At 37.8% G+C, this 259648-nt stretch overlaps 5 protein-coding genes across 8 annotated transcripts; 2 read left to right on the top strand and 3 right to left on the bottom strand.

The window, feature by feature from the left end:
• Positions 1–16372: 16372 nt before the first annotated feature.
• On the bottom strand, positions 16373–45596 carry rybpb (RING1 and YY1 binding protein b). The gene is made up of 5 exons (XM_084129459.1): positions 45407–45596; positions 43482–43607; positions 24395–24667; positions 24216–24311; positions 16373–19577 (listed from the first exon to the last, which is right to left on the bottom strand). The coding sequence occupies exons 1-5, from the start codon at positions 45430–45432 to the stop codon at positions 19328–19330; spliced, it is 771 nt and encodes a 256-aa protein (XP_083985585.1). The 5' UTR covers positions 45433–45596; the 3' UTR covers positions 16373–19327.
• A 20603-nt stretch (positions 45597–66199) lies between these two features.
• On the bottom strand, positions 66200–102832 carry shq1 (SHQ1, H/ACA ribonucleoprotein assembly factor). 3 transcript variants are annotated; one of them, XM_084129455.1, is made up of 14 exons: positions 102703–102832; positions 102139–102212; positions 101964–102044; positions 101402–101563; positions 100981–101045; positions 96998–97120; positions 96722–96891; positions 96481–96593; positions 96196–96296; positions 92000–92157; positions 90367–90420; positions 83450–83573; positions 78989–79109; positions 66200–67091 (listed from the first exon to the last, which is right to left on the bottom strand). In XM_084129455.1, the coding sequence occupies exons 4-14, from the start codon at positions 101542–101544 to the stop codon at positions 66473–66475; spliced, it is 1791 nt and encodes a 596-aa protein (XP_083985581.1). In that variant the 5' UTR covers positions 101545–101563; positions 101964–102044; positions 102139–102212; positions 102703–102832; the 3' UTR covers positions 66200–66472. The 3 variants fall into 3 exon arrangements, with proteins under 3 accessions (XP_083985581.1, XP_083985583.1, XP_083985582.1); XM_084129457.1 differs by lacking the exon at positions 101964–102044; XM_084129456.1 differs by lacking the exons at positions 101964–102044; positions 102139–102212 and having other exon boundaries at positions 102703–102823.
• Positions 102833–103964: 1132 nt separating this feature from the next.
• On the top strand, positions 103965–119891 carry gxylt2 (glucoside xylosyltransferase 2). The gene is made up of 7 exons (XM_084127982.1): positions 103965–104388; positions 111044–111239; positions 114336–114467; positions 114560–114811; positions 115665–115788; positions 116987–117159; positions 118112–119891. Exons 1-7 carry the CDS (start codon positions 104120–104122, stop codon positions 118292–118294), a joined length of 1329 nt encoding a protein of 442 aa, XP_083984108.1. The 5' UTR covers positions 103965–104119; the 3' UTR covers positions 118295–119891.
• Positions 119892–120510: 619 nt separating this feature from the next.
• ppp4r2b (protein phosphatase 4, regulatory subunit 2b) lies at positions 120511–128747 on the top strand. Its single transcript, XM_084127851.1, has 9 exons — positions 120511–120647; positions 121668–121749; positions 122329–122499; positions 122785–122878; positions 124240–124277; positions 124391–124465; positions 124545–124685; positions 126660–126976; positions 127058–128747. The coding sequence occupies exons 1-9, from the start codon at positions 120527–120529 to the stop codon at positions 127384–127386; spliced, it is 1368 nt and encodes a 455-aa protein (XP_083983977.1). The 5' UTR covers positions 120511–120526; the 3' UTR covers positions 127387–128747.
• Positions 128748–145235: 16488 nt separating this feature from the next.
• On the bottom strand, positions 145236–233239 carry pdzrn3b (PDZ domain containing RING finger 3b). Of its 2 annotated transcripts, XM_084128541.1 has the most exons (10): positions 232383–233239; positions 228869–228955; positions 226926–227033; positions 151659–151912; positions 150740–150827; positions 149165–149263; positions 148971–149033; positions 148786–148887; positions 148582–148698; positions 145236–147565 (listed from the first exon to the last, which is right to left on the bottom strand). In XM_084128541.1, the coding sequence occupies exons 1-10, from the start codon at positions 233094–233096 to the stop codon at positions 146030–146032; spliced, it is 3168 nt and encodes a 1055-aa protein (XP_083984667.1). In that variant the 5' UTR covers positions 233097–233239; the 3' UTR covers positions 145236–146029. The 2 variants fall into 2 exon arrangements, with proteins under 2 accessions (XP_083984667.1, XP_083984668.1); XM_084128542.1 differs by lacking the exons at positions 226926–227033; positions 228869–228955; positions 232383–233239 and adding an exon at positions 165021–165358.
• Between the last annotated feature and the right edge of the window lie 26409 nt (positions 233240–259648).

The following is a 259648-nucleotide window of genomic DNA, read 5'->3' as shown; positions in this document are numbered from 1 at the left end:
CTGAAGTATCACCAGTCAATGTAACACTAATTGACTTTCAAAGTCCAGTAAAGGCATTTTTGACAATTGAAAATTCAGGGTTTTTTTCATCCTCCATTAAAGTGGGCATGAAATGGAAGCTGCAATAGTGTTATCTTCCGAGAACTGTCCTCTGTCCGAGTGAAACAGCTTCTCAGAAAAAAAAAGTAGGCTTGGTCTTGGTTTTGTCCATCGGGAATTGTTGTGGTTTGCTATTGCTGTGATTAGTCACAGGTTGCCCTCACGCCAATAAACAGGTAATCAGAGAATAGAAGAGATGTCATTCCATGCAAGAGGGAGGGGAAGCTATTTTGATTAAAGATTATGATGGCACATGAATTTTAAAAAATAATAATGTGCATGGATAAATCATTTATAATAAAAAAACTGCAATATTTCACGTTGACGTTACGAAAAATCACACGGAAGAGTGCTGTTGTACAGAATTGTACGACTGTGATCAGCGACTGTGTAAACCTGTAAATGAAAATATGGGCTTTCTCTGACATCAAATGCAATTACACTGTTGCAGAAAGCTAATATTCATATGCAATCCTTTTTCAACCATCTGGTTGTTATGGTAGTGAACCTTTTACTCTGTAGACTTACTGTACTACTACAGAAGGCAAGCCAGCTGGCAGGCTGGCATGACACATAACACATTGAAGGTACTGGTATTTTTGACAGCCATCTTCCAAGCCAACAGTTCCTGCAAATCCTCATGCAAAGTATTCAGGGGCCCTGCAGACCTCAACAGAGCTCAAAACGACCGTATCATTCCAAACTGACCCTGTAAAGGCCCCTCTCAGCTTAGAGAGCCTTAGCGCTGTAGCTCGAAATGAGCAGATATCAATTCAGAGCATAACAAGAACAACGAGAGGGAGAAATTGAGAGAAAGAAATACATGCAAATTCTAATTGCAAATTCTATGAGATCTGCATGCTGGTTATTTGTGTTTTTATAATCTGACAGACAATTATTCTCTATGGTAATCAATAGGGAGTCAGGTACAGGACACATTTACCCGTCATCTTCAAATAAGTGTTTACTTTGCTATTTGAAGAGGATAAAAGTGGGTTCTAAACTATAAACAGTGACTCTCCAACCAGTGAGAGGGGAAAAAAGCACCAAACATAAAGCTGTGATATAAAAGATATGTGACTCAGAGCCGAAATACAAAAGTAGTGCTATAACTCTTCACCAATATTGTAAGCATAAATGTCTCCTAAAGCTTCCCTCCCTTGGACAGCAGATGATTGGTATGCCTGTGAAATCCTAAAGGCTCCCAAGAGAGGTGGCGCCTGGAGATGATAAGATCCATTCCCATCAAAGGTCAGAGCTGGGCAAAATCACATCACATTGCATTATCATATTCCTGATAGCTTGCAGAGAGTCTCGGTCAGGGAAAAGTTAAGACTGTATTATCAAAGAAAATAGATACAAATTATGGAAGAGAAAGAAGAAACAGTTGAAGGCGTTAGATTAAACTGGGAAGGGTCATAGCACTTGCATATTGTTGTCCTATTGTTAGTTTAACTGCTTCTATCGTTCTCATTTGTAAATCGCTTTGGATAAGCGTCTGCTAAATAAATAAATGTAAACGTAAACGTAAATGTTCACAGCCGAAATTCAGATATGGTAACGGCCATTACGTTTCCGATACCCGCTATAAGAGGTAGACCAATCACAACAGACTGGGCTATTTGACCAATCAGAGCAGAGTAGGCTCTCAGAAAGGAGAAGTTTAGAGAGACCAAATCCTTTATCGAACAGTTTCAGACAGTGTGAGAAAAGAGGTGATGCTGCAATGTATATTACAGTATGAGAGTGTTTTTTGACCTGTAAACCTATTGTTAGCATAATAATGGCATTTTAAACGTTCTCAAGTTTGATTATACCTCTCTAGGTGGGCCCTACCATGAAAACGTTTGTGACCTTAACCTATTGTGCCAGTCAGACACATCATTTCCTGGTATTTTAAAACTTTTAAACTTAGCAATTATACAAATCATTACGAAGTAGCTGATTGTGTTCTGTGGTGCTGCATGTAAAGTCTGTGAAAACCTGTATTATGAAGCAGCTTTTCTTATCTTCTTCTTCATCTTATAACAAGGCTTAAAAAAGATAACATCTTCATGGCTTGTTTGAAATGTTTGAAGATGACAGAATAAGTCCTCAATGCCCAGGCCACCCTCATAGGAGCCGACCGCTGCACAAACAACCCCCATCTCATGAGGAAGAAGTGAATGAGTTTATGTTGCCTTGCCTCGTCCTTTCCATCTCTTTGCCTCCACCTCCTTTCCTAACTCATGGGACCTTCTTGGCTGAGGTTCGGAGAAGTTTAGTTTGGAAATGACTCATATGGAAACTTATATAGTGTAGGCAGCCAGGCTGCTCTGCCTGTTCCTATGGCCTGTGATGTAGTGTGAATAATGGTCGATTACTGCCCGTACAGTCCTGATTCAGCCATTGCACTGCTTTCTCCGACAGAGAGCAATGTTAATGATGCAGAGAAAGACCACATGAATAAGGAGGAATAAAAAGGTTTCTGGCTCATTCTTAGGAAATGGTGTGCCTCTGACACAAATAGCTATTTTTTTCTTGTAAAATTAACAAGAAAAAAAAGCTTACTCAGAACTTAGTGGCATGATTTGATCTTTTAAATAATTTAAATGTGTAATGCAAAAATTATTTTATTATTGCAATACATACATAAAATAATACATGCTATTCTTGCATTTAAATAATTTAAAACCAATAAAATAATTTAAAGACATTTTGTAAGTAATACAAATTAGTAAAATGGGGTTCACCAGTAGTACACCATACTAATACTGTGTTTGACCCCCTTTCGCCTTCAGAACTGCCTTAATTCTACGTGGCATTGATTCAACAAGGTGCTGAAAGCATTCTTTAGAAATGTTGGCCCATATTGATAGGATAGCATCTTGCAGTTGATGGAGATTTGTGGGATGCACATCCAGGGCACGAAGCTCCCGTTCCACCACATCCCAAAGATGCTCTATTGGGTTGAGATCTGGTGACTGTGGGGCAGTGCCAGCCCAAGTCTTTTGGGGGCCCTAAGCAGAATTTGATTTGGGGGCCCCCTCCCACCATGCGGAGTCACCTGTTTGACGATTATTGACACAAATGTCACAATATAATGTTACATTATAATTAATACAATGAGGTTATGTATTAATACAAAATAAATACTTAATAAAAAATAGATAGGCCTACTTAAATAAAAAGTTTGAACTTTTTACTCTTTTACTTTTACTCTTTGAAACTTCTGAAACACAAAACACATTAAATAAATTATTTGCAAAATATCCTCCAACGTTTTGCAACACTTTGCAGTTTGAATGATGTCTTGTATGAACATGACGGAGTTTGTTTTTATGTTTCCACTGTTCAATCGCGCCCGCGCCTTACACACACACACACACACATACAACATATTCCAGCATTGTAATCTTGACATCGCAGCCTGTTCATTATAGCCGTAACAAAATAGTCAACCTAACATATAAAAATTACGCTGCTCTGTTTAAATAATCAGTAATATGATTTGTACCATTCAGCGTAAGCACCGCTCCACTGCAATGTTTCCAAGCACTTTTTTGCGTGTGTGAAGAGGATGATTTTTTTTCGGCGATATTGGAACACGAGTGAAGTACAAAGGCTATATTAAAGAATAGTTTACCATCCAAATACATCGCGAATGTTGAAACATTTTGATTCTAATGAGAGAGGTACATGAGCCCAACGCCGCTTACTTTCACTTTCGCTTTAAAAGTTTTGGCTTGTTTATAGTTATTTTTTTAATTCTTGTTCTGTTCTGAATATTATTAAATTTAAAGGATAAATCATTGATTTAAATGTCAATCATCAATCACTGATCAAATCAAATTTTTGTGACATGGCTTAACATTACCGTGACTTTGCGCACAAATTGTCTATGCACGCGAGGTTATGCGCATGACACAAACACTGGCAGACACAGCAGCAGTTGTAGGCAGGTATATTGATCATGAAATCAGAATTTTCTTGTCTTGAATTAGTCATTAATTCATTCATGTCACTTGTTTAAGTTAATTAATATGTAAATATGTATGTATCTGATGTATCTGATGTATGTATCTGATGTATCTGAGTGAAAAAAAAAAAAAAAACCTCGATTGGGCAGCGGCTTAGTTCGCTTATGCCTCGGGCCGGCTCTGCTGTGGGGGCCATTTTAGTACAGTGAACTCATTGTCATGTTCAAGAAACCAATTTGAAATGATTCGAGCTTTGTGACATGGTGCATTATCCTGCTGGATGTAGCCATCAGAGGATGGGTACATGGTGGTCATAAAGGGATGGACATGGTCAGAAACAATGCTCAGGTAGGCCGTGGCATTTAAACGATGCCCAATTGGCACTAAGGGGCCTAAAGTGTGCCAAGAAAACATCCCCCACACCATTACACCACCACCACCAGCCTGCACAGTTGTAACAAGGCATGATGGATCCATGTTCTCATTCTGTTTACGCCAAATTCTGACTCTACCATCTGAATGTCTCAACAGAAATCGAGACTCATCAGACCAGGCAACATTTTTCCAGTCTTCAACTGTCCAATTTTGGTGAGCTCGTGCAAATTGTAGCTTTTTCCTATTTGTAGTGGAGATGAGTGGTACCCGGTGTGGTCTTCTGCTGTTGTAGCCCATCCCCCTCAAGGTTGTGCGTGTTGTGGCTTCACAAATGCTTTGCTGCATACCTCGGTTGTAACGAGTGGTTATTTCAGTCAAAGTTGCTCTTCTATCAGCTTGAATCAGTCGGCCCATTCTCCTCTGACCTCTAGTATCAACAAGGCATTTTCGCCCACAGGACTGCCGCATACTGGATGTTTTTCCCTTTTCACACCATTCTTTGTAAACCCTAGAAATGGTTGTGCGTGAAAATCACAGTAACTGAGCAGATTGTGAAATACTCAGACCGGCCCGTCTGGCACCAACAACCATGCCACGCTCAAAATTGCTTAAATCACCTTTCTTTCCCATTCTGACATTCAGTTTGGAGTTCAGGAGATTGTCTTGACCAGGACCACACCCCTAAATGCATTGAAGCAACTGCCATGTGATTGGTTGATTAGATAATTGCATTAATCAGAAATTGAACAGGTGTTCCTAATAATCCTTTAGGTGAGTGTATACATATAATTATTTTTTTTAATATTTTTTTTTCAAGAATTCCTGAAATTTTCATAAACAAATCACACCATTTCCTGGAAATTGAATGTATAATTGTGGGATTATGTAGAATAAAAAAAAAAAGAAAATAAATGAAGCATTACACATTGATTATATTGATGTTTGATGCACATCTATCAAGTTTTTTCAACATTATAAAAACATAGTTACAGTAACAACTATGGAAACTGCATAAGTACCCCCAGGGCATAATTCAAATGACAATTATACTGACATGAAATGCATATGTAAAATTTACTAATTTGGCTACATCCAGCAATAAATCGCATTATCCGTTGAATTCATATTTGTACATTTAGTGAAAAGAGAAACTATAATATATGTGGTATGTGAGTGTTTGTTTGCTTTGGACTTACTCTTACTGCCCAGCCGTGACATTAGAGCCAGGCGGTTAAAATCTAAGTTATTATAGCGCTCCGCTCAGATAAATGGAGGTTGCATCTGGTGCAATTTATTCTTATTAATTATTTAGCGGCCAGGGCCTCACATTATGCAGTTCAGATACTTAATAGGAGCAGATCACCGAGTGGGTCAGGAATGATTACACATTGCACTGGCTGGAAACGTGAAAGCATTTGCTGTGAGTGGTAATTACTTTGAAATGATAAAGCGTTTGCATTAAAAGTGATAAAGAGAGGGCTCCAATGCAAAGTCGCTCATTGCAAAATTAAGAGAATTAGCAACAATTTCGCCTGCCAGTCATGCAAGGGGTTCACATTACTGAGGTTAAATCAGACCATTATACACTATGAACACATTCATACGCTAATTGACCATAGTGGATGTTTCTGGGGTTGTTTTAGGACTTTTTTTTATTTTAGTTTCTTTGATTTCTCTCATTAATCTTTCAAATTATGCATAGTCTACACTGGCAATTTAGGAAGAGTTTGGAATATTAATATAGTGGAGTAATAAAATAAACCAAGGTAAAAACACATATGAACACAATCTCAAAATCTTAATTTACATGTCTTGTGACAGGCAGGAATTCTTTAATGTGCACAGACGTAGATGATGTAGAAAATGTCAGACGAAATGCTTTAAAAATAGCTATTCGGTTTCCAAGCCTCCAGAGGTTCTTGTCTAGAGTTGAGATAGGGAGGCAGAACGTCTTCTTTTGAAGCAAACACAAAGGCGAGCACACAGGAGCTGTAGCAAAGTGAGACAAATGAAGATATGACCAGCAGTCGAGTTATTACTCAAGACTGGGAGATATGTCCATCTCACACAACACAAAGGCACCCGGATAATCAATTATTAATAATGGGGTTTTAGTTCAGTATTCATGCTGGTTCTTCAACAACTGCTAACTATGTACTTTAATTCATGCTATGTTTCCTCTTTCTGTGCGATAATTCCCTTGTTTGTCACTATCTTGTTTAAACATAATGACTTTGGACATGCAAATTTTGTCTGTCTCCACGGGCCTTTTGTCACTCACACTCATTCTCTAGTCATCATTTTCCGTCACAGCTCATTGAAGCACCCAATTAGAAACAAAGATTGAGCTTTGTTCAATGGAGAACAAACTTGACTGCTCAGCGTGATAACAGTGGCTCAGATTATCTAAGTGCACTGTTTTAACTTCACTACATTGCTTGTAAAGTAAATATGTCTTAGGGGAAGAGTATTTGTTGTTTAATTCAGTGTTGTTGGTTATGTCCTGGTATGATCTGCTGCTGCGTCTAGTGAGTGAGCTATAGTGAGCTAAACAGCAAGAAATGATGTTTAGTGCTCTGGGTTCGGGCCAAATTCAACTCTGAGCCCTCTACTTGACAGCACGCCAAATATGCACATTTTATACTATATCTGAATATACGTAAGTGTGATTCATGTATCCAAGACAGCATTTTTGAGCATCATATGCATGTTCAAACCTAGTGAGCTGCTAATCTAGACAGCATTTTTGGATATTATAGGATTGATCAAAACTAGTCAAAATCCTTTTGTAGACTAAATACCTAGCATTTTTGAACACCAGACACATTTGAACCTAATCAAGACCTAGATCCCTTTCTAGACTGGGCATCATAGTCACCAAAAGAACTGTTGGTATCATAGACACATTCAGCCTAGTGAATTCTAGTGAGATGCCTATATATGAAGAGAACACTGAAACCTAGTTAATACTCGTGAGTCACCTATCCACACTGCATTTTTGGGCATTATAAGCATGTTCAAACCAGTCAAAACCAAAGACCTAGATGGCATTTTGGGGCAGCATAGGAATGAAAACCTATTTGAAACCAAGTGACATAGACAGCATTTTCGGCTATTATAGGCATGATCAAAACTAGTGAAAATCTAGTGGGCTACCTACTCAGACACATCTGAAGCTAATCAAGACCTAGTCAGATACATAAAACTTTAGCCTGTTTCAGTATGTAGGTTCCAGATTAAAAGGGTTTTTTTAGGCGTAAGGGTAGGTTTTGAGTGTGTTTCGGGTGTAAGGGTAGGTTTTAGGTGGGTTTCAGTTCCAGATTAAAAGTGTTTTTTTTTAGGCGTAAGGGTAGGTTTTGAGTGTGTTTTGGGTGTAAGGGTAGGTTTTAGGTGGGTTTCAGTTCCAGATTAAAAGTGTTTTTTTTTAGGCGTAAGGGTAGGTTTTGAGTGTGTTTTGGGTGTAAGGGTAGGTTTTAGGTGGGTTTCAGTTCCAGATTAAAAGTGTTTTTTTTAGGCGTAAGGGTAGGTTTTGAGTGTGTTTTGGGTGTAAGGGTAGGTTTTAGGTGGGTTTCAGTTCCAGATTAAAAGTGTTTTTTTTAGGCGTAAGGGTAGGTTTTGAGTGTGTTTCGGGTGTAAGGGTAGGTTTTAGGTGGGTTTCAGTTCCAGATTAAAAGTGTTTTTTTTTAGGCGTAAGGGTAGGTTTTGAGTGTGTTTCAGGTGTAAGGGTAGGTTTTAGGTGGGTTTCAGTTCCAGATTAAAAGTGGTTTTTTTAGGCGTAAGGGTAGGTTTTGAGTGTGTTTTGGGTGTAAGGGTAGGTTTTAGGTGGGTTTCAGTTCCAGATTAAAAGTGTTTTTTTAGGCGTAAGGGTAGGTTTTGAGTGTGTTTCGGGTGTAAGGGTAGGTTTTAGGTGGGTTTCAGTTCCAGATTAAAAGTGTTTTTTTTAGGCGTAAGGGTAGGTTTTGAGTGTGTTTTGGGTGTAAGGGTAGGTTTTAGGTGGGTTTCAGTTCCAGATTAAAAGTGTTTTTTTTAGGCGTAAGGGTAGGTTTTGAGTGTGTTTCGGGTGTAAGGGTAGGTTTTAGGTGGGTTTCAGTTCCAGATTAAAAGTGGTTTTTTTTAGGCGTAAGGGTAGGTTTTGAGTGTGTTTTGGGTGTAAGGGTAGGTTTTAGGTGGGTTTCAGTTCCAGATTAAAAGTGTTTTTTTTTAGGCGTAAGGGTAGGTTTTGAGTGTGTTTCAGGTGTAAGGGTAGGTTTTAGGTGGGTTTCAGTTCCAGATTAAAAGTGTTTTTTTTAGGCGTAAGGGTAGGTTTTGAGTGTGTTTCGGGTGTAAGGGTAGGTTTTAGGTGGGTTTCAGTTCCAGATTAAAAGTGGTTTTTTTTAGGCGTAAGGGTAGGTTTTGAGTGTGTTTTGGGTGTAAGGGTAGGTTTTAGGTGGGTTTCAGTTCCAGATTAAAAGTGTTTTTTTTTAGGCGTAAGGGTAGGTTTTGAGTGTGTTTCGGGTGTAAGGGTAGGTTTTAGGTGGGTTTCAGTTCCAGATTAAAAGTGGTTTTTTTTAGGCGTAAGGGTAGGTTTTGAGTGTGTTTTGGGTGTAAGGGTAGGTTTTAGGTGGGTTTCAGTTCCAGATTAAAAGTGTTTTTTTAGGCGTAAGGGTAGGTTTTGAGTGTGTTTCGGGTGTAAGGGTAGGTTTTAGGTGGGTTTCAGTTCCAGATTAAAAGTGTTTTTTTTAGGCGTAAGGGTAGGTTTTGAGTGTGTTTTGGGTGTAAGGGTAGGTTTTAGGTGGGTTTCAGTTCCAGATTAAAAGTGGGTTTTTTTTAGGCGTAAGGGTAGGTTTTGAGTGTGTTTCGGGTGTAAGGGTAGGTTTTAGGTGGGTTTCAGTTCCAGATTAAAAGTGGGTTTTTTTAGGCGTAAGGGTAGGTTTTGAGTGTGTTTCGGGTGTAAGGGTAGGTTTTAGGTGGGTTTCAGTTCCAGATTAAAAGGGTTTTTTTAGGCGTAAGGGTAGGTTTTGAGTGTGTTTCGGGTGTAAGGGTAGGTTTTAGGTGGGTTTCAGTTCCAGATTAAAAGTGTTTTTTTTAGGCGTAAGGGTAGGTTTTGAGTGTGTTTCGGGTGTAAGGGTAGGTTTTAGGTGGGTTTCAGTTCCAGATTAAAAGTGGGTTTTTTTAGGCGTAAGGGTAGGTTTTGAGTGTGTTTCAGGTGTAAGGGTAGGTTTTAGGTGGGTTTCAGTTCCAGATTAAAAGTGGTTTTTTTAGGCGTAAGGGTAGGTTTTGAGTGTGTTTTGGGTGTAAGGGTAGGTTTTAGGTGGGTTTCAGTTCCAGATTAAAAGTGTTTTTTTAGGCGTAAGGGTAGGTTTTGAGTGTGTTTCGGGTGTAAGGGTAGGTTTTAGGTGGGTTTCAGTTCCAGATTAAAAGTGTTTTTTTTAGGCGTAAGGGTAGGTTTTGAGTGTGTTTTGGGTGTAAGGGTAGGTTTTAGGTGGGTTTCAGTTCCAGATTAAAAGTGTTTTTTTTAGGCGTAAGGGTAGGTTTTGAGTGTGTTTTGGGTGTAAGGGTAGGTTTTAGGTGGGTTTCAGTTCCAGATTAAAAGTGTTTTTTTAGGCGTAAGGGTAGGTTTTGAGTGTGTTTCGGGTGTAAGGGTAGGTTTTAGGTGGGTTTCAGTTCCAGATTAAAAGTGTTTTTTTTAGGCGTAAGGGTAGGTTTTGAGTGTGTTTCGGGTGTAAGGGTAGGTTTTAGGTGGGTTTCAGTTCCAGATTAAAAGTGTTTTTTTTTAGGCGTAAGGGTAGGTTTTGAGTGTGTTTCAGGTGTAAGGGTAGGTTTTAGGTGGGTTTCAGTTCCAGATTAAAAGTGGTTTTTTTTAGGCGTAAGGGTAGGTTTTGAGTGTGTTTTGGGTGTAAGGGTAGGTTTTAGGTGGGTTTCAGTTCCAGATTAAAAGTGTTTTTTTTTAGGCGTAAGGGTAGGTTTTGAGTGTGTTTCAGGTGTAAGGGTAGGTTTTAGGTGGGTTTCAGTTCCAGATTAAAAGTGTTTTTTTTTAGGCGTAAGGGTAGGTTTTGAGTGTGTTTTGGGTGTAAGGGTAGGTTTTAGGTGGGTTTCAGTTCCAGATTAAAAGTGTTTTTTTTTAGGCGTAAGGGTAGGTTTTGAGTGTGTTTTGGGTGTAAGGGTAGGTTTTAGGTGGGTTTCAGTTCCAGATTAAAAGTGTTTTTTTTTAGGCGTAAGGGTAGGTTTTGAGTGTGTTTCAGGTGTAAGGGTAGGTTTTAGGTGGGTTTCAGTTCCAGATTAAAAGTGTTTTTTTTAGGCGTAAGGGTAGGTTTTGAGTGTGTTTTGGGTGTAAGGGTAGGTTTTAGGTGGGTTTCAGTTCCAGATTAAAAGTGTTTTTTTAGGCGTAAGGGTAGGTTTTGAGGGTGTTTCGGGTGTAAGGGTAGGTTTTAGGTGGGTTTCAGTTCCAGATTAAAAGTGTTTTTTTTAGGCGTAAGGGTAGGTTTTGAGTGTGTTTTGGGTGTAAGGGTAGGTTTTAGGTGGGTTTCAGTTCCAGATTAAAAGTGGGTTTTTTTTAGGCGTAAGGGTAGGTTTTGAGTGTGTTTCGGGTGTAAGGGTAGGTTTTAGGTGGGTTTCAGTTCCAGATTAAAAGTGGGTTTTTTTAGGCGTAAGGGTAGGTTTTGAGTGTGTTTCGGGTGTAAGGGTAGGTTTTAGGTGGGTTTCAGTTCCAGATTAAAAGTGGTTTTTTTTAGGTGTAAGGGTAGGTTTTGAGTGTGTTTCGGGTGTAAGGGTAGGTTTTAGGTGGGTTTCAGTTCCAGATTAAAAGTGTTTTTTTTTTAGGCGTAAGGGTAGGTTTTGAGTGTGTTTTGGGTGTAAGGGTAGGTTTTAGGTGGGTTTCAGTTCCAGATTAAAAGTGTTTTTTTTTAGGCGTAAGGGTAGGTTTTGAGTGTGTTTCGGGTGTAAGGGTAGGTTTTAGGTGGGTTTCAGTTCCAGATTAAAAGTGTTTTTTTTTAGGCGTAAGGGTAGGTTTTAGGTGGGTTTCAGTATGTAGGTTCCAAATTAAAAGGGTTTTTCTAGGCGTAAGGGTAGGGTTTGGATGGGGGTTTCAGTGCGGTCTGTCATAAAAAGAGAAATATAAGAAGTAAATGAAAAAGAATTAGGTATGAGTGTTAAGTCTTCTCGATGCTTCTTCCTATTTCAAGCGTGGAAGGAACCGTGATTTTTTCCCCCCAAACTTCAGCAGAAAACCCTCCCTGCAGCAAACTTCATTGGTTAAGGTTACAGTGACAGGTAGGTTTAGGGATCAGTGTTTGGTGTAGGCAATCATTCAGTACTGTGATTGACATGATCAAATCTTAAAAATCGGCTGCAGGGCGAACATCAGCGTGGCTTCTGACGTCACACTTGGATGTGGGCCGGGTTGGATGTCCACTGCAGGCTGCGGAGAGACACTTCTCACTGCATGTGGCACTTCATTCACTTCATTTTTTGCATGTATAAATGGCAAAAAAGTTATTAGCACATTTTAAATTGTTTTGATTTATATAAGTGTCTTAGAGTGTCTTAGCTTTAAAGTGAAATAATATCAATAATAATAATTTAAAAAAATATATATATATTATTTCTCCTCATTATAATTGGTCCCCCCTGAACGTGCGAGCATAAATCTGGCCCTGGTAGACCAAGACAGTATTTTCGGGCAGCATATAGGTATGAAAACATATGTTTACGCCTACCTAGACAGCATTTTTGGCTATTATAGGCACAATCAAAACTCATTTTTGACTACCAAACTTATACAGCATTTTTGGGGCATCAACAACAACACATTCAAACCTAGTCAAAACCTGTAGACAGTCCTATCTAGACAGCATTTTGGGCATTATATACACATTCAAATAGAGAATCACCTACCTAGACAGCATTTTTGGGAATAAAAGGCATGTTAAAACCTAGTCAAATCCTAAAGAGACTCCTCTCTAGCATTTTTGGCATCATACACATTCAAACCTATAGTCAATAGTGAGTCACGAACCTTTTTGGGCATCATAGGCATGTACAAACTAGTCAAAACCCGGTAATCAATTTCAAACCTAGTCAAAATTCAGTTTCAAAATGAATATAATACCCATGCATACTGTAAATATCTGTGTCAGATTGATAACAAACTTAAAGGGAAGTTAGAAGGATGGGGGATGGATAGGAAAAGAGACTCAAAGCTTCTCATAGACAAAAACAGATCACCACAACTGTCTAAATCTCTACTGCTTCACTATTCTTTTAAATCTTCGAAAACACTATTGTCTTACATTCATCAAACCATGTAAGTCACCCCGGAGTGAACAAAGAGAGGCTCAAATTCTAAGCAGGCAAGAATTCCTTCCCGCAAAATGGAGATCAATGCTATATTGACTCACGCTCATCAGAGTAAATTATTTTTCTTATTGATTCTGCTGGAAGACTGACATGTGGAGAGGAGTAACGCTGTTTTATGGTAAGATCTGTAAGTGCACTTCTGTGGATGTAAACAATCGAGTATGCATGGTCATAGGTTACCTATCCAAACACATATCACAAATATCACGGGTTATAGAAGCACATGAATCACGACAGCATGCATCTACTTTGTGTGGTGATTTTGGAATAGGAGTCAATTAGTGTAATCTAATCAATTTGAGATGCATGAATGTGTACAGTCTATATTGGGTTGTGTGATGAAGTCTTATTTTTTTTGGTCTGAAGTTTTGAGGTGACAATATCAAAATTATGATAAAATGTTTTTTAGATCTTTAGGATCTATTGCTTTTTTCCCCACTCATTTCACAAAAAGTAAAGTCAAATTGCACGCATACAACTCACAAACAGAATATTAAATATACCATCGATTCCACCATAGTTCTTTTAAACACCAAAATTATACAAAAAAAAAAAAGTATACATAATTTGTTTTGCTAAATAAAACTATTTAAATCAGTGTAAAGCAACAGAAAGTATTTTCTTTTATACACTAAGTGTAAAATTGTTAGATACCTTTTATACAGTGGAAACAGTGCTATTTGCACCTCAGTGTATTGTAGTATATTATATTGTAAAACAGTATGCTGTTTCATTCACACATGCAAAAAGACTCTTTCTAATAACCTTTTACCCATATACAGGTAAAATAAATAAATAAATGAATAAACACCTATTTATTGTGCTATTAAGCATTTTTCTCCCATTTCTCTCCAACGAGTCTCTGTTAAACACATACTCTACCTTTTGGAAAGTGGGCCTTTATATTTCCTTCATATAAAAAGCTCTTCCCTTATCTGCAGATGTTCTCCCTTTCCCAGACATATGGAAATCTTCACCCTGTGGTCTGGAGGGAGGGAATGCTACGGAAGAGACCCATCTGGAGTGGGAACAAGGTGGGTAATGGAAGAGATGAGGCCCCCCTCTCTGCCAGGTTCTCTGGAGAACCCTTGGGCTTGTCTGGAAACGCATCAGTCGGTCATACACAGCGGGCCGATCCAAAGCCTGTCACCGGATAGCCCAGGGAGAGGAGTTAAAACTACAATTGGTTCTGCCGTTTAATGATAGAAGCAACAGGCCACTGGAGACCCGGCGAGTGACAGGCTTAGTGAATGCAGCTGAAGGATTATGGCAGATTTTTGGGTGATGATGGAGACAAGTGGTTTTGAGGCTGTGAATAATCACACGAAGCCAAACTTGACCACTTTGACATGCTTATTCAGTCTGATTATCGTACGTGAAGTGCAAAGAGCTGCATTAAAACCTTTTCACGTGTCAGGGCTTCAACACAAGTCTAATGCGCCATTTTGACCTTCATAATAAAAGCGCTGCAAATAGCATTACATAAGACGATTTTATGAGGTTACTAGGTCAAAAGAAAGTGGTTTAACAAGTTAAACAGTGTCAACAAACAAACAAACAAACAAGGTAACGTAGATTAGCATACTTATCTGTCCCGCGTAATTGGAGTGCTCTGCACTGGATCAAAGCCTTTGGCTGCAATGGCTGGATGATGATGAAAAGAGGGTTACCAAACTGCTTTTACTTTTAACAGTTTTTTTTTGCATGTATAAATGGCAAAAAAGTTATTAGCACTATTTTGTAACTTTCTCATACTCAAGAACACAAGACGTACCTCCGTCAGAGCGTTGCAGCCTGGAGTGACGCGCGGTGATGCGCTGCTAAGATGGCGACGGCCGGCTCCGCCCACTTTAGGCCTCAAAAACGCTCTTCAGAAACCAACGTACTTTGATGTCATGAACCGATCAGTCTGTGTAGCGTTAACGCGTAACCATTAATGGTCGTTATAACGTAGTTCAAACGACTTTTATAATAAAGTGATATCTGATTTGATTTGTAACCAGTCACTAAAGCGATTACCCATAAAACGTGCTTTGAACCAATCAGATTGCTTGGGTCCGAACCTGGGACTCATCACTGCGGTGGGACTCAACACTTCACCACACCAGGGCTGCGTTCCAATCCAAAATGGTCATGCCCTTCACTCGCTAACTTCCCTCCGTCTCGTTCACTCGGATGTACGTCATTGCTTACTTTGCATGAGTGCCCACTACTGGCGGAACCTTTGCAATAGGCTGAATTGGCACATGCTAAGCCCTTGATCACTTAGAATCCACTATGGGGTTGATTTATTATTTATTTTTTTCCCTTTTTTTTTGACTAATGAAGTCTCTTGGAAAGGTAGTTTTGCAGTGTTTCGTCAGCAGAACAATAAAAAACACATTAAATAACAGTTCAACCCACTGAGGAGAATAATCTATCCCTCACAGCCTCACTTTCATTCCCGTTAATCATCAAAGATGGCGCTGCTGTGAATAAGGTCAATAGCCGCTATAGCCATAGGAGAATCTCTTAAGTGACAATAATAAAACAGTTTCTTTCTGAAATTTTACTTTTTGTAATGTGTCATACAAATTAAAACTGAAGTATGTAACTTATTCGGTGTTAAAATACTTTCTCCTGTCCCCAATTTATAACTATTAAGTAAGCCATTCATAGGTTCATTTTCTCAAAACCCTTTATGGCATTATGGAAATTAGCTTTTAGCATCTCTAGCCCAATGGTGCGGACCAATTCTGAAATGAAATCAAACTAAAATATTAGATATAAAACCTAAACTTTAAACACTTAAAAGAAAATGAGAAAAGTTTAAGCTGAGGTTCTAAAATTCCTAAAATAAATAAAAAATAAATAACAATACTAACAAATTATAAGCAATCAATGGCCTACAGGGGGCGTATTCAGAAAGCTTTATTTTTGCAGTCCCTTTTCAGTGGCACTAGTGGCACAGAAATGACACACTTCAGCTTCAATGTGACTGACACATGCCTCTCTTCCCAGACATAAAAATGCATCATGCAAATTGGCTGGTAATCATTGGCTGTTTCACAAGTCGCCAGCGAACAGCTGGTCTGTTGCGAGTCATTTAGCTAGAGGAATAGAAAAGGAGCTGAATTTCTCAGTAGGGCTGAAGCACTTGGTCTGCTCTGGTCAAGTGTCAGTGCTTTGAGAGCTCTACTCTGACATCTCCATCCCAGATGAGACAGCTCCCAGCATGCCTCAGGGTACCAGGACTCACTATCAGAGCTGCACACATCACTCAATGTGCTGAAGAGAAAGCTTTTATTCTGCATACCAAATTATTTGCATCAAAAGCTATTAAAGGTTATCGGGCAAAACAGTAGTATCGAAGCTCTGCAGTATTTGGACACTTCAGCTGCTTTAAACGTCATTGCATTAGATAAAATATGAAACCAAATGACATTTATTTTAAAGAAATATAACAGGAAGATATGATACATTAAATTGATATTTCCTGGTCTAAAACAACCTTGAGATCAGTTGGACAAGTGTCTAATTGCATTTTGGGGTCACTGTATTTAAGAGTTATTTTAGCTTTGGGTGTGTTGAAGGACAATTGTATGAAAAAGACCAAAAACATCATGTTAGATAAATTGAACATTTTATTTGTGGAAAAAACACAAGCAAAATGCATCAATAGACATTTCTACTGGAAGCATGGGAAATGATAAAGAAGCCTCTAAAAGCAAAGTCGTGCACATGCCAGAAGTCTGTCGAATGTTAGCATTGTATCAGCTATAGACAAGGAGCAGTGATCAATAAAAAAAATGAAGAGAAAGGGCAGTAAAATGTACATTTACAATTAAAATAATGAGCTCAATACAAAATTTACAAATAACAGCAATTAGCAAGAACAAAACCAACAAAACCAAAAAAAAGATTTTTACTAACAAAATGAAAAATTATTATGCAAAAGAAAACGAAAAAGCATTTTTTTTTTTTTTTTTTTTTTTTTTAACAAGATATTGACAAAATTAAAGGAGCCAGGTCTATACAGGTACACTGAAATTTCACAAGGTTAACGCAATAGCATATGTAGACAAGCATTCTATATTTGGGTTTCTGACAAAAAAAAAAAAAAAAACTAAAAAAAAAAAAATGTAACCATCTTTACACAGTAAATTAAGGTTACTGGTCGTACACAAGAACAGAACTGCTTGCGCGTAAAAAAAAAAAAGTTTAGCTCCATTGCTATTCATAGCCTATTATGTTGGCTTTTGCACCATTCTGAGTTATACATAAGCAATTTAAATTCAGCAATTGTTTTTTCTCATCAAATTTGAATAAATTAAGATACAATTCATTGTTGTTCTTTTTTCCTTTACAATTTTACAAAATTCACGTTTCTGACACCGGATAAGGCAAGTGAAAAAATGGCTATCTTCATACATTTTTACGAAATGTTCTTTTAAGCTATACATTGCAAATTTAATAACTTTGCAGGGGTTAAAATGTAGTAAAATCTCAACAATCTGAACAATGCAGAATAATTAAAACCCCAGTGATTTGTGATGTCAAACATCTCCCATTCTGGTTATTACTTTGCATACTTTGAGTAAAAGAAAAGATTTTACGAATAGTGTCCATCTTGAATTGCACTGATCTAAATGGGTAACAAAACAAAATCAATATCAATACAACTGAAATGCTTTGTATTCAACAATCAATACCGGTTTGGTTGGTTAACATCACAAATACAGAAGACACACGTTTACCCTCTCAAAACAACCAGTAAAGCATGAAGGTTGTTAACAGAAGCAGTTTCCCATTCAAAGCATCAAAGTGTCCATTTATCTCTTCATTTCAAAACATACAAAAGTTTAAAAGAACAATTCAAGAAGGGAAAACAGCTTGATGGGAATTCACTGTAATAATTCTATGCCACAGCAGAATTAACACGCAGTACAATGACAGAAGTCAGTGTTGTCTTTACAGATTTGACTTGAATGTCTATGAATTTACAAGTATACAAATATTCTGCATATATCAAGAGGACAAGAATTACACATTTTAAATGGATTATATTAGACTTTATTAAAATGTTATATATCACACATATGGTAATTACATTTTGAATTATTCATTTGCCTAGCATGTCATCAATATCAAATTCCTTTGGTCCGTCAATAAATAAAACTCATATCATATACACATACTTTGTACAAGTTTAATACAGTTCAAAGGGACGATTTGCTGACTTTTAGATTTGTGGGAAACGCCAGCTAGACAGCTTGAGTATTTCGAGTCAATGGGGATCGGTAATGATGAGTGAAATCATGCTGGTGTCAATTTTTCATGACACCCAAGTAAACAATTTTTTAAAAATGTTGGTACTGAATGCTTGTGAGAGTTCCCATGCATTCAATGACAGTTTGAAGCTCATGTTCAGCATGTCTCTGAATTCTGGCGGTGGGACTGTTTTATTAAATACAGCACTGCTCTCCATGTACGTTTCTGAAAATAATGGGGAGAAGTGTCACACGTTTGCCTTCAGAATATAGCCCTGACATTAAAATTTTGAATCAAAAAGAACTAGAAATCGCAAAATAAGTTCTTCAACGTTAAAAGCCTACGGACCTTTGAGACGTCAAACCCTTTTAGTGTTTTTACAATACATCATATGTAGACCATGAAGGACATCAAAAGCGGTTTCAAATACATTTGCAAAACCAGACGTTAAGCCAAGTGAGCATTAAGAAAGCTCAGTTCCGAATGTTCAAATCCAAAGCTGACATCATGCTCGCAATGTCTCCTTGAATCCCAGCTGTCTTCTCCATACCAAAGCGGATGCAAAACACCATCCGTTTAGTTCATTGACGAAACCAGATCTAGGGACCCCCAGTGCACAAATGTTCAGACCAGTCTCGCAAAATGGAAAAAACTAAAATCCCAAAACAAAGCAACAGAAGAATGCAGCCTGACACCAGGACACAAGCACTTCCATTGTTTTCAAGAGTAGAGGGATCTGTTTCTATGGTGTGAACGTCAGTCTGAGGACTGAAACCATTTCACAGTGTATCTAGCACCATCGCGGGAAGTTTCTCAGGAATCTCCGGCAAGATTGTTTCAACACTAAAGGGGAGCCGTCGGCTTGAGCTACTTTAGCTGTGTGAAACTGAAGAAAAAACTAATCTCTTAAAGTAGAAAGATGCAACATAATAAATAAGAGCAATAAAGGTCCAGAATAGTTCAAATGTCGGTGGTTATTGTGCACAGTGGACATTTACATATATCATTTTTTTAACAAAACAAAAAAAAGTTGATTCAGCTGCACATCCATGTACAAATATAAAACAATACATACAAGAGTGGGATGTCTCCAGAAAGGGAAAGGAGGTACAGGTCGTCCAACGACCCAATACCATGGTCCAGTTTGCACCATTCACACAAATGTATGTGTACGTATATGAGTGTGTGTGGGTAAGAGGACCATAAATCCCCCTTTCAGTGATGGAAATGAACACGAGTTGGCTCAGGGCAAGGTGAGGGGAAAATGGAGGCAAAGTACATCCCTGCGGTCTCGACAGCGTCCGTGGCGCTCAGAATGACTCATCGTGCCCGACCGAGAGGTCTCCCTTTGGGGTCGAAGCACGGGATGAGCCCTTGTCCATGCTCTCGGAGCCGGAGCTCTGGTGCTGCTGTTCAGAGCCGGCGCTGGAGGTGACTGTGGAGGACGAGGTGGAGGAGGTGCGGGTCTTCTCCTTAAAGTCTGTTATGATCACTGTGACGTTCCCCACAGTGATGGCCAGCTGCTGGGCTGTGCTCCTGTCTATGTTCTTCAGCTTGGGCCTGCGATGTGGAGAGAGAGAGAGAGAAATATTTAGGGGGGTAGTGCGCCAAAGAACGCACTTTTGGAAAGTAAAGATAGTGAAGTAACATGCACCTGTATAGTCATGGCTTACATTTTTAAAATGAAGATAAAATCATGTTTTAATGTTTGCCTTTACAATTTACAAAACCAAGGTAACTTTATTAAAGTAGGTAATGCAGGCGAATTATTTTTTTATATATATTTATAGACTTTAAATGTTATGTTGGCTATACAATACCATTCAAAAGTATTATTTTTTGTAGAGAAATTACTTTTCTTCAGCAAGGATGCAATAAATTGATCATAAGTGACTTTCTATTATTCAAAAAAGCCTGAAAAATATTCATGGATCATGGTTACCACAAAAAAATTAAGCAGCACAACTGTTTACATAGATAAACATAAGAAATGCTTCTTGAACAAGAAGTCATCATGAAGTAATGGCTGCTGAAAATTCAGCTTTGCAATTACAGGAATAAATAACATTTTAAACTAAAGTAAAATAAAACACATTTTAAAAAGTAAAAATATTTCAAAATATTACAGTTTCTACTGTATTTTGATCAAATAAATGCAGCATTGGTACGCATAAGAGATGTTTTGAATGGAAAAGTGTACATTTTAAAACAAATTATTTTTTAATTAAAATTATATTTTAAATAAATTAAATTATTACATATATATATTATTATTATTATTATAAAATATATTATATTAAATATAAATTAAATCAGTGAAGAAAATGGTGAGAGAAAAAAAAAAAAGTACAGATTAGGGCAGTCACTTTACGTTCGAAAATCGATTGCACAATCGATCGGACCAACCAACACAAGTTTCGAAAACAAAAATAGGGAATCGATTTTAACGGCCTTCTCGGAGCGCGTCCAGCTCGCCGCGATACACTCGCAGCGAACGCGCGTCACACAGCAACTGCAGGCTCTGACAAACACACACAATTCTGCCGGTATTCAGACAGTCTCATGCATAGGCCCTACATACAGATTCGGGCTACGGTCTACAATTGCCTACGTAGGCGAAATTTGTTTGACATTTCTAATCGTAAACACAGCCATGTTGAAGCCTGCTGTAATGTTTTTCATTGATGTTATGGCAGTCCGCTCTGCTTATTGTTTTTCGAGAATGTTGCACTCCTGTTTGTCATTGTGCACGAAACTTCACGCCAATAAATCATCAGAACTATTGCTGACTTGTGCGCGTCTCAAGCGCCCTCTTCACGTTCGTCCTAATGCCTTTTAGTTGTCCGTGGATTTGCCTATATTTGCCATTTAAAATGGAAACGTCTTTAGACATGGAAAATCGGTTTTACAATCGATTCAATGAACACTTATATGTCAAAAATCGAACAGGATTTTTTCACATAAGTGACAGCCCTAGTACAGATTCCCTCTGGGCCCAGCCATAACAAACAATGAGTATTCTATGGTAAGAAAGGGGAGCAAGTCCTGCTTTTCACCTTTCGCAGTATTTGCATGATTTTTAATTAAATGCAGAAAAGGATGGTTGTTTCATGCAAACCACGTCAAAGGGTCAAACACTTGTCCACAGTAAAAACAGTCCACCCACACAGCTTTTAATGCAAAAGACAGAAGTAACTAACATGTTACTCTCTCACTAGCGCTAACATTTAGAAGTAAAAATCCCTAAACACTGCTTGGAATGCAGAAAGTAAAGGTCAAACATTTCCTAAACATTTGTTTGATCAATCAAAAAGCAGCAAAGTAGACAAATATGAACAGAGATCAGCAAGATTAACAATGAACAGCAGACATTTCAAAAGTTAAATCACCAAAACTGTCATTTACACAAAAACCAAACACAAAATCTTTCAAAAAAAATGGAGACATATTTCCAGGGTTGTGTGCACAGCAAAAGCACAAAGCTAAATCTCATTGATTGGCATTAGCCTCAGTTGTTAGTATGCCTCCAAGACAATGTGACACAATGAGCTCTGCTGGCAGAAGCAGACAGAAACAGAATGGTGGGACGGCAGCCAACAGGGCGTGTGTGGGAGTAAAACTGTGCTGCTCATTTGAGATCAGCCCACGACTCGCTCATTCAGAGAGAAAGGGACTGAGACAGAGAGAGAGAGAGAGAGAGAGAGAGAGAGAGAGAGAGAGAGAGAGAGAGAGAGAGAGAGAGAGAGAGAGAGACAGAGAGAGAGAGAGAGAGAGAGAGCGAGCGAGAGAGAGCATTTGTGAATCAGGGCATTTTCTACAGTGATTTTCATCACTGCTGACTGCCAGCTTTGTTCACTGTTAGAGTGACTTGCAACACATTCTCAAGTCAGATCAGTTTTTATTATTACATTACCATTATTTGGGCTTTTAAACAGCAGCATTAAGCATGTTTATGAAATTGTATGGCAGTGTCTAGTGCTAATAGAAGTGTCTTCACCTTTCCAGACTATGTGAGCATTGCTGAGGGGCAGGGTACAGGCACTTGTACAAGCACCTGATTTGGTGCTTAATTTTTTTTATTTGGACCGGCAATATTTTTTTCTCCAGGATTCTTTGATGAATAGAGTTATAAAGAACAGCATTTATTTGAAATTTTACTTTCAAAATAGCTGTAAAAAAAAAAAAGGCCAAATTCTGTCAGTAACATAACGTTTTCCATTATAACGGTAATGTGCTATAGAAAACAATGCATTCTGGGAAATATTCTTCACGGTAAGCAACTGCTGTTAATTTACAGCTCATTTTCAACATTAATCTACTGTATTTATGTATTACGGCTTTGTACTGTAGTGCCCAATGCATTGTGGGCTTGTGCATTTTTGAAGTATTAGCATAATGGCGCTGAACGGGTGTTTCACAGGAGTTTGAGTACGAGCAAGTCCTCCTTATCTGTGATCGCGGTGAAAACTAAAAGCGGAAAGGAGAGGGTACCGTATTTTCCGGACTATAAGTCGCACTTTTTTTCATAGTTTGGCTGGCCCTGCGACTTATATTCAGGTGCGACTTATATATCAAAATTAATTCAGACTGAGATGAACCAAGATAAAACATTACCGTCTACAGCCGCGAGAGGGCGCTCTAGTTGGCGGAGTTATTCAGAAGCGACACCATATGAAGAAAATTTAATGGATTCAGTGATGTGGAATGAGATCGCGGGAGCTTGTTGAACTTGTTTACTGGTAACTTGCTTGTTGGACTCCCTGGCTTATGTTAATTTAGCCTATTCAGCCTCCCAGGTATATGTTCTTTATGCTATTGTGTAGCTGAATAACTGTTAATGTGTTGCGTTAACACACCGGACACCTACTCAGCCTGTTGTTCTGTGTGCTACTGTGTAGTTAAATAACTTGCCTTTCCAGATTAAATGTATGTTCTTGGTCTTGGATTTTGTGAAATAAATTTCTAAATAAATGCGACTTATACTCCAGTGCGACTTATATATGTTTTTTTCCTCTTCATGACGCATTTTTTGACTGATGCGACTTATACTCCGGAGCGACTTATAGTCCGGAAAATACGGTACTTTGAAACGGACTGCAGCGAGGAGCACGTTCTTTTAAAACTGGACCGGTGACTATGGTGAGCAGCAAAACCTTAAACTGAAAAAACTGCATCCTTTTAAAACTGGAGGTGGTGGAGTGTTTTCTCTCACATCCAAATCATTCGAAAGGTGACTGATGAGCTGGAACTGAACAAGCCAGAATAACGTTCGAGTGTGCGTACAAGTGAGCGATTATAAACGCATTAAATAGAGAGGGTAAAATCCTGTCGATTTACTGCAATACATCATTTATTCCCAAATATCAGTGTTTATTAAGGCTTTCAGACTGTGTATTTCTTGATGGCACTCAGCCTGGTGGTTTTTTTCATCTAGTGCTCGTTGGCGGGATAATTTTTTTTTAAATAACCGGTCAAATTTGGTCAAACTTTTAAAACCGAATTTAATTTAACTGTATAAGCTATACAAAAGAGTATGAATTTGTTTTCTTTTCTGCACTTTTTCTTACAAATGTTCACATTGCTTTTACTATATTTTTGTCCATTTTGAGTGTTCTTGCTTATAAATAAATGTTCACCTTTTTATTAGCCTATTACTGTAGTAATTACCTGTGTGATTTTAATTTCCAACCTATTCTGAGGTTCCCTTTTGACCTAGAGCTGTTGCCAAAATGATGCAATTTGGGTTGTTTTTACCTCACCATGTTTTCGGAAAAACGCTCGCTCTCCACCATTATGAATGCACTTTTTACATTTTACTTTGTTCTGCTCGCTCCGCGCCCGTTGACACATGCGGCCGTGCACATTTTGGTTTCGCTTTCAAATTAGTGCCAATTTGGGGGCGGATTGCTTGAATGGTGAGTTCATTAGCCTATTACTCTTAATATTGCCTATTGCTCTGCTCCGCTCCATTATGAATGCCTGTGCGGATGCGCGCATTTTACTTTCGCCTTTAAATTAGCGATTTAAAAGCCCCCGCCGGTGATACCGGGATTACCGGTGTTGTCACACATCGATTAACCAGTGGGAAAATATCCTCACCGTCACATCCCTAGTAGGCAGACAGACTGACTGACTGATGATCCTGTCACTGCTTCAAAAAAAAAAAAAAGAATACATACAAAAATAAAGGTTAGATACCTGGAGATGTGAGAGTTCTTAGTTTTCGTTGTGGATTTGCCGGACTGAATGCTGTTTCGCTCACTGGGTGGGCTTTGATGGCTGTCTGACTTGGGTCTGTAAAGAGAAAGACTTTTGATTACAAATGCCATAAAGCATAAATCAGACGTTTCTCAAATTCTTATTGGGGATTAACGGACTTGTTCTTTTTGCTGTTGGGTTTCTTGGTGATGGCTGGGGTAATTTCTTTCTCCCGGTCCTTCTTCTCTTTGTCAGGTTGATCCTTCTCGCATTTGTCCTTGTCCGTGTCCGTGCGTTCAATCTCGGGTGGATTTCTGTCGGGACGCTCCCCCTCGCCCCGATCTTTCTCAGGCCTCTCTGGCTTTTCCTTCTTCTCTTTCTTTGGGGGAGGAGGGGTGGCATACTGCTGGGCCACCTGCTGTGCCACCAGCTGGGAGTTTATCCGGGGTTTCCTGTGGAGCCAAACAGAGTTGATAGTATCAGAGTGACACAAACCAATAGAGTAAACTCTTCACTCATCTGGTGAGCCTAGGTTATCGACAAGTACAAGTTCAATATCTAAAGTCTGAAGTAATATAATGTCCTTTTCAAATGAATGTTCTTGGTTCAACACAAGCTCAAACATCTCTGCATTTGATTACCACAGAAAATGACCTTGTCTTGTCCCTCAGGTTTAGGGGGAAAAACCCATTGCATTTACTGAGATACACTTACAACAGAAATTTGAGGTGAAATGCACTCAACCAGGATATAGGTTAAAATGATGATCATTCAATGATCCATTCATAAACAAATGCCTCATTCTTAAATGAATCAGTCGTTTGAGCAAATTGTTTGAATGAATGATTCATTGACTCGCTCATTAAGACGGTCGCCTTCTGCCACCTACTGGCGGTTTAGTGTTTAGTCTTTCCAAAATTTCTTATTTGTATATTCAAAAATATTTAAAACAAATCTCATAACATTATTTAATGCAGTTGTAATTTTTCAGTGTAAATTATTTAATTGATCAGCCCTACCTTGGGTAACAGGCCTATAGTGTCTTATTATTCTAATAAAATGTATTGATCAAATTTAGAAATTTGAAATGAAAGATGAAGCATACATTTAATAAGATTAGGGAGGGAAATGCCCTTTAAAGGTGCAGATATGAGAATATGCAGATTTAAATATATAAGATGATTGAACACTGATGAGAATATTGCTTCAAAATAAATTATATTTACAAGACTTCTTTTACTCTGACAAGTAAATGACAAATTGACACATGAAAAGACTTAATGTCGAGCCCTGTGTATATATGTATGTGTGTGTGTGTGTGTGTGTATAAAAAAAACCAAATTATTTTTAATAATTATTTAATTGTTATGTATATAATATGAAAGAGTTGAAATATTGCATATAACTATAAATAAGTTATTTATAAGTTCTAAGTTTAGTTTTATTTATATTTATTAAAAAGGCTCTTTGGAGCAAACGTACATCATGTTAATAACATTTGACCAGAAATTCATTGTACAGCAATGAACAGCATCAAAAAGTCTCCTTTCCATCGCATGTCTGCATGTAATCCACAAAGTCAGCGGTTACACAAAACCATTTTAAAGCACAGATTCTATGGATTGTGATGAATACCATACCTAGCCAGGTAATGCCCCCTTCAGGCATTTCAGTGACTAAAACCCTTTCACTGGTCCCCGAATGTGATGACAGCCCATCGCCAGCTGTGTGGGTCTGCTGAATGTGTAATCTCATTACTCTACTCCTTTAATAAATGACTGTGAGGATCATAGGGTGGGACATTTGCAGCATGTCATTGTCATAGGGACTAATCAGATTAGCTAGAAGGTTTGGCCCCATTTGTCACAAACCGGATAGAAAGCGGTCTGGTTGTTCTCTGAAACAAACAAGCTCCATCAAAACGTGGGGTATACATATAAAAAGTAGCACAGAGAGGGAAAAGATTATTAAAGAATGATGGTCAAAAACATTATTAATATTACTCACAAAAGCAGAATATCTGGGCGCTCCAAAAAAACACTATCATAAGAGTGCCATAAAAATAGTCCATACGACTTGATCTCAAGTCTTGTCTCAAGGCAAAAACATACAATAGCTTTGTCTGAGGAATAGACCCAAACATGAGGTAGGCTATTTAGTGAAATCAGATATTTGTATAATTTCTTACTCTCAGATTTCCGTTATGCGCTTGAAACTTGAAACACAAGAACTTAATTTATAAATATTGCAAGCCTGAAACTGCAAAATAGTCATGTATATTCATTCACATTATTCTGTTCTCATGTGCATCATGAATATACCAGGTTTAAGTTACCAGGTAAGAAGTGATTTATAAAACTGAGACTATGAATTTCTTTATTAAAGAATAGTATCTATGTGGGTGAGGAAACCTTTTTGCTTCTGTGCGCACACACATTCTGTAACGATGGAAAGCTGGAGGCTCTCTCTCCTCGGCGCGGTGTTGAGTTAATTAAAAGCCGAGGGGCTGTGTCTGAGATCTGAGGCAGAGCGCCAAGCAGCCCGAGCCGACTCACGTTCCTCAAGCATAATGGCCAACATCTGGCAGCAGCTGGGGGTAACAGAGGATTTCAACTGATCATGGGGCTGAAGCTGAAGCCCAGAAGTGTTTTTTTGCTTTGTCTAAACATTTAGACTCAGGAGTCCTCTTCACCTCAACATTTCAGATCAGTCGCAGTTGGGAATGTTTAGCTGTTTAGATGGCGGTTAGATTCTTAAAACTCATGAATGAAAGATTAAGGCCAGACTCAATATACTCACGTAAATGCACATACATGAAGGCTTAGCCAATGTATTGTACTGTCCCGCTTAACGTGTTCTCACGGAAGGTAACCACAGAAAATAAACCTAAGAATACATTTGGAATGTAAAAACGAGACTGAATCATCGTGTTCACATATTTGTGTAGAGGACATTTATGACTGCAAGAAAGCATGCATAATAACAACTCATCCACACATTGCACAGACTGGCTGTGACTGTTAAGCTGCACAACATTTGTCGCAAAAGGTTATCACTAGAATCATGTCATGTTGTGCCTGGTTAGGAATGTAAGAGGCCACAGAATAATAAACGAGGCAGAATGCAACTGAAGTACTGATAGAAGCAGCTAGAGTGATCCCAAGACCTAATGGTCCTGTTGATGCCCTTCAACTCAAACCAATATATAACCCCAGATAAAACTAACAGCTGTCTACTGGTGGTTTAAAGAAAACATGTGGCCCTTAGATAGCGATGGTTCTTTCACACCCTATGACTGATGTGATACAGACACCTTTTTCACAGAGACCAGCCAATGTGAAGCCAATCAATCCCTCATAATGGGGAATCATGTTCAAGAGGCCAGCACAACTCCAATCAATACAACCTCTGCAAGGAATCTAGATGAGCTTTAGGGCCCGCCGGCAAATGATACAGAAGAGCATCTTTTAGAGCATGTGGGAATAGTATGCATCAGGTCTGTGCTGGTCAAGGGAAGGAAAAAGAGAGATCAGGAACTAACACACTGCAAAATAACTAAGGAAAAGCAAACAATTGTAAAAGTTTTTTTTTTACATTTATGCTATAAAGGCAACATATCCATTCCTAAGTATGATTAACACTCTGTGTTATGATCTTACTATGATCCAATTTACTGTTACACCACATGCATTTTCTCTCAACTATTTACGTTCCAAAACTGACTGTATTTACCTGAACACTGGACAAGACAGACATTGAATAAATGGGACGGAACAGGAATGAATAAAATTACGCACAATACCTGTAACCACGCGCCGAAATTAAGACGTGCGACTGGTATCAGTGTATCGATACTGCCGAAAAGGAGTATTGGAATAATATAAAATTAAAAGATGCTTATTTTAAATGTATTGTGCAGCTTTTTAATGGGGCAACAAGATATGATAGATACGACAGAACAAAATAGGCTTTCAGTGCGCAAAACCATGATAATATGAATGAAACACTTCAAAACAAAGCGGCACATGGAGTCACAGTGCGCAGCGCAAGTGCACGCCACAAAGCGAAGAAATGTTGAGTGCACAAATCCTAGTATACATCTGTCCAACAGTTTATTGATCATTTGGTTATTCCTAATTTTAAATTCCAGTAATTGTGCATTTGATGCCAATTCATAGTCCTTGTGCTGTGTGTGCTGTGTATGCTCACGGTAGAGAGTCATTTAGAAACAGCAAACTCCAGCAAATTAAAGTCATTTATGCAAACCCATAGCCCCTTTTCTACAGATCAAGCATTATAACGTGAATATATCATATCGGAGAGAGTATTACTGTGCACCCTGTCGTAACCGGACGAGGTGAGCTGTTTGAATGCTGAACGGAGAACGATTGATGGCTGCAGAGAAGGGAAGACGAGTTTCTGTGAACTTTAATTTAATGATGTAAATATACTTCTGTCCCTCACATTAAGCTATGGAATGGCATCAGATGACTTCGAAAAGATTGCAGGAAAACTTAATTAGTGCGTGTCTATTTCTTTTGGTCCATGACTCCCCCTTATGCCGTAGGCCTATAAAGGAGCGCAATAATCGCGGTTGCCTGAAACACCGCGGTTAGATAAAATAATCGCGATCAGACGGTTATTTAATCATCACGAAAGGCGATGGCAGCAGCAGCAGCAGCTTTATCACTTGCCATGCTGATCAGCAACACACCAACACATGAGGAATTGTGATGTCCACAACAGATTAAGTTTTACATACTTAACAGTTGACTGGACAGCTACTCTGACGTGAAACCCATGCGGCACATATCCATTGACAGAAACATACATTTTTTTTCTTTCTTCACCAAACCATATTATACAACCCCAAATCAGAAAAAGTTGGGACACTGTACAAATTGTGAGTAAAAAAAGGAATGGAATAATTTACAAATCTCATAAACTTATATTTTATTCACAATAGAATATAGATAACATATCAAATGTTGAAAGTGAGACATTTTGAAATGTCATGCCAAATATTGGCTCATTTTGGATTTCGTGAGAGCTACACATTCCAAAAAAGTTGGGACAGGTAGCAATAAGAGGCCGGAAAAGTTAAATGTACATATAAGGAACAGCTGGAGGACCAATTTGCAACTTATTAGGTCAATTGGCAACATGATTGGGTATAAAAAGAGCCTCTCAGAGTGGCAGTGTCTCTCAGAAGTCAAGATGGACAGAGGATCACCAATTCCCCCAATGCTGCGGCGAAAAATAGTGGAGCAATATCAGAAAGGAGTTTCTCAGAGAAAAATTGCAAAGAGTTTGAAGTTATCATCATCTACAGTGCATAATATCATCCAAAGATTCAGAGAATCTGGAACAATCTCTGTGCGTAAGGGTCAAGGCCGGAAAACCATACTGGATGCCTGTGATCTTCGGGTCCTTAGACGGCACTGCATCACATACAGGAATGCTACTGTAATGAAATCACAACATGGGCTCAGGAATACTTCCAGAAAACATTGTCGGTGAACACAATCCACCGTGCCATTCGCCGTTGCCGGCTAAAACTCTATGGGTCAAAAAAGAAGCCATATCTAAACAGGATCCAGACGCGCAGGCATTTTCTCTGGGCCAAGGCTCATTTAAAATGGACTGTGGCAAAGTGGAAAACTGTTCTGTGGTCAGACGAATCAAAATTTGAAGTTCTTTTTGGAAAACTGGGACACCATGTCATCCGGACTAAAGAGGACAAGGACAACCCAAGTTGTCATCAGCGCTCAGTTCAGAAGCCTGCATCTCTGATGGTATGGGGTTGCATGAGTGCGTGTGGCATGGGCAGCTTACACATCTGGAAAGGCACCATCAATGCTGAAAGGTATATCCAAGTTCTCACTCCATATGCTCCCATCCAGACGTCGTCTCTTTCAGGGAAGACCTTGCATTTTCCAACATGACAATGCCAGACCATATACTGCATCAATTACAATATCATGGCTGTGTAGAAGAAGGATCCGGGTACTGAAATGGCCAGCCTGCAGTCCAGATCTTTCACCCATAGAAACATTTGGTGCATCATAAAGAGGAAGATGCAGCAAAGAAGACCTAAGACAGTTGAGCAACTATAAGCCTGTATTAGACAAGAATGGGACAACATTCCTATTCCTAAACTTGAACAACTTGTCTCCTCAGTCCCCAGACGTTTGCAGACTGTTATAAAAAGAAGAGGGGATACCACACAGTGGTAAACATGGCCTTGTCCCAACTTTTTTGAGATGTGTTGATGCCATGAAATTTAAAATCAACTTATTTTTCCCTTAAAATGATACATTTTCTCAGTTTAAACATTTGATATGTCATCTATGTTGTATTCTGAATAAAATATTGAAATTTGAAACTTCCACATCATTGCATTCTGTTTTTATTCACAATTTGTACAGTGTCCCAACTTTTTCTGATTTGGGGTTGTAGATGTATCTTCTGATTTGAGATTAACCGCTGTGTAAATGTGTGCCGAACGGTATGTTTTTTGTTTTGTTTTTACAGAGAACCATTACACCATAACATATAGGCTATATGCATCCAATCGTTCAGTCTATCCACTGTAGTACATTTAGCACTGGGTAATTTGCTCTAATCCAGACTGGGGTTTTGTCAAAAGTGCACGATCCTCCACTTAACAGGTACTTGGCTTAGTTTACCTCCTGAGGGGGATCCAGAAATCCCTTCCAACCTGAGGTCAGCCCGGGAGTCTAGCGGCAGACAGGCCTGTGATTGATTTGATTAACCTTCCCTTGGTGGATCTCCTGCCACGAGGGAAGATTTGTATCAGGGGCAGTTTAGAGAGACAGAAACAGGCTGAGTGTTTGAGTCATGAATCAGTGCCAGCTGTAACTCGGCCACGCAAGCTCACTGGCATGTCAGGACTGCTGTCAACACTCACTAAGCACGACAAAACCCACACAATGCATTATTTACTGATCAACACATGACCGCCTCATCACAACCTCACCCTGTTGACTGGGACTCGTGTATGAACACAGGTGGCACCTCTCCAATGGGAAGAGAGAAATGGCATACAGTTTGAGATGGACACTGACCAAACTCACATTAGCGAACAGATGTTGGCTGCCAAGTCAAGGGAAACTTGAATGGAGTTGGATGAGAGAGGTCATTGTGGTTGAGGGACTGTGTTTTGGAATTTCATACTACTCTTATGGATTAGTCAGGGCATATGTCACATTTAATTTCACTTGAATGAACACAACGCTGTGAGGGACAATTTACTGTTGTACACTTTGGTGTCCATCATTCGGCTGACATAACACCGATTACGTACGTCTTTTCAAAACATTTCCTGTTGACAAAAATCCAAATAAAATTAATATGTAAAGACAAACTACTGTATCTCTCTCCCTCAGAACCTTATTTTCATTTGCATTAAATTAAAAGTTGCCTACCTCTAACTAAGGTCCATTTCTGCTATATAGAGAATGTATACTGTGCATTGAGCATTTTCTTTATGCATGGAACATCTGGATGACTTACATTTGACAAAATCTGCAGTACACAATATAGCACACTGTATCCTAGGGCTGCATGATTAATCAAAATTAAACCGAAATTGCAACTTGGCTTAGTGCGATTATGAAATCGCAAAAGCTGCGATATTTTAAATTTTTAATTAAATAAATAGCACAGCGTGCTAGTGATTAGTAGTAAATGCTGCTCCATCTCTGAAACCACTGAGAGTTTGACTCGCTTACAATGTGCATTTGAAAAAGGAACACGTGTCAAACATCTTCCCAAACTTGCAATGCAAAGCGTTTATAAACCTGTCGTCCAACAAAAGACAACATTTAATAACATGTTTTTACTTCAAACTCACTTCATAACGTCAGTCGAGTGTTTGAAATAAGTTCCTTTTGTGAGTCGATGTGGCTTCTTATAGAAAAATGCAGACAATATATTTTATAGTATTCTATACAGTGAAAAAGGCTGTCAATTAGCATTGCGTTATAAATAGGCCTTTACTTTATTATTATGATGCAAATACCCAAGAAGGCTTGAATAACTCAAATACACCATATTGTTGCAGTAGTGCGATTAATGTCTTCATATTTAATCAGTCAGCGTTTCTATCTTCTTTTTATTCAGCTACAGCAATAGAATGATGCCTTTGTCCACATTAGGGATTTCCTTTAACGTCAAGTTACATAACTTCTGAGAGGCATATGTGGAGGGAACCCTTCAGCTTCCAGTATGAATGAAACAGACGTGATTAGCTCTCAGTAATGCTCACTCCATCCTATGTGTATAAAAGAAAATAGAAAAAGTAATATTTCTCTCTAAAGAAATTTATATGATAATCCATGTTTTTCTTTCCACAGTGGATACATAAGAGGCTCATATTTCATATTAAATACAGACTTTTAGTTTTTGCATACATACTGACAAAATTAAGAAACCATTTTTTTTAATAATATAATATTTTATAATAAATCCTTAGACCACTGTAGGCTGCCTGCATATTAACAAGTAACACTAAAGTTTTTCATACAATATTTTCAGTAAAATAAAAATATTACTATTTTATTACTATTATTATTATATTAAATACTCTTATTTATTTATTTTTATAATTATTAGGCATATTGATATACAAGCAGAAAATGTTGAGCCAAATTGTGCATTAAACCAAGTGAAAATGCATGGACCATTAAAAATCTCAAACAGTACACAACCTTCAAGATCCACCATTCTCATTGCAAAGAAGCCCAGTTGCAATCAAGCCCTTAAGCTAAGAAAATTATTTATATTTATTTATAACTAAGGTTTTTCAAAAGGTTTTCTTAGCCTAAATGGTCTTGTTGGACCTGGCTATTCCCCTTTCTCTGATGAATATTAAAACAACAAAACAAAATATACAAAAATAAAATAATTACTGAGATGTAATTATCATTATCAAACAGAGGTTCAGAGAAGGTCAGAGGTTTTGGAGAAACTGTACATTATTCTTAAGATTAAAATACCATTATCTGTTTATTAGGAGATCTCTCAGAGATTGGAGCAACACCTCACTATGTAAAATTAGTTTATACTGTTCTACTATACCAAGAATACTATTCTTCAACACCGGACAACTAAAAAAATTATTAAATATTAATCATTAGTTAAATCTATTATTAGAGCACATGGCAATCGAAAAAAATGGCCGCTGTAGCAAGAAAGAGCACAGAGTCAATTTGGAAGTGTGGTCAATTATGTATTTTTGGAGTAGAGGAGTAGAGTATTCTCCTTATGTCTGTGAAAACCCTATTTAGACATAAATTATTGTATATCATTGAATGTAATACAATAATACCACATTTTTTTCAAACTGAAGTAGATTATAAATATTTTTTAAAAGGCATTCAATTATTATTTTATTTTTTTAAATATACAACTGGTCATTTTGTGAACGTAGAACTGATGCGCTGTAATTAATGACACCACACATGGAGGCTCTTTAATTCCTAGAGAGGTTGGCATTTCGGTGAGGCTCCAGTCTAGGCTTCAGTTACACAAACGTTAGCGGTGCAGTAAATTACGGCTGCGTTAAATGAAACAGATTGCATGTAGAGGCAAGACAGAATGAGAGAACGCTCCAGTGAAGAGAGGCTACAAAAAGCGCTCAATTAACACAGCTCTCCAATTCAAGTGCAGCATAAGCAGGCAATCATGGTCATTGACTCTTGCATGCTATGGGGCCACAAAGTGCCCTGGAGAGAGGACAGTCAGGTCGATGGGATACATATCTGATACTTATGCATGGTATTGGACTACAAGGTGCTGTACCTTTATAGGCAGATTGCAATCTAAAAAGCAACCTGTTGTCATTTAAAGGATAAGGCTAGTTAAACTGAACCCAGACTCTCTACTGAGACTATGGATTTAATTAATCTCAGATGGAGGACTCTGAATGTAAAAAAAGAAAAAAAAGAAAAAGCAGTGCAAAAAAGACTTTCATATTTGTCCTAAAAATATGCTACACTTTTTAGACATTTCCTGACAGCATCTGTGAGATTCACCACTAGATTTAACATGGTTCGCCTCTTACATCACGCAAACGCGACAGTTATGTGCAGTGGCAGTTCGCGGAGTGCCTTGATCCTCTGGCGTAGCAGTATTAAGCGTTTGGCTGGTGGGGGATGATGAAGCTGCCATGTGTGCGCGTGTTGAACAAGCTCTGGGACCGGGCTCCCATAAGCCATTCTCCTGAGCGATTAGTGGCTTTGTGCCTGCTGTACAGAACGGAGATAGTGAAGAGAGCACCTAGAGAACAGGCCCTGGGTTCCCGTGCTGTAGCTCTCGACTGGGTGGAGGACATTAAACATTCATCTCCACCTTCTGGAGGGATTCTGCCCTCCTTCTTCCCCGAGGAAATTGCTCTCTGGGGAGAAGATCTCAGCTGTGGTGAAAAATCAAACTGCTCTCACAAGATGTGGATGTGAAATGCAATGTGAAAATGGGGCAGTTAGCGGATAACATAAAGTAAATAAATAAATAAAATAGAACACCAAATAGAAAAATGTTGATTGTCACATCAGGAGCTAAAACTAAATATTACATAATATTATAGGTTTAGTTTCTAATTTCATAAATTAACTAAATTTCTATGACTAAATGGCTAAAAATTACAAACATTATTAAAAGAGCAAATTATATAAAAATACAACAAAAAAAAAGAGAGACCATTGCAAGTAGTAACAGGGTTTTTTTCCTCACAACACAATTTGTTCTTGGAGTGGCATAACAAAAACATGACCTATATTTTGTATTTGGAAACCAGGCACAGACTCTGTGTGGGCCTGTCTAAAACTAGCAAAAAAGCAAACATGAACATATCTTTCTCTCTAAACATCTCTTTCTCTTTCTGATCCATCCAAGAGAAGCTTCCTGTGTTGTCTGACCTTTCACCAAAGGAAACCACACAATTAGCCTCATCACTCAGACTGCAAACCAGGTGTAGAGTTTGTGTGGAACTCACATAGGGATCCATCTATCAGCAGAGGCTTGTCATGTTTCTTTTCATATGATGACCTGAATGAGTGATACTACTTCTATCAGACTCACTCAACCTTGTGTCCTGCCGTTGCCTCTGACCTGTAATTACAGGTCACTTTTCAAATTAGTAAGAACGAGCTAAAGGCTGTGCAATATCCACCCTATTCAACAACAATTTACTGAATATTTATGTCTAGACTGGCCTGCTCTGCTAAACTAATAAGTAGAAATGCAACAAAGAAGCATTTTTTGTTAAGCGCTCAAATAGGAAACCATGTCTTGTTGCTGAACTGCTCCTTTGTGATTCACTTTTGCACTGAGAGAAGTTTCAGTACTGAGTAGTTACTCCCACACAACTAAAAAATCTGGAGACTGTGGGCCTACAAAGTAACACTAGTCACACTTTAAATCACTGCATTAAAATATAAAAGCAAGTGGCATTTAAAAGGTTTTTGAAGCTCAAGCAGAACATTTCATAAAGTATAAAATTATTAAAACAATAGAAGCAAGGTTCTTAAGACAAACTGTAGTTGGAGACAGATTGTCAAATTTGTTTAATTAATATATATATTTTTTAAATCAAGTTAAAGTAATTTTTAAAATGGCTCTAGCAGCATTTATTTTCAGATGTTGCTTGATTTTATATTTTGTATGTGACTTGTAAGAGTCTAAATACTTCTAGGGGCCATGTGAAAGTTTTCAAACAGACTGCTGTCGTCAAATAAAACCTTCACAGGAAGAGTTCACAGAAAAGATATTTCCCTCACCATCACTTTCATACATTATCTGCAAATCCATGCCCTTACTGCTCTAAAGAATTTAATGTCACAGAAAAACACATCAGCAAGCAATAAAGTAGGCTGACTAATCCTCTTAGCGCTAACATCTACATACAAGCAGAGCTGCAGATTGTAATAGCTTTATATTTCCTCCAGCAAAAACAGACACAAGCTCCAATCAAGACAAGCTGTCAGTCACTCTATCAGTCGGTCTGCCTTCCCATCTCAGGGCTCGCAAAATCGCCTGCCCGACGTCCCGGGGCTATTGTGTTTTTTAGTCGGGCTACCAAAATGCATAACCGACCTGCCCGACGGGCTATATGAAATAGTGTTCGCTTCAGTCTTGTTATAATCAGATTCAGCGCGTTCTTCATCTTCAATCCGCAGCGGTGCCGAGCAGAGCGCACGTCAGAAACAGAGGACAGGGTGTGTGTGTGTGTCTGTGTTCATCTGAGTCTCATTGGTCTGTGGTGCTCGTCAATGTCAGAAAATTTGAGATGACCAATCAAATCAAAGTAGGCGGGCTTTATGTTCACAAGAAGCTGCTGAGCGCGAATTTGAGCAGAGCGACTGACGCTTCAGTTTACGGTCAAGTGCGAGATAAGATGTAAGTAGCTAAACTAAACATTTCATATTTGACAGCTTTTTTAGGTCATAAATGTGAAACGAATGGCAGAAATAATCAGGCAAATGAATATACTTTTGTCGAATTTCGCCATTTTGAACTGAAAATAGGCCTATGTAATGTGACTAATAATTAGTTTACTGTCATTGTGAGGGGACATTAGCATTAACAAAGCCGTTTTCATCATAGGCACAAGATTAATAATGAATGTGTACATGTTGAGAATTAATATACAATTTGTAGCCTTCAGAAAATTAAAGTTCAGCTGTAGGAGGGGAAGAGACAGGGCAAGATGAGGAGACAGAGAAAAAGAAAGAGTGATAGATAAGAAGTGAGAGCAGGTATTGACAAATAATCTACTGCCTGCTGACATGGTTTTAAAGCTATTTCTTATCCTTTTTTGGCCTTCAAACGTCTTGAAATGTAGAAATAAAATCAGAGAAATAAAAAATTTGAACCCCCTAATAACCTTAAATGTAGGACCTCTTTGATTATAAAGCCCTGTCTACGGCCCTGTATTAGGAATAAGATCAATAATGAATGTTTGCATATTGTGAATGAATTTAATAAACTTAGTTAGGCTACCTAGCTTTCCTAGTAGCTTTCAGTAAATTAATGCATCTGAGAAAATGATTCATAAATCAACCTATCAGTTGACCCTTTGTTTACTTTCTTAACTGACAGACAGAAATGAAAAGCCTATATCAGTCAAAGCTCAGCTTTAGGAGGGGAAGAGACAGAGCAAGAGAAAAACAAAGAGAATAGGAGTGTGATGCTGATGAGGAGAGAAAAATAATCAGCTGCCCACTTACATGGTTTTAAAGCTATTGTTATCCAATTTTTTTTGGCCTTCAAAACCTCTTAAAATGCACATATGTAGATCAGAGAAATCAAAATTTTCTCGGGGGTGCCCCCGAACCCCCCTAACTAGCATATCTCACATTTGGGACCTCAGTGATGAAAAAACCCTGCCATCTGCATATTAATGAAACAAGTTAATAGTGAGTATTAGACCCTAAACTAAAGAGTTACTTATTTTTTATCATACCCTCATTGGGGGCTGAGCCACAGACATGACTGATTCATGTTCCATACTGGTCACACACATTTCAGTTCAGTTAGAACCAGATGCATATTTGTTGATATTTGTGTTTTGAAAAAGTTTTTGATTCATTGTTTTGACTCCTAACCAATATTCTACATTAAAAATTGTAGTCTTTTTATATGGGCTAGTAAAATTCATTTCGGGCTACCAAAATCTGAAGAGTGCCTGCCCGAAGGGCTACCAGCGATTTTGAAATTTTGCGAGCCCTGCATCTTCATCAGCGCTCTGCTCCGCAGACTGCAGAGAGGCACAACCGCTTCAGTTCCTACTCAGTTAGCTGATTAAGTGTGGTCACCGAACGTCACTGACTGTGTTACGTGAGATACGCGTGAGTCAGGCGAACGGCAGCCTCCTCTGCTCCACTGAGTGAATGACATGCGGAGGAGAGCGGGAGTTGAAGGAGGGTGAGCCCAGTGCTTCCCAGTGCTGGGTAATGATGTGCTCCATTCTGCCTTCCCTCTGAGAGCCTCTTGGCTGAGTGAGCACATCCCAACAGAGCCGTCCATCAAACTCAGCATGCAGTGGCCCACAACCCCCTCCTCACAGCGCACACACGTACAACACGCACACTCACTCTCTTGCATTCATTCACTCTCTCCATTCTTTTGGGGCCTTTTTTTCCCTCCTCCCTGGTGTCTTGTCATCTGTCTCCCTTCAGAATCACATGGGCAGCAATTTCTCTGTTGCTAAATCACTTTCAAGCCTATTTCAGCCCACCCAAACACACACACACACTTGGTTCAAACTCAATACTAAGCATCAACCAGTACCACCAGGGCAGAGAGGTCCAAAAGTCTGAGAATACTCTGAAAATCTGAGATTTATTTCAGATAAAAATAAAAATTTATTTCCTATTTAAACCTAAATAATCAGAAAGGTATAAGAGTTTGAGAAGTATAAAACATAATATTAGTTATAATATGTAAAACAAAAAAGAAAATTTATCATAAGGTTCTGTGCAAACTTGTTAAATGCTGCTGTAAAATAAGCAAGTAAAAGCAAATCGAATATTTCTAAACATTCATGTACATGCATTTTTTCACTTACACTATTATGCTGATAATATAAATTAATAAAAAAAATATATTAGAAACAAAACATTTCCAATAGTGGTCTCAGACGTTTGGACCCGGCTGTAGGCTAATACAATTTAAAGACAGCAAATGAGACGTTCGTAAAATTTACTTAACAATATTGTCGTTGGATTTACACAAGCAGAATATTATGCTGATAATATTAATAAAAACTTTAAGAAAATTAAAATTAGAAAAAAAGAAAAGAAAAAAAAATCATGCATTTAAAATAGAACCATTTTCTCTGTTGGTATCAGACTTTTGGACCCCACTGTGACAGCAAATAAGATGCAGTATTCATAAAAGTGAAAAAATAAGTATAATGTTTACAATAACATGTTCATTACCTGTTGGTAGATTCTGCCAATCCCAATGGCCACATATTGTTTGATGAATCAGTCTGACTAATATATTGGTCTATCACTACTTAACATCTATTTGACCTCTACAAGACACAAAGTCTCATGCATTCCGATCTCTCATTTTTGCTCTAGTGAAAAACGACTAGTGTGCTCTTTCGCTTAAATGTCTGCAATCTCAGAAGTTTTAAACCCTCAATTAACACACTGGAATAGATCAAAAGCTTATGCCTGTGGTTTAGAGCAGGTCTAAATGCTGATAACTGTGGATAAGCAAAAGTGTGTCTAAGTGTGTTTGTAGAGGCATGGGGGAATTTGACACCGTGTTAGCAGTCTGATTATGTAATTTCATTATCCTCAACAATCTGCACTCAAGCAATGGCGAAGCAAATTATTGGATAGTCAATCTCTGCTCCATCAATTACACACACAGAATCTCTGCCATCCTTGTTGATTTCACGAATCAATAGTGTCAAGACAATATTATGTTATTCCAAGCGGAACAATGCACTTAAAGACTCAATTTCTCATGGCATCACAAAGATTGTATGAAATTCTTGCACCGTGACATACTTAATATTCCATCAGCTTGCTCTGTGTGTCTACCTTTACATGACACACGAGAGACACTAGTCTGTGGAGTATGGGTGGGAATGTTGAAGACACCTCATCATTTGATTGAATTTTGATTCATCGACTCTCAAATCTTTTAAAGAGTTAAAGAGAACAGTTGCCAAATTCTATGGAAAGATTCTGTAAAAAAAAAAAAAACCTTGGTAAATTGTCTGCTCTGGTCAATCAATAGAAATACAATAAGAGGCGGCTCTGCAGTTTTTATTCAGTGTAAATGAAATAGCATATCGGAACAACCTTCAACTATGTCAATCAGTGTGTGTCTTGATTTCTGTGGATGTGCACAAGACTAATCAACTATTGAGTGTGTGTAAATACCTATACAGTGAGGAGTTAATAAATAGCCTACATGTTCCCTTTAAATGCATTTATGCTGCTGCAAATGCATTTAAAAAACTGTTTCTGCAAGGTTGCAGCAAACATCTATATCTGTAATGTTTTGTCCTGTGTATGCTTTATCAATAAACAGAATTTTTAATAACGTAAAAATCAAATGATTTTTTTGCGGCTTAGTCCAGAACCATAAAGGAACTGCAATGCATCTGTGAATCGATTTTCCCCACCTCTATCATTGAGTGGTGAAACATTTCTTGTGTCTTAAATGTTTGCTTTTATCAATACTGACATAGGAAGAAACAAAACTACTTGGACACTTGTTTAAAGGATGAAAAACTTTGTGAGCTTGAGGGGAAGTAAAAGTACACCCACATTGAAGATCAAGGTAACACAAAGGCCAAATGGCACTTCCCCCTGATCCGGCACATCAATCAACTTTAGAAAACCCTAATGGATTCTTCCCTCTAACCTGTGGGTGACTGATATGCATCTTGGAACATAGAAACCACGGAATATGATACTGAAACAAGGTGTCGCATTCTTCACTCCTGTTCTCAGGATTCCAATCTAATATTAAAACATGATGCTTTAAGGTCTGCAAGGAATGCGGTGTGAGGAAATTTATTTCGATGGGCTCAGAGGAAAGAAGATCGTTCTGAGGTTTTGCTTGAGGGTGGGTTTTTTTAGTTCAGATTAGTAAGAATGGAAGATTAAAGCCATCTTAAGGCAACTTGAATCCAAAAGTGCTACCTCACAAATAATATAGACCACATGTCTAGCATATCATGCAACAAGCCCACGGTGATTCAGGATAAATTTCTGCTGGGTTGACAGTAGCGTAACCCTAGATAACCTCTACTGCCATGGCAACACATAGCGAACGAGTTTATGAAGTGTGCAGCTGCTGTGTGGGGAAAAAAAACAATGAGAGACATGCCCTCCGGCAAAGATGTCATCCAAATCATACAATCCTGCAAGTTGCGGACACACGAGCATGAAAGCCATACATATAATTCATTCAACACTTCATTAGCACACTGTTGAGTGTCAAATTGCCCAGTCTATAAGTGAACATCCAAACCTTTATGAGGTCAGTTAGTGATTCAGTTGAGCGAAAGAAAATCTGTTATGCTTAATTTACATTTATCCCTAAAAGTTGCCTTTAATTATCATCCTAAAAGTCTACCGACACCATGCACACTCTCCTGCAGACAAGTTCGCGGCATGCTGCATGAAAGTAATCAATTTGCCTGAACATAATGTGCTCAGGAATCAGATAAAGACTTCGAAGTAACCATCCCGACACTTTAAACAGACTTTCTTTACATGACGTAAAAAAACAAAAAACACATGTATTGCTAATCTAAATACATCCTTGCACAGGGAGTTGCTGCATTCTTCTAACTCTAAAGACCAACAAAGATAAAATAATTGGTGAGTGGAATGCGTTATCACACCACAAAGACCCATTCACTGAGGGAAACAGAGATAAAAGGTGCTGAGATGGGAGCATAAACTGCTGCACCCTTGTCAGAGAGCGCATCGTTTCGCTGCGAGCACCCCCCGCTCACCACTGGAATACATCAAACGTGGACAAGATGGCTAATTAGTCCTCATTACAAAGGGAGCCAGGCTTCTTACATCAGCAAACAATCGCATCCATCAAAGCTTGACAGCGCAGATCAAACAGAGACAGAGCGGCTCTCATCATGCGATTTCTATTTAGCAGACTGATAGGAGCTGGGCTGCTGCCAGCGAGAGTGAGACGAGGGGTTTCCGACACGCATGGCATCATTTCCTGTCATTACTATGAACGTAACGCACCTGATTTCTGCAAACAGATCCATGAGCTAAGCTGGGTTTTCGAAGGGAATAAACTGACTAATCGTTATTGACAAATACGCCGCTTTGGAGTGTCTGATTTCTCCCGACACCTCTTCTTTCCCCCAAATGTCAGAAAAGCACTGGGTGTAAAAGAGCAGATGAAAAGATTAGAGCCCGGGGATTACTGCGTGCAGCCGCACATTACTCATAGCTGTAGACACCACATCAGTCAGCTGATGAGAAATGTTGGCGGGTTCACACATCATAACAAACACAGCGCAGGCCAGACAGACGTAAGACATACGTAACTGAGGATACACAGCTACGTTCGCTTACAGGAAAACAACCACGATGGCATTTCAGGCAAACCGAACACATTCATTTGTCGATTTAATCAGTGGTTCTCAATCCTGGTTCTGGAGTACCCCTTATTTAACACCTAAAATATGATCAGCGTACTAGCCTGAAATATTGTATGCAAAAAGCAGTACATCAAATATATTGCATGGTCAAATAAGAAAAATTAAACAGCAGGCAAATAATACATGGATACTGGAGCATGCAACCTGTAGTCACTTTGACATTCTACGAGGAGCTTAGAAGCCATTAGAATAGTTGATCCTCATGGTTCATTTTTTTAACAACACAGATAATTAGCAAAGGTTACATCCAGACAACTAAGGGTCACATAAAGAATGAGAACCACTGGAATAAATGACCTTTATAAATGGACAAGCACACCCAGACCTGTTAGTGACAGCTTCCAAATGAGCAGCATAGAAATTAGAGTAATGAAATCATTCAATTAGGCAAACCAGAAAAACAACATTAACGTCTGCTTCTTCGCCCTAAGCTTTATTTCAAGTGAGCATCATGTTAGTCTAATTCTTAAATCAAGGAGAATGTGTTGCACTTGCGGATGTGTCAAAACAAATGGCACATTCTGAAGAATTTCTGACACCTGATTGACCTTTAAACTGCTGCAACCGCTTTAGGAAACCCAATAAAATATGTTTCCTGTTCTTGATCTAAATGCCTCTAAAACAGTTTGACGGATTCTAAACACACCCAGACATTAAATGCCTTTGATTATCTAACCCAACAAATGCCAGCCATGGATTTAAATTGGAAATCTGACTCGAGCCAAACATGCAAACACTGCAGCACTGCAATAGCAGGTATGCATCTGCAAGCATGCATGACCATGGAGCTGCAGTGAAAGCATCTGCGCGAAAATCCAATGCAATAAATTGTGTTCAGGCTAATGCAGGACAAAGAAAGTTTGCTCATCACTGCAGTGACTGCACGGGCTGGCTGCCACACTCCATTCTAGTGCCAGTCGTCAGACTGAAGAAATTGCATTTAACTTGCATGAGAGGACTGGTGTTTCAATGAATCTTAAAGAGCAAATCAACAAGTAAAGCGTTTCAATCAGCTGCATTAGTGAGGATGAGATAAGGATTGCAATGCTGCAGAAGTCCAGTGTAAATGCCCATACCTGGTAGACGTGCCCTTCCGTACATCACAGATGCTGCATTTGAAGGCTTCGGCACTGTTTCTGAAAGTGCACACGCTACAGTCCCAAAATCCGTCGTCCGCTGTCGGTTTGGCTTGTCTTTTTGGCCTTAAATAACAAAAAAGAAGCCAAAATTATAAAGGTCAACCTTCACGTTTACCCCCCTAACTTACACTAGTGATGGGCGATACTGCAAATTTCGGTATCGATCCGATACCAATTAAATACAGGGCCAGTATCGCCGATATCGATACCGATACCAATACTTTTTTATTTTAAAAGCATGCACTTGAACTTGTATGCACTTTCCTGTGCTAGAGCCGTGTGTCATGATTTATGAGGTGAATGCATCATTAATATGCTAAATCTGAATACGTTTTCATAACTACTAGCCCTAAATATTTTGTGATTTGTGCTCTCAACTCGCCTGTAATTAGTCAGTGACTTTTACAAAACTACCCTAATTATAGTACTAGCCTACTGTTCAAAAGTTTGGGGTCTGTAAGATTTTTAATTATCTTCTGCATTTATTTGATCAAAAATAGCCTACAGTAAAAACTGTAATATTACAATTTAACATAGGCTATCTGTTTTCTATGCCATAGTAAACTGTAATTTATCCATGTGATCAAAGCTGAATTTTCTGCATCATTAATCCAGTCATGATGATATTTCATTTTAATATGCTGATTTGTTGCTCAGGAAACATTTCTTATTATTATCAATGTTGAAAACAGTTTCATAATTTTGTGGAAACCATGATACATTTATACAGAAATATTTGATGAACAAAGTTGAAAGAACAGCATTTATATGAAGTAGATTTTTTTTTAACAGTCTACCTTGACTGTCACTTTTGATCAAATTAATGCATCGATCCTTGTTGAATAAAAATATTAATTTCATTAAAAAAATCTTACTGACGTCAACATTTTGAACCGTTATGTACACTTTTGGTTTGTTTATTGCGAAATAACCCGATTGTTTCTCTGTCATCTAAGCAAGGCTTCGTTTCCCAAACGCACTGGGCCTGTGAGCTCAGCGAAGCACCAGCATCGAACGCTCTCTGTGATTGATTGGTTTCGTCTTGTATCCAGATGACTAGGAGAAAAAGTTCTATCCTACACATAGACAGTATATAAATTATCCTACACAATTATCCGCTAACATTCGATTATTTTCCCACTTAGAAGCTTATTTTATGCACTGAATTGCGTGCTAAATTAATAAAAAATTACTGGTAAAAAAACACACATTTGGATCGATATTTTTATGTGAGGATCGATCCTTTTCGATACCACGTCAGTATCGAAGTATCGATACTTAAGGATCGATCCGCCCATCACTAACTTACACCCCTACTTTTACTGTCTCGAATTCGTTTAACGTAACCGAAGTGGCACAGAAAAGTGACAGAAAATCCGACCCGTGACGCGCGAGGGCGGTTTATTAGAACCGGAAAATACTGGAAATACACGCTAACCAGCTAACTAGCCACGGTTATTCTCAACAGCTCCTAGTCACCGGGCTTAACACATATACTACACTCTATAGATTGGTTGTCGCTGGCACGACAGCTAACATTAGCCAGCGAGCTAAAGACATCGCGTCGGTGAACGGCGTGAAATTGAATGTCAAAAACGGTCCATTTAACGTTGAACTTCGACCAAAAACCCCGTCCGAAGAGGCCAGGCGTATCCCGTAGGAAGAAAATCTCTTTGTCTAAGAGGCAGTGAGAAGTGTTAAGAGTCCTATGTGAAAAAGAGAAAGCCGCCATAGCTGCGCTTGTTTCTGAGAGAAAGGAGAAACACTCCTCGAGAAAAGCATCCGAATGTCCACCGAGCGAAAAACAGCCGCGCGGTCACCAAAATCGCCTCGGAAACTACCGACTGTTGACGCTTTCTTACCTGGTCGGGCTCTTTTTGTCGCCCATGGTGGAAAAACAGACTCTCAAAAGACCGAAAAGGGTTCAGTAATTAACAATAATTGTGTGTGAAGGTCCGTGTGAGCGTGTGTGTGTGTACGGTGGATCCACACAGAGAGAAGCGCTTGCAGGCAGTCTCGCCTTCCCCCGACTGACTGACTGACTCTAGGCAGGGCGAAGAGACTGCGGACCCCGTGACTGCGCCGCCCAATCACCGCTGTCGTCGGTTTAAAAGTCTCGCCAGAAATAATCGGCACGGATAGAGTAATACTACTACACTCTCCGATTGCCAAACGTAATTAGACTGTGTGCCCGTCGAAGTGAGAGAAAGCAGCAGTAAGAGACCTACTCAATGACTTAATGACTCAACAGCAGCTATATATCAACAGCAGCACTGGGGAGTGTGCGTTGAGTTGGGGGGAGAAAAGTCAAGTTCAACTTGGGACACCTTGATGCTGAATAATACAGGAGTTTACTTTGTCTTGTGGTTGACCATTTCAAATCATATATAAAAGTAAGCCATGGAAATGCAAGGACTAAATGACCACATAGCCACAGTTTTAATTCTTCAGTGTGCAACAAGTTTACCATTGTAGCAGCTGATATATATATATTTTTACAGCTTATTACAATATTGTATATTTTTAAGTGTCTGATAACTGAAGAACCTGTTAATTATTTTATTTCTGCTTTTTGATCAAATATAAAAAGAATATTTCATGTATTATTATTACTTTAAGTTGTTTTTGATGTCACAAATATATATATTTTTATATTTAGCCTGTCTACTTGTTAAAGTCGTGATGTAACAGAAGTAACAACAAATATTGTAATCTGTAATTGTGCGTAGAGTGAAACAGATTAACCTAAACAAGTTGGACATGGAAATTGTTGGCATATGTCAAGGTGCGTTCACGCCATGTTGTAATTACAACATTCCAATTAGCAAAAAGCATTCACATCCTTGTAGAACTTGTAATTACAACTTGTACTCTGGAAATTTTCTGAGAGCTCCTACTTGTACCACCAGACCGCATCAGATTCATTTAGGCACTGATACTGTTGCCATGGAAAAGCATAATACCATGAAAAGTCTTCAGAAAAGTTTCACCAGAAGATCGAGTTATGTTTTGATTAGTAAAAAAAATAAATAAAATCTATTGATTTGAATTGGTTTACCAAATAGAGGATGAATTTTTATTTCATGCCGAAGTTAATCTTAAAATGCTGAACTTATAAACGAATGAACACATGAGATCCATGCCAAAATCAATGCCATTTTTTTGTCACTGACATCATCGTATTGATATTTTGTATGTCATGGCTATTTATCTGCTTTGACAAGCATGACCAGAATCTAATTGTGCCAAAATACATGCATGGCGGTCTTATGGAGGATACAAGAAGTTCTAAGTATAAACACAATTGACCTCGCCAGTTTCTCTTGGTGCGAAACACATACTGCCCAATCACCACACAGCCAAAGATCATGAAGGGGACACACACGTAATGAGCAACAGACGATGATATGAGGGTTTTTAGCGTTTTTCTTACGGACTTCATGATTTAAATTTCTCAAGTGTCCAGTCCTCATCTGCGGCTCCCATTTATTTTGGATTGCACAGTGAAAACAAACGCTCTAAGAGGCCCCTTATGGTAGACACAAGGGTCCCTGTGTGGGGGGATATGAAATGTGAATCATTAGCTGCTCTCTGGGGTTCCAGCCCCTTTGTGCCCCCTTTTCTCTCCATGTGCTGCTGGATTCTCTGTTGCAACTTCATGACAGACTCTTGCAAGTTTATACCGGCTGATGTTGATTGGAGGTTTGATCTGGAATTCTTTGCAGATGGTTCCTCACAAAATCCAGGACAGCTGAGAATACAAACGTTTAAGGTTCGGAAAAGCCAAGAGCTTCAAAGACCAATACAGTATAAGAAAATGATACTAGAATCACACAATTGTAAATATACTAAATACAACACAGATGCTGTCAAAGTGTTTTTAGACACATCAGACGAAACATGAAATATTACACAGTACTGATTACCTGAGCTTTCAAACCTCAAGTTCACACTCTGCTTCAAACACTGATTCATAACTGAATGCAGAGAACTTGTAGAAAAGTTGTAAGAACCTGTCAGATCCTTAATTTAGAGCTTGCCTGTGATGTCTTAAAATTAGAACAGTACATTTGGCTGTCACCTCTGTGGTACCAGATTGATGTCACAGATTTGTAGCTCACGAACGATGAGATGTGGGAGTAGGTGAATTAGAAAGATGACTCAGACGAATGCTGCGATCAGAACTGAGACTCTAGCGAACAGATGAAATAGACAGAAACCGAGAACATGGTTTCTTTCTGTTCTCAATGTGACTGGTCAACCTTTATTTGATGATGCATTTTAACAGCCCACAGTGTTTGGATCCATGGGTTTTAACAAAGAAAAAGTTTTTAAAAAGAAAGAAAAGAAATATAAAAAAGTTCAACTTTCTCTTATTTGGTTCACACAAATGGCTCAGGATGTTCATATTTTAGATAAGTATTTTAAAACGTAAAACATAATTAATATGGTATATATTTTTTATTGTTAATACTGTTAATGAGTATATTAAACTAAATATACCAAAGTATATTTGACTGTAGAACGAATCCCTTTTCTTTGCATGACACATTGACACTATAGTGAATGGCTCTTTCTGCATTATCCTGAATGTTGTATAAACATTTCACGTGTCACAGAACGGAAGAGAGGTTCTTGCATGTGCGAGTAAGCATCACATTCTTTTGATTTTCCAGGCAAAAGCATTCCGAATCCTTCACATAAAAAAAATGAGTCTACAGGCTTTCATTGACAACCTAGAAAGTCAGAGAAGACATCGTTTTTTAAGTTTCGTTACAAGCTGATCACACATTGGCAATAAAAATGTGATTAATACAGAACATGAAGTTACAATAGGAAAGTGCCCCGTTCTCAAAAACTGTGCCTGAAAATCTCAGGATTTGTAATAATTTCATTCTGTGTAGAATTTTCAAGAATATATGATTCTTTCAATTAAACTAATTGTGGATTTTCTCAGAAAATGCTAAAAGCATCTTAGAAAAAAACTACATAGTGAGCATGAAACAGGACTGAATCTCTATTAATTAGACTACATGAAGTACCAGAATGGCACTTAAAAAACCACTTTTATTTGACCTGCTTGCTTTAAGGATATTTCAATTCATTTAAAATGTTTGTTTTCAGAATAAATAAAATACATTATGAATCAGTTTAAATCAGATGGGGCCAATGCATTCTAAAAATAAAAGAGCATTATGTGCCTGGCTCAAGGACAAAATCAGGATGACCTCTAGATTTCTATCATTTTGTTTGTGTTTGGTTCATGCTCCCTGATTAGTTTCGAACCAGTAATTCGACAATTACCTCTGATGCACAACTCTGACCTTTGCTTCCATTTTCGTACCTGTCGCACTTCACACTCCACAGCATTTTTTTGTTTCTATTGGTTTAAGTTAAGGGGAAGTAATAAAGAAGCAAAGCGGAGCCTGTTCATTTCGTATATTGTATTTGAAGCCAGAAGAAAATCAGATGCATATCTGCAGCCCTGTGGATAGTGTTCTTGCTACTGGGAATGAGTTTATGCAATTTGTTCTACTTGACCTTTCACCTTACAGATAAAACACATCTGGCTGCCGCCCCTGAGGCTGCTTCTTGTTGGCTAAACTCATTGTGTGTTCATGTGCTTGTGTTGGACTTCAAAAAGGTTTTCACTGATCAGTAAACACAGTGTTTAGTGACACATTTGAGCTACTTACAACCCGCATTGTCTCTTGAGACAGATGTGGTTGACCATTTATGCATATCTGGCACTGACACTGGGAATTTTATGCACTTTTTTTCCCGAGCACAGACTGATTCAAAACAAAATTTGGCCTGAGCTTTTAGCTGGCACGCTACCAAATGAAGGGCTCCAATGACAGGCATATTTGAAATGCACATTCTTTTAGGATCCCACACTATCACCAATGATTTAGATCTGTAGCAAGAAATTAGAGAAGCAAAAGATCGCTATCCATCCATCCATCCAACTATGAATGTATAAAACATTTATGCACCTCTTGATGGAAATAACATTACAACATGTATTTGCATCAAGAGGTGCATACATTTTTGGTCAAGATCTTGTATTGTCAATGCAAGAGTCCAGCACTCTGTAAAGTCTTCTCCAGCACATCCCAAAGACTTTCTGAGGTCTGGACTCAGAGGTGCCAATTCATGTGTGAAAATGATTCTTCATGCTCCTCACAACCATTCATTCACAATTTGAGCCTGATATGGCCATGATGTGTCTTCCTACAAACGACACACTCCATCAGTTAGGGTTTGAAGAACTGTTGCCAAGCATATAACATGCTAGAAACACAATAATCACTGCAATCATTGATTCTTAAGCATTTGCCTATTTAAATCCAAACAGAGACTTTTTTTGACCGGGCAGTGTATAAACAGTATATATACACAAATGTTGTGTTTTCAGGATACTGAAAATGCCTTTGAGTATGAAATAACTTCTGCCGGTCAGATTCTCGGTAATGTCAACTCAAAGTTGGAGGCTTTTTTCTCATGTGTGTGTGCGTATGTGCTCTGGGAGAATGAGGGGGGAATGGAGGACATGATTTCCTTTTCCACACAAGGAATGTCTCCAAAAGAGTTCCTGTTTGGAAAGTGGTTCTCTCAAGCTGGTAGAAAGCCAAGAGCTGCTTATGCTCTGATGAGCCCATAGTGATAAGGAGAATCGCAGCCAAATCTTTGGGAAGGTAGATTATCCCACCAAATGCTGGCAAACGCTCAGAGCGTGAGTGTTTTATTTGTTAGAGAAAGAAAGAAAGAGGCAGACTGCTAAAGTCAGGTGAAGAGACTGAAAAAAAATGATGACAAAGAGAGCCAGACTGAACGTTAGGGGGGCGAAGCGGGAGAGAACGAGAGAGAGACTTCTTTAGTCTCACTCTACAGCATAGTGCTTTACTGAATCCAGGGCAAGCTTCACAAAAGGTTGCAGAACAAAGGCCTGCGAGCTAAGTGTGTGTGCAGGAGTGTATGCATGTGCGTGCAGGCAGCGTGGTGGGAAGGCTCAATCCCATGGTTTGTTAACTCAGAGGCACACTGCAACTTTAAACAAGAAAACGAGACGCTTTGCGTCAGCTGCCAGCTCTCCCGCTCTCACTTTCAGATGTCGTTTTCTCTTTGAAAAAGAGCTTGCTTATCTTTCAAATTGTCATTCTTCACAGATCCTAAAAGGTTTATCAAAACCAAAGTCACTTGAAAACAATCAAGCATGACAGACTAAGAATTGTGGCACATTGTGGATCAGAAAAAAACCTCAAATCAAGCTCTTTGAGCATAGGTCACCTTTAGATGAAGGAATGAGAGGTTTGAGACTTTGTAATACTTTCATGTGGTACTTCTGACAAGAGTGGTTTATCCAGAGGACGATAAATCACTCTATGTGGTCAAGGAGACCTTAGTCTTGCAAAGCTATACATTAAGCTGTCTTACTGACATTTAGGCCAACCACAGTTTATTTTACTTACCATTTAAGGGTGGGTACATTTGAAATCAACGATGCCACAATAATATAGTGCAATGCAAAGAATTTCAGTCCATATACAAGTAATACGTAGATTTTATTTCACATAAACTCAGAAAACAACACAGAATATAAAGTAATGTTTATGAATATGTAGTTGACCTCATACTAAAAAAGTGCCTAAAAACACTAAATACCTTTGATGACGTGAATCCTGCATTTTCAAGTTCCTAGCAGACTGATAAAAGACTGTGCTCCCAACTTTTGGAAGTTGTGTAAAACCAGTCAGATTGGAACAAAATTCAGAATTGGCTTCTTTTCGATTCATGATCCTTGAATTGATTCAGCCGCAAGCCACAGGATGTTGAAATGTAATTTGAATTGAAATGACAGGAAAAGGAATTTCCTAAATTGCAATTCAAAGGACTTTAACACACATAAATGCATTCTGAGAAAGTTTTTTTTTTTTTACCCTGACCCACAAAATATGATGAAATATAAGGTCATCCTTTAGATTAGCGTCCAATTCTCACTATTAACTAACTATTAACTATGATTTTAAACTCAATAAACTTATTAATAATTAGTAAGGAAGTTGTTAAGTTTAGGTATTGGGTATTAATGGATGTAGAATATAGTCATGCAGAATAAGGCATTAATATGTGCTTTATAAATACTAATAAACAGCCAATATCCTAATATGCATGCTAATAGGCAACTAGTTAATAGTAACAATTGGACCAAATATTGTTACCAAATACATATTCATTTATCCATATATGTATCTCCAACTCAACGTTCAAATAAGGCTTTAATGAGCCAACATTCAAAGTTTGCCATTGACAAACTTTGCTTTTCTAGTAAAAAAAAAAAGAGAGAATTATATGAATTTCTTTACATTTCAATTCATTTTAATTCTGCTTCCTCATATTGCTCAGTAAACGGACTGTATGTGATCCATGTGCTTGCCGTCTAAGGTTAAGGAGGCTTCAACTTGGTTAATGTTTAGACTGAATCAAGCGGTAGAATCTCACCAGGTAACAGTGGGCTCCAGTTCAATTTGACTGATTAGTGCATTGACGAACACAATGCAATCAACTGGCCAATCAATCCCGAGCACTTGATTCATTTAACAGAGTACCCTTAGAGGATTATTTTTCTATTTGTTCCCCTTTTCTTTCATTCTTTCTGGTGACTCAGCTGGTTGCGAAGCCAACCCTACAAATGCCAACCCTACGTCAACTGTGAAAAAATAACTGAGGCCAATGCTGAAGGTCTGGATATTTTTCCTATACATGCCTACCTGTTCTCTTCCCAGATGATGAAGTTATCAGTGAATATCCATCTGGCACTCGTTGGGGAGAGAAAAAAGATGCTTTACATGTTTATCACTTTCCACCACACGCTAAGCTCCATTATCATGTGTCTGCAACAGTTTGAGAGGGCAAGAAACCTTCACATTAGACTCATATTATTACATGTGATAAGTGTGAGACTCAGAATAGCAGAGGAGGGAGAGAGAGAGAGAGGAGTAGAGAGGTGTGGGTGGGAAAATGCATTAAAGCCAAAGACAGAGGCTGAGAGAGGCAGAAAATGGGGGACAATAGGTTAAGTGGGATTGGATAATGGAGAGTGTTTTATCAGAACATGAGGCGAGAGACAGAACCAGGAAAGATGGCAAGATGGCAAAAGGAACATATAGAGGATTTCCAATAAAATAAAAGCCAGATTAAAGAGACTTGAGCTGAAATGGTCTGGATTTAATGAACCTAATGAACTTAGACTAAAGTCGTGGGCGAGTACAAAAATATTTACACAGAAGATAAACTATATCTTTACTGTTCTCTGCAATTTATGATGAAATCATTGATTAAGTGTCAAGAATATCATGATGCAATCAAAGGAATCTTTCAAAGAAGGAAAAACTTGAAGTCATATCAAGAATCAAAATGTTCTGTCTTTTTGAGATTCAAGAGCTTGATGCACTATAAAAACATACTGCAACTTCCAGAACAAAAAAAAATCTTCCCCAATTTAAATAAGAGTTTTCTGAAACAGCTGAGGGCAATCGAAACACCAGAAGAGCAATATAAGAGTTATGCAACAATATATCAGTATTAGAGTATAATAATGAGGAAATTTTGTCAGATTTTGCAGCACCTGTTACTCTGTCCCATCCATCCTACCTGATCATTTCAGCCTGATCTTAACTATTTATGTAGCACATTTTCAGTGTGGATTGATCCTGTGATTGAGATACATGCTTTGCAAGGAAGTGGTTATGAGAGGACAGGGGAGTTAATAACATAAAAGAACAACAACAACAACAACAACAAAACTTTAACATCATAAGTGAACTCACCTCAGGGGGAACATATAATAAAAAAAGTATGATACAATACGTGATACGTTTTTTCTTTAATTGTCATAAAAAAAAGAAAGAACATCAACAACAACAACAACAATTGACTTAATATTCCTGGTCAAATAAACTTACAAATATATATATATACACAATGGTTGTGTATCTTGTATTTAATGGAACATTTTCCTTTAAGCCTTCATACTGTCCATTGGCAATGGCATAATAAAATAGTTTCTTGTGACAGGTGTTGACAATTCCCTGCACTTTGCTTACAACATATTTCACTGAAATAATGCAAAATACAGTTTTCAAGGTTAGTAAGAAATATTTAAGTCTGGTAAATTTTCTTAATTCAGTCTGCAGTGAAAAAAAAAATTGCGGACCCTGATCTCGAGCCCTTTGCATTATATTAATAGTTTCCAAATTTCCTGATGAATGATTAGCACTCTGACAAATGACTCTAATCTGGAGCCATCATGGTGTGGTCTTGCATGAACAAGCGCATAACATGAATTCCTTGCATAAACATACATCATGAGGTACATGCAAGGGTTATTCCCACTGAGAAAGGAAAGAGGTCAATTTGTCTATATAAATCGACAAAAAGAACCAGAGCTCAATTACACAGCCCAGAGCAGTACATGATTCCAGTGAAGGGTGGTATTATTTGTATTGCAAATTAGTGCAGTATTATCAGAGTACACATTTGCAAGTGACTATTTTGCCAAGCACTCACCCCTCAGGAGAGTTCATTTGGCTGTAATTGAAACAACACCTGCAGCTTTGAGTGAAATCATTAACAAAGGTCACATGTGTCTGCAGTAAGATTACCCCACACATGATGTTAGCATTGACTTGCTAATCCACCTGGCCAAGCTTCGCCGGGGGTTGGAGTTTGCCCTTTCCCGTCAATAAGGGGATTCTTGGCACAGCGTGTGTGCATGCTTCATGCATTAAACAGTTCTGCTCCGGGTCTGCTATTGGACTCTAGCTTTAAACCTGTTATAGCTGTTCAGCATTTCCATTAGGTGAGCGATTCGCTCACTCATGTTGCAATGGAATGCAACAGCTTGCTAGTGTGCAACAACATCGAGTTCTGGATTTACAGCCCATGTAGTCATTAGACTGCTGTTCGATTTATTGCATGATATTATGTAATGAGACAATTCAGATCCGATCAGAATGAATTAGAAATATAAAGTAAACAGCAAGGCAATGCAACAATTAGTAAACATGAGTGCTGTTGCAATGTAAGTAGTTAACTTAAAAATATTAACTACCAGTCAAAAGTTTGGAATAATTTGGAAAAAAATTATGTATTTGATATATTGTATTTTGAAGTCTCTTATGCTTCCCTCGGCTGCATTTATTTAATAAAAAATACAGTAAAAACAGTAACAATTACAATCAAAAATAACGGTTTTCTATTTTAAAATGTAATTTATTCCTGTGATGGCAAAGCTGAATTTTCAGCATCATTCCTCCAGCCTTCAGTACATGATCCACATTCTAATATGCTGATTTGGTGCTAAATTACTATCAGTTATTATCAGTGCTCAATTATTAATAATGGTTCTTAATATTGCAAAGTTTTTGTGCCTTAATTTTTTGTGGAAACTGTGCTACGTTTTTACGTTAAGTTCAACAGCATTAAAAATGTCTTTACTGTAACTTTTGATCAATTTAATGTATCCTTGCTAAATAAGTAAACATTTAAATAAAATAAATGTTTAAATTTAAATAAATCTTTTGAATGATAGTGTATGATGGTGTCCACAAAAATATTAATAATATGAATTGGAGCACCAAAATTAATTTGTAGGTGATTTTTTTTTTTGTACTATATATATTTGCTCCAATTCTGATGTGGGTGAACCGTGATTATACAGTTTTGAGGAAAACTGTTAAAATGACAGTGCCTGCAGCTTCCCCTGCTGGCTTTGAGATTGAGACGAAAGTGAGCGAGAGGGGCTTGTGTCGTGGCAGGCTCGCTGGAGCGAGTCACTTCAACTATAAAACATGCGCCCAGGGCAGGTCATGCGTTATGCATTGATCCATGTAACTGTGGCAGGAAAACACCACATGGCAATTCCCTGCTGCTGCCAAATCCGTTCTTTTTAGACTGGAAAAGTAGCCGGCCCAGCACGGTCCAACAGCGGTAAAACCAGGCTCTTTTACATTAAAATCCACATTCTTTGAAAAGGCAAAGAAAGTTGTTGACAAAATGCACATAATTCACATTTTTCAAATACTATGGGCCAGTTGCATAAACTTATCCACCATGTTTTCAGAGCTGTGAATCCACTTTGCATGCACTTCAAAAGGATGAGGAATATACAGTAAAATACAGTCAAATCGACACTGTTCGTATCACTGCGTATCGAGCACGGAGGAAGCCTTCAGAGCTGAAATTCGTATATGGTAACGGGAATTTTGTTTCCAACACGCACTGTAAGAAGTAGAACAATCACAACAGACTAGGCCATTGGACCAATCAGAGCAGAGTAGGCTAGCGGAAAGGAGGGGTTTAGAGAGACTGAATCTTCGATCAAACCGTTTTCAGACTCTTTGAGACTGTGCAATGTATATAGATTTAAAAATATTTTTTTTTTTTTATCTTCGATGCATGTAAACTTATTGTTATGGACCTCCAAAGCAAAATTAGGAACCATTGAAATAGCATAATAGGGGTTTAAGGATTCAAGGATTTAAAGGCTTGCTGCCATAGCTGAGGAAGAATCCATAGGATCAACGTCGTGTGGACCACAGTAAATTGTTGATCCAATACGATAGAATCCCAAAATGTGATTTCTCATATTTATAGGTGTATACTCGACTTTGCTGCGTTTCTTGCCCAGCCGGGGTGAGTGGAGGACGCCTTTGCATTTGCAGGATTCACAAAGCGCTTGTAAATCTCTCAGCGTTGCTAATGCCGTACAGATGTGCGGTGGGTGAGGTTTGTGCTGAAGCTCAGAACAAGTCCATGGCTGACCGCAGCAGATGAATCGCACATGGGTGGGCGGTTTATTGATCTGGTGTCAGAAGCAGATTAGACTATGTTAAGGTTACACACACTCATGGATGGGATAGATTAGTAAGAAATGGACACCCTTTCTCCTCAGCCGTAGGTCCTGTCAAGTCAGAATACAATAAAGCATAATGTTGCCATAAAACACTGTTTATATCAAGTTTCAAAGTCATATTGGAAAATCAAATAAATAATTTAAAAACACATTTTTAAATAAAATAAATTCAATTCAAATAAAATAAATGAATAATAAAAAAAACAACAACTTCATATTGTTCTCTTATCACAATTTCCTTATAACAAAAACAGTGCAGCATTATCTACCCAGTCTCGGAAATCATTTTAACCTCAGTGTTAAGTGATTCTACATTCTTCAGAAACCTTATCTAAGGAATGGGAGGGTGCAGCTAGTTTATTTTTACATTAATTTTACGTAACGTAGTTTCATTCCTCCTGTGCTGTCCTGAAGATAACAACCATTGAATAATGAACAAACATGGTTCCAGCCCTACATCCTTACCATAAAACCAGTCACATGGGTCAATTTTGAAATTGAGATGTATGCATCACATGAAAGCTGAATACATAAGCTTTCCATTGATGTATGGTTTGTTAGGATAGGACAATATTTGGCCGAGATACAACTATTTGAAAATCTGGGATCTGAGGATGCATAAAAATCTAAACATTGAGAAAATCACCTTTAAAGTTGTCCATTTATGTTCGCGATTGTGCTGCATCCACTCACAAAAATAAATGTTTTATATATTTACGGTAGGAAATTTACAAAATAGCTTCATGGTACATGATCTTTACTTAATATCCTAATGATTTTTGGCATAAAAGAAAAATCGATAATTTTGACCCATACAATGTATTGTTGGCTATTGCCACAAATATACCCGTGCGACTTGTGAATGGTTTTGTGGTCCAGGGTCACATACGAAGGTTACAGAAGGGTGAAGCAATCACTAAAGGTTCAAAAGTCAGCAATCACCTTGAGAGTGTAATGGACTCTGTAATAATCCATTCAGAGATTACATAAGAAGGACCAGTACAGCCAATAGCAACAAGTAAATTAGCATCTTATCTCACTTGACACACTTTCCAGGGTTTGACTTCTAAGTACTAAGTTACTCATTCCACAAGAATGTTACACAGCCAACATCTTTTACACCTCAAGAGCTGATGATCACGTAGTGTTGCTAGAGAGAGCCAAAATACACAAAGTAATTAATCAATAACATGAATTAAAATCCCATTCACACAGTTCATTTGCTGATAAGAGTTTTGATATAGACCATTCAAAGGTTTGGGATCAGAAATCTCTTTTTTGGTCACTAAAACAGCATTCATTTAATCAAAAATATTAATATTGTGAAATATTATTACAATTTAAAATAACTGGGTGCTATTTTAATATATTTTCAAATGTCATTTATTCCTGTGATGGCAAAGCTAAATTTTCAGCATCATTCCTCCAGTCTTCAGTGTCACATGATCACATTACATAACTATATTCATGTCTTTTTATAATTATTATTTAAAAATGTTCTGACTCCAAAGTTTTGAACAGTAGTGTACCTCAGCATTGAAGTCTGAGTCTGGGTCTTGGTTTCTCTTAAAGGGTTAGTTCACCCAAAAATGAAAATTCTGTCATTAATTGCTCACCCTGATGTCGTTCCAAACCCGTAAGACTTTCGTTCCTCTTCGGGACACAAATGAAGATCTTTTTAATGAAATCAGAGAGCTTTCTGTGCCTCCATCGGCAGGCTAAGTAGCTACCATTTTCAAGCCCCATAAAGGTAATAAAGACATCATTAAAGTAATAGGTTTTTTTGGTGAACTATCCCTTTAAGTGCACGGTGTCTTGAGTCAAACAACAGAATTCTGGTGGCACTGACAAGGAGAGAGTCCTTGACAATCCCAAGAATCCTTGGGAGAGAGAGGAAGGAGACGAGGAGGAGGGAGGGAGCAGACAGCAGCAGGGTGACACATTCTAATGATGAGACCTCCAGAAACAGCCCCTCACACATCGACCTCACTGTGTGTATGTGACAATGACAGAATATGTTTGCAACCTAGAAATTTACAATCTGTTTGTTAGCATGTTAGCTGCAGATGAAAGTGTGAAATGATTGATGGATTTGACTTTCAAAATGTAAATTGGACTGAACATGTGTCGTCTACATGCTTGCAGGGCACCGTGTACGTTCCAAAGAAGTCTTTATTATTACAACAAAATGATTTTTTTTTCTATTTTAATATATTTTAAAATGTAATTTATTCCTGTGATGGCAAAGCTGAATTTTCAGCATCATTACGCCAGTCTTCATGTCACATGATCCTTCAGAAATCATTCTAATATGCTGATTTGCTGCTCAAGAAACAACAAAACAAAGCTGTGCTGCTTAATATTTTTGAGAAAACTGTGATACACTTTTACAGCTTTCCTTCAAAAATAACAGTATTTATTTGAAGTAGAAATCTTTTGTAACATATGTCCTTTTGACACTTTTGATCAATTTAATGCATCCTTGCTGAATAAAAGTATTACATTTCTTAATAAAAAAAAAAAAAAAATACTGACCCCAAAGGATCTATGGGCAGATAAATGTATGGGTTTTTCAGATCTTTCGGTGTAATGGACAAAATAAGCTTGCACAGTTTACATATGATCGACCGGAAATGACTTAAAAACATACTGAGAGCATCAGCTTCATTTCTGCTCTGACAGACCATGACAAATGCTGAGTGTGTGTTAGAAATCAGGAATGGTGAGAAAAGATTGTGCTTGGTTCTTCATCTTCAAACTAAACTTGGGTCTTCAGCCAACAAAGTTTAAATCCCGTCCGGCTTGCGAGCTTCCCATAATGTTCAAGCATTAGTCTTTTGTTGTTGTTCGAATGCATTCGACCACATGAGCGTCTACACTATACAAAAGCAATCCGGTTGAATGTGTTTGACTACCTCTGAAAGTGGACAAGCTCAAAACGTTTTAGACCCCGTTTACATCTATATTTAGTGTCGTCCACTTGTGATCTGATCGACTAAAACGCATCTTAATACCAGGAGTAAACAGGACCTAAAACGCTATAGAGACTCACTAAGTTTTGTAACAATGCTTGCATGTTTTGTGTGTTGGCTGGTTCTCTCTATACGTATTACTACCATCATACGTGTGTGTGTGTGTGTGCAGTGAGCAGATGTAATGCACACCAGTCAGGCAGTGAGAGCTGTGCTGCAGGAGTCACAGAGGGCAGTCTAGGGGGTGACAAGCTAACACATTCAGCCATGCACATGTAAGGAGATCTGTCTCTCTACACCATACCCCTATGGGCACTATGTGTGTGTGCGTGTGGAGTGAGAGAAAAGACATGAAGCCAAGCATTTGACAGCCCCACAACCTTGCAAACTATGTACAGATAACAAGGCAGTGGATGGAGTGAGTGGACACCAGGCTCTATCAATGCAAAGCGCTATACAAGGTAATGGCAGGTTAGAAAATGAACGGCTGGTTTACAAACAAACAAAACATGGTGGAAAGATAGTCAAACAACAATCATTGAAAAGCTACAAGCTCAGAGAATGAAGTGTGAAGGCGGATGAGGTAGCCTCTAGCTGTTTTTTACAGTTTTGTTTAGGGCAAAAGGCAAGAGCAAGTGTTGCTTTAGCCTGTCTTTTTTTTTTTTTCTTAGCTGATAGGTTAGCGAGTCTCTCCGCAAGGCATTGTTAGTGCAAAACTCTGAAGTGGTCAGTCTGTAGTTCATGTGCACACACTTGCAGATCCCTTTAAACTATAGTGGTCAGTTTAACAAGTTAATTTAGTAGGATTAATCAAAAAAGCTATTTTTCTACCATCTCAAGGTATATATAACACATTTTAAATATGATTAATACTGTCAGTTTGAATCATTTTGATACACTGGGGTCAGTAAGTTTTTTGAAATAAATAAATTATTTTACTCAAGCAAGGATGCATTAAGCATTAAAGGAGACCAATTATTCCCGTTTTTCAAAATCTTGATTTTGTTTTTGGGGTCTACTGGAATAGGTTTTCATGCTTGAAATGTTCAAAAAACACCTTATTTTTAACGCTCTGTTTAGTTCCAGTCTCTGAAAAAGCCCCTCCTTCTGAAAAACACAATGTGATCTGATTGGTCGGCTGGACCAATGTGGTCAACAACTTTGTGCATGTTTCAGAAATGTCATGCTCTTTAACATAACCACGAGTTTCAACACACTACTAATGCAACAACATGGCATCGTCCCTATTTCTTTATTTTTTTTTAGCCGATCGGATCACAAGTAGATAAGACATACCTGTTTACACCAGGTGTTTTAATCCATCTCTTTTGTCCACTTTCAACCACTTCTGTCCTGATTTCTTTAAGAGGAGGTTCTATGGGTGGGTAAATGTATGGGTTTTTTCAGATCTTTCGATCTATTGACAAAAATAAGCTCACGCAATTTACATATGAACGTGTATGGAGATGACAAAAAAAAAAAAAAAAAAACATACGGAGAGTAGCAGCTTTCGTTTCTGCTCTGATATCTGCAAGACCACGCTGAACGCTGTGAGTGGGTGTTAGAAATCAGGAATGGTGAGAGAACATTGTGCTTTGTACGTTGTTCGTCTTCAAACCGAACTTGGGTCTCCAGCCAAACAAAGTTTAAATTCCGTCTGGCTAGCGCTTCCCGTAATGTTTTAGGTCAGTAGGAGGAGAGTAGGTGTCTTTTGTGGCTGTTCGAAAGCATTTGACCACATGAGCGTCTATATTACAAAAGTAATCCAGTTGAATGCATTTTCGACTACCTCTGGAAGTGGGCGAAAGTGGAAAATCTTCAAGTTTATACCTGTATTTAGCATCGTCAGCTTGTGATACGATCGACCAAAACGCATCTTAACACTGGGTGTAAACAGGGCCATAAACTAAAGACAAATGTAGTTAGGAAATAAACATATAGAAAACTAAATGAAAGAATGCACAACTGCACCATTGTTACCCTCAGCTTATGGAAAGAGAGAGGGAGGAATGAAGAGAAGCACTTTGACAGGTTGGCTTGCTGCCTCCGGCTTCCAATTCCCCCAGCCTCTTCAAGCAGAACTTCTCTCTTCCAACAGCAACTTGTGCTAAAAAATGTATCATCTCGGACTTTGGTTTCAAATGAAAAACAAATAAGGGACTGTTGTTTCTCAAAGCAACAGTTTTTCAAAGTCGAGATTTATGGTGTGGTTTAAAAAGCTCTGAGGTGAGAACTTACAGATTGAATTCTGAAAACTACACTTTGCTATGCTGACTTATGAAGTGTTTGCACAAACATGGCACCCTTGAAAAGTTGAATGAATCTAAGAAAGAAGCCTCTGGCACAAAAAGAAAAGCCATCTTCTTTATAGGCAGGACATACCTTCAATGGAGCAAACAAAAGTATATTCACATTACAGTCAAGCTACTTGAACTTGACACCTCGGCTAATTGTTACCGTAGCCTTGGGAGAAAAGTTATACGGCGCGAGATTCAGCACAGCGCAAAGTGCCTTTGCAATCTGAGAGCTAATGACAGGACAATGGCTTATAGACACTCACCCTCTCTCTCTCTCTAACATGCACTAGAGTACCAAACATCGACCTTGTTAGACAGGCAGGGGAAATAGTGTCCATAGGCTGATAGCAATTGCTGCTGCGAGCGAGGAGTGATTTAACACACACTCTCAGGGACGTACTACTTTAATTTCTCCGTTTAACAGGAGCGATTTAACAGATGCTGCTTATGCCAATTAGAGTGCATCCGGAAGCTCGGCATGTGGGAACTGTTGATGCAAGCACTCTCAGTGGGCCCTGTAGCTCTCTATAGCTCGGTTGCTTTATGCTTTTCGCTCTAGTTGTCATCGGGATGAGAGGAAAAAGCCTCCAAAACATGAGATATCACAAGGACTTTACTTGCAAGTCCAGACAAGAGGATTTGCTCTTCCTCTACTGAAGTAGTGAATGAAGGTTCATTACATCCCTAATATTGACAAATGAGGAGACAAAGATTAGACACACAATCCGAAAGGGACATATGGCACACAAGAAACCTTACTTGCACAGTCATTGGAGAAGCCAAGCCCCGGAGAGGAACGGATTCATTTCTCCTTTAGGGTTATTCATGTGCTCAAGTACCGGAATCGCACCACTTAAAAGGAAAAGAGATTGAGTTTTCTATTAGTATGGCACACTGGGGGATCCTGTGTGTGGGGTGAACACATTGTCCTTGTTCTGTCAGCAGTAAACGTATGCAGGTCAGGACAGTTTGAGGCAGTGTGTCACATAGATTTCACCAGCCTAACGTAATGACGTCTGACAGCAGAGGAAACGAATCTCACCTTCAATGGCGAAGTATGAAATATTTACAGTGATACGGTCTCCTATTCAAATATAATGTACAACTATGAGAAGGTCATTAGTAAGTTATATTCCCTCACAGCAGGGCTGAAAATGTATTTATTCACATACATTTCACAATTCTGGAGACGTATGATGTTGGGTTCAGTCAACGGGTCATCGCACTTATTGGAACATCGCACTAAAATACTCTTTCAGAGATTCTTGCATAACATTCAGTGGTGCCACAAAACTGCTACAGAATCTACAGAGTAAAACAGGTGGTGTGATCAGCGTAGTCAGATTCCCGAATTAATTACTTTCATGAACTGTTTCAGTTCAGTTGACCTCCCAAATGAGTGACTCACTTGATTTGGTTATTTTTGGTGAATCAAAAACATACAGCACGAGCAGTTCAGTCCGATTCCCAAACGGGTGACTCGTATGAGTTGGTTATTTTTAATGAACTAAGCACATAGAGTCATTGGTTCGTACCAAGATGCTCACGCTCTAAGTCGGTTCTTTTTAGTGAATGAAACATTGTTCATACCTTAATGACAATGATCAAAATCCAAAAAGACCCTAGTTGCATCCTGAGAAACAAAAATTTCATAAAGACTTATAGTTATCTTTCACACCAAGATTGACAACTATAATTATATTAGCATCCACACTAACTTGCTAAGTTGTAATAATCATTCTAATTTGAAGAGAATAGGGAAGTCCACAAAGTGTCGTCCTTAGGGCTTGAGGGGGCCGTGCTGAAAGTTCAGACTTTATGGAATCAGTTCAGAAAATGATAATGATCAAAACACATGATCAATTAAATCTTTAGAATTGGCTGCATGCAGGATGGGTTTGCACTTAACTGGCTAGGGAAAAGAAAATCACACCACTTTCATATTTAATCATTTTTGCTCTCACTAATTGATGTTACTAGTGTCAAAATGACAGCTTTAATGAGAAAGTGACAACTGGAAATATTAGTACCTTGTTCGTGCATTTACGAGCTGTTCAAATTTGATTTGAGCAGCAGAATACCAGAAAAACTAATTTGGTCACTCACTGTTATAAGCTTCCAACTGACAATACGTGCAAACAACAGTTAAAAGATGAGACATATCTGGACTTTAATGAGGCGCTCGCAGCAGAGTGTCAGATCTGCTCATAATTACTGCACAATGCAGAGAATGGAGGGAAAAAAAGCCTCTTGAAACACGACGGCATTCATCCAATTTTGTCAGCTGAATACATTTAAAAGACACAAATGTCCCCTTAGCTGCAGGTGAAACCTATTAAAAACTTGGCTGGAAAACGCTCAAGCTAGCATACGTTGTGAAGCACCAGCCTGGCTCCCAGGGGTGGGCATCATAATGGGAAATATAGGCACCTCTTTACCATGAAAAACGACGATTCAACAGAGTGTCACTTAATCAATGGTGGACCCCACAGGGGAGAGGCGGCTACAGCCTGTGGGCTCCCACAAGCTACTGAGCAATGAAGTGAGAATAAAAGATGGAGGCTGAAGGAGGAGGGTTTGATAGAGGTCGGACAAATGATTAGGCTCCCAAGGTGCTGCTGGAGAGCTCGGTCGGCCCCTCTCGGAGGGAGCTACTTTAACGACATCATCCATCCTCAACACAGTGCGACAGAAAAAGAGAGCAAAAAAAGGAGAATGGCGAAGAGACTGAGCGATGGTGAGACGGACAGAAATAAAGAGCTCTAGTTACAGACAGAGACAGCGTCTGTCTCCAAGGTATCAGACAGACTCAGTCAGAGAGTGAACAGGGTAGACAGCCAACAGGAACACACGGCCTAAAACAGCATTTCGTCCAAGCTGCTCCTCACTTTAACAGCTACCAAACTGTCAATGACAAAGTAAATGTGAAATGCCATTTGTAGCCTATTTTACTCCCATACTGAGACATATTTCTCAGCAGAATCTTGATAGAAGGGAAAAAATTTAGGGTGGGACTTGATTTTATCCATCAAATTATATCATGAAAAGTGAGTTACATAACAGAATGAAGCAAGAACCGAATGCGATCATGTGAATCTGCTTCCTTCCTGTTAAACAAATGGCCTCATAAGAGCAGAAAAAAAAGTGTCAAGAAGGTCAAGTTCAACTTTAAGAGCATCTTGACATATCCCAGTGTTAAATCTAGCATTATTTTCTGCTTGAAATTAACAACTGTATGGGTATGATTTTAGAAAGGCTCTTTACTTAATGGCTTTGCATGTTTAATCTGAACTTGTTACCTCGTTCAAAGCTGTTGCAACCCAATTTCACAGCAAAATGTAACTGATTCACAAGGTGGCGATTTCGTTTCAATTTGTAGTATTTTTAGAAAAAAGTTAAGCATTAAAGTCCACCCCTAAGCAAATAGTACGAAAACGTGCAAATAACATTGTATGAATTCATACGACTTAGCTACCAACGAACAAAAACGAGACACGAATTACCAAGAGATTGTGTAGGTTGTTGCTTGCTTTATTTTAAAGCTCTTTAGTAGATAAAACATCTGTTCAAGTGAGGTTGTGTTGCAGTCGGTTAAACTATCTGCTTTCTGAAATGACAGAGGCAGAATCTTACCACCTTATCTTCTCAATTTCCACTTGCACATTACACAATCCCCCATCTATCCGCCTGACAAGTGCTTCCCTGTTTATCTCGCCTCTCCCCGATTGATCTGTTTTCACCCGACTCCTCTATTCAGGACCGATCAATCAATTCAATCAACTGCACTCAAAACCAATGCAAGTGGAGCAGATCTGATCAAAATTGGATTTGTGTAACAGATAGAAAGAAATAACATTATACATTACAAAATAATCTTTAAGAACTTCACATAGCAATTGAAAAAACCTTTAGAAGCACAAAACAATAAATTAGCACGACAAAAAACAAAATGGCACCCAACAATACATGTCTTTAGTTGGATGGTAACAGAAACTTTTTCTCAAGAGAGGGCTGTAACTAAGATTTCCTGTCGACATACCACCACCCCCACTTTATGCTATCGTCAAACGACCACCACCTACTCCTTGACTTCCAAAGGAAATGTTAACGTGCAACATGCTAATCTCACATTCATCAGAAGGGAGAACTAACACGCGCTGGATGGCGCTTCACCGCAAACAGGATGCATGTAAATAACAGAAGCATCACAGACTGCAGAAACTCACTGCAAAAGATCAGTTTGTACAGACAAAAACCCTAAAAATCTCTCTGAAGTACCACAGGAATGCAGACGTTTGCCTTGAACGCGTATTTCTTTGAAGACGACCCTGTATATATGACTGTTTTTTTGAGTAAGCCTTTAAATAGTATGAATATGCTTAAGGTATCTTTAAATGCTTTTTATACATTTATACACACACAGATATACACACACTTGGCATAATGTAAAAAGCAGCATATACAATAAAATATAAGTAAAACTTTTTTATTGCTATATTTTGCAACAAACTAAACTCCATAAAACAAATTAAATGTGAGCAAAAAATTTACCCAGAATTACACAAATGTACAGTGGGTGGAAAAAAAAGTCTTATTTTCAAAAGCAGCGACACTGCCACAAATAAAACCATCATTTTTCCCAATATAAATCCATGAAAAAGCAGAAGCTCTTAAATAGACTTAAGGATACATCCGTTACTCTTAGTGTGAAGGAATCGTAAAATCCAAGCAATAATGTTTCCACTACGGTCCTTCTTTTACCACTGTAAGAGGAAGATCTCCATCATCGTCACTGTCCAATTCATCAGTGCTTATGATACGCAGTGGATTCCTCTGAAGGCACGGATCAAGTAGCTCTCTGCTGGTTGCTGCTTTCGTGGTGTCTCTTTCAATCTCAGCTGCACACCGATGGTAATAGTCTCCCTCTCGCTTTCGCTCTCTCTCTCCCTCGGTGTTACTGCCGCTAATAGAGCGTCTTCCCCGAGGCACATCCTCCTCAATCGTCAGCCCCTCCTCCAGCCTCTCTCCCAGCTCTTCAATCATCCGTCTGGACTCAACACGGAGGGGGGAAGCTTCAGTCGGGGCTTCTTCCTTCAGAACCTCACAGATGACCTGAGGTTCAAGAGGTCGGAATTCTGTTTGGTCATTTTCTGTCCTTTTTTCAGGTTGCGTTTCTTCAGGCTGCTCTTCTTCACTCTCTTCCTCAGAGTCACTGCCACTGCTGGAGTCCTCCTCTTCTTCTTCTTCCTCCTTCACCGCAAGTTCAGCAGCTAGTTCAAGTAACTCCAGCTCCAGTTCTAGATGGTTTTTCTGCAGTTTGGCATTCCGCAGGGGTTCGGCTAGTGCGAGCACATGCTTGGATCTGGTGAAGAAAAAAGAAACAATATTTAACGCTTTATTTTACAGTGTCTTTGTTATATGCGTTACATGTACAGTAGTTATACATATAATATATAGTAATAATCCTACATTCTGTATAATTATTACTTGCAACTAACCATAAACCAAACCCTATTCCTAACCCTACAGTAAGCACATGTAGTTAATTAACATTACTCAGTACTTAAATGTATAATTACACTGTAACAAAGACACCTTAAAATAAATTAAAAAATGTAGCTCAACAAAAGAAGATATATTTGTTACTGGACTTCTGCATCTAATAAGAGATTGTTATTCCACCAAGGAGCTCACGGTCAATTTATGACAAAATATATTGAAAGATGCATGTATACTCAAATCAAATGTACAATGATTATTTTTCCATGGACCACAAAATGAGATTAATTCATTATAAGAGTTTTTGCAAGAAGTCTCTTATTTTCACCAAGGCTGCATATTGTGAAATATTAATGCAATTTAGAATAATACAATTTAAAACTATTTTATAATATAATTTATTCCTGTGATAGCAAAGCTGAATTTTCAGCAGCAGTCATTTACATGCACACCAGTACACTGATAACTCAAATAAATCAGGAATAACCTGTTGTCCGTATTTACATGCAAACCAATAACCCGTCAACACAAGTAAACCACGCCTATAAGACTTTATTAATGAATCAGGTTATTTCCCGGTAGTGACGTCAAAGCATAATAATTTGCGTATATGACACAGAGTATTTATTTTATTATGTTGATTGTGATGTCAAATAAAGCATTAAAAACTGAAGAAGAGAACTGCAACATGTCAGCGGCACAATTACGGCTCATATATTATCCTCTCATGCAGTTACAGATACAGCATTTTGACTGTACCACCACTTCTGCTGCAAGAGATTAAGAAAAGAGTGTGATCAAGAAAGAGTGAGTTTGCAATCCATTTCCTCCTCCCTTACTGTAAAACACTCGCTCTGTCTGGATGCGTTTAAATCCCATTCCGGTCACATATCACGCATGCGCACTTCAATGAGCCGAAAGAAAGCAGGTTAATGCGTTTACATGCTGGACAAAAATCTTGCTGTGACGATCGGTTTATTCTTAAGCCATTTATGACCTTATTCCGATAAAGGAAAACGGGTTAATGCGTTTACATGATCATGTGCATTGTCGCCTTAAGCATAATCATGTTAAAAACATGATCCTTAATCCTTCAGAAATCATTCTAATTAAACGAGGATTTGGTGTTCAAGAAACATTTCTTATTATCAATCTTGAAAACAGTTGTGCTGCTTAATATTTTTGTGGAAACCATGATGCACTGTAACTTTTGACCCATTGAATGCATCTTTGCTAAAAAAGTAGGCTGTTAATTAAAACAAAATCGTATTGACCCCACACTTTTGAATGGTAGTGTAACCTTTGCATTCCATTAAAGAAAGAAAACCATACAGGTTTAAAATGACATGAAGGTGAGTAAATGATAACAGAATTTTCATTTTTTGCTGAACTAATCCTTAAATAATTATTTTACAGGCAACATATTTTTTGTGAACCACAAAATTGGGTTTGGCTGTTGAGCGAAATATGTCAGAGGATATTTTAGTATTCAGTTCACAATACAGATGTCTCCATGGCTACTGTAGGAAGAACTCTAGGACTTCAGCACATGCTTATCAGCTAGAGGAGAATTCATTTTAAAATAGACACTTCAAGCACGTTTTTATAATGACAAAGACTAACTAGACAAAACTAAGCATGCACGTACTTGCCCTGACAATTTAACAAGGGAAGTAGAGATAATCTGAAAATTAGGGAATACTCATGGCTCGTGAATTTTAATTAGATGATGCAACATTCAGCCAGTAGTCATTGCAGAATATATATATATATTTTATTTTTTTTAATTTATATATATTTTGTCATTTTGTGAATATGTAATGCATGCAATATTAAGTGTCTGGACACCAAAATAAATACATCAATCAGAGTTTCACTAATATTGCATTCCGCCACAAAGTTCCCCTGGGGAGAAGCAATATGCAAAGCAACCTGACAAAGCTTCCCTGAGAAGAAAAAAATATATATATTGCTACAATACACTCAATGCAAAGATCCCAGTACTACAAAGGGCCTTGAGGCATACATTATTCATGTAGCAAATGCGATCGGGTGCTGCCAAAACTCAAGTGGCTACCATTCAGACTTGCAAGCCGCTCAAATCCTTCATCACCATGGTGATTAGCGAGCGGACGGGGTGCTGGGGTTTGAGGTCGTGGTCATTCACAAAAAGGATAAAGCGTGCGAGTCTGAGCCGCCCTGTCTCTATTGACGTGGGTCGCTGAACTCTGTGCTTCAATTAACACACCGCTGAGAACCAAGATGCCTTGTTATCACCGCACAGGCCTAATGATGTCCCGGGCCGCCAGCGGACAGGGATTCCTAGCAGGAGAGCAGTGCTACAGTCTCAGGAGGATACTGTGTACACACAACGCTTTAGTCACAAGTATGCCTTCAGAAAGTGTTTATCTAAGATAAAGAGGCAGACTGTGATATGTCAAGGAGAAGTCATGGTTAGAAGGAGAGGCAAAACTGGTTTGACACTTTTCAGTGGCTTTACAAGGTGAATGACATGACATATACAAACAGGCCTTGTATGTGTTATAAACACTTTTTTGAGAAAACCCCAAATGAAATGTCCTTACAATCACATAGATATCACTGAAATGGATGTCTTTAGAAAAGTAAACAGAAAAATGTAAGTTCTGTGTACAGGGGAGCAGCCGGCACTTTTTTTTTTAAGGCAATCTGAATCTGAACAGAAACTGCTTGTGCATCAATTCAGTCAATGTTGTATCCTAGACCTACACTTCTGTTCAAACGTTTTTGGGCAGTAAGACTTAAAAAAAAAAATATATTAATAATTTTATTCAGCAAGGATGCATTAAACTGATAAAAAAAAGTGACAGTAAAGAATTTTATGTTACCAAAATGTCAATTTTTCAATAAATACTGTTCCCTATGTTCATCAAAGAATGTATAACAGTTTCCACAATATATATTAAGCAGCACAACTGTTTTTAACATGAGCAGCAAATCAGCATATTACAATGATTTCTGAAGGATCATGTGACACTGAAGACTGGAGCAATGATGCTGAAAATTCAGCTTTTCCATCACAGAAATAAATTACATTTTGAAATATATTTAAATAGATCTCATAGATTTCAAATAGATATATTTCAAAGCATTCTGCACACTCAGAAACAGCATGTTTTCCAACACCTTATGAAAAAAACGCAACTTGATCCTACAGAATTAGTCAATTACAGGCTGATCTCGAATCTGCCTTTTCTGTCAAAGATATTAGAAAAAGCAGTATCCTCACAACTGTGTTCCTTTCTTGAAAGAAATGATATCTGCGAGGATTTTCAGTCCGGATTTAGACCGCACCATAGTACCGAGACTGCTCTCGTTAGAGTCACAAATGATTTGCTCTTATCATCCGATCGTGGTTGTATCTCTCTATTGGTGTTACTTGATCTTAGTGCTGCTTTTGACACCATTGACCACAACATTATTTTAAATAGACTAGAAAACTATGTTGGCATTAGTGGAATTGCACTAGCATGGTTTAAATCATACTTATCTGACCGTTATCAGTTTGTAGCAGTAAATGAAGAGATGTCTTATCGATCACAAGTTCAGTATGGCGTACCACAAGGCTCAGTACTAGGACCGCTGCTGTTCACTCTGTACATGCTACCATTAGGAGATATCATTAGGAAGCATGGCATTAGTTTTCACTGTTATGCTGACGACACTCAGGTGTACATTTCTTCAAAACCTAACGAAACTTACCAATTCACAAAATTAACGGAATGCATAGCTGATATAAAAAATTGGATGACTAGTAATTTCCTACTTCTAAATTCTGAAAAAACAGAGATTCTAATTATTGGACAAAAAACTAGAATACTGTCTAACACTTGATGGCTGCTCTGTTAAGTCTTCGTCGTCGGTTAGGAACCTGGGTGTGATACCAATCTTTCATTTGAAAGTCACGTGTCTAGTATCTGTAAAACCGCATTTTTCCATCTTAAAAATATATCTAAATTACGCCATATGCTCTCATTGACAAATGCGGAACAATTAGTTCATGCGTTCATGACATCAAGGCTAGATTATTGTAATGCTCTACTGGGTGGTTGCCCTGCACGCTTAATAAACAAACTACAGCTGGTTCAAAACGCAGCAGCTCGAGTTCTTACCAGAACCAGGAATTATGACCATATTAGCCCAGTTCTGTCAACACTGCATTGGCTGCCTATTAAACATCGCATCAATTTAAAAATATTGCTGATTACTTACAAAGCACTAAATGGTTTAGCTCCGCAGTACTTGAGCGAGCTCTTAACGCATTATAGTCCTATAGTCTATTGCGATCTCAAAATTCCGGCCAGTTAATAATACCTAGAATATCAAAATCAACTGCTGGCGGTAGATCCTTTTCCTATTTAGCACCAAAACTTTGGAACAGTCTTCCTACCATTGTCCGGGAAGGAAAGTCCTGAAAGATCTGAAATCATCTGACCAGCTAAAAAAATTAATGAAAAAGGTTCCAGTGTCTGAAATCAATGTCATTATTTGTCCCTTGCTATTTATTTTCAGTAGCTTTTTTAATCTTTATGAGGGAATTTTTCCAAAACCATTTAACTGAAATTATTAGTAAACAAACAATTATGGCTGTTCATTATGTAAATCAACATCAAATATCTATAAATAATAGGCTAGCCCAAAACACAAATGCTCTGCTGGAATACATTTTAAATAATCCTCCAGTCACAGTTTGTAGTAAATGGGAGTGTTTTACCCATGTTCAGTGGTTTTCCCCCCAAAAAACCCCACTTCTTATTAACAACACCTGCTTCTGAGACCGTGAATACAGATATCTGCAGGTTCTGGTCACTAGTGGCTCATAACTACAATATTATTATATATTAGATAACCCTGGACAAAGAAAATTCTCTGAAAAGCACCAAGTGCTCTCAGACGGAAAAAGACAGTTCATAAAACTATTAAGCACTTCCTGGAGTAATGTGGTTGGTGGAAATCCTGTGGCAGTGGCGGCGGCGTTTCAAACATTTGCCATATTCGTTTTCTCCCTGTGGGAAGTCATTATTGAGTTAGGATTGTAGAGGCTCGCTTGTTTTTTTTTTTGTCTCTATCTCTCCCTCTCCTCCTTCACTTCTGCGGTGAGAGAATGCACGCTTGCGGTGGAAAACAAAGGCCCCTTTTGGGGCGAAGGATAATGTTGTACACAATTCAGTCATTACGATGACACTGTTGTGGTTCGCCTTAATTAACCGAGAAGGGGCGGCTTTCAAGGTTGGGAGAAGGGGGAAATAAAAACAAGCCTGCCGCAACAAAGACACACTAGAGGCAGCTTGAGAAAATAGTGGAGACCTTTATGTCTAGAGAGATGGGGTGAACCTGTGGTGAATTACTCGTCTACTTCAGACAAAGCTCTCAGGCTGCGTCTACATTAAGCTCTTAAGATATACAAATCAAGGACACAAGGACGAAATGTACCTCTGCCTTTTTAATGAGATTAGTCTTTTAAAGCATTTAAAGTGGCATAAGACCACATTCACAGATTATCACAGATTCATGAAGTCACTGAAACGAAGTAAATGATTCATTATAAGGCTTAACTGTGAGTTGAACACATTTCAGTCAAGTCCTTACCACATTTACGTTCATTCATTTGGAGGGTTCTTTTATTCAAAGTGACTACATGAATGGTCCATTCTAGGTATATATTTTGCAAATTGGTGGCATTGCTTCATTCAGCCTTTTGCATATTACATGAGAGGATTCTGGAGACTGGAAGCACCGTCACAGCTAAGACTGACATTACAAGCCGAAGTGTTCAAATGCCGCTAAACCACACACTGAGTGTGAATATGATCCACTTATCTGTTTGAGCTCTAAGACCGGGATCACTTTCCTCACACCAGCGGGACACTTCAATCCTCTCTCTCTCTCTATCTCTCTCTCTCTCTCCCCCACTCTCTGCATCTCAGAACCGCGCTCAAACAAGAACATGTTGATCACATATTATTGTAGCCCAGTTTGTGCTGAATACAGTGTCATGAGACTTTAGCCATTAATATGTTTATAAGCAACAGAAAAAAGCGCAAAAATTCTCAAAACACCCTCAGACCCCAGAGGGTTAATGTAGTTGGCTACTGTCACTAAAAACTCCATAAACTATTTTTTTCACAGTACACTCGCGCTTTCAATGCAGCCATTCACTGGATCACTTAAAGACAAGCCACAGGCACAGACTCTCCCGGTGCTCGCTATGACCCGCCTCTCCCGCTATTAATGCACTTACATGATGAGAATAAACCATCTAAAACGCTTTGAATAATCATACTACTAAAACTAAATGTGTTAAGGTGATTTAAATAATGTTTGTGCTTTCACTTTGATGAGTTCCGCTCCAGCGCGTCCGTGCTTCATTTGATCAATGCAATCAATCACAGTTCTAATCGTCTGAATGACTATTCCCAATCTTAAAAGTTAGTTCATCCCAAAATTTTAATTCTGTCTCCATTTACTCACTCTCATGTCGTTCTTGCATGCCACGCACACATTTGAACATCCGTGTTTACCCAAGTATTTGCGTTGTAAACCAGTTTATCATTACAAAGCCCTTGTGTCTCTTCAGATGATTTGGATATGGATTAGACTGCTCTACGGATTATTATGATGATGCCTTTATGACCTTTTTTGGATCTTTTGACATGAGGGTGAGTACATGAAGACAGAATTTACAATTTTGGTGAATTATACCTTATAAATACAGTAAGCCGAGTCTTGGATATCATATCATTTGCATCACCGATACATATCGTCGCATTTTTATATTGCGATATCTCGACATAATGTATTGTTACGCCCCTACTTGATTGTGATAATCAAACTATTAAAAGTTTTTGCAATTTGGTTGTCGAATACTTACACATGAAAATAATTTGTATCATTATTGGTTATAAAAAACAACATTTAAATCAGCCTTTACTTAGTAAACCCCTATTATTTAGACAAATTTAGTTACAGAATACATCAGTCATAAGTGACAAAGACACCTGCAGGTACTTCTATATAGTCCAGTCCAACACTATTAATTACTTTTTACAATCAAGATGCAGTCATTCCCCATTTTTTCCAAACACACCCAAGCTGATCAGTACGTTCATAAGTAAACCTCTCGAATCGGATGGAAAGCCAGTGAAATGTCAGAGAACAAAACCAAAAAGGTCACGATCAAACTCAAAGCCATCCAAACTCAAGTGACAGCAATCCTTAATAACCTAAACAGTGCTAACCAGCACACACACACCAAACCGAAATATTTTAAGCCTGATTTCCCTCAATGCTAGAGAGGGATTTCACAATTCACTTGGCTACTGATGCAAGAAGTGAAAACACAGTTTGTGACACTAACACTAACTGACAACAGTAATGTCCACTCTGGGGCAACTGACCACAAAGCTTTACGAAACCCCTGACCCATGTGGCCCCTGGAGACCTCTTTACCCTCAAGCAAGGGGCTCGAGTCCCTGGAGAAAAACAGTTGGCTGAGCGTCAATACTCTGACAATGTGTCGTTTCTCAATGTCAGAGAAAGCAACTTTCTCATCTTGTCAAAAGATAAACTCTTAAGCTCACCTTTAATAGGTTGCCATGGTTTCCGTTCGGAATCCGACTGACCCAATTAAGGAGTTTGAACACAAAGGGAAAATGAAAAGCAAGGCTCTGTCAGATAACAGCTCCATTGCACTTAGTGAAACACAGTAAGTTCCACCTTATCTTATCTGCTTTCTGAACTGGCCGAAGAGTCGACTCACTGGAATGATTCTGGATGCTGGATGGGGGGGGAAGAAAAGATAAGAAAATGCCAGTGGTCTCAGAGTATGGCATCAGCGGCACACATTGAAGCCACATTGAAATGTGCAGCAAAACCTCATCTGCACTGATTGTAATTGATTGCAGAGCTGCTGTAAGGTGACTTTTGAAACGGAGGACAACTGTATATATTGTATGGAAGTTTTGCAAGCTTAGCTAATGTCTGTAGGCAAAACATGAGTTTTCTTTTTGTACAAACGAGTTGTTTTGCAGCCTCTCTAGAGCACAGAGATCATTCCATGCATACATTCCAAGATATTTGCTAATGCAAAACTGCTTTTCTTTCTCTCCCCCGTGTCTATTGTTTTGAACACGTATGAACCTCAGAACACAAACAAAAGGAAACTATTTTAGTGGTCTTTAGTACTTTTCATTCCCAAACTTGCAATGTTCCCGTTTACCAACCAAGAGTGTGCTAGAAATTCCCCTATAAGTTAGTAAACAAATTCAAATGCTACAGTATACTAAAATAAATAAAAATGATTTTTCTAATTAATACCATCCAAATGGAACATATGCATCTATCATTTACTTATCCTCATCCAATTCCAATTCAATTTTTACAGTGGCCAAGGAATGTCAAACTCCAAAGAAAAACTCCATTCAACTTCCTATATTCCTTAGTCTTCTGAAACCTCTGAAAACTTTTATAGTGCATTTTCATTCTTTGTGAAGCTTGGCAGTCTGTAAAAAAACCCCAAAAAAAACAAAAAAAAAAACAAATGCAGGTTTGAAACACCTTGACGATGAGTAACTCATTAATGAATATTACTTTAATAAACAAGTTAGGACATATAGGTTCAGCTAAGGTAAAAAGTTGGGAACATCTGCAATAGCGGATGGATATGGGACAATTTGTCAGACACTATTCCAACCATACACAGAAGGACTGAGTGACAGTGGCGATTGTCAGGCATATTGCCATCAGAATGTCAAACAATGATTCATTGAGCCGTGTCAGTCAAAAAGGCAGAAAGAGGAGTGTCCAACTCAATCCACTTTGTTTCGTTGTTGATCGGAGGGCCAGTACAGAGATTTAAATCACACCTGAAGTCTTTAAGACGTCATAAATTTGAGCATGACATTCCGGCAGTCTGGAAGACTTCAAGAGTGAGAAAGCTGGTCAGATTGGAGAGAGACAATATAAATCATCCCTCAGGGGCAGCGTTTATTAATCCCAGCATTCATCACAAGCAGCTGATCGTGTCTGACTGCCGATACGAGATTTGAGGAGGAACTGCTGCCACAGATGAGACTGGATAACATCTATAATCCAGAGATCTCACAAAGGCTACATTCACACAGTCAGGGGCAAATTCACTAAACCACATTTCATGTCAAAAAACCTTTAGGAACAGGATGAAGAATTGCAATTCAAAATTGGATGCAAGTAGAATGAGGTAAAATAACATTTTAATAAACGTATATGCTTGTAATTTTTAACTAGAAAAGCCAAGTTTGGATGCTGTCTTGATGAGGACTCGTTTTGAAAAAGCTAAAAAAATCCTTAAAGTTTTACGGTTTGGTAGATAGAGCGATGAAAGATAAGACAGACAGACAGAACGATGGATGGATGGATTTCAATGTCAGAATTTTGATCAATCCATCCATTGTTCTTTCTGAATTTGAAAGCTATCCATCGATAGACAGACAAAAAGAAAGATAGATGAATGGATTTTAAATTAAGAAGTTCCACCCATTCACCGATCATTCTATCTATCTATCTATATGTATGGATGAATGGATGGATTTCAAATTCAGAATTTTCATTCATCCATCCATCATTCTTTTGTTTTCAAATTCAAAATTTTCCATCCATCCATCGTTCTTTCGTTCTATTTATCTGTAAGTCTGTGGATGGATGAATGAATGGATGGAAATTCTGAATTCTGAACAATTTTGCATTCTAAAACAAGACTGACAACTGCATTTTGCCACTGTGTGAACGTAGCCAAAGATAACTCGCTCAGATAACTAGACTGGGGCGTCCTTCTGGAAGGAGATTTTCTGTAAGAGAAAATTGTTTAAATAATCTGACAGAGGATATGTCAGATGTTGAAAACGCTGTCACAACAAACCTGCTATGATAACGGAGTTATCTACACAAACCAGAGCAGTGGGGATTTGATCAAATGCTCCAGCACTTAAAAGGAGGAGAAAGTCTCCTGCAGTCACTTCCCATGACAAGAGGGGTTTTGTCTCAACTCAAAGGAAAAGTTTACAGCACTGTTTCAAGACAAATAAAGATACTCTAAAAGGAAGCAAACTGGAAATCAATTTTCAGTGTGATGTTGAGAGATGTCAAACGCCTCAAGGCAAGTATGACTAAGACACATCAGCGGCACTAGAGTGCTGTCACAGATCCTGCAAGCTGCGCCTTTCAACAGCTCTCCGGTCTGTTTTTCCTCAGTTCTGTTCAATAAAGTACCAAAAGAGGGAGAGGAACAGAGAAACACAAGAACTCAATTGCAGGTCAATGATATTGATGCCTCAGATGATGCATTTAGTGATCGATGGAGAACCCTAAGGACACCTTTTTCCCTGCCTTTTAATATTTTATGTCCATTTTACTTTAAATATAAGAGGAAGGGAATAAAGACATGATAGTGCTTTGCCTTATTTGCCCTTTTGCTTTTTCTTCTCCGTAACTAAGAGGCCCAGCAAGAGTGACTGAATTTTCCAGCACATTGACAGTGGAACTGTTCAGTTCTCTATGGACCACGGACAAAGAGTCTCTGTACCCACCTCTGCTCTCTCCGTCTCTTTCCCTCATTTTCTCCCTTTGTCTCACTGAGAAAATAGGCACATTTAAACTCTGCCATTTTACACATCCATTATTAATTAGCTGTCAAGGACATTTTCTTGCCAGAAAATCTACACTTTGGCAAAACACAGGACTGAAAAATGTCTGCGTAATCCCCGCAGGACGTTTATCGCATCTGGGCACCGGGCCTACAATTTCAGAAGCACATTTTTCAACTGGACTCTTTATAGACAAGCGTACGACTTTAGCTGAACACCAGCCGGGAAGCAGAGTAGATCTCATTACTGAATTATGCTATAGTTCGCATTTTAAACATGGAAGTGATTAGAAAAAATGCAGAGCACAATCATGATTGCGATACCATTCATCATGAATCAAGTTCAAGCACTGTGGTTCTGTTTAACTAACTAAGACTGAACTAAAACAAAAAAAATATGAAATGGACCGTTTGGACTCTCATAATAAACTTCATAATTTGTGCCATATTATTGCTTGCTGGTTTTAGGCACTCTGTTTCACATTGTGCCTAAGAAGGTAAATCTCACCAAACCTGACAAAAACATTTATGGAGCTTCTCTCAACCCAAAAAAGAAACAAATAATAAATTATTTTGCCTAAAGAAAATATAGCCTATTTTAGCGACCATTTTGACATTTTCATGACAATTTCCACGCAAATTCTCATTACCGTAATGCAAAAAAATCTCATAGAATATAATACGAATTTTTAATTAAAAAAGTTATTTAAATATGTTACATACTAATTATATACAACATTTATAGTTTAATTTAAAAAAATTTCATGGTAGTAATAGTACTTTAATTGATGTGGTGAAAATGTGGTTAACCGTCATGGAAATGTCAAAATGCAGGAATCTCTCTTTATGCGAAACAATTTCTTATTTTCATCTTTTGATTTTGGTGTGAAATGTGACCTGGACTTGATATTGCGAGATTCTGAAAAACCTCTTACCCCTAGTAAAATCACTATAACGCTATCTCTTGTGACTCACTGCTTTAATGAACCTGCGGTTTAGCTCTCAGCAGGGATTCATCAACACGGCATGAATAGCAGATGGTCAGATTTTGGACCTAGTTCATTTCAGGTTGGCTGATTCAGGCTGGACTGGACCGAACATACTTGATCCTCTGGATCCAGATGCAATAGTCCGTGATGTAGAGGTCATTGAGGATATAGGCTGGATCGTTCTCCCGGAAGATCTTATGGATGGCTAGCAGACATTTCAGGATGCAGGCCTTCCCTGTGACAAAGAAAACATGCACTGAATCAGCCTAAACACAGAAGTATGCGTTTATTAGTGAGGTTTATGCTTAAACCAGCGGGGAAACAAAAACTTAACTGAATCTATGAAAATAGTTTGCCATTATTTTTTTTAATAGTAAATTCATCTTTATTTTAAGAATCCTTGGAATTCCTTCCTTTTTTGGAGATTTTTTTTAAGCAGTAAAGACAGTGGAGTTAGTGATTAACTGCAACTATTTTGGAGCAAAAAAGGGAAATCTGTGCTAAGCAGATGCTTTTTGAGATGATTGTATTTTCCGTCCTGGCAGATGCTTCCACAATACACAAAAAACACACCCACATACACACAAACACCTTAAGGGCACCATGCAGCAGCAATGATATTTGTTGTCATAACACCCGTCTCCCAAATAAGGTGCAAAAATATCCCCTCAGCGCAATGCAACGGGCTCAGTTGTGAAGCGAAAGCAGGACCCCGAGGATTCTCGAGCTGCCCACAGAATAGCCTGGCAGCCGGTGGAGACATTCCAGCCGCCTCAGAAAACAAACAGTGCACTCGCACCGAGGAAAGCCTTACACAAACATTTGGTTCCCATTTAAGCTGGAGCTCTTACCCAGAGCAGCCGCAGTGGCTTCCAGCTTCAGGACATGCGAGAAAAACTCCAGGAACTTGAACCGTACTCTGTCTTTCTCCATTCTTCCTCCCTCTCTCGCTTTCTCTGACTTTCATCCATCTATAATTGAAGGGTTTTCTACTTTTCTTCACTGCTCCCTGGGAGAGTGGAGGAAAAGAAAGCTTTTGGATTCTTCCGAAGACCAGCTGTGGGACTGTGCAGTGCAATGTGTGCTGGGTTTAGATTGCATGTTGAGCCAGTTAATCATGTGCTGCAATCAGGCGTCTCAGGGGAAGAAGTTGAGGAGAAGAGAAGAAAGAAGAGGAAGAGGAGGAATGGGGTGACAAGGTGAGATTTGGGCCCTGGAAGTTCAGATGGTAAAGGTCCACAATCTCGCAAAGCCTGCCCAAAAATATGCCTAGGTCATATTTCATCCAAAAATTCAAAAGAAAGTAAAAATAAATAAAAATTGCATTAAGAAAATAAAACCCATTATCAGTCTTTCACTAGCTACTATCTTGATTTGTGACATCAAATTCACTGGTAAAGCTTCTACTATAATATAATGATATATTTGTGATTTATATGTTACTTGCAAAACATGTGTCATCAGTATCGCTACTTTTAAGGGGAGAAAGATGTCTGTGCTTAATTGTCATGAGAATATTGTAAAATGCCTAACAAAATAAAAGGTCCATCAAACAGGCTTCATATTTTTCTTTGATTTTGGTGTGAAATATGACCTGGATATGTTGTTGACAAACTTGGTGAGATTCAGCGTTAAACCACCAATTTATTAATCATACAAAGGGTGACACTGACTGCTGTCTGTGTGGAAAAACCTCACACGAGTGAACAAAGGAGCAATACTCGTGAAACAGCTGCAAAAATCACATTAAAGAACATTGACATCAAATTATGCCGCATCAAATGGCCTACATCTATCATCGTGAATACGGCAATGTACTTTTTAAGATTGATCACGTTGGCTTAAAGATGACAATTCATGCCAAGGAAAACAATGAATCTCAATAAGCTACGACAGAACAAAACAAAAAAAACAAGCACTGATTGATGTAAAAGAGCTTTTTTACAAAATGCCATGAAAATGAACCTGCTTCCAAACCAAAAGATAAAACGATGTATACTACCATTTGAAAGTAAAATTGTTCAAAAGTTACAGTAAAGTCCTTTGTTACAAACTATTTCTATTTCAAATAAATACTGTTCTTTTGAAGTTTATCCTCAAAAAATGTAAAAAAATATATATCATTGTTTCCACAAACACGGTTTTCAACATTGATAATAAGAAATGTTTCTTGAGCAGCAAATCAGCATATTAGCATGTAATTCAGCTTTGCCATCACAAAAATAAATAACATTTTTAAATATATACAAATAGAAAACAATTAAACCTAGAATTAAGCCTAGTACATATAAAGGGTATTTAACATGGCGCTATGGAGGTAACAACAGTAGCACCTCACTGCAGTACATGAGATCCAGGGGGCGGAGTTGGATCCAGATCTAAGGGGTGGAGATTGGTAGGTTTAGGGGTGGGTTTAGGGATCAGGGGGTGGAGATGGGTAGGTTTAGGTATATGTAATGTTCGTGTTCTGCAGTGAGGAGGACCATCTCGGTAACAATGGCAAAAAGTTGGGAAACACTGTGCTAACTAATAAAGCTCATACCGGTGCAGAGCAAAACAAGTGGAAACTGAATCCAAGCTATGCAGTTAAATGAAATAAAGGCATGCACCTGAACGTTCAGATTATATATGAGTGTTTATATTTGCCCACAGTGCATCTTTTAGGCCGTTATCCATAGTCTCCCTCCTCAATCTCCTTGAGGGCCGCTGACTTTAGCAGGATCTCTTGGAGAACAACCAGACAAGCTGCCAGAGGGCTGTTCAAATATTTACTCCTGGATAGCATTTCCATCACGGCTTTCCTCGTGCAGGATCATTAATGGGTTTGTTTTCCTACTACCTACAACTGTTTGCTTTCACAGCTGGTTAAACGAAGTGCCTCAAATTAGAGTACACACACATCAGATACACACCTCCATTCATGTTCCGCCGACAAATTAATTACCCAGGACAGTCAAGGTGTCACAGGATAGCCTGCTTTCCGAGGGGAGTCACACCGCTGTTACCGTTCATTAAAGGGGAGCCTTATTGCTTGTGAGGCTTTGCTGGTTGTAAATCTGATTTGACTGGATCATCATTTTTTTATCTGGTCTTTAGAGTCAACCTGAAAGCTAAACCGATCCTACTTACTTTCTTAATACCCATCCCTGGTCTTAATGGGAAAGGTTCAGTTGTGTAACATACTCCATTTCACCAGAATTTTTTTTATGTGTTTTTCATCAAAATTATTTTTTGCCTACATCTAAAAAGACTTCCCAGTTGACGTCTCCAAGTGCCTTTCTTTTTCAACCACTTGTCATAAGTAGACAAATTTTTCAATGCAAACAATGTTTCTTTATGAAATCTTCCATGAGTACTTGTCATTCTCAGTCAGTGCAGAAAGCTGCCAGTACCTGACATGAACCTGAAATCAGTGAAGTGTGATTTTGCTTATCTAATCTTGTTTTGTTATGTAGTCTCTGCTCTGACTTAACTTCTCAAATCAACCAACCTTGCTAATCCCAAACCTTACAAGCCCTTTAATTGAAGTTATTTATGAGCGCTAAAATCAACATGTGTTGGATAATCTCACCACACACGCCCCAAAATGTGTTTACACAGCGCTTCTGTCTCTCCCACAGATGGCTTCTTTGATTTAAAGGTTGCTCCTCTCGCAGAGATATCAAAGGCAACAGTGTCTACTCGGCAGAATCGCTGATTTCTTCAGAAGTGAGGAGACAACCCTCTCGGATTCCCTCATTCTTAACCCCCCCTCCCACTTACGCTGACAGAACAGCAAGACTAAGCACACCAAGACATGAGCAATCTGTTGACTGACTTGTCATGGAAAATGTCTTTTACCAAAGCACCCTGCTGATCAGGGAGGGTTATTGAGCGTGGTGTTAAATTTGGTCCAGAGTGAGCAACACCGTCTGCTGTGGGTAAATTTAGGTTGCCTGTCAAGCTCTTGTTGTCATTAGTCTCTTAAAGTCAACATGAAATAGCATTCGCAACTCACACTTCTGTAGTGTGATGCATTTCTGAGATTTACTGAGAACAAAATATGTGGGATGGGACTCTTTTACAATAAAAAAAAAAAAAATCTAAACATTCTTATTTTAGACTTGTTTTGATTTTTTTTTGTATTAATAATATTTCATATTCTGAATGTTATAGGCATAAAAAATAATTATGTATTTGTTGTATTAAAAAAATATTAAATGACTGCACTATAGAAAAGTCATTAGAAAAGTAAAATGACCTATAACAGAGGACTAATACAGTATCAACTAGTTTTTTAGCTATTGGTTACTAAAATGTAAAGACTTCAAAGATCTGCAACAAAAAAAAAAGAATAATAATAATATTATTATTTTATATAAACCTGCCTTTTTGGCGATATGAAGTTGAAAGAGATGCGCTTGCTTTCATTGGCAGCAGGGATTCTTGTAATGAGGTGGAAGCACTGCAGGGTTTACAGGGTGAGGATCAGGTCATGTGTTTAGTCTTGACCCTCAACCCGATCCTTTGGTGGCATGGAAATGGCTAAGAGGTCTGTTTTTAACTGGGAAATAAAAAAAGAGGGACAGGACTCACCAGACTGAAAAATGCAAGCAACGTCTTTCACAACTCTTGTGATCAGGGAGAAATGCCGATAGAGCGGGTAGCACAAAGTCCTCCTGCCGAAAGACACCAGCACATCTTGTACCGAGTGATACGTCTGTAACACACACACACACACACACACACAAGCGTGGTCTGTAAATTGCTCCAGATCTGTCTAGGCATATTACATCAATCATTTCTTAACTCCACTGGTAATTACAGCAAATTGCTCTAATTATTCCCAACGACTTCTCGTTTTATTAGCAGGGTAAATAGTAGGTCAACTTTTAAACACCTTGGCAAGCGGCGTTCTTAATTGTAGACAGTGTTTAATCGCTTGCCTCAGAGTTCTCTGTAGTCTAAGCATCAACAGACAAGTGCTTTGGGGGGAAAAACATGTCTTTATTCTCTCGCTTTCTCTCTTTTCTCTTTGCGTTTTCCAGCCTCCCACTCTACCTCCCCTCCGCTATTCTCTCAGCAGCTTGTTAAGAATGCACCCGGAGCCATTCTAGCATGTCATCATAGCTCATGCACTCCCCCAGGCTATTAAACACTGGTGTAAATAAGCCTGCTGAGGAGGGGGGGGTGTCTCAAGGAGCACTGGCTTTACAGTGGTTAGGCAAAACACAGGGTGGAGAGGAAGAGAAATGAAGGAGATTGAGAGGGGGGAGACAATGATAGGGTGTTGAGAAACTACATTAGCATTTCCTGAAGGAAATACCAGTGCTTGCAAGATAGCTGAAGAATAGCACTGAAGTTTTAGGACGCTTCAGTTTCAGGCCATTGTTCTGTGTAAATGAAATGCCTCAGAGACAGTGCTTTGAGTTCTACTGGCTGTGCATAAGAATCGTCACATAATGCAACACTGTGTTTGTAGCAGTAGGTGGCTTTAAATGGTTTAATAGATGCATGAATGAAAAGACCAATCACAAGTTAGTATGCAAATAACTGCAAGACAATCATAATTTGTCATACAAATATTTGAATGATGTTCAGTCATCATTTACTCATCCCATTTCATACAAGAGAAACGAATGAATCATTCAGCATGGATGAAACAATTAACATAAATAAATAAATAAATAAATAAATAAATAAATAAATAAATAAATAAATAAATGCCAGCGTGCTAAAAAATTATTCATAAATATAATAACAATTTTTACAAATATTTATATATAAAAATTCAAGACACAGAATTGCCATCAAGTTTATTGCATTGACCAAAATGAAACTAGTGACAAGAACCAAAGAGCCAGATAAATCCAACTTGTCAACAAATAATTCAACCTGGTTTTGTGAACCAGATAAACCAATTCATTGAAAAGAAAAGTTTCAAAATTGGCTGCTTTTCATGAACTCTCAAGGAGAACTATGTCAAGAGTGTTCAGTGAATAACATGGACAGAATGGTCTGTTCCTAGCACAAAACTTTCATATGATTTCAAATGGCTTATATAGGTCATATAGACTACTTTGTGAAATAAAAATAAAAACACATAGCAAACATAAGGCTGAAATGATCTACAAATCAAAGTTTTAACAGAGTCTGTAGGCAGAATAAATTGCAGAAGTTTAACACGAGTGTTAATTTTGACAGCAAATTTTGATTTAGTTTAAATCATATTTTAGTCATCTGAATTGTTTTAGTTTTAGTCTAGTTTTGGTTGACTAAATATAAGATTTTAGTCAACTAAATCAACAGTCGATATAGTCGACTAAATTCGAATGGGTTTAGTTCAATTGTAATGCATCAACTAAGCTTTTCTCTAAAATTTCAAAACTCATTACATACTCCTGGAGAAAACATCTATTAACCTGTTAATATGAAAGATAGTAAGGTTTGAACATGCAATACAGACACAGATTTAACTGATCGGACACATATAACATGACTATCTTAAAATTAAATAAAATCACTTCTCATAAATAAACAAGAACATGGTATTTTTAATCAATGATATATGCATTCTTTACAACAACTTGCATACAACATTCTTCATTCTTTCAAGCAGACATATATATTTGTATAAATATAGATGAATCCTTATTAAAGTTATTCATTCAAGATGTTTTTTTTGGTTTTCTGATTAACATTAATGACGGACAGCAGCAGGTTTAGACTGCTGTCACTTTAAAGGGTTAGTTCACCCAAAAATGAAAATTCTGTCAGTAATTACTCACCCTCATGTTGTTTCAACCCCGTAAGACCTTCGTTCATCTTCGAACACAAATTAAGATATTTTTGATTAAATCTGAGAGCTGGATCACTCTCTCTGGGCCTCGAGTTTTTTCACGTAGTGTTTTAACGTGCAACACAGACGCGCTGCGCTAAAACACTACGTGAAAAAACTCGAGGCCCAGAGAGAAGGAAATGAATAGTGGAATAAAGTCGTTATTTTGGGGTTTTTTTGCGCACAAAAAGTATTCTCGTCGCTTTATAAACTTAAGATTGAGCCACTGTAGTCATTTGGACTATATTAACGATGTCTTTAATACATTTTCTGGGCCAGCAAGTTATAATGTCTTAGAAGCCTATGAAGGAGTGATCCAGCTCTCAGATTTAATAAAAAAATATCTTAATTTGTGTTCCGAAGATGAATGAAGGTCTTACGGGGTTGGAACAAAACATTTTCATTTTTGGGTGAACTAACCCGACTTAAGGCCGACTGCACGGATCCATAATCCGATTATGTCACTTAAGACATAACCAACTGCGTTCAAGTGAATACTCACAAAATTATGCCAAAATGTCAGTTTTGGCGTGCATTTGTCCGTTAAATTTTTATTATTTTACAAAATAGTTTTGGAGAAGGCTTTTTGACCAAGACATAAAGGTTGAAGGTCAAGATCATCCTCAAGAATATCTCAACATATGTCAATGTTAAAAAAAAAAAAATTAAATGACTGCACAACAGAAAAGTGGAAAGATGTGAAAGATAGCTCAGTTGAGTAGGCCACTACTCGTGCACTAACGTCTGTGAGTGCACCCAAAACCGCATTGCATTAAGCTCTTTTTCGTGTCGTCACGGTTTTTTCAGATTATTCCATATGTCTGCTCTTCTCTTCCCCACGTTTACATTTTTGAACGTTTTATGAGACATGCAGCAAGTGTATGCCAACTTAGGTCCCAGCGTGTGGATCAGCACGTTACAATTCAAATGTGTGCATCCACCACGTAGGGCATCAGTTCACAAATCGTCCCTCCCTAACATTTTAGTCTCGTTTTTATCCGTTGACGAAAATGTCAATAGTTTTTTATCAAAGTATTTGTCATTAAAAACTGGTTATTTAGTTATTGTCTCATTTTTCATCAGTGAAAATATTTCGTTGACGAAACGAAATTAACATTGTTTAATACTTCAGAGGTCAGAGGTTTGGGACAAAACCCTAACACGAATGTTTGAGGAAGATCAATATAGAGCTGCTTTGCAAGCACTAAAAAGGAAAGAGTGAAAGAGGAAATGAGGGGGCAGAGGGTTTGTGTTGTTTTGTGTGTGTGTGAGAGAGAGAGCAGGCAGTTGGAAGATGTCATTACCACCCTTCCATTATCAGTATTGCAGCGGAGTGCTGGCTCTCAGCGCTGAGCTGGGAGAGGTGTCGGGTTACTCGTCCTCATTGTCACACTCACTGTGGAAATGTGGGGGATTAGGGACTGCTGCCGCCCCAGGAGTCAGGATACGCGTACACACGCACACAAAGCTTAGAGCTCTGTTAACCATACGCAAGCAGTTTAAGGTTAAATGTGTCCCTCGCTTTGGTGTCCACTATGGCACAGGATGGATTATGCTGATGATGAAAATGTAAATGCCTGTCTGCTACATTTCACTATACACACGTTTATGCAAATCAGGGATAAGCAAGAATAATCGAGTACTCGGAGACACCAATGATCAATATTTATTTTTCAATTTCTGCAGTAACTAATAGCCCAGAATGCACATCAGATGTGTGAATTGGTTTTTTTGTTGCATTTCAAATTTAGACCAATTAATTGGTGCAGGAAACTTGGTGTGTTACATCTGGGTAGGACAAGTGTTAAGAACATGCTTTTAAAAATGGCTGAGCTTAGAGATGGACAGTGGTGTAATCTGCATGTATTTTAATATCAGCAGTGGTTCAGAGGATGACAAATGTCTAATGTAATGTAACCAGAATGCTGCATACCCTTATCTTAAGCTTCTGTTCAGGTAAAATTTGCGATGTTAAGCACAAGTAGCGTCATACAAAGTGTGCAGTACTGTCTAGAGCTGCATCCATGAACACTCCCTTTATCATCCCTCGTATAACAAACCAGTGTTGTTTTAGTATTATTTATTTACTATTATAGCATTTATGAATATTTAGGGCCCAAGCCCTGAAAGGGCGAAGGCCCTATTGTTTTCGTAAGGATTATTTATATATTTTTTCTTTATTATTATTTTTCTTCTGCCTTTTTGCCACTTTTGGGGCCCTTAACATACTCAGAAACTCTTGAAATTTTGCACACACGTCAGAACCTGCGGCCATCAGGGCCGGACTGAAGCTGGTACCCGGGCGTGGTAGGGGGGCTCGACAGCGCCCCCTGGAATAATATGAAACTCAGTACACATATAGATCTCATCGGGCCGAACAACTTTCGTGCTCTAAGTTTTACAAAAGCCGTTATTTTTACCCGATTTGCTTCAAACTTTATGTGTATAATGTAGACACACGGCAGATGTAGACCTGTGAAAGTATTATTGATATGTTGCCATGACTGTTGCCATGGCAACGCATCGAACTTTAATATTCTTTTTTGATGCTTTTGAGACTCTTAGCATGCTTGAAATTGGATGAAACTCGACAGACACATCACATTTATTAGCCAGTAGACGTGCAAAGTTTCAGAAACGGGCGTGGCAGGGGGGCTCAACAGCGCCCCCTTGAACGGGGTCTGAAAACTTGGTCCATAGATCAAACACGCTTGCATGAATTAATATGAAACTCGGTACACATATTGATCTCATTGGGCCGAACAACTTTCCTTCGTTCAAGTTTTACGCCAGCCCAACAGGAAGTCGGCTATTATGGGTTGTTTGGAAAACGCTTGCTGTGGAATTTGATGTCCTCCTCCTAGAGAATTCAGCCGATCCCCACCAAACTCGTTGTGCATGAAGTCAAGACATTGAGGATGCTAAATTGTGGATGGATTTTTGATATCTCGAACGGTTTGGCCATGGCGAGGAAACGAATTTATGGCGAGAAAAGAGAGACAGGAAGTTGTATAACTTCTGCATACATTAACTGATCTTGATGAAACTTCAGCAGTGTGTTTGTGGTAAGAGGCCGATCAGATGGATGTAACTATTGTGAGTCAAAGTTATAGCGCCACCAACTGGCAGCAGGAAGTGTGTCACTTTCAAAATGCTTTTGACAAAAGTGGGGGGGTTAGTTTTACCTACAGTTTAAAAAATCAATACGTATATTGGTCTCATCGAGCCGGACAACTTTCTAATTTACAGTCATTATCTCCGAGCAACAGGAAGTCAGATATTTTGGTTTGAATGTGGATTTCTTTGCAAAATCAGCCTATGAATTTTTACCCACTCCTCTTAAATGGTTTATTTTATTCACACTAAACTTTTTCAACACGATGAAAATACATTAAAGATGCTAAATTGTGAACGGATAATAAATATCTCAAACGGTTTTGCTATGGTGAGGGATTAAATAATGTCAAAAAAGGAAAAACTAAAAGCCTCATATCTTCTAAAAATGTAATTATATATCATTTATTTCTATATAAAATTATACAAATATCAGAACTAAACCCATTTTATTCTTTTTTTCAATTTAATAATTGTTTAAGTTTAAAAACAGCCAGAATGTTTTTTTAGTCCAAAAAATAAATAAATCATGTCATTCATAGTGCTATACTGCCCTCTTGTGTTCAAAATCAGGTAGGCCTATTGTATCTATATAAAAATATACTAGGTATGTGACAGTGAGAGTATTTTACCACCGGTTAATCAACGGGTTAATCAACGTTAATCAATGTTGTGGAATATTTTGAGTGTATCATAAAATCAGAATAAGGTAAGACAAGTAATATATATATATATATAAAATATATATATATATATATATATATATATATATATATAAATAAATATAGCTGCGAGCAGCGATGAAGGGCCAAAGCCGGCGGCACCGCCACCCCGGAGCCTTTAAGTAACTAAAGGCACTGGGGTTGCGGTGCCACCGGCTTGGGCCCGTAATCGCTGCTCGCAGCTATATTTTGAATTGGATTTCTCTCTTTTTTTAATTTTCAACTATTTTGTTATGTGCATCTGATTTTTTTAGTATTTGTTTTTTTCTGTTTAATCTTCAGTTTTAGTAATTTTAGTGCTTCAACTGATTTCCTCCTAATGTTGAGAATTTATTCCATTCCATCATGATGACGCTGTATAGTGAAAACTGTGAAGGGAATAGTGAAATGAAGGAACAAGTCAGCAGTATCTTCATGAATGTGTAAAAATCTGTTACTTATGTTCTCTCATACATCTTAAGTTCAGCATGACGGACATGAGCAGAGGCAAAATGTCCATGTTTTGTTTGACCTTTCTTTCCACACTGACAGCTACTCTCACTTGTAGTATGAGAAAGTTTCTTGGCATTGTGCTGATGCTTACAATATTACTATAGCAACTGAAGTAGATACATGGGATATTGACTACATTGTTTGAACAAACAGATCAGATTTAATCACTTGCAGAATGGCAGAGCAGACGTTGAGTCTTAAAGCTCAGCTTTGAACAAAGCCAGAGTCTCCACATATGTGAACCCTGTAAGTTAAAATCTTGTTAACGGTCACTCACGCATTCATTTGTTTGTTCATTCCTTCAAGGCCATGTCGTGTTTTGTTATGCTGCTAAATGTATGACATACCTCCAGCCAGCTGAGAGTACCGCTGAGCTTCCTGATGGTCCAGGCTGACTCTACCTGGAAATCACAACAGCATTGATCAATATTGCCATCAACGATCCTACACTTTATACAAAACTGAACTATACTGATGTCAGACACTGTACACGGCAGGCTATATAAAGCTGGTCAAATTGTTAGCATAAAGCTGCTGTCACACTAGACTTTAAGCATGCCAAAATTTCTAGAGACACTGCAACAGTTGCAACAGTGGCATCAACAGTAGTATGATGCCACGCTCTTTTAAAAAAATGCAATTCAGCATATAATAAATGAACAAATGTAAAATATGTAATGTACTCTACTTTATTGCAATGCTGCATTTCTGCAGATTTAAAGTTTGCATTCTTTTATTTCAGCTAAGAGGTCACTCAGATCATCTATTAGTCATGTCTTTATGTGATATGAAATTGTAGGGCAGAGTTCACCAAACTTGAACTTTGGAACACAGCAAAATTCACATCAGCTTATGTTTTCTTGTTTTCTGCATTCGCATTCCTATGAATGGAAGTCAATGGAAGGAAAAGTGCAGTGTGACCATCCCTTAACTATGACTAGCAATTAACCAATATTAAAGTTTAATATTACATAAATCGTGTTATTCAGTAAATGCTACAATATTGACCATTGCTCAAAATACACTGATGTCAGAAAATGATTCATTTAAATTGTAATAATATTTAACAGTATTGCTGATTTTACTGTATTTTTGGTAGCATTTTATTTTACAGTCCCGTTCCCCATGTACATACTATGTACATATTATAGCAATTGCAATAACTGGGTAATAACTATGTACTAACCCCTAAACCTAACCCATGTAGTTCCCTTATATTACCCAGTACTTTCTTAGATAAGTGCACGTACTGTGTAAAAAAAGTATTTTTGATGCTGTGAGCATAAAATACTTCTTACCAACCCCAAACACATGAACGGTAGAGTACACAAAATAGTATCAAACTTCAGACATTTATCGGTTATCAGCCATAAAATAAGTATAATTAGTGGCTTATTGATATCGGCCAGAATATTGATATGGCGCATCCCTATTTTGACACTTTCCATTAAGTCAACAGGGATGAAAGAACAAGAATTAAGGAAAAGAGGGGAAATGTTGACGGATTCAAACTCCCGTCACTCACATGAGCACCACGGCTCACTGAGCACAAGCGCTAACCACAAAGACACAGCTCCAATGCTAAATTTATCACTTTAGACAAGAGAATGTTTTAAGAAGGTTTGATATGTCCTCTAGCTATTATGATTGAATGGAAGCCCAGATTTCTACTGTACATTTAACATATAAAGCTTGGGAGTCAATCCAACAGACCTCTTCAAAAACCGAAGCCCATGCAACATTCTATTACTTCAGTTTCGGAAACTGTGTTTCAAAACATAACCACCAATTTGATATTTTTCATATTTATTTTTTACAATTACTACCATGTGCAGTGGCCTCCAAAGAGACTATCTGGAAAACATTACAGGAATGTATAAACTTCCTGGAGCTTTATTGCATGTGAAAATGCCAGGACCTGCACGCCAAACCCACTTACTAGCCGAGAGAGTCATCTGTGGCATTCAAGCGTGCACTTACATTGTGCTCTCCCTCTGTAGTGCGCACATCATAGACATACGCCAGAATGATGTCCACCAAACCCAGCCAGACGTGGAAGCGCGCTTTCTTATCCAGTAAGTATGAACGGTTTGTGAATTTCCTCATCTGCTCCTTTTCCTCTTCTGTGAAAGTTATTGCTGAAAGCAAAGAGAGAAAAAGAGAGACATTCAGTGTTGTTTATCAAGTTATCTCAGGGAAGTACAGTAAAAAAGTCAATCTCTGACAAATTCTCCCCGAAAAACAAGTTTAAACGCAGGGCTCCAGCAGTGAATGATGGATGCCTCTGCTCCGCGGAGAGCTTTAAGAAACAAAAGCATGTTCGCCGCAATTATTTTTAAATCAGAGTCGGAGATGAGGCTTTTGAAGCATAGTAAAGTTACCGCACGGGAAGAGCAAAGTTACACAGCTTGATTGATGCCCTAAACTGACTTGATACTGCACCAGGGAGGAAGGAGTCGAAGGCAGGGCAGCGGGAGAGAGAGAGAGAGCGAGAGAGAGAGCAAGTCAGCACTTTAGTAGCAGCTGAAAGTGATCCCTCTCCTTGGCTTCAGTGCTGCCCCTGATAGAGCCCCTCGTGTGCATGCTTGCATGTCCATATAGACACACACACTTTAAGCCAGAGTTGGCAGAAGTCAAGCTCTGGCTCTGTTGGGATCTGCTGGATTCCAGCGACATGACGACTGAACAGCTCCCCCATTTTCTCTCTCTCTGACTACCTGATTTACCCTCACACAGCTGCCTCCGCCTGGCAGAAAACACTGACTCTTGAGACCAAAACCAGGAGCTGAGGAGGAGGGAGTTCAGCTCCACCCTAGCTCTTGTCTTCGCCTTATATTAAACTGATTCTGTGCCCAACTACTCATTGACAGATTCAGGGTTTTTTCTTCTTTTTTTGTGTATAACATAACTCTTAGCACTTTATAAAATATGGTAAGACAATAATTTCAAAACCATTCCTTCTATGTAAAAATGTGTCAAAGAAACAGTTCACCCCCCCCCCACACAGCTTTTTTCTACACATTACAAGTGAAAGGTGACCAGAGGTTGCGAATATTAGTAATATTAGTGAATATTACTAGAAATAAAATTTTAATGGTAATATATTTTCAAATTTAATTCATTTCTGTGATGGCAAAGCTGAATTTTCGGCATCAAGTCATCAGTCACTTCAGAAAACATTGCAATAAGCTGAATGTTAGTGCACACAAAGTAAAAATCTTGCCTAATTTCATAGCTGGCATATTTCATCTGAGAACCAATTAGGTGTGCAGTTTCTTCACCACCACCTCCTCATTTTTCTACGACATTGAGTAAATTGCATTTCCGGCTGTATGCAAACAAAGTAGTTCTCACACTGTGAATGTTCCATATTTGAACATATGTAGTAATGAATATTGGCTTGTTCCTCACAAAGCAATTCAGAAGACTTGAACATATAGTATATAGGAAAATAACATGGTTTCTGGTCACCATCCACTTTAGTTTTATCAAAAGGAGCAACCTGGACATTCTCACTTTTTCTCAGTAACATAGAACATAAACATGCTTCTGTTTAAGAGCGAGTAAATAATGACAATTTTCTTTTTTGAGTGTACTTACACATTTCTAATGTACAAATATTGAACATGTCTTTGAGGCAATAACAGAATTCTTTATGGTTTATCCTTCAGTTAAATGGTAAAATCTGCAAAAACAACATCTGACACCACACAGGTGCCCAGATCACTGACACAAACAGCTATTGGAGTGAGATGGGGGAGCTGAATAATGAAGTGCATACATGCATACGCATACGGTGAGGCTGTTATCTCCATTGGGACCTAAAGTGTGAAGTTACCTGATACACATGGGAAAGCAAGTACACCACCACATGTATACACACACACATACACATACACACACACACAACATAAGGGGAGAAAGTAGACACAAGAAAAAAAAAAAAATCAGAACCAGAAATCTTGAATTAGAATCTCAGGCAGTTAACGAAACATTAAGCTTCTCACCATTAAGATAAAGAGGCAGAGAAAGAGTGAAGTCTATTACTATTCCATGACATTTGTGAACTGCATAGAATGTACATAGTCTGTCAAGAACATGTCTGAGTTTCTTTCTTCCAGCAACATATCATGTCCTGGGAGTAATTAAACATGACCAGAGGTCAGATTTGACATTTTCTTCCACAGTTTTGGAGGAACATTTTGGTGGGTAGATGGCAGAATTTTTAGATATAAAAGCAAATGATCCACAGAAGGTGCAATTTGATTGGACTGACCAAATTTAGCCATGTGACTGATCAAAGATACAGGGCACATTGAATAAGACGCTTGTGTATTGACTAATCATGGATCATGTGACTTAAGTGGTTACAGAAGGAGGAAAACTCTTCAGTCCACAAATTCTGGTAACCTGTGACGGCCAAATACAGGCTCTCAGACTGCTGTCGCTGCATGGTGTGATTTACTAAACTGTACATCGTGCGCCATTGAGTTGGTTAATGAATGTGCTTAGTCATGAAAGATATTACAGTTCAATACTACATACTCTGGATTATTTTTAAGCAAAATATAATTGATTCAGTTTGTTTGATTTTTGGGTGAAATATGACCCAGACATGTTCTTGACTGGTTGTGTGAGATTTAACCAATGTTAACCAAACTTAAACTTAAGCTCACCCAAATACCTAAAAAGCAAAAAGCCTAATTAACTTTAATGGCTTAATGAGCCACATCCAGTCAGGAAAAAACATAGAAAACAGTGAGGAGAAGATATTTTGGCAGCGATTGTCCCACTTCAGTCAAGATGTTCAGGACGGTCTGTCCAAGCAATTAGTACCAATTAATCTGCCCCATGCATCCAGCATACTGATGAGAACTGACGTATAGAAGCGTCCTAAGTAGCTAGGAAGTAACAATGTTACTTGATTGATTGACAGCAGAGACAGACAGCTTTGGAGAGCATATCTTGAAATATCTCCAACTCTCTATGTTTAATCCCTCCTCATCTGCTTCTTCTGTGATAGGACCAGCTGTATAACCCCCCCTCCCCCACACCACACCAACATATGCTTGCAGCTCAGAGTAATTTCCTCATTCTGTAAACTGGCACTAAGGAATTAGCACACTGCTCTAGTGATGAACGTGCTGGTGTGGGACATGTCCATGTCTGTGCCGCTTTATCACACACACGTCAATAATCCATGCAACTTCAAACGTGCCAGATTTTAGTGTTTGAAAAATTAAAACAGCTGTGCCAAAAAAGAAAAAGACAGACAGACAGACAAACAAACGATTTATAGACAGACAGGTAGAAAAGAAAGAAAGCAAGAAAGCAAGATAGATAGACAGATAGATAAACAGAATGACTAATAGAATGACAGAAAATACTGATAAATAGACAGAATAATAGAACAATAGATAGAACTAACGAATGAATGATAGATTGATGATAAGTAGATAGAAAGACAGATAGGTAGATAAGATGAAAAAGATGGAAAGAAAGGGATAGACAGACAGACAGATAGAACTATAGACAGATACAACCATAGACAGAACTATAGATAGATAGACAGATAGATAGACAGATAGATAGATAGATAGATAGATAGATAGATAGATAGATAGATAGATAGATAGATAGAAGGAAAGATGAAGAAAAAAAGAGAAAAAACAAATGGGAAAGAGAGCACATTTCTTTGTGGGCACACAAATGGGCTGAGAGGTAGTTTGTGCCTCGTTGACTAAACTAACTCAGTGACTCACACACAGCCTCATCAATATGACTCAGCAGTTATGAAACAACGACAAAAACACACATAAAGCCAGGGAGGGACACACTAATCACACAAAGAGTTAAAGAATGAGTGCTAAAACAACGCTCCAAATAGTTTGCAATCTCCTCCTATATGCAACGTGTGAACACGACGCTGTCACTAGTTGTCTCTTACGAAATGAACGATCAGTTTCCAGCAAAGGCGCGCCACCTGCTGGTAGAAACTAGAAACTGCAATTCTGGAAATATTCCAGTTTACATTCTAAACTTGGTGACCTCAACTTAACCCGACCCAATTCTCCATACTGAGAGACACACACAGGACAAAGCGGTAATTATGCACAGAATGTGTAAATACAGTTAGAGAGTATAACTTAGTAAATCTGAGGAGGTAAAGGTCTCACAGGTGTCAGAGTTTGCTGAAGAGTCGGGGCTCAGTTCTTTCCACCACGGTTTAAACTTCAGCAGGTTTCTGATCTCCTCCTCGTCATCATACAAATTTACCCTGCATCAATCAAACAGACCTGTCAATCAATCAAACTGACTCCCAAAACAAATTGGGTCAAGAAACAAAGTTCTGGATGAGTGGATGTTCTGTTGTGTGTGAGATGTTGAATGAAATGTTTTAAATATGTCATTGTACTATATTTAAGTTTTGACAACACAGGGACAGGGAATGGTGGACTTACATATAATGGTCAGCACAAAATATTGAAGTCTCTGCATCTAGTCGATTGCGTCTTCTGAGCTCAGGAGCGGTATTGTCGGGATCCTTCACGTCAATCACCTCATTCAGCTCCTCCTGATTGGCAAAACAACGGGTTGTCCACAAAAACTCTAAGTCATTTATTTTTCTTTTTTAATTTATATTTATCAAAAGATTAAAAAAAAAACTGTATCTACAGTACCATCAGGGACAAACGTTCTTACTTGCAGTCTAGTGAAGACTCCAGACCTGAGGTTTCCAAAGCCATACTTGTGGTATTCCTTCAGCGTCTCCGCTGAGGTTTCGGTGTAAATCTCCTGTTCTATCTGCCAATCAAACTCCTCCTCTTCATCTTCCTCCTCACATCCTCCACCACAGGCCTCTGAGAGAACACCTTCAGAGGGCATTCAGAGAATACAGAATGAGACGAATTTGAAATGAAAAGAAATGCCACAAGATGACAATCAGCTTTTCATACCCAAGTGAAAATGAAACCTCACCTGTGTCCTCCACCAGGGGTTTGGCTGATCTTGAGCCTTTAGGAGCCAGCAGACTGGTGAGCATCTCCAAACCCTCAAAGTGCTGTCCGGCCGTCTCTTTAGGGACATGCAGCGTGAAGAGACCTGATACATACAGTACACACATAATTAAAGTTGCTATGCAATTAAAAGTAGAGACAGATCCTTTTTTTCTGTATTGTGACCTGAATGGACGACCTGAATGTAAACATGCATTCAATTGTAAGAAAAGGGTTCAAGAGAAGTAAATTGGAGATGTCTGGTACATGTCACCATAGAGAAGTCTGTTGTTTCACTGGAACATAGAGAGATGATCTATATTTTAATTAAATATGATATTTTAATAAAAAAAAAAAAAATGAATCAAGTCCCCGGCCTACATTTTTTTCTTCTTCCTCAATAATTTGTTTCACTTGGATGCATGTCTCAATACAGAAGAGATGTGTCATTATTTCCGTTACATTTAACCTTTTAAAGCGACTGTTCACCCAAAAATGAATATTCAGTTCTTTCTTCTGTTGAACGCAAAATAAGATATTCTTTTTGTCCATACAATAATAGTCAAGGGGTCCAAAACAGTATTTTTCAAAATATAGTCTTTTGTGTTCTACAGAAGAAGTCTTGTGAACACACTCGCTGACTACCACTGGTGGATCAAACAGATAGTCCCGCCCCAAATATATGTCATTGGTTAACACTGTTGCCGTGTAGGGCTGGTCGGATTCTTAAACAAACAGAGCAAATGCTTTGAAAGCAGACACTTTTTTCTGGGAACACAACCTACATGTGGCTTCCTTATAGTTAGGGAAAAAAATATTTTACATTGAAAAAATACACACATCATCATTAAAATGATCATAATTGCCTTGATTGTAGTCCTTAAAAATTTGTAAATGATTTATAATTTCTAATGTAAACATAGAAAGCAATTAGTTGCTATATGATAGGAGACCATTAAATTATTCACTGGCTGTCGATCAAAGAGGACGCGCTGAAATGAGGCCAATGAGATGTCAAGCAGAAGATCCCGTGGCCATTAGGTATAATTAAAAGCGCTAATAGGCAGCTCATTAAAAGACATGTCGGGAATACGGCAGATCGGTCAGACACAATCACAGTGCTGCTTCTGCTGTTTCTTCCTGAACTAAAGATTGATAAGTACCACACGAGAGAGAGAGAGAGAGAGAGAGAGAGAGAGAGAGAGAGAGAGAGAGAGAGAGAGAGAGAGAGAGAGAGAGAGAGAGAGAGAGAGAGAGAGAGAGAGAGAGAGAGAGAGAGAGAGAGAGAGAGAGAGAGAGAGAGAGAGAGAGAGAGAGAGAGAGAGAGAGAGAGAGAGAGAGAGAGAGAGAGAGAGAGAGAGAGCAAGAGTATAATCAAAGTGAAGGTGTATCCCAACAAAGAAAGAGATCGTTATGATGCTGACAGCTCAACCGGCTGATTAAATGTGAAGAGTTTTGTGCTATAATGAAGTCTATCTTCAGAAAGAAAGACAACGAGAGAGAGAGAGAGAGAGAGAGAGAGAGAGAGAGAGAGAGAGAGAGAGAGAGAGAGAGAGAGAGAGAGAGAGAGAGAGAGAGAGAGAGAGAGATTAAGAAAATACAATGGAAGTCATTGGTGACCAAACAGTTTGGTTACCAACATTCTTCAAAATATCTTCTTTTGTGTTTTTACAGAATAAAGAGTGTCCAACAGGTTTGGAACAAACATGGGGGTGAGTAAATGGCAGAATTTTCATGTTCCATTTAATACTTTTTATTTTTATTATTTACTTTTACAAAAAGAGAGGACAGGAAATAATGAGAGGGACAACTCCAAACCCCTGTCTTCCACATGAGCACGATATCTGGATTATGTGCACTAATCACTATCCCTTCAGACTGGTTTTCCATCTTTGACTGTGTGTTTTCTTATGCAAACAGGAATTTGTGGAAATTGCAAAATTATAAGGGTAAAAAACGCAGAGGGATTATATTCCACACATTATGTGCCAAACGGTTACAATCTCAAAGTCTGTGTCTGACATCTTGCAATAAACAACATATAATTTTAGACCGTAATGGAACATTAACAATTAAAATGGTGTTATTTTAAAATGACAATAATTGCTTTGACTGTAGTCCTTACAGATTTGTGAATGATTTATAATTATCTGTTACTCTGTGTAAACACAGAAAGCAATTAGACGTTCTTTATGACAGACTACTGCAAAATTTTTCACTGGCTGTCGATCAAAGAAGACATGCTGAAACAAGGCCAATGAGACGTCAGGAACAGGATCCTGTGGCCATTACTTAGCAACTGGAAATCTTCATGCTATTTGAAGAGCAGGTAAACAGTTTGAAATGTTCTGAAAATTGTAAAATCAAAGGAGTGTATAAAAAAAATACTAACCTATCAATCAATTTCATGGGAAATGTAAGAAACAGAAAATTCTTGGCAGTCAAGTAACACTGTGATGCTGTAAATTCCTTAATATTTCATTTATTTGTATACAACAATATTTGTATACTGTATCCTGTATGTGTGATTTTTCCCGAGTTCAAACCCCACCCTGCAGAAGATTATAAAGATTATTGTTCCAAATAATTATGATGAATAGTGCTTTTGTCCCGTATGTAAATGTTTTGAAGAAAAAAATAATAGTTTGTGCTGCCGATGAACCCAGAGAAAACAGTTATCATGTATTAGTTGAAACAGCTTCACAAGCAGTGAACAATGACACTTCAATGACACAGTATTATTTGCGTGTTACAAATATTTGCATTATCAAAGTACTGGGAAGTTTATAATTCGGATAAAAACTCTGCTGTCTACGGAAGCACCTTTTGAAAGTAACTTGGCACTTCAAATAACGATTGTATCCATTACAGTTACGCCACCAGGTGGCGACCCTATTTTTTACAGTCTATGGTGGCGACAAGTGACTTAAAAATGTATTTGTCATTGAATTATTCATTGAAAAGATTTGTTCAAAAGCGCTGATTCATCCAGTAATGAAACAAGTGAAGTATTTGTGAGTCATTGAATCATTCATTCAAACAGTTTTTTTTAACGCAATTCATTCAGATTAATTAAACATTTTAAATAGACTGCAGCAATTAACATTTTGTCAGAACCTCTGGCAAATTTCATGTTATTTTGTTTAGTTGTCTGTTCAGAGTCATGGGAGAATCGTGATATCTGTTTTAAAAAAAAAGAAAAAGAAAAATTTGAAACGTGATTCTTAATTCATCCAGAATCGTGTAGAAAGGCCAGGACACATCAAGCCGGGCTGTTTTTGAGCATCGGTCAGCTTTATTTTTCCGGTGTGTTCTGCACCGTTGGCCCTAGCCGGACACTGTCTGGGTTTTTTGGGCCGATTCAGCATCTTGAATCGCCGTCGGTGAGAGAGAGAACTCTGATTGGCTCTTCAGCTTAGTGAACGAGTCATTGCGCGAGAATAAAAGCGAAAGTGATTAAAAGCGAGCAAAGATGTCAAGACGGTACAGACAGAAGGCTGTTATAATTTTACATTATCTTACCTGAGCATTCAAATGCATGAATATTTTCATAATAACATGAGCCAACTGGAATGAAGAAAGTGATTGATATTCAAAATGATAAGCAAGCGCTGCTGTTTGCGGTTTGTATATCTGCAGTCCTAGTTTTGGTTTCCCCTTTTGAATGACAAAAATGTACTATTGATACCTGGCTGCTGATATAGACAGAGATTCAGAACGCACATGATAGTTGACAGTCTCCTTTAGTCCTTTTGGTGTGTTCAAGTGCAACTTTTTGGCCGAAGTGTGCCGATAACACAGTCAGCTTTCGCCACCGCTAGTTCTTTGACATCGGCTTGGTGTGTCCCGAGCTGTGGGACCTCTCTCTAAAGGTGCTTCTGCTGAAGCTTGTGAGGTATTGACTGGCAAACAAAAGCAGCGCAGGTTTTCTGAGACAACAGAACGTGTCTAAAGAGTGATTGTTACCTTTATCGATATCGAATGAAGCTTTTTCCCGGCCATCTTCAACTATTCTCCCAGGCAGAGTCAACCTTCAGGGTAGATGATTACACAAGATTCATTAATAATAAAAAACAATTGTTATGTCCATAATAATATACACACATACGCATTTATCTTCAATACGCATTTGCCACCAAAAACCACATGCATATATGTTCCTGCTAATAATCAAACTTAAATGCAAGTGGCATCTACAAATTATTCCAGGCATGTTATCAGAACTTGCAATGGAATTTATTTTAGTGTGGATGAGGTGTCCAAATGCTTTTTTGGGTCTTTGTCTTTGTATTTGTAGGTAAAAAGCTTTGTAATTCATCTTATATTAAGTATTTTCCAGTGTTTTAACATAACAGAATATCAAACAAGGAGTTTGCAGATGAGTCACCTGAGAAAGTATGGCTTGGCATAAAACTTCAAATCTTCTCCCTGGATGTAGATGTCAAACTCAGATGTTCTGGTGTAGGGTACACGAATAATCACAGTAAGGAAATTGGCATCTTGGCTCAGTTCAAACGCCGGTGTTATCATGATTACACACAGCAATGGACTGCAGCAATGAGACAGAAAGATTTAGACAGATTAGAAAAATTATTATTCAGACATTTTAAAATAGTTGGCAGAGGGGGAAAACACTAAAGGAATGCTAATGAAATTGTATTATAATTTGAAACCAATCCTAATGGGATTAAACAAAATACTCTATCAATCAAAAATGTTCAGAATTTCGGTTTAGTTTCTGATTCAGCATTAAAAAGGTAATATAATATAATGCAACAATGTACAACACAATCCTATTAGAATTAAACAAGGATCATCTAAGAATAAAATAATATCCTACTTACAAAATCCCAGCAAAGTCTATTTTCTTATTCATATTTTAAGAGTACCATTTTATCCAGTAGAATATTATTCGATTTAACATTAAAATGTCCTACAAGATCATTTACCTTACAGTCCAATAATGTTGTTTTTTAGTCTGGTAATCGATAGTATCATGTCATCTTGGCAGTTGGCACAATTCCACTTAACTAATAAATCAGCAAAAAGTACAGTTAAAACGTAGGTTTACTTGGACTGTGTGTAAAACTCTAAAGGTTGCTTCTAAACAAGAGAATCAACTACCTGGCACTGTGATATGAACTAAAGATACTTCAGTCTCCTCAACTCCCTGAGTCTGTTTGACATGCAGTCAATATCTGAAGAAAGGAAAAAATAGGGCAGCTTACAACTCCACCTTGTGGCTATTTGATTTGAAATAAATGAGACATAAAACAGCACCTTTGCCAACTAGTACATTATAAACATTGGAAATGATTAGTTTATAATTAAACTTCATTCTATTTCAACACAACACGGTTATTCACCAGTTAAGACACAGTCTGATAATATTGAGGACTAAAATGAAAGAAAACATCGATAAATGTCATGCAAGTAACCAACGTCGTTAAACTGATTTGATGCACACCTTAGAAAACAAATCCAAAATAATAAATGAAATGATAACTAAAACCCACTGCAGCTGTCAAAAGTCTGCCTGTGTTGTTTGTGCCTGCAATGTTTATGCCATCATAAAGAAGCAGGCAGGACACGCTCCATGCACTTTTAGACTTTAACGTTCTCAAATTGTATAGTACGATATAAATAAGGAAATGGCAAATAATATAAACATGATATAACAAAACACACCTTCACGACTCGTCTGTGAACACTCATGCGATAAACAGCATTAGAAACACATGCAGCACATGGCCTGCTTCTGTACTTCCTGCTTTCTCCGTTGGCCATGTTTTACCGTAATTCCACATATAAGGAGGACTACTAACTCACTTTGACATTACACTCAATTTCTCATGGGAATACTACCTGCACAATATTGGTGCGTTCAAGTCCTCCTGGGAAGTTCGTACTTACGAGGTGAGAAGTCGTGTTTATGACGGCATGTGCGTTCAAGTCACTTTCGTCGGAGTAAGATGGCGCTGTAATTTTTCTTAATTAATTACACAAAAATAGAGCAAGTTTCTTAAACTCTAGTCCTAGAAAATAAAGAAATGTGCATCAGGTGTGCTTTGTTTTTTATGTTTTTAATTAATTTATGAAGCCACGTGCAAACTTTATCGTTACATATTACATTGCATAATAATGCCATCATATTCGGTGCAGGCAATGCGCTATTTGACATTGTGGTGGCGTATGTGCGCTCAACTCGTAAATACGATCTTAACGAGATGACTTGAACGCACCATATATTGATTTGAATTTCAAATCAAATATGTATTAATCAGATTGCAAAATTGGAACAATTTATTTCAACAGATTACTTTTATTTGAGAAACTGATCAAGTAGAAGTGTAAACCAGTTGCTATATCATCATACAATAATACAACAATGTAATTATAAAAATAACATTATTTTGTCAAAAACTGCATATAACAAATATATATATATATATATATAAATTATTATCAATAATAAAAGTGTTAATATCCTCCTGACAGCCAGACATGTGTATAAGATAAGATAAGATAAGATAAGATAAGATAAGATAAGATAATTGTGAATATGAACAAAATAGAAAAAAGTTGAATATCGTTTCATACAGTATGGATGCTAGTTTCTGCCACAGAATACATTTTTTTTTTAATGGTAATTGTGACCTTTTATCTCACAATTCTGACTTTTTGCGTGATATAAACTCGCATTTGCGAGAAAAAAAGTCAGAATTGCATGATATAAACTCGCAATTGCGTGTTATAAAGTCACAATTGCGAGATATAAACTCGCAATTGTGAGATAAAAAGTCGCAATATTATCTTTTCAAATGTTTTGTTCTGTGGCAGAAACAAGCTTCCATATTTTATCCTATTGCAGCAGCATTACCGTATTAAATTTACAACAAAAGTATTATAAGTGTTACGGTAAGGAGTGTAAGGTCCGCCTTCAGAGATTCATATACGTGTGTGATATCGGCGCTAAGCTGAGCAGCATCGTCTTCATCATCACAGTACAAATGAAGAAGTATGGCTGCACACTACAAATATGTCCCCATGTTTTAACCAGAGCCATGGTTGAGACATTTCCACGCGGACAGAGCACTTTTTCACCATGAGAATTCACGGCAAGATCGTGGCGATCGCGGTATGCTTTGGAGTTTTCCTACTTTTGTACTTTTTCGGGGGGAACGCTGCGGACGAGCCGCCGCTTAAAGAAGTTGCGAAAGAAAAACATTTTCCATTCTTAAATCATGTCGAGGATTTTGCACCGGCGAAAGAATCGAAACGAAAGCCAGAAGAGCCGCAAAAACCACCGAGGCTAATCCGCAAAGAGCCGAAGTTGAGCAGCAGAGGAGGAGGGAATGTCATCGCAAAGACTCGGTAGGAAATTCTTCAAGTGCAACATTATTTATGACCAACAACTAGTTTGATCCAAAAGAGAATGAATAAATATGTGTTTCAAGTTGTCAAGATGTTTTCAAGACGTTTTGAATAAAAATGTGATATAATATAATGTAATATATTATAATATAATGCATGTTTTTCCTTCTATTAAAGTTGATACATATACTTACTTTCAACTCCCTTTTCTGCAAACATGATCAGTGCATTAGTTTGATTCTCAAGAGCATTTATGACCTCAGTGTAATTTGCAGTCACTGCAAATCAATGCAAATGCATGTTTTAATAACAACAACCCATAAATCATTGGTCTTTTCCTGGATGTCAACACAGCAAATTCAACCAGACATTCTTGTCAAAAGCCTGCTGCTGTGATAATGGAGATTTTAGCAAGAATGTCTTGAGCTGATTGTGCAATCTTGTTTCTTAATGTAACAAAGAGGAAACCATGCATGACACTTTTTTTTTGCACTGTCCACATCCAGATTACCGTGCACTTATGTCTTAAATCTTACCAGATACCAGTGTGCATTGCACATGCTACAACGCCGAGTCTAAGAGCCCCCTGTGCGCACTACGATTATCTCAATTGTATTTTAATTATGACTTTATTAAAAAGGTCACCTTGAATGCAGTTGCCTCGTTCCCAAAGGGTCTCAACGAACGAAGGACAAAATCAATGATTGGTTGTACTGAGTGAGTGCACACAGTCCCATGTGACTAGAGGATGGAGTGGTTTATTCATCAAGATGATCCGTCCTTTCTGAGACATAATTAAAAGAAGCTGTCACATTTATCCTTTAGGTGAACTGAAGATTGGTTCATTTGTGTCAGTATTTTGATAGTGTGAAATCGATCATGTAAAGGTAGGCGAACTATTATGGATGCCTTTTTGATAGTGTGAAATCAATTCTGCAGTGAGGATGAGTTTAATATTCATTGCTTGTCTTCTTTCAGCAAGCATATGTTATCACCCCTCTGACAGCTTCACATAAACGCCACTAATTGCAGTTGTGAGATATCTCAACCCTTAGACCCTCGTGTTGGGTTTCCAGCAGTGAACCGTCTTCATGTCCACACCCCTGTGACTGCTCCTCTGCTGATAAACCCACAATGCAAAGGGCCAATGCAGAGCGGGGAAATTAGTAAAGCAGATTCACCGTACAAACGGGAGAGATGAGAGGGTGTGATTTGGAAAACGCTCTATGCGTTTAATTCCTGGCTCCCTATCCATCTCCCCAGAGGAGATCTCTCTCATCCCGTTTGACCTGTTGTTTTATTTAGAAGTGATTAACTCTTCCGCACGAGTATTTCCTTTTTTAAGCGCATCCTCCAGACGTGCTTCCTGCCTCGCTGTTGCAAAACAGACAAATGTGTCCCTGATGATACGTTTCATCACGTTCAGGGGGCCCGAAGGGTTTGTTTTGTCCTGAGGGCTCTAACAAAAACAAACCTTTTGATCCCAGACCTTTTTTTTCTGTTTTATTGTTGTATTATAAAAAGAATATATCACCAAAAAGTGAAAATTCCTTCATGTATTAAACCTCATGTCACACCAAACCTGTATTAAGATATTTTTAAGAATATAGTCTTGCAGGTATGACATTTTTGTTGGCCACAACCCGGAAATGAGTTAGCATAGTAGTAGCATTTAGTACTTTCAGTTCCCTCATCCTGAAGTCAATGGGTTTTGGTTAAATGCCTAAAATAAGGTCTGTGGTTAAACGAGCGCAAGATATTTTCATGCTTTATTCTACGACATTAAACGTCATCATGCCGAACAGGAAAAGCACTCGCTAGTCTACTTTCACAGCCAATGACGCTCTTGCAATCTAACTCAACCTTTTAGGGAAAAAAATGCTTTAAAATAAAGACTAAAAGAGCTGTCGTAAGCTTAATGGTGGTGACGTTGAAGTCATGTGACCGTGGTGTTGTTCGTTTATAGCCTACTTTAGCTTTTTACTTCCTGTATTTAGGCTTAAAAATTAATAAAATGTGTTAATTTGTGAAGATTATCATGATAAATAAAACATGGAAGAATCATAAACTGTTGTTGGATACAAAGCTCATTTTCTGCAATGATGCAAAAGCCAATGGAAAAATCCTATTGGGTTTTTGTCGAGGGAACCAGGGCGATGCCAACTTCCTTGTTGGCCTATGAAAATAATCAAAAAAAGTCATCACTGCAGCAGTCTTTTGTTGAACTGTTGAAGTTGAAACAACATCGGCTCCCAAAGAAAAGCATTTTTAAACATTGCTCTAAAGAACAAAGAAAGTCATGTAGGTTTGGAATGACAAGATGGTGAGTAAATAATGATGGAATTTTCATTTTTGGGTGAACTATAATTTTAGTATAATAATGAATTAAAATGACAATGAAGTAAACTTGCAGCAGTACACTCATGTTTCTTTCACACCCTTTCCCAAAAATAACCGGCATTACTGGAAAGCTGGGTGCTCATAACACCTTTCTCTGCCAGAATCACAAAACACCACTGTACCTGTTTTTGCCGCACCTAGGAATAAATGTCTACTAAATGTCAAACGAATAGCTCGCTCTGTCATCTGTAATGCAGGTATGACTAGAGGCAACTGCTGCATGGCAGCTACATTATATAAAGCCATAAACCCGTCATGGAGGAAGACTAAGAGCCCTCCATTTGTGTGTCTCTCTCTCTCTCTCTCTCTCTCTCTCTCTCTCTCTCTCTCTCTCTCTCTCTAGCCTCTTTTATCTCTCCATTGCCATTCGTGCCTCTCAATGAGTTGATTTCTCCTCTGCAGTCTTTATCTTCTAACCTGGAGCAATAACACTAACATTTCACTTCAAGTTTTAAAGTCAAGGTGCCACTGAAAACCTGGCTCTGCCAGGACAGGTATACAGACATTCTGAAGAGGGGGAAAAGTGCTAATAATTTGGTCGTATAGATTATGGAGTGCAGTGAATAGCTATAAGAAAAGCACTGGCTGAATTCCATACACGCAGCCATGAGGGCTTGGCTTAAATCAGACAGCGTATTTGTTCTGTAGATGTTTTTTTGGATCTCTCTTTGGTGTTTTTCATTGTTTTGTTCAAGATTAGACTGCAAGTTGCACAAATCACTAAAGCTTCCACAATCCAGTGTGAAGTGCAGCATAATTTCGATTTCCAAATCCTATTGGAAACAAAAATAAATAAATTTCAGAAAAAAGATACTATTACTGTTTATCTCATTAAAGGTACAGTATGTTTTTTCTCAAAGTCGTTGCTGAACGCTATTTGAATTGAAAGAAAACGAACACATCCCTCTCTTCATTGCTCCACCTCCAATCCTCCAATCCTAACCGCCCCTGCTCCGAATTGGTCTAGAACCCCGATCGCTGGCTTGCGAGGCGGGTGCACTAACAAGGACGCTAAACGGTAAACACCAAGTTCTCTAGCAGTCATCAGCCTGCACAACTCTCACTAGCTGGCCTCCGTTACACATGCAGTGCAAGAGTGGATGTCTATTTATCATAGCAGAAGCGCAACAAAATAATGCTTCATGAAAAATAAAGTGAAGGTGATGAACGAATGACAAGGGAGCACAAAAAATTAACATAAACAATTGCAAACAAGAGTTTGTTGTTAGTTGCCAACAGCACAGCAGCTCCAGACAAACAATGACACTCAAAACCAGTGTTACTCGCATATGGAGTCAAATCAAAGCAACCTCAGAGTTGGAAAGCTTTTCTAATATTAACGCGGCTCCTAAAGCTCTTTCCTGATCATATTCATATTCATATTACTCTTTTGTAATGTCTCTCAGCCATCTCTCTTTCTACAGTCTTTCTTCAAATCTCCCTCTTGCTCATTCTCTCTCCTCCTCCATCATACGCCCCCTAATGTTGATTGGCTACACGTTGTTTGTTGTGTTGGTCCGACCAACTTTCAAACAGCGTTTTTCAAATATCGCTTACCCTACCTTTAAGTCTATTCTGACAAATATCATTGTGGTGAATCATCGTCCTTAATCTATTCATGAACTAATAATATAATAATATCATATTGGCAAAACAGATGTGGCAAACACTACAGTGTGTATTTGTGTTGGCCTCTGAAGATGTTTTTACAGCATTGAGCAATGTAGCCAATCACTGTTGATTTCTTGAATACAATGGCCAATCAGAGGTGTTTTTAAGTTAGTCAGTATCCACTCACTGCTCAAAATGCTGGAGTCTTCTGGTGTACAATGGAGACATTTCTGTGTAAATCATTTCTAAAACCATTCTTGCATAAATTGTTGCACTAAATTGAATGCATGTTTAAATTAAATTTTAAGAATGATTCACACAAATAATCAATAATGATCTCATAGAAGCTAAAGTGAGAGATACACTTCATATTGTTTAAAAAGTTAGAGAGGAGACACAATAAAAGTCCACCCTATTTTATTTTCATTCATTTTTGGATCACTGCTAAGTTGATTTCATGTTGCAAGTTGGTTTCAAGTTGTCCACAATAAATTGTATCGCTCAAAGAGAAACATCAGTGTCAGCATTCACTTTAGCTCCATAAGGAGTGCAATATTTAATTCAGCCTTCACAGTCTAAATGTTTCCAGATGTTTCCACACAGACTGCAAGAATTTTTATAAGATCAGTCAGAGCATGTGAACATTTCATGTTGATTAAAAAAGGTACCGAAGTAAATGCCTTACTAGACAAAATCTTAGACAAATGATTGAAAAAATGAAAAGAATAAATTGTTTGATATCATTCAATCAGACCATTGGTGCAATTCCTGTTGCCTAATTTGCAGTGGTGTAAACAAGGGAAGCTTTTTCCACAGGAAACCGTTGCCTTCAAAGCAGATTCTACAGTCTTTTATGATAACAGTCTACAATCTATAATAGGCAGAAAAATCGGAAAATTAACTTTCAGGTGTGAAAATATCCATGCTTCCCTGTTGTCAAACCCTGAGGTGTTCCATGTTTTTCCTTTTATTTCACATCATATCAAGGTCTGCGGTTCAGTTGAAAAGAGAGCAAGAGTGTTTTGCACGTCCTTGGCTTAATGGAAGCTCTTTGATGTCTGTCTGAAAGGCTGCGTGCTTTTCTTGCGGTATGAATTTGTTTCCTCCTCCAAAGCCTTGGATAAATGGAGGACTTTTTTTCCCAGAGGTCACCTCTTGGGTAGAGCTTAGAGGGTTAGAGAGCTTACTTCCCTGGAGTGATGGAGACTCAACATGAATCACAAAAGCAAACACCACACCAATAACAATTTTGTTAGAGTCTCAAGACAAGGAAATGTGTATTCAAGTGAAACACCGTGTGGCCGGGTCACTTAAGTCATGACGAGCAAGAGTGCTACTCATATTCATGTTTAATGTCTCCTATTGTCTTTCAAAGTAGGGCTGGGCGATATGGCAAAAAATATGCTTCCATATAGATCAATATTGATTTTTATCCAACCTTGGTTGGAGCAGACCAAGACATATTTTGCAGACTGTCTGGGCCGGTTCACACAGAACACGTTTTTGCATTCCACTGCGGTAATTTTCCATTGTTTTTCAATGTAAAATTGTGTTCATCTTCTGTGTTCATCTCTTTTGCATCGTCTCATGCATGACATGGCATTCTAAAAACGTGGCGCTTAAAGGTACACTATGTAACTTTTAGCACTCTAGCGGTTAAAAAAAACTGCATGCATTTTTGTGGAGGAACATTGTTTTGGTTGTGCTTTGGCCCTGCGTGACTGCGAATGAGTATGGTTAACCTACTGCTCATAAAACATTCACTGTTTACCACTGTACTACCAGGTTTAAAATATATAACCAGTTTGGATGGAAGAGATCTCAAGCTGACTAGCTGAAGACGGTACTGTAGCTATACCCATTAACCATAATGAAATGACCCTTCAAAATAGATAATGCTTCTGATAGAGAGCTACATATGGCAGTTTTTTGTTCAATAAAATACCTTACTGACCTGTTGAGTAATAATAACAACGCCATTTCTGCATTGTTTTTACAACATTTCAAATCCCTCAGTTCTTGCCATCTCCAAAAAGCCAAGCCAATGTTGATCCTCGTTTTATTACGAGCTCTGTCGCGTTCTCTTTTTGCCAGCAGACTCTCCACTGTTCAGCGTTTCTTATAAAATGGGTGATTCCCCGGAGGTTCGACATTTAGCTGCTCCATGTCAACCTTCCTCACTCGTTGTGACCACTAACCTATGCCACTCCCACACCATACACACATCAAAATCGCCACTTTTCTCTATTTACGGATTTGACAAGACACTCTCAGACGCGTGATGTATGTATGCAATTTCATGCGAAAACCATCCCGCTAGGTTTAAAATATAAACACATATAATAAGCTTACCATAGTGAATCCGACCTTCGTCTCGCATTTGCAAGCACAAAAACGCGTTCTTCTCATTCTTTTTTAAATACGCTTGCCCTTGTGTGCTCTGATCAAGTAGGTTGCAAATCTGACTCTGACTCAGAATTGTTTACCCATGAATCATTCCATGTGCCAGAGGAACCGTGTACAGATTGAGTATTTCACGACCATGTTGTCTCATGGTTTTACCCAGCTGATTTGTACCAGATGTTTTTTGTTGTTGATGTCACGGTTTGTATGGGTTTAAGCTTTATTTTTTCTTTACCTCTAGGCAGAAGAGTGAGGTGGGGCACCCTGTGTCAAAGGTCACACGAGCAGAGGATGTCATGCACCTGGCAGTGGTGGCTTGTGGGAACCGTCTAGATGAAACACTCAACATGGTGAAGTCAGCACTGCTCTTCAGCATAAAGAAGATCAAATTTCACATCTTTGCAGAGGAGGACCTGGCCGAACAATTTGAAAAAGGGGTGAGAGAGCGTGTCCCATGATTCTTTCATCTTTGCTGTGGCTATATTAGTTTTTTTTATTTGATTGTAAAGTCTAGCTGACTGGTGACCTAAAATATTTGGGGGGGTTTTCATCAGACATTTATTTTTAAGTGGTTTGAGTATCTTTACTTTTCTAAGGCATATCTTTATTCTCTGGAAAGCATTGCAATGGATAACTGACTTTCAGACAAAGTTTCATCCCCTAACTATGCAGCTCGAAAAAATCTGGCACACATTTTGGGACTATTGCTTCACTCTGATTCTTTTCCTTGCAACTTAAATCTCTAAATGTAATATGCCAACTCCAACATAACTTATAGGGCTGTGAATATTTGTTCTGGGAACAATTCAATTTGATTACTGTTGTTTTATATTAATTTTATGTTTGACCTTTTCAGTTTATTATTTAGGTACTATTCATAATTTTTGCAAACTCACTATAATTATTGCTTATATTAGGGGTACTGAACCTTTTGCAAACCTCCAATAACACACTCTCACTCATCTCATATTAATTATAATCATAATGATTGTCTTTTTACATCCTTAGTAAGGTATACAGTTTGTTCCCTAAGATTTCTCAGTGTATTTAAACCGACCTTTGACAGAACTGTGACTGTCAATTTGATTGTACTAGTGGCTTTGTGGTAACCCTCAGACAATGTCAGACTAACCCTGACAACCAACCAATCTGGTGAGGAGGGTAATGTGAGAAACCTCATGAATCTATCGATCCCTTTACCATGCTCTTAACACATTATTTGGTTTCTGGTAGAGTGGTCTTTCTCTACAATCCTAATCGTTTACAGTGTTTCTCACCACAGAGGGACTGTTATTGAAAATAGCACTACATTGTTTTCTACATTTAGACAGTTGATGCTTTTTGAGAGGTGCCCTCTGGCCTTGAGCTGATCTTGATCTATTCCTGCGCGTACTGCTGAAGATAAAGGATCTGAAGGCTTTGAAGAGAGAGAGAGAGAAAGAATGCAATGTCATGTTTGTTATTCAAAAGATTTCCTCTGTTTTTCTGCAGCCTTTTCAGCAGTAGTTATTTGGCTATCAGCAGGATATTATAAACCAGTGGTTCTTAACTGATTTGTTATGACTCAAAAATGGATTGAAGGCCTTTTCTGATGGGATCACGGGCGGCTGGAAAAAACGAAGCTAAATGAGAATAATAAAATCCAAGTAGATTTTTTGACATTTATAAGAAAAGAAAAAAATGGCTTTCATAACTTTTGTTGTTGACATGCATCTAAATAAATTGACACAGTCGAATTTACAATAAAATACTGTCAAGTTTAAGGTCCTTTTGGTGGTATTATGGCTAATAAGAAGTAAGGGATAATCCACGGTTTGCTGTGCATTAAATTATTTTAATGCATGATGTGGAGGCAAAAAAACACCCGAGTCCCGATGTGAAGCCTCTGTTGCCTTTGCGAAGTGCATTCAAATTGTTTAATGCACAGCTAGCCGTGGATTATCCTGCTTATACCGTCGTCATTTGCTGGCATTGACAAGTTAAAGCTATTATTAAGGTTTGCACTTTGACCGAAAGGGTAAACAAGGGTAATTTTTGTTAGTTACAGCTCGTTAGATCTATCATTCTGTCCGCTTTAAATCAGACACCAAGATAAAGAAGTGTGGTAAGACTATATTTATTTGAATGAATTAATTAATTATTATAGCATTTATTTGAATTAATTATTGATAGAGAGAGAGGGAGAGATGCGTATGGGAATTGTCTTCGTCTCTGCAGCCTGTCTAACAATGAAGCTGTGAGTTTAATTCCTTCAAAAACAGAGATGTAACCCTAACCTGACTCCGCCCTCCTACGTACTTCTGCTCAATTTTAATTTTCCTTCAGTACGTCGCCTGGGTTTGCCGTATATTCTTGGGTTTTCTCCGGCCAAATTTTTGGAGGTCCAATCAGCAAACAGAGGGAGTGTAAATATAATGTAGCCAATCAGTAGTGAAGCTATTTCATTAATAAAAGCCATGGGGCAGAGTTGATAAGTTTCTGTGCTTCCTGAATTTGTATGTGTGTGTGTGTGTGTGTGCAGCACTCTCTCCAATATAGGTGTGCAAGTGATGTGTGTGTATGCTTCAATGAAAGCAGCACATTAATTTAGAACGGTGAATGAACTGTTTTAATGCACACCTTCCAGCCAGTCAGAATCAAGTGTAATATAATATTTGTATACATTTTTTACCCAATGATTGTTCCATGTGTTAGAGTGGTAATGCATTTTGAAAATGATCAGTTTTTCTATTCTGAATAATTTTGCATATTGCTGGGCCTGTGCAGTTTATGGTGATAATAATAATAATACATATCTTTTTTGTTGGCATTGTAAAAATAAAATAAAAAATGAATAATTATTATCGGTTTTCACCTCCAAACTTGCATGAACCAAAGGGGTCAATTTTATTTTTTATCTCTAGACATAAATGCAAAAACTTGCAACAGCAACTACAAAAGTAGCTAATTTGTTACTCTTTGTGCAGAAAATAGTAAAAAAGCATTCAAACATAAAATGACATATAGGTTTGTGCCAAAGCTGATAGTGGGGAAATTGATCCTTAATATATTCAAGCCTGGTTTCACAGACAGGGCTTTAGACTAAACTAGGATTAGGCCTTAGTTCAATTAGGACATTTAAGTAGCTTTTATAAACGTGCCTTAGAAAAAAAAAACATTACTGGTGACGTGCATCTTGAGACAAAACAGTGGCACTGACATATTTTAAGATATGTCAGTGCAAGTTGCTTTCAGTTAAAACAGCTCAAACATGCATTTTAGTCTTGGCTTAAGCCTTGTCTGTGAAACGGGGGGTAAAACATGCCACGTCCTACTTAGTTAAAACAAGGTATACCACTATGGGTAGATCTCTTCAGGACTTCTAAATTACATTCTATTTATCACAATTCTTACAAAAGATACAAAATGTTGCTCTTTTGAAGGATTGATACAGGTTTCTTCACACACTTCTCTTCGCTGACACCTGTAAGGAATAGATGTGCAGTTTACTGACAGTCATGACATTGACTGATTCTTTCAATTTCTTCTCACAGTTCAGTGTGTGGCCTCAGACGGTGTCCTCCAGGTTTCACTACAGCATATATCCAATCACCTTCTCTGTGGGGAATGCAGATGAATGGAAGAAACTCTTCAAACCATGTGCTGCCCAGAGGCTGTTTCTTCCTGTAGGTCCCTGCTGCTTAAGTTTTTTTGTTCATTTGTTTGTGTTATCCATCTCACCACACTGACTGTAACCAAGTATTTCTTCTGATATCAGGTAATCCTAAAGGACGTGGACTCGCTGTTGTACGTGGACACAGATGTTCTGTTTCTCCGCCCTATGGATGACATCTGGAAGTTTCTGAAGGCTTTCAACAGCACTCAGCTAGCTGCCATGGCCCCAGAGCACGAGATCCCCAAGATCGGCTGGTACAGCCGCTTCGCGAGGCACCCCTTTTATGGAGTCACAGGGGTCAATTCAGGGGTCATGCTAATGAACCTCACACGGATTCGTAGCACTCTGTTTAGGGTAAGGAACAATACAATTGACTTGACTTGAATTTTGATGGTCAATTTGTAGCTCTATATTACTCTGTTCCATACCAGTCTTCATTTTATATTAGAGATTTTTTATTTTATTGACAGCAAAGGTGATCTTTAAAAGCACTAATAATTTCAAATGTAATCTTTGGCAAATCAATATCCACTTTTCATACTGTACATTGTAATGTGGTGCCTAAATTCTCTTCAAATTCAATTATAGCATTTAAAATGAATAGTTTTTAGTTGTTTATTTTGAATTTATTTCGACATAAAAACCTTAAATATCTTACATTTTTCAGTTATCTACTATAACTTGAAAATGATTGTCAGCTTATCGGTATCAGCCCAAATTTGTATATATGTGCATCTCTGTCAAATACATTCTGATTTATACACATATTACATAAAACATAAAATAATGAATGCAAATATTTTAGATTTCATAGAGTGCTAGGTTATTACTAGATATTGCCAGTGTTTTCCTTATATAGTTTATTCCTCTTGGTAGTGGGCTGAGGCTTTGGCGTTCACATATCTTCTGAGGTTTCTTTGCAGATTTAAACCCTTTTAACCTCAGGCTGTTTTTAGTAGGCAGTGATGGAAGTCTACTGATTGCCATCCGTTGAGAGAGAGAGAGTGGGTGACAGCAGTCTAGATTAGCATATTTCTGAAACCCAGCTAGAACTGTAATTTCCAACCCAAGCACATTTTCAAGGCTGTCTGGGAGGACAAAAAGAACATTTCTTCTTCTGAAAAAAATTTCCATATCAACAGCTGTCTGAAAAGTGGCTGCCAGACTCACTGTTGAGGAAAATAACCTGCCACTATTGATTTTACAGAACAGCATGATCGCCAGCGGTCTGTCGTGGGAAAATCTGCTACACCCTCTCTATCAGAAATACAAGAACCACATCACATGGGGAGACCAAGACCTCCTCAACATCATCTTCCACTACAATCCAGGTACAAAGATATGCTTGATTATGCTGAGTAAGATTAGACAACACAAGCAAAAAATTATTTCGTTTTTTTTGGACATGTACCATGGTGTTTTTAAAGTATCATTGAAGTATGTTGCAAATACAATGGTATATATCAAAATACCTTGTTTTTTGGACTTGCACTATATTAAAACCAGGTTTTTGGATATGTGCCATGTCAATACCATTGTATTCTTTGAAGCTCTTAAAATATTTAGATTTTTAGATTTATAGATAACTTGTTTTTGGTACTACACTAATTGTATGCTTCGAAGTCCCATTTATTAATTACATCTTTAAAGTACCTTGCATTATCTTATAAATGCCATGGTGCATGTCAAAATACTTTGGTTTTACCATGTTTTTAGACATGTAAGGTGATAATACTATTACATTTTTCAAAAGCTGGTACATACTATGGTAAATATCAAGATATCTCTGTATTACCATGTTTTTGAACATGTAATAATGGCGATAATAAGTATTATGATATTAGCATATCTGATACCATCACTGTACGTTACACTGGCACAGTAGAAAAAAGAAAGGGAACGTTTTTCGGTGCATCATTTAAACTCTTATATAAACCCGTCTACTTTCTTTATTTTTGTTGATTTGCACTCTTCATTGTTACAGCACTAATTTAATTGTGTTGTTTGCTGGAGGCTTAAATCCAAGTTGAAAAGCTGTTATTCTACTTGTGAAGCCTTGCAGGTTTTTAATCATGTACATGACAACTAAACTTTCCATCTCTGATTGTTGTTTCTTGTGCAGGGCTTGAAGCTACATCTTTCCATTTGTACTCTTCCCAGAAAAAAAAAAAAATATATATATATATATATATATATATATATTTATTTATTTATTTATTTATACAAACAAACAAACTCTCTTTTCTCGCCCTCCTGAATGTTGTCGCTTTATCTGGGCTTTATAGAGATAAGACCCTTTTGTGTAGATTAACACTTCTCTTGACTGGATCAGGTGTGATAGATACTGACAGGTGCAGTAATTAAAGTCTCTAAATTGGTGAGACATTTGGCAAGGGTAGTGCTTGTTTGACAACTGTAATGGTATAGGCCTAAAAAGACTAGCACAACTACAAATAGAAGACAAGTGCTGCGTAGCTATGCTATTTGCAGTTTGGATAAAACGTTGAATATTTTTCTTTGTGTCTACAGAGTGTCTGTACATATTTCCGTGCCAGTGGAACTACAGGCCAGATCACTGCATGTACGGAAGCAATTGCAAAGCTGGTGAAGAGGAGGGAGTGTCTATTCTTCATGGTAACCGTGGAGTGTACCATGACGACAAGCAGCCCGCATTTAGAGTGGTTTACGATGCCATACGCGAGGTGAGACATTTTCAGGAGACGTTTATATGATAGAAATAATAGAATGGCTGTCAGATTGATGACAATTATATTCAAAATTCAAAACATTCAAAAATGTTGACTCACTTAGATGTTTTTTAAAAGGAGCATCTTATGCTCATCCAGGCTGCATCAAAAATACAATAAAAAGCATATTATTGCAAAATATTCTTACAATAATAATAATAAAAAAACTGTTGTCTATTTTCATACATTCTTAAATGTAATTATTCATGTGATGGCAAAGCTGAATTTTCAGTAGCAATTACTCCAGTGATCCTTCAGAAATTATTCTAATATGCTGATTTGGTGCTCACAAAAAATGTCTTATTATCAATGTTGAAAACAGTTTAATATTTGCTGATTAATAACTGCTTAATATTTTATGGAAACAGTGAAAAACATTTTTAATCAGGATTCTTTGATGAATATTAAGTTCAAAAGAAAAGCATTTATTTTATATAGGAATCTATTGTAACATTATAAATGTCTTACCTGCCACTTAAAATAAAAAGTATAAATTTCTTAAATAAAAAAATCTTACTCTCTCTCTCTCTATATATATATATAGAGAGAGTGAGAGAGAGAGAGAGAATACAGATTATACACACCCGCATAAAAATGACAAAGATTAAGAAGTATAATCCATTTGTCTTTGCTTGCTTAGGCCAGTAATTCTTCAGTGCTAATAAAACAAATCGTGAGGGTGTTGAATCATATGAGAATAAATAGTGTTGCAATGTGCATTCAGAGTGCAGTTTACTTGAATCTCTCCTTGAAGTTTAATAGCAGGAAAGCGTCTCTCCACGAGGAAGCCTTTTGTATGGTTGAGTCACGTGAGCCCCTCTGCTGTTCAGAATTGGACTTTGTTCATTGTGCCTCCACAGTTATATCAAAGCAGTTCCTCAAACTTGTATTTTATCTTCTCTTTCAGTATCCCTTTGAGGAGAACATGTTCCAGTCTTTGTTTTATCCTCTTCAGACTAAGTTCCTAGACACCGTTAACACCCTTTGTGGAAGAATACCACAGGTGTTCCTCAAACAGATCGAGAAGACCATGAGGGTTGTTTATGAGAAAAAAGTAGTGCGCCATGTCCGACTGCCACATGAGAAATGAGCCTCAGCTGCATTTCAACATCATAAGGAAGAGTCTCTGCCTGCTTCTTGGATCAAAGTGTTTATGTTTTTGTTTTCATTGAAGACGAGCAATGCCAGAAGCAAGCTACATTTGGTCCATTAGGCCCAGTATGAGCTTCATGAGCCAGCGGAGTTGGAGATTTAAGCAGGAACGAGAAGCAGTTTTGGTCTGCTGGAGGGAGACAGAGATGTAACCAAATGCATTGAGTGCCTCCAATTGTGGGTTATCAACCATCTGATTGTTCCTGAGAGAATATGAGGGACTCGTTGGCAAAGCTGATTTCAGCAAATCCAAAAATATGGATTCAGAGCTGTTTATTTACAACTGTGTTGTACCATTTTTCAGCATCTAGTTTGTCATCATGTCTAGTATTACAAAATTGGAGCATTTGTGTCTAAGTACACTTTATCTGATTCTTGTACTTAAGTGGCTACACCAATTTGTTTGTGCATTCTGCTGTTTAATAGCATGAGATAACGCCTTGTTTTCAAGCCACAAAAATGAATGTAGCATGCAGAAACAACCAAAGAGAATTAGCCTGTCAGCCTTTAGAACTCAGCAAGATGTACATTCAGTTTAGGCACAGCCTTAATGGTGGATGTTCACACTGTTTACATTGAAGATGACTTGTTAGTGAGATTAGACAGGAGTCTGATGTGGTAATTTTATCGTATCACAAAGCCTTTTTTTGAGAATTCCAATCAAGTCAGGTGTCCTGTATTTTGATGTGACAGGCCTATTCTGATGGACATAATGAATTTGATGTTGAATATGTGGCAGAATGTCCTTTTAGGATAACCTGCTGCCCAAAAGGTCTAAGTGGTTAAATATATTTTTTAGCAATATTCTGTCTGGTCAATTACAGAGAACACATTTGGTTGTTTTATTCTGTGCTTTGTTATTAGGAACTTTTGCCATAGTGGGATTAAATTAAAGTGATCATTTCAAATAAAATACTGCCAATTAGAAAGGTTTGTACATCATGACAGTATAATATGAATAAAAACAACATTATAACAAAACCGTAAAACAATACACTGATGTACAGTTTGCAGTTAATTGCACTTTTTTAAACAAATACTGAGTTTGGAGAAAGTAATATGAAAGATAAGTTAAAAATGGCAACAAGGTTAGTTTAACAAAACAAACTCTTTGGACCCAGTATGATCAGTTTACCCATTTTTTAAAAATGTTACATTCTAAAATCATTTTAAGTTTGTGTAATCGCAGCCTTTTAATTTGTTTGTTGACTTTGTGTGAAAGTACAAACATAAAAGGGAAAGTGTGTTGTAAGTGTTTTGACGTTCATTTAGCACAATGTGCTTAATTATATGTGTGACCAGTTTCCAGCCTCCTGTCACTGGTCTGGGATCAGTGATGAGATTTATTTAACTGGAAACTCAAAAGACTACATCTCATGTTATCTCTGTGTCAAGAGATGCACCAGCGATGGTCAAGTTTGTATCAAGTGTGTTTTTCTGTCTTTCTGAATGTCTTCTATTATATGTATTATTGTCCTTTTATACGGAAGTGTGTATGTCAGAAATGTAATAAATAAATATGCATTTAATATTAATTTGGCTTTGTCTCACAATTCTTTTTGCATTATATTTATGTTATAAAAAACAAAAATTCAATTTTCAAAAACGAACTCACCACAAGGACATAGCAAAACAGCCAGGTAGTCGAAGTTTGCCATCATATCTCATTTTGAAAATTCAAACATTTTAATCTATTGGTCAGACAGTATATGTTTAGACAATTACTTTCATTAACATTTAAAAAAGATATAAACCATAAACATTGTCACTGTGTGATATTTTGGTGGGCTGGTGGTTACTATAGTAAAAAGTAAATTCAAATTCCAGAGCGAGAAAATACTTGAATACTTGTTTTTAAATAAATAGGGAGATGAGCGTTCAATTATAATTATAAAGAGGCTAATAATTCCAGTCAGACTGCACAAGACATTGAGACCCTTCTTTCAAAGCATTTATGGATATACACTTTGCTCGGAACGCACCTATTGTGCTTCAAAACTATGTCTACGTAGACAGCTCACTAAGTTTTTTTTTTTTTTTTTTTTTACACATCCACAAAAACACAAAAATTATGTTTAGGTAGGCAGCTGACTGGATTTTGAGGCGCAGACAGCTGGGACTGATCTCTATACCACACCGGCAGTGACGTCGCAGTCGCCGCCATATTGAAATGTTTCCCCTGTCCTCTTCTTCACTGAGCTCAACAGCAGCCATCAGCTCACGATTTTCAGTTGGAGACAGGGACAACAACACAGACATGGAGATAGACACTCTTTTGGAAGCTCTTAAAGGTACCCGATTGTGTGTGTTGAGGTGGTCTGCGCGAGTTTAGAGAGGAGTTGTATGTGCTTATGAGCTTGTAATGTGAGTTAGCCCATGTTAGCATGGCCTGTGGCTAAATGGCTTTTACTGTTTTTCGAGGTCTGTTGTGTGTTACGAGTAGATGAACAGGTTACATCCTCCTGCTTTATGACTTCTGTAATATTTGCCTAAAAATGACGGGATAGTTAAGTAATACGTTAATAAACAAGACTATTTTTTGATTGAGATAACTAGTTAACGTTAGTGGTTTGGCATGATATAGAGCTGATTCAAGTATATTACACATCGGTTTATCCAGGGTTAAACTCCAAACTAGTGAATAATTTAATAATAAAGCCTGATTATTTATTATTTTCCTTTTATAACGTGATTTTTGGGGCATTTATAATAACTAAAGTTAACAAATAGTTTTGGTGATTAAATGGAATAGGCTAAAGTTCAGATTTATTGTACCTGTATGTATTATCTCTTATATAAGTGTCAGGAAAAGGATTTCATATTTTCTCATATTTGTAATGAAAGTTCAGGGCTGGGCTGGTTATAGTTATTCTCTTGAATGGTGTCATAAAATATCACACTTGGAACTTAAAACTGAACTAAAGACTAGAAACCAGATGTTCATAATTTTAATAAAAGCATGCATGCTATTCCAAGACTATTTTAGTTATTTTCTGAGTGCTAAATAGTTAATAGTTGTTGAAAAGAAAATGCTGTCTAAATTTGAAACTTGTTGATGACCTAAAACTAGAAACTGGTGCATTGTAGTTAACTATTATATTGGATATATAGCTAATTAAAACATGCACTCTTTTTCATTAAAACAGATATAGGGTGAGAACTAGAATGGACCAGCCTAACTAGATTTAGAATTGAAGGTATTACTAGATTGTGCAGTTAAATGCACTCCAGAACTAAGATGATCAGATTGTATCCATTACAGATATTCACATGAAATCGACAATGCAATCTTATTATTGTGTTTTCTGTAGATTTTGACAAGAAGGTGAAGAAAGAAGCATCTCCGCCGTTGGACCAGTTTTTGTGCCATATTGCGAAGACCGGGGAAACCCTGTAAGTACCTCCAGATATCTGTGCGTGATCTAAGAGGGGCACAGAAACCCCAACTACCTTTGTGTGACCTCTGTTTTAGTGGTTTGTTTAAAATCATCACTGCTTTTCTGGGTAACCCCACAAAGTGGTTTAGTATAACACCACAGCACTCTTGGTTTTGTTCCAAAACACACTGAACCTTGTCCTTATCGACTAGATCTGCTTTAGACGACCTGCCCTCGTTTCATGAAGTAATTGTGAGTCAGATGCATATCGAGAGATCAAATGTATCTATGTCTCTGAAATATCTGCTTGGGATTGTTGCATTGAGTCCTGTGATGAAATATTTTATGCATAATGACTTCTGAACTGTGTGGCTTTTTTTCAAACTACATAGCTGTGCTAGTTTCATGTCTCTCTTATCAGCCTTGTATTGTCTCACATAATTATATCTCACATATTTAATATTTTCAAATATGAACATTTCATGCTCATTATTTTGGTTGCTGGCCGTATAATAGAGAATCGGATCTTGTGCCTTACAAATTATAGTTGTCTGTGTGACTGAGTTACTTATGCTCCATATTGTCACCTCTCCAGGGTGTCCTGGTCTCAGTTTAAAAGCTATTTCATATTCAAACTGGAGAAAGTAATGGAGGATTTCCAAGCGTCGGCCCCAGAGCAACGAGGGCTTGCCAACCCAAACGTGGAGTCAATTCCATTCGAAGAAATGAAGGAGAGAATTCTTAAGATTGTCGATGGATACAACGGGTTAGTAATACTTTTAATTAATTGTATTGTGTGGTGCTAATGCTATCACCATTTTACTTTTAGAAAGGCACTGGGGTTTGTCCTTGTAATAAGTGTAAGCTGTTTTGGATAAAGAGCAAGCCTGTCTCTTTACCCCAGAGCAAGTGTGCCATCTTCTGGCTGTTGAATATAACCAAGCCTACATCATTCCTTGTTATTTGTGTGTCAGGATAGAGTGGAGAACGTTTGTTATGGAGATTTCACCAGCTAATTCAAATATTATTCAAATATTTTTTCTCTATCCAGGATCCCATTTACTATCCAGCGCTTGTGCGAGCTGCTTACGGAACCTAAGAGGAACTACACAGGAACAGAGAAGTTTCTCAGGGGGGTAGAGAAGGTCAGTGCGTGATGCATTATTCATTTTAAGAACTAATAAGGCTAATACAAATGGTGCACTTGTTACAAAATACATTTGTCTTGTCAAGTCACCTTTATTTATATAGCGCTTTTTACAATAGAAATTGTTTCAAAGCAGCTTTACAGTGATAACAGGAAAATGATGCAACAAAGTTTGTTTCGGCTATACAGTAGATCTAGAAGAAAATAGCGTCGTAGTCCAGCTTAAGTAAGTTCAGTGATGGTTCATTTCTTGTTGTAAAAAAGTTATTAATTTAGTTAAAATATATAGCCGCTCTGGAGAAAACGGTGATGTCATCGTCCAGCTCAGTTCAGTTCTCATTTAATGGTGTCAATGCAGGCAGATCAATAATATTGTTGAATATTAAGTGTCCCCAACTAAGCAAGCCAAAGGTGACAGTGGCAAGGAACCAAAACTCAGGTGACAGAATGGAGGAAAAAAAAAACTTGACAGAAACCAGGCTCAGTCGGGGGGGGGCAGTTCTCCTCTGGCCAACGAACAAACAGTGTATGATTATGATTCAGGCAGCATTACAGGGCAGAAGTCAGGTTGGATCAGAACATTCAGAATATTTATCCAGTTCCATCTGGTAGAAGATCGGAGTCATCACGTGTTGTGGAGACGGGTTTGTTGAGGATCAGTGCCACTGGCTGTCGTGTCGATGAGGACTTCACAGGGGAGAGTCTAGTTGACACAATCTCTGCTGACACTTCAGGGATGCGTTGTGGTCGTGTCTAGGTGCAGGTCCACCATCTAATCTGGATACGGCCCAGATCCAGCTGACTACATCATGCGTTGTGGTTATGTCTAGGCGCAGGTCCACCATCTGATCTGGATACAGCCTGGATCCGGCTGACTTTGAGGCTTCTTCTTCACCATGCTCTTATAGGGGTGACAGTCCCCGTATGTTCCCAGTATGTTTTCTTTGTATTTGCATTTTTATTGTAGTTTTGCTACTTTCCATCTGAAGTCAGATGTGGGATATTATCACATGCTATCTCTGACTTCCATAAAGGTACTCTGTTGATTTCATGGCCGCTTGCATTTGGTTTGCAGGTGTGCGATTATCGATATAGAAATGTTTACATTGCTTTACATACTTGTCTCTTCAATGTTTGCTAAATAGGTTTTATTATAATGTGATGGAGGAACTTTGACACATTGATGTGTTTTATGTGCTTAAAAGTGATTTGATTATCATTAAAAGGTGCACATCTTAAAGAAATACAAGCAAGAAGTTTAATTTTTTATTTATTTTCACCCAAGTAGGTTGTAAATATAGAATTTATGTTGCTTATGTTATGTGATATTGATTTTATTTTTCTCTCTCTCTTTGTCAGAATGTGATGGTGGTCAGTTGCATTTATCCTACATCTGAGTAAGTAATTACTGTTCAATATTAAAATCATAAAGCTGCTACATCTTAATTTGATCACCTGGATTATCTTTAATTACTGTAGACAAATGAAGAACTATTTTTGACCTTTGTAGGAAAAATGGCTGCAGTGGTGTCAACAGAATGAATGGAGTCATGTTGCCAGGGAACACATCTGCTTTTACAGAGAGGTTAGGAAAATTAGCTTAGGACCAGTCATTTAAAAAAGAAAAGGAGCTTACGGCAACTTGATTTTCCTGTATATTACAGGAAAGTGAATGGTCCAGGAACACCCAGACCATTAAACCGACAGAAACACTCCATGGCCAGTTCGCTGGCCACAAACGGCCTTCCGGACAGTACAGAAAACAAAGAGACGAACTCACCACAAGGACATAGCAAAACAGCCAGGTAGTCGAAGTTTGCCATCATATCTCATCTTTCATGATTTTGGGTGTGTAAAATGCTGATGGTTAAAGGACAACTCCGGTGAAAAATGAACCTAGGGGTAGGGCTGTAGTCAAGACCACCTTTGTCGAGTCCAAGACAAGTCCAAGACCAGGACTAGTCGAGTCCAAGTCAAGACCGAGTCCAAAGAGGTTCGAGTCCGAGTCAAGACCGAGTCCAAAAAGGTTTGAGTCCGAGTCCAGGACAGGAAAAAAAAAGTCTGCTAAAAAATATAGGCTAGCCTATAGAAATTAAATCATGATGTAATGATGAAATAATGAATAATTTTAATTTTATTTAAAATAATTGACTAATTCAAAGAACAAAAAAAAAATAATAATTATATAGCCTAGGCCTAACACATTCGTTTCGACTGTCTGATCAGCCTTACATTCTGTTCCTGTCAATCATACACGCGATGTCAACCAATTAAACTGCATGAGGGAAGACCGAGACAACTCACAGACACACACACACACACACACACACACAAGAGATGCGGATAAACCGCGGATCGGGCGGATGACGTGACGAAAAATAATATTTTAATTAAATTCGGGCGAGTGGCGGCTGAAGCAATCAAATGAAAAAAGTTTGCCACTAAGCAAACCTGCAAGTTATGAGCTGGGTTATTTTGTTTCGATATTAGCTATATTTTAAAACAGCCAGTCATTGCGCCTACCACTCATGGAATAGGCAAAGAAAGAAAGGTAAGAAAAAAAGTCGGAAACCTTTGCCCATTAATTAGATGTGCAAGGCAAGCAGGCTAGTTTTCGGGGTGTTATGGACAATTAAAAATGTGAATATTCACGTTGCACTAGCGGTGGACTTTCAGCGAGTTTATTTAAACATTTATTTTTTAAAGAGCTGTTTGTGAGTGAAACGAGCCGGCTCACGAAAAATAACCGAAATACTTATTAGGTGGCCAGTGTTTCACTTTCCCTCCAATAATATATTGTTTTAATATCGCGGCGACATATGTGTGATTACTGGGAACATAATAAAGAAACCTGGACTCGGTCGAGACCAAAAGCCATATTTGGCAAGACCAGTGGCCGAGACCGAGACCATAGAAAAGCGGTCTCGAGTCCGGACTCGAGTCCAAGACCGGACTCGAGTACTACAGCCCTACCTAGGGGTAATTAACACATGGTTACCGAGTTGATCGTTCCCTGGGATGCGTTTTCATGAAAATTGGATGCAAAGAGTTTTATCTCTAAAAACAGATGATCTTATAACGCTAGTATATGGGGCACAGAGTAAGTAAAAGTAAATCGCTAGTTAATACCACTAACAAGGCTCAAAATAGCCTCACACTAACACGGTAGCATAATGAGGTTCCCTACATGCAAACCGAAGCATTGAGAACTTTGTAACTGTACAGACAGTTTAATAAGAAGATACTTTATAAAGACAGTACATTACGCGTTTACAGACAGGATCCATCTTGGAAAATAGTCTCGACTAATCGAGCCACGAACGCCGTGCTACGTTAGATTTCACAAACGTAATTCCTATCGACCAGCTCACTTGGCACGGCGTTCGTGGCTCGATTAGTGGCTCAATGCTTCGGTTTGCATGTAGGGACCCTCATTATGCTACCGTGTTAGTGTGAGGCTATTTTGAGCCTTGTTAGTGGTATTAACTAGCGATTTACTTTTACTTACTCTGTGCCCCATATACTAGCGTTATAAGATCATCTGTTTTTAAAGATAAAACTCTTTACATTCTATAATCATGAAAACGCATTCCAGGGAACAATCGACTCAGTAACCATGTGTTAATTACCCCTAGGTTAATTTTTCACCGGAGTTGTCCTTTAAATCAATGAACATGTTTACTTATCTCTCACATGATGAATAATTAAACGGCTTGAACTTCAGCAGCCCAAAATGTCCTTTACATTAGAGAAATACAGAATATATCTTTGTGTTTCAGTGATGCATCTGTATCAGGCATTGGTGGGCCTCTCAGCAGCTCTGTTAAAAACAAACACTTAGATGATGAGGAAGATGAAGGAATGGAGGAAGAGGAACATGAAGTAAAGAGACTCAAATTCAACGAGGATGGCAATGAAGAAGATGAGGATGAAGATGTAGACGAGCAGGTTGTCGAGAAACCCAGATCTACGTCGTCCAAAAGCTCCTCAGATAAGTCGGAGGATGCCGAATCACCGTCATCCATGTTGCAGGAGGGGAGTGAAGAAGAGGAGGAAAGTAAACCTCATGTTTCAGTTGAAGGCCCTGAGGACCAAGGTAGTGTAATCTGTTTCTCCACTTTTTGGGTTTTAACACGCTAAACAATGCTCTAATGTATTCTATTCTTTGCTAACGTAGAGCCTTCCAGCACACAGCCCGAGTGTCCCGCCGCAGATTCCAGAGAGTCTTTTACTGAGAGAGAGGTTCCTTGTGGCTCGGATGACTCTTCAGAAGAGCCCAGTGATATGGACCAATCAGAGCAGAGAGCCCCGGCGGGTGTGGCCTCTAGCCCTGAGGTGAGAGAAGGGGAGGAGCCAAGCGAGGAGGTCAGCAGCAGTAGCACTGATGAAAATGCCTCTGCACCCACATCCAGCAGCAGTAGCGTAGAGTCACCCACAGAGGGCGACTCCGGGTCAGGGGCCCTGGACTCAGAGAACGCAGAGGAGGAGCCTATGGAGCAGGACTGAAAGCCTGCAGACTACTGCCCTAAACAATAACTGCGTTCTTTTGTGGAGATTAAAACGGCACACACTTAAGTGGCCTTCCACAAAGGCCATCAGAAGCAACACCCAATCTACCACCATGCGCCTTTTGGTCGAGAGTCCACCTAACTTCTCCAACCTTCCCAAACGGACACTTTATGCAGATGTACATATGATTTTATTGCTAAAGTCAAGGTTTTAAACTCTCTTTTTTTTTTTTTTTTTTTTTTTACAGTTTCTTTCCTTTAGTTTCATCCATGTCATCGGTTTCTGCCAGTCTGTCAAAGCAGTTCAACTGAAGTTCTTTGGTGTCCAGTAATCACACTGTCAACTCTGACACCACTAAACGGCTAATTAAAAGAATATTCATGGATAAATACAAGTTAAAGTCTATTGACAAAGCTGTTGGGATTCTTTCAGTTACTACAGGAAATAATTCCGACTCATTGTTCAGTAATAAAAAGCAAAAGAGGATGTCGCTTGCCCATAGACTTCTATAATAAATGCGTTTCAGAGACAAAATATTTTGTTGTAAATGACAGCATGTCTCAGCTGTTGTTAAAGCTTAACTTGTATTTAACCATATTTTAGTCTTTGTTGAGGAGAAATTTAAACCGTATCCAGTCTTGTTTCTACGTTTAGGACACCTGCTAGGACGTGTCGTCTCTGCATTGGTGTATTAATATTTTAGTCACAGTGTCAAACATCAGGGCAGTGGAGTTTATCATCTTGCTCTCTCTGAAGAACCATAACTGGCTGCTTTTACAGTTATGTTCAAAGCAAATACAAGCCATAGCTATCTTTGTTCTGTTAAATGATTCAAGCCTAGCGTAACATCATTTCTTTCTGGTCCTTTGTGTGTAACTGACAGGATGTAAAATCTCTTTTCTCACACGCTACCACCTTCGCTTTTGTATTATTGTGCAGTCTGTGCTGCATTGAAAGTAAGTGGTTTATGTCAGGTACATTTACCTCTTGATTTAAACTGATTTCATGATTCAAGTTAATTTATACCAACATTTCAATCTCCTGTTTTATGAGAAGTTGTTTTTCATTTGTTGTTTTTGGCAGGTGGTTATTGACTGCTCCGACTAGCTCAATTACAATGTCATTTGTGACAGTCCAACCCTGAGTTGTCCCACCAACTTAACAGCTGGCTGCCGTTTTGCAGCTGTGCGATTTTTGATATTTAGAATTTTTAAATTTCTGTAAAGTAGTGTTTTGTAGAGCATTGTGTTCACTGCCTTTTGTGCATCCATGTATAATTTTCTTTGGTGTATTACTGAATGCGTGTGGTTTCAATACAGTATTCAGATGAAGCAATAAATGTTATTGTTTTAAATGTTTGTAAGACCTTTTAATTTCTTTGCCAACGTGTTCTCATGAACCTATTGCTTTGCTTTTTGGTCGGTAGGGGCTTGCTTACTGGTCCAAGACAAAAGAGCCCTCCAAGTGTTCATGATACTCTGGTCTCTAGATATGACTTGGGTCCTTCCTTCAATGTAAGTTTTGCCTGTTTTATGGACATCAAAAGATCATTGAGATAAATAACACAACTCTCCTCAACAAACCACACAATTTTATGCAGCCATGTTCACAGTTTGTGTTACGGGCAAGTTCTACAACAAAGTTTAATACTTGGTAAGCACCACAAACTAGTAGAGATGTTGTTCGTAGGCGGATTATCGTTACATAACGTCTCTTATTCTTTCATCCAGGTCTTTTCATAATCCTTAATCATGTTCCTCAAATGAATGCATGCTAATTCATTTTGCTGTTACTAAGCTCTTGCACAAATTTTTCTGCTTCATTTCCCAAACACAAGTTTCCTTTTCTTGTGTCACAGTCATATGCCTCTAACAGGCTCCTGCTGACTCAGAACAGAACTCACACTTACCTGTGCTCGTACTGACTGGATAATGTCAGAGGTCGTATGAGTATGTGCTACTGAAATTTACCCAGCCCTCTCGTAGGAAATAAAAAGTGGATTTTCTAAATCCTGCCGTGATGCGCAGTGAGAGGTTACGTTTAACTGACGTCTTTGAATGCCCGTCTCTTGGGAAATAACCCTGCACGCTGTGGGAATAGAAACAAGCCTTAAGTAAATGAATTGTAATTTGATCCATGAGACCAGGACCCAAGCTTATTAATAATGAAGTCGAGTGACTTTTAAGACATTTCCTGTGTTGTGTGTACTCGAGGAGATCAGCTAAAATATACTACTATTTCAAGCTCTAAAATATAACATTTTGTATATATAGTGGGTACGGAAAGTATTTATACCCCCGGTAAATATGATCAAAAATGGCTGTAAAAAATAAATCTTTCATTCAAAAAATTTGATCTTTCATTCAAAAAATTGGCAAAAATCTAACCTTTCATTGAAGTAAAAGAATTCAAATTGGGGGGGAAATCACATTATGAAATAAATGTTTTTCTCCAAAACACGTTGGCCACAATTATTCATACCCCTAGAATTTTTTATGAATAAAATATCTCTGAAGTATATTCCCATTAATATTTACCTTTTTCAGCACACCAGGGGGACTAGGAACATGAAATTGTCCAGCCATGACTTCTTGTTTCACAGGATTTTAAATATGAGGAAACACAAAGGCCAAATTCCCTTAATTATCCATCACAATGTGTAAAACCAAATAATACAGTTCTGATTTGCAGCAAAAGATTGTTGAGTGTCACAAAATAGAAAGTGACTGTAAGAAAATAGCTAAATAATTGAAAATACCCATTTTGACCATCAGGGCAATAATTAAGAAGTTAAATCAAGTAAAAATGTTACAAATCTGCCAGGAAGAGGACGTGTGTCTATATTATCTTAATGCACGGTGAGGAGGATGGTTTGAGTGGCCAAAGACTCTTCAAGGATCAAAGATGGAGAATTGCAGAGATTAGTTGAGTCTTAGTTGAGTCTAATGGGCCGTGGTTGTATCTTCCATCAGGACAACGATCCAAAACAAACATCAAAATCAACACAAAAATGTGTTAGGGAGCACAAAATGAAGCTTCTGCCATGACCGTCCCAGTTCCCATACCTGACCTGATGAGTGGAGTGAACTGAAGAGAAGAAGCACCAACATGGATCTGGGAATCTGAAGAATCTGGAGAGATTCTGTATGGAGGAATGGTCTCTGATCTCTTGTCAGACGTTCTCCAAACTCATCAGGCATTATAGGAGAAGACTCAGAGCTGTTATCTTGGCAAAAGGAGATTGCAAAAAGGTATTTACTAAAAGGGTGCGAATAATTGTGGCCAATGTGTTTTGGAGAAAAACATTTATTTCATAATGTGATTTCCCCCCCAATTTGAATTCTTTTACTTAAATGAAAGGTTAGAATTTTGCCAATTTTTTGAACGAAAGATCAAATATTTTGAATGAAAGATTTATTTTTTACAGCCATTTTTGATCATATTTACCTGGGGTGTGAATACTTTCCGTACCCACTGTAGGTGAAATCTGAATTATGGCTGTATGTCCAGGTCATTTTTAACCCAAAATCAAAAGAAAAATAGTTATTTAAATAAAAATGAAGCCTATTTTTCAGACCATACACTATTAAAATGGCATCGCTGTAAAATCCCCCTTTTGGAACCTTTATTTTTAAGTGTTTTTTTCTTATTGACATTTACCATAATGCATACCATATATTAAAAATGTATTTGTAACATTAAGAGCTGTACATCAGATACTTAAATGTGGGGGGTAAATTGTGCCTAACTGGATAAGCATCAGAAAAATAGGCTTCATTTTCTTGTAAGCAATATGTTTTCAATTTAAATATGTACTGGATATGTTCTTGTCAGGATTCATGAAATTATAGATTGAATTTGATATGACATGAAGTGATGGGTACCCTAAGCTGTATCATATTCTGTCATAGCAGCATATGACAATTAACATCAACCCTTGTGTGCTGACTCCCAGTCTCATTACTTGAGGATAAAGGGATAAGAGTTTAAACAACCTCAATAATGTCAGATTTGCATGAGAAAACAAAACGATATGCTAAACATGATCTAAAACACATTTGCTCATTTCTAGTAAGCTGATGCATTGACTCAGATAATGTGAGAATTATTGACTTTCTCTTGCACTCTTTTATTGTAATTGTTGGTCTGCCCCCATGTTATAACTCGAAATGAGATTTAATAACCTGTGAAGTGCCTGTTATTTACAAAGCTCAAGACAGATGCCAATCATAATGTTATTGTCAATGGGTGGCAGCTGATGCACAGTGATAGGATATTGGTGGCCAGACATTGGAGCTTGATTCTAAGCTTTCCTTACAATGCACCTTTGTAGAGCATAGGTGAAACAACAACATATGTGAAGTTTAACATTAAAAACAGTTGAACCCACTGCAAACCCGAATAATTTGGCAAAACTCAAATTTGAGGTAATCAGATACATACCTTTTTTTAAGTTAAGAAATTCAAAGTTTAAGAATTATATTTTGTACTCATACATTATAATTGCTCTTAACTTGTAATATTTGAGTAAGCGAATTCATACATTTAACTTAAAATTATCATGTAATCTCAACTTAAATATTTTTATTAGTGGAAACTTGGCTAGGTTTAACTAGCTAATTCAGTAAATGTTAACTTGCTAATTGGTAACACAATGCTTTAATACTCATCCAGCAATTGCTATGCTTTGCTAATGCTAAGGCAATATAGAATATTTAACATATATCTGTTCTCAAACCAAACTCATCACCATGATGCAACCCCTGAAAAAAAACCCATAACAGAAACTCTTTTAAATTATCATAGCAAAACATTAAACAGTACTAAATCTCCCACTTCACATTCATTTTAGCATTTACTCTCCCTTTAGAGCAGGGGTGCCCAATCCTGCTCCTGCCGATCGACTGTCCTGCACACTTCATCTCCAACCCTATCAAACACACCTGAAGCAACCAATTAAGGTCTTCAGGATCACTTGAAAATTAAAGGCAGGTGTGTTTGATTAGGGTTGGAGATGAACTGTGCAGGACAGTCGATCGGCAGGAGCAGGATTGGGCACCCCTGCTTTAGAGTGTCATGGCAAAGCATGCTGGGAAATAGGAATCCCAGCCCAGTTTCTGTTCAATTTAAGTTAGTCTAAATTAAAAGAAACAAGTTCATACAACTCAAAACAATGAAACAATTTAGATTACTTAAAATGTGTAAATTTTGTGAACTTGAAAGAAAAAGAAAGCTCTAAATACTCCTAAAAGTTAATTAGTTTCATTTAAGTTAACCCTACTGAAACCAATTGATTATTTTGAGCATTAGGGTTTACAGCCCTTAATAATTCACTCACTGGTGTCTTTGGTACTGAAGTAACCAAGGAGACCGTCTCTGATCCTTCTGCATAACCAATCCAGCCAAGTCATAATTTGCATTTCCCATGTGGGCTTCATAAGAGGCATGTCTAATTTTTTATCCCCAACAGAGGACATGTTAAAAGTGTCTGAGACTTAGAGAAGACAAAAAGTGTTCAAAAGTTCGAAACAGGTCATTGTGGTGAAGTGGTCCTGCACATCTCATATTCTAAAGCAGAAGCCATTATCCAGAAATGAGGACCAAAGAATAAATGCAAAATCATGAATGCATCGGGCTGTTAGTTGATGTCCACAGTTCTTTGAATTTAAAGTCCTTTATATTAAATATTTTCTTTCTTAATGCAGGTTTTTGGTCTAATTGTGAACAATTCCCAGTCATCTCAATGGGGAAAAAGTGTCCCAATCAACCTAACAAATGTAACATTTGTACAAAAGTACAAAAAGTACAAAAGTTACGTCACTTATCTATTAAATAAATGTCTAAATAATATGTAATTGAATATATATATATATATATATATATATATATATATATATATATATATATATATATATATATATATATATATATATATATATATATATAGCCTATATATATAGCCTATATATATTCAATTACATATTATTTAGACAAATTCAGCCTGGACTGCTATGCCTAATTCACGATCCAGTTAATTCAGGATAGATAAAATCAAGTGCCAATTGTTCTTTTTTCCCCCTCATCATATAGCCTGTTTCACTAAGAAATGTCAACTTCTGCATGTAAAACTGCACACAGCAATTCATGTTGACCTCAAAATCTGTATTTAAGAATGGAAGAACAAGAACATGATGTAAGCAAACAAGTTTGAAGAATTCTAAACCCATCCTGTATAATTTCATTCCAAAATGAAAAGTAGCTTATGTCCTTCATGCACATTATCGCATTTTGGATTGACTTGGATCGGATCAGACTGGAAGTTCACTGCTTGGTCACTGTTCTCATTGCTGTAAACCTTACCATGGTTCAAGCGAGGGTCAAGCCTCACCATGCACAATCTCTGTGTCATCCAATAGAGGGTAGTGTTTAGTCTCCCAGCCAGGCCTAACAGGTTTACCCCTCCCCAGAACGAGGAGACGGACTGACAGCCCCAGGGCTGTAGATATGGGATGCCATCGTCCTCTGTTCTGCTTCCCCTTTATCCTTCTCCCTGGCATGAAGTCTCGATGACTGCTCAAATGCTGTGGGCACCGTGTCCAATGCAACCGTCAGCTGAGACTCCCACGTGGCCATCAGCTTAAAGAGCTGTTTAAAGTATGTGAAAGCTGAAATGAGGGAGCAATTGCAAACTCTAAAAATTTAGTGACTTTTTGAACTTGGTTAAAGGATAAAGGGTGTGTAGCCAGACTTTAGACTAAGTAAAGTCTGTTCCACTTTCCAATTGATCCTGGACAAAAAACACCAATTAAATAGCAAGAGACGGTTTGAGCAGCATGCAAAGTGACCAGTCAAAGAATGGCCAGTTATATAGTAAATTTTTACATTACATTTAATCTTGATGAATGGGATTTTTTTAATGTGTGTCATATTCAACACATGAATGACAATTGGCAAAGGGCAGGCGGATAGTGGAGCGAAATGTGTTTGCGTATGGCAGTTCTAGTATTTATGCGAGACATTTTAACCTCTTGCTGAATATTCATTTGTTTGAGCAGCATCATTCTTTTTTATACCGTGTGGAGGGATGAGTTGTCAAATGCAGTTCCCCAACAAAGCTTGAAGTCTTGGAATTGCCAGACTGTTGAAGAGGTGTGATGGAAAAAATACACTGCTCAGGCAAATGTTATTTGAACTACCACTGACTTGTCAGACAGGCATTGACCATGACCGTTCTGACCTTCATATCCAAGGATGAGGCAGAGCCAATGGATGAGCTTTTGGTATCTAAAGATATATCATTAAATGGGAAAATAACTTACAAATCTTCCCACGTGTGCTATTTGCAATTTCTACTGAGACTTGAAATGAAGCTTGGCGAGAGAAATTACAAGAAAATTACTGCTTTCATATTGCAAAATGCATCCGACATCTGCTTTTTGCCATCTGTCTTCTCCACATAAACAGGTGAGGGAACATATTGAACACAGTCTGCCAAGCCCATTTTCTTGGCTCAACTCTTTACAGGGTAGTTACGAGATGGAATCGGTGGCAAAATGCCTGTCATGTAAAGTCCCCTGCCTATTATGCATGGTCCTACTGGATAAACCCTTACAAAAATGTATCATTGTAACCATAGTTTCTGGCTAAATAAATAAATGTTTCAGAATCTTTCTGTCATTATATTGTATCGATAATATGTTATACAGTTTTACAGTTATACCAGATAACTGTAGTGACTTATTTTGAGAGAATCTTGTTATCATGGTAAGTTACTTGCAGTACTTGTTAAATTTACAGGTGTAATCTCACACTTGGACTGAATTATTCTAAGGAACACTCCACTTTTTTTTGGAAATAAAAAAAAACTTCTAGATTCAAACAGTTAAGTTTTACCGTTTTCGAATCCATTCAGCCAATCTCCGGGTCTGCCGGTAGCACTTTTAGCATAGCTTAGCATAGATCATTGAATCTGATTAGATCGTTAGCATCTCTCTCAAAAAAAATGACCAAAGAGTTTTGATATTTTTCCTATCTAAAACTTGACTCTTCTGTAGTTACATCGTGTACTAAGACCGACGGAAAATGAAAAGTTGAGATTTTCTAGGCCAATATGGCTAGGAACTATACTCTCATTCCTGCGTAATAATCAGGGAACTTTGCTGCCGTACCATGGGTGCAGCAGGTGCAATGATATTACGCAATGATTTATACTTGTAGCACATTTTTTAGTTTATGAAAGTACACTTTGAAGTATACTCTCATTAAACTACTAGTTTCTAGTTTAGTAGTTTTATACTGCAAGTATACTTGTAAGTTTTGTTACGTGAACTTAACATCATAGTTTACTATTTATACATATTATTTTTTCACTTTATGTATATTACTATGTTCCTTTTTAGGTATTAATTTTTATACTTGATTTATACCTTTAAATGTACTCTTTTTCCTGTAGCATTTTTTTAAAAGTTGCCAGTCAGTGTTTTTGATCATATTCACAAAACTTTTATGGTCCCCAGAATAATTTGTTTAATGAATATCAGAACATGCAATATATCAAAAAATATCTTCTTCACCTTCACCTCTTTCAGAAGATGCGTAAAAGCGCATGTTTGCAATGAACAATTTGAACACATGTAGCTAATTGAAATAGCTCAACACAACAAATGTTCCAAGTGGTTTCCCCAAATTCAACTGAAAATGCAACTTTTAATGACTTAACCCCCTGAACAGCACAGATCTGCAAAACAGGTGTCGTCTCAAGCACACCTGGTGCAACTAATCAAGGGCTTAATTAGTTGCACCAGGTGTGCTTGAGCTATTATGAAATATCTGAACTGTCACGTTTGACTGCATGTTAGTCAAAATAATGGTCCAAAAAGTTAAGAGAAGATATCATTGCCCTTCACAAACAACGAACAGGATACAAAAAGATAGCGAAGGCACTAAATGTTCCTAGAGACGCTGTTGGAAGCATAGTTTGCAGTTTGAAAGTTAAAGGAACAGTGGTTACACTACCTGGATCGGGCATAAAAAGAAAGCAACCAGATTTCTAAGAAGGCAAGTTCAGAAAAACCCTTGAGTGACTGCAAAAGACCTGCAGCAAGACTTGGTGGCAACTGGCACTGAGGTTTCAGCTTGCATAGTAAGGCGCGTACTAAACACATGCCAGAACTCCAAGACGTACACCACTACTGACCCAAAAGCACAAGAAAAGTCGGCTCCAATTTGCTCAAAATCTTATAAATAAGCCACCGATGTTTTGGGATTCTGTTATGTGGAGCGATGAACTTCTCGGCCCTCTGGATCAGCGGTATGTCTGGAGGAAGAAGAATGAAGCATATGCTGAAAAGAACACTCTGCCTACAGTTAAGCATGTTGTGGCTCGGTGATGCTCTGGGGCTGCTTTACATCCTCTGGCACCGGAAAACTGCAGCATGTGGAAAGCAAGAAGGATTCATTGTAGTATCAGAAAATCCTAGGAGAAAGCGTCATGCCATCAGTGAGGAAGCTGAAGCTTAGGCGTCATTGGACCTTCCAATAGAACAATGATCCCAAACATACCTCAAATTCTACCAAGGCTTGGTTGCAGAATAAGTCCTGGAAGATTCTACAATGGCATCATAGTCACCTGGCTTAACCATAGAAGATCTCTGGTGGGATTTGAAGAATGCGGTAGCAGCATGCAAACCCAAGAATATTACTGAACTGGAGGCCATTGCTCATGAGGAATGAATGGCTATAAGATTCCTCAAAAACGCTGCCAGAAGCTGGTGTCTGGTTATACATCTCGTTTGCAGCAGGTCATAACAGCAAAAGGATGTTCTACTAAGTACTAAAGAAGGGGTTGAATAATTTTGAGACTGCAGAAGTTGCATTTTCAGTTGAATTTGGGGAAACCACTTGAAACATTTGTGTTGAGCTATTTCAATTACTTTTGTTTGATTTGATCAAACAGCTGAAATTGCCAACAAACCTGATTTACAATGGGGGTTGAATAATTCTGAGTACAACTGTAAGTCAAGTATACATAAGTGTAATTTTAAGTATATTTCTGAGAGGTATAAAAAGTAGACTGAAAGTATACTTTCCTATTTTAGTCTATAAGCAGGCTATAGGCTAATAGCACACTTGAATAAACTACTTTTTTGTAAGGGTTTAGCCTTCGCGTAGTCTGACACTACCTTTCAAACATAAAACTCACTTCATATTTTGCCATACTTTCTGGCTCATTATTCATCTTAGCATTAAGAATTAGCCCTGCTTCAGACAGCTGTGGCTAATTCTGAGTAATACACACATTGATTGGCATCATTGCTGGGTTCGTGGGCCTGTGGCCTCTGTTGGAGAATTGCAGTCTAATGAAGTGCTTTAATTGACTTGTGTGGAGGATGTTCCATCATCGCTCCATTTATAGATGTACCCTCGGCCTCTCAGGCTAATAGCAGCTGAGGGCCTGGTTTACTACACAGCTAGGCTTTTAGCAGCCATTTTGTGCAGGAAATGCTGCTTTTTGCAAAAGGTTGTTAAAAGTGTAAATGGGAGACTAATAAAGGGGCAATTTGAGCAATTTTGCCCCTGATATAACAGGAAAAAAGGTGCATGTCTCTGAGTGTATTTTCATGAGGACTTGAGAAATGTTGGGGAACATTTTGTTTTGTGTTTGTGCAACATACAACATATGTAATAGATATGTAAAAAATAGATTTTTAAAGTCAAAATCTCAATGATATTCTGTGTCCCACCTTTAATGCACATTTAGTTTTTTTTTTGTCTGTTTCACAATCACAAGTCCAATATCTTAGAAAAGTAACAGCAAACCTTTCAGTAACACACTCGGCATGAATACTGTGTGTTGTAATTTAGCAATGGAGAAATGAAACCCCATACTGTCAAGGTACACGACAGGTCAATCGACTGATCTTGACATCCAATTTGAGCATGTGCAATAGTTAGAGCTGATTATTGCAGCGAGTGCACAATCATGTGGACAAGTCTTTGAATCCCTCATGCATTCAATCAATTTCCCAGTGTGATTGCATAGCGGCTCATACTGTGACTAAACAAGCTACATATGAGCAGAGGTTATTATATGATGTAATCATCACCATTACAGCTATATGTGAAATAGCAGATTCATCATAATAGAGGTTGGCAGGTATTAAATGACCTGACAAGTGAAAACCAATAAAATCAATAACGTCTAAATACAGTGAGTGAATTGATTTTGAGAAAGCTAGCGGATTTAGGGCTTGTGCTGCTGTTAAGCTTGTCTTTGAACTGCAGTGTTGCCATCAGCACTGCATCATCCCCCGAGGGAGCTATTATAGTTCTGATGGTCAATAAACCAAATCTCCCATGACATATAATGTGTGAGTGACTCACTGTCGCTACACTGATCCAGGCCACCAAATGTGAAAGTCTCTAGTGTAAAGATATTTCTTAATAACATAAAATAAATAACTCAGGCAGATATTTTAGTAAAATAATTTATTTTTACCCCCCCGTTTCACAGACAAGGCTTTAGCAAAACGCATTTTTGCGCCATTTTAACTGAAAGCAACTTGCACTGGCATTTCTTAACCTGTTAAGCCTCACCAGTGCGTCGGCGCACTGAAGCGTTTTTTTTATTATTTAGTTCAAAGTTACTATCAGATTTAATGTAAACTTTGAAGCTATTTATAACAATTTTTTTCATTATGACAATAATTAATTCTACATTTACAATAAACTGCCAGGTGTCAGCTTTCAAATGAGATCATACTTGTGCTTTTAGTACAAAGGGTTCATGAACTGCATCTGTTTCAGTTTGGGTATGTCATTTCTGGGGATTTTTCAAAAGTGGGGTTGCAGCTTAACAGGTTAAAATATTTGAATAAAGCGCAAAAAACAAAATCTAGGTTTTAGCAAACAGCACAAAATCATCCAGTAGCAAGTGCTCAAACTGATCTTGCTCTTTCAAAGGCACAACATTCCTCTGAATCCTTAGAATTCCATTCTTTCCCAACACACTCAAAGGCAGTAAATCTACAACACTTTCACTCTAACATACGAAAAGAGGGGTTGTAAATTAAATGAGAAGCAACACCACATTGTTACACTGTCAAAGACCTTTTAACATAAGTCACTTCTTTTTGTAGCAGTAAGGGCATTCAGCATGTTTTCTTCCATTTAAAGCATCTGAATGTATCGATTTAAAACATTTCGCAATTTTGGAAACTTCATGCTATAGTGACTTTTATCTGCCATATTTATTTTGGATTCCATTATGTTACCCATCACTAAATTTAAATTAAATGGGTAAATAATTACTAAAATTTATTATGCATCATCATATAATATGTTGGCTTACTGACTTGCTTAACAAAACTGAAATTTGTTTGGCACAGCTCATCAAAACTCAATTATGGCCCACCAAGGCGTGCATAAGTCATTTGCAATGGGGGAAAAAAAATCTGAAGGATCTACAATACATTTCTTATAGCAACACAAAGGAAAGGCATATTAAGCACTGTGCCTTTGAGGTTCAACATGATGTTTAGCTTCTCAAAGAGAGGGAGAATGTTGAACAAACAGTTCTTGGATCGATGCCTCGAGGTACTCAGCGAAAACATGATGGAACAACGCGTAGAGTTGCTACTGCCCGGGGAGAGCAGAGCGACTCTCACCTCATTGACAGTTCCGACACGGCAGACAACAGTGACAGGAACACCAGGAGGTTGAGTGTAACGTTTACATTGCACAGCACTTGTTTCACCACTGCTCTCACTTCCAATATTTTGACCAACAGGTGTGGAAAAGTGTAAATGCAAAGAGAATATCAATTATCAATTACATATATATATATAATGCTCTGTGAACTATCATGAACAGTGACTTTTTTCATTAACTAATATTAACAAAGATTAATAAATGCTGTAAAAAAAAACATTGTTAGTTTACATTAACTAATGCATTAACTAATGTTAACAAATAAGACCTTATCGTAAAGTGTTACTAGTATTTTTTTTCTCAATGATGTGCTGATTTAATAGGCCTTTTTAATTATGGGATCATGGGAATAGAGCTCTTCTGCAGCCCTATAGGGAAAATTGCACTATGAGTTGCTGCAATACTAGGCCATAAACAACATGGCTAAACAGACCTTTGAACCTAACAAGTCCATGCTACTGTAAGTTCAAGGGTCAGGTGACTAGTGAGGGTAAATTTTGCTTGCGGTCATGCACAGGTTCAAGGCCATTCTTCACCATTTGTGTGTTCACAAAACAAATGCATGAATTGCATATTTTCTGACTTGGCCTCATTTTAAATTAGGACTGATGTGAAAGTCACAACAGCATTTGAGATATAATATATTGCAACAAAACCATCATCTACCAGGCAAAAAAAATAAAAAAATAACTGTGATGCTTGTGTTGATTTCTTGCTTTTAAAACCACTACCATTCATTCCCTGTAGTGAAATAGGAGAAAGCACTCTGTGACAAGTAGGCTGCTGAAAAATTATTGCATAAATGCAATGCATCACTATTGAGCGCAATTCCCCAAAGTACTTGTCTCAAACAACGCTAAATGAATTGGTGGCAGGCATGTTTCTTCAAAATGAGAATCAAAGTGATTCAATTACCATCAACCCTATCATCCTTTTCAAAGTCTGTCATCATAGTTAATAGATCTTCTCATTAAAACATAGAAACAAACACCAGATCTCACTTTTTGTTGGATGTGTTGCTGTAGGCTACAGCTGTCCTCCACACTTCCTGGTGTTCAAATCACTGGTCCAATTGCGTCTACTGCCCAGAGTCTGAAGGATAATAACTTGTGTGAGGAATGTATGGATAATGAAAAGGTCAGTGTGACTGAAGTGTGAGTTTTTTGAAGAGTGGCAGATCTGTGTTTGAAGACAGAAAGATTTCTACTATTTCTACAGTTTGGCAGAACTAGTGTAAGAACATCATACCATAACTAGAGAACAGAATAGAATGATTGAGACTATGGGTGGCAGTCCTACCAATGCAGTGATGACTTTTGTACTAGTTCGATTCTTGAACGAATCATTCTTTTAAGCCCGTAACCTATCGAGCCGGTTCACAGAATCGAACAATCAAACTTTAGTTCCGAGTTGATGACTCAAGATGCAAATTCTCCTTGTGCAGCACCGAATGAGCCAATGAGCATGTCCAGAAGGGTTATTCAACCAAAGAACTTTGAAATTTTGAAATCAAGAAATCAAACCTACAGGCAGTTGAAAGTTAGCTTTTCGGTCATGTCCGATTCAAAAAGAACACAATCAGATGGTTCTAACTGTTGAAGTTTTCATAGGTTATCCTTGGAAAACTTCAGACAGAACCAGCTTATTTGTTTCTTTTTGATTCTTCTGAATCAGTTCTTTGGTTCAATAACCCATCTAGGCTACATGCTCATTGGCTCATTCAGTCCTACTTCGAATGTGCGTCTTGCACCATCAACCCATAACTAAAGTTCGATGTTTTTAATCAAATAAACGTTTTTTTTATTATCCCCCAGCACACCAATACAGTGTATTAGGAATCTATTAAAACTATGGAAGAATGGGTGCTCACATAAAAAATAAAAATTTCTCATAAGAGAAATTTGAATGTGTGACCAGGTATTATTTACCCTGGAAATCCAGAGTTCTTGCGAGAGAACAATTTGAATCTGTTAAGCAAGTCACTCTGGCATTGAGTAATGATGCTCAGTAACTATGCCCTTGTAGCTGAGCTGCACCAATCACATCGGGTTATCTGATATAGGCGGGCCAGAGGCGAGCTAAACAGATGACGACATCGCTGCGACGTCGAAGTCATTAGTAAACATTGCAAAATGGCTATGGATGAACACCAGTTGTTTGAAACAGCTTTGGCCGCTACAATGAACGAGTTAGACTTGGCTTACTCAATGCCAGACCCTTAATCTTTCGGATTTGGGTCTGGATTTCCAGGTATTATAGGTATTATTCTATGTTGCTTTGAACTGAGACTCTGAAATTGTCTCTTGCATTCCTATACTGTCTTCTATCAATGCACTCTGGAAATTACACATAAACTCTTGTCCTACCGCACGTTTCAACTGATTGAAGTGTTTCAGAACATTGACAGCTGAACATTGATTGCTTTTTTATAAACTACATCATCTTAAAAATAATGAGATGTCTCTATTCAGAATTCATGGATCTGGTGAAACACACAGCCCAGCTGAGGGGGGTTAATTGAATTGGGTGCATACTTCATGTTTTCTCTGACATCATCTAGTTGGAGCGTCTGTGGGAGTTTTATATGATGAATGATCAGATGGGAGTCTACATTCCTGCTATAAGTCATTGTTATGTCTGATGCCATTTCACCTGCATAAAATGAGAAATGATATAGTTTATGGCATCATATATTTACATACATGTTTTCATTTTCATTCTTCTGATATGCCTGGTCCATTGTGCTGTTTTGATGACATGCCAGTGATGTTGCATTCGATGTATATTTGCCAACAAAGAATGGTAAGCTAGCTTTGGTAAGTCAAATAATTAACAACAGACAAAAAGAAACCAAACATGACATAAGTGCAGTTGCCTACGCCAATGTAAAAATGAGTAGGTTTAAGTCAATTAACATTCACTACGTTTTCACATTTTCATCTTGTACCGTGACCTTTTTGGGACTTGGAGAAGTGTGAAATAGAAAACCATACGGGGTTTGAAACGTGAACAAACTATTCATTTTTACGGAAAAATGACCAATTATTCAGGATTGAATGTTTTTTAATTGACAGCCTATATTATTATAAAAAGGATCGTTCTGACTTTCTGATAGGACCAACCATGTTTGAAGTGGTTGTAAATAAACACACTTATGACAGCATTCTACATGGCACTGTTAATGCGCCAAGTTGCTGTTGCTTGTTAACCTTAAATAATGTATAGTACTACTAAGTGGTGACTACCACAAAGTGACAATATTCAATGACAAGTGTGCATTTTTGCCAGTCCAGTCTTTTTTTTCTTTTTTTTTGTGGTCCAGTGTGTTGAGCGCGAAAATGGGTCGGCGAGGTAGATTGGTTTATTTTGATTGGTTAATTTGAATCCGAAAAGTAAGACTAATTATACATAGAGTGATTTTCACCATATTGCTGTTGCCACCTCAAGACCTTGTCTTACAGTGATTTTACCACAGTTAAAAGTGGTAAAACAAAAACAAAACAATAAGCTCACTATTGCCAATCTCCCAAGCGGAGAAGGCCCACTGGGGTTCATTCTCATTCTTAACACTAAACCCATCCCGACACGGTTTCCTCTCACAAAGCTGAACAAGAGCCAAGGACGCAAACAGTGGTCTTATCGGTCAACAGCCGATTTACTCTAGAGCTTCTCCTTTTCTTTTGCCGTGGCATTTAGACAAATGAGAGGAGCTCCAAAACTAACAGCGGAGGACGGCCGGCCGTATCACACGCTGCCCACCTTCATTCATTACCAATATAAAAACAAACCAGAGAGTGTGATCAAAGCAATCTCCACTTCGCCCCTCTTCCTGGCCCGGGAAGGGAACAACTCAGAATTGATTGCTGTTGCTTCTTTTTGTTTGTCTTTGCATAGAACGCTGTTATCTCCTATTAAAAGAGTGTGTGTGAAGAGATCTCTGTGGACATAAATCACATAAGCAGTCCTCCTTTAGGCAAGCAGAAAGGCAATCAATTACATACAAGCAGACAGAGAGGAGGAGGAGGGTGACAACATGTTCCTTCCCCTCCCTTATTAACATAATTATTCCCTTAACGTTTGCACAAAGATACACAATGGTATGGGCTTTTTTTTGTTGTAGATTATAAATATATACAGCCTACTGTATATATATAACATAGAAAGAGACAAATAAGTGGCTTTGATTCTTTATACCCTCATAACTGTGGTTGTGTGTTATTTTTGGGGTGTGTGGGGGGAGGATGTTAAGGGAAGAAACAGGTATTTTCGGCTACATTTGTATTGACAAAGTCTTTAGATAATACAGTGGTAAATCGTAAATGCCTAAAAAGCCTATTTGCTCCATACACAATGCACTCACAAAGTATTCACTTAAGCCATGTTTAAAAATGTATGAATGTTTTTGTAATAGACAATAAAATAAGTGGCACTTATTGATGGCAAACCATTCAAGCCAAAAAAAATTAGCTTTACAAAAAAATTTTTTTGGGGGGTGCACACACACACACACACACACACACACACACACGCACGCACGCACGCACGCACGCACGCAGACACACACACACGCACACACGCAGACACACACACACACAAAACTTTGACAACAGTTGGTTAAAACAAACTACAAAATTAACTAAGAAAAAGGTTCTGAGAAAAGTTCGAGCATCATTTGTTTGCACTCGATTTGATATTTTATCATATGCAAATACAAAGTTTATCAGAAAAAGACTGAGCTAGTAAGTGTGTTAGTAACAGAAGTCTGCGCCGCTCACTGCAGCTGTGGCATCGCAGACCTTTCAGTGTGATTGTAATGAGATAGAGGTCTGTTCACTGACCTGAGCTCTACATTTCAGAGCTACACACAGCTGGGGACAGATAAGCAGAAACAGGGGCTTGGCTGGGTCAGTGGCCCTGAGGTCGAGTGGTCACTGAAGTGTGGACATCATCCACCCATAACCCCCCTAACAGACTTTGACACGAACAGAAACTCACACATATCTGCAGAACCCTTTCTTGCAGTCATTTCAGTTGGTTTGAAGAAAAATCCAACTTATTGCGGCTGCAAACTGAAACCTATTTTTAGTAAAAATGTACTGAAAAAAAAAAAAAGTTCACAACAATATTTTGAAAGCTCATCAAATATAAAACAATAATTTATTATTTCTCTCATTTTACAAGACATCAAATTGAATTTCTAACTAATGATTTGTTAAACTGTATTATCTTGCTGTAATAGAATGGAAACCTATACAAAAGGCTTTTTGTCTACAACAAACATTGATATCAACAATAATATGAACAGATTTAGATTTTAATAAATGGTTTCACTTTGATGCATGTCTAATGTAACAGTAGCTGAGTGAAGTATGAACTTTAGGAATAACAGCACCTTTTCTTTAAAATCTGTAAAGCAAAGTTATCGTTTTTTGTTGTAAAACCCTGTCATAATGACTGCAAAGTATATAATAACACATGCCAAATATTCTGTGATGACCATGAAGCTAAATATCTGCATTACTTTAATAAGCAATATGTATGCATACAAAAGTACAATACTGCTGACTGTTAGTTACTTGTTGGAAGAAAAAAAAAATGCTGATGGTTGTTTATGGTCCTTGTATTGTTTAAATAAGCCAATAAGCCCCATTATGGTCCTTGTAAGAGGCTGAATGGTCATGAATCAGTTCTTTAATATAATATTTCAAACCACAAGCTCAATATAGAAACGAACAGAGCAAATAAGAAATCATTTGTATAAATCCATCGTTCTATTCAATCTCTGAGACTCTCATTGTACCTACTCTTGGCAAATGGCAAAGTTCCTTCAAACAAGGCATTCGTATTTCCTATTTACAAATATTGCCGCATTGAACGAGGCAGGATTGTCTACCCCAATCGGTAGTGTCCTATTTACAGAACGTTACAGAGCCTACACCGTGGTCACTGACAGTAGGGAGTTGTACACTCGTGTCCCATCGGGGGACTTTGTACCATGAGTCAACAGTTCCTGGATAGTCATCCAATTGTCGAAGATTTTCTTGTTCCGCTTCTTCATCATCTTTTTATGACTCAGTTCAATGATGTTGAGCTCCTTCTTGTCTTCAGCACTGCCTCCTTGCTCCTTCAGACAGTCAATACGGCTCTGCTTCATAAACTCCCTGCGCTGGCGCTGCTCTTTGGCGCGAACGGCGTGTTGCTTGCGCTCCTCTTTGCTCCAGTAGCGACCCATCTTCATTTCGCTGATGGCATCGTCATCTGTAGTCATCCCGCTGCGCTCCTCTCGGATCCGTATGGCTCGCTCTTTCAGGAGCTTGTCCCGGACGGGCCGCTTGGTAATGTAGCGTGTACCGTCACTCCGGATCTTCACTTTCCATTCCATCTTGGGTCCCAAGTCAGCAGAAGCAACGGGGTCCCGGCACATGCTGACTAGGCTCATCTGGCTTTGGGCGTACTCCACTGATTTTTGCTGGATCAGTTGCATGTAGCTCTGATAGTGCTGGGCGTGGGCCGGGATGTGTGCGTGTTTGTAGGGCGATTGGGGCTGGGCATGGCGACTTACTTTGCGCTCTCGGACTTCGGGCTGGATTCCAGCTTCAGACTCTTTCAATAAGGTTGGGCGACCCCTGGTGGGGCTGCAAGCCTCTTGGACGGGCGATAACAAAGGTTTAAGAATTCTGCTGCCACCCGATGTACCGCTACTTGCCCCTGCCTCCGCCTGATTTTCATTTCCACGCCGCAAGGAGTTGTCCGGGGAGAGCTCCAGAGTGAGTGGCGTGCTACGGCAACTTTCTCCTGTGTTGTACGCGCTGGAGCTGTCCTTGTCGGACTTTTCTGGGAGTTCGCTGATGTCCGCCAGCTCGTGGCGTCTTGCATCCACGCTCGTGTTGTAGTTGCGGAAGCCGCTGTTGTGCAGCATCCAGGACTGTTCGCGGCACTGCTCGCGCAACTGCTGCATGCGGTGCGCTCGGACTATGCTCAGGCACTCAAGCTCAATGCTGCGGAGCTCCTCGTTCAGAAGCTCCAGCTCTTTGTCGACGCCCTCCTCGCCGACGCCACCCTGTCCTCCACCTACACTCCCACTGGGCCAGAACAAACTCTGCTCTGGTGTACCACTGCTGCCTGTGCTCTGTATCTGGCACTTGAGCTCCAAAAGCTCGCGAAACCGTTCACATTCGTCAGCAGGAAAGTCACCCAAGAAGTCTGCGTCCCCATAGTCTGCGGAAATGAAAGACTCGCTGCTGAAGGGGAGGTCGCCACTACCTAGGGTGTCCTGACTGTAGGCGAGCATGCGCCGGCTGCCTAGCGTGGTGGAGGCGCTGGTTTGGTCGTCTGCAAGATTCTCCTGCTCAGAACTCTCATCGTTACGAGTGCTGTCGTCAGTGCGGCCCACTCCACTGTCCTTCTCATGGTGGTGGGAGAGCAGCGTGGCAGTGTCTGTTGTACCTTCATCTTCCTCATGCTTCTTCTGAAAGAAAACAAGTCAAGGAATGTCATTACTCTGATTTGTGTAACTTCATACTGCAAATTTGATGTCAGTCACCTTCATATTAATATTAAATATAAATAATTATCAGTTATCATATATTCATATTGGTGCATCCCCATCAAAATATATCTTGTGCATACACTGCCCGGCCCAAAAGAAAAGTTGATGTTTGGATTTAAATAGGCAAATGCTTAAGAGTCAATGATTGGATCATTATTGCAGTGATTATTATGTTTCTAGCATGTTATATGTTACAGTTTAGCTTTTCGTTTCTTAAACAACCATGTATGAAGACACTTAATGGCCATATTCCAGGATGACAATGCCAAGATTCATCAGGCTCAAATTTTGAAAGAAAGAATTTTTGGTTAAGAGGGATAAGAGGGGCATGAAGAATGATTTTCACATATGAATTGGCACCTCTGAGTCCAGACCTTAAATTCATTGAAAGTCTTTGGGATGTGCTGGAGTAGACTTTAAAGAGTGCTGGACTCTTGCATTCTCAATACAAGATCTTGACCAAATATCTAGATCTACAGTACGTACAGGCTTTTCCAGATGTTTTTTGGAACCTTTGGTGAACTGGCAAAGTTTCTGGTTTTGGCATACATATTATAAGAGTAAGCAAGAGTAAACAATCATTAATTAATGTTTGGGATGAATCAGGACACATTAGTGCTTACATTACAAAATGTAATACAGCCATACGAGATCTGACACCTGATCAAGATGCATTTTACCCTGTTTACACATGTAAATTGCACAGTCCACTCGATCGAATCACCTGAAACAGATGTTAATACCAGGTGCAAATGGGACCTAAACTAGTCATGCTTTATTTAAACCAAAGTCCTGGCTTGCCAGCTTTATCTCCTGCTCGGACACAGAATTTATGATTGATATGTTAGATGTCATGCAATGACAGGCTGAGATATGATTGACTGATATGCCTCCTGACAGACACCACGAGTGACTTTGTGATGGATTTACTGTACCTGCTGGAGCATGCTTGCGGTGAACTGCATCGCCTGATGGTGTTGTTGCTCCAACATATCCATGTGGAGGTCATCCAGGTAGTCGTTTCTGTCATCATCCATCCAGCCTTCATCCAGCTAAAACAAAAAGGACAGGAGAAAAGCTATCAGCTATCAGCTGTCCTTGAAAGTAGAGTAGCTTGGTCTCTGACCTGGGTCTCTTACCTGTATCTCTGGTCGAGCCAATAGCAGGCACACATTTGGGTGTTCTTCACTGGTTAAAAGAGCCACTGCTTCCTCACGGTTCTGAATCTCAATGCCATTGATCTGAATTGTGAAGTGGAGATTTTTTTAGACAATGCCTGAAAATGATGGAATAAGACGAATTACATAAATTAAAAAAGGCAAACCTGGATGATTCGATCTCCCTCTCGAATTCGTCCATCTCTTGCAGCAATGCTGTTCGGATCAATCTGCACAATGAGAAAAATTGGTGACCAAGACTATAAAAAAAAGTGATTCACAATTGAAACCACAGATGTTTTAAGAACGTGCCTCAGACCTTCACAATCACAAATATGGCTATTTTCATGATGCAACTCACCTCACTGACATATATCCCCGTCTCATCCTCATCATCGGTCCTGTAGCACACAGTAAACCCCAATTTATCCTGGACATTAGTTCTGTATAAATCCACTTCCTGAAAGAAGAGAGTGATATTTTAATGCATAGAAAAATAGAAGTCATTTGTAAGCTGACTTGCCGAACAGTGTAAACAAAGCAGTTTAATCAGAAAAATTTACACAATCTGTTGTCTTGATCTACACATTTGAATAATTTGCCCAGATGTAAGAGTGCCGCGACAGAACGGCATACTGCCACAAACATGTACATGAACAGAGACTCGTTCATCTTGTGTCAACACCTGTAATCTACAAGATACAAATGGAGATCACAGCTCTCATGGGGCGGGTATCACAGCAGACATGAAGGAAGAGGGTGAATGAAGCTGTTATTGAGCAATCAAACAGTTCACTACAAAAAATCCCCTGTAATCTACTACACCAACCAACGAATGCTCCACCATCAGTCTTTGTCAATGTAAATAGGTGACTCACATGAATACATGCCCAGGCAAGGAAACATATGTATATGCTACACTTCAAAAAATGTAGGGTTGGTAAGTATTGTGGTAATGAGAATAGGTGGTAGAAATGTCACAATGTAAAAAAATCTTCATGGTCCTAAATATAGACTTAATTAGTTTTTAAATATAACTGTAAAAAATATAATTCCTTACTTATTATTTCCTTTGGGTTTGGGGTGAAATATAATCATAACATTCTTGACAAATTTCATGAGATTTGGCCAAGCAATTGTCCATTATAAATCTCTCAGACTATTTAAAAAAAAAACTTGATATTTTCTTAGAGTATGGATTTGCTTGTGACCATGCTGATGAAGTATTTGATAAGCTGGTTAGTTCATTACATAACATGAGGACAAATGTTTTCCAACACTACACTATGGTATGAAAAGACCCCAAAACATTTAATGCATTTCTACCTCACAGCATCTAAAACTATCTTTCCTTTGTCCTTCAAGTGCAATGGAGAGCATTAATAAAAGAGGTAAACAATGCAGGAGGGTGGTGGTGTTGTTGGGCATTCAGATTGGCCCCATCCTGGTCGTTGATCTCTGTCTGCTGGGCCCCCAGTACGGCACCTGGAGGCCCTCAGGGGCCAATGAGAGGTCGTTAAGAGGGCTATGTGCAGAGCATCTGCTGTTACAAGTCTCTGAACTTCATCTCTTTATAAACTCACTCGTGACCCCTCATGACTCACTGCCTACCACTCTCATTACAGTGTAATCTGTCTATGCTCATTGTACATTCAGATCAATCACGCCAGTCTAATCACCGATATATAAGTCAATGACAGAAGTAAATAATGATATCCTTGTCTCGCATCTGTTCAAGGGAACAAGGCTAAAAAGGCTACTTGATATCGGTACAGCTGACCACTTCAATGTCTGTGTGAGGTAATGGAGGGTATGGTTAGTCAATTCACCAATAGATCAGTGGACACAGTTTGCATCAGGCCTGGCGTCAGCATGTCTTAATTCACATTTCAGGGACAGAAGATGGAGTAAAGAGAGAGAGGTTCTGTGGCATCACCTCATATTCTAGCTCCTCTCTTTCCATCTCATGCTGCATTCCCTCGAGGAAATCATTGGGGTCGAAGTATTCATGAGCAGGAGAGTGTCTAGAAAACACAAAATCAAAAGTTTTAGACTTTTCAAGTTTTGTATTCAAGTTTTAGACGGTTGATTAATACATACGTTCTATGAAATGCTACAAGGCTGGCGGAGGTGCCAATTTCACATCTCACATTTTACTCTTAGTAAATCACTGGAATATGTGGTTTCTTGTGGATAATTGCTTTATAAAACAACCTAAATAATGATAAAAATAGCAATGTTCAATACATATTTAAATTGATGAATAATAATAATAATAATGATGATAAAAACATTCTTTAGACAAAGAATTTTTTTTTTTTTAAATGGCTCATCCAATCGATTTTAGATCTGTAACTACCAACTTTATAAAATGATGTTGAACAACACCGTTCATAATCTATTTTGACAACTCAACCCAAATCTTTTAATAGTAAAATAATTAATAAGATAAAAACAAGCATCTGCAGAAATTAGATATCAGCAAGTTATTTTTTTAATTTTGGCGTATTGGGAAAAAATCAATTCAATTATTTTCCTGTCAGTAACATGTGAGAGACAAACCCCGAGGACACATGCAGTCAGATGTGAGAGGACAATGCAAATCCAAATAAATGAGAGCAACTTAATTTCATCTTGTGCCCTGGGCCAAAACACTGTTAGTGTGACAAGTATATTAAACTCTAGTTGGGTCGGTTGAGCAACTTCTGAATTATGTGCAATGGCACGTAAATGCTACATTTCCAATTCGTCTCAGCACTCTCTGCTATAAACAGCACCATCTTCACTAGTTAGGAGTCAGTCATAACTGAAATCTGTGATATGCATTCTGATTGGTCCAGAGGTCTGAGACTCACCCCTCTGGGAGCAGGTACTGTTCAAGCACATCCCCAGGCGGGGAGGACGTGGGCAGCTTACTGAGGGCCATGATATGTTGGAAGGTGATGTCCGTCTGGGTGCAGATGTCCACTACCTGCGCTTCCCCAGTTGGGCCTGTAGGTTTGGGTCTGGGAGCACGGCGTAGCACCTGGACCATGATAGGCTCTTTAGCCATACGGAAGGCCTCAACTGCCTGGTCGTGCGTCGCCTTGGACAAGTCCTTTCCATTGACCTGTTGAAACGGACAAACATAACAGCACTGATGTTAAAAATCGTTTAAGCATTAATGTGTGTGGAGTTTTGCATATGACTGAGCAGGCTGCATAACACAAACTACTCCATTATAAACAGTAGAGCTGCACTGAGATGACAAATTCAAGGGAGCAAAGCAATAAAAAAAAACGTTACAACAGAACAAAGCATCTGTAGAGCCTCTCGCAGCTCTCGGGGGTCAAAGATAGACTCAGCAAAACAACAACATAAATTAGAAAGCTCTCTCTTGCTAATTAATCAGGGTCATTAAACAAACTGAACCAGGGGAAACGAATTTAGCTAAGTAATTTGAAGACGAGGGCCCCCCTGGAAGATGATGTGGGAGCTGTACAAGAGGAAATGAATGCGAGCTTCAGGGCCAAAGCATGACACACCAATCAAGAGCAGAGCACTGTTGATGAGGGCTGAAAAGAAATGAGAAAGAAGGTTCAAAGCAATCTTTTAGTGCAGAGAACCAAGGCCAGATGGGGTCTGAGCTGCACACATAAAGGGAAATTTCAAAACGGATTTGTACAGTAGGCCTACTGATTCTTGCTACCCTTACAAAGAAGCAATATGGAGGCAACACTAGTACTTTGATGTATACCATTGTAAGAGTTATTACTTATTACCATATTCTTTTAATAATTTCTAATGCAGATATGAATCAAATAAATAAATAAATAAATGAAAGTTTAGGCTATATAATATATAACTGAGAACAAATTAATTGCTTAAATCAAATGACAAACACATGTCCAAAAACATGCTGTCAAGTAGTAAAAAGTATACATTTTATTGCTGTTGTATTGCATAATTTATTTCCAAAAAGTGTCCTGTATGGGGGCTGATGTGATGTCAAGCTAAACCGAACAGCTAGCACACCTTCATTAGGTTGCAAAAGCATGACAGTTTCTGTTAGTGTGTTTGCTAACAGGGTGTTTGACCTTGGGTGGAACCGTCTTTCTTATCTCAGAGCTTATAGAGATTTTCCCCATGTTCCCGTCTCAACAAACACAGCATTCCCATTTGTTCATTCTTGATTTCTAGACGAGAGACAGCTTTGATAGGATCTTTGCTTGAGGCATTCACAGCCTCGTATGCAAACCCACACACACACACACACAAACAAGGGTGTGATGAAATTCAAGGAAAAAAACACAATAAATTGGGTGATGCAATGCTTGAGAATGCACAAACATCTTATTAGTGCACACAAAGTGAATATCTCCAAATGCATGCACACATATTTTTACATACAAATACTCAAATAATGGTTTAGCCTTCATTTTCTGAGACATGGATGGATTTCTCTAGTTGTATTCCATATTCTTTTACATCAAACATTTCTGCAACTTGTCCGCAGAATCACACCTCTCACGCAGCTTTTAGAAATGTATCCACTGAAATCCACTGTGCATTCCATTTCCTTTATAAATAAATAAATCACTTGTGAGAAATATATAGAGTCTAATTCACAAGCTGCTGGATCCAATTCTCGGATTTTCAAACAGGCAGGACCGGAGCACTTCAGCTTTGAAGAGGGAATATGTTAACTAATAACCAAGAGGATTAAAACTAATCCCAGCTAGAGGGATAATTGGAACATCCAATATGAATCCAAACTCTGAAACTTCCGAAACAGAAAAAAACCCACTAAAAAAGCCTTTTAATTTTTTTTTAACCAATATTCAATATTAACTTTAAAAAGTATGGAGGTTTAATAGTACAGCGAGGTGTATAAGATGGTTAAATCATGGTACATTCATTTTACAGGTAGTATGGTCCTTGAATTATGGTATTTACAGTTTGTGGTACTTTCAACATTATTTAAATCCTTACAAAAAACAATTCAAAGGTATGTTTTATTGGACATGATAACATGGTACTACCATTATAAACTAATTTCAGTACCAAAGTATATTTCAAAGTACCACAACATAACCATCTCATACCATGGTACATTTCAAAACCATATGGTAGTCCCATGGTATATAATTTTGAAAAGGAACTAATTAGTAAATGCTAACCTAGAAATAAAATCGTGTCAGTACAATGGTACATGTCGGAAAAAAACACACCAAGGTACCTTTTTTTTTTTTCTTTTTTTTTTTATACTTTCCTGCTGTTACTGAAGATGGCAAATCTTTTTTTCTTGGTTTTTTTTTACCTTTCAACTGTTAACTCCTTGTATTAAATTCTGTATAGATTTTCTTTTCCTCTCTCTTTCTCCATCAGCTAGGTCAATAACACAATCATCCCTTTTTGTGTGTCCGTCTGGTTCACGGTAAGACTTAAGTGTTTAGGAATCCCTCTCCTCCTCGAAGCCCACGACCCCGAGACAAAGCCTCAACCCTGGAAACGTTCTGCCTCACTGCCCCTTCAGCAAAGGGAAGGGGGGAACCAGGACCCCCATTCACACAGCTCACCTCTGACACCGTCTCACTGAGGAATACACACCAGAATAGTGCAAACTGAGCCTCCTCACACTCTGTTTAACACAGACCCAGTGGAACGACCACTCACGGATGACATGCTGTTGCATTAGACAATTCATACAGAAAGAATATTCATACTGACACAATATAAAAAATGAAATCTAAAATATAAACTTCACATGCTGCTTAATATTTTTGTTTATATCTTACTGACCCCAAAGTTTTGAATGGTAGTGTAGCTAAATATCCTTAGTCTTGATCTAGATCTGGGTCTTGGCTTATGGCCTTAAACAAGACTACAGTCTATTTCTAATATAATAAATGCCCTACTAACCTAAATCACAAATTTGCGTGGTATATTTACCATTATAGATAATTCACAAGGAATTCAAGGCTCTGAATGAATTCATGTCATTACTCCAACTCTGGTTAGTACCAGAATTATAAAACAAGTCAATCCTTTCTGATGTGAGGTGGATTTGGACCCTTTTCCCGCTACTTAAATATCAATAAACTCAATGAAATGTCAAAATTAAACATGCATTGGGAAACACTACTCAACAACACAGAAATATCAGATGCGAAACTAGATCAGGAGCATTTCACTTGGAAAACAATTCCAACTTCATCATCAATGTCTGCTTCACAAATACCAAATCAAATTCTGATTTTCCCATGATACAGTTTTCTCTAGTTAGGTGGATGTTTTACATTCTACACATTATCCCCCGGTTTCACAGACAAGGCTTAATCCTAGTCTCAGACTAAAATGCATGTTTGAGCTGTTTTAAATGAAAGCAACTTGCTCTGATATATCTTAAAATATCTTAAAATATACCAGTGCCATTGTTTTGTCCCAACATACACACCAGTTTTAAGGCAGTTTATAAAAGCTACTTAAATGTCCTAATTGAACTAAGGCCTAATCCTGGATTAATCTAAGGCCTGTCTGTGAAAACAGGTGTATGAGTTTAAGAAGAACATCATAAAAAATGTGCTAATCAAAAAAAAGTTTAAGCTTAAAGGGTTAGTTCACCCAAAAATTAAAATTATGTCATCAATTACACACCCTTCATGTTGTTCCAAACGCGTAAGACTTTCATTCATCTTTGGAACACAAATGAAGATCTTTTTAATGAAATCTTAACGATTTCTGTCCCTCCATTGACAGCTATGCAACTACCACTTTGACGCTTCAAAAAGTTCATATAGAGATTGTAAAACTAATCCATATGAACTGAGCAGTTTAGTCCAAATTTTATGAAGAAAGACAATCGCTTTATATGATGAACATACTTAATTTAGGCTTTTTATTCGCATATAAACATTGATTAGCGAACATAAACAGAAGCTCAACCGATCCTGCTTGACGTGTGAGAATGAACCTCACTGGTTCTTGCTGAAGCTCAAACATGCTGCGTAACACACAGGAATGAACCTCATTGGTTCTTGCATGTTAAGAGAACATGCTTGAGCTTGCATTTACCACAACTGACGTGTGAGTTGATAAATGTTTATATGTGAATACAATTTTACAATCTCTTTATTAACTTTTTGAAATGTCAAAGTGGCAAATTGTCAACAGAGGGACATAAATCTCTCCGATTTCATTAAACATATCTACATTTGTTTTCTGAAGATGAACGAAAGTCTTACGAGTTTGGAACGACACGAGGGGAGTAAATGATGACAGAATTTTTATTTCTTGGGTGAACGAACACTTTAAGGCTTTATTCCCAGAATCCCTGAAAGAACATTCTCACCATGTGTTAGTTCTGTCCAGAGACTTAATTCCTCTTTTCTTCCAAACATAACAGTCTTAAAGAAAAAATGGGGGAGGGGGGTTTGCAATCTGGCAGGGTTTGATATGGTCTAGAAGATGTGTATGTCTGTGTGTGTGTTATGTCATTCAGAATGAGGAAACCTTCTTACAGTTCTGACTGACTTGAAACACAGCAACCTTTATACGCTGCGGCATGCCATCTCAGTGTGGATTAAGCAGCAAACAGAGGGAAACTAATGCCCCTGATAAGCATGGACGCCTGCTAAAAGACGCCGCTGTTTACTTGCTCTTAATCCTGTTTAAGCATGAGACCTTCTGTTATCCACAGAGGATCAATAGTAGGAGGCTAAATCACTTCCTTCAAGCTTCCTGTCTCCTATAATGAGTTGTCTGCTACTTTCCGTTTGAGAAAAAACAGTTTCCCAAACTCTACCACCTGTTTCCTTACCTTACTAGCAGTTTGAGGTTATAACCAGGCTCACATGAAATCATCTCCCACTGAACTTTCTGCAGAATTTAAGGCCATATTTTGGGTACTTGAATATGCTTGAGGAATAATGCAATTGTCCCCAGTAAAATCAGTGCAACAAAATGTGGAAAAAGTCCAGATCCCTTCTGGGCCTGGTCCTAACCTGGTCTGGTAAACAAGAAATGACTTCCTATGGAAAAATACAGTATAGACAAATAGAAGTGTTTTGTTTCAGCATTCAGAATTAGTGAGAAATCAAAGTGGCGGAGATGAAGAGAAAGCTGGTTTACATGTAGTAATGAAGAAGTGCAGAACCGAGAACTTCAGAAACATCTGCCAGGCTCTCTGTGGCACCTGCATGGACTCATTTTTTAATGATAATTACTTTCAAAGAGTACACCTGTGAATAATTAGTGACTGCCTTCTAATCACTGTTGTTTAGTTTGCTTTCACTCTTGAGCTTGTGCTCATCTAGAACCAATCTGTATAGATAATCCTGTTTATACAAGAATCATGTAACCAAATATATGCGATCAGAGAGGAAAAATGAACAATTTTTCATTGCACAACGGATATGGATAATCTGAATATAGAAATTTGCTCAATGTCTAAGGACGTTACAACCAAGGTTTGAAGTTATTTTATTCTATTCACATAAAATTTAACAGACCAATTTGCAGTCGTACAGAGCAGTAATAAAGTAATATGGGTTTTTGATGCAAGTGCAAGAATAAGAAAAAATAAATAAAAAAATAATAGCATCACTGCGACCCCACATAGGAAAAGCAGTTTGGAATAAAATGTATGGTTAAAATATAAAATAAAATAATAATATCATGCAGACAATTGAGATGTATGCAAAACTGCGGACACTCACACACTCTTATGTTCTAGTTAAATGTTATCTGTGGGGATTGTGGGGAATATATAATGTTACAAAACATATATTTGACAAATGATGCCATCTGGGCAAAGAGAGCTAACACTAGAAATGCTGACAATACCATCTTCACACTCTTGCACAACAAGCTTTTAGTGCCCATGAATGTGTAAAGTACTTCTTTAAGACATAGCAGCCCCAATATTTTTAAAGCGAGCCGCACAGCAAGCAGTATTTAGCCACTATGAGAGTGCTCATTCTGAATATAAATGATATATAATAGCTCCATCATCAGCATTCATCAGCCAACTGCTCTAGCCTAGAGAGTTCAAACTTCTCTGTTAGCATGTTTTATTCATGACTCAGCATGGACACCAGGGAAGCATGTCACCAATCCCCCCAACATGCATGCACTCGATTTTATGCTGTTAAATTGTGTCTTATCACATTCTAAAGAATAAAAAGTCTCTGGAGTGGAAGTCTGTTCTCTGATGATGGAAATGTTAACAGCAGTTTAGCTTCTCAGAATTGAGTCTATTAATATAAATTATTCAGAATTAAGTCATTTCTTTGGTTAGAATGGATAAAGGTTGACATGCTTTGCTTTTAATATTTCCTTGTGTGTAATTAAAAAACAGACAGCAAAAATATTTGACCCCGTCCCCTAGCATTAGACAGAACAAATGGCAGACGTAACATCACGAGTGAAAATAAAGACAGTTGGGACGCTTAATCTGGTCATATTTCATTTTAATTGCAAAGAATCTGATGCATCTGTGCAAATAAAGCTGTCCATAAAAACGTGTGGGCACACCTGTGTTTGTCCATCACCATGCATAATCATGTCTGCGCCAGACTTATGGAGACTAATGACAAAACAATGCTCATCTATTCATATTCTCCACTGAGAATCTACTGCAAACTATGTATCGTCTCCCTGTAAAAAAATTAAAATAAAATCTCAAGATGCATTGAAAAAAAAATTCAAATTCTATCTGATATTTGTGTTTGTTTTGAGTTTTTTATGGTCAGAATTGCATTTGCTTGTACACATTTGCGTATATTATTAATTATATTACAGCAAACTCTAGTACAGTTTATTTTCTTAGTGTTAGTCAATACAAATTTTCAGAGAATTTACATTATTTTGAATTAAGTTCATTATATTTACCTAATTGGCAAAGCTTTTTTGTCTTACAAACTTTTGCGCTTAAGAAAGTTTTCAAATCAGTCATTTATGAGGTTACAATTCAGTTAGGCTACTGTCTAAGAAGGCAGCTTCCTATGTAGGCAGTAGACAGCAAGGCACGTCATAAAGCTTTCAAACTGAATTTCTGCTTCTTCATGCTGAATATGTTTTGTCTGTACCTTAACATGTTTAGTCAAACTGGGTCTGTGAGCAGCTTAAACAGTTCATGTTAAGTCCTTACTTTGCTATGGTAAATTAATATTGTCTAGCACTGTCAATGACATGTCAATATTGACATGTTATGTCTGTATTTCATCTGCCCATTTGTCTCATTCCATCTGTTTCATGTCACTTTGTGTATGTCTTTGTCATGTTCTGTCCATGCTTTGTCTACCCATCAATGGCAGTAGAGGAGAGTGTTAGCATGTAAGCCAGCAGACTGTCGGCCACCTGCTACAGCGTGAAGCAGCTGTGGAGGCGCTGTGGGGAGGACCTGTCCCTGATTAAGATAACTAGACTACCCTCAGTCTATTTCCCCACAGCAACGAGCGTTTTCCATCCCATCAATGTAAAGACTTATTAGGGGAAGAGGGGGATAGTGAGAAGGATTGTGATAGTGGAAGCAGTTTGGAAAAGACGATGCAACTAAATGACACAAACATGAACAAAATATTTGCAGTAAATCCTTTGTAACAGAATTATTAAAGTCTGATGCCAAATTAAAAATTTCATATGGATGGATGGATGTTCTGTATTTGAAGTCCCACCATCCATCCATCCATCCATCCATCCATCCATCCATCGACATTGACATGGATGGATGGCATGATATATTTAATTCATATTTAATATATGAAGAGTTCAGATGCAAAAGCCTCTAAGTGCCATCTGAAATTTTCTTATAGAATGATAATTTTTATCAAGCTTGTATATTTAAGTTCAGTAGTTTCACTTAAATGACAATTAATAGGTAATCTTCATTGCCATTTAAGTGAAATTATTGAATTTAAATATACGAGCTTGATAAAAATGATCATTCTAGAAGAAAATTTCAGATGGCATTTAGAGGCTTTTGCATATGAACTCTTAATATAAATCAATATTTATATTGTTTGATCTCAGTGACTTTTTATTGTTGATTTTATTTCTTAATAATCTGTTATGATTATTTTGAATTCCTTTTTATGTAGAGCACTTTGAATTACCATTGTGTATGAAATGTGCTGTATATAAATAAACGTGCCTTGCTTTGGGGGATGTTTAATTTCTGCAAACGTTTTGAAGAACGTGAAAAGTCTGCCAAAGTGTGTAAAGTTACTAGCAAAAATGCATTAGCTAGCACTCATCCAATACAAACCTAATCTGTGTCCGAGCTTCAACAGTCTGACTGTTTTGATACTTTAATTAAAACGAAGGTCTTACATGAGGTGCAGACAGGCGCCATGGCCATTACAGGCCACTTCTAGGGAGATTAGGAGCCATGGAGCTGTCAAACACAGTCTCCACCAACATGATGGGCCAACATGGGCCCATCAGGGACAAAGGAGACTAGATCTCCACATGGTGCATACCTTTCCTGTTTGAAGCACCGAGTTCAGCACAGTAAGAGAGAGATCAAGTTTACTCGGGGATGGCGAGGCAAGCTCGCTGCGTACCCTCTCGGTTCTAATTATCTTAACTGAAGGGGAGAATGACCTTCTCTCGACCTGTAGCTTCACAGGGACTAATTCTCTTTTCCTGTGAGCGGTTTTGTTAAATGGGGCCGCTACACTGAAATCAATAGGCCAACTGAACCTGTTTTTAAACACAGAATTTTGGCAAATGTTGCCAGAATAAAACATAAAAGCACAGTGGAAGCTAAGCTGCTCTTCCAAGATGAATGCTTGCCACTAAAAAATTGAAATGGTTCAAAAGTTTTGTTTCATTTTGTTGACATATTACAGTTAAATATTTTTACAGAGGGGATTTTGGAGATCTCTTTTTATCACTTTAATCAACCTTTTTTTTAGGAATACAATTTTGTCTAAAATCTGGTGAATTATATATAAACAAACCCCTCAGTAAAAACCTTCAGAATATAGATAGGAATAAAACTGTAAAGCTTGGTATATGTAAGTGCTAATGAATTGGAGATTTCTGAAAATCAACACTTACAGTAAAAGTGTATTTTGGATGTTAACAACACTTTATGAAATGCCAAATAGCCCAACATTTCTAAATTGACCGATGCATTTTACTTGAAGTGTCTCACCTTAATGTTGGAAACAGTTTATTTTTCCTGCTTAATATTTTTTTGTGGAAACCGTGATACCTTGTTTCAGGATTCTTTGATAAACAGAAAGTTCAAGAGAACAGCAATTATTTGAAATAGAATATCAGAGTAAAACAGAATATCATAAAATACTTTGACAGTGCACTACTTCACTACTTCAATACTTCATTGCACTATTCAGCGGTAAAACATGAAAAAATACAAAGACCACATAGACAACAATAGGAATTAGCATACAGCAACCAGTGTAGTCTGATTCACAAATAAAAGTAATCTCATGAACTGATTCTTTTGAACAAATTAGTCAAAAATGTCATGTGTTATCAGTTTGAATTTATTCCTTTCACCATGTCCAACGCAAGAGTTTTGTAATAATAAACGGCACTATAATTAGAAAGAAACAGTAAATTTTGGGCTGCCGATTGATTAAATAATCAAATTAATCACATATGTCAATACTTGCACTTAGACAAAGCTTTATGCTTGAATTGCTCCCATGATATCAGAATTCCTTCTTACAGAATTTACACACAGGTTGAAGAGCATGATTAACCCTCTGTGGTTGACGAACGTGCCGGCACATTTTGGAGGATTTTTTCTTTTTTTTCTTTTACATAGCAGAAAAATCGACTTACAATACTCCGTCAATTATGGTCATACATATAAAAGCAGATTCCCATGTCTAGAGTTATTTGTAGTGTATCCTGGAGCACACGGCCTGTGTAAATATTTCTGGGTGCCCATGAATCTCTCTCTAAGTGAGTATGTGTTTATGTGAGGAGGAGGCATCCCTCTCTATCAGTTAGCCTCTGGGGAGCTCTAAAAGAGAGAGAGAGAGAGAGAGAGAGAGAGAGAGAGAGAGAGAGAGAGAGAGAGAGAGAGCCAGACACCCTAATGAAGAGGATCTGTGTGTATTATCTGGGGATGGGCCCAGTCAGAATCCTGATCCCCTCTATATGCCATCCAATGAACCACACACATTCTGACAAATCTCCAGATCTCCCCAATAACATCTAATTTTCAGAAAAGCTGTTTGAATCCCCAAGACCAATGTCAATCCATTGCAATAACGCAATTCCATGTCACAATCTACAACACGCGTGTGTTTACACACATGCTTGGAGAGGTCAGCTGGACACATGGGTAAGCGGGCGCCTGGGAAAGGATGAGTCAACAGATCACTTTCACACTTCAAATGAGTCTTTCACTCTATTCATTAAAGCCCAGCGACATCCTGCCGCCACTCACAGGCCTTAATTGTGAGTGACCCCGACGCCAGCCAAAAGCACTCTCAACATTATCCCACGAAACAACAACCCCCTCTGCCACATACTTCTCCAGGCACCTACTGTCTGTGTGAGACGGACCGATCGGACATCACAAAGACTCCATTATCTGTCTGTGCACCTTTGCAGCATACATGAACAATATACTTTCCCATCACGATTGTTGATTTTATAATTTTACAACATACAGGCATAATATACTGTATGTATATAAATAGAATAATATACAATACCATAACATACAGAATATATACAATTTAATGATACAGTCATGCTGTTTGTGGTTGCTGCACTTTTTGAACAAAGTTATATGATTTGCCATGACCTTTTTAAGTTGATTTCTGGAAAAGGATTAGAAATTTCAAGGTTATTTCCAGGTTAAAAACTGATAATTTATATATATATATATATATATATATATATATATATATATATATATATATATATATATATATATATATATATATATAAAAAATTGCTTAAATATACTATAAATATATAAATTGTATTAACATTAATATCATCATTATACATTTTCATAATGCATATTTTTTCTTGTTGTGTAAAAACTCAACAATAATTATTAATCGGTTCAAACATCAATCAATTGGTATCAAACATGCTATAAAAACTATATTAGTCCTGGAAAGCCTTGGATAGAGATTGAACGATTCAGCGGTGCTCTGTCTACCTGGTTTTAAATGAGTCCTGTGTTAGGAACAAAAGAACGCGTCCTATGCTGTTGCTTTCAGCAGGGACGTCTTCTCTCTTCTGAAATGTCTCTGTTTGATGCTTGTTTTGGTAAAAGTCAACTGCTCATCATGTCGAATTTCAGCAATGTCACAATGTCTCATTCAGCACAGAAAAATGGTGCGTCTCTTTGACGCATTACCCCAGACAAAAATGGCAAAAACAGCTGCAACATCTACAACCAGTACAGATAACTGTAATATCAAATCTTCGCAAATGACAATGATGTGTAACGAACGCCATCTGATGTTAAACATGGATGAGCATCTTTGTCTGACAAATCTTTTCTCAGGCATGTGATGATCCGGCTTCGAGTAACTGACAAAATGAAAGTACCAATAGAGAAACCAGTATGGTTCTCTTAACTAACAGCCTGTCAATCAAAAGTAATTGACTGCAGCATGACAGATGCAGTCGAATGGAGGAGTGGGTCGAATAAAGAGCTCATATGATGGGCCCAATATGTCTTTGTCTCTTTTCTAATTTCATTCAGGGTTTTTTGGGGATTTTTTTTTCAACAGGGAGTGATTTGAAAAGGCTGACGCTTCCTTTGAAGCCCAACATCGGCTGTTGGGTTGTTAACAAACAGAGACCATTTATTGTTGTAGTGCTCACACAAATACACGTATATATTCGCTCGGCCCTTAGCGGGAGAAAAAGCTTTTAGTCCCGCTTTCACACAGTCTGTATGATCAAAGCGAAGTCTTTCACAATAGTGACTGCTCTGTCATCAACAGCTAATGCAGAGAAACAGCCACTGTGGAATATAGTGAAAGGAGAAGACGAAGTGGCCAGGCCACTCATTAGATTTACTGAAAGCACCTTCCACACACCATACAAACACCAAGAATGCATCCCTTAGTAGGCGAGGAAGTGCTAAAAATGTGGTTGTACAATCTTCCTGGATGCTTTCATGCCTGAGATCCACAAGAAGTAGCGATTCTAGGGTTCTTTTATAAGGAATTGAATAAATTAACATGTTTTAGTTTGTGTGAGCTTTTTAAACTAACAAGAAGCCCCCATTTTGGAACATGTAATTCAGGTTACAATTTGTTGATAACTGTCAATTTCTGTGATAATGTGTTTATGGGTGCACATTTACATAAGTATAAGTAAGAGCGTGTGTCCTGCCGTGTTCTCAGAGGCCCCCTACTGGCTTTCATCTACAGCCTCCCGGCGATATTGTGTCAGACATCCTAAAGCTGTAAGCGTCAGGATCAAAAAACCCACAGGAAATTAAATCAGAGCTGACAACAATGTCAAACAGTAACACACTGCTCACAAGGGCACAGTTCATACATGATGCACGACATGGCACAGGTTCAGAAATATCTGACGAATAGAAACCAAAATGTGTGTCAAACAAAATTACAAATAAATAATTTATTTAATTGCATACATGTCATGTTAATGATCTCACCAATAAAAATTCCAGACACCTATGTTGTTATTAAAATCTATATATATGCGTAATCTGCCAATAACCCACTTTATGCAAACCACCAGTGTAGCTTCACTTATAACAAACACATAACAAGAAACAAAAGCAACAGTCATTTTTGCATTTGGCTCAAATCTAACCACGCCAAATAGATCATGGTCAGCGATTTACAAACAATAGTGACAATCAGCCCAAGAATGGAGTTAGCTGCTTTAAACAGAGAAGATGGACTGAGATCTATCCACACATCAACCTTATTACATGACGAATCATAAACTGTCTGTCACACTCAATTCAAGCTATCCCAACCACAGTCACATAACTCAAGAATATGGACTACACAGTGCCACAACATCACTCTTCATTCTGTCAGAAAATAATTTCATAAATATGAATTAAATGTTTGTATATTATTAAAAAATGATTGATTATCAAAAACAACTCAACATGACCATGAAATAAAAGTCCACTAAGATTCATGCATGGCGCCACCTTGAAGTTATCATACATTATTCATAAAATGATTGAGATTAATTCCAACGAACAACTTCCTGTGAGAGAAAAAAAAGAGATCAGTTACCTGGCATACTTCATACAGGAGTTTGTATTGCTCTTGAGGCTTCTGTAGAGTACAGACTCTGCACCCCATCATGGACAGATCAGACCATCTAGTTTTTCTCTTGGAGGAGAGCAGGAACTCAGTGCGCTCCCTCCCTCTGGCTCTCTCTCTCTTTCTCTGTCACATGTGGCTGCCCTCTTGACCATACACCTTGTCTTTTCTCTTCCTCCTCCTTTGTCAGTGTTTCTCACTTCCTTTATTCTGTAAGATTTGCACAAGCTCTCCAGCAAGCATTATCATTCAGTATGAGTTCATGTGTGCATGGAGGTCTGAGTCAGTCCCCCTCTCTGGATCGGTCTGCTTACATCGGCAACACTCTACTACTTATGCACGCCCACTCATGCATATTAAGCACTGCCTCATTGAATATTCATAAGGGGGCTGTCCTACAGTGCCACTGTGTGTAAACGGTGATTTGGGTGCATTTAAGTCTGCTCAAGATTAATTTATTACTCGTTCCACCTGATGTGTAAATGCAAAGGCATTATGCCAACAACAACGACTGTTGAATGGGGTCTGATAATTATGCAAATTGAAATCATTCGAGACAACAATTGTTAATGCAACAAAAGAGAAGCAAGTAAGATTTTCTTTTCACTACTAATATAATTTTTCAATAAATTATAAAAAACAATGAGCAGAGTAAACATTCAGTTTTGTCTTTATTTCTGTGACCTTTGGTATACATCATGCATGAGGACTATAAAACAATAATCGGGGCAATCCTTGGGGGTTTTTAATAAGTGGGCTAACGGCCAAGCAAACAAATCTAAAGACCGAATGTTTCCTTTCACCTCAACGACCAGGCTAAGGTGGCTGATGCAAAACGACACTGTGCTTTTGGTTCCATGCTAATGTGTGAGTTGCCCTTTACGGCACCATAGCTGACAATAGGGCAGTGCAGACCTGGCATCGGCCATGTCCAACACTGTGGTGCCACTCAACCAACCAAACATAAGTGCCAATTAGAAGAATGTTGAACTGTGCTGGGGCAGTGTTCCTTATTCACACAAGGGGAACTAAGATATAATTTCATTCACTAATGGGGCATTGCTGTACCACAGGTTGCTAGTAGGCACTCTTACTTGACAAAGAGATAATTTGCATACTCAACTTGTCAATCATGTTGCCAATTCTGATTGAAAACGAATGACTACTGCCAAGTGCGCCCCTTAATCCAAAGAACACAAACTGATCTATACAAAATAAATAAATCATTCATTTTAAAATGATACAAGTGAATTTAGGCATTACAAAATTATAAATGTACAGCATGATTTAATAAAGATTTAATTTATCAGTGTTATTAACTTACTGTTTTTAAAAATAAAATGTAAGCAATGACACAAAGATCATCTAAATGCATTTGCACAATTAAATATCCAACATCATTCAACATTGGCCGATGTATTGTGCATCTCTAGTGGTAATACAACATAGAAGTCAAGAAACAACAAGAGTTGATATCAATGGGTATTTCAAATGCAATATATAGAGGAATAAAGAGAGCATGTTACTACTTCATGGCATGACAGCTGAATGTCTGTCCACATTCCACATGTGTCTTTGTATTTTCATTAACACGTTTTGCAGTCCAAAGATATCAAAAATGGCTTGCCTTGTTGTATATTCAGGGTTATCAGATAAGAAAATATTATTTCAGACGCGAGTTTAAGCTGCCTCTGCCCTGTTTGAGCTATCATCTCATTGACCGGGAATGTCATGAGGGAGCAGCACAGGAAGGTAGTTGGCATGGACCATCCTTTCCTACCAGTCTCTGAGAGAGGAACTAGGATGAGAACTGAAGTGTTTCTATGTATGTTTATGTTTAATATGGTGGTGGGATTTCCTCTGACCAGATGTTTCCATATGATACTTAACTCTCCCAGTTTCCTGCCATTTCACAGTCTAGCTCCATAGGATTATTCCACTTCCAATGTTTACATCATTCCTGGACCATCCTGTTGTCCTCTCTCAATGCAAGCATAATCCCTTTCCAACATCTCTGGTTTTGGAATGATTGACAGCCCTGAACGCTTGAGATCAAATGATATGTTATAAAAAATCCTGGAGAAAACAAAGGACTGCAAGAAGCATCATGCCGAGCAGATAATAAGGGTTTGGTTTATTTGAAGGCACGGTACCATCATTTGGATGTCATTCTTTCTTTTTATCATCTTCATTTTTCTATCTTCCATCCCTAGAGGTATTGTTTGGCCTTGATAGAAGCATGTATGGATTAGCCTCTGACCTGCTTAAGGCTGAAATGATCGAAGAGATTTACAGACTCTCGACTGATCTCACCTCCAGCAAGAAGATTACAATATAGGCACGACTCTCATACATTCAAACTTATACACTTGCACTCACAGAATAACACATAATAATAATATATATATGCTATTTTGCTGTTGTGCCAGCAGAACACTTCGCCTCCTTCCCTAGGGAACTTATTTTTTTACCAGACTCTTGATCTTTAAATTCTGAAAAAGAAAAAGAAAAAGATGAAGAAAAAAAAAATATTTAAAAAAAAATGGTCATTAGTGAAAGTAGGACTCCTGTTGTCTGAGCCAAACAAAAGAGGCAGCCCAAGTCCCAGATAATGATGTTTCTCGGGGTGTCACGAGCCACATGGGAGGTGGAGGAAGGGCCAGAGAGGAGGTGAGTTGACAGGAGGTGGCGGCGGCTACATCACCCCCACTTTAATTAAGACAACACCGGCACTGGGAGAGCACTGCCGTCCTGCCCGGGGTTTAAGCTCTGATGCAAACATTTATATTCATCGCCTGTTCCTCCAGATGTCTCGCTGTGGCCCCATTGGACCCGGTTTAACAGTTGTCTCTGTTGATGTTTTAACAGCCACAACAGGGGGGCAAGGATTCTTTGTTTAAAAACCACACTTTGAATCCAACTCTGAGGAGGTACTTGCATTCATTTCAGGTTGAATTTTTACATCAGTCATTATTGTATTCTTTTTATATAGTTTTATATGACATTTAAAATAAAGAGAACTGTTCAATATATTTTATATATATATATATATATATATATATATATATATATATATATATATATATATATATATATATATATATATATATATATATATATATATCTTTATATTGGTATAAATAACAGCAAAACAATTATCATATAACAGTAACCACTAGGGCTGGGTTAAATATACAGATTACTCGACTTTAATCGATTCTCATTTTGAAGAACCGATATCGATTCTTAAATCCCAAGAATCAATCTTTCAGTCTATGCTGTTTTCAGTTGATGAATGAACAAAATTGTAGATATCAGTGAGCTTTGTGCTTTATAACGTCTGATATGAAACAACTTTCAAATTCTCTCAATTTTATTACGAATTTCAAACAATAAATACCATTTTGGCACTCTATAATGTGACATGACAGATCGCTGATCAAACAAAGCGGCAGCACAAAGCACACGTGAACCAATAATTTCTTTCCCTTTACTACTAGTTGCAGCACAAAATAAACTTCAATGAACATCAGAAGGTATGTTGAAAGATAAAGTACAATTTACAGAAATCTGTACACTGCCAAAAGACATCAATAAAAAAGCTTGTAAAAAAATGTCACGTTACATTTACCTCAGAATAGCCATTCAAAACTCGTTAGTCAGCTAGAATTTTATTTGAAGAAAAAACTAGAAAAATTATTTTAGCTAAATATATACACTTTAATACATATTCATTGTATCTTAAACCTTAACCTTAAATCCATCATGTTTTTAGGAGTCAAAAAATAAGTAGAAACATAATTATGTCATTAAAAATGAATTATTATAATTATAATAAATGTATTATAATAAAAACTTCCTTATGTGCAAAATCAAGTGAGGTTCCCATGTACTATACAGCATTAGTTGAGAGAGATTTTTTTTCCTTGAGGAAATTTGCCATGTACTGTACCTGATAGGCCCCAATTAATCGATATTGAATCCAACTGAAATGAACCGAATTGTGAAAATTGTGTCAATGCCCGCCGTAGTAACCACATAATTTCCTGGTATGTAACATAATTTGCATGCATGTAACTCTCAAACCCTTAACAAATCAACAACAATGTTCAATATGGAATCGTTCACACTATTAGACTAATGGGGGAATTGGAAAAATTGTTGGTCTAACATGTGTTTAAGTTGATTCAAAGTAATTAATATATCTTTTAAACTCAAAAAGTCTACTAAACTAGTCTGGAACACCCCTTGTTTCTCAGTGACAATACATGACAAGCTGTATCTCCCTGAAACTTGAGTTGGAGATCAGAGTTCAGCCCAGGTTTGGTTGGGAGTTAATGGAGCCTTGCCCTGGCATTTCTGACGTACCACTAGGCTAAATGTCACACTATCACTCTCCCTACCGGACAGTTTAAGCTCTGCGAGGAAGAAAGAGAGATTCAAAGGTGCTCATCACACTTTTATAGCGGGGGTAGAGTTTAAAGAGCAAGATACTTTTAGACATGGTGGGGGAGGAGAGGACACTGCAGTGATGGACAAACACAAGATGATGAGAATTTTTAACAGTTTCTGAAAGTTTGACCGACGCAAGCTTGTGTTTCAATGATGCAGAATTAAGTCGGAAAATAAACCTTGACCAAAAAAAAAAAAAAAAAAAATTGCACAAAAAATATTATTTTAAGATAATATGACATTGAACTGACACTTCTACCTTGAATGAAGTACCTCATACAGTTTTGACAGTCTTTGCTTGTTTGCAATGCAAGGGTAAATGAAGAACTGGTTATTTGAATAAGTACAGCATTTCTTTACTCTAGAATAATGTTATGTATTTATGTATATTATGTACAGGCTAATGTTTTATGTATTTGAGGAACGGAGAAGAGTGTCTTAGTCTAGAATCTGTCGTCGAATCAAAGTCAATACCATCTTAAATAGCCTGTGCGTAGCACTTCAGTTTTAATAACATGAGATTTTGGCCAAATGACCGAAAAATCTGAGCGCCCACATAGCTACAATAAACTTAATAACCTACAAATTGATGAAAACTTACAAAATTCGCCTCATAACTCCATTTGTGTCCCTGGATCACAAAACCAGTCACATGTCGCACGGGTATATTTGTGGCAATAGCCAACAATACATTATATGGGTCAAAATTATTGATTTTTCTTTTATGCCAAAAATCATTAGGATATTAAATAAAGATCATGTTCCATGAAGATATTTTGTAAATTTCCTACCATAAATATATAAAACATTTATTTTTGTGAGTGAATGCAGCACAATCAAGAACATAAATGAACAACTTTAAAGGCGATTTTCTAAATTTTTCGATTTGTTTGCACCCTCAGATTCCAGATTTTCAAATAGTTGTATATCGGCCAAATATCGTCCTATCCTAACAAACCATACATCAATGGAAAGCTTATTTATTCAGTTTTCAGATGATGTATAAATCTCAATTTCAAAAAATTGACCCATGTGACTGGTTTTGTGGTCCAGGGTCACATTTGAGCTTGATTTAGGTCAAATGTTAATAATATATATATATTAAGGAAATATCGTCATCCTCGTATCAGCAAAATTTGCTGATGTCACCAAGATGATGTAGAAAAAAATACAGAATATATATATACACCCATAAGGGAAGAGAGAGAGAGAGAGAGAGAGAGAGAGAGAGAGAGAGAGAGAGAGAGAGAGAGAGAGAGAGAGAGAGAGAGAGAGAGAGAGAGAGAGAGAGAGAGAGAAAGCAAATACTATCTTCAGAAGCCATCAAGATATCTCACAACCGAGGCACAAAAGCACACACCTGAAACTATTAAGACACCGGCAACCATTTGGAAGGATTTTTCCAGTGGCAAAGCCAGAAAAAGTCCTAAAATGGGGTTGAGGACTCATAATAAATGAAGAACTGATAGTGAAAAGCTGTCAGACTCCACGCTGAAAGGATAAAAACGGATTTAGATGTGAATAAATTGGCAGAGGTGATGACAGAGGTGGGACTTAACTGAGGTAAGTTCTTTCTCAGCCTCTGACTGGCACATCTAATATGTCTTCGGCCATGGCTGGATTCCAGCGAGCAGTCATTCGCCCTCGTCGGCACAAAGCGGAATTAACGACTATAATAAGGGCATTAAAATCAGGGTCTAACCTTTGCCACAATAAAACCTCCTCTCTTGCAAACCCAACCCTAATAAAACAATATTTACGGTTCATTATCTAAATGCCATGACATTCCTAACTCCCAGTGCTTGTCACCACCACTATTAGACAGGATATTAAAAGATTTGATATTCAGCTCGTGGCTCTTAATGCGCTAGGGCTGGGAGCGAGTTTTATCAAGCGTTTCACAAAAGCAACGTTGCTTCTCGATCAGTTTTGCAGTATTTGGAGTCACTTAATCTGATTATACGGCAGAATCAACAACATCTGATCTTAAATTAGCACAGGCCTGATCTGTATTTGTTGAATGAGGTGATTTATGAATTCAGACCTTGGCATGACAATCAGTGGTCCTCATTAGATAGAATCTGCTATCTTCATTTAACATGTGTTTTTACCCAAAGTGACTTAGAAATAAGCAAAAACACAAGCAATTTATCATTAAGTTATAAATCATTGTTTAAATATCCCAAACAGGACAGCAGGGGCCATTGAGGTTACACAAAAACCTTGTCAACATCAAAAAAAAAAAAAAAAAAAATCAGAGATGATTACATAGAAAAAAGAAGAAGAAAATAATCTGTTTAGTCTTCCAAGCATTTATGCACTGCAAGCCGATCAGGGAATTTTTAGGAGATATGTCCTCTACTACAGGCTTTTGGGATTACCTCTGACATGTCCTGTACATTTCTATTCTGATTACTTATATATAGGATTTAAAAAAAAAGAAAAAAAAAAGAAAGTATTTTATGAGCTCTAGGGCGATCGCGATGCTGATCCATGTCTACTTACACCTTTATATGACTTTGAGGGCACCACTATAAAAAACAACAGCAACAACAAAACGAATCTGTAGTGGTACCCAAGTCTCAAAGTACTGGTAGCACAGAACTATTTTTCAAATGGTGGTATTGTACTTACATTTTTTGGCGAACAATTCATTTAAATACTCTTTTATGTTTGGCAGCAACTAGTTGCTAGCCAGAACATTAATTTGAATCTAATTTTTTTTAAGTTATGTTTGCAATAACATAAAATAGTAACACCATAAATACTGCATATTTTAACTGTGGTCTTACCAGGAGTTTCATTTTTAATTCATTGAAGTATATAGAAAATAATTTTCATTCATTTCAAAAAAAAAAAAAAAAGTTGCTGTTTGGATTTAAATAGGCAAATGCTTAAGAGTCAATGATTGGATCATTATTGCAGTAATTGTTATGTTTCTTGCATATTATATGTTTGGCAACAGTTCTAACCCTAACTGATGGAGTGTGTAGCTTTTTATTTCTTAAACAACCATGTAGGGGGGCACATTATGGTTATATTCCAGGATGACAATGTCAAGATTCATCAGGCTCAAATTGTGAAAGAATGGTTATAAGAGGGACATGAAGAATCATTTTCACACATGAATTGGAGTCTGAGTCCAGACCTTAAATTCATTGAAAGTCTTGTGCTGGAGGAGACTTTACAGAGTGCTGGACTCTTGCATTGTCAATGCAAGATCTTGACCAAATATGGATGCACATCTAGATAGAAATAAATGTTGTGATTTCATCACTGACTCTTTAAGCATTTGCCCATTTAAATCCAAACATCAATTTTTTTTATTTATTTTTTTTTGGCTGGGCAGTGTACGTCACAATAGAAAAAAAAAAAAGATCACAATATCAAATTCATACTGAACATAAATGCTCCAACGGGGTGTACAATGTCCGCTCACTTTGTGCTATCGCACTTCCTGTTTGTATTTTTCTCCAGACACATCCCCTTCAGACAATACAAATCTTGTTAGTGAGTCGCTTCAAATTAGATAACATGTCAAAGTGTAATCAGATAACAATCAAAGTGCAATTTATCAAATCTTCACCCCGGATTTGCCTCTCCGCATTGAAACACAGTCGTCTAGGGGTTTAGACTGCAGTCTCTAATCATTTTAGCATTCATGAAAAATTCATTTGTAACAATTTCAATTATTCAATGTCTTATTTTCCAAAAGGTTAGCCAATATTGACTTCTGAAGAACATGCATGAAAAAGGTGGAAAAAGAATAATGATTTTTGTTGAGTCAAATTTATTGTAAATCATCACTAGATTTTTGTTTAAAAAAACCATTCAGATTAAACAGCCTTATTAATTCACGAGTGCTAATTGTGCGAAACTGTGTGTGGTAAAAACGAACAAGTGCTTTAAAGACGTTTTCAAAAGCAGAAGAACAGCGACAAAAGCTAATCAATACTGTCATTTGGGAGCTTTTGAGTGTATTTGTTGTTTCTTTCAAATGTCTTTAAGAAAAACCACCAGCAACAAAGCGCCGGTTTCCCCATTGGCGAACGCCACAGTGTTCCCTTACTCCAGGGTTATTAGCGTGGCTCTAATTCCCTAAGAGCTGTTGTCCCCATACAGAGCTGCCTGTTTGTTTGAAGATAATTTTACCCTAGACTTCACATAGCCCCTCTTTCCTGGCTGAGAATGGGGGGGAATGGTTGTATGAGGCTTTTAAAAAGACCCAGCTCCTATAATTTTCATCCAATTCAAACTTCATTTGTGCTGAAGTACTCTGCAAATGCTGTCATTATGGCATACAATACTATGGCTCAGTTAGAGGGGCATAAGACTCCATTAAGCAGGGGAACAGAGGAGTGTCTTAACCTTCGGCTGTCAGACAAAGAAAGAACGTGAGTGAGTGAGTGAGCCAAAGAGTGAGAGAGAGTGTGTTTTGCAAATAGAAAAATGAGCATCTCCACCAGCCAATATGTGCCACACAGTTGCTAACACATACACAAACAGTTCAATGCCGAAGGGGAGACAACACCTTTCTGTGTGTGTGTGCTAACAGACTGATGCCTCCTAATGAGTGTTAAGACATTAGCCTATAGATAGGACAGTTTTTATGTTGTCTGAAGAATCACAGGGAACAGTTTATGTGAAATATAGGTTTATGCAAAATGAACTCCTCTAACATACAAACACTAGAGAAGAGGATAGACTAAAGCAGGGTTCACCAATCTCGGTCCTGGAGGGCCGCTGTCCTGCAGAGTTTAGCTCCAACCCCAATTAAACACACCTGAACCAGCTAATCAAGGTCTCACTAGGCATACTAGAAACTTTCAAACAGGTGTGTTAGAGCTGGTTGGAGCTAAACTCTGCAGGACAGCGGCCCTCCAGGACCGAGATTGGTGAACCCTGGACTAAAGCATAGGGCTAAAAAAAACGGGAGAAACCCGGGAAAAACGGGAGTGTTGACAGGTATGACACACACACACACACACACACACACACACACACACACACACACACACACACACACACACACACACACACACACACACACACAAAGTTTAACAATTAAATTAATAAAAAACATTAATAGCACATTACATTATCAAATTTCATTATTTCCATATGCTATGGGCTATATATTTATATAAAGCATTTTAAACAATATTATATGTTAAATATAAATTAATAATATACAACAATTAATAATAAAAAGAAAATGTAAATAAAAATAAAAATAAATTTGAATAAATGTAATAATGTAATAAAATAATAATGTAATATATTTAAATTAAAATTGATCTTACATAAAATATATTATTAATAAAGGTAATGTATTATCATATTTAACAGTATTATTTATTAAATCATCATTAAATCATTAAACATTTATTGTATTATTTTATTTTACGTTCTAAATTAATTTACTGTATTTTGCTATGTTTTTTTCTATACTTATCTCGTTGCAATTTTGCAAAACATTGGGAATGCAAATATAAAGTTTTTTTTTTTTTTTTTACTAATATTAACAAAATGGACTGGAAGGGGTAAGAGAGACAGAGAAACAGACGGAGAGAAAAACTGAACGTAGCGTACCACACTCAACTTTTACCCATAAGCCATCAAACACTTTCAGTTCAAGGCAGGTTTAAGACCGAACCTCATACACACAGAGGATTCCTCACGTAACCCAGTCTCTATGGAATATAAATCACTGCTTCTCTCTCTGAATTTGCCTTTTCTAATGGAGTCATAGTCAGTGAGGCATATCCTCTCTCTCCTGACTGCTTTTTCTGTCACATGTTTTCAATTACTATTGCCAGAACACACAAAGAGAACCAGTGCCATAATTCAATAAGGACACAAAGGGAAGAGGGCAGGAGGAGCCCCCCTCATTATCACCGTAACGGGTGAGTGACAGTGGCCGTTCTGCATCTTTCTCCCAGAAACCATAACAATGAATTCTAACTTTGTACCCGCCATTCAAATGTTGACACTGGGACCTCACAGGGCCTTCAGGGGTTGTGTTATATGCAAGGGTGTGTGTATAGATGTGTGATGGGGCGGAGAGAAAGGGTCTGTGACCGTGGCCCTCTAAAACAGCATGCCTTTTAAAAAAAAGACACACTTGGCAGCTGATCCACAGCTCTCACATATACTGAAGCAGAACAGCACACAAAATACAATAATTGATGACGGATATATTAAATGAAGCTCAACACTTTAAATAATTCATATCTCATGCTAAAATGCGCCAATCAAATTAGCTCCTACATGTAGGCTATATTTAGCTCCAGGGGTGTATTTATGAATTAAAGCTATATTAGTGCACTGATCATTTAACTGTAGTGTGCAGGTCTGTTCAAATCTTGTTTGATGCAACCAAACAATGCAAAGTTATAAAATATTTGAAATTTGTTTAATATATAGATATTTTTTGCAGCTACTACGTACTATTCATGGCAAATCTGATCTGTCCAGGTATTTAAAAAATACCAGAACAAATTGTTTGGCATTAAAACAAAAGTATTTGAATTTTGAATCTGAATTAGTAAATAATACATGAAAGAGTTTTTAGACACTTAAAAATAAAGGTGCTTTATTGGCATCCATAGTTCCATGAACAACCTTTAACATAAATGAAAACTTTCATTCTTTATAGTGGAAAAAGTTTCTTTATATCATTAATATTCTCTATCATTAAAATAAGGTTCTTCTGTGGCATTTCTGTGAAAACCCACTTTTGGAACCTTTATTTTTAAGAATAGAACCAGCTTGATTAAGGTGCTAGCTAGTTTTATATGGTTTCTAACTGGTCAAATCAGGTCCTTAATGGTCTTTATCTGGTCTAAAGTTGTTGATCAGCAAGACTACCTGTACCATAGGTGGGCCTGGTAGACAATCTTGAAGAAGTATATCACTTTGGATGAGAAAACAGCTACCATGTTACAAAAAACAGCTTAAACTATGGTCTGAATTATCCAGCAGAGGTATGAAGGATGCAGAAATATGAACAAAGTAAACGGTTCAAATCATAATGCCCAAGGATCAATGAAAAAACAAACAAAACATGTATCTATGCATACTGCATATTATCCATAAATGAGACTAGTCAAAACTAGACTAGAACATTGAATATGGGATCCATCATACTATTGATTCAGAAAGGATATAGTGTGTTTACAATCTCCTAAACCAACCTGGTCCATTTGCTTAATCAAATTCCCTCATCCTCTCTTTCTTTCTTTGTTTTTTCTCGTTCTCTCTCAGTGGGGAGTGAGGAGTGCTGTTCTGTTCAGTTATATTAGTGTCTTGGGCATGATGGAGATTCATTACTAAGAACTCTGCCTTGATGTTTCTTCACAGCTCACCAAACACCAGCCCCCTAATGTGACAAACAGGTGTGCAGTGATCTCCACACACACACACACACACACACACACACACACACACTCACACACACACACTCACACACACACACTCACACACACACACACACACACACACACACACACACACACACACACACACACACACACACCTCTTAACCTGCTCAACATATTCCACTGTTCACCAACAAAACCAAGTGATAAAGAACCATAGAAATGACATGATGAGGGCTTCAATCAAACTAGAAATCATATACTGTACCTCTAACCTAAAAAAACAAACAAACTCTAACCTAACTAAAAGAAAGTCTTGTTGCTACTGTGGTCTTTATGCAAGTGAGAGCTTAAATTACTTCCTCAGAGCAGCCTTTATGTCGCTGGGTATTTGGAGAGAGAGAGAGAGATAGAGAGAGAGAGAGAGAGAGACAGAGCTCAAGTGAAGTGGGCCTTTTGTCTGTAATGCGATTATCATGACGGCTTCACTGTAGAACCAGGTTAGGCAAAATGGCAGGTTCAGCCATCATGAACTGACCAGTGCATCAGCAAAAGAAGAGGTTCATCTGAACAACAGAGATTAACTCAAGATTATATCACAAATCCAATCGGGTGACCTGTGATTTAAGGCATCCATTTCTTTTTATCTTATTCACTGCTCTGTCTGTACTGCAATTTAGAACGTTGTGATGCATACAACTTAAGAACTGACTTGTTAAATGTCAAAGTTACGATCTCTCCCTGACAAAAATCTTGGTTTCACACTCAATGAACATTCACATAAGATGAACTAATACAAAGAAGATGAATGGGCATGTCATTATCAGTACTTATATATGAATTGTCGATGTAAACAGAAGCTCATGCAGAGTACATGGAAATATAATTTTAGTTCATAATCAAATTATGATCAATATATCACTTTAAAGTGTTAAGATTAGAGCTTTATAGATAGTAATGATAGAAGAACTTATTTTTGAAGTTTTAGCTCCCCCTATAGGTAGCAAGCTTTAGCAAGCAAGCACAACAAACAGTGGTGTGACCAAATAGCCATGATTGGGAAGTTAAGGGTCATTACAAACACATTTGACTGACCACTATTGTGAACACTGGGGCAACTACAACCCCAATAGTAAAAGAATGGGAGGGGAAAAAAAAGTAAAAAGATAGTTTTAACTCATGTAATATAATATTAAAGGGTTAGTTCACCCAAAAATGCAAATTCTGTCAGTAATTACTTAACCTCATGTTGTTCCAACCCCGTAAGACTTTCGTTCATCTTCGGAACACAAATTAAGATATTTTTGATTAAATCTGAAAGCTGTCTCACTCCTTCATAGGCTTCTAGGTAATTTCATTCTGCCGGTCCAGAAAAGTTAGTAAAAAACATTGTTAAAAAAGTCCAAGTGACTACAGTGGCTCAACCTTAAGTTTATTGAACTTTAAGATTTAACTAAAAAGTTATTAGAAATTGTGAAAACATTATTGGTTATTTAGCCATTGTAGGTTTTTATATATATACATAGGGGTGAATTTAGACTGATTTGGGACACTTTTCCCCAGCCATCTCAATGGCAAAAAGTGTCCCAATCAATCTGAATTCACCCTATATGGATTGTCGACCATGCAGATGTGGCTCGTCTGTAGGGCAGGCTCCAATATTCATCCAAAACATAGACCTCTGAATCAATAATGAACTGTAAATGTGTTCAGCTGCTACTACTACCAGGTATCGCTGATCGCTGATAAGTTTAGACCATCTAAAGACCATTAAGGTCCTGATTTGACCATATAAAAAACTAGCACCTAAATCCAGTTCATTTTCGCAGTGATGCCATAGAAGAACCTCTTTCAATATAGCCTATATACACAATGCTTCTTGTGGGGAAAAAAATATATCTGACTAAACCTCTAACCAAGGTGAATCATAGGTGTGAATATGTTGGGTGTGAAAGAGGGTGAGAGAGGGAGGAAAATGTATGTCTGTGAAAAGAGAGTGGAAAGTTGACAGTGTCCGGGAGTTTATAGCAAACTGAGAATCTGTGCAAATAGTATCAACAAGAGAGCAAATCCCAGACATAGAAAGACAGAGAGAAAGAAAGAGAGAGCAGGTGGAGGAGTTCTACTGTTTGCTTGCTACATTCAACAGCATCTCATAAATCTTCCCCGCACTCATCACAACACACACAACACTCCGGATGTCTGTTATTCCCTGCTCTCCCATGTGATTCCCTCTTTATCTTCACTGAAGGTCCTTTCTTTACCTGTCTCGAAGTCTGTGATCTTTTTGTCTTTCTCGCACTCTTTTTTTCTACGCGGTTCTGTTCTGCTTTCTCCCATCTCTACCCACTCCACTTCCTCTGAATCTCTCTCAGATTTCGTTCTCATGAACCCCCTCTGAGTCCATCTGGACATACAGTGTGTGAATCATCCAGTGTGTAACTCGGCTCTCAGAAGATGTCAGACCGCCAAATATCCCAAAAGGTCTTCCTCTCATTAACACTCACTTTCCCAAAAGCTACTGTACCTCTCTCAGTAAGAACAATAAGAATCTGTAAGTGTGTTTGTGTGTCTGCAAACACAGCATCTCTTCATAAGGCAACCAAGGGCAAACTGCTGTGTTATCAGCATTTACAGTCAAAAAGGATAAAAATCAATTGAAATAATATTGGATTGTGCTAAATATGGTGTAAGAGAGGTTCATAGCTCACAAAAAAACATCAAATCACCTTAAACATGATTATATTTCAAATGATATCAGGAATAAATCAGAATATTCTCCCTTGTTCTAAAACTTCACGGAGAAACAAAACCATTTCTATCACTTCTGCCTGCATTCTTCTCAAACATTTTTAGACCAAGACAAATGGGCTCCTCTCCACAAAAGCACGGTCGATCTTTCTCTTTACTGTTTGCTGAGTTAAACACAGCCCTTGAGGCAAGCAAAAGAGCATTCTGTGATGTGTGCTGGTTGTTTGGGGTCAGATACAGAACAAATGTCAGTGTCTGCTCTGAGCTTGACCCTCAGATTCCTCAAGCCATACAATTGTACATTACACTTAACAAACACTGTCAGAAACCGAAACAGTCTGCCTGACAATTCAAGCTCTTCAAACACAGACAGACCCTATATTAAACACAATGACTCTCAGAAAAGAAAGTCAGCGACTAGAGAGATAAAAGCCTTGTGAATCATGCAGAGTAAAGTGAATCATGTCACTACAATGACAGCTGCACTAAACTGTTCTGTTTTTCTCCCCCAAGTATGTGGTGATGAGCTTTGTTATTGATGAACTGAATTGTTAAGGCCCGTTCTCACCAAGAACGATAACTATATTAGCGAATACACCAGCGGATGAAGTTAAGAGTTTAATGTAGTAGTGACCTTTACAAAATGTAATGTGGTGATTTCATAACACGATGGTATCATCATGATATACTGCACATTCATATGCAATGTTATTTATATGGTACTCATGTAATTCAAAAGAATACCATGGTATCACTATAATAGCATTGCCCTGAAAAACATGGCAATACCACAGTAATTGATTGGAAAAGTGTTGACAAAAGCAAACCAGTGGCAATTTGCAAAAGAGTCAAATTGGTAAGTGCAAATACAAATGTAAGGTCTTATATCTTTTAAACACTCACTTAAATAAACAAATGGTTGGTCTTAAATTTGAAAACGCTTTCTAAAATAGATATATATTAAAATAAAATAATAAATATTAGTAAGTTACTAAGGTAAAATAATTACTATAAGTTTGTTTTATGGACATTGTAATGCTAATTTTTTAAACAAATATCTTTAAGAGTCATACATTTTAATAACTCTACTTTTTCAATTCAGGTAAATAAATTCTCCCCAAAATAAAATGAATTCTGCAAGTACGGGTGCTGTGAGTGTTTGAGGTTGCTGAAAAACTGATTTGTCCACTAGAGGGATCTCCTCTCCTCCGGTCTAATTCATCTCCAGTGGAATGGTTGAATCCAGCCAGCCTCTTGGCAAAAGGCAGGGCAAACAACATCACATTCTCTCAGTCTCTTAAAAACAAGACATTGTAACAGGTCAACGGAGACCTGCCTCAACAGACAACAGCCCAACTTAAAGGCCAAAGCACATTTTTCAGTGAGCACATAAATATTTTACAGTAACGGCACACCTGGCACCTGACAGCCTGTAAATCCTCTCGCTCTGACAGAAACAGTTGTGTAATGTACAGTTGGGTCCACTTTGTTGGAAAATATACATGGTAATGCAATATTTGCCACCATACCGCTTAAACTAACTAGTGTTTGTGTTTTGGCACAGATGAGGCAAAAAGGCCCATGAAGCATGAGCATTTTTGACTGAAGCTTCATGGCTGTGTTCAAGGATACACAAATTCTTTGAGCATTTTAAGACCTTGAACCCAGACACATAAACTTGTGACAAGTCTGATGTCGCTGATTTGACACAACATATGGAAAGAGAGAAAAAGAGCTCTCAAATGTCATTCAAAGTTTGTTCAGTTCAAAACATTCAATCAGGTTGTCAAACCATTATTAACTTAATAAACAAATACATTTCTGTCTGTTCTACATAATAGTCACATGGTTTAAGAACAACTGGAAAAGACTTGGAGACCATGCAATAGCACAGAATATTAAATAATTTACACTACCGCTCAAAAGATTGGGGTTGTAAAGATGTTTATTGTTTTTAATAAGTCTCTTATGCTCACTAAGGATGCTTTTAAACAAAAATAAAGATATAGTAAAAATGGTAACTTTATGAAATGTTATGTTACATAATTATATAATATATTATAAAAAACTATATTACATCATTTAGAAAAAATAATAATTTATTCATGTGATGGAAAATAAAAATAAAAATCAGCAGACATTACTCCAGTCTTCAGTTTCACACAATCCTTCAGAAATCATTCTCATCAACAGTTATGCTGCTTAATATTTTTGTGGAAACTGATATTTTTTTTTTAGGATTCTTTGATAAATAGAAAGTTAAAAAGAACAGCATTTATTTGAAATAGAAATCTTTTGTAAGATTATAAATGTCTTTACTGTCCCTTTTGATAAATTTAATGTGCCCTTGCTAAAAAAAAGTAGTAATATCTTTTTCAGGAAAAGAAAAATCTTACTGACCACAAACTTTAAATATAAATATTGAATGTATCCAAGACAGATGGGAGACCATGAATATCCTTATATCTCAGTTCATTTCAGGTTTATTACATTCTTCCTTAAGACTAGAGCAGCTGGGTGCAGGGGCTCTAGCAGAATGTTTGTGTGTATGTGTGTACAGTTACCATCCCACACCACACAAACATCTCTTTCCCATCATGCAACACAGAGACAGCTCTGTCTCCCATGGAGCTTATCATATATAGAGAAGTTTGTGCATTTAAGCAAGAAGACTAATTTGAAGGAATTATAATAGAAAAAACAACAAAAAAAACAAAAAACAGTATGAAGTACTATTAAAGCAATCTCCAAAACTGGGTTAGAGTTCAAAACCTGCTAGCCAATGAAAAAAGACCATTTTACTGAAGCTAAGTTGCAAAAACATCTTGTTACAACAACATCATCAGACATTAAAACATTCCCATGTCCGCCCACATTCAGATGTTAGAAACACCTATTCAGTGTTTAAAAACTTGGCCTGCAGTCTTTCTACGGTAAAGGGATAGTTAACCCAAAAAACAAAGATTCTGTCATCATTTATTCACCCTCATATCATTCCAAACCTGTATGACTTTCTTTTACAGAACAAAAAAAATATATATATTGAAGCATGCTGGCAACCAAATATACGTGAGCCGTGCGGGAAAAATGAGTCGGAAATGCGCATAGGCTAATTACGAGCTACAGGCAAAACAAGGAAAAATGTTGAACTTTAGGTTTTCACAAAAAAAGTACCTTTATTTGTACATTTTCTGAGAGAGTACTCTTTCCCTATGAAAATTGCAGTTTCTCTCTGCTTGCTTCTCGACGACTGGCGTTTTCCCTCAGCACAAGTTCGGTATTGTTTTAAAGTGCAGCATTACAACTTTGTGAATATTCATAGCGAATTCTCAAGTTTGAGCCAATGAAATGGGGTTTTCAAACTCAAGCTGATGTAAACAAAATGATTTAACATGCGTTGACTGACAGAGACGAAGCGTGCGCACAAAGATGGATCAGACGTGCGATCCCGATATTCACAGAATTACAGTATTTCAAAATATCTGTCTTGGTGAGTATTCACCCAACAATGATCTGTTCTGTCTTAAATTAATATCTGGTTAACTGTTGGGGGAAAACATCTGATGTGTAACATTATATTATATCCGTGCAGTACAGTAGGTCTTAAGGCTGTCTGTCTCATTCATGTTAATCAAACTGTTGTATCATGGAAAAAAAAAAGTTGAATATAGATTTTTCCTATAGATATTTGGGTTTGACTTGGTGTGTGCCAAATTTGGTGTTATTACCATTGCTTCAGAAAACTTTAAATCGATTTTTCTCAAAACTGACTTTGCTGTCTTTATCGACTTCAAACAGGTGTAGCTCATTTATTTTTTTGTCAGATTCCAACAAATTATACATCATTTGAGAATGTGAAAATAATATTAACTCATTTTGATAATTTGCTCATTGCAACTCATTTTGCCAGTATAGGTCACATATATGTTCCATAGAGGAAACAGTGTCATACATTTTTTGCAACATAATGAGGGTGAGTAAATGATGACAGTATTTTCATTTGTGTGTGAACAATCCCTTTAAGGAAGAAGTGGGATAGATACTATTATTTGTAATTATGAGTAAATAAGAGAAGTCCAGCAAAGATGTGCTCTCAAGTCTCATTCACGCTTACATTCATTTCAAAACATTCAAACAACATCAGTCACAAGAACCAATGAAGTTTCAGGCACCATCTTTAAATATGCACAAACAAATTTTGAGAGCTACAGAGGGAAGGCTTTTCAGTCAGCTATTTTGTCCATTTTTCTCTATTCCACACACAGCCAAAGTAAGCTTCAAAAGACTTGGACTATTAGCACACAAGTCATATGCACAACCTTTATGCCTCGTTTATGGCGCCTTTGTCTTTTTTGGAGCTTATCTATTGATTTTCATTGTATGGAAAAGAGCAGCCTTATCATTCTGCTAAACAGCTCTGAAAAAAATAAATGAATACAGGTCTAGAATGACATGAGGGCGAGTAAATTGTAACACAATTTTCATTTCTGGGTGTCCTATTCCTTTAATAGGCTGAAATGCCATGATCCCTGTTTTTCTTCTGTCTCTGTGCGGCATTAGAACTCCGCCGCTGCTGTTGCTAGTCTGCACAAGTGTGGGTCTATGCATAAGTGTGTCCTACTTGCCGTATGGTGTGTGGCTTGGCCTCACAGAGACAGGAAAGGGAACCAAATGTGGCCACGGCAGCACGGAGTCCAGCAGCCTACAGTAAACAGCTCTTTCCCAAACAGTCCTGTAGAAACACCAGTAATCCCCACCACTCGAAGACAGGCCATCTGTGGCATAGAAAAACAGCATCTACAACGACAACCGGAGCTGTGTGTGTGTGTGTGTGTGTTACTGCGTGTTTCTGTGAGGGGGGAGGCTAAGTATACAAGACCTAGCTTTGCTAAACTTCTCTTTCTTGGAAGAGAGTTCGGTACCACAGTCTCTGAAAATACCCCTCATGTGTGAGGCACTCGGATGAAGCCAAGTGCTGTAAAGACTGTTTGGAAAAACTATGTTTTCTTTGCTAAATTAAAGTCCACACAGTGACATCACTACCTCCTTTGAGACAACTTTATTATTGGTGCGTGATATTGCCATTCTTCATAGATATGGTTTGAGGTATGTTCAAATCTCTAATCCTAAGAATTAAAGTTGTGATGTAGTAGTGATAGTTCTATTCATTGGCTGTTGATTAGATGAAAGCAGATCCAATCCAACTGTGAGTTTGCAGTTGACTGTATGGGGCAGGGAAAGTCCAAAATAAATCATGTGATAGAAGTTTCCTTTCACCAGGACAAAGAATTGACATTTTGATTAAAAATTCAGAGGTCAGTTTCTTTTTTTCACCCCATGAACATTTGGGAAAACAAATCAGTCTCAGACACTGAAGAATAAGACCAAGATATCACAGAGACTTGGGCAACCACCTCACAACAAACTGCATTGACAACCACTTACACCACCCTAGAATCATTGTGCGGAACTTTGCATTGGCAAACACCACATTTTCTTCATAAAATGTAAAGATCTACTTCATTATTTTAGCCTCAAACAATAAGACTTTGTATACCATATGCAAGGCATTATATTCTCTGCAGTTTACCTATATGTTTTGATTTGCTTTGGACTAAGTTACATTTTAACTTGGAATAATAACTTCACTAACTAGAAAGGCTCTGATGTTAGTCATTTCGCACAGTGATGGAGGTTAATACGGGCAGCTCATGCAGTCAGACAACAGACCTCCCTCTAAACTTGAAGAGAGCCATAAAATGCAAGAAATCAACCAATAGTGATGGCTTTTTATTTGGATAACACAAAAAACATAAATAAATAAATAAATAAATCACAATTCTGTCAACTTCACTGCGCTTGATGTAAATTCAGTAAGACACATTCTTGGTAAAGTCAAGAATTCATGAGCCAAAAGTTTCTCAAAGGGAAACACTTTTCACTTGCTGCGTTGATTGATTAACATTGAATAGTTCAATAATCACAAACCTTCAGCTCTTGCAGTGTTCACCTCAAACACATGTCCATCAGCTTTGAGTGATTATATTGCCCCTAGCTGGCATGGGTCAAAGGTTGGCGTGGATCATTACATGTGTGAGCACATATAAGTGTAACGAGCAGGAGGCAAAGATCAATGTCTGATCCAGATCAGTCTGTTAAGTCTTAACACAAGATTACGCCCAGTGCGCCTGCTGCGGTGAAAGAGAGCGCAGATCTAAATCACCCCAGAGACATGAAACAGGAAATGTGTGGACACTAATGATTCTAGTTATGCAGGCCAAATGGTCAGTCACGTGAGAAACAGACTAAAAAAAAATCCTTCACACTGAAGGTTCATTTTTATATTTAGGGATTTAAAAAAAAAACTCAACAGTTATAGCAAGGGACGCATGCATATAGTAATTTTGGATACTATAAAGTGATATCTTGAAGCCGATAACCAATATGATGGTTGATATTTGATCTCTTAAAAAAAAGTATGTATTCTTGTTAAAAGTATGTATGTGCTTCAAAAATATAAAAAAAATAGATATTTATAGATGAGGCTCTGAGTAATCAAATAGAATAATATAAAACAAAATGAATACACTGATTACAACGGTCAAATTTTTCTGCCGATACCCACACTTGCTTTTATATCATGCATTCCTCCAAAGAGCTGCAATGTGAAAGAACAAGTGAGGTAATCCTTCTATCTGTGTAATGCCCAGTAGATAGCTTTTGAAAATGATACTTTAATACTGTACTTATCAGCATCTTACAATGCTACTTATCCATTCTCCTTTCCCTAATTCCCCATGTGTCCAATTAACAAATTAACCGCTTTGCACCTTGATCTCTGATCAGGTCTTGAGTGCAGTTGGTGCTGTGACCTCTGCAATTACAGTAATCCCCCTTTACACCCATACTACAGCCGCTTCCCATCCGGCAGTGCAGGGGGAACGTCAGGTGTGCTCCAGCAGATTAGCGCTAATCTGCTTTCTAATGAAAGCTGGGGTATACAGCAGGGGTGGACCACGGGCCTCATACTGCCTTTGAAGTCAGATCAGTGGGGTGGAATAAAAGGCATTCCCACTGATGGAGGAGATCCAGGGGGGCAGGAGCCTGACTCTAGACCTGACTCAAGGGCTGATAAGGCACGTCTGGGATTAGCGGATCCTTTTGCACCCCCTGCAACTCTTAATTTCGCCGTCTCGGTTTGCCCGTCTCCCTCTACATCGGCTTTTAATTGAATTAATGTTAGAACATCTCAAGATCTTTGATGTGCCCATAAAGGAATTTCTGAATGAAGATTTTTTCTTGGATGACATCCAACTTCTTTTATAAAGGTCAGCGAGAAAAAGAAAGGCTAAAGTAGAGAGAGAACATATAAGGAGGAGGGGAATATCAAAAAGCCTAAATAGAGCCCAGAGCTAGCACAGAATGAAGGTCATAATAGTACAAAAACAGAAGGAAACTCAAGACTCTACAGAGACCACCATAATAGAACAGACCCCATAACCAGAAGTATATCACTGGAACTGTAAATTGTAACACTAGCACACCATCTTAAATAACCTTAAACAATCCACCAGGGATTCCAAAGAAATCTCGGACAAATTCCGTCCCGTTCTCGTTCCCTGCAAAGAGTACTTGTCTTGGACGCAGCGCACACACAGGCAGATTTGTGCTGCGTTAATGCACAAATGACTGCATTGCCCATATGCCTCAACCACTCGGTCTGCAGAAGAGGTCAAGCATCATATCCGCCACCTAAAAAAGTAATCTCATTCACCTTCATGCATGTCGAAAATTAAATTGCCCTTAGCTGTTTTGTGCCATTTTTACTTTCTCTTCTTCCTAAAAACACCCCAAAACTTACCTACAACTCAAGAATTTTGAAGAAACTTTAAGATGCTTTTTCAATAAAATGACAGTTTATAGTAAATATTCAGTTTAAGGTTAATGTTAGGTTAATATTAAAAGGTTAAATTAAAGTTAATATTGTTTAAGGTTAATATTCAACAATATTATTGATCTGCCTGCATTGACACCATTATGAGAACTGAACTGAGCTGGACGATGACATCACAGTTTTCTCCAGAGCAGCTGTATAGATAAATTAACTAAATGAAATCACTTTTTTTTACAACAGAAATGAATAAACACCGAACTTAATGACAATGGACAATGACACTTTTCTTCTAGATCTGCTGTATAGCCGAAACAAACTCTGTTGCATTATTATCACGGTAAAGCTGCTTTGAAACAATCTGTATTGTAAAAAGAGCTATATAAATAAAAGTGACCTGAGTTGGGCTGTCAAGCTCAAAAGAACACCGTAAAAGCACAATAAAGAAGTCTAAATTATATTTTTTTACCCCCAAGTCTTCTAAAGTTGTTCTGAACAGATAAAAATTGAAGTCACTGGTCTCTCTGAAATCAGATTATTCATGCAACTCTGTATGCAGCTCTCAAATCAAATATTCCACGTGTTGTACTTATGGTCTGACATCATGACGTTTGGTCACAAGACAGCAAGAACTCATTTGATGTTGTAGACATGTTTCTTTTACTTCTTTAAATTTATCCTTGAATTTGTTCAATGTGAAAAAAATGTAGCATACAGGTTTGAAATGACATGAGGGTGAGTAAACAATGACAGAATTTTCATGTTGGGATGAACTGTCCCATTAACTTGAGAGATTCCAATGCCACAGTTCAGGGTTGATTCCTCAAACATGATAGAAGGACAGATAAAGCAAAATATAGGGAGATATTAGAGCTCAGACAAAGACATCAAGAGCCTCCCCAATGTTCCACTCAACCAATGCTATCCTCGGTTTCTGTGTTTCTCTTTGCATTTACAATCTTCAATCCACACACTCCTGTACACAGTAAATTACCATCTTTGTACAGAAATAGAACAGGATGGATGCTAAGGACTCATTCTTGGAAATCAGAAGTGCTGGTCTGAGCAGAGCTGGATTGAGGGCACAGTGGAAAAAACGTAAGAAAAAACAGCTGACTTAAGTTTCACGTCAATCAGAGAAGAAACTGTCCATGAACGCTGCCCAAGCCAGCAACAGTAAAAGGGTAAAAATATTACCTGACCCGAGGCATATACTTACTTCTAAAAGAACTACGTTTTTATTTCAAGGGAGAACTGAAATAAACGTTTTATATGATATATGAAGCACATCAGGGATTCTATTTTTTTATATACTGTATATATATTTTATTATTTTTAATCATCTTAAAATTGCAGTGGTCCATCTTAGAATTGGAGTTTGACTTGGTTTTATTTGGAGTTTATTTGTCTTTGTCACTTAAAGGGTTAGTTTACCCAAAAATGAAAATTATTACATAATTTACTCACCCTCAAGCCATCCTATATGACTTTCTTCTTCAGCCAAACACAATCAGAGTTATGTTAAAAAATATCCTGGGTTCTTCCAAGCTTTATAATGGGAGTGAATAAGAGTTTTTGAAGCTCCAAAAAATGCATCCATCCATCATAAAAGTAATCCATACAGCTCCAGGGGGTTAATAATGGCATTCTGAAACTATAATCACTGGCTTCCGGTAATGGCCATTGGCGAGTCTAGTTTCCGCGGAAGAGTGACCTCTGACCAGACGCATGACATAGGATGAGGAGTAGCATAAGCTTAAGAGTAAGCATCATTTTCATATTTGGGTGAACTAACCCTTTAAAGCAGACAGTAGATCTCAACCTTTTTGTCTTCATGTAATGGCAAGAGGAATCAGCAGGATACAAAAAAGAGAAAGAGAATGAGAAAAATTAGAAGTTCATATGAGCCAACCATGGCAGCAGATGGCTATGGACGGAGTGAGTTAACGTAATTATCTTCACTATGTGCACCAGTAGGCCTCTTATTCAATCTCTTCTCACTACATACAAATATATTCTCACATCTTCTATCCTGCTGATTCCTCTTGTTTCGGCCTTTTGCTTGGAGCTTTGAAACTCCTCTGAAGTTTGCAGGGTCGTTTGTTCGCCCCATGGATTGTTATTTTCACCCTCAAGTTCTTTGAGTTCTCCTCTTAATAAACCCAACCCAATCCATCATAATTCTACACAAAGCTTCAGACACGTCCTTCTGTTTGTCTCAACCCAGAGTACTGAAAGTTCAACACCACATCTAGAGAAGCATGCAAGCAGGAAGTCCACATGCATGTCACTCATGCACTCTCCCATCAACCCCTGCTCTCTGAGAAAACAAGACCAGTTCCAAAAACTACTGCTCAGCTGCCACTAGTTATCTTACATCATTAGAGCTCTTGCTCGGCCATTCTATTTTATTTTTTACCTATAATTCTCACTGTCACGGCCCAGACCAAACATTATAAACACAATTAAATGAGGTGACCATCTGTTCTGTTTTTTCTGTCTATGCCAAACTGGCTGACCGTGATTATTCTCAGAACATTTAGTTAAACAAATAATCTAAAATGTCTCTAAATACTGTTGGGTGAATTGCTCCATTTGAGAAAACTCACAAGGGTTGACTTCATTAAATTCTACAATTATAAAATATATATATACATATATATACATAAAAAAAAAAAAAAGAAAAATCACAGCAATTAACAAAGCAATTATGGTCTGGAATAGACACATTTTGGTTTGGAAAGAAAAATAAGTCCGGGCGAGGCGTGATAGTTTTGTGGCATTAAGACGTTGGTAAGCAGGAAAACATACTTTTCTAATCCAAGATTCAAATATTAAGTTCCAAGTGGCTCATTGATGTGGGTGATTTCATCAATAAAAAATACTAAACAATACGAAAAAAGAAGAATTTAAATAAGTTATGAAGTTGGCAGGATTTTAGTCCTACAACCCTAACCCTTTAGTTAGTAAACAACCCTTAACAAACTGCTAGTTGTAGCTAATTGCAAAACTAACTAAAACCAACTAATTAAGCAGAAAAATAGACAATGAAGTATAACTTTCCTGAAGCCTACAGTGACCTCAGCAAGTAGGACACATTTCTGGATCAACATCTTTGTTGTTCCTGGAACAACATTAATCAATTTAGAGTTTAGGGTTAGGTTTTATGGTTGGGGTTAAGGTTAAGGCTGAGGTTTGGGCTTCAACAACATTCTTATCAACCTATCATTTGGTATAAAGAGTAGTTATTGGTTATGGTTAGGACTATGTTTGTTTGACAGGAATATAGTTCCAGAACTAACAAAAGATGTTGATCCAGGAGCACATCCTACTTGGCAAAATCAACTTTCCTAAAATATAATTTAACACTATTGAAGAAAGCAAGATTGGATTTTCTGTTAAAATCAACATGAAATGGCATTCAAACCCATTTTACTTCCACTGTGTAATGCATTTAAAAGAAAGATATTCAAAGAGAGAGAGAGAGAGAGAGAGAGAGAGAGAGAGAGAGAGAGAGGTTGATAGATAGATCAATAGATAGATAGATAGATGGATAGACTATCTATAGATAAATAAATGAAGAATGGGACTTGATTTTATCCATTGGAAATTGAATTGAACAGTGCAAGTGGTCTACACGATAGTTGTAGGGTTTCAAATGTGGATTCAAGATGAAAATGTTCTAAAATATATGTATATGTAAAAAAAAAAAAAATTATATTTATGTGTGTATATATATATATATATATATATATATATATATATATATATATATATATATATATATATATATATATATAAAATAACCGATCATAGTAATGGACAGGAATGTGCTTTAGAAAGTAAATATGGTTGATTTTTATTTCATGTTGACCAAACAGTAACTGTGCACTGTGAACAAAGAGAAATTTTAGATCATTAAGTCTCTCACTCAATCACCACCTTCCTTTCTTTCTTCTGTCCAACTCCAGACAGCAGCACGGTGTGTTTTTTTGTCCTCCCTGTTCTGAAGGCCTCTTATCTCTCTTGCTTCCCAGCCAAGCATGTCTTCCCAGGTAGCGTCTGGTTGAGATAACGTTAGCCAGGCCGCGAGCGCGTGTGCAGCTGCATGCGGAGGCGAGGGTCTCTGAGTCTGAGGTTAAGTGCTCAACATAATGCTCCTCGTGACCTGTTGCTCGCACACAACTAGTGCTTTCACTCTCTCTCTCTTCTGGCCCTAGAAACGAGAAGCGCACTTACCCTCTCAAAGCCATGACTAAAAGGCCTGCTCTCATTCTTTTATTCCTCAAATCCTGACACATCGTTTTCATTGAGCCTGAGTATTCCCCTGACAAATTACCTCCAACGTATCACTTTGACAGCAATTACAAAAAAAAAAAAAAAAAACCCTGGGAAGTTGCTTTTTAACCGTCGATTAGGCAAACGAGATGGTCAACACAGGTTGAGGATCTATTATGGCTATGCCACTGGTGGTCGGGAAAGATTGCAAGCGGTTAAATGGCTCCTTTTTGCAAAAAGCAGAGGAACAGAGAAAAGATGGTATCAACTCACGTCCGCAAAGGGGCTTTGTTTGCCTGACAGCAGGATTACAAGATAGTGGAGAGGTGGGAGGGAAAGCTTAGCTCCCGATGTTTCAAAAGACATAACTGCTCAAGGGTTTGTCAAAACAACATAATCCAGGGTATACAGTATTACATATCTGCAGGGTGAATAAAGTGCAACAGAAACTCAATTGCTACTTACATGGAGGATTGCACACTTTATAGGTGAGAAGATTCAGATTTCAAGTCTTACCTGGGGAAAGAAAAACAAAAAGAGAGAGGAAAAAAGAGATTAATAAACAAATGGCAATGCATTACCACATTTTATATCACAGCACTATTGAATGCTTGATTCTGATTGGCTGACAAACTGTAAAAGTTCCAAGTCTGTTGACCGCACAAATACGACATTACATCACTCTAAAACCACCTGTCCTCAATATAAGAATGCAATATTTCACTTAGATTAAAATGTAGATTACAGTAAGAAAAACAGATATATAAATACAAAGTAACACTACTACTACATTCTGGCAAATAGAAAAAGGTTTATTTAAAAAAACATACCTATTTTCTTACATATATCAGTTCAACAAGGTCACATATACTCTAGTGAGATTCAGAGTTTTTATTATTTTTATTTATTAAATATAACTAATTATATTTTCTGTCACAATCATGAGTCAACACCAAAAAAAAAAAAAAAAAAAGCATTTTCTTCAGCATTTAATACATATGCAAATTATAAATATGTTGTCAACATCGTAATAGTTTCTGATTATGTTGACCAATAGATAAATGGAACTGAAAGTCAATTTTAAATCACCTTGTAGACTCAAATCTAGCCTTCACTTAGGGGTGGGCGGTCTTCCCAAAATTTCCCATCATAATCTTATAACAAACAATCACGATCCATGATCTGAATCACAATCTTCCCAATTTTATATCCAGACTGGACCAGGCCAATGGACTTATATATTTGCACAATTTAAAACACAGTATTGCATTAAACAATCAGTTGCCAAAACAGTCATTAAACCCAGAGTTAAACTTTAAAACACAGCATAGTCTTCACTGTATGAATTAAATATACATTGATTCTTATTAAAACTTCTAAAGTTATTCAGTCAAAAGCACTGACTGATTTTGTCTTTGTCTTTTGTTTAACATTAATGACACAGACAGCAGCAGGTATTTCCATTAGGCTTTAAGACCTAATGCATGGATCTAATATAATGGCACACATCCGATTTCTGTTTATTCACTTAAGACATAACAGACTGTCTTTATGTAAATACTCACCAAGACGGACATTTCAACATATTTTTGTGTATACAGTATCTGACCGTTTAGTCTCGCGCCTGAAACCAGTATACTTTGCATGAGGCACAATGATCATTTTATCATGTTTTAATGATTGTCGGAAGCTAAAATTGAAACCGAAACTAAAATTTGATTCATCGCACAGCCATACTGCTTTTGAATTGTTTTTCTAATGCTTCACAACACATGAAAGACACATGATATAACTTGGCTAGTCAGCACAGCCATCTACTTGGCAGTCATTGCTGTATTTTAACATTATTGCAAGTACATAAAAGATTTCGATCTCTACGAATCGCTTGAAAAGTAAATCGTGGACGTCTTCAAGATCAATCACGATATAAAATCGTCAGATCGCCCACCCCTACTTTCACTTCAATGAATGAATGCCAATATTTATGAAGAATTTGTTATAAACCTCCAAACCCTTAATTTAACTAAACTTAAGTATGTGCAATAATAATAGTTAATCTTGCCACCGTAGCAAATTTCACTGACAATGGCACTTTTCTCTTGATGAAGTTTGACTGTAAAGCATTACAGTGCTGCAGTATTTGGAGGGTCTGTTTTTATGCTGGTGTTAAATGCACGCTTGTTGGCAGTACAGCAGGGGGCTGGAAGAGTATGAAGGGCACAGTGTTTGCCTTATTTGGGGATGACTGGCTGTGTTTAATGAAGGACACTGGCCTTTACAGAGTTGGCCGAGGGAAACTTCACTGAAAGGCATGTGCATACATACAGAGGTTTTCAGGTTTTCTATTTGTCAATTGTAAATCTTACACTGAAATTCCTACCTGCTCTTTGCTTGCTCTCACAGCACAATATAAAATATACACGCTGTGAAAGAAAAAAAAAAAAATCTCAAGAGATCTTTTTAATGTCCCAACTATTTCTCAAAAGACATTTAGAGCAAACAGAGGCTTTGCTCAAGTATCCTGCAACTCAGACGTGAGAAAAAGACGCCTTAACGTTTCAGAGGAGATTTCAAACTCTGCTCAGATTGGTCAAGATAACGTCTGTAAAAGCCAGATATTTCAATTCATATTTAATATACTGTATAAAAGACCAAATTATTGGATCTGTGCTGTCTACATTTGATGTCTAGCTCTATACTCTTACTTCATGTCAACAATTGGCTTAACTCTGCATATTTTTATTTCTCCTGAAGAATTTTAGAAGAAACATCTGAGGCAAATACGATACTTAGAAAAACAGTGAGCATCATTGTTTTTTCAAGAGTCTCTTTAGTCTTGAAAGAGCAACATCTGAGCCACAAAACTTTGCTCTGGGAATCAACACTGTTTAACAACACGCAAAATAGAATCTTATATTAATTTGCAGGTCTACTTTTAGCATTCCAGTGTACACACTCACACCGAGGCAGGTGACTGCACATGTAATGGAGTGTGTCAGCAGATGTCACATTAACAGCTAACTCTATGAGGACGATAAAAGCGCTGGAACACTCCTGGTTCGGGTCAATGCGGTGATTGCAGATTACTATTGAGCTTTTTGTTTAACAGACATAAGGTCACCAGTACTCTCTTAAACCGTTGTGTCCTTTTGTTAGTAAAATATAGTTTTTCCAAAGTCAAATAATGCATAAAGAGACTGTATAGGATTTTTTCTTTTAAAGGTGAAGTGTTCAATTGCGGCACCAAATTATTATTATTTTTTTTCAGTGTGTTTTCAAACACACTAACTATCCTATATGTCTTCCATTGTTTGGGAAAGGATACAATAGAAGTATTTTAATATTAAAAGAACGTTTATACTTCACGTTTAAGTAATGTTTTCAAAAAAGAAAGGGGGACAATTTCAAGGCTGTTGAATCAGACCAACAGGAAAAACATAAAACCTGAGAATAGTAAATATAGTGTCCAGTAAATGTAACGTTTCGTGAAGCTCACTTTTAAAAGCTACTGCCTATCTGGATATATGTCCCACTCACTCCCGACTACACACACACACACACACACACACACACACACAGTGACTGATGTTATAACAACAGGGTTCTGTTTTAATCCCTGCCGTCATCTTCAAAGACAGATTAGGGGTCTCGTAATGAAGAGGCAGAGACAGAGAGAAAAAGAGATGGAGACTGAGACAAAGAAATGAGGTAGAGCGGTTCATGTTCTCTAGTTATACTATGACTGAACTGACTGAACTCTTCTGAACTATGACTGAACTGACTTTCAACACTATTCCACACGTGAGGAAATAGTTCACCTATGGTAGAAGTACAATAACTATAGTAAATGACTCCAACTGGTGAAGTGCTGAAAAATTTAATATAGCCTAGTAATTAAATTTTACGTATGATTACCCGATAATGGATAATTCTATTTCTGACTAAAATATAACTATAAAAATGTACAGCCACAAATGGATATATAATTTAATATAATATAATATAATATAATATAATATAATATAATTCTATTTAGTAATATAATTCAATTTTTAAATAGAAATTAGAAAACAGAATATATATGTAATAATATATAATAATAATAATAATAATAAAATATATACTTTTTAAAAATGTTTACAGCACTAATAAAAGGCCAATTCACGTTTTTAGAGTAAAATATCACTATAAAAATATATATTCATTATATAGAAATATATTCAATATAATATAATATAATATAATATAATATAATATAATATAATATAATATAATATAATATAATATAATATAATATAATATAATAAAATATAATATAATATAATATACACTTAATATGCAATAACATGCAACAAAAAATCATTAGAAAACAGTAGAAGTGTCGATTTATGGTAATTCGATATTTCACAATAATTAACATGCACGGTATTATTATCGTGGGCAATTTAAAATACTGTGAATAATTCTTTATTATGAACTATTTAGATTTTAAGTGCAAGAATAATAGCTGTTTATTTATTTTATTTATTTAATATTTACACTTTAATATGGACTAAAACATTATTGTTCTTTATAGTTCTTTTGTTCTGTGAAACATTGTTTACTTCATACATTTTTGTGTTTTATTTTATTGTATTTAAATGTTCAAAGTCTTTTTGTTTATAAGAAAAAAAGTTATTAAACCAATTAGGAGTAATTAAACCATTTTTTTGTAACTCAATTTAATATCGTAATAATACAGTATACTGTGAAAAAATTATCGTAATGTGAGAATTTTATACGGTCACAGTTTGATACTATAATGCATTTATTTATTTATTTATTTGTATTACTTCTAAAAATACTTTAAAAAAAAAAAACATTCCTCTTCTCAGACATTTCCCCCCTACTTTACTTAATTACTGTTAATTACTCTCTGCACAGGTCCGGGAACACAAAAAGTGTTTGCCTCATTCTCCTAATTGTAAGCACATTACGTACTGTAACTGAGAGCAAAATAACCTTTAACTTGCTGTAATATTACACAAAGCAACATACCATAAGACTATAGAAATGTACAGAGTCACATAGTGAGCTGAGAGTGTAATGGAGACATGCACCGCTGGCGCGCCGTGTCTGTCCACGGGTTTAAATTTAGCCTGGATCAGTCTATCTCAGACGTTTGAAAGGAGTATTATCATCTCCACCGGACGAGACGCTACTGGACAAATTATACTTCAAACCTTGCCTTTGCAAAAGAGAAGAAATCCAGTTATTATGTCCAGACATGAAGTGAACATTTTGAATGGCAAAGAAAGTTTCAGCTAAATTTAAAAATTGTGTATAATCATGCCAAGACGCCTGCCAAGCGATAACGTCTTTTTACATGAGAAATCCACGTCACTTTTAACAATAGTGTCTCCCAGCCTTTATGAGTTTTACATCAAAGTACACTCTCCGAAGTGTTTGTTTACTAGCCATTTCTCATTTCCTGCGGCACCGTCCCGTTGTCAGTGTGCCTCTATCTCCATCTTGTACATTATTATATAGATGAGATAAAGGCGAGTGAAGTAGCGACGCTGCCTCTTGCGTAAACATTTGGATGTGATTTTCCTCTCTTATCTAAGCTTTACTGGTTGCTCTCTTTTCACTCTCTCTCATGGTCTCGCAGCATGTGAGCGTGTGTGTTTTGGAGCGCAGAGGGGGCCTGGCTCTAGCCTGGTCTTAACAGACTCAGTGGAGTCATTGCAGCTGTTTCGGGCCGGCCACAAAGGGGAGCATTTAATTGGTACTGAATGCAGGGACAGAGGCTTTCAATTTGGTCAGGGCTGTAGAGACACGCACTCCGCTTGCTGTGTGTGAGTGTTTTGTTTTGTTACGTTTGTCCTACCTTCTCATATAACACACTACAACCCCCCACAAAGCCTTGAGAGCCCCACACCCCCCACATACAGAAAGCTATAGCACAGTCATGCACAACAAAACAGCAACAGCTTCAACCGGTGCAGCGGTTAATAATTGTGCTGTATGCGTTAGGGATTGTAAAATGAGGGCTGTTAAAGTCAAACCAGACAGCTGCACATCCAACGACTGTTTCTGGTTTTCTATCCATTCAAAATATCTTTGTTTTGTCTGTTCTTTGGGATTGGGAAAGTGGTCTGAATATAGTTTTACAAGGTTTTGTTGTCTAATTATAAATGGACATAATAGTATAATCACTCAGTTAAATGGATAATGTGAGGTTATATTAATCCTACCTCCCCCGTGACATCTCTCTGTTTAAACCCAACTCTTGGAAAACAATGGAAAACTTTTCATGAGTATGACACAGAAAGTAAAACGCTGGTGTAATTTTATGATTCTGTAACGTCGTCAAACATCATATGGAGTTAATTTGAGGCTCTGCTGTAGGTAAGAGAAGAAGAGATACCCAGTGATGTGATAAAAGTCTTTTTAGGAGCTTAGCGGCATGTTAGTAGCATACAAACATACACTAAACCTAGCCTAGAAGTCTCTCTCTCCTAATTCCCTTAACTGTAGGACTGTTAAACTGTCCTGAGGAGCTCAGTCTGTTTTAATGGCCCCTCCTCTCGAGAAAGTAAGAAACACATACATACTTACACTTCCATAGTCCTTAGTGTCAATAAGGCACCAACAGTGTGAGACACTGAAGGACAACTACAGACAGACCATTTTTTATGGCCCTGCAAACACAGAGGTGGTCATTTTTCCTAGCCAGAGGCTGAAAGGGGGCCACTGGTATGCAAACTGCTGTTTGCAATGCAATGCAATGCAATGCAAAAAAAAAAAAAGAAAGAAAAGAAAAAGAAACTGACAAAAAAAAAATGGATTTGCTTAAACATTTTTACTGGTACAAATCAAGGATAAAGCATATAGGCTACCTTTACTGTATATACCTGGAGAAAGATATCATTTAGCATTCCCTTTCATTTCAATGGAAGTTGTTGACAAAGAACTACTAAAACGAATAAAGGTTTGAAATCTACCATTTTTGTTCATGGGAACCACATGACTTTTGACATGACATGAGTCATCTGATTCGTAAAAAGAAAAAAAAAGGCACTGGTAAAGGATCAACTATATTATATGGAATTATTAAATTTATATAAAATATAAATTTAAAAAATATATAAATAATTATATAAAACCATGATTTTCTAATCAATATTAATATAATAAATATATAATCAAATTATATTATATTATATTATATTAAATTACATTATATTTTATATTATATTATATTATATTATATTATATTATATTATATTATGTATACAGAATATAACAGAATCTATCTTTAGTCAGCATAAAGCTAATTATGAATTAGCCATCAATGGTGAAAGATGTTTTTAAAAGGTGAAAGAAGATTTTTTTATTACCAGATGGTGTAGTTACAGCAGCTACCATTAGGGGCTAATGGGGCCATGCTGGTTAGTAAACCCCTTTGTTTAAGCTAAAGACGCTTCTATGCTTACATAAGTAACATCCAAACATTGCCTTAACAATGAGGTAAACAAACTAGGAGAATGAAAATATTACAGTGTTTTTAGGTTAAGGTGAATATTTGTGAGCGAACTGTGTTTTCCTTTGGGTCCTGTATCTAAATAACGAAACACATCAAGATAACTGCCAGCAGAGAACGAAGAAAGATCTCACATGTCTCGACAGCTGATGTTCAAAAAACGAGAGCGTGAAACCGCAAAGCCTCCAGCTAACGTTTGTGCCACTTTATTTTCGAATTGCATCTGGAGATGTTTAAATGTTATTAAAATGTGTGCAGTATGAGGACAGATCAGGTTACATCCACACACAGACACACACACACACACACACACACAAAACCTGGTGAGAGAGTAGAGGGGATGCTGTTTCTTTCAAACGAATGAGAAAAACGGAGGTGGGTGAGGAGGAGACAGCGATGAAAAAGAGGAAAGGGAGAAAGAGAAAACGAGGGGTGAAGACTCTGACAGCAGTTCTCTGTGAGTGTCTCTGCATGGCTCGTGCCAAGAAAAACAAGGCCCGAGCAAGGTTGGGAATCTGATTTCAGCCGAGAGCTGCGGCAGGAAACGCTGTTCCTCCGGGGGGAGGGGTGCAGATCCACAGCCATGGAGCACTCCCAAAATCTTTTCTCCCCAATACACCTCTGTTTCTTCCTCTCTCAAAAGCCTCTATGTATCTCCTTCAGTCTCATTTTGACCTCCAGGTCAGGACAGTTTATCATCCGGTCTCTGTATCTTCTCAGACTTTCCAGGTTATTCTAGTGTTCAGGCCAAAAAAGCTTTGTCTGGGAGGTATCACATTTCACACTTGCGCTTGCTTACAGGGTTGAAGGGCAATGAAAACCAGGTCCCACATGTCACAAGAAAGGTTGTGTTGGTTAAATCTAGCATTGCTAGCAAAGGGCCACTATCTCCATATGGATCACATAACCAGCACGGTTGCCTACAGAACGAAGGGTTCGAAATGATCAAGCTGGTCTGATGGATTCAAGAGAGCTAGATTCACACACTGGCAAAAGGAGCATTCTCAAAAGGATGTCCGCTTTTTGTGGTCTAAATGTGGACGTAATGATGCCAGATGTGGCCAATCAAGGCCGTGGACTGCTGCGGCACAGCATTCAGCTGCAAATACAGCTGTGCTGATCCTTCTTATTTCCCCCCCAAACTCCTCCCTCCGCCTCTTCCATTCTTGCCTTCTCTTTTCAGGTCTGACAAAGCAGTCAGTTAACAAAATATCCAATTCGGACAATGGATTAGGGTAAAATGCGGCCATTAAGGTGACTTATGGGCACTCTGGATCTGCAGATTTGGTGGGAGGGATCATGCTGATCCCTTTTGCAGACTACAGGAAAATATAGCTATAAAACTAACCTGTCTCTGATTAGCACCATTCCAAAGCAGGACACAAGACCTAAAAACAGTGTGACATTGATGAGGTGAAGACAACATCTGTCCGAAAGGAAACGGATCAAATGTCCCCAGAAAGAATCCCGTTGACACTTGTAAATATATCATCGCACAGCATATCATGGGCAATATGTATGTAGATTGAATGTCCAGCACATTTGGTCCACATGCATTGTGTCCTTTGGCTGGTCTTTTGAGCTTTTAAAAGGTATGAGATATAGTAGTTTAGGTGGGAAACACCACGAATAAAAGATAATCTATAAATGAACTGCTTTTCAAAGTCAAGTCACCTTTATTTATATAGCGCTTTACACAATACAGATTGTTTCAAAGCAGCTTTACAGAGACCACCTAAATACTTTAAAGAAAAACTTTTTGTCTTGCTTCTATGCTCTCATTAAAAATGTGCAATAATTGTACCTTTGGGGGGTACAACAGCTTGTCACTGGGGTAATACCCTCAAAGGGACTTCTTTATGCCTTATCTTATTTATGGAACCTTATCTGGTTCATGGTAGTACTTTAAGAGTACATTTTACTATTATAGGGGTACAAATATGCACCTTGTAGGGGGTAGATAAGGTACAAAGTTGTCCCTTTGAGGGTACTGCCACAATGACAAGCTGTTGTACCTATAAAGCTAAAATTCTTGCACCTTTTTTGACAGTGTAAGACAATGTCCTTAGCAGAAAACTCTCTTAACCCTTAGTCCGAGACATTTCTCACATTTTTTCCCATGACAGCAAACACGCTCACACAGGGCCGCACAAGAGTCTCTCTGTTCAGAGCCTCCGTAAGGAGCTAGGGTCTGCTAGGCTCCAGGCTAGCATGAATGTGGACATTTAAAAAAAAAAAAAAAAAAAAAAAAAAAACACATTCACAGACTTGGCCATAATTAAAACCCCATGTCACAAGCAGCAGGCTAGGGGTTTGCAACAGCCTGTTGCTGGTGAGGAACACATGTTGTAAACAAACACATTGAGCCATTGAGCTAGGGTCTGCTAACCACATAGAATGAAGCTAAGGGTTCAGAAAAGTGACAGATGCAACATGTGGACGCTCTGCTCTTCGCATTATACCATTGTTGAGCCTTTCCCAGAAGATTGCACTTTAGTAAACTTTCCGAAAACAGCTGTAAGCATTTGTGCAGATGCATTCCAATTCAATGCGATTGGATTTACTAGAACAACAGGATGGCGATTTTTTAGACAAAAGCAAAAGCATGTCAAAAGCACAGGCCCACCGAAGACATGCCAGTAACCGAGGTCGGCTAATAATAAAATCTGTTAATGAGCAGTCAGCAAGCTTCTCAGATGTTCACTAGCATCAGCTATGCCAAAAGACTGAACCGTGTCATTGGTGGTTATCAGCATAAATCTACAAAGTAAGGCATGCATGTAGATAATATTACACAGCGTGCCAGTGTGCCCTCTTCAAACGTATTGGCTTTCTAGCGTTGGTGACTGGGAGAAGGTAGAGTAGCTTGTTTCCCATGACAAGACCTGAAGCCTAATAAATTACACATCTCAGAATCTTGATATGTTAATGTGGATGAAATAGTGCACATGCCAGCTGGGGTTTCAAAGAACATGACGGCACTCAGAAATCTACTGTGAGGGATCACAGGTTAGATCGAACAAATATCTAGCCTTATATCCACACATCAAACCATAGTAAATCTCTTTTTAGATTTAACAAAATATTAACGTGTGGACTAAAAAGTAGTTCTAGTAGTTAATAGAAATTGCACATCTAAAACAGATAAATTTGATGTTTTGAAAGATAGGAACACTGGTTTTATGGGTTGGCAATTCATGTCAAGGCTAGTATGTGGCAAATGAACTCTCTGTCATCCATTTACAATAGACGCTGCTGCAGTGGGGGGTTCGAATGTTTGAAATGCAGCAGCAACAAGTGAAAATGAAATGAAAGAAACATCTATAAAACATTGACCTGTGGGCCCACCTTGTAACCTCAGTTCAAATGTCATCTCTATTTAAACATCTCAAGAACCTGACAGTCAAGAAATTAGGCCTTGTTCAGACAGGCAACAAAAATCTTTTTTTCTCCCTTAAATCTGTTTAGTTTACATGTAGTCTGAACAGGGGGGAAACATGATGAAGGCCAATCTAATGTCCTTCCATCCAGGTTCACAGTGGTTAATATATTTAATCTAATAAAGTATTCAAATCAAAATAGATGGCATTTCAAACATCCATCCATCCATCCATCCATCCAGATACAGTCCTTTACAGTCCAAGCCAGCATTCATAGTAGGTCTAGATAAACTTTGTTTTTTTTTTAGTTCAAAATTTCTCATGAATTTCATAGTATTTCATAGTAATTATACATATTATAATTCTACTGAATTGAACTATTTTAATGGTATTCTGTTTAATTCTGAATGGTTCACAATTTCAGATTTGCATACTGCCCTCATGATCATGATCAAGTCTCACAAATGTGGAACGTGTGCTAGCAAAAGTGACTAAAAGTGACAAAAAATAGATCTGGCCACATGTAACTTGTATTTTTAAAGAAAGAAAGAAAGAAAAAGAAATCTGATTTAGGGAAGAAAAAGAAAAGTCACCAGATTTCCCCTGCAGCTGTAAACTCAACAAAATGAACTTTAAGTGTCCATGAATGTAGGTCAAGAAACAGAGCAACAATAACACAAAAGTGATTTCATGGATAATACGCAACACATCCTCTGACCGAAGTTAAGTTTAGATAGCATGTAATTCATATAAAACAAGTTGCTGGGTGGAGTGGTCGGTCAGTTTCTAGGTGTTCAAGATGACTTGGCTTCAAACACAGAGGCCACCCACCAGAAAAAAGCTTAAAACTAGTCTGGAATAAATGATGTTAATGTACCTACAGCAAAGCCAAAAATAAGATCATCTGCTTCTCCTATTAAAAATGACTCGTCAAAGAGCTGTCTTAGCTCCAGCTGGACGTAAACTATTGCGGTCATAACTCAGGCCTTCCACTGAGCCTGGCAAAGTCAGACCACATGAGATGTCAACTATGCAGATACGTAAATCAGAAGAGTAAAAATTGTTAAATGAGAGAAAGAAAAAAAAGTCAGAATATTTAATTTACATGTTATGTTTCCAGTCCATGCTGTGACTGCCGGCAACAGACGGAGCGGAGGCTGGTCTGCTAATGAAATTAAAGGCAGTAATCTGTGCGTGTGAAGTAGTCGATGCTTCATGTTCTTTTCCTCACACTGACGGCTGGGCTGTTCAGCAAGATTTATGGGTTCCTGATGGGGGGAATGGGTGAACTTTTGCGTGAATCTAAATCATGACTGTAACAGTAAGTTTCTAATTGGGAAAACAGAAATGGATGTTATTTTTCTTAACTGTGTAAAGCTTTGTGGTCACTAATGTAGGCTGAAGATCCCAAACATTATGCCAAATGCGGAGGAATTGTGCGTTGAAGATGACTGTACTATTCTCATCTGGGCCATTAACAGATCCAAATAACAGTGAGCTGTAGTCTAACAGAACTTTTTTTTTTACACATTTTCTTCACATCTTGGTGTTTTCATCCAGCATATTTAATGGGATATCCCAAAATTCACAAATATTTGGACTGAAACTCTTTCTTTGTAATAAAAATGAGAAGTGTATACTTAGAGAAAATATTGTCTAATACGCAAGACACAAGTAAACTCATAAACTCTTGCTTGTTAACTCTCAAAACCTCTAGGCCTACTTCAGGGCTGAACCAACATGGAAATCACACTTTTCCAGTTCAATTACTTTATGGTGTCTTACAGTCTTCTGTGTGACTTATAGCCACTTGCTTGGGTCCCACCTCCAGCACTAAGTGAGCAGCATGTGTTGGTAATTTGCAGGCAGTTGATGTTGATTAGTGCAGGCATGACATCTCTGGACCTCAGCTGTTATTGTGTACAAGGAGAGAAGCCCCTCTCAATTAGCTGCAGCATGTTAGCAAATCAGGGTTTACAAGACCTCTAGGAACACCTAAGCCTTTGGCGAGAATAAGGGGGGGTAGAGAATTTTAATAAACTTGAAGAATCTGAAAGTCCATGATCTTCTGAAAATAAGCTGCTTTTACAACTAAAATAAATAAATATTACACAAAAATACATAACCATAGAATAACTATATTAGATTATATTTAATTATATGTAGAATTATATTATACTTCACTAATATCTGAAATCATGAAGCTGAAATAGTGACTAATTTCTTCCCTCCCTTCCAAATCCCTTGAAGGGAATGAGGTTTGATTCCTAAGAGAGATAGACAGCCTACATGAAAGCTCAGTTACCACTCCCACTGTTTAGATGTGATAACGTCACAATAAGTCATTTGGAGCTGAGCCTCTCAGCTTTGTAAATGTAGGGTGATGCATAATCCTTTGTTTTTTGCTCTATTTGCATGGAGATAAGAGTCTGATTTAATAAACCGGACATGACATGCTGAGCGCATATGTGGAAGTTTTACGCTTGATGGCTCGAAACATTTCCGTTTGCTTTATTTTCCATCCAGCTGTTTGCGTGAGTGTGTGCTTGCAGCAAGGCTCATGAGAACCTGCATTTGTGGCAGAACATCAAACGGACTTGCTACGTCCCATTGGGGCCAGGCTTGTCTCTGAAGTGGACCCAGCCCCACTAGGCTTTCCCTTTCCCTCAAACCACTTCCTCTTTGGCTTGGAGAACCTCTGCCCAGTCTATAGGGACAAGACTCAATGACATCTCCATGCCTAATGCCCAAGACTTTTCCTTACATCAGTAACATTCAGCCTTTCTCCTTGTTCCTAGTCTTTGTGACCAGCTCACGGCTGGGATATGAGTAAGACTCATAGGTCAGCGAGTTACCCCTTCATCCCCCCACCTCCCTTCCTCCCTCCCACCGTCACTGGCACTCAGACCTCTTCTGATAGACAGATAGCTTGAAGGTCATCCTCAGAGAACAGAGGCTAAGGGCAAGAATGCAAAGTATGACTCTTTTTTGAGCTGTCGGACAGAAAGGCTATCTGTGAATCAACACATGGCTGTTACAAGGGCCTATGTGTCTGACCTGTCATGCATCTGAGCTGCTGAAGACATCTGATGTGGTGTAGGGGGCCCACTATCTTCCACAGAGTTTTCAGTTAGGGACATGTGATGCAAGTCTTATTTTCCACAATTTGGTCTGAGCCATTTATGCAAGCGAACTTTCGCAACCTTTATTCTTACCAAAGGCAACAAACAGTAATACATCCAACAGAAGAAAAAAATGAATCAAATCTGCAATAAAGCCAGAAAAAGAAAGAGAGAGAGAGAGAGAGAGAGAGAGAGAGATTTTTGTAAGGAAACATGTTGTGTTGCCTGACTATAAACAAGCTGTTTAGCAATCTTTTTTGAACAAAAATGTAAGTGGAGCTTACCCATGCAAAACAGCACAATTCTAGGGTGTTGACTTTGAGGGTGGAGGTTGTTCTGAGTGGATAGTTGCTACTTGCTAGGGTAAAAATACTATATTCATTACTCCATGCTTTCCATGTGGAATACTCAAGGCACCAAATGACAATCTCATATTGGCTTTACCTTACAACAATTTAAAAACAAACCCTTGTTAGGCTATATGAGAAGCACAGCTGTGAGGGGAAATGTTAGCAGTGTGCCAGCTGTCCCTATGCCAATGTAATGGGGAAAAAACAGCAAACCACTATTTTCCTTTGTAGGAAATAAATTAGTAATAAAAACATAAAATTCATTAAGAATGAATTGCACCTGCTGATAGTGTCGTTTATATTTGCACACATTTTCTACATGTTAAGAGTGCCAGATTCACTATAGGAATAATGCAAATCATCTAAAGGTGCAAATACCGTATCAACAACAGCAATTTAAACATCTGAACTGGCTCTTTAAAATGCTGAAAATTCATGTGTTCTCTATATTTTGATCATCATTTCATGAATTTCTGCCATTATCACTACATAACATCACACATAAACATCAATTTTAAACAAAATTATGTCTACTGCCTGTTTGCTCCAGGCAAATGGTGATGAGTTTTGAGAATGAGGAGTAATCTATCCTGAGAAACATAGAAAAGAGGCGGTTTGCGATGAAACGAAAAAAGCATTATTTCAGTGCATTTAGCATCTGGAAAAACTGGTTTCAGGTTTTTGCATTGAAATGCCGCTGTTTAGTGAACTTAATAAACAACTCTACAAACCACAAACACATTACTGCATGGCTGAACTTCAGCTTGTACGAGTACTCAACCAAATATGTTAGTTTTAGCAAGAGTGGGTCAGAGTATTGGAAATGTGTTAGTGAAGAGCGGCTCTGTGATCAGTAGTAAATGCTGCTCCATCTCTGAAAGCACTGCGAGTTTGACTCGCTTATAACATGCATTTGAAAAAGCAACGCGCGTCAAACATCTTCCCAAACTTGTAATGCAAAGCGTTTATAAACCTGTTGTCCAACAAAAGATAAAATTTAATAACACATATATATTCAAAACTGACTTCACAACATTAATCGAGTGTTTGAAATAACTTCCTTTTGTGAGCAGATGTGGCTTCTAATCATAGAATGAGGCAGACAATATATTTTATAGTATTCTATACAGTGATAAAGGCTATGTTGATTAGCATTCCATTATAAATATAACTTATTATTATGAAAATACACAAGAAGTCTTGAAGAACTCAAATAAACCCTAAATTGTTGCAGTTTTTGATGATTTTAGAGATTATTGTCTTCATGTTTATTCAGTCAGCATTTCTATCTTCTTTTTATTCAGCTACTGCAATAGCATGATGCCTTTTCTCCATATTAAGGATTTCCTGGAATGTTAAAAGCTATATTACTTCTGTGAGGCATATTTGGATCTTCAGCGTAAGAGCACCCTCCGGCTAATGAATGAAACAGACGTGTTTAGCGCTCAGTAATGCTCACTCTATCCTATTTTCGGTAAAAATAGGAAAAATAATACTACTCTCTAAAGAAATTTGAAGTAAACATATGATAATCCAGAAGTGTACAAGAGTTGTTTTTTCACAGTGGATGATTATTTAATATTTAATATTAAAGACATGGACATTGATTTTGCATACCTCTTGACAAAAATTAAGACATCATTGTCACAGATTTTTTATTGTAGCATTGTGTACCTTTCGGCATTCCCATTACTCCAATCTGCAACCATCCCAGGCTCTGATTCACTACAATTAGTTCTCCTATCAAATGGAAATGCTGTAAATCCAATAGCAACAAACAATCCTTCAAACACTTTATCGTCTGTCTGTTGGAACAACTAGCTGGCAGTGAGTTGGGCATCTTTCCTTGTCACTGGTGGGTCTATTGTGCGGCGTGTCAATGTGGTAACCGTGGACCACACAGTCAGCTGAATAGCAGCTGAGCTTGGCTTCAAGTGAGTAGCGATTCAAAACTGAATCCGATATGAGCAGATAAGCAAAGCACAGAGAGTTTGGCTGGGCTGAGTGGAACAGCTGAGAAGAACGCTGGGCTGGTGTTCAGTAGAGGCTGGATCAGGACATCTGGTGTGATTATGATGATTTATCCCTTTCTGAGCAGTATTAACCTCACTGTGACTCAATCACAGTCATTGTGTTCCATTTTAAGGTTCAACGTGCTACATTTTGTGGGTTTTTGCATGTGGTGATGCCTTTAGAGATAAACATCTGACAGCAATCAAACAACTGGAGTGAAATCCTTGTACTTCATCCAAAGCTGAAGGACAAAGGCATATTTAGAACATGATAAACAGTTGAAACAAAGACAGAGAGACAGAGGAAGTTCATGCTAAAAGACAACGGTATGGTTTTTAGTCTATGCTTAAACTTTATGTACCAGACAGCTGTGTGCAACCAAACCAAAACCGTAAAATTATATAAAAATGAATGGGAGAAATAACACTGAATATGGCGCTCTATATAGAAGTCCCGCCTTCCTAAAAAAGCCAATCAGCTTGCTAAAAGCGACTAGTTTACTGTAAAATGAGCATGCACATAAGCTGGACCCAGCAGCAAATTATATTACTGTTTTATATACTGAAAAAGAGTGTTGGAGATTTCAGTCTTTCCCCATTTAATTACATACCAAGTTGTACATTATACCCATTAGTTACAAAGAAAATGCCCAGAAGCATTCCCAAGATCGCCAACATGAGGAATGATTTGCCTTATAGGAACTTTGGCCTTACCCTATGCCCTTCTTCCCTGCCTCCAAACTTAGAATTTGAAAAGTGACTATGAAACTTGCTTTTTGATTTTCCTTTCCCTCTTTCTACTCTATTCTTGTGGTTCTCCGCCATCCAAAAAAAAAAAAAAAAAAAAAGTTGCCATGTTGGCAGTTTGACTCATAATTTACCCAGTGATGGAGGAAGTATTTCCAGTGACTTTTCCCAGCATTCAGTTTGAATTCCTGAATGATTTTCTCATCAACAAGGTTTCATCAACGATCAATCACATCAATGATAAATCAGGGAATTTGAGCAAGAAAAAAAAAGGACACTTGGGTCTTGAGATGCATTTTCAAAAGTTCAAAATATTTTTAGTAAATATCTGATATACTACCGTAATTTATTCCTGTGATGCCAATACTGAATATATAAAGCCATTACTTCAGTCTTCAGTGACACATGATCCTTAGGGCAGAACACAAGCTCAACATTTATTTGCGCTGACCCGCTGTCAATTTTTATAAACAACTATTTTTATTGTTATTAGTAAAACATTCAAATTAACAGAAAATGGGGTGAGAAAGAAAAAAGAAAAATTAAAAAGAGACAAAGAAGTGTTGCATATCTTAAAACTTGCAACATCCAATCCTCTAAATCCCGTAAAAAGCTAATAAACATCCTCTGAATTTTCTAGTTAACATTCCTCCACTATAATGTCTTTAAATAAGTCTATTACACACGATTTCACCTTCTTCCACCGTGGGGAAAGCACAGGACAGATTTCTGATTAAGTTTAATGTACTGAACTAATCACTAGCAGCGGTTCAGGGACTTTAAGAAGCTTTGTTTCGTCTCATTGTTAAAGCTGGGGAATATTCTGCCTCATTAGGCACAAGTCTATGCCTTAGGTGCTTCACAATCGAGAGAAAGTGTAATTGTGTTTTCGTGTGTGTGATGTATTGTAAATCTGTTTAATTAATTAACTCCCTCCAAATGATCCCAATGTCAGGATGTTGAAACTGGTTCACTGCCCCTTCTATCCCAAGAGTTTGCTCTCTCCATATTTGCTTGTTCCCAAACTCATTTTCCCTCTATTTCCACTCTTGTGTGTGCCCAGAGATCAGCAGCTTTGGGACCGGTGTGTTCATCAAACCAAGATCTGTCTATTAGCATATCTGTGGTATGAACGAGGAATGAAGGGAAGGCATCATGGGGATAGATATACAAAGAAGCACTCACAAGGCCTTAATTGAGTCAGTGCATCATGTGTTTTCTGACCCTAGCTAGTAAACTCTGGCTAGACTGTTTCTATGCAGCATAACGAAAGTTAATAATACAGAGAAAAATAAAAATATTTTATATAAGAAGAACTTGGAACTATGCATAAATGTTAGTGCTGGGCAGAATGACAATATATGCTGAGAGAAAGAAGAAACATGAAAAAATACTATAAAATAAATAATAAATAATAATAATAATAATAATTTTTATTGTATTTTTTAAATTATTTATTAATTATTTATTTTAATTTTATGGCCGAAGAATAAATAGCTAATATTAAAATTGTATAGCATTTTGCCCGAATAAATAAAAACATGTATTAAAAGAAATCAATCAGGTTAAACGCTACTAGTGAATTAAGGCATCACAACAGTCATAAAGTACAGTATACAAATTCATGTTAATTTCTAAATATAAATAATATTTAGCTAAAATTAACACTTAACAGTGTTAAATTATTACTGTTTTTAAACAATAACTTAAATTGAGAAATTAGCTTATATGATATTTTATCAAGTAGTTTTTGTATATAGTTGTGCTGTGATGCACTGTTCTCCTGTAGTATACACACCTTGAGAAAAATCATAAAATAGGAGTCTCTAGTACGCGAGTGAATAAGGTAGGGATGCACAGTCATCTGGGAATTTAAAAGTGCCACCTGATTTCACAGAAACAACAGCAGTGCCAATGAAAACAGAACCATCAAATGTGGCCAATCCACGTGCAGTCCTGCTCAGAAATTACACAACAGACTCGCGCCAACACCGACAAGCCCATATGGGCTGTACGCAGCTGCTGTGAGAACACACAAGCATTCCCAAACATCTCACCACAAGCTGACCTGAAAACAGACACAATCTCTCCTTGCACAAAAGTTCAGTTATGACAGAAATGCCCACTCCGACCCAGAGTACTGCGATCTGTTCACATCAGAAGTGCAGCCACATGTGAAATTCATCATGTAACAACTCGATGAGCATGTGTAAGCGTAAGTAATGTGCATACACTGCAACATGTTCATCCTTGTAGGATTAAAGAACTGTGTGCTGATTCCTGTGCTAGGTCAGGCAATAATTCTTCAGTAAAGTCACATAATTTAGATAAATGGATTGTATGCGGTGAACAGGATGCATTAAAGATCTCAATCCAAATTTGAAGTTTTTAGGCTTTTAGTTCATGCCAAATATATGCTCATATACATTTCATAATTATTGACTGATATTAAAATTCTTAATATATGAATTAAAATACAATTTTGTCTAAATAAACAAACTCTGGAAACTAAAAACAATCGATCAAAGTGAATTTAGCTATCACAATATTATAATGTACAGTGTGAAAAATAGATTAGCTAAAGATTATATTAAACTGTGCTACTTAATTATAAGTGTTTGTAAAGATTGACTAAGTGAGCATTAGATGATAGTTGAAAAGTATTCTAAAATAGTTTGTTCTTTTAAAATAGTATAAAAATAGGGGAAATCATCATGCATAATAAAATATCCAATATCAATGAGTATATATCCAATATCGACTGATAGCAATTCATTTTTTAAAAATCCACTTGACAAAAACTAGCAGATATACTTTCACTTTAATTATACTATACTATAAGATAATACTTTACTTTTGTAACAATAGACCAACCAACTCGAGATGAATCATGACATTACAAAACAAAGTACAAAGTATTGTCAAAACAGAGGTCTTTGAGGTTTCTGTCATTCATTTCTGTAGACGGAGCATTTAGGTCAATCTGTTTTGGTCTTTTCAATCGGAGAACCTCAAGGTTGCACATTTCCTTCCAGAAACTTACCTCATTAATCAAAATTACAGTTTCCAAAAAGGAAAAAAGAAGAGAGAAAGAAAGACATTTTGGGTGAGTCAGTGAATTCTCCGGCCATTTCAGAGACTGGAATGCAAAGACACACATAGACGCAAAAACAAAAATGTATGGGAAAAAATATGTTTAAATTTGCACTGGCCCCCCATACGGTTGCAACACACAGCATATGACTGAACTGGGTCCAAACTGGAGTCAGGAGTCTGGATCCCCACAGCTCGTGAATCACGTCATCTCATTCATCGACCGCACGTCACCGCCAGCACCCACATACTACTGTGCGGCCAGAGAGTTAGACTAGAATTACCTAAACGCAAGCATTTGACAAAGAACTGCCTCTCATATTCCTAAATTACAGTCTCTTCTACTTACCAAGCCAGTCTGTGGCCTTCTATCTAATTGACTTCATGATAAATGAGCCCGTCCGACCACAAGCAAAACATTTCCAGGAGTTGCAAGAGCATGTTTCACCCTCCTTATGGTTGCCAAAAATTTCTAAAGGACTTCAGTGGTCCTCCTAAGCCATTCTATGAAAATATATGACCTGGTGGATTACACATTCTGGAGAGAGACTCCATTCCACAATGGAATAAGTGAAGCTATTCGCACACCAACTTGTGCTTTTAAACACGACACAGTCCAAGTTTGATACTATCATATGGAGTACTAAACCTTTGAGCACATTGCAGGACCCTTTAGCATGAATTTGTCAAAAACTGCACATTTATAGCACATTTTTGCTTAACATGAGCCAAAATGGACAGTCGTCTGCAATAAAGTGCATTTCTAGTCAAATAATAAAAAAATATATATTTTGAGTTATGCTTAAGGAAACCATAAGACATCAAACATCAGCCAACATTTGGGACATGTATGTTTGTATATTCTAGAAACCTGGCATACAGGCAAGACTGATTTTTTTTTCCATTCAATCAGAGCTCTATCTGAAAGGCTGGTGATTTGAAGGCCAGTCGCCCACCTTGTCATCTGATTACCCTCAGCTTCGTTAGGACATCCTGGAGAGCAGAGTCGTCCGAAGGTCACACATGAAAGAGCCGTATGATCACACAGCAATCTGCTCATTCCTACGACAAATGCTTACAAAAAAATTGACCGACGTTCTAAGGACCATGCAAATTCTTCCCAAAACAGAAGAGATAGAGATAGTCAGAGCATGCAAGATGTTATGGTCTTTGAAAGTGCTGACAATGATTCTTGAAGAATAGCTGGACTGCCTCCAAAACATCATCTCTCTTCCGAGAAGTCTATCTGAGGTAGTCTACTGTACACTGATGTTTTGTAATAATGGTAGATAAAACAAAACTATGCTCTGAAAACAAACCAGTCATTGACAGATTCCAATCTGCCAAAACAGAGTTGTTATGGATGGACTATGTAAGGTAACAGTTCCATAAAGACTACTGTTATACCTTCCACCACTGACTAAAACCCCTTCCAGTTGGCTTTGATTGGAAAGGTCACAACCTACTGTACATTGGATTTTTTTTTTAACACGTCAAAGTAATCAAAGCCCTAACATTCATCCTAGGTCACCGATGGTGGAATGAAAATTTGATTTTGCTGTTAAGACATGAAAGTCAAAGCTCAGACGCTTACAGATTATCGTTTCTTCCTTAACTGTCGACATTAAAAACGTTACACCAGAAACAAGGGCCTTCAGAGAGGAATGTGGACAAATCTGCTGAGGAAAGGTACAAGTTTCTGAAGAACGATTGTCTTGGTCTCTCTTTTTCTTTAACACACATACTTTTTACCTTCAGAATGTGGCCAAACATGTGTTTCTCATTTTATAAGCCCTGTAAAAGTGATAATGTTTGAAAATATTAGAGTGATGGATTCCAATCGCATTAAAAATAAAACAGGAAACTTAAGGGGAATTAAACGAGAGGGAAAAGTACAGACAAGCATTTGTCATATTAACAACGCTAACAAATCAAATGGCTTGTAACCAGTTTACATGAAGTGCTAACTGAAGAAATGTTTAGGGAACTAGCACATTACCTGTAAGATTAAGCACATTTTAAGATCTATAATAGTAGATTCTGATCTTTCTCAAGGCATTAGAGAAAATTCCAATCCATGGTGCTGTTTCCTGTGCTTTTTTGCTCTGTCTTAGATGCAGAGCAGACGTCGAGCCGGAAGACAGCTGGAAGAGGATTTACATTTTTTCTGGCTCCAAATCAAGGAATTTTTGCAGCAGTTTCACATAGTTAGGTAGCAAGGTTTTCTTAATGTTCACCTGATAAAGTAAAGTCTCATCTGAAACAAGACTACTAACATTAAAAACACTGGAATTTTTGATTTCCAGGCAACTTCAAGTGAAAGTTCAAACTCTACCTAGGATAGGATATCTTATAACAATATTGACTTTATAAGAAAGAACACATCAACACACATACTCATCGTGCAAGACAATTTTGTCATGCCTCCTCTCACACTGTTTCATAAAAAAGGGATTTTGCCTTAATTTCTTCTATTGATGTTTATGGTATTCATGGATTAGTTCCACTCTGTCTCATTCTGCATTTAAAGTGGGCATCTCTCAATTTGGATTAGAGAGATTTGTTCCTCTCCTGTTCGTTCCTTAAAATCATATTCCTGCTAATAACCTGTTTGGAAAAACACTGACTATAGGATGTCATAAAAAATATGTTAGGATTCCTTTAATGAAAGACTATGGGAATTTTCAGAATTTCCATGTGAAAATCAGTGAAACAGCGTCAAAAGAGCGAAAGAAAGAAAGAAAGAAAGAAAGAAAGAAAGAAAGAAAGGGACATTGAGGATGAAAAGAGAGGAGAGGAGGAGAAAGGGACAGTGCAGGAGAAAGAGGGGAAGAAAAGGACAGTGGTGCGGAGAGAGTGTGAGGTGAGGGGAGAGAGTCTACAAAGGAGCACTTGTCAAGCTGCCCGGCGTGTGAGAAACCTGATGCCCTGCTGCAGATGTGGCCAGGTTTATTTAACACCACCTACCTAGTCCAACAGAATCCATTATATCCATTCTCATACTACTCCACCCTAAACCGCCTCTCCTACAGCCACTAAACCCACCATGGCAATCAGCAGCCATTCAATCCATCCATCTGTTTCATGTCTGACCTAACGTTTCTTCGACATCTCCAAGGTCTGATCCTCAATATGATTCCCCATCACACTGCCAAACTCCATCACAAAGGCCCGTCTGCAGTGTGAGGCCATACAGCTTTGCCCAAATAGTACAAGACTTTGACCAAAGCCTCTGTTGTTTGCCTCTCTTTGACCCTCAAAAACCAGTCACAATGTGTCCAGAAGTTCTCCTGTTCTTTATCCAGTTCCACATTGCTCTGAGGTGCTGCCAACTCAAACACAGCAATGATTGTTTTCACACAGTAAGAGTAACAGATGAGGTTGATGACAAATGGAAAAGAAAGAATAAAAGTGAAATGATTTGGCTAGATTTCTGTTGGAAAACTAATAAATTAAAACTTGCCTGCGGTCAGGTGAAAGTTTAAACTGCGGTCCACAGTGACTCATTGTCTGAAATGGTCTTGGAGGACAGTCCTGCCCTTGGGTTGCACATTTAATTTCCAGAACAATCCAAAATGGTTAAAATAACCAGTTCACAAGAAACATGCACTCTGTCACCAGGCTGCACATCTCAAGTACCCAGTGTCTGTTATGTTATAAAAAACTGCAACTGGCTTGAACCAACTTGAAATGAAAGCCTTTACCCATCTTATAAGCCACAAGTAATTATGCAAGTTCAACTTCATGCTATTCATTCAAGAGATTCATAAAAATCCATCCAGTAATAAAACATGAAGTATTTACAAACGAGTCATTGAATCATTCATTCAACCCAAGTTTTTTTTTTATATATATATATACAATTCACATTAATTAAGCATTTTAAATAGACTCCAGCAATTAACATTTTGTCAGAACTTCTAATAAATTCCATGTAATTTTATTTAGTTGTCTGTTGGGAGAATCGTAAACTCTGTTTGAAACAATTTTGTGATTCTCAATTTATCCAGAATCTGATGTCATAACGATGTAAACGATACAATCGTTATTTGAAGTGCCAAGTTACTTTCAAAAGGTGGTTTGCTCTATTGTGTTTTTATCCCAGTACTTCTGTGATAATGTGAATATTTGTAACAGAAATCCTGAGTAGTTGAAAAGACTGTTTGGTTTCATTCATAACAACTCTGGGTCAGTGACAGTGCCAACGCAGATTTGAATGTTCCGGTGTGATTTTGTCAATGGTTTAATAGACACAAGCGAATCATTGTCATTTAGGAATGAGATTGCGTGGTTGCTTGAATCAAGATTGTGATCTTTTAACATTTAATCGCGCAGGTCTACTTCATATATTGTTGAATTTCTAAATAAATCAGAACACAATTCATACTGTAAACAAGTAAGTTTTGCAATGAAATCCAAGGGCCAATACAGAAGGCATTAGTGTAAACTTCTAGTTCCAGGATGACTACCATAGGCAAAGCAACAATTGTGCCGAGCATATTAGTTACAGCTAAACTGTCGACATGTTTATAGCTAGCCAACTGAACCACACATTGTCCAGTCCTGCTCCTGAAGGTCAACTTTTCAGCAGAGTTTATCTTCTGTTCCAACACAACTGCCTGGAAACTTCTAGTAATTCTGTAGACATTGAGTAGCTGGTTCAGACAAGTTTAATAAAGGTTAAAGTTAAACTCTTCAGGAAGGTAGCTTTACAGGATCAGGAATGAATGGACACCCCTGCATTTGAAGGTCTATCAGCAAGTAACAAAAGAACACACATCAAGAATACACAACAGGACCATGAACTTGCCCAGGCATCTGATTTCTTGCCTAGTTTCTGGCTAAAACCTAGTCAAAATTCCGAGAGTTAAAATTATTATACTTTTGCCATCTTAACTTTGATAGTTGGTCTTGACGTAAGAAGCTCAGCTGGTAGTCCATGGCAACTATCTTGATGGTGTATCCCTCTTGTTGAGCAAACGTTTGAACAGCTATTGAGGATGGAGAACTATAATGTGTATTTATAATACACAAAAGAAGACTACCTATACTGTCACAACAGAAGAATATATTGGACGTCTTCCCAGACTTTGATGCATTAAGTCAAAACAAATTTCTCTGTTGACTGAAAGATGTAGGAAGTCTACAATTAAATGGAGAAGGTACGTGTGAAAGGACTACATCTCTTTCAGTGGAACAGGGACGCACACAGTAGGTCCACAGGGACAATAACATGACTTAGGAATAGTGTTTTCTACTTGCACTCATTTGCATGAGAAGTGTGCACAGCGGTTGCTGGTTCCACTTTGTTTGGTGTGTGAAAGACTGCTTTCTTAAACGACTCTTGAAAAGAAAGCTTGTCAAGCTAGAAACGAAGGAATTCTACACCAAACCATGTTGGCTGGATTCAAAAGGAGTTTGATTAGTGAGGCCAGCTAATACATAGATCTAAACCATCAAATTCAGACCAACCATGTGTCAATTGTAGCCAAAGAGAAGACTCAAATGGACTAATATTGACCTCACTTGTCCATGAGCCAATACATTAGGCTGGAAACACCCCAAAATGACAAGATATCTGGCTTTTGAGTTCAGGACAACTCCTGAATCTCATCTGCCGTGAAATTCTGGAAAAAACCTTGATGTGAGAAATAGGCTACAATATTCACAGTAGAGTATTCTTGGGCCCAAACAATGCAAATAAGTGTGTTTTTAGCTATGCCAATTCAGTTTCACAAAATGTGCCAAAATGCAATTTGGAACACAAAGCAAGTAGATTACATTGCTACATTCCATCACCGCCACAATTGTCTTCTATGATCAGTTTGTAATGTATGCCAACTACTGCCATGCTGGAATTAGTGTGAAAAGAATCTTGCTGGGAAAGTTAGTTAAACTGTTGACGTGTATAGCTAGCTACCAGAATGGTACACACCTGGTATAATGTCTAAAGCATTGGAAATCAAATCAATAGGCCCCTACTGGTGACTGTTACTGGTGCAGTAAACACAACAATGCACACTAGCTAGGTCATATGTTTGCATTGCACTAGCCAAGTATTCAAGTCTGCATATGTTTTTGGCACTGCAATAGTCATGTTGAGCACAGCAAAACTATATATCTGTTGGGAGGAGGGACAAAGAAGAGTAGTCTTGTACTTTGGTGAGTTATGACAGGAAATATGACTTCAATTCTCGGCTTGAGCTTTGACATGCTTACTTTAATCATGAGCTAGCTGCTGAAATATGGTGAAAACCAAGCTTAAATTACAGAACAGACATTCAATAAGTACATTTACAAGATCACTGTGGCTGTACACCCATAAAAAGAGGTAGTGAGTAGAAAATTACATTAACATCCAAGACTTAAAACAGGAAGACTGTGTTCATGTGTACTCATAAAAGTGAATGGCTTCATAACTGATCTGACTCCCTAATACCATATTTGGTGAAAATCAGACGATAAGATACCCAGCCAGCCACTGAAAAATTACAAGTTTCCTTATATGCATAAAATTAAATGATGATTTGTCCATTACTACTGATTTACTGTGATATACAGAGCCAAGAGTTGAAAGCCTAGCGAAAGTCAACAAGTGGCCTTACCGCAGAAAGTGTTCTGTGGTAGCATTCTCTTCTTAGATCCCATTTTGAATTACAGATGGCTGAAACAATCCATAATGCAGACATGTTCTTTTTCAACATCCACCACACTTTCCAGACTTGGACAGGCTACATTTTCTTAGGTCCTGCTGAGGGCACTCAAAGTGGGCTGTAATTAACAGGCCCGGGGCCTGGTCTGCATTACTGAGGGCAACTACAAGGAAACGACTGCCTATTACTTCACGACCGAGGGTCTGTTAATCAGCCTATTAGCGTTTAATTGAGGGTAGTTAATTAGAGAGGCTATGGGGGTGGGTGGCTTGCATGGAGGGTGGGGGGCTAATGGGGTCTGACTGTGAGAGCAGCTGGCTAGGCAACCTGAGACTATTGTTACTGATATGTTTACACAAGCCTGGTGATTGATTGGAAAGACAATTAACCTTAATTATACTTGCCTATTCCCCTCTCCAAAAACATTTTAGATGCTATAAATTATACCTATGGCTTCTATATATAGGGAAAAGCCCTGCTGAACAGAATTCACAACATTTACAGTACTAAGCCAGACTAAGCAAATCCTTGACAGCAAATATCAAGAAGTTCTATATTGGGCTAAAAGGAATAGTAATAGACTGATATCCGACTGGATTAATCTGTCTATTTTTGGCCCAATTTAAAATGAACAGCATTGGAGTATGATAAAGTGTATGTGGCGAGTTAACAGATGTTTTAGAAATTGTTACAATACTACTACTAAAACTAATATTATTATTGTTGTTTTTATGCAAGTTATTTGTCATTATAAAGACAGTGTATTTGATTGATGTATTTTAAATACATTTATTTTATGCTAAGTATACTACAAATACATTTACATATGTATGTACTTAATATAAATATCCTGCAATTGTACTTTTGCACAATTATTAATATATTTAAAGTCTGCTAAATTGGAACAACTAATTTTGTACATAATGCACTTTAATTATCTGGAAATAGTGCTGAGGTCCAACTAAAGATATATTTAAGTATATTTGATTGTGCTAAAGTGGAACTATTGCAAGTATACTTTAGGTGCACATTAAATATCTTCATACATGCACCACAGGACTGTCCATTTTAACCATGCGCTGCTATTACAGAAGCTGAGACCAGAAGCCTATTATATCCCTTTTAAAACTTCCATTGGATTTAATGTCCTGTAATAGCCAAGTCAGCCATTCCAGTCAACTGGAAAGCAACTCACCACTGGGACTAACAGTCTTACTTGCCTATACTCCTCCTCCCTGCTCACTTCCATCTAGAGAAAAAGACAGGGGCACAAATCCAATAAAGTCCTTGACAAAGGCTTTCTTCTTGCAATCAGATGTCAAATAACATGTGATACTGCCCACAGTGAACTAACTGCCACCTCTGGACTGCTCTGTTGTACTCAGTCAGAAATAACACAAGACCTTGTGACACATTCCAAACTAAAGATGACATGTGCTGTGATATCTTAGTTGTCAGCGGAAGAAAGGTGAAGACTGGAGGTTGCAGGGCGGCCCCATGCTGGGTTGACCTGACTTCATGTCCCTGAGGAAACTAAGAACAGGGTCTCCTGATTTAAAAATGTCCAAGCTGGTCATAAAGTCCAGAGTGCGACAGATTAAGGTTAAGGCCTGTTTTAGTGGAGGGTATAGTGGATGAGTTACAGAGGTGTTAAACAAATTACAAAATAGATATTTTTTCAACACAATTTCATAACTGTATTGCAAAAAAAAAAAAACATTAAGTATTATATGTACTGTCTCTAATTTAAGTTCATTTTAGTAAAAAAAAATATTTATTATAAATATTTAGTTTAAATATTGTCTTTACTGTACTGAGAATAATCAATAAGCATAGAACTACAAAAAAAACTTCGATAAATAAATAATTGTTTAGATTAGACTCCAGATGCATTACGATAATGAGAATTGTGTTGGGAAATTTGTTGTGCAACAGATATACAATGTTGCACAATTTAAAAAAAAAAAATCTTAAACTTAATCTTAATTTCTAAAAAAAAAAGAAAAAAAAAAAAAAAAAAAAAAGATCAAATTAAGATCTTAGAATGACAGGTGAATTAAGGACAACCACTCCAACCAAAAAACAAACAAAACAAACCAAAAAAAAAAAATGTATTTACAGCGGACCAAAAACTGCATTATTTAAGGTTGAAATAAATTTCCCTCAAGGACATCTCAAAAACTCAGGACATCCCAAATCTCCCTTTTTATAAAACCAACTGCACATTGTATACAATTGTATACATGTTTTCTTCCTCTGTCCTTCATTACAGCTGTCTGATCTACAAGGTTCTTCTTAATCATCAATGGACAAGAATGCTAACAACCTGAGTTCAAAAGGGCTGAGGACTCATCTGCATGCTAGCAATGGGCCCCAGACTCTTAACATATCTATTCAAGCTGCCACTCTTTTCATGTTGCCACTCACCCCTCACACCATTTAACGCCACATCTGACAGCGAGCACACACTAAAATAACTGAAAGCACCATTGGGTGTTAAGTGGTGGACTATGGGTAACCTTACAGCTATATGGAGACAGAAAAAGATAAGGAACCACTGGTGTTACTAGAAGCTGCTGATATTAAAGTTACATTCACATGCATTATACATATTTGATGCAAAATTATAACAAGACAACAAAGCTGGATAATAAAAACAATGACATCAGAAATCACATTTTCCTTGATCCTTTAACATAGGATTTTGTACCATTAAAACATCCCGCAAGTTTCACAGTTTAAAACATCTTCCTCATTATAAAGAAAATAATTTTTTTAACCAAGTTCCAAAAATGGTTAGCTTGGATATTGTGGGATCTGTGAAGTCACATGAGCAAATACATGCAAATTACACATGACTGCCTCTAGATCAAGAAATCGACTATTATACATTATGACGTTATACATCGCACCATATGCCCTGCCCGTTGGTGTTCAGTCTTTTAAATTCCACAAGCTTGACTCAAATGGATGAATAAAAGAATGTTAGTTTTGACGAATCCTGTTTTAACAGCTTGCAAAAAAAATAAAAAATCTGTCCAAGCACACTCATATTTGTGACAAAGAAGTGAACGCAAAACTAGCTTTCTGGCATGATCTTTAGGAAACATAATAGCTAATTAAAAGTGATGTTTAATATATACTGATACTAATATTATTAACAAAATCATTGCAAATATATCTCAAATCTCCCCAGCCATACTTAATTCTTATTTAAAGAGAACTACTCTTCTGTTACTGCTGGAGCTCTTGCTTCTTTCAGATGGCAAACACTGGCCTCTCAGTGGAGCTGCTTTTTAAAGTCTGGTTGTTGTTCAACCTCTGACCTTTGTCTGTTTGCAGGCTTTTACAAGGTGACATTTACAACCCGGTCTATCTCCATGACCTCTTCCTACTCCCAACACATCCAATGCTCCTAAAGACAGCCATGATCTACACTTGGATATCAAGACACATGGGTTTTCCATGGTTTTGTGACAAAAACACATTGAAAGCTGAAGGTACTATAGCCATGTATTGTGTTGAGATGAAATTGTTAACTGCATCAAACAGCATTCTTAAAGGTGGTGCGTGTAATTTGGTTGAGGTTAAAATACTTTCTATCTTAGCTAAATGTTTAGAGACAACTATGAGCAAGGCATTTGTGGACTGATTCCCCAGACTAGTGTAAACACTGTGACTCTGCAGCACTTTAACATTGCTCTGTTTATTTGAGAGATCTGCAATGTAAACCTCTGGTTCAACCAATGGAGAGTGGCGCAATATTACCTGTTTTACCATACAATGGCAGACTGGGCTTCAGTATGTAAAACCAGTTTAAAGGTCCCATGGCATGAAAATTTCACTTAATGAGGTTTTTTAACATTAATATGTGTTCCCCTAGCCCGCCTATGGGCAGTGGCTAGAAATTGTGATAGGTGTAAACCAAGTCCTGGGTATCTTGCTTCGCCTTTGAGAAAATGAAAGCTCAGACGGGCGAATCTGGAATCTTCCTCTTATGTCGTCATCAAAGAACAATCCCTTTCCAATAGCCCAAGCTGTCAATCACACAGCGCAAGTTTATCTGGACACTTGCCAAAACTCGTTATGAAATCAATGACGCTGTTACACTGCACAACGAAGCTCTTACTGTATTTACATCATTTTGCATTGGTGAAAGCATTAGTGAGAGCGCAGAAACTACGTTGCAATGACAAGATCTTCATTCACGTGATCAACAGACTGTCATCTGCTCAATGCTCATCACTGCAACCTTTTATGTGATGGGAATAGATCTAAATTCGTTAATCTCGATAGCTGTACACTGTAAAAAGTGAACAGTTGGATCAAAATTACTTCAATTGGTAACACCTAAAGAAATTAAGTTGTCTCAACTTAAATTATCACATTTTATCGTGAAAAACGTGATAATTTAAGTTGAGAAAACTTAATTTCTTTAGGTGTTGCCAATTGAAGTAATTTTTTTAAGTTGATCCAACTGTTCACTTTTTACAGTGTAATAGTAAAAACGTATAACAGCTGTTTCATATGCAAGCATGTCAGCCAATCACAGCAGTGGGCGTTTACACGACATGCACCTTCAAACAGAGCGTTCAAATCAGAGGCTAAAATCAGGTTAGGAAAAATGCCTTTTATTTCTAAATTATGACAATTTTTGATCTAAAAAACATACTAACATTATAAGGGCACCCCAGGAAACATTATAAAATAATAAAAATAATCCATGCCATGGGACCTTTAAATAGCAGTTGTTTTGTCCCCCACCATTTGGTTACGCGTGTGTATAGAAATTAAACACTTTATTTAAAATAAAAAATTCTAAACTTTTTTTTCTACATCAAAAATGTATCACAAATTACTTTTTTTGAAATATATACTACAGATGAAAAATAGCCCCTGGCTAACTCTGGAGCATTTACGGAAATGTTTATTTATGTGCACTGTCCCTGTTAAAAAAAAAAAAATGAATTAAAAAAAAAAATATAAGATGTTTTTCCAAACACAAGAGCTGTGTTAAATCCAATGCATAAATCAATCTGTCGCAGGCAAACTCGGCTACTATGTGTGAAAATTTTCGAACAGTGTGGAGCGCAAACACAGCACCGTTTTTTCTTCCCTTTTTACATCTTTTTTTATGAGAAAATAAATGTCTCCGGCAAACAAGGCGCTATTCATCCGCTGAATTATCTGAGCCTGTCTCTCTGGTGCTTACCAGGGACATCTGCCATGACACTCCTCCATCAGACAACCGTGGGAGATTCTAGATCTTTATGAGCATGTCATTTACATGCACATAACATCTTTGAAGCCAACATAGCCAAGAGAATATGAAGAATACGGGGCTATTTTGTGATTTTTCCCAATTCACTCTTAGTAAGACGTGAACAATAAAACATTCTAGCGAAATTTATTACATAAGGGCCAGATGATCTGTGCAGTGTGTTCCTGGCTGGACTTTCTCATGATCGCTCAGTGAGTCACCCATCACTGCTGCTGTCAGGAACATGTGCACAAAGCCCGTTGAATACCGTGATGGCCCTGCTCGCCCTATGACACAAATTCACACGCTCCGCCTGGATGCTCTCAGCCGAGATGCTGTCGCAACTCAAGAACTCATTGTACTGATCAGTAGATGCTAGTCACCCAAGAGTCTCTCGCTTGAATGGTAAACAGCATAAAATTGACTTAAAGAGGTTTTGGCGTATATTTGGGAAACTACTAGATTTTTACATTTTCTGAAGAAAAAGTGGTTACTTGCCAAAGAAAAAAAAAGGGTCACACCTACTGGCCGATACCTAGCCAATAATTATTTTCATGTCAATGAATGGGTGATATTAAAATTCGATAGGATTTCATCTAAATAAATCACAAAATAAGTTGTACATGCTAATAGTAAATTAAGGCATCATTATAATCTACAGTCAAATTTATATAAATGTTTAGATTTGCTTAAATTTAACAGTGTTATTAAGTGATGACATGATAGATAACGGCAAAGGTAATCTGAAATTAAAAATGATGAGAAATTATCATTCACAAATAATTATCCAATACTGATGTCATAATGTAACATCAACAACATGCTGCAAGATGATTTATCTGAGCACAAAAATTCATGTGCCTTTATAATCTTTAATCGAAATAACTTCCCCACCCTCTTGCAAAAACATCTCATCTCTTCTCTGATGACGTGTTTACTGGAATACATGTGGATCCAAATGAGCTGGGGGGAAAAAAGGAGATAAATGGATACTCCATATGATGGATGAAAAAGTGCTGATGTAGCAAGAGAGACAAAAGAGTGCTGGAACCTGGAGGGTTCCAGAGGCACATATTTTAAACAGCGAAGTCCAGCTGAGTCTAACTCTCATGGGCTATAAAGGATGGGACTACAGGGTGTTGGTTTAGATACATACACAATGGAAACAATACTGCTGTAAGCCATTTTGCATTAATTCTTCCCCTGTGATTATATTTCTACAGAAAATCATTTCTCAAGTCAACATAATTAAATATGTGATACCACCTGAGGCGCTGACGTAAAGCTAGAATCCATATTTCGATCTCAAAGAGCACAACATTACCTCAGGTGTCACCGATAGCCAGAAAAGCATTATTACAACCTTTTCAAAAGGCAGAAACATTATTAAAGTAGTTTTAAAAGCACCAATAAATCTCCTGAAGGAAGCAGAAAACGTTATTCCCATGTACACATGATCCAAATAGACAGCACAGGGTGGGAACAGCTTTGCATTGTGGGAGAGAGTTTCTGACTATAAATTTTAAAGGTTTACTCAATAGACTGACCTAGGGCTTTGTGCTTCATGTTCCTTATGCATTTACATCCTCTGGCACGCATGCTGTTTCACCTTAATTATTCAAAAGACAAAGACAAAAAGTGACTTTCTAGGTCTATTGCCATCCTAGAGCAAAATATCTTGTTGAAAAAGCTTACTGTACACTACAATGATAATACTAAACCAGTCACAGATAACCCTTCTCAAATATCTATGTATTGTTAAGTTGATGTCCTTTTAAAAAAAAAGAAAAAAGAAAAAGAAAAAGCAAAGATGTAGGTGACATCCACAAAAACCACAAGGAACACTCTCAGATATCACGGCAAAGCAGCAGTTGGCATCCTAAGCACAATCCAAAGCTTTTCCCCTCACCCTGGCCCCTTCCTCCAAGTAAGTCATACTAGCACATTTCCGCCCAACGCATTAACCAATCTGGGACTCATACGCCCCCCCTCCCCATCCAAAGCAGGGCCAGTTTAGTGGTCTTAAGTCACCAGGCGCCGACTGCATTACTGTCGCCTTTGGTGGCTCAATCTATCCATTGTCTCAAGGGCTTATGGCATATCTAAACGAACAGGAGAGTTTAAGACACTTACGGCTAGCACACTGCATGTGGCTGCTCTTAAAAGTTAGTATAAGAGCAGACACGACTTCCTCATCCAACATAACGCATATGCTGACGTCAAACGCAAATTAATAAATCTTGAAACCAAAAAGTGATGTTGTTAACTAACTCCTGAGGGGAAAGAATCTTGCGGCGAAAGCTACCATTTTGTTGAATGATGATTCGACTACACGAAGTGAAAATATTTACATTAACTTAGCTAAACAATTGTACAGACCCAGGCCGTGGTTATAACACGCTACAGTGAATTCAAAGCATCCGTTGTACCATACTTGTGTTTCATGCCGCTATAAAAGCAACCTTTGTAGGGCTGACTTTCTATGCACCCTCAAAAGTGACCACTGGGAACTTTTGGCCTTTTAAATAGTCCAGATTTTGTTCCAAGGTAAAAGAGAGCCTTCTGACTTGATGCCAGCCAGGAAGGATTCCTATAAGTCGGTATATACAGCGTCCAACAAATTACAAATGCAGACTTTCTGAAATAATCAGGGCTCATAGATCAAGTTTTAAACAAGAATCTTGCAAAAGCTGTTACATTAAAGCCATTTTCGAGGTATAACATGCTTTAAATATTATTTTATTTACGGGTTCAACATAGTTTGTACAACTGTTCCTTTCAGGATGAGCTATAATTGGCAAAAATAGTGCAACACAAAAGTTTCTGTCCTAATCAGCCACGATTGCGACATAGGACAGGATATGCATTACACATCTCATTGTGTTATGCACAAAACTGTATATGTCTATAAAATATGTTATGATTGGCTCTTATTGTGCCTTGGTTAGGCAACGGTATCAGGCTTAAAGCAGAGGCAATTACCTCCATTATCCTGTCATGGATCTGCAAACCTCCTTCTTTATCCGCCGGTCCATTCTCCACAATCTTCGACACAAAGATTCCTTCATTCGAAGTGCCATCTTTATTATCCTGCAATCCAAAGACAAGGCAGCAATATTTAGCCAAAAAAGAATTTTAAAAAGAATTAATAACCAATAAAACATTTTAGTAAGTATTACAGATGCAAAAACATTTTTACTGCAAATAAATAAAATGATTAACAAAGACACAGACTCCCTTAAAGACGCATCCAAAACACAAATAATTGTTTGCAGGTGTACAAAGCAATGCGCTCCATTGTTCAGCTTCTCTGAAAATACATTGTCAAATGAAAAACATATTGCGTTTGTGAGATATTTAAGGTGTTAAGAGATTAATAAAAAGATGCTCACCATTCATTATATGAAAATATAACCTGGACAGGATGGTTATAGCAAAACATCTGCCAAAATCGTTGAACCCACCTCCCAACCACATCAAACCACATTACCTCTGTGCCATGTTGTGTGACACTGTGCTGTAATTTTTAATGGAATACTTAAGAAACCGCAGGAAGTCAAACTGTGAACTCTGCAGTTAATTACTGTAAGCCCTTCCCTCTTCCCCATTACAACGACAAAAACAACATCTTTATTTGCCAGAGGATCCTACTCCTACATAATATTTATTTTCTTTTCTAATGAAACGACAAACTCTGTTCCAAATTGAAGTAACAGAACAAAAATAGTAGCTAAACTAAAGACGCAATACTCCAAAAACGATGAAAATATGTAATATTTAAATACAAAATATACTAAATTAAATATACAACATATACAAATTGCCTCCTCAGTTCAGTGATTAACTAGTGATAACAGTGATTATTAGAATCAGAGAGCCTTGTAATAAAAATACACCAATATTCCACACAAATATTGGGTGGCTACTAAAATTTGAAATTTAAAACTACAATTTCTTTCACATTATTGACAGAGCTCACTGAAATGCATTCTGGTATTCCCAACTCTGCGAATGATGCTGCGAAAGATTTTGCTTCCTACAAGCCTTTGCCATACTGACATTTTAAAACGCAACCCAAGTGGTCAGCTCACTAAGTTTTAGAAACAGATCTAAGGTCTTACAAGCAGACAGGATGGCTGGCATGTCAAACATTTGCTATGGAGGGGTCATGGCCACGTTGAAGTAGTTGTGCAGTTGCCAAGAGACGCAGCCATTTGTGTCATTCATTAGTGACCTACCTCTTCCACTTACTTTAGGGTAAACTAACTCAGCCATATCAATTTGTGCTATATGCTTTAACTGTGGTGTATTTTTATAAAATAAATAAAGCCTCGTCATTGTGATGAGGCTACATCTGGGTCTTAGAAGAAGCTCTGGAAACTTGGCTCTTGTAATAGTTTTCCTCTTTGGAAAGTTTTTCTGCAAATGTCCAGTTCAGACCAAAGTGCGTCATATTTCTATTTCAGACGAACCACAAACAAACACTTTTTAAAGGGTTTGGTGCTCATTCACACTGATATGGATACCACAACTACCACTTCAGGGTGGACTGACATACCAAAGTGGCACTGTATACAAAAGATATAATTTATGTCTGTATTTTCCCAGTTGCAATTTCCCACTTAAATTGAGTCATCCAGTGACACACTGAGATTCTGAAATAACCTGACAGATATTTTGTTTTGTTTATCATTAGATCAAGAAACTAATACTGTAGATGTGGCATGAGGTAATCTAAGGCCTTAAAATATATATAAATATTAAAAAATGCATGATCTGGGATTCCCAAACAGTTTTGTTAGGGAAAACCTTTCACAAAACCCCTCTTGATTTCCTTTACCAATCCTTGACAATCATGGGCTGAAACAGGAAATACAATGAGCCAAGGACACATAAGATGGAGGTGCAAATCTTTCTGAACTTACCGCACATGGCCTTCCTCCAACGATATTGAAGCCTAAAGATCCAGAATCACGATGGAGTATAGCCATGACACTTTTGGTCTCTCCGCCCTGAAAAAGAAGGAACAATATAAATGGCCCATTAATTCACACATACGTCTTTAAAACCATATATTTATTTCTATTCGGAAAGTAGAAACATCTGAGCTTCCAAACTAAATATTTCAAATTAGGGATGTGCCTGAAGCCAAATACTATGTTTGGATAGGAAATGACTGGCATTTTACAAGATCTGTTGCACATTAAGTCCTCCAACATCATCCTGTCAGTCATCTCTCCTCACTATCTTCAAGTGATAAGTGAAATCTGATGTACTGTAATGTAACTGACTACCGCAGCAAGCCTAACCATGTCCCTTCAGGGGCTCCGTAGAATGCGTTACTCGTTTTCAGTGCCTTTCCGAATTCGGATTTAGGATTCTAGGACATCCCTATTTCAAATATAACCCTTCAGGGTGTGTTTTTATAGCACAAGCTCTTAAATCATCCGTAGGTATCACGATTTACATTTGACTGTGACCAAAAGTGGTGCGTGACCAAACAAGTGCAGAAGTGCACCTGTTACAATCATTAAACATCATGCAAAATACATAAGTCATCTCAGCTTAAAGCATCTTGGAAAAGGAGCTGTCAAGTGGCCAGTGGCTTTAAGGGTTAAGGCCTTGTTCCCTGCTCATTTGGTCGAGTATATTAATACATTTGCAGCAAACGGCTCTCTCAACAGATGAACGGCGGAACGTGGACAAACAAGTGGAGTCAGCATTTTATTCCTCGCTTAGGGTGCACTGCATAGAATCAGAGACTTAAGCAGCTGTCATTTCTGTGTGCCACAGAATACAGTGTCTAAATATAATACAGACATCAATGGCAGGCATGTACAGTGTCCTCTTTACTATCTTTGCTGAGTGTATGCGATGTACGTCTCCAAGTAAGGAATGTATCCTGCTGGACCAGGTCATGGGAACAAGTCCCATAATTCCATGGGAAACAATGTCCGGCACCACTTAATATAAATGCACATTATTGTTGTTAAATTGTATAATAAAAATGTGGAAATAATGTCAGAGGATGACTCATCTAAAGAATACATTCTCTTGAATGGCAAAAACAACCAAACATATAGAAAGATAATGCATAAAAAGTGTTGAAATGCTCTAGTGGTGATATGAAAATTCTTGTGATATCATTTTTTTCCTCCAGAGCAGCTGGATCAACAGCCCAGCATTCAGCAGACAGGCCCAATCCTGCAAATGTCAGCTCCCCATCATCACCTTCCTTTCCCAGCCCTGCTTCAACTCACTTGACTGATGAACCATGTGATGGGAACAGCAAGAGAGACTTCATTCCCCTGCAGGAAGGCAGTCACTGGCACTAAGGCATCATTCAGAGCCCATAAACATGTTCACTCACTGGGAGGTTGCCTTAGGATCTCATGCTCCTTCATAGAGCGGTCAAGGGAGGTTATCTGTCACAAGTGTAACTCACAGACTTTTTCCATGCTCTGATGGAGTCCTGAGGTGAGGATATATTATAGCTAATGTGAAGGGCATCACACATGCCAGAAGATGTCATGGTACTTAATTTAAGGCATGGCAAGGACATAAAGCACTAACAAAAAAAATGTGCCATACTAAGGTCGTTGTTTCATTATTTGGGCATGATGTATCTTTTTAGTGCCTAGACTACACCAAAGTACCTTAGTATTACCATCACTTTACCATTGGCATGTACTTTACCGCTCAAGTACTTATGTAGCCTACTGACAACAATGTATAAAACTACTGTAATTTTACTTTAAATATGCTACCATTTTAAGTCTATTGTGCAAATATAGTACCTACATTGGAAATTATATTGAGTGTTCCCTCAGTGAAAAGCTGTTTAACTACCCAACTGAAGGACACAAAGTGTAATGTACGTCTTTAAACGCCTAAAAATAATGTAGCACACTATAGGCTATAACAATATGTTTTCTATACTGTAAAGTCCATACTAAACTAGAAAGTTCCATTAAAACCAATGAAGTCTACATTGCAAGCCAGCTAGTAACGCATCTTTCAGGGTTGGAACTTGGAAGGAATCATAAGAACAGCAAACACCCAAAATCCAAAACTTTGACGATAATGTCAAAGCGATCCCAGTTCACACGGATCCGTGAAAACTACTAAAATCGCTGTATTCTGCTGCCAGGCCAGTAGTTGGCGATTATTACACTTTGTAAAGAAACACTACGTGCCTATACACCTTATGCGCCAGAGAAACAAGCATGCAGCCAACTTTGGAATACTGTGTTTGAACTTCCGTTTTTGGGGTAGATCTGTATATTTCTATGGCATCGCTGTCGAAGAGTAATTAGCTGGTGAAGTGGATTTACTTATTGCAGAGTTAACGAAAGTTATCATGAGCATTGTAATGTTTGAAGCGGATGTCATAACAAATGTCAGTAGACTGGGAAGATTTAAAATGAGCGGTTCATTCATAAATCTGTAAGATCTTACCTTCATGCTGTGGAAATACAAACCTGAGAACAGAAGCGCACCGCTGAAAATGGGCAGAGCTACCTAAATTCTACAGACTGAACACGTAATACGCATGACTTTACTGTTTTCACAAATTAGCATTTCTGTAGTTTACATGGAGACAATGGTATTGTTTTCAAAAATGTGCACTTTGAACTAGTTTGCCTTTTGTAGAGCGCTGATGGAAAAACGTATTTTCGCTCTAGTTATAACCGTTGTTCCAGGCCAGGGTTTAAGTATGCGATTTGCTTGGAGCTTGGCTTTCCTCTTTTGGAACTTTTTTTGTTGGAGGAGAAGAAATATACCAAGTCACTGCCCAATATTTGCTTGAGAGTTACAAGTCACTGTAACTGGATATTAATTACTTGTCCAAGCATGTTTCTAAACCAATAAAAGCAATTTCACACTCACAATCGACAAGTTATATCAACATGGCTGTGATTAGTTACACAGCATCTTGCCTACCGCCCATTCACAGCCGATTTCAGTACACTCGAGTGATATTGCCTAAATGGAAGTCCATAAAGAGTTTAAATCTAAACAACACTGACTGTAAAAGTATAAATAAATAGGTGTCCCAACATTTAATAAACAAGAGAAGAGAAAAAAAGGAAGGTAAAATATAAAATTATATAAAAAAAAATAAAAATAAAAAAAGCCTGAGAGAAAACTGGACCAAAAATCAGGCTTCCAGAGAAAGCTCATTTGCTAAGGAAACGGACAGCATTAAAATGTAATTTCTGCCAAAATATGTAGCCTATACTGTAAAACCGCTATAAATTATTATGAGATTCCATTCACGCAGTGCAAGAAGCTTTCAGAATCGTTTCAGACTTTTTGTGTTATTAATAATGGTAGCCAATACTACGTTTTACCATAGTTTTGTTGTAGTAGTGGATACTATGGTTGCTATAAATATTTGTGAGTGTTATTAAAGTGCTGTCATGATTGTTCTCTTACCTTACACGGTGGAGAGAGACTCTTTGACAGCGAGTCAATCCTGGCGCTGTATTCCGTGAATTTCTTCTGATACTTCAGCGCTGTCATCTGAAGCTCGTTATGAACAGCCGACAGTTGTGCCAAAAGTGATTTCTCTCTTTTAGTCGATTTCAGAGCTTGTTTCTTCAGTTCCTTATCCAAGCTGACAACTTTCCCTTGCAGCGCGCCGTTGTGCACTTTGAGGGCTTTCAAACAACAGTGGTTGTCCAACTTCTGCTCCTTATGAGTGAGCATCAATCCGCATCCACTCTCGCATATCCCGACCGCTCTGAAATCACACGATTCACGCATGTGAGCATCCATATCTTTAAGGTTCAGCACCTCGCTGCAGCCCTTATTCCTACATTTGGCAGGAGAATAATCGCACATTTCCGCGTGCTCCGCCAGATGCTGAAGTTTGACGATCTTCTCGCAGCCCCGCGCGTGATTGTCACATTTAATGTCCAACTTTAATATTAAGTTTTTGAGAGGAAGGACGTGGTTGAGCTCTTTGGTGGAGATCCTTTGGCATTTGACCGGGCAGCTGCTCTGCTGAACGACCCACGGCAGCACACAGCCGGCGCAGAAGACGTGACCGCACGGGGTAGTGAGCGGATCCTCCAAAACTTTATTACACAAGTTGCATTTGAAGTCTGGGTCCACAGCCCCTTTGAAACGATCCAACTCAAATCCCATTTTTTTTATATTTAAATATATAAAGATCCAAAAGCAGAACCGGGGCTCCCACAGAATAGCACAGGGGTTTAAACGCTCTTCGGACTAAGTCATTAGAAGAGCTCCGAGAAACTAGTAGACTAGTACGAGAACTTCTACTGACTGAACTAATTGCCTGAGACTTCCTATGGGGGAGAGAAGTGTTGCAGATTTGGGTACCGTAACTATCTGAAGAACTGCGCACTCAACAAGTTGACTAAAAAGTTGACTCTTAAGCCAAACTTAAAATGTATGACTGTTGTTCACTTCTTAGATAACAAAATATCAAGGCAAGTGACATTTATACAAAGAAATATAGTGCAAGCACACTTTTCAAGTGAAACATTACATCAAAAAGTTTTAGGTTTAAATGATTGATAAAACAGTAGGCTAGAACAGAGCTTGTTGTCAAACTTTTTACTACAGTAAATATTTTTCAGTCAGATTTATTTGAAAGTCATTACATTTATATTTATTTAATATAGTATTTAAAGTACTTACAAATAAATTATATCGTTTTATGTTACTGTTTTTAGCAGCCTTAAAGTAAATGTAAATGATGATATCATTTTCATTCTCTATTTCATTTCATTCTATTTTTTTATATTGATATTGGATATTGGAGTCTTTATTAAAATGATTGCAATAGCAAATCACAACAACCCAAAAAATCCATTCAATTTCCGATGGACAAAATCAAGTCCCTCTCAACTTTATTTCTACTTCATGTTGTCACAATTGGGAAGTAAAAAAATACTATTGCAACTTCCATTTCATGCCAACTTTAAATCTTTAAGTGATTATCCTTTAAGATCCCATTGAGAAAACACATTACCGGAAAAAAGCATAAATCACTAAATAAAGCTGCCGTTAGATACATGTTTTGTGTGCTTATGCAGAACAGTTGAGAAGCTTACATATTTCAAACTTTAAAAGCCCCAAAGCTAAAGATGCTCCCTCACATTCCCTCGGTTTGCATGAGTGGCCAATGATGCCTCGTGGGGGAAAATAATCATCTGTCTGAACAGTTTTCTGATAAGTAAATGGGAGCTTGTGAGCGTATGATTTGCCTAAAAATGTGTATTTGTGTCCAGTGTAGTTTGTCTATAGAGAAACCTGGAGTTTAAATACGGCTCATTTAAATAATGACATTTTCCATCTCGGTTGGAAGTAGCATAGTCATAAAAGCATTTGAATTGTAAATGACAGAGCCACAGACAGGGTCACTGGCAGCTATGTGGAGTGAGGGGACAAGAAAGGCCTGCAGCTTAACTATCCTTTGTGAACAGCGTCCATCTCTCCTGCTTTTGACGGATCTGAAGATGTGAAATTCTTTTCTTTTGCTCACCAATATTCTGTGAAATCAAATTTCATCACTAGGCTGTAACAAAGCGATACAATTCACATGTGCATTCACACAAGAACATGTTTGCAATCACACATACATTTGTGACTTCTTTCTGCTCTTTAGATGGAAATCTGTAGTTCAGAAAAACAAATGTCAGAGAAGTGGCTCTGTAATTTGATATTGCCACTGATAGAAAACTAGGCCTATTATTACTTCAAAGAAGTCAAAGATATTGAATCAGCATTATGGATGAAACATAACAAAGTGTTACCATGCATGTTGCGTTCTGAAAAGTAAAGCAGACACAAAATAATTTTTGTGTTAGTTTTTTTAGGTCATGAAAAACAGCACTGGTAAATTGTCAAGTATCTCACAGATAGAAAAACAAGAAGATTTTTTTCTGCTGCTTTCAAAATCAGTATATGATATTAGCCTTCATGGAGTGTTATTAATGTCTCAGCCTTACTTTAAACACCTGCCAAACTAAATTAAATTAAATGAAATTAAATGAGTCATGTGCAATCAGATAATTACATTACAGATGCAGAGTTTGGATACACATCATTACGTTGTAATACGAAACATTCAAAATATACGATAGTCACTGAAGTGCACTTCCCAAAAACTTAATCCTTGTAAATTAGGAAAGAACTTGAGACTTGTTTATTTGTTGGCTGTGGCAGAGAACTCAAATGACTTAGATCAAGCTACGCAAGGTTAAAAATAAAGATAATTTGTGATACGACTTGATCTGGCTCTCAGACTCCAGGCTGTGTTGGATGTTCCTGAACCACTTCTCATGCTCTACATTTCTTCCATCTTAGCTCACATGTATATAGTCTTTCACCCCACCCTTCTGAATCAGATGAACTCATCTATTTAAGTCAAAAGAGACACTAAGATAGACAGTTTGTGCAGTGCCAGTTTTAAATATTGTAAAATATCAAAATATATGTTCAATGCATCTTTTCATAATGTAGAAATATTTCTTTTTTTGAGTCTTTTTAGAGGGCTTTTGTTATACTGAAGAGTAAATATAGGGCCAATAAAGCAATGCATTGTTTTTTTGTGTTGTTTTTTGCTTTGCAAATCTGTGATTAAAACATTGCCTTGAGTTGAAGGAAAATGAACTGCTCAGAAGACATCATTTAAGATTCACATGCTTCTATATTTAACCTTTTATATCTTTTTGAAACAAAGCTCATGCTTTTGAGTCCAGGAATAGACTGAATTTCTAAGCCCATATAGTAAATTCCTTGTGTAGAAACTTATAGGCTTGTGATCGCTAATGCGAGAGGGATACAGAAAGGTCTACACTGCTTTAGATGAGGGCTTCATTTGGAGCTTGGATGCCAGCCATACTGCAGTCATCACCACTCTGCTATAGTGAAGATATGTCAAGACCATGAGGGCTATGCGGGATTGTAGGATTTTGTAAAGACTAATTGCTTTGCATCCTGCATTGCAATAGAGTTGCTATCAAAGGAAAATGAGAGCATGCATGTGCATGTGCATGTACATGTGCATGTGCATGTTGTTCCACAAGCCTGCATGAATATGAGTCAGTTAAATGTAGTTGAAAGCCACTGGACATAGTTATTCATTCGTTTTATTTTATTAGGTCTGTGGCCCTCTGCCGTTGACCCCAATCAGAGACTGTTAGCGGTGAGCCCATGTTGAGTCCACCTGAGGTTGAAGCACAGATGTTTCCCATAGTCTGCTGCTTTTCCTTGACATTCCTTTATATTCTTGCACCAGTTGCGGGTTATTATAAAATGTCTGGCAATTGTCTGTGAAGTTTTTCAGTCACCCTGGTCATTCAGAGAATCATTTGAATCAGAACAGTAACTGGCTTAAAGGATTCACCATGTTTAGGGTAAACTATTCCTTTATATTCTTCATGGACATATTTAGGGTCTTTATGGTTTGTATGTGTTTTGCAGTGGGAGTTAGACATGTCCATGCGGATCTTATGGTGAACTTGTGATCTTGTTCTTGTGAACTGGTAAGGGGACGGGCCTTAATGCAGCACATGCAAGGCCACACATGTCTCCTGGAAGATGTTGATGACAGAAAAACTCTTCATGACATCAGATTGCTCAATGCTCACCTATACATTTCAATGTTTATATACAGAAATGTGGAAATCTGCACTTAAACACAATGTCAAAAAGGTTCAAACACTTTTTTCAATGTTGCGGTATAAGTATAAATACTTATACTTGTCTCTGCTAGCCCACCGGCAACTATAGTTGCTGCAGTGTATAGTGTCATTTTCCTTTTGTAAGTATTTTTCTAGATGTTATCCATGTTTTATGTCTCAATGACATGCAAGCAAACAACCAAATAAAGAATTTCCAAAAAAAAAAAAAAAGGTATTCACTTCCTTCCTGTCAAATGAGGCTGTCAACTTCCTACCCCTACTTCCAGGAAGCATGGCGAAGGCAAACCCTCCCAAAGAAAGGTAATTTTCATGTTACTAATAAGTATTTTTTTTGTTGACATATAATATATCTACATAATCATGACGGTCTCTAGAATCATCCAAACAAAACAAATCTTACAAGAGATCTATAGTTTTTACTTAGTCAAAAGTCCAAGCGGCAACTATAGTTGCCGGTTGGCAAATGCCTTGTAAGTACATATATCATGGGAAAATGGGGTATACTGTGTTAATAGGTTAATAAATCAAGGTTATTGGTCTTGTTTAGTGCATAAACATAACTTAACCCTTTAAATGACATATCTGCTGTTCATAAATTGTCTGTATGCACTGTTATTTTTGTTATTTGCCTTTTTTTAGTTTTTTTGTTTTTTGTTATATAGATTTTTTTCTTAATTCTATTTATTTGTATTTATTTATTTTCTTTTACCTTTATGATACACAATGCCCTGTTATGGCTGCACTATGTTCCACCACTTTAAGACAAATGGATTTGTTTTTTGTTGTGTTTTCATATTCAAGAGATTATAAGCTAGATGCAGCTTTTTTGGGTTCGCATCAAATGTTCTTTGACTTTTAAATTTGTTTATGAATAAAGATTGATCTGTTGAAAGTTATTTTGAGATAGATGCCAAATGTTCTCCTTCTTTTCATATTTGACATTGAGGGGGTGCAAACAACATATTTGCCCACCGGCAACTATAGTTGCCGCACATTCAAATATGATTTTCAATAAAAAAAATAAAAAAAACCCTGGGGACTATTAACATGACTATATGCATGAAACCATTCAGAAAAATTTGGGCACAAATGGGTTAAGCTGAGATATAAGTAAGCCAAAAGTAGGTTAATTTCTCCCAAAAAAAAATTTACACTGTGAATCAATCTGGTACAGCAACAGCTGTTCAACCAATGACGTGAGTTTGGGACAGGGCCTTCTGATTGTGCAACCAATGGGAGATGGAGTGTTCTGTTGGGTGACATTAGTGGTGCAGAAGTAGCAACCCGATCTCACGGCAATTCGTACTTATTTTACGAGGTGGCTAATTCGTACGAATTCATACGACTTCACTCGTGCGAATTCGTATGATTTTTTCTAAATCTTTTACGAGTTGCCTAATTCGAATGAACTGGGCAATTCGTAGACCTAAACCTACCCATCGCTGGGGCTTAGACAAATCGTACGAACTCGTACGAGTGGGGTCATGTGAATTTGTATGAATTAGCCACTTCGTACTCACTCGTACGAATTGGTCGTGACTCGTGAGATAGCATTGAAAAACACTACAGCTTAAGGAGGTTTTCAGGCATAATACTTTTGCTTTTACAGTATTTCAGATGAAACTGGAAACTGTTTATCTCAGTTTACATCACAAGTGCGTGACCAACACATTATTTGTATACAGAAATTCAAAAAGATTCAAAAAGCTTTTAGGGACTATCCAATCAAGGCTAACAACAATACAGACCCTTAAAAAATCCATTTGTTAGGACATCTGTGAACATTTAGTAATGTGAACGATCAAAGGTACATTAAATTCCACTTTATGCCTGCACCTTTTGTGCAAACCACTTGCTGACGGACTTTGCTGACAGTGCAAAATCAAGTCTAGAGGGAAATTAAATTCTTTCTGGAAAGACTGATCCAGAACTAACCAGATGGAGAGGGTGGTTAGGAGACAGCTGTGTTTTAGAAAACAAGAATGAAAGATGAACTGCATCCTTTATTCCTTAGAGAGTTTAGCGATGAACTTCAAGTCAGACACAGAGATGACATAAGTCTTACGTTAGTTGACTTCAGTGTTGATGTAATGCAGGAATACATGTACAATAGGTCCAGGAACTCTGGGACCTCCTCCGCAATATCTTTCATCAGCGGAGTGGGTCTGAATTCCATCTTGTATTAGATGCTTTTGGCAACTGAGCTAGCATAGTGCATTAGCCACAGAGTTTCCCAAATAACAAGTGTGTAATATTAGAAACAGATGACTTCTTTTACAAAGCAGATGACCCCAACATGCTCGAAATAGGGCAAAATAAGAAAAACAACCGAAAAACTGCAGTGTTAAAGAACATTGTTTTGATACATCCCTGAGAGACGAAACAGAAAGAATTGATTAGGCGTGTTTTACTGTGTGGTCTCGCATCTGTTTCTTTTTGATTGAATTGATTTCAAAGTTCAGCATATTATTCAAAACACTCGGTTGACCCTGAATAAAAATAAGTTCTGTTAATAAGCTTGCAGTAATGTTCCATTGCTTTTTTTGGAAGTCGGCTATTAAAAATCTTTATAAAAAGTAGAGTTCTGAGTCTAAAAACTGATTAGACAAGCCACATTTGATGCCGTCGTAAAATAGCCGGTCACTGCACATGAATTAAATTATACAAATGGCTCCAAAAGTCTGAGACCACATTGGAAATCTGGGACTTATTCATTTAAACCTGGAAATAAACAGTTTAAAAGCTTTTGTGTTTTGAAATGAAAAGTTATGGCTTAAATGGAATGAGAAGTATATAAGATTCTGCACTTGAAGTTATGTTGATAATATCATTTGTAATGTAAACTGTCCTAAAGTATGCAAAACAAAAATAGCAAAAACGTATGGAAAAAAAAAGTCACCCATAGTTATAGGCAAATGAACTATATTAGTGGAAAAAGAGTTTATTGTGATTGTGAGAATTATATATTGAACTTTGTTTTATATCATAACATTGCCGCTTTTTATGAACTCAGTCACAAGAGACTGTGCTCCATGTTAAAATCACCCCTTTAATCTGGCAAAAGCATTGTAATGCACAACCTCTACTGTCTTGTTTCTTTTTTGCTCATTCAGCCTTCAGATCTGACCCTCACAATGTTTCTGATATCATTATCATCTCCATGTTCTTCTATCTACCTCAGGTAATTGGAGATTGTTCAGTAGGAGGCTGATCCCGATGTTTGGCAGCTACAGCAGAGACCTGAGAGAAGGTGATAGCAGTGTTGGAACTAGAGATGTGTCTCAGCCTGTTGAGATGACCAGTTGTTGTAAGTTGCTGATATCTGATGAGAAATTGAAAGGGAGGCTGAGCTCTCACATTCTGCTAAGCACTCGTGTTGAATTGGAGGAAACCATTATGTGCTTATGGGATACAATACCTTCATAAAGCATCTTCACATCTTTTTTTTTTTTTGCCCTTGGGATCTCATTTGTTAAATAATGATGACTTTGTTAAATAAATAATGGCAAAAACCATTAGGTCTGACATTGAATAGTTTGGCATATGTTCACTGTGTCCCTAAAGCTTGAAACATAATCTATGAAACAGATGCAGTGCCTTAATGTTTTTATTAATTCACAGGTCCATCTTTTTTACCCAAGACTCATATTTATTTGTGCACTTTTGCATTTTTTACCTATAGTGGTTAAAGTTCATGCATTTAGAAGGCCAGTTAAATCGAAATATGTAATAAAATGACTGAATGATTTACTTTTAGAAATTCTCTTTACCGGCATTCCTCCGACCATAATTCCAGGTTTAAATATTGTGCAAGGAGATCCAAAGAATATTCGCCTATCAAACACAGAACATCTCCCTGTGATTAATATGTCAGAATACTGCTCAATCTAAAGTCACGAAAAGGGTTGGGGGAAGAACAGGATCAGCGTCAAGTCGAACCAGTTCTCCACGATGAGCTTTGGACCACTGCCTGTAGGACATTGAGCTCCCGAGAACAATCTTATGTAAACAACACAAACATTGTCTTTGTTGTCCTTGGTTTTGTCCTGGAGGGACTGAGATGTCAAAGAGCATTTATTTACATGTGACTCGGCTCTGAGGAGCCACAAAGCTTTAAGATGATTTTATTTCATTATGTTTACTCTGTCAGGACTGATGCGGCATCTCAAAGAATCCCTGACAACTATTCACTAAAGGATATGTTCCTTTATTTTTTAGTGATTAGATAAATGTCACGTGTATGCAGTTTAGAGGAATTCTGTTAGCAAACACGAATGGCTCAAAGGCTTCTGAGAGCATGCAAACAAAAGCTTGCAGTTAACTGAAGTCCTAGTGGGCAATATTAAGCGTAATGCTCAGCTGCAGTGCTGTAGTAGTGGCTCACAGCGGTATAATTTAATCAGCACGGAAACAAGGCAACAGTCTGCCTCAGTAACATGAGGAGCTAATCGGAAACAACCCCGCTCTAATTATCCATTACCAAAATAACGAGCTGAAGTCATGACCATTGTTACTGTCCCTTGAGGGGAATTCTCTGGCAGGTCAGGCTAAATAAAAAATTGGCTCTACCAACAAATACATTACACTGCATTTTGACATATGTCTACCTCTGAATTAAGGATACCTGAAAAGATTTTTGTGTAGATAACACTTCTCAAACAGGGCACCACTGAGAAATTCACAGTGTGTTTACCTGTACTTTTAATGTTATTTCTTAAAATGATCTACATTTGCGCATACACACACACACACACACATTAATTTCTCCTCTGTCCGGTAAAATTCTTGAAAGACTACGGAAATTTACTCAAATTCCATTTTCGAATAAAAAAAAAAGCACCTGTTTCATAGAATGAACTATACAAATTATGTATCATACACCACATCACAGGTTACCTCTTTCTATTATCTGAACTCTATATTTTCTCAAAACACACTTGAAGTATACTTTCCCTTTTTAGGTGTGGTCAGTGACCTCCTATACTCTGTCAATTTCAAGCTACGCTGCAAGGTCGTGACCACCGCGGTGCATTCTGGGAACTTTTGGTCTATTGTGGCTTGGTGTAGCAATCCGGCCTATGAGTGGAGAGTTCCTTAAGGCGGGCATACACTGTGCGATGTCTGTGCGATTTCAGCAAGGAACCTACTCACACTGAACGAGTAGATCGCATGCGATGTAAAGCCAAAGCTCAGGATTTATGTGCTCACACTGTACGGTCCGAACGTCGAGCTGCGACTTGACTGCTCACACTATACGTGTGAAATATGCGCAAATCAGCGCGATAAATCCTCGTGCTGGGTTGCGCCTATGGATGATATCATGTAGCCTATCCAGAGATATTGTCGAAACAAGCATCAGCTATCAATATCAAGAAGATTTAGCATTTCCAATTTATATATTAAATTATTAGTAGGCTAGTATTGTTGTTGTATTATTATTATTATTATTATTATTATTAGGGAAGGCCTAGGCTATTAAAGTGATAGGCTATAATTAAATTGCCACGCAACAATTTCATAGCGAATCACCGCATAACCAACGCGCTGTGAGGATAATAAAATATTACATAGGCTAGAAGCTTACTTCTCCTCATTAAAAATTGTCTAAAACATTTAGGTCGATTACAATTAATCATATACATATAATTAATTATTAAAAGTCTATAATATGTCCGAACACTGCAATAATTCATCAATGAAAATTAAAAACAGCTTTATTTCAAAAACATTTTTTAACAATTAAAGATGCAAAGTGTACATCGCAGATGGCTTGGAAGAAGTGGGTAATGGTTAATCCATTTTGCAACACGAACTGGAGGTAAGCAACAGTAATTTGTAGCTTTGAACTACAAAACTTAAAGATCTCGTTTTTTTTTTTTTTTTTTTTGCTGCATATTAAACTGTTTTCGCGCAGGCGCAGTGAGGGAAAAAACACTGAGTTTAGGGCAATCGGTTTGTATCTCTGCTTCAACTGTGCGATATAGTCACGAGGAGCGACCAAAATTTCTAACATGCCAGAAATTCATCCGACCATCCGATTGCCGGTCGTGAGAGGTTAATCGCCTCTCGTTTCCCCCTGTACACTGCACGAACACTGCACGACAAACGACGCACGACAAAGCTGAAAATCGGCCCGACCCGAAAAAGAGTCGCACGAGTCAGAATTCTGCTCAAAATCGGACGAAAATCGCACAGTGTATGTCCGCCTTTACAGGAAGATGCCTCAGAGGCAAATACCTGGACTCCATCTTCTGCTTTCCTCTTGCCATACCTCTGCCCCCTCTGTTAAACCAGATGAGACTAGAGATAGTGATTCTTTCCTCAATGTGCTGCACAAAGCACAAAAACAAACAACATACCAGACATGACGAGAGTTTCCTTTTGCTGTCTGTCTCTTTATTTCTTTGCCTTTAAACATTAAACCACTGAGCTTTTATTTTAGCAGAAAACCACAGGGAGACCTTAAGACTTCTCTTTGTTGACAACAACCGATTTATAAATGATTCTTATTATGAATTTGGATAGATGTTAGGCGCACGTTACGTACCCAAATGCAAATTATAAGCGACTCAAACACAGCACTTGCAGAGTAGCATTTACTCTGAATCGAAACTGAAAATGAACACAGTGCTGTGCTTTTGGCTTTACTCTGAAACATGCAGTGTGTCAGACTATATATTTACGATTTGATGATTACATAAGCCATATCACATTTTCACAACCACGCATTGTCAAAATGTATAAAAAGTTACTAGGCAACTGGCAAGTAACACCATTTCAACACCGATTTTTACTCGCATTTGCCACTTTAAACACTGGCAACAAGCTAAGGGTGTCCCACAGATGGCGCCGCGAGCTCTTGCAGCGCTTCAGAAGCTAACCGTGCATGAAAGTATTAGAACATGTAATATTCTGCATATTTTAGTACTCTGTTTGTGGGGTAAAAGTCCTACCTTGCCACCTCATTAATTTTAAGATTTTAAACAAAAGAAATTATGTTTATGATTTATTTTCAGACCAAATCTGGTGCTCCATCAATGTTCAATAAAAAACATGTATATATTTTTTCTGGAATCATACACTATGGTAGTAGTGAAAAGCACATTTTTGTTAAAGTGTGCCTTTAGCCCCATTGTATCCTATATATACAGACACACACAGGATGTTACTGTAATGCAAAAATTGTCTGTGTCAGAAACGGTCTGTTATTTTTACTGTTTTGGTAGCTTTTGCACTTTTCAAGATTTCACCTGAAGGCCTATCTGAACTTTCCACTCGCCTTTAAGTGTGAAACTGTCACACAGCCTCAGTTTGCCTCAGATAATCAGAGTGACATGGACTTGCCTCTTATATTCTGATCAAATGTGGATGCAGATGCAGATGTCACATCACCTTCTGCAAAGCACTGGCGAGCACATGGGCTCAGAGAAAAGTAGTTCATCCTTTCCAGACCACATAAACAGGAAACATTAACAGCATGTAAGCATGTCCTCCCTGCGTGATGTCTTATTTTCTTGTTTTATTTACTCATTTTAGTGAGTAGTGAAATGCCATTCCTGCTAGTTGCTATGAGGTGAACGGCTATTAAATGTTGATTGTAAGGCTAAATTGTAGCAATACAAACTAATAATTCTATGACGTGAGGTTAAAACCGCTTTACATAAAACATGCAGGTATATTGTTTAGTGTGTTCATATTGCTTGCAGGAAGCTTTCCTCCCGTTCAGATCTGTCCACTAATGTGCCCCATACGCTTTTAAATGTAAACATGCAGACATATGGTAAAGTAACTCAAGCATAACATCTGTGGTGAATTAAAATGGCTACAACATCAGCTGTGAGTGAACGCAAGTGATTAAATAAGACTAATTAAGAGATTAAAGGCTTTTTTAAGATCTGCGCTAAGTCATAACGTGTAATATTGCGAAAAACTGTACTGTCTGCGCGTAAAACGGGACCACAATAAATAATTTAAGAATTAAATACCACCGTTTTCCGGTTTTAATGAGTCTTCAATTAAAGTCTTCCTCACAATGATAATAAAAGTAAAAGAAAAACAGCTGAGCTGCCAACTAAAGCATTTGTACAGTTTTTTTCCCTGTCTTTTTTGAATTAATGAGATTAGCGTGTATGTCAGGGGTTAGGGAAATAATATCTGGGGCATGAAACATCAAAGGCTTGGAGTTTAGCAACAAGGATAAAAGCTGTGCTAATCAGCTAACATGGCTCGCCACAGTAAGACTCATTACTGAAAGAAGGAATCATATGGTCAATGAGTGTAAATAAGTGTGTTTTGCTGTATGCAGTGGGCCTTGCTTATTGGCGCTTTTCCACTACACAGTACCAGCTCGCCTCGGTTCGCCTCGACTCGGCTCTGTTTGGTTTTCCACTGTTTAAAAGTTGTACCTGTACCTGCTTCCAGGTACTTTTTTTCATACCACCTCCGGCGAGGTTCTAAGCGAGCTGAGGCGATACTAAAAAGTGACGTGAAAACACGGCAGACTGCTGATTGGTCAGAGAGAATCGTCACTATTCACTGCGTCATCATTGCACGCGCCAGACGGAGTATCCTGAATAAAAAACAGCAAAATCAAAAACAAAAACAAAAACAGCATACACTCGATTTCCTCCATTGTCCTGTGTGTGTGGGTAGCGGGTGTGTCTCGCGCGCCTCGCGTAAAAGATTAAGTCACGGCAGTTTCCTGCAGCATTGCTATGACGACCAGGTACTATTGTGGAGGTACTATCTGCAATGGAAAACGGAGCGAAAAGCGAGCCGAGGCGAGGAGAGTCGAGTCGAGTTGAGCTGGTACTGGTAATGGAAAAGCGCCATATGATTCTGTAGTGGGGGATATTATCCTTACAATGACTCATTATGGCTTATTATCCATCTGACACTAAAGTTATGGGTAATATCTCCATCTTTTATTGAACTCATGTCGCTAAATGTGTATGAATTTGTCCTCTGTGGAACACAAATGAAGATACTTTATAAAATATGTTTGTGTTCCTTGACAGCAACGTAGTGTCGGCCCAGATCCAGCCCACATCTGGTACGCATTGAATCCACATGTACCAGATGTGGCCCGGATCTGTGCAGACACTATGTTGCTGTCTGGGTTCTTGTCCATACAATGAAAATCAAAGGGGTTCCACTGTTCTTTAGACTCAAACATTCCTCAAAATATATTCTTCTGTGCTCCAACGATGAATTAAGTTCATACAGGTTTAAAAACGATTTGAGGGCAAGCAAAGGATGACAGAATTTTTGTGTCAGCAATTTTTTTGACCAACTGGCTCTTCATATTGCCATACACGTGTGTCCTTAAATCACGCAGATACTAACCACATCCCTCTTTGTATTCTACCAATAGATAGGAAAAAAATATTTTCCAGATAAACTTTTTAAGGACACTTCCGAAAGCCCAAAATGTTTAAACAAGACCAGCTGTGTTTTTTTTTATTATTATGGATCACACATTTGGTAAGCAAGCATTTGGCCAGGGCTCATATGTAATAGTTAATCTTGGTCTTTGTAGCTACTGATTCCAGGAATGTTTTTTTTTTTTTTTAAAACCTTTTATTACAAAGTACAGCACACATTTCTAATTACAAACATAATTTATCCAGGACTGGTACTGTAGAAGGAAAGTCTTTAGTGTCCTCCAGTTTGGCAGTGAAATTATCTTATCCCGACTCCTCCACCGTATTTAACATGCTAAAGACATTTGACAGTAAACCACAAAGGATAAGCAGGAAAGATGTCAGAGCCCAGTGGTCAACCCCTTTCTCATTAACCTCTTGGATGCTCCCCAGCAATAACTGAACATTTCCACGGTTGCTTAGTGATGCAAAACCAACCATACAAAACAGAGCATTCAAATCATTAAGGCATTTGGGAGGATGAGGCCAGTCCAGGAAGTGGGTGCGCTCGCATATCATTTCTATACACTTAATTACAGAACAGATATATTATCTTTGGTGAAGGAGCAGATATATTATATAATATTTGACATGTTAACTAGTTCTACAAGTATCTTCAGATTTACCCAGAAAAATGGCTATTTACGATACAGCCAAGCCAACCAACCTGGGCTATCTTTCCCAAAAGCATTGTGAGCCTACTGTAAGTGGATTGTAGAAACCATTGGCACCATTGGCAGCCCTGATTATTTCAGAAGACAAATGTTTATACTAAATTTAGCTTGTTCTTTTTTAATTTGTTATACTACAGTATATTGGTTTTGTATCTCTTCTGTAATCATGATTTGATAAAGGTACCAGTCAGCCGTAACAGGAAACCAAGTCCCAAAAAACGATCATATAGTAGCAAAGAAGTCTTAGTTGAACTGGTTGACCTTTGTGCTGTATTTATCCTACACTCTCTGTATTAAGCAACTGTGCCACTGAGACTGTTCAAAGTGACTCTGCTGTCGACTGAGCAAGTGCCAGAAGAAGCTTTGGGTTTTTCCAGCTAAACCAGGCGGCAGAGAGGAGTAAACCTCTAACCCAACAGTTTGTAAACTAAAGCCTCTTTACCGCATGAGTTCAGACATGCGGCTGGAACACACGATGGTGGCTATGAGGAGATGACTGGTTAATCAGAAAGCCCAATGCTTACTGTACGTGCAACAGGCCTGGAACACAGTTTCCTGGACACAGATAGCACAATTACATGGATGACTTACAGAAAAAGTGCCATTTTTTAGACATGTACTTTTGTGTGTGTGTGTGTGTGTGTGTGTGTTTGTACAGCATGCAAGGGAATCCAGATTCAAATACAGACATTATTTATGTATGCATATTATAATTTTATTCATTTATATAATAACAATAATTAACTCAAACTCTGGTCAAAAAGTTTATTTCTTCAGTCTTCTTCAATGTGCCTCTTTCTTGCAACATTTAATTTCATGCAACATGACACCTAATGTAGCTACAGCTAATAAAATGATATATGACCAAGGTGAAGCTCATATGCAAATAATAAACAACCAATTGTTGTTTCCAGACATTGAAATTGAAACTGAAGAAAAAAGGTTCACTTTTACATAGCTAAATTAGCAAACAACACTGATCATGCTAACACGTAACTATGGTCAACACGATCACTCATTAAAACACAGTGGATCTTGTTTCATTACGTGTTCATTTTTATTTCCCTTATAACTTTTGACAATGACAGACATTAAAATCAGAAAATAAGCCTTAAACTCAGCAAAGGTATTCTGATTCATTCTGAACTGACGTTGTAATACACTGATGTTAGCTTATGTGCTAACAAGCTTACAAGTTGGGATAAGTTTAATGGGGTAACGTTAGGAAAAATGTAAGGTTAAAGGTGCTCTAAGCGATGTCACACGTTTTTTAGGCCAAAACATTTTTTGTCACATACAGCAAACATCTCCTCACCATCCGCTAGCTGCCTGTCCCCTGAACACACTGTAAAAAAAACGCGGTCTCTGTAGACACCCCAGGCTCCACAAACAGCAAGAAAAACAAACTGGGCTAACCCGCACCACGAAACATAACAAACTGTTCCAGCCAATAACCGACAAGAAGGATTTGGGGTGGGGTTTGGGGGGTTAGTGCGCGGATGAGGAGGAGGGAGGGTCTAGCTAGCCTCCATTTTGTTTGACAATACTTTAAATGTCAATAAGAAGTGACGTCACCCAACATCACTTAAAAAGCATTGCATGTTGGCAGCAAACTTACTTCAGAATTGTTGTAGTACTTAGTAGTAAATTTGTCTTAATCTATGGAAAAGAAGACGATGCTGTTATCTTTATTCTGATTGGCCAAAAGGCCATTTTATACCAAAGACAGCTAAAGTGATGGGGATCCTAGTAGATGTCTGTATAAGGCTTTCTTCACATCGGAGACACTTTGATTTTTTTTTTCAAAGCCTCACCATCTGAAGTAAAGTATTGGTACATACAGGGTTCCCAAAGGCCCTCTCTATGTGACATATGTGTTCCATTACTAGTTGTCTCAAACATTTCTCCAGAACTTGTGGCTTTACAGTCTGCTTGAGTTGAGGATTAGGCACTCCTGAAATTGATTTATTTCAGCACTAAAACTGTTTATTAAAAATAATAGACCATCAAAGTTGTCAGTGGACGGAAGAGAGAAAAAGGGAGCCATCATCATTTACCACAGAAGTGAACGTTTTCAAAAAAGGCAGTTGAAACGTCTTGGTTAAGGCTGAGGTACCACATGGTCTCAAATTACACGCGCATCTTAAACCAATTCCAGAAGAGACTAAGCAATTTTTATTCTAATGACAGCCATTTAGAAGAAGAAGAATAATTTACTGTAATTTTTGATTATCTGTGTTTTTTCTCCTCTTTTAGCTTATAAATCCAGGAGCCAAGAAATAAAATTTATAAATGTATGATTGGTTAGTCACATAAAATCAAAAAAAAATTCTGTGTTATTTATCACACTTTTCCTCCCTCATATGAAAAGAGTAGCCTACATTTCAGCAGCAGACAAACATATCAGGTCATATCCACCAAAGTGGCCTCCTTCCAAATCTGGTAAGGACTTTTAGTCTGCCCCGCATCAGACATATCAACAAACTGAGCACGCCAAACTATGGGTGGTCCGATTATCATTATTTGTGTCTTAATCAAGCCTGGAATCTTTAAATATGTGGCAGATGCCAGGCACCCTGTTTTGCAGAGTAATGTGTGCTTGCGAAGGTCCAGAGACAGCTTCTTTATTTCATAAAACACTTTTTACTCATGATTAATTGTTTGTAGAGGACTTTTAATTCCCTTAGACGATGAATAGTTCTTATTTTGGCCTGCGTTATGATTTTGTGGTTAAACTACTGAGAGTTACAATGTTAACATGCGCATTCTGACATTCTGTAACACACAGTGATGTTCGATGTGACAGGAAATTTTGGTCATGGATTAATGCGATGTGACAACACTGTTTTGATAGCAAATTACTAACAACTGAAAGCAACTGCATTTGTAAAACTTTCCACAGCAGTTAACTGTTTCTGTTTACGACATCCCATAGAGAATGACTTGATGTTGACAGCTGTAGACATCATCTGTAATGATGTGTGTCACTGATGAAAGCTTTCAACACAACTGCTTTTTAAGTCATTTATCAGAATGCATACTTCTAATCATCTGCAACATCTGGAACAACCCTGGGATATGTAAACTGAAGTGAAGACAGAGAGAAAGACAGCATACTGGAATGTAAACTTTAAGTGTGGTATTTTTATGGAGAGTTTCAGTGTAAGAGACATTATGGATGCTCCCCCCCCCCCACCCCCCCCCCCCCCCCCCCGCATAATATATTGTTAATTGTTGTTTTCTACGGCATGTGTGACAGCTGCTTTTGCTCATACTTTGGATCAGGGTTTTGTTCTAAGTGTTAAACTTTTGTGCACTGTTTGTTCTACAGGCATGAACAATACCTTAAATTGTGCAGCTTGTTGAGAAAAGGTTTGCTTTTACTTTCGTAAGTGATTTTTGGTGATTAAAGGTGGGTTATTTATATATAAAATATTTATATTTATATGTAATATAAATTATTTATATATATATATATATATATATATATATATATATATACACAGTATATACATGCATATGTGTGTATTTATATATACAAAATAATTATATACAGTACACACACATACTTTTATTTTGGATAAAATAAAAGTTTGTATATAATTTGTATTATTTTTCTATATTAATTTTATTTAGTGTTTAGTTTATAAGCAATCACACTCAGATTGATTGATTGATTGATTGATTAGTTACATGTTCACACACCATCTTTATCTGGTTGGAAATATTTCCAAAGTGGTTTTGTTATTTTTTGTGACTGCCTCCTGACAAACTCTGGTCAGAAGACTTTAAATATGAATTGATGACAGTGATGGTATCATAGAGTGCAATCAAAGAAAAATGCAAAAAAAAGCAAAAGCCATAAAGCAAAACAGCAGACCTGTGGAAGAATTCAGATTTAGCTTTGGGAAGACGTCCAGGAATGAGGAGACGTTATCGTCGGTCCCCATCAGGCCTGAGTTATGAGAAGCATCAGTGATCTCTTGTTCTTTGTGCAGGAATCAAACGGCCCATCTTCATTTTCTGTGTGCCGCACACATAAAAAAACACACACAGATGCAGGGATGCATGCGGGGGAATGAGGACATTCTCATGTACGCTCTTGTACCTGGGGTGAAAAAGCTCTGAGATTGAGAAGACAAGAAGTCTGTCAGGTTGAAGCTCGTCGCAGATGGTTTTATGCAGACAGGTGGTACAGATTTCTCACAACCATTATCAGGCCCAGATGGAATCTGCAGCCCTTTTTCTGCATGATTTTAGGGGAAAGTCTGCTGATTGGATTTATATGGAATTATATATTTCCCTTTCTGTGTTAAATGGAACTAAAAGCTAGCAGCCAGCAGCCATGTCACCCTGTAGCCCAAGATTGGTTGCCCGCTGAAGCTAAGTAGGGTTGATCCTGGTTAGTACCTGGATGGGAGACCTCCTGGGGAAACTAGTTTGCTGCTGGAAGAGGTGTTAGTGAGGCCAGTAGGGGGCGCTCACCCTGTGGTCTGTGTGGGTCTTAACATCCCAGGATAGTGATGGGGACACTATACTGTCAAAGACCGTCCTTTGGATGAGACATTAAACCGAGGTCCTGACTCTCTGTGGTCATTTCATTGTGGTTGCTAAAATGTTGTAGGTGGTTAGGTAGGTAACCAATTCAAAAGAGCAAAGTTTACAATTCTTACTATTGCATGCAATTGCGTCAATAAGAAGATGTACGATTTTATTTATGCTTCATAGAATAAAAAGGGAATGAAGCTATATGAAGAATTACTGAACAACTGTTTTTACAAGGCCTATAATCATAGCCATGGAGGTCAACAGGGCAAATATTTGCGTTTTGTTAAGTATGAAAACCTCCCATGTCTCACAAGAAATATCCACACATTCATACCTTGTGTAACAGTATAAATCAGCGTAACTGATAAAATGTCTCATGAATAACTGTAGCTCTCTGAACCTTTAGATATGACTTATTAAATAGTTTTGTAAAAAAAAAAAAAAGAAGAAAAAAAAGAAGATAAAATAAAGATCACCCACTACTACTGTGAGTCATAAACCTTTATTATGCTTGTCACCATTTCATCTTCAGGATGACAGCTGGGTTAGATAAGCAAAGAGACCCCAGTTATCTAGCTTTCCACTTAAGATCACTTTCAGAAAGCCTATGCTTTTTACCCACAACACAAATGACCTGAAACGCAACTCTTCAGCATGAAGAGAAATCTACAGTACATGTCCTTCAAAAGAGAATGAGTGATACAGACTGATCCAAAACAGCTGGATGGCTCTTTTGAAAAACAGGGGGCCAGTGACACACTAGCCAGACTATGTGTTTTAACTATAAACACGTGGGCTCTCTCCATTTTGAAAAGGTGCCATTTATAATCAACAATCTGAGGTGGTAACTCTTTACAGATGCTTGTGTTAAAGTCCAGTGCAAGTGAAGTCATTCCATGCCTGTTTGAGTTTGGTGAGGATACTTTTTTTTGTGAAAGCACATCTCCTGTACTTTTACTTTTGAACAATGCTAGGGTTAATTGAAGTACCAGATGGCTACAGACATAGCTCAGGTATTGGTTGAATGATTAAAGATCCTGTTTTCCCTCAGATTAACCTCAGGACACATCTGCTTCCTAGTGCAGGGTGAGCGAAAGCACATTCGAGCAGCTGTCCACCTCACTGAGCCGAGTGCAGTGAACTGACCTTAACATATGACCGCAGTAAAACTAATCCTTGGATTATTTCAAGAAGCATTTGTCCATTTAATATCAGGATCTGTATCTTTTTTTATGTAAGTTTAGGCTTTGATTGTCTTTTGATACCATTACTGATACCATTATTTGATACCATAAAACATTTAGTAACAGTTTACAGTAAGGTTCATTAACATTAGTTAATTAAGTATAAAAAACTAACCATGAACAACAATTTTACAGCATTTTATAATCAAGATTAATGTTATATTAATGTGTGTTCATTGTACTTAAAATGTTAAAAAAATCTGTTGGAATGTGTAAAACATTAAATTTTAATTTGAGATTAGCAAATGCTATAAAATGATTGTCCATGTTATTAGTTGCATTAATGTTAACATTATATTTCGTTATTTTTGTTAAATTTTGTTTCTTGCAATATTTTGTCTTTTGCAATGTTTTGCCACCAAAAAACTATTATATGAGTCTGATAGATTTTGTTCTATTTCTTCTTTTTTGTGTTCTAATTTTGATATCTGAATTGAACTATTCATTTTATATTGTTTTTAAGTGTGAATATTTTCAAAATAAACATTGATTCATCAAAAAATACAGATTTGCAATGAATAGGCATAAACCCATCTTTTTTGTTTATTTATTTAATTATCGCCGAAATAAGCACATTGAAAGCCACTGTTTGTAAAATTTTAGTCCCCCCCATACAGTATAATCATTATAATGATTTGGACTTTGAAAATATTTCCATCCTTTAAAGTCCACATCAAAAACCTAAACTAAAGTGACCTGAGGATTACAAGATTGGGGTAAAGCTGGGCTAAATGACTCGTGGCGTTCCTGTTCAGAAGTTGCCACAAAACTCTTGAACCCAATGACTTTTTACCAATGCTTGAAACTGAGCAGTTGATGAAAGTTTAGGGTCCATTTACAACTGTGCAGATGTTCAGCCCATGCATGTAACATGCACTGCTGGAAACACATAAAGTTTGGTGAGACCAGCTGCATTCTTTACATTCTACTTAAATAAGTCTATGGAACCTTTGTTGAGGTTTTAGAATAAAAAGAAGCTTACTAAAAGAAGCTTTGGTGTTCTGATGATGAAAGGCCATTTGGAGACATTCAAGCCAAGTCTGTTTTTCTTACGCCAACATCTCTTTGGACTGCATTGAGACTAATTAGAAACTTCAGATAACATTGAGGCTGTACTGAAAGACCATTGAGGGGACTTTCCCTCTCCAACAGAGAAAGAGCGATGAGGAGTTGGTGGTTAGCTTGGACGAAAATTAGTGGCGCGGAGGTCAACATATCCAGCGCAGTTGATTTCAGCAGTTAATGTGTTTAACAGTTTCTAAACTAGATTGTTTCCAAGCTCCCTGCTTCTTACATGATGTTACCGTGAAGGTATTGACGGAGTGACCAAAATCATAACCTACAGGAGTCTCTCTGTCTCTCGCCGTCATGCGCTCCAAATATTTCTGTCTCGTAAAGTCGGCAGTCGCACTGCCGAACAAGCAGGCGGCCCAAGTTCAAAGAGTACACTTTCTTATGAGGGTGGGCACTTTGGCCTTATGGCGAGAGTCTGACAATGCCTATAGAAGATTTACAAGGCTATGAAATAGCTTATCAGATAAAACATTCATCTGAGTGGGAGACAGAAGGAGAAACTGTAAGCTAAGGAGCCGAGAGGTGCAGGGTGAAGGAAACCAGAGAGATATGAGGGGTGAAACGAGGAGACGGAGACGGAGCTTAGACATGAAGAGAGACAGAGCGTTCTCAATAACGAAGATCACTTAATCATCCTTTACCATCAAAACCGTTCTATATTGTTATCCAGTCTGGAGGGTTCTCAAAATAAACATTTATTGACCTGAAAAATTCTCCCTCTTTTAGAGATATCAGATAGCGCAATCCATCAGTCCGCAGACCACAAAATTATACAGCTAATACTCTGTCCGCCAGGCGGCTCGATATGACTAAATGTGAAAATCAGCAAATTGAAGCAGGCCTGAGACATCCCGGCACCAAATAATTGAACGTTAAGATGCAATAGAATGAGCAAGACCTGTCAGTTAGGCTAAAAATGAAACAACAATAATGTAAAAATGGGGGAAATGAACACACATCTGGTAGAAAGATGTCCTCTTATTTGTCTAGGTGGCTTGCGGCTAGGCTTATCCTGACAAACCTTTTCCTTTCTAAATAGATATAAATTATTTAACATTGAAATTCTGCCTAAGTATTCCTGATGACTGATAACTGCTAGCGTTGAGGCATTTTGAGAACTATAATTGCGAAATGACAGCAGGAAGACTGAATACTGTAAAAGTGAATGGCTAGCATGTCTTTTCACTGATTCGCTGCTGGACAACTCTCTTAGCTAAGTCAGCTTAAATGACATCTTAAAGAAGTATTCCAAGTTCAGTACAACTCTAGTGAAACAAAAATATACTTTATTGTATTTGAAATATATTCCCTTTTTCAATAGTACATTGCAAATATACTAACAACAATTGTACTTTAAATATATTAAAAGTATATTAGCATCACAATTTTACCTATTTTCACAATACAACCTTTAACACACTTTAAAATAATTGTACTTTAGTAAATTTTCTTAAAGTATATTTTAGAAAAATATACTTAAAGTGAAAATATTTTAACTGTGTGCTGGAAATGATCATTGTAACAATGCATTGAAGTATACTTTCAAAATACATTATAGTATACAATAGTATTTTGTAAAAGTATAGCTAAGTTTTGTCTGTCTAATATTGTACATTTGTTATTGAAGACAAAGTATGCAGTTTGTAGTATTAGCCTCGTGGGCAAGTGCACCGACATGTGCTTCAGGAGACCCGAGTTCGAGTCGCGGCTCGTGGACCTGATCCCGTCCCTCTCTCTCTCTCCCACCTCACTTCCTGTCTAGCTACTGTCCTATCCTAATAAAAGGTGAAAACGCCAAAAATAAATGTAAATACACTTATGGTATATTGCTTGTATGTTTCGAAGACACTCATAATTAATTTGTAATGTACTTATAACACAAATAAAGTACACCTTAATATCACTAATCAAGCATGTAATTAGTCCCTACACAGGCATATACTTAAAGTATACTTGAAGTTGGTCCAATTACACAAAAGCACACTAAATACACTTAAAGTTATGCTTTACTACAATTTAATTACAACTAAAATATACTTGGTACAAAATTAGTTCTTTCAAAATAGCACACTTCAAGTTAACTAATAAGTCTGTCGATAATTAGTCTGGCTGCAAGTATACTTAGCATATTATTATTTTTTTTCACTTGGGAAGTTAAAGGAGTCAACATTTACTTTTGACATACAGAAATTACATTTAGTTTAGCATAAAAGCTTGTCAGTATTTGGCACTACACTTATACCAATAAGAGTAATTATGAAAGTGCATTTAAAATGTATTTAAGTCTTACTTAAAGGGGTCATGAATTGAGTAATACATTTTTTCCTTGATCTTTTGACATATAAGAGGTCATTGTCCTATAATTTTTTTTAGAACTCAATATTTCCTCATTAGTCCAAAAACAGCTTTTATTGAAACCAAGCTTCCAAAATTACTCGTTTCGGATTTTGTCTCAGTATGATGAAATAATGCAATTAAAGACCACCAGAGCAGAAGAAGATTAACGCCTACTGCTACGTCATTGGCTAGCTATTTAGCCCCGCCCATCAATTCACGCGCAAACAGTAAAGCAGGGATAGGCAACTCCGGTCCTGGAGGGCCACTGTCCTGCAGAGTTTAGCTCCAACCCTAATTAAACACACCTGAACAAGGCAATCAGTGTTTTCGGGATTACTAGATAGATACAGGCAGGTGAGTTTTTATGAGGGCTGAAGCTAAACTCTGCAGGATAGTGGCCCTCCAGGACCGGAGTTGCCTATCCCTGCACTAAAGCAACAAAACGATAGAGATGCCTCTGAGGAGTGAGGATTGCAATTTACAAAGTAACATATTGTTAATAACTACAACTACAACAAAATTTATTTCAAATTGTCTTAAAAAAAAAAAAAATCAAGGTTACGGTGAGGCATTTACAATGGAAGTAAATGGGGCCAATATGGGGGAGGATTTAAAAGCCAAAATGTCTAGTCAAGTCACCTTTATTTATATAGCACTTTATATAATACAGATTGTTTCAAAGCTGATTTACAGAGATTGAAATGATTCAATGATGCAAACAGAGTTCATTTTGGCTGTTAAGCAGCTCTAAAAAAAAAAATACTGTCATTGTTCAGCTGAAGTCAGTTCAGTGTTCACTCAGTTCCGTTGTAAAGATAATCAATTATTAAATTAGTTAATTTCATCTATCTATCGTGTTTATTGTCCAGTTCAGTTCTCTTCTCATCCGGTAGTGTCAGTGCAGTCAAATCAATAATATTTTTGAATTATAATTGTGAAGTTTATAATTATATATCTGTGTGCTATGCATGTTTTGAGCTGTAAAGTTGTACTTGACAAAAAAAAAAAAAAAAAAACTCCCAAGAGATAGCTATGGTAAAGCTAAAGTTGATCTATAGTGTTGGCACGAACAATCTTGGAGAGACAGATAGAGACAGGGGAAGGAATGACTTTGAGGAATGCTGGAATTTCACAGGATTTGGAGTGAAAAGAATGTGGTTGAATACAAAGATTCAGATCAGTGTAGGAAATGGAAGCATGTCTGAACAGAAGTAGGAAGAAGCATCCAGCCAATAAGTACATGGTTTGAATGTCACTCCCCAATAGCTGCAGGGTCTGACCTATAATGATATAATTTATATGCTGAATATTACAGACTAACAAACAAAATAATGCACATGGGAAATGGTTAGCCACAGGGTGATGTTCTGGAATTACATGCTGTTTACTTAAGGAGGTATCAGAAGATTTGCAAAAAAGCCCAGAAGCAACAGTTAGCATTTAGACCAAATTTACTTACAGATGTTTCCCGGTTTGAGAAATGTATGACATCCAATAATCAAAATCAAATGTGTCAGGGGATTTTAACAGATGTGAAGCTTATTACATTTTAGAGCTGATATTTGTGTATTACTTCTCCAGTGTTTTTTAAGTTTTAATATTCTTCTAACATTTAAATTCAAACCGCAATTCTGAATCCTTTTCTCTACCTAGTTTAAAGTTCAATACACCCTTATAGAGTGTTTCATTTTGACAAACTTATAGACATTGTTGGGGTAACGCATTACAAGTAACTAAAGTGTTTGGTTACTTTTTCAAATAAGTAACGCAAGTGACTTTGTTTTCCCATGTATTGACTGACAGCTCTCCTGTCCCCATGTTGAGAGAAATCATGAGTAAGTGCAGAGGTGCTGTGTGCGCTGTGTGAACACGATAGTTATCGTTCTAGACTAAATGTGAGCATGCATTTACTCATCTCATTTGCACAAAAACAGATTCAGTGTTCCTCAAAATGAATAAAAACAGTGAAATGCAAACTCAGAATATTACGCAAACCTGCAATAATTAAATATGTTAAATTTAACAAATATACTTTATGTATTTACTCTCACTTTATTAACCAGTGTCTTTGCTGCTGGCCTTCGATGATCCAGTTCAACCATACTAATAATAAGCAAAATTTACTTTAGATAAACATCACATTTGTGTTTCATTTTTTGTTTTTATTGCTGAAGTAAGAGTGTTGAACTTTCTTCTCCTGCGTCCGTCCTATTCTTCTGCGATCCAGAATGGCATCACAGCTGAAAGGTTTGTTTGAGCTGCGCCCTCTACAGGACAGGTGTGAATTTGAATTTCTTTCTTATTTGTTTCTCTTTTGGTGTGCCAAAACTAATGCAATTAGTTTTTTTTTTTTTTTTTAGAAAGAAATGCAATTTTATAACGCATTTAAAATAAGTAAACCTTATGTAGCTCCGCCCCTTTTCAGTGCTGTGCTCGTTGTGTTCTGTCTTTTACGGTTTACATTTCCACAGCATGAAGGTAAGATCTCGCAGCTTTATGAATGAACCGCTTGTTTTAAAACCTTCCCAGTCTACTGACATTTGCTATGACATCTGCTTAAAAAATGACAATGCTCATGATAACTTTCATTACAGTAAGAAATATACAGAGCTACCGCAAATACGGAAGTTCAAACACAAAATTCTAAAGATGGCTGCGCGCTTGTTTCTCCGGTTCATAAGGTCGATAGAAGAGTTTATTGCTGTTAGTTCATTAAATAGTAACTGAACAAACAATGAAAATATACTTGCAATGTATTTGTAAGGTGATTTGGTGTCACATCTGGATTTGAGTCTATCAGTGACATATCAACATACAAGTTTGTGTCCGATGATAGGCACAGTAGATACAGGACAGGGAAATCAAAAGCACATGCGTCAACCAAGCCATGACTCAAATCGAAGACACTGGTTTTGGTCCCACCTATTGTGTGTGACATCATGAGATATTTACATACTTGCATTCAAGGTATGCAGCTTATCAGTGTGTTTCCTGGGAATCAAAATCATAATATTGGAGTTGCCAGAGCATTGCATTGAGCTACATGAACAGATATGTGAAGTTTAATGGGAGACAGATTGAGCGTATCAAATAGAGAAAGAGAAAAAAAAGAGTACGTGGAGAGCATACAGCCCTTCATTAGCACTTTCATTCCTGTTTCCTGTAATCAACTCAATACTTGACGCCACACCTCTCTACCTCGCGTCTCTCAACATGCATGCATGACTAACTCCAAAGAGATAACGTTTAAGCATCACTGAACCGCCGCTCCATTTACCGCAGCTAAACTCTCTCTCATTCTCTTTCCTTCCGCGTTCTACTTTTCACACCGCACCTACTGTGAATAGACTCGTGCAACAAACGCCTTTGTCTCCCCAAACACTTAACTGCCACTTTTTTCATAAGTGCTAGAGCACTGCTTCACATGTACAGGCGGAGGGGAAAAAAAGCAGAGGGCGGAAAGATATCTTAAAACATGACCCTTTAAAAGGATTCGCGTCATCTGGCCTTTTGTGTCGGTTTTGGATGATGGAGACCAGGTGCAGTACTTTCATCTGTGAGGTGTGTGTGTGTGTGTATTGGACCTGGCTGAGATGGAGTGAGGCTTCAGTTTGACCCATGGAATGCTGAATTTCAAGGAAATTGAGTTATCAAAAAAGTGCACTGTGCAAAGGATAGACTGAAAATTATCCCAAAGTAAAACCTAGTTTGAAATTTCAGTTG

Source organism: Abramis brama (genome assembly GCF_963993115.1).
Source record: "Abramis brama genome assembly, chromosome: 11".
Taxonomy (NCBI): domain Eukaryota; kingdom Metazoa; phylum Chordata; class Actinopteri; order Cypriniformes; family Leuciscidae; genus Abramis; species Abramis brama.
Note: the sequence above shows the minus strand (reverse complement) of the source record. Positions and strands in the feature narration are given on the sequence as shown.

Excerpts from the sequence above, each read along its gene's own strand:
- rybpb (XM_084129459.1), bottom strand. The coding sequence starts at position 45,432 with ATGGGCGACAAAAAGAGCCCGACCAG. Across the intron at positions 43,608-45,406 it reads GACAAAAAGAGCCCGACCAG|GCCAAAAAGACAAGCCAAAC; the intron begins GTAAGAAAGCGT and ends TTGTTATTTAAG. Across the intron at positions 19,578-24,215 it reads AAGAACTCTCACATCTCCAG|GCCCAAGCTGAAGAACATAG; the intron begins GTATCTAACCTT and ends TCCACATCGCAG.
- shq1 (XM_084129455.1), bottom strand. The coding sequence starts at position 101,544 with ATGATAACACCGGCGTTTGAACTGAGCCAAGATGCCAATTTCCTTACT. Across the intron at positions 96,892-96,997 it reads ACCCCTGGTGGAGGACACAG|GTGTTCTCTCAGAGGCCTGT; the intron begins GTGAGGTTTCAT and ends TGCCCTCTGAAG. Across the intron at positions 83,574-90,366 it reads GTACTCTCAGCTGGCTGGAG|ACGTATCACTCGGTACAAGA; the intron begins GTATGTCATACA and ends TGTGTGTTACAG.
- gxylt2 (XM_084127982.1), top strand. The coding sequence starts at position 104,120 with ATGAGAATTCACGGCAAGATCGTGGCGATCGCGGTATGCTTTGGAGTT. Across the intron at positions 114,468-114,559 it reads CCCAGAGGCTGTTTCTTCCT|GTAATCCTAAAGGACGTGGA; the intron begins GTAGGTCCCTGC and ends TTCTGATATCAG. Across the intron at positions 115,789-116,986 it reads CATCTTCCACTACAATCCAG|AGTGTCTGTACATATTTCCG; the intron begins GTACAAAGATAT and ends TTGTGTCTACAG.
- ppp4r2b (XM_084127851.1), top strand. The coding sequence starts at position 120,527 with ATGTTTCCCCTGTCCTCTTCTTCACTGAGCTCAACAGCAGCCATCAGC. Across the intron at positions 122,879-124,239 it reads TTCTCAGGGGGGTAGAGAAG|AATGTGATGGTGGTCAGTTG; the intron begins GTCAGTGCGTGA and ends TCTCTTTGTCAG. Across the intron at positions 124,278-124,390 it reads TGCATTTATCCTACATCTGA|GAAAAATGGCTGCAGTGGTG; the intron begins GTAAGTAATTAC and ends TGACCTTTGTAG.
- pdzrn3b (XM_084128541.1), bottom strand. The coding sequence starts at position 233,096 with ATGGGATTTGAGTTGGATCGTTTCAAAGGGGCTGTGGACCCAGACTTC. Across the intron at positions 148,888-148,970 it reads AGGGAGATCGAATCATCCAG|ATCAATGGCATTGAGATTCA; the intron begins GTTTGCCTTTTT and ends TTCACAATTCAG. Across the intron at positions 147,566-148,581 it reads CCGCAAGCATGCTCCAGCAG|AAGAAGCATGAGGAAGATGA; the intron begins GTACAGTAAATC and ends GTTTTCTTTCAG.